This window comes from Microtus oregoni, unplaced genomic scaffold (genome assembly GCF_018167655.1).
Source record: "Microtus oregoni isolate MIOR12 unplaced genomic scaffold, Mior012 000009F_ref0000495, whole genome shotgun sequence".
Taxonomy (NCBI): Eukaryota; Metazoa; Chordata; class Mammalia; order Rodentia; family Cricetidae; genus Microtus; species Microtus oregoni.
Window position 1 is genome coordinate 25,510,548 of NW_024543068.1, and position 235,835 is coordinate 25,746,382.

General features: G+C 43.3%; 4 protein-coding genes across 8 annotated transcripts; 1 reads left to right on the top strand and 3 right to left on the bottom strand.

Moving 5' to 3' along the window:
• Nucleotides 1-27,205: 27,205 nt before the first annotated feature.
• Nucleotides 27,206-37,705, bottom strand: Dact1 (dishevelled binding antagonist of beta catenin 1). 2 transcript variants are annotated; one of them, XM_041658693.1, is made up of 4 exons: nucleotides 37,240-37,705; nucleotides 34,788-34,920; nucleotides 33,867-34,022; nucleotides 27,206-30,244 (listed from the first exon to the last, which is right to left on the bottom strand). In XM_041658693.1, the coding sequence occupies exons 1-4, from the start codon at nucleotides 37,561-37,563 to the stop codon at nucleotides 28,407-28,409; spliced, it is 2,451 nt and encodes an 816-aa protein (XP_041514627.1). In that variant the 5' UTR covers nucleotides 37,564-37,705; the 3' UTR covers nucleotides 27,206-28,406. The 2 variants fall into 2 exon arrangements, with proteins under 2 accessions (XP_041514627.1, XP_041514628.1); XM_041658694.1 differs by having other exon boundaries at nucleotides 27,206-30,133; nucleotides 37,240-37,704.
• A 67,358-nt stretch (nucleotides 37,706-105,063) lies between these two features.
• On the bottom strand, nucleotides 105,064-199,452 carry Kiaa0586 (KIAA0586 ortholog). 2 transcript variants are annotated; one of them, XM_041658236.1, is made up of 30 exons: nucleotides 198,648-199,452; nucleotides 197,173-197,246; nucleotides 195,441-195,510; nucleotides 192,647-192,716; nucleotides 186,130-186,304; nucleotides 184,664-184,885; nucleotides 181,869-182,016; nucleotides 179,667-179,834; nucleotides 178,451-178,574; nucleotides 176,165-176,297; nucleotides 174,524-174,741; nucleotides 173,858-173,930; nucleotides 171,586-171,813; nucleotides 170,235-170,409; nucleotides 167,740-167,934; nucleotides 165,258-165,445; nucleotides 162,961-163,071; nucleotides 162,024-162,104; nucleotides 159,627-159,820; nucleotides 158,362-158,480; nucleotides 154,306-154,505; nucleotides 152,439-152,595; nucleotides 151,363-151,582; nucleotides 150,479-150,732; nucleotides 145,944-146,020; nucleotides 145,674-145,796; nucleotides 144,284-144,455; nucleotides 132,603-132,754; nucleotides 130,426-130,534; nucleotides 105,064-105,879 (listed from the first exon to the last, which is right to left on the bottom strand). In XM_041658236.1, the coding sequence occupies exons 1-30, from the start codon at nucleotides 198,844-198,846 to the stop codon at nucleotides 105,728-105,730; spliced, it is 4,581 nt and encodes a 1,526-aa protein (XP_041514170.1). In that variant the 5' UTR covers nucleotides 198,847-199,452; the 3' UTR covers nucleotides 105,064-105,727. The 2 variants fall into 2 exon arrangements, with proteins under 2 accessions (XP_041514170.1, XP_041514171.1); XM_041658237.1 differs by having other exon boundaries at nucleotides 199,100-199,168.
• A 466-nt stretch (nucleotides 199,453-199,918) lies between these two features.
• On the top strand, nucleotides 199,919-211,399 carry Timm9 (translocase of inner mitochondrial membrane 9). Of its 3 annotated transcripts, none has more exons than XM_041657907.1 (5): nucleotides 199,919-200,111; nucleotides 202,310-202,399; nucleotides 208,496-208,556; nucleotides 209,209-209,304; nucleotides 210,952-211,399. In XM_041657907.1, the coding sequence occupies exons 3-5, from the start codon at nucleotides 208,518-208,520 to the stop codon at nucleotides 211,015-211,017; spliced, it is 201 nt and encodes a 66-aa protein (XP_041513841.1). In that variant the 5' UTR covers nucleotides 199,919-200,111; nucleotides 202,310-202,399; nucleotides 208,496-208,517; the 3' UTR covers nucleotides 211,018-211,399. The 3 variants fall into 3 exon arrangements, with proteins under 3 accessions (XP_041513841.1, XP_041513839.1, XP_041513840.1); XM_041657905.1 differs by having other exon boundaries at nucleotides 199,966-200,111; nucleotides 210,883-211,399; XM_041657906.1 differs by lacking the exon at nucleotides 202,310-202,399 and having other exon boundaries at nucleotides 199,988-200,111; nucleotides 210,883-211,399.
• A 2-nt stretch (nucleotides 211,400-211,401) lies between these two features.
• On the bottom strand, nucleotides 211,402-222,880 carry Tomm20l (translocase of outer mitochondrial membrane 20 like). Its single transcript, XM_041657904.1, has 5 exons — nucleotides 222,745-222,880; nucleotides 222,606-222,649; nucleotides 217,319-217,400; nucleotides 212,415-212,557; nucleotides 211,402-211,517 (listed from the first exon to the last, which is right to left on the bottom strand). Exons 1-5 carry the CDS (start codon nucleotides 222,878-222,880, stop codon nucleotides 211,464-211,466), a joined length of 459 nt encoding a protein of 152 aa, XP_041513838.1. The 3' UTR covers nucleotides 211,402-211,463.
• Between the last annotated feature and the right edge of the window lie 12,955 nt (nucleotides 222,881-235,835).

Below are 235,835 nucleotides of genomic sequence, written 5' to 3' on the forward strand. Positions count from 1 at the left end.
ACAGCAAACAGCATTTACTTCATTTCTACCACTGAGGCAAAAATCCTGAAATGACTGGCAGTCGCCAGAGTTTGGGGTGATGTGTGAACACAGGGATGCTCAAGTATCACTGACAGGACAAACACTTTTTGGAGACAAGATTGAACGAAGCAGAAGACAGACAGACTTTTTACCAAGTAATTACACTTGTAGGAACCATAGCCCAGTGAAACCCTAACAGAATGGTTCTGTCAGTGAGCTTACAAGGCTGTGTTTATACTAGCAAAAACAGGTCATGGTCAAAATGCCTTGAAGGAGAAAAGAATAAATGTTTGTATAATCCTACAATGGCACTCAAAATGAATACACTTCAGTTACACGTACTAATGTGAGTCTGTAAACACCTAATTATATGTATTTATGGTATTACTTCATTTGCTTAGTATTGGAAAACCTCAGGCAAAACCCAGTTATTTATACACATGTAGTTGATGCATGAAGTCATGGATGGAAATGTATAGAGAGCCAGCATATCCCATATTGGAAGAGTGGCGACCTGAACTTCGGAAGCCTTCCCAGAGCCAGGCATTCTGGTGCCCACCCAATGCCAGCACTTGGGTGGCTGAGGCAGGAAGATCATGAGTTTGTGGCCTGCTTGGGCTATAGAGGCCCCATCTCAAAAATGAAATCAAGTAAATAAGGGGACTTGTTCACCTGATCTGGAGAGTTGGCTCGGTGATTAAGAGTACTAATTGCTCTTGCAGAAGACCTGGGTTCAACCCCCAGCACCCACATAGGTCTTGGAGCCATCCGAAACTCTAGTCCCAGGGAATCCAAAGCCCTTTTCTGATCTTTGAGGGCACTAGGCACAAATGTGGTACACATACATGAGGGCAAAACACTCATATACATAAAATAATTTTTTTTTTTTTAGAAAATACATTTTCAGTGTGTGAAGAGACTGGTCCTGCGGAACCACGGCCACAGGCTCTCCATGACTCGGGGCAACAGCAGGATGTCTGAGAGGAGTTATGGTGAAGATCCAGAGTTGAGGGTGTGCCAGAAGCCAGAGGCCTTGAACCAGACCAACAACTCACTGCAGTGAACATTAGCAAGTAAAGCTGAGTGGACAGAAGGGTAGACTGTGTGACAACCGCAGCTCCCAAGGCCCCTAAGACGAACGAACAGGTGTTGGAGAGGTGGGAAAGATGGAGGTTTGTTCTGTTTTGTTTTGTTTTGAATTAATGTTTTCAAGTTTTCTTTTGGGGGATGTTATAGGGGCAAGGATCAGATATGGAGGGACAGGGAAATGAGTGGGATTGGGGTGCATGATGTGAAATTCTCAAAGAATTAATAAAAACTTATGTTTAGAAAGAGAGAGAAAGAGAGACTCGTTAACATGGCCCGAAGGAGTTCTGTGCTGCTGTGGTAGAGAACTAAAAAGGTTTAGAGATACAGAAGGAACAGTGCAAGACACCCTGGAGCTGACCTGGTAGGAAGGGGTAAAGTGTGTTAAAAAATCAACAAACACACGGAATATAGAAGGAACACAGATGCCACAAAAGGCCACACCTGGGACACCTGAAACAGCAGAATGATGATAGTGATAGGTTATAGATTATGAAGCAAGTTTCACAGGTCTCTATTGATATAAAGAAATAGGGGCACAATGGAAACAGAAAAACTACTCCTTAGAAAACACCAAAGATGTTACTTTGAGGAGACTTTTTTTTTTTTTTTTTTGGTTTGGTTTGGTTTTTTGATACAGGGTCTCTCAACAAGAGTCCTGGTTCTTTTAGAACTCACTCTCTAGACCAGGCTGGCTTCAAACTCACAGAAATCTGCCTGACTCTGCCTCCCAAGTACTGGAATTAAAGGTATGTGCTACCATACCCAGCTAGGAGACTGTCTATAGACAAAAATCTCTTGTATCGCGAGCTGATGTCAAATTCCCTATGCATCCCAGAATGACTTTGGATTTCCAATTGATGGAGCAATTACTACTGTAGCAGGCACGGACGAACAAGGATGCTAATGGTGGAGATGCAGCTATTCAGTTTACCAACAGGATATCTGCATCCTCAAAAGACTTTCTACATGAGAACTTCTTAACAGTTACTCGTTACAAACAGGAGATTAGTGACTTCCTAGTAGGAAAATCTGCCAACCGCCTCTTTAGCCAAAAATCAGAGTGATCCAGAACGGACCACACTCTGTCCAGTAAGGCTCCAGGCCCACACTGAGTACCTCCTAAGATGGACGCACTGACAGGAGCACAAAGCACTTCTATGCTATTCCTAAAAATGCAAGACTTGAATTTAAACAAAGAAGAACACCAGCCAGATGCAAACTGAGAGACATTCTGTGAAATTAATGCCCAGTGCCTTTCACACGAATATCCTAGGATGAAAGTCAAGGAAGATGAAGGAACTGTCCCAGAGGCAATGCAGGAAGCTGGACCAGGGGGAGACAGGGGTCAGTAGACAGCTCGTGGCATCTGCATAAGACCTGTAGGTTAGTTGAGCATCGCTGGATGTGGTGCTAATGCAGGTACCATCCAGCACTTGGAATCGTGAATCAGGAAAGGAATTTCAAACCAGTTTCAGATGTATAGTGAGACCCTGTCTCAAAAGCTAAAATGTCTGATATCCTCTAGTGTCCTGGCTTTGATAATGGCACTGTGGTGGTGTCAGACGCTAAACTGGGAGAAGGGTAAAAGCAGATTTACGTTATCTTGTGACTTTTGGGGTCTAAAACCATTTTAGGATGAAATGTTCTGCAAATGACTAAAATAAATATGACAAAAACACTTAATAAAGGGTCCATCATCTTGTCTATATCTCCCCACCTTTAAATTCAACCCTTGCACTCACAGTAGGAGAAAGCAATGAAGAATATGTAAATTTCAAAGCTGAACAAAGACCCAAAAAGTGGAACATGGGATGTACTCATATTTGGTTTCTAGCCATAAATAAAGGACATTGAGCTTATAATTCATGTTCCTAGAGAAGCTAAATAAGGTGAATCCAAAGACAAACACATAGGCATCCTCAGGAATATTAACCTTCATCAGGCGATGAAAGGAGACAGAGACAGAGACCCACACGGGAGAACCGGACAGAAATCTCAAGGTCCAAATCAGGAGCAGAAGGAGACGGAGCACGAGCAAGGAACTCAGGACCACGAGGGGTGCACCCACACACTAAGACAATGGGGATGTTCTATTGGGATCTCACCAAGGCCAGCTGGCCTAGGTCTGAAAAAGCATGGGATAAATCCGGACTAGCTAAACATAGCGACAATGAGGAATACTGAGAATTCAAGAACAATGGCAGTGGGTTTTTGATCCTACTGCACGTACTGGCTTTGTGGGAGCCTAGGCAGTTTGGATGCTCACCTTACTAGACCTGGATAGAGGTGGGCAGTCCTTGGGCTTCCCACAGGTCAGGGAACCCTGATTGCTCTTCGAGCAGATGGGGGGGGGGGGACTTGATCGGGGGAGGGGGAGGGAAATGGGAAGCGGTTGTGGGGACGAGGCAGAAATCCTTAATAAATAAATAAATTTAAAAAAAAAGCTGAACAAAGAACTTGATAGTCCCACTAAGCAATCTTAAAACAATGAGTCGCCACGGTGGTGGTCAGAAATTGACGGAAGAAAAGAAAGACTGCAGCTCATCCGCTAGTCCCCGCCTCCTGCCACCAAGCGAAGTGCAATGCCCGATGGAGCCTGGCTTTCCCTGGCGGTCCACGGAGATTTCTCTCCGACTGATGCTCTAATGTTTCCACCTGATTTGTTTTCGCTTAATTCCTCACCAGCCTGACCATCTGTGCTCCAGGCGAGTGCTCAGCTCTGGGAGTAATTGTCAATTTCTAGGAAAATTTGGAGAGAAATAAGAAAATCAGTTGTATCAATTAGCTGTGGGAAGACGAGATTTTAGTCTCAGAAAACTCTGACTTTAAAGGGCACTGTGCTGAGCTTCTTGTGGAGATGTGTGTGAGATTTGGGGACACAGTGGCAGCATGATCTGGGTCTATGGTGATCATCCACAGGAGGTGTGAGACTCCATGAGAGCGACAAGGTTTGGGGACAGAACTCTTACTATTGATCTATTTTTCTTGCTTCTTAAGTTTAAATGTTCTTCAATAGGTAAATATCCCAAACCTATTTTAGATAGTAAAAGTCCTACTGTACAGTCTTTGGAGGTACAAGAAATTAAGATTGAGGCAGGATAAAGAAAAGGAAAAGTTAAGGGGCTGTGGGAGGGAAAGAAACCCCTTACTCTGGAACATGGTTGGAATCTCTCACTTCCCAGAGGCAAGAATTCCAACAGAAAGCTTGGGGGCTAGTCAGTCAGTCAAGTGCCTCCTAGCAGCCTGCAGGAGACCCTGGATCTGATCCCTGTCAGGCCTCTCATCCCAGCACTTGTGAGGTGGAGGCAGGAGGATGAAAGGTCCAAGGTCATATTTAGCTACCTAACGAGTTCAGGATAGCCTATGCTAGTTTAGGCATCTCGAAAACAAAACAAACTGAAAGGGGCCCAACACAGTTAACACAGAGGCTGCCAAGACTGCCCACAGAGAGACAAGATTCCTTTTATAGTGAAATATTTTTGATAAAAAAAAAAATGTCACAGTAGCAACAAACTATGCTTAAGACCTGAGACTATACGGCCCTCAAATGTGGAGTTATTCTTTTCCCAAATATGAACTATAATTTCCTGGGAATATCACAAGCAGGGCTTTAAACTTTGTTTACAGTAAAAACATGTCTCAGCTCCCTCCTGTCATCCTGGGTAGAGCCGACTTTACCTTATCAACTGTAATCCTAGCCAAGGCAATTTAGGAGCCACCCTGTATTCTTACTTAAAACCCTTAGGAATCTTTTCGAAGTTTTTAATTAATTAATTTAATTTAATGTGCCTGAGTGTTTTGACTGCACGTCTGTCTGTGTAGCACGTGTGTGTTTGTGATTGCGGAGGTCGAGAGAGAGTGGCAGATCCCGTGGGACTGGAATCACAGATGTTTGTGAGCCATCTTGTAGGTGCTGGAATCAAACTCAGGACCTCTGTTAGGGCAACAAGCACTCTCAACCCTTAAGGCATTGCTTCTCAAACACCCACCTCAACCCAACCCCAGCAACCCTGAGAGATGGAACTTCAAAAGCTACTAAAACTGCATACATGGTATGGTAAAGACATTTAAATACAACCTCTCCTGAGAAGCCCACTCTCGCACATGGGTGTGTAATACCACATCAAAAGCACCTTTCTGCTTCCTTTGTGCTTAAATCTAGTTATGAAATCTATTAATAAACTCCCACCCCGCTCTAAAAGAGAAAAAATCTCCAAGAATTTATCAAAATGTTATTTAAAGAAAGAAATCAGTCTTTTAGGGGACAGTGAAAATAAAACAGGATTATGCTTTATTAATAATAGTGGTAAATGTGGTAAAGAATCCAAGAAAGATGAGAGCTGAGTAAACACAAGCAGATTTGATTATTAGAATGTGGCTTCCAGGCGGGAGATTGATTCATCAGAGTCCTGTTGGGGGATGGGATGGCAAGAAGCTAAGTAGGAGGGGATGGATTTGAGAGTGAGAAGAAGGGAGAGGAAGCCTGGAGCCTTGCAAAAAGAGCTGCACTTGGGAGAGTGACAAACTTGAGGCCCTGGCAGGGAGAGGAGCTGACCGAGAAGGAGAGGGGACAAAGTCAGGGAGGAGATGACAAAGATAACAGGGCAGAAGCGAGGGTGACCCGATGAAGTGAGGACCCACTGTCTTCAGGGCAGCAGTGATGGAAGATTAAGGTATAAAAATGGGAGGAAGAACAAAGAGACGTGGGAAACCCCAGCATCTAGAGTCCCCCAAAAGCCAGGTGCAAGTCAAATGCTGAATGAGGAATGTTAAAGCTGAGGGAAGTCGAGCAGTTGAGGATAAATCGCATATGCGTGGCCCTTCTGCTCTCCTTTTCCTGCATTGTTGTTTACTAAGATACTTTCACAAGCATTTTGTAGCTTCTCCCAATAACCCCATGATGTAACCGGGACAGATCTTACCAGCCCAGTGGCAGAGAGAAGAGAACCAAATCTCAGCGGTTTGATGCTTACCAAGATCACGTGCCCACAAAGTCAAAACCAAAATCTCTGTTCTTTTCAACGTATCACGTTAGGCCCTGCCAGGAAATAAAAAGCTACCAATGTGTGCTCTGTCAACAGGGTCATGCCTAATAATCTTACTGGATGAACAAGAGTCTTCATTATATTTGTTATATTGTTAGGACGGGGTTGGTAGCAGATGGTAGATAGCGAGAATGGCCCTCTCCAGCTAAAAGCTGTTGGCAAGGGCATTTAGAAGGGTACAGTGATGGATGACATGGTATTCAACTTGGGGGAGACAGTTGAGTCTAATTGGATGACCCATGGGTCAAGCCCAGGCTTTGTGCTATTTAACATCTCTTAGGATTCTTACACCAGGCATAGAAAATGCCAGAGAGATCCGAAGTTAATCGTTACTGATGGGTGAGAAAAACACCAGGGAGACAGAGGAAACAAAGTAGAAGGAACTCGATGAGGTTTAGAGTAAAGAGGAGGAGGATGGGGAATCACGTAAGGATCAAAGTGGAGGAAGGCTTTTTCCGTTCATAGGAAATACAGATATGCTGTAGCGGTAGCCTTGGAAGAGGACCAAGAGATAATCAGGAGAGACGTTACAAGCGACGATGCAGACAGGACATAAAACCGTCCGCCAAATGATGCAGGTGGGTCCCAGAGATAAAGATGCACCGACATGGTATCATCTCCTTAACAGAAAAGGAAGGGGGATGCGTACATGCATGTGGAATCCGTGCATTCATGCATGCACTCAAGCATATGCACTGACTATTTCAGAAAAATACAGAAGAAGATCATCACCTTGGTTACCTCCAGTGAAATTTATCTCTAGCCCGTGAGGTTATTCCAGTGTACATTATTCTGTGTGGTCACACATCACTGCAGTTCCGAGTTATCTTTGGCTAAGTACGAGCTCTCTAGTTTAGCTCAATCCTTTCATCCTCCAATTTGCTTCTGTCCAGCTGACTTCACACCTGTATGTTATCTGCCTGGCCCTTGGGGACTTAGTTGGTGAGATCACACACGCCCACTTGAGGAAGCAGGAAATGAAGATAAAAGGGGGAGCTATAGAGGTGACTTGGTATATGGTTTTAAAGGTTACAATGAAAATCTTGGATACATAGGCTAGGGGTTGTTTCTGTTGATCAGCATTTCTAAACGTTCTGTTGTAAACACGCACTACATTTGTAAGACAAATACATGATGGTTTATCTTAAAAAGCCAAGCTGCAATGAGTAATGACTGTCACTCTCTACCAGGTCCAACCGCTGAGCTTCTGTCGAGATCTGGTGGGACAGTTTCCTAACGAGTTCCACTTCCCATCAATCCTGTTAACTAATGGTGGCCAATGTTCAACACCATCACTAGCTGAGGTTAGGGAATGGACGCAATGCGTTAATCATACATGTTACCTAGAACAGCAAACTAGCCAGCATCATACACCCTTTTCAAGAAATTATTAGGCCCGTGTAGTGGTGCGTGATTATAATCCTAGCATTTGGGAGGCTGAGGCAGGAGGATTTGAGTTCCTTACCAGTCTGGGCTACACAACAGAGTGTATTTAATATTCGTAGGTAACATTTGAATGAGTAGTTTTAGAAATATTATGAATAGCCTACTACAGTCATCCTCAAAGGGGGTCAGACGTCCTTTATGGATTATTTCAGAGGCAGCCCTTGGATTAAATTATCAATACATAATCTTTGAGAAACTTTGCCCAGAGTTTGTCCATTGGTTTTGTCTGTGTATTACAAAAATAAATTCCAAATATACACACATTTTTCTTTTTTAAAAATGTAAGCGGACGGCCACTTTCGATTTGTTGCAGAACGCCATGGTGCTTGCCATGACAAGGTGGTGGCTCTGGATGATGCCCCGCCATCGTCTCTTTGTTGCATGGCCGCTGAAGGAAATGATGAGCCAAGCAGCCCTAACCAGACACTTTGGGCCAGCAAATCACCTGCCTCCGTGATGCTAATAGCTTTCTTCTAATCTGATTATTATTACCCGTTCCTTTCCTGTTGCTGGAGAAAGGCCTCTGGAGAATAGCTGCTTTAAAAATGAAACGCTTTCGACTACGAAAATATGCAACCTTGTGTCTTAGTGACAATTTGTCTTAGTCAAAGCTAAGCGAATTCAAATCCCATCCATCATATTCTTACCTCCACATCTGAAATCCTGAAAAGACTCCGTGTTGTCTGTTTCTCCCAAGTCATTTATTATTTTAAGGGGGGGGGGGGGACGGTTTCCTACCTAATTAAAATTCAAAAGTACCCTTCTGTAAAAGCCTTGATTCTGGCAAATGTGGGTATCTGCCAGGTGACTAGAAGACCAGGGCATGAGTGCAGACGGAGGCCCAGATGACATCACATTCTTGAGGGATTAGCAGAGAGACCTTTCACCTTCCCATCAGGATGTCCCCACAAGGCAGCTGACCTCTGTAACCTGGTCCTGACCCAGCAAGGAGCCTTGTTTAGGAAGCAGGGGTGCAGCTCTCCTCTCCCTTCCTTCTCACTCCTGTAACCTAAGTGGTGAGTCTGGGGTGCTGAAAGGTGAGCCTGTCACACACATCTCTCCAGCAGCCTGCCGAATGCAGAGATGTGACAGAAAAGGTCAGGACTCAAAACAAGAAGGCTCCCTCGTGCTTTCCAGCTAACGGTATTTAGAGGAGCAGAGCTCTCTCCTAAGCTCCTCTCGTGGCAAGCTCCTTTCTCCCCTGCTCCTTATCAGGAGCCCCTACAGTGAGTCACTGGGGTTGTGAGGCCCTACTTACTCAGAACCCACAAGCTGCAAGGTCAGGAGGAGGGTCAGGAGGAGGGTAGTCCCCAAGAGCGTCCTTCATTCATCTGCTTTATACCTGGACTGGCTGGCTGACTCATTCCTCAGCCACTCACGGGAGGCCTGAAGACACCATCCCTGCCTTTAGGAATAAATCCTTGACATTCCCAAAGCCGCCTGACCTCATATGCCAACACCTCTATCTTTAGCAAATCCAAAAACAGACCTCAAGAAGAGGCGACAGAAATGCGTCATCTGCTTCAGGGTTTTGCCAGTCACCTTCACCCACTCCTGCCAATATCCTTGCTCTGCTCAGTGTCTTCTGGCCTCATGTCCCCAGAGCTGATAAGGAGGGAACATGAACCAAACAGATGTGGCTCAGTCGGAGGACTTGAGCAATGTGTCCAGACATTGGACGAAGCATTCTATCAGTTCGATGACTGGTAAAAGCTGTTCTATTTTCATTGTTAAAAGAAAGACAAAATACATATTTCTGTTTTTCAAAAGTTACAAAGTCAGTTAACCATCTCAAAGTGAGCTCTACTTTAATCAATAAATGCTATCTACAGTGCCCCACGGCAAGTCAGCTTTGTCTAAGCAAACCTGAGTACCTTCCAAGTTCTGGACATAGAGAACCATGACTCTGACGGGATGTGGCGTCACATAGAACCATGGTGTGTTACAGAAACTCGAGTCTTAGCCTCAGGAAGATCCTAGGCACAGCAAGCCCAGTAAGGAGGGGCGAGACCATCTAAGCAACATTCAGGCTACAGGTGACAGGACTGGATAAACACTGGGGCCTAACAGCGTCTGCCTTGAGCTGTTAGTTAAAACAACATTGTGCCGGATCATAGAACCTTATCATTAAAGGATCAACCTACCCCTGGACCCAGCAATACCACTCTTGGGAATATACCCAAGAGAGGCCCTATCATACAACAAAAGTATATGCTCAACTATGTTCATAGCAGCATTGTTTGTAATAGCCAGAACCTAGAAACAACCGAGATGCCCTTCCATGGAAGAATGGATGAAGAAAGTATGGAATATATACACATTAGAGTACTACTCAGCAGTAAAAAACAATGACTTCTTGAATTTTGCATACAAATGGATGGAAATAAAAAACACTGTCCTGAGTGAGGTAAGCCAGACCCAAAAAGAGGAACATGGGATGTACTCACTCATATTTGGTTTCTAGCCATAAATAAAGGACATTGAGCCTATAATTTGTGATCCTAGAGAAGCTAAATAAGAAGGTGAACCCAAAGAAAAACATATAGGCATCCTCCTGAATATTAACCTTCATCAGGCGATGAAAGGAGACAGAGATCCACATTGGAGCACCAGACTGAATTCTCAAGCTCCAAATCAGGAGCAGAAGGAGAGAGAGCACGAGCAAGGAACTCAGGACCGCGAGGGGTGCACCCACACACCGAGACAATGGGGATGTTCTACTGGGAACTCACCAAGGCCAGCTGGCCTGGGTCTGAAAAAGCATGGGATAAAACTGGACTCGCTGAACATAGCGGACAATGAGGACTGCTGAGAGCTCAAGAACAATGGCAATGGGTTTTTGATCCTAGTGCACATACTGGCTTTGTGGGAGCCTAGGCAGTTTGGATGCTCACCTTAATAGACCTGGATAGAGGTGGGTGGTCCTTGGACTTCCCACAGGGCAGGGAACCCTGATTGCTCTTTGGGCTGACGAGGGAGGGGGACTTGATCGGGGGAGGGAAATGGGAGGTGGTGGCGGGGAGGAGGCAGAAATCTTAAATAAATAAATAAATAAATAAATAAATAAATAAAATGTTAAAACCTAATGGTTTCCTAGCTAAGGGAGAGAAGACTGCCCAGAAATAACCTAATAATAGCCCCAATGATCGTAAACACTGAGGATAGTCTAAACTCATGTTTGAAATTGTCTAATGAGTACATCAATATTTCTACAAAGACTTTAAGGAGACTTGAACTCAAGGTGTGGAGGGTGGTTGTTGTTCCTGCCACACCAGGTCTTCAACAACCAGCCAGTCCCAGCCAGTCCCAGCCAGCCACAAACCTAGAGAGGAATGTGAACGATTAACACACGTGGGTCCCATTCCTAGTTGCTCATCCAAAAGAGGTTTTGGTCTCACTCCCTTGGATATTTTTTCTGGCTTCTCATTGTTTGCTAGCCCTCAGAGAGAGGTCACTGCTGACCCCCGCCACTCCCCACACAATCCTAGGCTCCTAGGCTCCTAGACTACGGCTGTCTTCCCAGCAGCCCACAGTCGGCTTCACCCATTCACTGGCATCAGGTGGCGGCACATCCTCTCCAAAGATATTCCTCAGCTGAGGGATAGGTGTTTTGGAAGGCTAATAAACCTCAGAGCCCAGAGTCTTTCTAGCCAAACCAAAAGTAGAAAAATAAAACTAAATAAATGTAGTTAAGAATCTTATAATGCCTGGTGTGAGACTTTTATCAGGAAAGAATGTACTCAGAAAGTCGGTCACATGAAGAGAAGGCAGTTACAGGCTAACATAAATTGACATCCATCTGGAAGCAAGCAGCCTAGTAGAGTCAGAACGGACATTGAGCGCAAATTTTACATGCAATTATTCAATACAAGCACTGTTTATTTTTATTCAGAGGACTTATTTTTGCGACAGTTTCGTTTTATCATAAAAGAGTCCCATTTGCCATTAAAAATACTTCCAGCTGCTCAGGGACACCAGTAACATGGAAAGGGAGTGCCAAGTGAGAGATCCACACACCTAGCAGGGCTGGCAACAAATCCCGGTGAGTTTTCCTCTCGTGGCTCTCTAGGCACCAAACACCCATCACGATACTTCTGTTCTTTGTTTTCATTTTCGGTGGGAGGTATGATATATTTTCCAAGTAAACATTTGAAGCCATGTTTTTCTGATTGAAAGCTAGGTGTGTGTGTTGGGGGCGGGGGAGTTAAGTGACTTTTTCCTTGCACCAAAAGCTTTTTTTGTTTAACACGTTTGAGGCAGATCACATTGCCAAGGCAGTGGTGGTGCACACCTTTAATCCCAGCACTCAGAAGGCAAAGGCAGGTGGATCTCTGTGAGTTCGAGGCCAGCCTGGTCTACAAAAAGAGTTCCAGGACTGCCAGGACTACACAGAGAAACCCTGTCTCAGGGAAAAAGAAAAAGAGACAGACCACATTTAGAAATAGCTTAAAGGAAGCTGTGCCATGAAAGTCATCCCAGCACTTGGTGGAGGCAGGAACATCAGGAGTTCAAGGCCGGTTTCAGATTCTTTGCAAGTTTGAGGTTAGCCTGAGCTATGTGAAACCTAGTCTCTTAAAGACACATAGAGCTGGCTTTAGGGAATCTATCGCGAGGTCTCCTCCTCTCCACCCTCACTCTGTGAGCTGAACTGCTCTCAGCACTCAAATCCCACGCAGCAAACGAGGTAAATGTTGTGCTTCATGCAATTAGGAAAGATGCATTTTCTTTCTTTCTTTTACCATCAGGGAATGTACACTAATTACTTTGTATTTGAACAATCGCATGATTGAAAACCAAACAAGGAGGCCTCTTAGTCTCACATCTGCTGAGTGGTGTCAAGTGGCCACCGAATGCCTGGAAGGCACAGACAGCACCTTATTCAATCAGCTTCTACCGAGCGAGCCACACACCCATCCAGACCCACAAATCCGTCTCTTCACCACCAATCAGGAGCTGATGAACAGAACTGAGGGGTCCTTAAGGCAAAGCCTGAGAACAATCCCAAGAGTTTAAGAAGAAGCCCTACGGACTTGATTTGCTGGGGAATGCAAGCGGGGTGGGGAGCATCTATGATCCAACTACGTCCTATTGAGACTCCATTTTAGGAGGGAGTGAGGAGGTCCCTGGACCTTCACGTGAGACTCTGGCTGCTCCCTCCACAGCTCCTGGCCATTTATACATCGTTCTGCCCTTACTGTGCCCTATTGCTCATCGTCTCAGAGCTGCTAGAATATGTAACAGGACAGTTCACAGATGGCGGACCCCATCTATGCAGGTATGAAGAGGTATAGTCCATGCTAGGGTGTGACTTTCCTGTGGTGTGCCCGTTTGGGGGTCACCCAAGCTCTGTAAGTGAGCCGACTCAGCTCATCAGTTTCCCAAGCTGGGCTTTGGTGGAATTGCACTTTGGCTTGTCACTGGGGCCTTATGAGGAATGCAGAGTGTACTTACCTCTTCTGGGGGTAGGAATTCTCACAGTGACTAGCGAACATCTCCACTATCCCGACTATCCTTATTTTAACCAAATTCCCATTTCGGCATCCCCCAAGAACCTGACTTCATTTTTATTTAATTAAATCATCCACCAACACTTTTCTAGAACATTTACCTTTTATGATCCTGTTTGGTCATATTGGGGGAAATTGACTTGACATTCTGGGCTAGTTCTGTTGCCCGTATCTTATACCTTACAGTATTTCAACCCGCCTCTCTGCAGTCCACTCCCATTTGCTGGGACATCCCACCTAATCCAGTATCCAGAAAAAACGGAAACGTAATACAAAGTGGTTCCCTGTTGCTCTGTTTCTTTCATAATGTCATAAAAATTTAGAACACTTAAAAGCTAGTGATCCCCGGGGTCATTTATCCCCAAGAAAGAACAAGTCTGCTCTTGTGGAGCAGAATCTATATTGATGTATTTCTCACCTTGTAAGGCATGCGCCCTTAATGCATACCATCAGGACAGCTTGCAAGCACCCAGCATCCATCCTGCGCCCTAATGGCAGAAAGCCCATTAGAAGGAGGCGGGTGGGCTCTTACTGTTCAGAGGTGGAGGGCCAGGATTTTAGAAACTCATTTCAGCCTAGAAGCCAGATGTGGTTTCACGGTGAGATAACGATCCCCTTCAAACAATGGGAAACAACGGAGAAAAGTCATTATGTCACTGTGAAAAAATGCCCTTGATTACCCTGCCCTCGCTGTTACCTAATCTCTCTGTTTCTGAAGGCTCCTGAGTGTGTGTGTGGGGGGGGGGGGGGGGGGGGGAAGGAGTGGCTTAGGCACCCGCGCATACCCAGCTCATGAAGTAATGGCTTTCCATACACATCAGATATTGGTAGCAGAATGTGAGCAAATGCCAGGGAGTGAAAGGGTGAGGTGACCAGGATGAGGTAGCAGCTAAGGAAGTTTAAAACCACACCCAATTTGACAGAGCTGAGCTCCTGCACAGATCGGAGGAAAGGCAAGCATCCAGCTGATGGGGTTGTTTCCAGAGCACCAGCTGGCCTGAAGGGATGTCTCCAGAGCCATCTGCCTCCAAAGAGGCCCTCACCTGGGCTTCCCGGGTAGCCTCGGGCTCTCGGTGACAGCAATCTGCTATAACATCACTGACTGCTAAGTCTCCAGACAGCCTGGGCGGGGGTAAGGGGGAGCCAGTTGTCCAGGTATTAGATTCAGCCCCCCAGCACCCCGGGAGGGGGTGGGCTGCACAGCTAACTCTTCCCCGTGACCCCCCCTTCAAGCCTTCTGCTCACTTTGAGCTCAGTGAGGTAGCAAGAATCTGCAACATTAGATTTCTTACCACCAAGAAAACTGAGCCTTTCCGTTCTCCCAACAGCACTCTTTTCAAATGACTATCAGTTATATTTCTTGATCCAAGCAAAGTTCACAAGATTACATTTAAAATGCGGACCATAAAATGCTAATTACATAGTGATTTCTCTCTCTCTCTTTCTCCCTTCCTTCCTTCCTTCCTTCCTTCCTTCCTTTTCTTTCTTAAGCAAATATCATTCCCCTATATTTCCCAAAAGGCATGAGCAGCTTGAAAAGACTAACGTAAGAAGTTTTTGTTCACCTTTATTTTCCAGTCCTTTGAATATATGCTGTATGTGTGATTTTCAAAGAAGCAAGTTAAAAGAGGAAAAAGTCATTTTCTAAATATATGGGCCAATTCTTCCCCCCTTTCTCCTTGGTGAACAGGACTCTACAGTTCCCCAGCTCTGGGGGAAACCTCCAGCGGCCACAGGAGTTCCTTGAGTGCTCTGTGCCCTGCAAAAGAACAGAAGGGTCTTATGAAAGACATGGAGGCCCCAGAGAACCACTAATTAAACACAGAGAACCGCAGAGGGGTTGAACTGGGATGTCCAAGCAGTGTGGCTTCAGAGATTTGTTCAAAGGAAGAAAAGGCACCCTTTAGAGAAAGCAGATCAATTTTGAAAGTATTACCATGACCTTTCTCGATGATCAAAAGCTCATAGAATTTTATTTATAATATCATGGTATACACTTAAATGGTTTACCTCCGCGTAATATAAGCCATCTGCTGTTTCTGGGCAAGCCTCGCATTTTCCTCACCAGCCTCCATCAACTCTCTCTACCCATTCACATATGATAGATACACTGTGGTCTCCCAGTTAACCAACACTTGATGAGAGTCGCACGTCACCTGTCTGACTTCAATAATAGCCAGCATTAGGATATTAGTCATCTACAGATGACTCAGGAGATAAAGGTGCATGTTCCCACCTGAGTTCAATCCATAGGACCACACTAGGAAAAGCAAATCAACTCCTCTGGTTTGTCCTCTGACCTTTAGATGAGCTCCGTGGCACACCCACACCAAACAAACAAATAAGCAAAGGGTGTTGCATAGTTGGCAGTTTTGGTGCTTATATCTTGCATCTTATTCTATTTCAACTTGCCATTCTATAGTCTATTCACATTTGTGGCCTGGAACATTCCGCCTAGTCCTTTATCCAGAAAATGGAAATACAATACTAAGCAGTTTATCATCACCTTGCTTTTAAAAAAAGAAAGAAAAAGAAAAGTCGCTGGGCAATTGTGGTGCACACCTAATCCCGGCACTTGGGAGGCAGAGGCAGATGGATCTCTGTGAGTTGGAGACCAGCCTGGACTACAAGAGCTAGTTCCAGGACAGCCAGGACTGTTACACAGAGAAACCCTGTCTCGAAAAACGAAAAACAAAATAAAACAAGTCTGCATCTAGTTTTTATCTTTATTTTAATTTTAATGTTTGTGTAGTTTTACTCCCTAAGAAAACTATCAAGAGATAGGCTAATGCCCCATTACTCCATCAGTCCTTCTTCCAGAGTAAAGGAACTCCCGCCATTCCCCGGGACGCATTGGTGACGCAGTAAAATCCACTTCTCCTACCCTTTGTGCTGAGAGAGGCACCAACATGACTAAGGTCTGGGCAGTGTGACATCAGGAAAGGAGAAAGAACATGGGGCTGGCGATGTGACTCAGTGGGTAAGGGAGCTTGTCACCAAGCCCGGGGACCTAAGTTCCGTTCCTGGGATCCACATACAGGAAGGAGAGAACTGACTCCCCAGTTGTCCTCTGATGGCCACACGTGTGTGTGTGTGTGTGTGTGTGTGTGTGTGTGTGTGTGTCTACACCTAAATAAATAGATTTTTTTTTAAAGAAGAAAAGCGAGGCGGCATGTCTATTGCTTTTACATTTTCATGGAACTATTGACATGACAGCTTGGCACTCAGGCAGTGAGATGGGTCTTGAGATGAATGTCCTACGCCAAGGAAAAGGAAGTAATGAGACAAGAATGAATGAGTCATGCTAGGAATCCTTCCTTCCACAGCCCAGAATGCCTTCTCTAGATTTCTTTTAAGGTAAGAAAGAAGCTTCCGTTCTGCTTAAGCGGTTGCTCTTTGGGAGGTTTCTGTCATTCCCAGCTGAGACTGACTCTCACTTGAGGAAACGGTGCTGACGCTGTCCTTCACTCTCTGGGTGTTTCCTGAGCACCGACCTTCTGCCTGGCAGTGTCTGTCCCTGCTCTGTTAACACAGGAGTGAAACTCACAAGGGTACGTCCTCCTCCCCTCCCAGAGCCTGCATCTTCCTTCAGAATCCACACCTTTCCACCACACTGCAGTGCAGAGGTGTTTAATAAACATTCAACAATGGGCCTCCTGCTTGGCTTGAGACCTGGAACTGTGCTGGTAAGTGTGAGAAGCATTGCGCAGCTAATGTTTTAAAAATGTTTTAAAAGAAAATTATTTTAATCAGCCTTTCCTGTTACTATATTGCCCCCTCCACATCCCCACCATAATCGCTGGTAAGCATGTTAGCAAAGCTATTGGTACCTCTTAAATTACACTGGCCAGTGCTGGCAGTTGCAATGTATTGTATTGCTGTGCACACCCCCCTGCCTCCATTCCCTTATTTATTATGCAAGTATGTACACGGCCTGTTGAGAATTAAATGAGGAAATGTCTCAGAAATGGTTGATAAATATTAGCTTGGAAAATAATCATACTCTTTAACTCAATAATTCCAATTCTTGAATCTAGCCTAAGAAAATAATTCTAAATAGAGGTAGGTAGGGAAAGAACAAGAGCAAGAGAGCGAGAAATAGAGAGAAGGAGAGAGAGAGCGAGAGAGCAAGAGAGAGAGGGAGAGAGCGAGAGAGAGCACTTTGTCCCAGTGTTGTTTATAATAGAAAGTAGAAATTTAGTGACCTTCCTTTGTTACCCTAGTGGTAAACTAAATTCCAGAACTCAGGCACAAGCTGAGATCTACACGTCCAGCACCAGCAGGGAGGATGCAGATCTATACGTCCAGCTCCACCAGGGAGGAAGCAGATCTATACATCCAGCTCCTCCAGGGAGGATGCAGATCTATACGTCCAGCTCCACCAGGGAGGATGCAGATCTATACGTCCAGCTCCACCAGGGAGGATGCAGATAGGGTTGGGGAGAGTCAGAGTAAAGAACTGAGCTGAAATCCAAATTCTTGGCAAAGCAGATGTACAGAAGGGAGGAGTTCAAGATGTGGAAAACATTGGGGTAGGGCAGAACAAGACAGCCAAAATGAAGCCTGACCTCTGAGGTCATACCCCCGGGAATGGTCAGAAAGGGAATCCTGAAGCAATGCTTGAGAACGGGTGGGGAAGAAAAAGAAATCTGACTGACAATCATTTCAAAAGTGTGCTATTGGAGAAATGTAAAGACTCAGGACTACACAGTAAGACCCTGTCTCAAAAGAAAAAGATAACAAAGAAATGAATTCATATGACAGTCAACCTCATGGTTATCAATATCAAGCCTTAAATTAACAACTGACAAATGCCTCTCATGGACTCACTGAATAACATCCTTAGTACAGTCTCAGGTACAAGGTTCAAATCAAGCTTGTAGAGGTCCCAACAGAGGACCTCAGAAACAGGCAATGCTGACTTATGAATAAAAACAAAACTAATTTCCATTGGTATAAGTAAATTATTGAATATCACAATGAAATATTATACAACCTCTACAAAATGCCAATTAGAAAGACTGAGAAAATCTGTGTTATGTTAAGCATCTATATTTCTGTGGCCTGCTTTATACATATATCAATATATGTGTGTAAGTACACATGTATACATTTACATATACATGATAACAAAACTATGGCATCAGTGTTTAAGAAAAAAAACTTAAAAGAATCCCACCAAAACGCTGATAGTCATTTGCTTAGAAACGTAGGACATTTTTTTCTATTGGTTAAATTTTATTTAATGTCTAGGTTTTTGGTTACTGTTGTATTTTGAAACATGGGCACAGGGATAAAACAAGAGCTATGCACTTCTATCCATGTGCCACAGTGCTGTTACTGTAGAGATTTGTGTCTCAAGAATGAAATTTGCGTCTCTGGCAGCAAGCCCTATTTTTAGCCTCCAAATCCTTTCCCCTAAATATCTACCGATGGGATTCCAGAGGAAGAATGCTACTCCCATGGATCAGTTCTGGCTCTGTAAAAATACTTTTAACTCTTGCCTGATGTGAGCTATCATTTGGACCAGGGCTCACTTGTAGGGTTACACATTCATAGTCAACAGTCATCCTGTCTGTTTCCAAAGGTCCTTTGCATTTCTGAGAAGAACCATAAAGAAGAGAAAAAGAAAAAGAAAGAAAAGCCAGAGATAGAACTACTACCTTCCTCGAATTCTAGAATTCTTATACCTATGGGAAATGACTACGGCACAGCAGAATGGAATGTAATGGCAGAATGTTTATAGACAAGATCAAAGACTAATTCCTACCAGACATGGTGGCACTCTCCTTGAATCCAGCGCTGGGGTGGCAGAAGCAGATGGATCTTGGTGAGTTCAAGGTCAGCCTGGTCAACAGTACATTCCAGACCAGCCTGAGCTACATAGAGAGACCCTGTCTCACAAAAACAGACAAGAAATTGATCCACATAAGAGACAACCTCAATATCAAGTCGTAGGCACCATATTTAGAATCAAATGACAAAGGCCTCTCATGGAGTCACTGAATAGCATCCTCAGGACTGTCTCAGGTACAAAGCACAAACCAAGCCCTAGGTTATTAGTCCACAGGTGGTTTTTAAAAAACCAGTGCTTTGCAGTTCGTCTACTCTTCCTGCCGTGAGTATTTCTATAATACACTTTTAACGGTTAGGAAAATCACTTCATTATCAAATGTTGATGTTTAATGTTTTATTTAAGTTTAAGGAGGCTTGCTTCTTCAAAGCTCCTTGAGCTGGCTAGGAAGTATGATTCTGGAGTGACAGATAACATGAAGATGAGCAATACAAACGCAGAGGTTTTAGACTCTGCCTTAAAGACTCTGCAGCAAAGGGGCCTGTGAGACACGATCACAGAAGAAAAGTGTACATCGAGAAGGTGATCATGGGGGAGAAGAGACAACAAAGCCCTGGCAGAAATCACCTCTCGGTGATATGAGTTCCTAGAGTGTTGTTTTATTGCCCGTAGGTTTTTATTTTCTATAATACTTAATATGTGTGTTTGTAATAATAATAATAAATAATAACACAGCCTCCGTCTCGCCTTAAAATGTTATACCCCTGCATTTCCTGGACCTTACAAAGTGCCATGTTCAGAATCAAATGGCAGAACCCACTAGAACAGTGGTTCTCAACCTGTGGGTCACAACCCCTTTCAGGAGTCACTAGGACCATCGGAAAACACTGACATTTATATTATGATTTATAATAGCAAAATTATAGCTATGAAATATCAACAAAAATAATTTTATAGTTGAGGGTCACCACAACAAGAGGTGACCAACAACAACATATTAAAGGGTCGCGGCATTGGGAAGGTTGAGAACCACTGCCCTAGAAATAAGAGATGTGGGGTAACCTCTCCCTATGAAGGGATATAGGTTTTTAAGTGTTCATGAAAAAAAAAGTTGATCTTGCAGTATTTCTGCTCAAAATAAAGACCTTAAAACATTCTGTATAAAGTTTCGACAAATAAATAAATTTTAGGATGAAATACTGAAGCCGAGACCACACTGGCTATTTTTATGGTGTTCGTCATTGCTCGACTCCTTAAGAAACCACAGTTGCTGGTGAGATGCATGCTCAGCTCTTTATAGTGTTCCCTTTAAAACACCAGTAGTAAGCTTGGCAGCCCTGGACTACTGAGCTGTTACAGCTTACTATAAGTCATCCACTTAATGCTTCATCTGTAATGATTCCAAAACAGCTGTTATTTACCTGGGCAACACTACTCAAATCAAAATAATCCTCTAAGTCAACTTTGGACTACGTTCCCTTAGTCCTTACGTTTAACTGACAAGTTGTGACAGTTCCAAGAGCCACTGTGGACCAAGAAGTAAAAAATACCTTTGGAAAGCATAATAATACACCATAAGTATGTTATATCAGAGACATGGCCATCACAGCAATTATTAAAGTGTCAGATTTAAGACCAAACAAAATAACTTTCAATGAAACAAAAGATACGCTTCGCAATGCCGAGAACTGAAACTGAAGCACCAGGTGTGTGGCAAGCGCTCTACCAAGTGAAGCCAATGGACAGGCCCGGTGTCTGAACCCAGAGAAGAAAAAGATTAAGGGAAGATTGCTTGATTGATAACAATTACTCGTACTAAATGGCTAGTCCAGGATAGTAAGACCCTATTTCAAAACTAAAGAAAAAAATACAGTCAAGCCTCCATACTAAAGACTACAAACCACTGCTAAGGAAAATTAAGGATAGTAAAGTTCAAAGATAGAACATATTTATGAATCGAAAGACTCACTATTAAGACAAGCATGGTGGGGCATGACTATACTCCTGACACTCAAGACAGAATTGCCACAAGTTTGAGGCCAGCCTGGGCTACATAGTAAACCTGAGGCTAGGTTGAGATACACGGGAACAACATGTCTCAAATAAATAAGAGAAAGAGGGTTGGGAAAATTGAATAAAGCTAGAATATTGAATAGCTAGTTAGGGATTAGTGTCTTAAAGACAATTGGGAATGGGCCCGTCCTCACTGCTGACTTTGGACCCTACCTGCTGTTTCCTAGAAAGGGAAACATCAGAGTATAAAAAACTAAATATAGAGTACAGAATACTAAATGTATAGTATAAAATACTACATGAAAAGGTGGAAGCTTTGTTGAGGCCCAGTAAAGGAAACACATATCCTCCTGGATAGAAGACTGGAACCTGGATTCCAGTTCTGACCCTTGGCGGAGACATGACATTCTGCTTTGCTCTGAAGGCTGGAACCTCGATAGCATGCTATGTGGGATTCCCCTCTGTATGCTGTGAATATGTTTTATTGCCATTGGTTAATAAATAAACTGCTTTGGTCTATGGCAGGGCAGAATAAAAACAGGCAGGAAATCCGAACAGAGACATAGGGAGAAAGTAGATGGAGCCAAGGAGATGCCACGTAGCTGCCGAAGGAGAAAGACACCAGAACCTTACCGGTAGACCACAGCCTTGTGGTGATACACAGATTAATAGAAATGGGTTAATTTAAGATGTAAGAGCTAGCTAGGAATAGACCTAAGCTACTGGCCAAATAGTGTTGTAATTAATATAGTTTCTGTGTGATTATTCAGGTCTGGGTGGCCAGGAAACCAATGCACAGTCTCTGTCTACAATCTGTCAGTCACCCAGACAGGAGAGCGCTTCTCAAGAAAGCTGAAGACGTGGAAAATGGAGGAAGATTATTCCCTTAACGAGAGGGCATACACATCTCTCCCTTACGTTCCTCCCACAATGCAGTTCCTTAGCGTGTCTACAGTGCGGCTGCGTTTGGCCTGCTTACTTTACAGACTCAAAAATCCTAACTTTCTTCCCTCCTAGCTCTTCTTTGGATACTGTCCAAAAAGCTAAGCATGCTTGCTTTGACACTCTGGGATTTCTCACTGTTTCTCTGAAGATATCCCTACCCCTCACCCCACCCCTTACCCCACCCCTCACCCCACCTCTCACCCCACCCTACCTTCTGCACAGCTGCTTACAACAACTCCCATGAACAGAGCTGCCTTTTTTTCTTGGGTCCTAACTCAGAAGGGCAATGCTTTTTTTTTTCTTTTTTTTTCTTTTCTTTTTGTCTCCGTCTCTCGCCTCACAACAGCTACTGAGATTCTCAGTGAGCTTGCTCTGCCGCCTTTGTCTCAAACGCTGATAAAAACGACTGAGCATGCCCAGTTCCGACAAGGATTCAAAGCAACTCAAAGGCTCATGCGCAGCTGGCAGGGCTGGAAGGTGCGCGACCAGCTTGGAAGACGGTTTTGCAGTTTCGAAAAATCTTCAGCGTACACCTGTGACAAGTCCAGGAGACAGAGTCACCTGACCACAGCAGGACTTGTGCGTGCTGAACCTGGTGGTACCAGTTTACAGTCCGCAATACTTCTGAGGCTGAGGCAGGAGGAACACAATTCAAGGTCTGCCTAGATTATATAATGAGAGCCTGTCTCAAAAAACAAACAAACAAACAAAAAAATCCAAAGACCCAACTCATTGATAAAAGCAATGGGGACCCCATGATTTCTATTTCCAGTAGACAAAACAAAACAACTATGTGTACAAAGCATTCAGAAAAGATGGATAAGCCATGAACAAACATCTTTTTAAACATATAGTTTGGTGTACACCTGAGAAAAGCAGGAGGTTATTAGTTACATAAGCCCCCGGAAATGTTATATATTTGTGTACGTGCGTGCGTGCGTGAGTCCGAAAATTTCTTTTTTGTGATATGGTCTCTCATTGGCCTAGAACTCACCGAGTAGGTTAGGCAAGCTAGCTAGTGGGCCCTGGGGATCCAGCTGCCTCCACACCCCCACTCTGGGGTTACAAATGCACACCATGGTACCCAGCTTTTTTATGTGTGTTGTAAGGATCAAACCCAGATTCCTATGGCAACTACGCCATTTCCCTAGCCAAGTGTTTTGGTTTTGACGGTCATTCAGAATCTAGAACTGATGTGTCCCCATATTCCTGAGATCACTAAAGGGCTCTTAATGAAAGGACCAAAATGAAAATAGAAAGAATAAATCACACTTGGCTGATCCCAGAGGAAAATAGGAAGGCTACCTTGGGAAAAGATCATTCTGAGACCACACAACCCCAGCCTAGCCACCTATAGACACAGGATTTGAATTTATTCCTGTTGTCAGAGAGCGCCAAAGTAGATAAACTAATTTAGGATGCTCCAGCCTGAAAATATTCCCAAAACACATGACCTGGGAAAAAAAATCTTGGTGCTGCAAAAGCCTTACCCAAGCCTCATAGCAAGTCTTTGGTCACTGAAAGTGATCTCCCGGCACAAAATAACACACTCCAGCAGAGAACCAGGAAAGTGTTACGAGCAAATGAAAAACACTTGAGTAGCACTTTGTGGCTGAGTACTAAATATTTTCTAAGCTGGGCAATCCCACGAAATTCATAAAATCTGATGCCTTTTTATTCACTGGGAAAAAAAATTGTAGCCAGGCAGCGGTGGCACAGGCCGTTAATGCCAGCAATCGGAAGGCAGAGGCAGGCAGTTCTCCAAGTTCAAGGCCAGCCTGGTCTACAGAGTGAGTTCCAGGACACCCAGAGCTACACAAAGAAACCCTGTCTTGAAAAAGGAAAACAAAAAACAAAACAAAAAAAAAAAAAAAGATTAGAAATCCATTTGTCTTGGTTACTTTCCTACAGCTGTGACAAAAATATTGTCACCAAGGCCACTTAAAGAAGGAAGGGTTTGGGGCTTGGGGTTCCAGAGGGCTAGGTCTGTCACCATCACAGTGGAGAAACGTGGCAGCATCCAGGCAGGCATGGGGGTTGGAAGAGCTGAAAGTTCACATCTCAGAGCACAGGCAAAAAGCAGAGAGAAAACTGGGAATGGTGCCTGGCATTTGAAACCTCAAAGCCAATGGCATATTCCTACTATAAGGCCATGCCTTCTAAACCAACTCCAACCAACCAAGTATTCAAATGCCTGAGCCTATGGGGGACATCCCAGTCAAGCCACACCATTAGGAAGAAGGGAGAGGGACATCTGTCATAGCGAGCCACAAAGTGACAGATGCAAGTGATAAAATAACATCTAGCTGGAAACTTCATTTTTTATGAAAAAGAACCAAGGCTATGTATTTGTATGTGCATGTTGTACGTAACTGTTTTTATCGAGATAAACATCCCAACTTATCCAAGTGTGGGATCAAGGGAAAATTGAAGATGGTTTTTATTATTGTTTGGCTACTTTTAGTTTTGCAATGAGCATTTGTAACTTTTAAAAATAAGGAAGTATTCTAAAGAAGTCTTCTGTTTATAACAGAGATTCTGTTTATAGCAGAGATTTTGCCAGGGAAAATAATGGACAAAAGCCCATTTTGTAAGCGTGGAACAGCTGTTGGCTACATGGAAGCTCAGCCCTGGGCCAGGACAAATCCAGAGCTCTTTGATGATCTTGGGGCCATCATCTCAAGTGCAGTTACTAAGTTGATTTTAAGGAAGTGTCCCCTCGGAGAATAAGGTTCACTGGGAAGACCTTGGACATGACTGAAGAATTGATTGCAGGTCACGGATACCTTACAACGTCTCTTTGTAGTCATGGGCCAAGAGATTCCATCCCAGCATTAGAAACGATAGCTCGTCCCATGCCTGGTGCTCGGCTCAGGGTTAGTCAGGTGATCAAAGAAACGCTAGTCAGAGCAGATTGACAAGCTGCATATAAGAACATATCTAATAGAAATTTAGAATTATCTAAAATGTCTTTTTTTAAAAAAAAAAGATGTCTTGCTTACTAATCTATGAAGATGCCATAATAAAACCTACTACTTTGTATGCTAACCTAAAAGATTTGTTACTTATTTGTTTTTAAAATGGTTTTGTGGAGAAAAGGCTCTTGTTAAGATGTGAATTTTACATAATCCACAAAAGAAAAATTTGCTATGTTATAAAGGTGAAGAATTTGCTTAGAGGGAGGGAGATTTAATGAAGGAAAAAAAACATTTTAGACATTATTTTTAAATCAGTAGTTCAGGGATTTTTGTTGTTTTGCATTAAAATTAGCATCTGAAATCTAGCAATTGCAAAATGAATTTTGGGACCATTAATTGGCTCAGTGGGCAAATGGTCTTGCAGCCAAACCTGATGACCTAAAGTGTGATCCCTGTGATCCCCTTGGTGGAGGGAGAGAATCAGCTTCTCCAAGTTGTCCTCCGACCTTCAAACATGAACCCTGCCCACCCCCCCCCCCCACAAAATTAATCATTGTGACGTTGAAAGAGAAAGGAAGTGTGAGAAAAGCTCTTCTCTTAAATGTCAGTAAAGAACGGAGAAGAAGCAATTCTTAGGAAACCACCATTTCATTTTGTGTCAAGGCAAAGGAACACTAAAGCCCCAAAGTGGCATTTGAGGGACAATGAATCCACACAGCCCTAAGGAATGTCCCACAACTGCTAACGATTTGCAGTAAACATAATTTTATAACAGAGACGTCCATGGGCACCAACTTAACCTAAGGTTGACTGTTCTGTTCAGTAATAAAGATGAGAATTGACGTCTCTTTGATGTGAGCCCAGACAAGTACACAGCACCCCTAGTGAAATCCTGCCAATAGTACTTAACCTCAATGCAAGCCTCAGTTTGCTTACAGGAACCACAGGGGTTAGGTGTCACAATATAGTAGAAGAAAATGACCAAATCTTGAGAGTGGACTCTTTCTTTAAGGCAATTATGCCAACTTTAAAAAGCTAATGCCGTTTTTAAAAAATACAGGTATATTATTCTAAACTAAGAAGACTAGAAACCTATAACCAATTGCAACATGCAGTATCAGTCGACTCCTGGTTGCAAATGAAAGAGGATAGGAATCTCCTATTCAGAAGTTCTTCAGACAGGCCAGGTGTCATGGTGAACATCTGTAATCCCAGAAGTGATGAAGCAGAAACAGGACTGAGTTCAAAGCCATTCTGGGTTATATTGGTTGAAGCCAGCCTAGAGATTAGCACATATTCTCTCAAATAAATAAATAAATAAATTTAAGTTTAAAAACAGCACTTCAATATAAATATTTGGTGAGTTCCTGTTATTTCAAGTATGATCATATCATTATATCAGAATTTCTTCTTACTCTTAGGAAATGCATCCTTGAGTTTTTAGAGACAAAAGACCACTCCTAACATACTTTAAAACAGCATAGCAGGCTGGAAATGGTGGTACATGCCTTTGATCCCAGAACTCTGGATGCAGAGGCAGGTGAATTTCTGTGAGTTAAAAGTGAGTCTATTCTGCATAGGGAGCTTCAGACCAGCCAGAGCTACATAGTGAGGCCCTGTCTAATAAATAAAGCAGCAGTGTGTGGGACAGAGATGGCAGGATTGCCATATGGCTTTGGCCTACAAAAGCGGCAATCTGGCGTCACACACACAGTTAAAGCAAACATGGCAAAAATGCTCTAGCTTTTGAAGTTGGGTGCTGACTTCACATGTGTTTACTGTATTGTCCTTTCAACTTTCCATGTTTAAAAACTTGTGGGTGCATTCTTCCTGAAACTTTCGCTAAGTCATCTGTGCACTTCCGTAATTCCAGCATCCACTCAAGTGACTTAGGAAGCAGGGCTGTGAAAATTCAGGCCCAACGGGGCCACCGTGAGACCCTGTCTCAGGAAAAAACCAAGAATGGAGGAGGAGAAAAGACAGATAACAAGATCTACCTTAACTTTTAAACTACCTAAACTTTATCTACAGGAATTATTGGGGGGAGGGTGGCTGGAGAGATGCTCACTACTTACAAGCACTTGTTGCTCTTGCAAAGGACCCAGGTTCAATTCCTAGCACCTACAGAATAGTTTACAACCATCCATAACTCCAGTCCACAGGATCTAGTGCCCTCTTCTGACCCCCACAAGCACCAGCCACACACATGTTCCACATCCATACATGCAGGCAAAATACTCACATAAAATAAAATAACATAAACCTAATACAAATATTTTTAAAGTGGTTTGCTTTTCAAAATCCGCCTATTCACTATCCTAAGCACAGTAAAAACCTATCTCAATTATGGCAAATAATGCTGTACTGCTGGAACAAGGCTAATATAAATCTCAACAATAACAGCAACAGCCAGCACAAGATTTATAGGTGTAAACATCTGGTTTTTATAACAAATAACAAAGTTAACAGCAATAAAACAAATCATTTAGTACAGCATATAATGTGTTATATTAAATTTACACAATGATATATATAAAAACACATACTGTTTATATCATACAGTAATTCAACAACAAGAATATCAAAACAGGAATCCAAACAGCTACTACTCATGCACAAAACATGCATATATTGGTACTTTAAAAAGGCTATTTTACACAATACTGTTTACCAAAAGCTTTCTAAAAAAGTTAAAGCCCTTCCAAGTAAGTCAGTGGCCCAATGGGGACTGGAATGCACTAATATTTAGGCCAGAGTTTAGGTGGCACTGTGCTCGGCGAGCAATTATGGGCTAAGAGTCACGCCCATTAAGGGTGAATGTCTTTGCACCAAAGGACCAACATTTTATCACCAAGGCAAGCCCTCTAAGGGACAAACGGTTGTATTGGCTACAAGCCAGGAGCGGAGAGAAAGGCATCAAAAACTGCTGGATACATGGCCCAAGAGAGGGTTACTGTAACAAAGGCTGGGGCACTACATATGGCAAAGGTTTTTTGTGAATCTTCTTAAGGTACTGTTGGTCTCTCTACCCTGATTGCCACCTCTAGATTCACAGTCTGGTCTACAAGTTCTAAATCCAATAAAAAGCGTACTTCTGAGAAGAAAACGGGATGCGGAGACCTCTGAGAAGAGTTGACTGTATTAAAAAATTTACCGAAAGCAATGACCATTTTTTTTTTCTACGTACTCTATACAATTCAATGCAATGCCCATCATCTGGAAAGCCCTTTCAGGGACACAGCCCTAAAGAATCAAGGAGCAAGTTCATGTCTTAAAAAATTCCATCCACGGACCTTGGAAACAAACGGTCTCATCCAAATAAAACCTGAATATCAAAAAACCTGTATTTTGCAGACGCTCGGACAATATAAACCAAAAAATAAAAAAAGTTGATAATCAAAATTCATTCACTATCACCACCATTAAGACCTTACTATTTACTTCTAACTAGCGATACATCCTTCACCTTCCATCAAAGGCACTAGCGTCCATACATAATTTATCGTGGGCTTATCCTAACAAAAGGTAAGTATCCCATTTTAATATGACACAAATATTAAGACACCACTTTTTTTTTCCCCCTAGAGACATGGGGATCAGGAGGAGGAACACTGTCTACATCAGCCACTCAAACGGTCGTCATTAGTTTCAAGGAGCCCGACCGGAAGCGGAGGATCTTCTTCTTGAGGTTGTGCGACGCCTTGATCTTGACAAAGGTTTTCGTGGGACAGGTGTGAAGGTCCGGGGCGGTGACCGTTTGAAGTGGGAGAGTCTGGACGAACTGGGACCAGATTAAACCCCCGCTCTCCTCGGAGTCGCTGGTGGTGGTGCTCTCGCCCACGAACTCACCCTCGCTCACGCTGGACTCGCTGTCGCCGAAGCAGTTGGTGGTGTAGTTGCTCTGCTCGTCCTCGCTGGTGTCCACCACGGTCGAGTGGAAGAGCGACTCGCACTCGGCCGAGTACTCGGAGTCGCTGGCCACGTAGGCGTAGGGGCTGGGGTAGGGCAGCGCCACGGCCACCGGGTAGGCGCCCCCGTGCTCCCTGCGGGCCCGCCGCGCCCGCCGCAGGGCCTCCTCGTAGGAGACCTCGGCCGACGACTTCCACCGGCGGTAGTCGGTTCGCTTGTGCTTCGGTTTGGCCACCACCGGCTCCCGTCCGTGCGCGTGCGCCCTGCCGCCCGCCCGATGGCCGCCAGCGCCCAGGGCCCTGCCGGGAAGGCCCGCGTCGGGCGGCCCGCCGCGACGGCCCTTGGAGGAGGCCTTCCTGAGTTTCCTGTTTGTATCCGAGTCGTCGGGGAAGCGGCACTTCTTGCCCGCCGCCCGCGTTTTCTCCCGAACGGTGGGCAGGCCGTGCTCCGGGGCCGCGGGGCCGCGGGCCTTCAGGGTGGCGCTCCTGGCGACACCCGGGTTCCTGTGTGCACGGTGAGGCCTGGCGCCCGCCTGCTGCCCCGGGATGAACTGAGCCTTCACCAGATGCCCCTCTTCGAGACTCTGAGACGAGCCCTCGCTTTTGAAGTCCAAGGGCGGCCGGTCCACCGCGGGCAGAGCCTGGAGGCCGCCCTTCTGCGGCATCTTCTTCTGGGGCTGCGGAGCTTTGTTCTCTACCGGGGCGACGGGGCCTCTGTCGGGACTAGCTTTAGGAGAGACAGCTGAGACCTGGCCGCTTTCCTTCGGGGACTCCCCCAGCCCCACCGGACACCTTGCGAGCTCTTGAGAGGCTGCCTTGGCGGTTTTGGGCAGATGCTTGCTTGGGGGTTCCATGGCCGCACTGGCGGAGCAGCCCTCCGACAGAGCCAACCTCTTGCTTTCCAATGGCTCTGCCTTTGAGTCTTTTGACCTCTGCTTAGGTGGGGAGAATGGCCCGGTTTCCAAAGCAGCTATTCCCCCAGAGGGCAAACACATCTGTTTCGTATTCTTAAGGTTCACACCACCGCCTTGTGGGACGACGACACCAGGGACCCTGACACACACACTTCCATTCCTCAAAAGCCCCTTGGTTGGGTCAGCGTTCACACTCGTTCTAGGTTTATTGGTCCTTACGGGGTGTGTTTTTTTCTGGACCAGGCTCAGAATGTAGCCATCCATTTTCTTACTGGATGAAGAAGGATAGGAAGTCGACCACAAACCGCTCGGAGATGGCAAGGAGTTATCAGCTTTGGGGGCGTTCAGTTCAGATCCGAGGCAAATGTCACTGGCGTGGCTCCCAAGCCCCTCCTCTTCTCGCGGAGAGCTGCCCGTCAGACAAAGGAGAAACATTGGGCTCTGCACAGCCACGGCATGAAGCGGACTGGGATATCGATATACATCACTCCCGTTTTTAGACACCAGATCACACTGGTATTTAGGATTCACATCTGCAATGACATCAAGGGAATTAAATTGTGGTGTGGAGGGGGAACTGCAAATTGCCCCAGAGGCCTGGTCTTCACAGTGGCCGCCTTTACATTCCAACCATCCTATGAGATCTGAAAAACATGTAAAGGTACACTGAAGAAATGAACCGCTAGCACAGCCTGACTCTGGCCGAATGTCACTAAAGAAACTTATAGGTGGAGAGAGTATCAAAGGATTGGGAAACACTCTGCACTAGCTCTTCTACAAGTTTACATGAAGGTCATGGTTTACTGAATGAAGGCAAAAAATATCCGAGAACTTTTACAAAAATATGTATCATGTCTTTAACAAAAAACATAAGCCACGGATAATGCCTTGAAACTACTGAATGATGAAAGGAAATACTTCCTGAATCTTAGCAACAGTGATGACATAAACCAGTGTAGTTTTTAAGATATGTAAAGAAACTCTGAAGTGAAGCACACCAAAATCCTAACAGTACCCTTCCAGTGCGGTGAGGGAAAAGCGGTGGTCGCGCTCTTCTGTTTCCAGTAACTGTACTATAGATGTGAGCTGTCATGTGGATGTTGGGAATTGAACCCGGCTCCTCCGGGAGAGCAGTTAGTGCTCTTAACCACTAGCCATCTCTCTAGCACCCTCAAATATTTTTAAGGACTATTTTTTTTGTTTTGTTTTTTTTGAGAAAGGGTTTCTCTGTAGCTTTGGTGCCCGTCCCAGAACTAGCTCTTGTAGACCAGGCTGGCCTCGAACTCCTAGAGATCCGCCTGCCTCTGCCTCCCGAGTGCTGGGATTAAAGGCCTGCGCCACCACCGCCCAGCTTAAGGACTATTTTTATTTTTAAGTGTGTGTGTTGTGTGTGTGTGTGTGTGTGTGTGTGCATGCGCATGCGCACGTGTGTTAGTGTATATGTGTGCAGGTGCCCACAGAGATGACAGGATGCCATCAGACTCTGAGGCTGACTTACAAGCAGTGTGGACACCTGAAGTGCAAGAGCCCAATGCACTGAACCGAAGCCTGCTCTCCAGTGCCACAGTAACCCTAGTAAAACTGTTCTCCAGTGCCCAGGTCTACCACAGTAACCCTAGTAAAACTGCTCTCCAGTGCCCAGGTCTTACCACAGTAACCCCTAGTAAAACTTCTCTCCAGTGCCCAGATCTTACCACAGTAACCCTTAACACCCACAGTAAAACTTAACACCCACTGTGTCTTCAGGAATGATACTAAGAACAATACTTTTAATAGGATAAGGAATATTTGGTAAGATTTTTAAAGACTGAGCAGTTTTATAAATTCCTTGGGGCTGGAGACAAGGTTCAGCAGATAAGAGCATTTGCTGCTCTTTCAGAGAATCCGGATTCAGTTCTCCACATCTACATGTCTCCCAGCTGCCCTCTGGCAGCTCTAGAGGATCTGACGCCCTCCCTCTTCTGGCCTCTGGACCTATACATGTGGTGCACATACATACATGCAGGCATATTCATAAACATAAGATGCTTTTTTTAAAGGAGAAATTCCATCAATCTCAAAAATGTACATGTCAAAATACAATGAAACAAAGCCCTTAGTTAAATGTTGATTTCTAGCTTGGAAAATGTTATAACAAAATCTTTTTATGACCTTCAGTTAGGGAAATTAGAAGTTTTTCTCTGTTATATCTATTTGTTTAAATAATGAGAACTTGCTATGTATAAAATTCTGTGTTAACTGTTCAGGGGAAAGTTTATGACCAATTTTAGCAGTCTTGGGAGAAAAAACAAAAAGATAATCTAGACTCAAGGATGATAAAATTTGTAAGGAGGTTTTTGTTGTTGTTGTTGTTGTTGTTGTTGTTGTTAATGAAAATGCCATGTCTCAACTGCTAATAAAAGCCTGTTAACAGTAGGGAAGCCCAGCATGGTGATGAGGACCTATAATCCCAGCAGGAAGAGGGCCAGGGGCAGGGAAGCCCGGAGTTAAGAAAGAAGAAAGGACAAAGACCTCTGAAGAAAAGAAAGGACAGGAAAAACCTAAAATGAGACCTCTCTAGCTGACATTGTTTCCCATCATCTCTCCCCTGGCGCCTTAAACCCACTTTTTTTGTCTTAAAATCACATTTGCCTATGAGTCTCATTTGCCTTTCTCTAGACTTAGAGTGGAACAACACGGTCCCCAAGGCCCAGCCCAACTGTCTCAATTATGTAATGTTGTACCGTTTGTAAGAGCTAGGAGTCTGTCTTCAAGGAAAACCTGCCCAAAGTGCCTTTTAATGGGTTTATAAAGTTTCCCTCTGAAACCAGATCTGCAGAGTGATGGGGAGCAATTAGCAATGAACTTGAGGCCCAGATACTAGATAACAGGTTCTGTACTCATCCCGAGTGGTTGATTGCTACTGATAACACACACTGTACAAATGCAAAGGCTTGACCAATTAGCAACCTCAGCTGCTCAGTGTGATGTTTGTTTTGCCTGGACTCAAAAATCCAGCCTTGTACTCAGATGAAAATCACAGAGGGCAGTGGCAATCCCTGCTCCTCCAGCAGCTCTAATCCTCGGATTTTCTCTGCTCTTCTATACCAAAATATAGCAGGAAGGAGGGGGAGTTCCTGCTCAGGAGCTTCTAGCAATAGCTGGCTGATAAGCCACAATTTCATTTTATTGTTTTAATCAGATGAGATGGTTAAATGTAACCATTTCTGAATTCTCTTGGAGTGGTGGGACAGCATAAATTAGACCCAAGTTTGAATCCTGCCATGCCCAACTATATATAGCCTCAAATCATTTAAATGACTTCACTTGGCCTCATTTTTTAATATTTAGTTTTATGTGTATATGCCTGAGTGTATGTACCACATGTGTAGAGGAGCCTGCAAAGGTCAGAAGAGAATAAGATCCCTTGGAACAAGAGTTACAGATGGTCATGCTGGAACCTGAACTCAGGTCCTCTGCAAGAGCAGTAAGTGCCCTTTACTGCTGAGCCATCTCTCCAGCCCCTCATTTTCTTAATACATAACTACAGCCAAAGGGCAACAACTACACCCTGAAAAGTGTTAGGATAAATGTATGCAGAGCATCACAAATTCTTCCATCACTAACAATACCATGATTATCTCTAAAGCCTGAGGTGGATTATAATATACAGATTATGGGGAATTTCACCATGTGGGGTATTCTGAGAAACATGGAAGGGCCACTGTTCCCAGTATCAACCGCCTCTGGTTAGACTGATGGGCATATGTAACTTAATGTGTAGTTTAAAGAATAAAAGAGTTCCAGGACAGTTTTCAAAAGAAAATAAAGGACCAGACATGTAGCCCAGGGGTACCCCAGAAACACAAAAAGGAATGTAAAATGGGTCTGTAGATTGTATATAGTATGTGTTTAGTATATGCAAGAACCTGGATTCTATCACCAGCATGAGAGGAATGAGAGAAGGACAGAAGGAGGGAGGGACGGACAGATGGAGGGGTTAAACAGCAAAGAAACAGAATGTATATCTCTAATATAGGGACAATTCCTCTAAAGGCAAAGTGTCTTTCTAATTCCATAATATAAAGTCAAATGGCACCCAAAGAGTTGGTTAGTCTAGATGTTCATCTGGACCAGAGTACAGGCTCTGTGTGGAACTGTGGCACCGAGTGCATGCAGCACACTGACCAAACTGTCTTCCTATCCAGGAAGCCGCTGGAGCCACATAATTTTAAAGACCCCTGACCTCACCCAATTAAAATTTCTGTCAATGCTAAAAATCCTTACCTGCAGATTTGGGGCAACCATCTGAGATAGTCAAAGCTGCCTCCAAGGGGCTGCAGAAGCAGGTGCTGGAATGGCAACTGGACAAACACTCACTGAACACGGAGTTAGAGGAATTGGAAAGGGATCCCGAAGCCCCATCACTCAGCTCATAAAACCCTACAAGTAAAAAGACAGTTGGAATTAAGATCATATTAAGCAATAATACATATTTATGTCTAAATAGGCAAACGGGTAAAGCATCGAGGAAAAGAAAAGCTGGTTTCTGATTTAGATTGTTGGGGAGATTCACATACATTGTAGATTTTAGGGTCCTGGTTATATGGTTTTATTTCAAATATTCCTTAGAAAAGGCAAAAATTACATAACTCTGGGTATAGTTCAAAGTTCCCTTCATCTTCCACTTTTAAAGGTGTGTAAATCTGACAGAACCCCACCATCAGGAGTGTTTCAAAAGGAATAACTAAGTTCTCTGGGTGTGGTGGCTCATGCCTATAATCCCAGCACTCAGAAGGCTGAAGCAGGAAGACAAGAGTGGTCAGTCTGGGCTACCAAAAAAACTGAAGGAAGCACATAAGTAACTTTAAGAGAAAAAGAAACTTAGGAGCCAAATGGCTTAAAAGAAGAAGATGAAATTGCGGTGCTCTCAGGAAATAGAAGTGTGGCTCATCTTCTAGCCCAGATCTGACTTTCTCAGGTTCCAAAGCAGATCTGTTTGCTTCTCCAGAAGTCTGAATAGAACTTTGTGGGTTTTGGACTCAGGGGACATTAGGCAGCTCAATCTCGTTATTAAAAATGTTGTAGACTGAATTTATTTTCTTCTTGAGCAACTGTATGGCAGGCTGCTCTTCAAAAGTTCTCACACTGGAAACAAACTCCATTGCCACTTGCTAGGACATTTCCCTGAGGTGCCTGCTGGCTCACCTGAGCTAGGCCGGCTGTCCGTCTCCAGCTGCTCTTCGGACGTCTTTTCAACATCCAGTCTCAGGTCACTTATCTGTTTGTCAAGTTCCTGCAGCTGATTCAGCAGACCGGCATCTCTTCTCCTCAAGCAGTTCTGATGGGGGAGAAGCAGGGAAAGAGAATGGGCACAGTGGATGACAAAGCCAGAACGTCACAGAAGCCACTTATCTAGACAGTCACTGAGCTCTTCGAGAGCAAACGCTACTGGATAATCTGAAACCAAAACCTCGAGAATGCAAGGCATGCCCTATCTTTAAACCTTGGGTGATGCAGAGTTTGTTCATTAAAATAGAGCCAGCAGCACTTGACTCAGTGAATAAAATAATGCTTGCTGCTTGAGCATGATGATCTGAATTCAGTGCCCTGAACCACACTGGAAGGAGAGAACCAACTCCTGAAAAACGGTCCTTTCACCTCCACAGGAGTGATGCGGCGCACAGCTGCACTCGTTGGCACACACCAAACACACAATAATGAAATTTAAAAACTCTATACGGCTGAGTTGTAGCTCAGTGGTAGGGAGCTTGACTGGTGTGCACTAGCCTCTGTGCTCAATGCCCAGCACTGGAGGAAAGGACAAGACTTGTTCTTGGCTTTTGCTAATCTATACAAACTGTGGAGTTTTAATAAGGAAGGGCAAGGAATTTGTACAGGCTTTGAATCATGTGGAGTACAGCCAGTTTAAAGAAAATCCTTCACAGAAGGCTCTTAAAGTCAGAGTAAGAGATTTCCTACAGTACACTATAATCTTTCTTAGGTAAGGTTTTCTGGCCAAATGTCATGGCCTACAGAATTTTGTTTTCTATTAGTTGCTTAGTGGGGCTTAATCAGTTTTAGGGCCTTTGAAAGCGAGAAATTAATACTAATAGCCAGCGCCAAGTAAAATGTGAGCTAGCAGAATCCAAAACCCTCCAGGGAAAGCCCATCAAGATTTGAACTCAGCTTGGGTTTCCAAAGGTGACAGATTGGTTGTGCTAACTCACACTGCCATCTAGTGCTTCCTATTGCTAGAGAAGCAGAAGAACGCAAAAGGCATCTGGTTCAAATCAAGAATGCCAAGTCTACAAATGAAAACAGCCCCGTAAACCCTGACTGCAGTGGAATTCTTCTGACACACTGCCTTGCTCCCCTGAAGCTGACAATAGGAATGCACCACGCACAATCTTGAGATCCGTGAAGACAAAAAGGCACTATTGTACAAGACAACGCTGAAATGTAAACACTCAGCCACAACCAGAAAGAACTGGCTCCAATTCACGTACATACAATTCTGTTCTATCACCAAAGAAACAGTAAAAATGCCAAAACAGAGAGCTATTGCACAAACCACAGCACACATCCTTGCAAAACAGATACACAGAAATAGCCAGTCCTTCCTCGTGTCCTATGACTTTAAAAGCTGGGAGACATAAGCCATATGCTTGCGTGCTAACATTTGAATTTCATCAGCTAAAAGATGAATTAAGCAAAAACGCTTTGATGCTCAATAAATACACAATCTAAAATCCGGCAATACAAGCAAACACGTGACAACCCCCAGCATCACTTTCAGAGGACCATTATCTAGCATAAGTAGTCTAATATAACAGGGCGGGTTAAGAATCTTTTTGATGTTTCCAAAACTACATTTTGAGGTCACTGAAACAAAGCTGCCGCCATTATTTTGAGGCGGCGTCAAAAGCTGTTCTCAACACATGAAGGTCCAAAGTTCTTTTCCTTCCTTGTTAATGAAGACTGCACAGAATGACTGAGACGGTGACAGAAATCCAATAAGATAAATGCTCCCAGCGAGCAGGTTCTCTCCTTTCCCACCTCCACCACCAAGCACAGCTGGCGGGCCGGATAAAATACGAGAGGAGGGGGCGAGCTCTCCGGCCAAATTGCCAGTATTTGCATCTAGTTTTAGCTGCCTTATACAAAGGACTTCTATTTAAAACTAAGCACCAGGAGAAAGACTTGCAGGGAAAAGGGCACCGGAAGGGGCACGGCTCCCAGCAGGAGCTTCGCTGTAACCGTAAAACTCAATGTTGGATAGTTAGCCGAGACACAAACTCCCTCCTCGCTTTTGTCCACCCCCCAGGGGAGGGGGAGTAACTAGGGAGACCACAAGGTGAAATGGCAGTTTAAGTGGGGGTCGCAAACCTCTGAGGAAGGGGGCATGCAGTAGCCTAACTTTCATCCTGGAATCAAGGGACTTCAAGAATTCCAAACGCTGGAGGGAAGGAAGAGCCGCCACCCCTCCCCGCCATCCGTGCGAGGTCGTCAGCTCCTCAGGTGACACAAAGCAGGCAACCTCCAGCAACGCGTGGAAGTCACACGCCCCGGGCATCCACGACACCGGAGTCAGGGAAAATCGAGGCGCGACCAGAGGCTACCAGCCCACCCTTCGGTCCCGCCACCGGCCACCACCTACCAACTGCCTCCGCAGCAGCAAGATGTTCTCCTCCAGGAACTTCTCCTCCAGACGGCTGCGCTGCGCCGCGTCCCCTCGCAGCTCCCCGGAGCGCGGCGTGATAGTCGCCGAGGTCCCGGAGCAGCGCAGCGCGCCGCGCACCAGCAGCTCCTGGCGTTGCCGCAAGTACCCCAGCTCCGCCAGCCCCGCCAGTGTGGCCTCCTGGCGCTCGCGGGTGCGCTGTCGCTCCGTGTCCGCCTCGCCCCTCTCGCGCCAGCGCCCCTCGGACTCGGCGCCCCGGCCGGGGATCAGAGGCTCCGGCTCGCGCACCGCGTCGGGCTTCATGACCCCGGCGAAGCCCGGTCAGCCCGGGCGCAGCAGCTCGCGCTAGGACCGCAGGCGAGCGCTCATGCCGCCAGCACTCGCGTCCCGCGCCGCTCCAGTCTGCCGCCCCGCAGCTGATAACGCCCCGGCCCCGCTACGTCACGCCTGGCCCCGCCACCCGCCACCCGCCACCCCGCCCGCCGCCGGCTTGCGGCGCTCAGCTTCTGACAGGCGCCGTGGCCGCCTGCGCCCCGCCCCGGCTCCGCCCCGGCTCCGCGCCCCCTTTTCGGTCCGACGGCACCGCGGTCCCCTAGGCGCCGATTGGCTCGGCTCTATCTCCGGAGACCGTGGCGGGCGCGGGACGGGCATCTTGTTACAGCCAACCTCGCGGGCAGGTCCGCGGGCGCCGTGGCTTCGGGCTCCCGGGACAACTTTCTGCAACTTAACCCCTTCTTCACGTGACCACCCTCCGAGTCCGTTCCCTTGGCTGTGGGTTTTGCCATCCCAAGCTAATGTCGGCTGGGTACTCGAACACCATTTCTGTGGATTTGGGTTTGGAGGGTGTCTTTGTTTTAAACTCTATTTGTAATTGGAAAAAAAAAAAACAAGGCAAGGACATTGTTCTTAAACTCTTTTTGGCTTTTCAATGGAATCTTTGCTTAGAAGGCATTGAAAATCAGGCAGAAGGATACCGCTGTAAAGGCAGCAGCCCCCATCAGTTCTTATAAAAGCCCGGATTTTATGAGTGTCAAGTGAGCGCCTAAGGTTTGGGCTTTTATTGTTCCTTAGACTCTGTTTACTAGAGTCTTGACTCGTAAATCAGACTGTCTGCATCTGAATTTCATCCACCAATAGGAAGATAAGTGGCCTCTCTTTGTGCCTCCATTTACCCAATAGTAAAATGGAGCTAACATACGTGGTAGACCAGCATGTAAATCTTAAGAGTTATTGCTCTCATCTGGGCAGTGGTGGCGCACACCTTTGATCCCAGTACTTGGGAGGCAGAGGCAGGCAGATCTACAGAGTGCGTTCAAGGACAGGCAGGGCTACACAGAGAAACCCTCTCTCGAACAACAAAGAAAAAGAAAGAGAGGGAGAGAGTTATCACTCTCGGGTTTTTTTGTTTTGTTTTGTTTTGTTTTTCCCCTCCAGGGAGACTTACAAAATTTTTCCCTGAAGTAGCATTTGGGATTTGACCTGTGTCCTTGGGACGCCACACTGGGTATCTGGAAATGCCACTAGCTGGCTTATAGAGCTATACCACGTGTCTCTTGAAAAAAAAAAAAGCAGTGCAGCCAAGCACCTCCAAAATTGTATTTAGCAAGTCACAATTTGATGAAGTTAAGACAAAGTGTTATATGAAAGAACACATTTCAAGTCATGATTTCAGAATTTTACACCTTTGTCCAGCTGCTTACTCCAGCAAGGAATTCTCTCCCCACCCCCAATGTGGTCTAATCTTCCAGGATCAATTGATTCATTCCCCAGCTCCGAACTGGTTAACAGCATGAGTGTTTGGTCCTTCTGACACGCTCTTATCTGGTTCTGGTTCTGGGCACACACAGTCTGTGTATTTAGGTGTTCACTGTGTGTCTTCTCTCCAGCCACATCATAAAAGCCCCCTGAAGGCAGGGACTGCTTTAATACCTTCATGGCATCAGCGTTCTCACTCAGTACGAGGCTGAGGCTCGTGCTGGAGGAGAGGCCCCCGAGGATGCAGGCTACCTGTAAATTGTTTTTCTATTAGCATACTTTTAAACTTAATAGGACCCACTTAATCTCTCCAACAAACAGAATTAAGTTGACCTTTACGGAAAAAGACACAAACAGAAGCAAGAACTCCCTTGCCACCCACTCACACTCCTTATCCCCGACCATACCTCCCACAGACATGAAAGGGACCACAGTCTTGGTTCATAATTAGCACGATATTCAAAAATGGAACCGTATTCAGGTGTTCCCACTCATACAAAGTCTACAGGTCACACGTGGTTTAGCCTATTGTATGCCAAGCACAGCGAGGTAAGACTGCTCCCTGGTTTCAGGAAGACACTTCAAGAGTAGTGTTTTGGCTTACTTGCCAAACGCCACTCTCGCGAGTCCATTGTTTCCCTCATTTATAAACAGACCTCTTGCTTTCTAGTCTGAATTAGGTTCCTTCTGGCTGGGCGGACCCTAGCATTGTGGCCTGTGTTATGTCACACATTGACAACTATATTTATATAGTCCAAGGGGGGAAAGGCTGAAACGTGCTTTTACACACTGCTAATAAATCTTGTTACAACTGACAGACAAGTCACCCCGTCTCCAAACTTCTTCACCTCCCTACCTCCCCCCAGCACACACACACACACCCCTGCTCCCCACCAAATGCCTCTTTAGGCCGGCTTGTTAGTCCAAAGTGAGCCATTTGTCATAGCAGCTTGTCCATCTCCGTGAAAAGGTGTTCCCGATGAGCTAAAATATTAAAACTAATGTATGCAGAGGATTCCACCAATAAAGTGGTCGTGGAGAGGAAAACTCGGGTTGTGCTCTCCAAAGTATCCGTTACACATTAATAAACAATGCTGTTCATTCAGATGCCAATTAAAACAAACTCGGGCTGTCAAATGAAGTTCGAAGCAAGGAACTCAATGTGGTAATTGTTTTTCCAGGAAAATTCCCAATGTCATCAGATTAAGTGTGACTGGTCTGGCTGCCCCTGTTCTCTTCTGAACCTAACAGTCAAATATTTTCCTCTCTAGTTTAGTTTGCAGGGTTTTCTTTATTCTTGGATTCTGTGTTTTATTTGTGCGGGGGGGGGCAGTAATCACCCACAACCCCCTTCCTTGATGAACAAGGTCTCCCAGTCCACTGTGGTTTTGATTTTTCCTGCCTCTCGTTTAAGCAGTCACTGGCGCTTCTTCCTCCACCAGTGCTACTTATTTCTCTCTTTCAAGTGGTGTTCAGCACTAGCTCTATCTTTTTCTCTCCCTGAGGCTTATTCTTTTCATAAACACTGCTATAGCCCTCCAGAGAGTGTGACATTAATGAACTTCTGCCTTAAGGATCTAGAGAGTGAGCTAAAGGCACCGGCAGGAAAGCAAGAAAGCCTGCTGGCTGGACACACTGCAACTGTGTAGTTTATGCTTGAAGACATTTTCTAAGCAAGGGCTGGAAAGGGTTCTTACATCATGGTCTGAAGCTAGAGCCTTGGACAGAACAGTTCCTAAGAGAACCCCATCAAAGTCTGAGCATCACTCCACAACTTCTTCATCCTGCAGTGAATATTCTATTGCACGCAGCGTAGGAGCCTTAGCTGCATGGTTTGCTATAGAGCACAGCAACAAATGATGCCTTGCAGCTTTTATGGCCAAACAGAGACAAATGATGTAATTGAGGAGCGCTGCCTCCAGATGGGAGGGGGGGAAAGTAAAGTACAATCCTTTGAGATTGGGTGATGACCACCATTTGAGGGTCTGGGATCAAAGCTCCAGCCAGACATCAAAGCCCATTTGAGTCTAGTGCCAAAAGAGTCACAGTGAATTAAACTTCATATACGGACTAATTAGAGCTGGACCCCACCATCAGAGTCATCAGTGAGCCCATAGAGGAAAGAAAGACGACATTAAAATAAAAGATGGTCCAGAAGGAAAGATGGTAGCAAAACTGAGCAACATCATGGCCCTGAACACATTTAAAAAAGTCTCTTGAGGGCAGAGAGGATTAGGGAAGGATGGGGCAGACAGCAACCTCCTGACAATGCTCGTGTTGTCTGAAAGACTGTGCAACAGCCTCTTCAATCCTTTGGACTACATGAGCAAATACAGCTCACCCCTGGAAGAAAAGGTTGGCTTTTAGCTGCATGCTTAGTGCTAAAGAGGTTCATATTGCCAGGCGTCTGTTGAAGAGGCTCAAGCTGATTCTTTTGGACACTCAAGCTTCCCTGTACCAGAGCACTGTGACCTCTGAAGAAACCCGTATGTCCAAGACTCACCTGCCCCACGATGCTAAGACCTGATGTGCCATCCACCCTGGATCTCAGGGTCCTGATTATCATTTCTACCAGTCACCCTAACAGACAGCAGACGCAGTGGACCAAGTGCGCAAATGCTCTAGAACCTTGGCACTACCACTGGCAAGCAAGGAAGCGTCTCATGCTCAGGCAAATCTGGGTAGCTTCCTTTGTTTGTTTCTGTCCTCACTTTGTTCTGTCGAAAATGTCCCCCAATTATTTAAAATTATCAATCTCACAAAACTGGCAAGTTTTGGGGTGTCTGATTTTAAGATCCACAGACTATTCCTTTGTAAGGAATCACAGGGGGTTCTTTAAGTGGCAAACTCTAGTGGCTAAGTTCCAGGGAACCCCACACCCTCACAGATATACATGCAGGCAAAACAAACCCCACACCCTCACAGATATACATGCAGGCAAAACAAACCCCACACCCTCACAGATATACATGCAGGCAAAACATCAAAATTTCATAAACAAGCTCCCTCTAGGATAAAAACAAACATGGACCATCATCATTAGATGGTTTTGGTGGTGGTGTGTGAGTGTGTGTGTGTGTGATTTAGCTGATTCCATTGTGTGGGGGGTGGCTTTGCCCACATGTATGTCTGTACCCCATATGCATGCAGTGTCTGCAGAGGCCAAAAGAGGGCATGGGACCCCCTGGGACTGGAGTTAAAGTTGTTTGTGAGCTGCTATGTGGGTGCTGGGACTTGAACTGGGGTCTACTAGAAGAACAACTGTGTCTTTGACAGTTGAGCCATCTCTCCAGCCCTAGATTACACCTCTTTAAATAAGCTTTTGCTTATGCAGTGGATATCATGGAGTACCTAGTACTCGCCAAGCATCGAGGATACAATGGTGAGCAAGCAAGACCCAGCCCCAGCTTCATGAGCTCTGAGTCTGCCAAGTGAAGTGGCATGGATTAAATGGCGAGTAAATAATTGTGCAATTACTGTTTAAGAGGAGATCTGAAACACCGTTGATGAGAATATTACATTAGCAGAGCAACTGTGGAAAACAGCCGGGAAACTCTCAAAACAAAAGCTGTGAATAGAAGTCATCCCACTCCTGCATATCAACCAACCCCAAGGAAAAGAAGTAAGGGTGTCGTGTCAAGGAGATACTTCCTGTCCCGTCTTTATTGCAGAACTGCCGACCGACAAGAGACAAGACACAGCGACAACCTCGGCTTTGAACAGACGACTGGGGAGAGCAAGTGTGGTATCCGCACACAATGGGACGTTAGCTGGACACAAAAGTGAACAAGAATGAAGTCTTTATCACGTGTGGAAGCATGGAGGTTTATTAACTGGGTCAGGACAGGAAGACAAATGTTCACACTTATATATGGAAGTTTAAAAACAGCGAATCACGAAGTAGAAATCTAAGAGCTGTAGAGGGGATTTCCAACTGTTCTCAGCACAGGAGGCTGGAGCGATGGCTCAGCAGGGAGAAGGCTGCTCTTCCAGAGGACCTGAGTTCAGATCTTAGCGCCACATCAGGCGGCTCACATCCACCTAGAACTCTGATCTGGGAGATACAGCGCTCTTTTCTGACCTCTGTAGGCACAAGCACTCGCACACACACACACACATGTAGTGTTTAAAAATGAAATAAATTCAGTGTTCCCAACACAGTCAAGTTATAAACGTTGGAGGTGATGTATATGACAGTCACCATGATCTGATCATTACATATTATATACATGTACTGGAATGTCATACTGTATTCTATAAACAATCATTGTGTATTTTTTAATTATTAAAGCAGATACAGTTCAAATTATATATTTAAAACATTATATTCAAATGAAATCACAAACATATATCACTGCTTCTTTCCTTTTCCCTTCCAGTACTGGGGATCAAACCCAGGGCCTTGCATATACTGGCCAAGTATTTTCACCACTGAGCCACTTCCTCTGCCCACAAAAAAGTATTCCTGGCTTTTATAATGCTCTTTTTCTTTTCTAAGAAAGGGGAATTTTGTTTTTCAGTACTGGGGGTTGGGCCCAACGCCTCTTGAGTTTGTCAGGGAAGGGCCCTGACATTAATACTCCAGCCTCGGAAGATTATATTTGCTTTTTATTTTTTCATTTTAAAGATACTTCCATGCGTACACTGCATGCACATGTATGTTCGGGTACCCATGCACAGATGTGGGGGCCAGAGGATTTACAGGCGGCTTCCTTTGTTGCTCATTGCCTTGCCATCTTGAAACCAGGTCTCTTGCTGAGTGGGTAGATCATTAGCTATAATTTTGGCTGGCTCGAGGGATCTAGCTGTCTCTGCCCTATCAAGGCTGGGATTACAAACAGTCATGGTCTTGGGTGTGGGTGTTGGGGACTCGAACTCAGGTCCTCATGATTGCAGAGCAGGTGTTTACTCAGAGGGTCACTTTTCCTGGGCCCCAAATATTCCCTCTTTAAACTCATATTTGAAATTTATAAAGGAGGACACTTGCTCTATAAGGAAACAGTTTTAATATTCTCATCTAAATACCATCCGTTGTGTAAATAAACCAAAAATTAATTATCTTAGTCATTTATGCATTGCCTTTTCCTTGGAACCATCCCAGGAAAAACAAAACAAAATACATCACTCGTGATGCAATGGCTTAGCTCCGCTCCTTTCTATACTAGCCTGGAGAAGTGGTCAGAGAGATACTGTGCTGCTGGGGGGCTCTAGTCTTTAACCACCGACGCAGAAACTCTTAAATGAGCATACAGTTGGACGTTAGGCAGAAAGAAACCAGAACTCAAAAGAAGCTCCCACGTAGAGTTCTTGGACTGTGTTTGCCTCCAAGGCTGACACATCTACTTTAATTAAGACCCTTTGGGGGCCTGGAGATCCCAGTAGAAAAACCCAGAATGCCATTATCACCTGAGGGAGGCTAAAAACTCACACTGCTGGCTGAGGCTTAGGCGGGCTCTGCCCCATGGAGAGCTGCTTCCTAAACCCTAGCACCTCTGAGCAGCAAGTGTGAAGAGCAAAGGATCCACTTCAAACAGGACCTGGGCCTTGAGCGTGTTGGGGCTGACAGGAAGGATGGGGGTTGTGAAAAGCCTTAGATTCAAAGTGAAGTCAGCTGACAGGACAGTCACTAGCAGCACCAGGGCCCATAGGATGCCCAAACTTCGGCCTCCATCTTCCCACCCACCCCCATCCCTGGAGCAAGCCTTCCTTGGCTAGGATTCTTTGAAGTCCATGAGGCCGGTCTTGACAACAGATGGGACAATTCACTGCTGTTCAGTTTGGTCCAGGCAGACGCAAGTCAGGGGGAGAGTATTGATTGCCTAGTGACAGAGAGTCACTGCCATTATTTTTCTAAGTACCAAACTCTTCTTCTTCCAGGTCTCATGGAGGAAGTTGGTTGAGTCACTGTTGGCCTTAAGTAGAAGCTGTTCTTGTAAGACCCAGATTCTGCCACGGCACTCATGGATGATGAAATGGCTTTGGAATTCCTGTGAATGGACTTGAATTCCAGCCACATCCCACTCGACCATCCCATGATGCTCACTAACCATTTGGCTTTGACCCTTCTCAGGATTCTTTCCTCACCTGTAAAAAAGGACTTATGGGTAACCTAGCAGGTAAGTTGTGAAACAAAAGTAGGTTACCCCATAGGTTTCTATCTTTCTAGGTAAAGATAGAATGTACAGTTAAGGAGGAAAACTATCATTAGATGCTTTCTTCCTAAGCTACACATGTTGTTTTCAAATCTATCTATCTATCTATCTATCTATCTATCTATCTATCTATCTATCTGCTTATTTGAGACAGGATCTCACTATGTAGCCCTGGCTGGCTTGGAACTCACTATGTATACTAGGATGGCCTCAAAGTAAAAAACATTTGCTTGCCTCCGCCTTCTGAGTGCTGGGATTAAAGGCATGGGCCACTATCTCTGGAGCTGTCTGATATTTTGTTTGATTTTGAGCTACAAGTAGATTCACTTACTCCAGGACACAAAGTTGGCAGAGATGCCAGGGCCAAGCCCTAAGGTTCTGCCCTTAGAACCTGGTGGACCAATGGAGCTAGGTGTGGAGAGAGCGCAAATTCTTGAGCCGTGGACGGAAACTCTCAGGTCCGCAGTTGCCCCACTGAGGGGCCTGCATTTGATTCACAGAGAGTCCGTGGTGGAAGATGGTAACTCCCTCATTTTTTAATAGTTCATTTTAATAGCTTGCTGAGGTATCATTTAGGTTAGTGATGCTTATTCAGGCGATCTCCTTTATTGCATAGCCTCTCAGGGAATTTTAGAAGTGTAAAAGTAGAGAAAATGGTTTGTGTTGTCTCCATAAGCCCAGGAGCCGAGTTAACAGTTGCCAATGGGATTAAAACAGGTTCCATTTAGAAATGAATATTTGGGCAAAGTTGGGACCAGCAGACATAAAATACATGAAGAAAAGAGCTATCTCCATCACTAAGTTCAGTGCCAGACGTATAATAAAAATTTAATAGATGCTCCATTATTATCATCATTGTTATAATTTTTCCCTAGAATTTATCAAAAACCTTTATGTCTACAGTTTATTTTTTTATCCCACACACCTTTCAGTATACCATAGTTTGTGCTGGGAAGGGGGAGGGTAGACAAAGATACCCTGGGGCAGTGTCGCAGTGACCACAAAGGAAAGCTTGACAACTGTCCCCCTAGCTCTCATTGTTCTTGCTACCAGTGGCTTTCTGTCCTCAAGTTCAATCCATCCCCTTGCCAAGCTCTCTAGTTTTCTCCTCTGTGGAGCTGACCCCACCCCAGCCTCCCAAAAAGAGGTGGCAGGATGGGGTGAGGGCTTAATGTTCTGAGTCATAGGGTCAGGGACAAAGAACTGTGAGGACCAGAGCCAAGTACACTTCAAACTAGCTTGAAAATTAGTTCTAGATTGAATTTCCTTTATTTGAGATTCAGGGATGTTTTTCTGCAAAAATTTCCTCTTTTATATATTCAGAACTAAAGAACATATAGAGAAACGCTAAAGCCAAAATATGACCTCAAGAACTCAGAAGTGAATTCTTGGCTTATTCAGAGTTGCCTCCCTTGTTCCATTGGATTTTCAACTCCTTGAGGGCAGGAACAAAGTCTGTCTCACCTCCAATTCCCTCAGGACACAGCCAGGAAGGCAGGAGCTCGGCAGATGCTGGCTCGTTCAGTTGCTGCTCCCCTTCCCAGACAGATTGAGATAGACAAACTCCCATCTGTGCGGTCCCAGAAGAAACGACCAGAAAAGTCTATAAATAGATATTTAGAAACAAACCAAAACGGGGCACTTTTCCTGTCCGCTCCACTTTGAGAACCATCTCATCAGTTTCTGCCCTTTAGAAAAATATGAGGAAACAGGAAAAAAAGAGAAACAGTTCCATTTCTGAAAAGATAAGGATGAAGTCTGATAAAGACAAAAGGCATTTGGGGGTCAGTAGAGTTAAAACAAACTCAGATTACTCAGCCTGTTTGACGATGACAAGAAACAGAAAATGGCCCAGGGCCCAAGGGGAGCACCAGGCCCTTTAATCAGGGTTGCATCAATGGGGGCGCCCAATGGGACAAGGCCAGGCCACCAGGCTCAATGGAAAAAGTCCTGGCTAGTGTTACCTACTGAGCGATTCTAGCTGTGCGTGTGTGCATGAGTGTGTGTGTGTGTGTGTGTGTGTGTGTGTGTGTATGTGTGTTTGTATCTGTGTGTCTCTGGGCGTCTGCCTTTGTGCATATGCCTATGCGTATGTACCTCTATATGTGCTCTGTGTGTGCGCGCCTCTGTGCATGTCTCTATGTATGTGCCTCTATGCGTGCTCTGTGTGTGTGCCTCTATATGTGCCCTGTGTGTGTGTGCCTCTATGTGTGCCCTGTGTGTGCCTCTATGTGTGCCCTGTGTGTGCCTCTATGTGTGCCCTGTGTGTGTGCCTCTATGTGTGCCCCGTGTGTGTGCCTCTATGTGTGCCCTGTGTGTGTGCCTCTATGTGTGTGCCTCTATGTGTGCCCTGTGTGTGTGTGCCTCTATGTGTGCCCTGTGTGTGTGTGCCTCTATGTGTGCCCTGTGTGTGTGCCTCTATGTGTGCCCTGTGTGTGTGTGCCTCTATGTGTGCCCTGTGTGTGTGTGCCTCTATGTGTGTGCCTCTATGTGTGTCCTGTGTGTGTGTGCCTCTATGTGTGCCCTGTGTGTGCCTCTATGTGTGCCCTGCATGTCCGCCTCTATGTGTGTCCTGTGTGTGTGCTTGTATAAATGTGCCCCTAAACATGCCTCTATGTGTGCCTTTGTGTGTGTGCCTCCATGTACATGTGTCTTGTGTGTGTCCCTGTGTGTGTATTTATGTGTGTATGTGCCCCCAAATATGCCTCTATGTATGAGTCTGTGTGTGCCTCTGTTTGTGTGTCTGTGTGTGTGCCTCCGTATGTGTACCTGTGTATGTGTCTGTGTGTACACGTGTGTGTGTGTGTGTGTGTGTGTGAGAGAGAGAGAGAGAGAGAGAGAGAGAGAGAGAGGGAGAGGAATGACAGGGAGGATCACCGATTTGATGTACATCTTTTCTCATTACTTTAATGGGATTAATCCCCACAAAGATTCTTGAACAAGGGCTTATTTTGTGTGGTCTTTAGCTCACATCTACTCCCTTTCCTAAGCTCTAGCAACCATCGCCTACTAGAAATCTAATCGCTGTTGAATTGGGCAGGGCAAGAAGAAAACTCAAGTGTCATAACGAACACGCTTCGTTTCTAGGAGGGATATTGCCTTGATGAGAGCCTTTTAATTGAAAACGGTTCCTTTACAAAGACCAGGGCTCACAACACCTTCCTCTCCACACAGAAATATTTACATAAAACACTTCCAGCCCGAAGCCAGGGCTGGTGTTCTCGGCAGCCCGCCTCTCTTCCCTGGCCTTTCCAGGAAGCCAAGATTTGACCTTGCCAGCAACCAGCTGCAGCCGCTTCAGTGAGCACAGAACACTGGAATTGTGTTCACTTCTGCAGCCCGCTGTGCTCGCACCTGGGGATTCACTGACTTGGAAACTGCAGTGAAAAGCAAGTGCCCAGAGCTCATGCGCACACCTTTCCCTCCCTCTTTGGTTCACGTCCACATCAAGACTTTAGTTTTGTTTGTTTCCAGCAGAGCCGAGGTCACCTAAGGAGTGCATCACATATCCACATCATGTCTACATTACAGTATTTAGAAGTTTTCTGATATGACCCTAATCCTGACACTCTACTCAATTCTCGCTTCCTAGCTGAAGAGCCCCCATCTTCTGGGGACCCTAAAAAAAGCACTTGTGAATGGAACACCATGGAAACTGAGCAGATCTTTGGCATACCAGATCCTGTAGTAGAAGCATAGAAATATAACATGTTGCCCAGACAAAGATTGCATGAATTGTCCAACCTTGTTCTTTGCCCAAACTCCCCTTTTCCCAATGTACCTTCCAAGAAATAATAAAAAATGTTCCCTGGATGTCCTGGAACTCGCTACGTAGACTGGGCTGGCCTTGAGCCCACAGAGATCCACCTGTCTCTGCCTCTGGAGTGCTGGAATTATAGGCATGAGCCACTATGATCTGACTACATCCATCCCTGCCCTGAGATTTGACTGCCAACCTAACAGAAAGAGGGGATAATGAGGCCACGGCTTCCTACTGACCCAGGTGTTTGCAAACAAGGCTCTCCCTGCCAGGAAAGGCAACAACACTGAAATTGTTGAAAATTATCGGTCCCCACTCATCAAAATTTCCCCTCTGCACTACTCATTCAGGAAATTTTGGAGGAGGTCCCCCCCCACCTCCCATCCCCACTTTCTTTTTGGCAAATTGCTTCCAGATGTGGCATGCAGAAAGCTCTTCATTAAAACATCACACAGTAGTCACTGCCCCATAATTTCTTCTTCTGTCACCTTGATCAGAAGATTAAATAACAGACCACCAGTCTTGGATAACTGAAAGCGCTGTGTTGTCTGTGGTCAGCTTGGAAACCACCGTGGCCTCAGCTTCTTGCCGTGCCTCCAGCCACCTTCCCGCCTTCTCCCGACACCCTTTACCGCACTACGTAATTTCCTTATTTATCAGGCTCACTGCTTATTGCCCGTCTCCTTTACAAGCACCACAAAAGCAGGAGTCTTTGCTTTATTCATGGAAGTACCGTAAACTCTAGACACAGACCTGGCACACTGTGCCTGCTCAGTGGAAGAACAAATGGACAGACGGACGGACGGGCGGATGGATGGATGGATGGATAAATGGATGGATGACTGGATGGATGGAAGACTGGATGGATGGATGGATGGATGGATGACTGGATGGATGATGGATGACTGGATGGATGGATGGATGACTGGATGGATGGATGGATGACTGGATGGATGGATGGATGGATGGATGGATGACTGGATGGATGGATGGATGGATGGATGACTGGATGGATAGATGGATGGATGGATGACTGGATGGATGGATGGATGGATGGATGACTGGATGGATGGATGGATGGATGGATGGATGGATGGATAGATGGATGGATGACTGGATGGATGACTGGATGGATGACTGGATGGATGGATGGATGGATGGATGGATGGATGACTGGATGGATGGATGGATGGATGGATGACTGGATGGATGACTGGATGGATGGATGGATGGATGGATGGATGGATGACTGGATGGATGACTGGATGGATGGATGGATGGATGACTGGATGGATGACTGGATGGATGACTGGATGGATGGATGGATGGATGGATGGATGGATGGATGGATGGATGACTGGATGGATGACTGGATGGATGACTGGATGGATGACTGGATGGATGGATGGATGGATGGATGGACAGATAGATGGATGGATGGCCAGAGTGTCAGCTTCCATCTACTCCTGACCTCAGAGTTTCCACTAAGGCCATGCAAGCTTTGTTGTTCACAGGCCCAGTGAGAATCTCACATTTTCTTGGTACCTTTCACCCTCTCTAACCCCTTTTATCTGCTTCTATGCCCAAAGCGACCATTTTCATCTCTGCTAACAAGGTCTGCTGGCATTTATGCAGCAACTTTTGTTTTATTACTTTTTGCCTCTGGTCACTAATTTATCAAGTTCCTTAAGATATTTCAGGTATGTCTCCACGTCATCCCTTCCCTTCTATTTTCCCAGCTCTAGTCTATACAATTAGCACCTCATATGGGCTTCTAATTGGCCTCCCCGCCAGGGGCTCTTTTGCTTGTCTTCCTGGTTTTGATCTCAGCAGCTCTCTTCCAAATAGCTCTGTGATCTCTTTCAGCCCACCCTCCTGAGCAGTCAAAAGGCCTTGAAAGTCAGGTCCTGAAAAAATAGAAAGTGTTGCCCCGACAAATGAGTGGCTCTGTGCAGAGGGGGAGGAAGGGCCGGAGGCTGGGAGATGATCAGAATTAACAGGCCAGGAAGGTAGAAATCCCTGCCGGGAAGACACGAAAACAGGCAATCCCCAGAGGTGTAGGTCGGAGGAGTAACCAATGAGAACAGCATTCCAGGAAATAGTTTGGTGAATGGATAAGGTTGTTGTGTGAGGGAAGACAGAAAAAGGGATAGAATATATGAAAATAATTACAAGGTGTTTGACAATTAACAATTGCCTAGTGAGCGCCCGCTATATTTCAGGAAGTGCCAAAGGTATTGAGGAGACAGTAGAACATTTCTTGGGGTTCTGGGAAAGCCTGGCCTCTGTCTTCTGCTTCTCCTGGCCCCACATAATCTCTCAGATTAAAAATATAAATCAATATAATGGGCTTTTAAAATTTTATTCTTTGGGGCTTTCATCCAGACTTCAAACTTTTAATTGCATTCATTATTTAGTGTGTGCACAGGTGGAAGAAGTCAGCTCTCTCCCCCTCCCACGTGGGTGCTGGGAACCAAACTCAGATCCATCATCGGGTTCATGGACAAGTGCCTCTTCCCACTGAGCCATCCGGCCACCTCAGTCTCTAAGATTTAAAATTAGTACTGTTGGTCAGATCAGTCACTACTACATCAGCCCCCTAAGTTCAGAAAAATCAAGGAAATGTTTCCTCTAAGCCAGAGATCAACGAACACAGCAAATGTCCAGAGAGTAATGATTTTATCGATGGATACTCTACTACTGTCCCTACTCAACTCTGCCATCGAAACACAAAAGCAACACCCCCTACACACAAACACAAGTAAACAATGGCTGCGTTCCAATAAAACTTTATTTAAAAAAAATAAGTAGCAAGCATACTTAGATGACAGCCCATAGTTCACTGACCTTTGCTGTAAGATACCCTTCCTTAGCCAATGTTCAGTTTTAATTAGGAGAGATAGTGCCAAAAACGATAAAGAAAACAATCTTTCCTCCCTTCTTCCCTTACTCCTGCCGTCTGTGGTGGGTGACGGAGCTGACTCTCCCTCTTACCAGCTGCAGCACTCAGGAAAGTGAACGCTAGACCCCGCCTGGGCAGCACAGTAGAACTGACCCTATTGACGGGGAGCAGGTGACCTGCCCCAAGAAGATGGACACAGGAGACCTGGCCCCACCCCTCATCTGGCACGTGGCGGGCAGCGGGGCAGGAGAGAGACACCCATCCAATCAACACTGAGGTGGGTGGTAGAGATCACCCTGAGGTCATAAGAGTGGGAGAGGTACCCCTGAACCCCACCAGCTGTAGCACTCTGGAGAGCAGGCCCTACACAGCTCCTGGGCACCACAACAGAGTCAACCCCATTGGCAGAGGTGTGGGTGTGCCAGCCTCAAAGTTGCAAACAGGGGAGAGCTGTTCCCATTATTCATCTGTCCTGTGGCTACAAGGGCCCAAGAGAGAAGCCCTTCCCCACCCACCTGAGGCTTCAATGCCTGAGGCAGGTGGGAGAGTTGGCCCCGAGGTCCTAAGAGCTGGAGGGAGTGAGGGGGGGGAGGGGGAGGGGGAGGGGGGGAGGGAGAGAGAGAGAGAGAGAGAGAGAGAGAGAGATGTCCCCGCCCCTCGGCAGCCGCACTCTCAGGGCGTAGCCCCAACACCACTCCTGGGAGACGCAGTAGAGCTTGCCCTGAAGGTGTAGTTGTGGGAGAACCAACCTGAGGACCTGAAAACAGGAGAACTGGCCCCGCCCCTTGCTCTCACGGCTGCGAGGGATGAACTAGTCAGGATAATGCCGGCGAGCTCACCCTGGTGGTGAGGACAGGGAAGAGCGGACAAGCCCTGCAACCACCCAGCCCATAACCAGGGCTGTGATTTGGCCCACCCCAACATCCACCCCATCCGTGATCTGCTGGAGCATGTGAAGGGACCGGTTCAGCAGACCCAAAGCTGCAGGATCTCCGTGACATTGGACAACAACAGGATATCCAAGAGGATCCAGTGAGGGCCCAGCATTGATAGTGTAGCAGAAACCAGATAGTGGCCTCAGACCAGACACTTGCAGTGAACACTTGCAAGCAAAGATGTAGGGATAAAAGCGTTTACTGTGTGACTCACTGGGTCACACTGCAGCTTCCATGATGAGACTGGTTTTTCTTTCTTTCTTTTTACTTCCTTTTTATCTTCTCTTTTTTTGGGGGGAGGTTGCAAGGGCAGAGGGAGGATATGAAGGGATGGGGAAATGAATGGGATGGAGAGGCGTGATATGAAAGACACAAAGAATAAATAAAAAAAGAAAATGGAGTGTCTCTCTAGTCTCTCTAAAGAGATTCATTACAAAGCCTTCATTGGTACCTCCCTGCCTAGAAAGCACACCGGAGGTCCAGTTTTGGTTCCCACTCCTATAAACCCCATCAAAAGAGAGTTCCAACTTTACAGCCAACTGCAGTGCATTAGAAAACTAAGCCACGGTTCCTTGATGCCTAAGATGAGAGTCAGCTCCCTGGGTTCAGATACCAGCTCTGACGCAGGGCTTTTAGCCCACTGGTAGAGCATTTACTACCAAGTACAAGGGAGAATCCTCCAAACCAAAAAATATAAAATAAAATAAAAATCCCACCCAGGCAACCAGTCACTTTCGACCCTGTAATCTGGGCAGGATTCTTCTCTGTGTGAGGAAACCTCACACTGTTTTTCATGACGATGAACATTAGCTTCCTCGCTGACTCAATGAGGTTTCGCCCATCAAGGACCCCCGCACTAATTAAGTACTCTACCACCGTCGGTGACGGCGGTTGTTGTCGCTGTATTACTGTGAAGTTTCCCAACACGTGGCTATTGAGACAGTCTGTGAAACCATGCCTTTCCGTATTTCAGATTAAAAACAGAAGTGGTGTTCAGTTGAACGCAGTACTGGGTAAACGTCGTCGTCGTCACCCCCCCCCCCCCCCCCCCCCCCGCACCGCGGCAGGAAGCTGCTGTCGCCCTGTAAGCCAGCCTCTGCCCTTCCAGATGATTGCCTTCTGAGTGGTTTCCACGTTCTGAAGATTATCATGCATAATGCATTCTGCTTAAGTCAGGCTGAAATTTTCCCATTGATTGGCCTCTCGCCTCCGTCAAGGGCTTTGTGGGACCGGGAGTACTTTGCCTCCAGAGGAAGCCGCTCTTGCTTTCTCCGGCTCGGGAGCACAAAGGGGCTTTCAGGGATGGGTGTCTTCAAATCAGCCAGTGTGATTTTTGTCTCCAGTTACAGCCAAGTTAAAATTCTGCTATATTCCTTAGACTTCCTGAGGTAGATGTGTGAGTGACCTTGTTTGTTCAACACCTGCTCGGGATCTGAGGGTTGGGTCACGAGCAGCTCCTCCCACTTTGAGGGAGCTGGCACCCAGACCAAGGAAAACAGGACACTGGGACATTTGGGGGAACGCTGTGACAGGTTACTGTGATCACAGTTTAATCTGAATATTCAAGCAACCTCTCAAAGAGCAATACATGATTCCATTGATCACGCTGTCTTGCGCGAACCAAGAACACTATGGCTGATCTTCCCGTCTTCGTAAGTTCCTCCAGGCCTATCTGTGTGTTAACATGCATGGCAGAAACGTTTATGGCTGTTCACATGATGACCTCTTGAACCAGGGTGGGGCTGTGTCTGCAGGTCGTGTCATTGCTAGTCAGCATGGCAGCCTTTCTTGCCAGCTCAAAGAGTGGCGGGTAGCATCTCAGATCGTCTCCTGTCTATCAGACATGCCAGGCTGCTGTGCTTGTGTCTCGATCTTTGTTAGGAGCGATCAGCCAGAGGGGCAAAGGAGATAAACAGTAATTAATATGCAAATTTGCAAGTAAGTTGTCTCTAGGTTTTAGAGGCCTCTTTGTTTGTTTGCGAGTTGTGGACAAACTGGGGTTTGCCATAACCATAATTAGCAGGATAAATATAAAATTATGACATTAATAGTTCGCTGGCTTTTTAAAGACAGTAGTGGGCCCCTGCTGTGTCTGAGATGCAGCTCGGTGGGGGGGGGGGGTCTTAAAATGATTTTTAAAATGCTAAGATGCCCATCTTAATTAAAAGGCAAACACTGAAATGAGTTTTTAATTTCAAAAATCGTAGTTACTGGGCGACAAATCACTGATGCACATATTAAAATTAGAGTTTTTACATTGGTTGACCTTATTTTAATGAGAAAAAGGATCATTCTTCTCCAGTTGTGATAATGAAAAGTAATATTTATTAAGCACTCAGCACTAGTTATCATACTGAGTGTTATTCCCCTGCCCCATCCCCGCACTCTTCTGAGACAGTTCAGGCTCAAGTCCAGGCTGGCCTTGAACTCTTGATCCTCTTGCCTCCGACTCTCAAGTGCAGGGATTATGGGCCCACCTGGCTGAACTATGCCAACAGTCAGACCATCTAGACCACACCTCCAGTTCTGCCCTGTCCCCTCAATCAATGTACACAGATCTCTCCTTTCCGCTGCTCAGCTTCATCCCAAGGTCTTAGCTCAATGAACGCTCTCGGATCAGAACTCTCTGCTTTCAAACTTCATTTCTCTCTTTTCCTCCTTACTCACCTCCTGCAACTGAGGCCAGTTGGGGGCCATTACATTTGGTCCTTGGGTGAAATAGGATAAGAAAGAGAAAAGCAAAAGCTTTGTTTTTTTTTCTTTTCTTTTGTTTTGTTTTAACTCCCAGGCCAAAGCAAGAAGATCCCTTGAGCTCAGGACCTCCAAACCAGCTTGGCCAACACAATGATGCCCTGCCTCCCCTACTCCTAAAAAAAGCACAGTTGGGACATAGTGATGAACAGTTCACTGGTACAGTGCTCACCTAGCACAAAGGTTGTGACTTTTAACTCCAAGAGTCATTGTCCCCTATCCCGAGCCTCATCTCTGTAGTCTAGTATTCCCAAAGCCCTTGGTAAGGTTTCTTCTGTTCTATCCTATGTCTTTCCTTGTGGGGCCTGGAAGCTGCCCTGGCCCTCCCAGCAGATGCCAGCCGGCCTGGGTCTCCTGCTCTCTGTGAGACTTGACTTGTGCTATCAGATGGCGCTGTGGTGATGAGTTTGTTGAGGACCTTTCTTTAGACTCAGCACCCTGAGGGTAGGAAAAGCCCTTCCCTTTGAGCCACTCTGTGAAGCACACCTACTGGGCATTCAGGAGTCAGAGCTCCTTGAGAGGGGCCAAGGTCAGTCCTGCTGCCAAAGTGAGGAGCGTTTGGAGACCAAGTCAACAATTCAGATGAAAAGCCAGTGAAAAAGAACCCGGAAGAGCTGAAGGAAAGTTAGCCCAGGCTGGCCTTGGGCTAGAAACATCTACTGCTTCACAGAGGGACTGCTACAGGCTGGGAATGAATAGCAGCAGTTATAAAATGCTCCTCTCCAGAACTTTCAACAACAAAACACATGCTCCAAAGGCAAGGTCTTTTGTGGAGCTGGGGGTAACCTAGGGTTCAAGCCAGACTCTCCATGGCACACCTAGCCGCACCCTCAGCCTTTGGGCAGGTATTTTAGGAGGAGGAAGATAGTATCTATTTTATTCTTTTAAGAAACAATAGACTTATGGTGGCTCGAGAAGGTAATTTCCCCAGTGCTGCCACAATTATCATCCCAAGTTTTGGGGACTTTGACCTCCAGTAGATCTTCAAACATAGGGAAGCCAAGCTAAAAGCTGTGAGCTCTCTTTCTGATGTTGTCTACAACTCCAAGGTAGGAACAGGAGGATGAGCTGGTGGAAGGAAGAGGGGCGAGCCATCCTTGTGTGTTTAGTGGCTCTCGACAGTCCTTCCTTTCTCTGTCAGCTGCGTCCTGCCAGTCACAGAAGATTGCCTCAGCATCTACTGCTTTTCAAAGGACAGCAGACTGCTCCCAGACAGACTAAGCCCTGTTCTTCCCTCAGCAATGACCCAGGCTGGACTTAACTTTACTGTCACCCCGGAAGATGAACTTCGATGACTTTCTAATCCTCCTGCCTCCACCCCAAGTGCTGGGATCACAGATTTACCAGGGGCTAAGGGTAGACTCTAGGGCGCTATGCGTGCCAGCAGGGCAAGCACTTGGTCAACTGAGCGACAGCCCCAGCTCAACTTAGGTTTTCCAGCTTTCTTTGCTTCCCACTAACTTTCTCTAGAGCCCAGCATTGGTGGGACCGAGGAGGGGAGGGAGAGGGTTTTGGTAACAGACATCCGCCTTAAATTGCAGCTGAGTTCTCCACCATTCTTCTGCCCCATTCTTGGCCTTGGCGTGGAGCACAGAGTCGTTTTCATCCGGAAGAGTGAGGTGGCGCAGACGGAGGAGAATTGTAAGTTCAAGGCCAGTCCAGGCTATATAGACAGACTCTACTTAATTCAACCAACAAATAAACCCAACTAAAGACTACAGCGAACTTAGACAGCCTATTTGGGAATAAATAAATCCATATATAAGTAAGTAAATAACCTCGCAGAATCATGCTCCCGAGAAATAATTGCACATCCAGGAAAGTGCCCCCAATGTACTATCAAAAATTATTATAAAATCTGTAATAACGCTTCCAATTAGTTTGTCTCTTCTCTCTTACAGCTGAATAAATGTGTTGTTATAGTTGCCACTTAACGCTCCAGGAAGGGAAGGAAAACCAACCTGAGGACCAAGTGCTGTTTCAAAGAAAGCTTCCACTGCCTCTTTAAGTAGCCCCAGGTCCTCAGACTCCATCTGGCCCCAGGACAGAGATGCTCGTCAACACTGAGTCCCACCTGAGAAGCAAACGCATGAACAGACTCACACGCCCCACGGCCAGATTTGCAGCAGAAGAGAAGGCAGCTAGCATATCCCTGTGGGGCTGATACCCATGAAGAAAGGAGAAGTGTGTGGCACACTGGATCCATATGCATCATGTACCTGGATGTCCATGAAGATGCTGAGGAGCAGGGGTGACCATTAGTTGGTAGGGCAGGCTATGGTGAGCACAGAGATACATAAGATCCTTGCTGGATGTTCTCAAGTCAGTGAAGCTCAGCAAAGAATCCAGTCTCCATGTTTCCCCATCACACCTTGCCTTCAGGAGTGAAGCAGTAATTGACCTCAAGAGGCCCGCAACTCACTTTGGAAACCTTCACAGCTCTGCTCTGAAAGACAAGGGATTGTCTTACTTTAGATTTCTTCCATTAGCTAAGGGCTGGATGGTCCTAGTGGTACCTCAGCATCCTATATACCTGGCCAACCCTTTACAATACAAAGTCTACCTCCCTAGATAGTCTCAGCTTCCTAACTTCAGAGAAGTAGGTGTGATCATGCCCGAGATTTGTCCTCAGGGCCCCACAAGATGTTGTTTGTCATTTAACCCTACATAGCTTCTTTCACATTTGAGGGACATTAGTCCTTACAAAGACAGATTCCAGTTATGAACTGGGCTTAAAAGGAAGACATCTCTACTGGAGAGATGGCTCAATGGTTAAGAGCACTTGCTGTTCTTCCTGAGGACCAGGGTTCAGTTCCCAGCATCTATTGTAGGCAGTCTCACAACTGCCTATAACTCTCGCTCCAGAGAATTTGATGCCCTCTTCCAGCCTCCTTGGGTACCTACACATACACATGGCAAGCACACACAGATACACACGCATACATATAAATAAAACTGAAATCTTGCAAAAGGAAAACATTCTCTTATTAACTTTAGGTGTCTCTTTCTCTCCCCCCCCCCCCACCCCAGGTCTTCCTCCCTTTTTTCTTTTTATGTAGTCAGATTCTATATAGCATCTTCTGAGCATTAGTTCTTCCTCTCCATCAAACATTAATAGTTCAACTGTTATTTCTTCATTAATGTCTTCTCTACTATGTTAATAATACATGTTCATTGCAGAACAAAGAAAAAAATACAGGCAGGAAAAACTCATCCATACATTGGGTACATGCGCCAATGTGTGTGGCTTTCCACAGTCCCATCACAGGTAGGTTCATACACCACACTACCAAAATCAACATGGAGTTGCTTCACCGCTCAAGAAACTTCGTCATGGTGTTTTGTAGTTGCCCTCATCCCTGTCCCTAGTCTTCAATTCTCCTACCTATCTCTAATTTCGCTCATTTAAGAAGGTCAGAAATGGACTAAAGTAGTATGTGACCTTTTGAAACAGGCTTTTGAAGCTTAGCATAGGAGTGGGGACATAGCTCAGTGGTAGGGCACTTGTCTAGCGTGTACAAGGCCCTCGGTTCAGTCACCAGCACTGCAGACAAACCAACAAAAATTGGACAGAATGCCTGGGGACCCATCCAGGTTGTTGTATGTGTTAGTAGGTTATTACTTTCCTATACAGACTAGCATTCTGTGGTAGAACCTGCTACCGTCTGTTTAAAGTATTAATGCATTGAAATATCTTAGGGCTTGATTTGGGGCTATGACATGTAAAGCTGGGGAGCTAGAGAGATGGCTCAACGCTTATGAGAGAGAAATACTGTTGGAGAGGACCTGAGCGTGCTTTCCAATTCCCACATCAGCTCACAGCTGCCCGTGACTCCAGCTCAGGGGTCTGTGAGGCCACTTGCACTCATGTGCACACTCACACATTAAAAATTAAACAAACACCTGTTGTGTGATTCTGTTTACACAGGTTTTCTCTTCTTTTAGGCAAATGCACATCCATAACACGGATTTTTCTTTGTTTATGTTTTGAAGCAAGGTCTTGTCCATGTTAGCTTCAAGTTCAAGATCTTCCTGTGTTAGCCTGTAAAGCACTGAGATTATAGGTGTGCACCACCATGCCCACCTCAAAATTTGCATTATAGGATAAATAACTTTTAGTTTAGTTTGATCAGAAACACAAAAATAGTTTCCAAAGTAGTTGTACCAGGAATCATTTCTCTGTGTCCTCACTAACAGCTGGTATGGTTACCATCTTTACTTTAGCTTTCAGGATGATCCTGGTTGATTTCTTTTGTCTCACCTCCCATCTGGCTTTGCATTTGTTCTGGATTTTTGGACTTTTAGTAAAGTACAATTAGGAGCCTGTTGCACTACAATAAGCTGGGATTTGTTTGAAAGACCCTAGAAGTCTCTCTCTCTCTCGAATCACATCTTATGGTATAAACCACATGTGAACTGAATGAGATTCTGTCTTTAACCCACACTGACATTGTTTCTTCCCCCAAACTCTTCCCGTGAGACACACGACTACGCTCTTGTTAGGGCTTCATGAAGAGAACAGAGCCCTGGGAAAGACAGCCATGGGCCACCGACTGTTTCCGCTTTCAGGGACCATGAGAGCGCCAGATGCCCGTGTGCCAGCTGTTATGCCATGGCCAGCAACAATGAAAGATGCCCGGATCAGAGAGAAATACAGGATGCAAAGACACCTTAATGGGATGTGGGAGAGAGAGTCTAGGGATTAAGCTCTCACGTGGTGGTTTTGCTATTGTACTGTGTAAATCTACAACAATTCATCTGTGGATAATGTATTTGTACTACAAAAAGAAAAATCCCTTTGAGAGCCACGGGATCAATAGAAATGAATAATTAATGGAGTTTAAGTACTAAAACTCAGTTTAAGAAACAAATGAAGCACACTTCTTAGAGAAAACATTTGCTGACATTCACCATTCTCCCTGGGGTCCTTAACATCCCTGACGGCTGAAGAACCAATAGCCAACAGCTAATACTTTAAGAATATGCTGGCAGAACTATCTGCTAGAGCGTCAAGAGATACATATCACTCAAAAACTCAGACATTTGATTCAAACCAAATGACTGTCCTCTTAAACATATTTCAATGTATTTTCCAGATTCTATTTCACATGTGGAAAGTAAAGCATTCCGTGCTGTCTGTTGTGGCCCTTGGCAGGATTGTTGAAAACCACCAGTTCTGTGTAAGTAACTGTCATCATCTGCTCCAAATACAAATTCTTTTGATTGGAACGAAGGCTCAATGTTTTTTTTTTAACCAATCCAAGTAAAGCTTCCAGCTGCTAGTCTTTTCACACCTGATGTTACCATGCATGTAACTGAAAATTCTACTTAAAAGTTGGACATTGAACCTGGTGTGATGGCGCACGCCTTTAATCCCAGCACTTGGGAGGCAGAGGCAGGTGGATTTCAAAGTTCGAGGCCAGCCTGGTCTACAGAGTGAGTTCCAGGACTGCCAGAGCTACATAGAGAAGTCCTGTCTCATGGAGGAGGAGGAGAAAGAGGAGGAGGAAGAGGAGGAGGAAGAAGAAGAAGAGGAAGAGAAAGAAGAAGAGGAGGAGGAGGAGGAGGAAGAAGAAGAGAAAGAAAAAAAGAAGAAGAGGAGGAGGAGGAGAAGAAAATAAAATGATTGTTGTGGTGACAGTGACACCCATGTTGATGAAGCCGAACAGCAGAATAAAGACAATGTTCTCGGGGTTTAAGTTCAAGTCCAGCCTGTGCTGCATAGCGAACCTGTCTCTAAAACCAAAACCACTGTCCTAGTTTTCTTTCTGTTGCTATGATAAAGACCGCCATGACCAAGGGCAGCTATGATAAAGACCGCCGTGACCAAGGGCAGCTATGATAAAGACTGCCAAGACCAAGGGCAGCTTGGGAAGAAAGAAAGGGGCTACTTCAGCTTACAGTTGCAGTACCCCAAGAAGGGAAGTCAAAGCACAAACTGAACCAAAACATGGGGGAAACTCTGCTTCCCTGGCTTGCTCAGCCTGCTTCCTTATACAATCCAGGAACCCCTGCCTGGGAGTGGCACCTCCCACAGGGGGTGGACCCTCCCATACCATTCATTAATTAAGAAAAAGCCCCACAGGTTCCCTCCAGGCCAATCTGATGGAGCATTTTCTCAATTAAGGTTTTCCCTTCTCTGATTAACCTAGTTTATGTCAAACTGACACCCACCACCACCACCACCACCACCACCACCACCACCACCAAGCAAACAAACAGACATCCAGGGTTCTCCAGCTGTGGAGCAAAATGAGGTGCCAGGTCTGGTGGTTCACCCTGAAAACCCAGCACTAGAGAAATACGTGGAGGAGCATCAGAAAGACGCACAGCGCAGGTCTCATCTACCGAGAGGTACGTGGAGGAGCATCAGAAAGACGCACAGCCCTCGTCTCATCTATTGGAGGATGATCAGAAGCCCACGGCCAGCCATCTATTTACAAGTTTGAGGCTTAGCTTGTACTATGTGAGACTCTGTTTTAAAAAATTTTTTTTTAAATAAAGAACTGATGTGGTGATCAAATAATTTATTGCATCAGAACAAGCTATAACAAAGACACTATAATTTAGACAAAAATATGGAGAAATATGATTTGATAGCCAATGTGTTACTGAATCACCAAATACCAGCAGCGTGTACTCTCCCCTCCCTGCGTAGTAGTTTCAGAATTGTAGAAACTGAGCCTCTGAAGAGATGCTATTGTTTGTGCTTTGAGACTTGGTCTTGCAACACAGTTCAAAGTGACTTTGAACTCAAACTTGATATTCTCCTCCTGCCTCAGCTTCCCACGTCCTAGATCTACAGATGTTCCCCAGCATACCCAGGTCAGAATTCATGTGGTACATTTTCAAGATGGATCTTCTAAATTCAGATTGCATTTTACTCCAGGACAGTTAGAAACCCTGAAAACATTTATTGAATGGAATGCCAGATACTTCCATTTTTGAAGCTTTAACGAAATTGCAGTTATTGGTAACAAAGCTGACAAACAGGGAGAGGCTCTAAGGAAGCAGAGGGGATGATGTGGACCACAGGTGTGATTGGAAAGAATAAAACTGCCATGGAACATCCCAGCTTCTGAGCATTCCATCTTGGTGACATTACCATTTTAAATAGGTAAATATATACTCTGTGCCTGAACGGAAAGAAACCAGAGGTTAGGAACATCTACACTTGGTAACAACATTTAAAAGTTCCGAGGTTGCTGTGGGACAATGGTCTTGTACTCTGTCTTTTTAACTCAGTAAAACTATATTGAAAAATATATTCATAAGAAGAATACCAGTGACATATTAAACAGAGTATTCAAAAACCAAGTAAATCACATTATGATAGCAAGAATAATTTAAAAGGAAAAAAAGTTAGGCATAGTGACACATGTCTTTAATCCCAGGACTCAGGAGGCAATGGCAGGCAGATCTCTGAGTTTGAGGCCAGCCTGGTCTACAGAGTGAGCTCCATGACAGCCAGGGCTACACAGAGAAATCCTGTCTAGAAACTACCCCCACCAAAAAAGAATGATTGTGATTATATTGTTTTCTATTTTATATTTAAACATATATTACATTTGTCATGTCTTTTTGAGACAGGGTGCAACACTAATCTGGCCATATATTACATTTTTATGTACTTCTTTATTTATTGAGACAGGTTCTTGCTATGTTGCCTAGGTTGACTTTGAACTCCTTTGAGTTCAAGCAATCACCCTGCCTTAGCCTCTGAGGGCTGACATCACCGAACCCTGCAAGAAGGATTTAACGTAGGACTTCATCCATAGGCAAATGACCTAACATGAGCTCTACTGCTAGCCTTATAACACAGGATACATAAATGTTACTGTGTATATATGTATTAAGTGTGACTCTTCAAAGTATCCACACTTGAATGAAGAGCTACAGGACCCTTCTATTCCTAAGGAACCACTTTCAGAGTGATGGCTACTCCAAATACTAGATTGTGGCATGTCTGTGCAAACTCATTACACAGAAGAGTTGATGAATCTGCTGCTTTTGAGTTACATTATGAGCAGATAACTAGCATTCCCACACTGGAGAGACTGTCTCCATGGTTATCTATCAAATATTACAGAGCAGGGCTGGAGAGATGGTTAAGAGCACATGGTAATCTTGCAGTGGACTGGGTTCAATTCCCAGCACCCACACAATGGTTTACAACCACCCCTGACTGCAGTTCCTGGAGATCTGATGCCCTTTTGACCTCCTAGGGCACCAACCACACACATGCTGCACACAAATACATGCAGGCAACACATACAAAAAATGAATAATTTGCCGGGCGGTGGTGGCACATGCCTTTAATCCCAGCACTCGGGAGGCAGAGGCAGGTGGATCTCTGTGAGTTCGAGACCAGCCTGGTCTACAAGAGCTAGTTCCAGGACAGGCTCCAAAACCACAGAGAAACCCCGTCTCGAAAAACCAAAGAAAAAAAAAGAATAATTTTTAAAATAAAAATTTAAACAATGTTATAGGTCTCCCCCTCCCTTATGGAGAAGGAGGTAGAGTGAGGAGAAAATGGCTGTCAATCCCGAGAAGACGGATGTAGAGCATAAAGATATTCATAGAACTTTCCAGTTCTATAAAGATTGAATAAAGAGGCCAGCATTGTTCTGAGCAGGATGAACACAGTCACAATTCCCGTCCATGATGTCTCTTTAGCCTAGCCAGCTTCACACGAGAATCTGACACCAACAGTCCAAACTGCTAAGAGTTGACGGACTCAGTGAAAACAGTATCCCAGCTGGTGTGCCATAGAGATAGCACATTCTGTGGCTAATTCCTTGGGTTTGGGGTTTGGTCTGGGGCATAGAAATCCATGGCAAGTGCTCTACCTCTGCTACTCCCCTAAAAAAGCCTCCGTGACTCATTTGAGCTGCACATAAACCTGCCCAGACTTAGAGAGCGTGTCCAGCACAGAACGCAAACGCCGAAACTGGACACCATCTCAGCTCTGTGCCCTTGAGCATCAGGACTCCTTCTCTGCTAAGTGAGAATAACAGGACCTTGTACAGATGAGAATTGGCAGCAGGCAGGATAATTTGTTCTTAAAATACAACGAACAATGCCTGCTTCCATCTATAAGGAAGGAAATAATTTCTCGCATGAATTATTTTTCCCCCAGTGAAATGTTTTGATTAGCACCTTATACCCAAGCATGAGCTTGGGCCATGGTTTGGAAAGATATCGGGAGGGAAAACTTGGAATCAGAGCTAAATTTCAGACACAAGAAGGGCTATTTCGTATGACACTCTCCATGACAGGTAACCAGTAAGCCCAGAGTCCCTCCTCAGCTGCAGCCATCCCAGGACCTCTGATAAAGTACAACCAAGCCACCTGATCACCTCCTAGGAGTAGCATTTTGGAGACGACCCAGATGGAGCCATCAGCATGGGCATGAAACCCGGGCAGACACACAGGTCCCCAACTTCAAAAAACCTGTACTTGATTTAATACTTTGCCTTGGCCATCTCAAACGTTTGCCAATGGGCTCCTTATGTTCTTCATCCTTGCCCAACCAGTCCTGCTTCAGGACCAGGATCTGTATTCTATGGCTGCCCCTGGGTAAATGGGACAGACAAGGAGAAAGACTCAGAGGGCCAGACACATCTAGTGTAAGAATGCAGAAGAAACACATAGCAAGAGTTTGCAGGACCCACAGAGGCCCAACCTCGATCTTTGTGACTACATAGGATTTCCACATAAACCAACTGTATGCAGTTTGCAAAGTCAACCCGATATTGTCTAGTTAAACTAAAATATGATAATGGAGGATAGACAGATCAGGAGATGATGGGTAATTATTAGCAAGACTGTATGCAACCTGCTCCCACGCAGTTGTGCTCAGCAAATGGCAGGTCCTTTTACTTCAGGATCATGCTTAGAGTAGCAGCGAGGCAGTGCGCACGGAGGGTGCACACGCCGAATGAAGACACACACACATGTTTTGGTCCTTCTCCCGTTCTTTCTTCTCCAAAGCGCGTCTCAGGCCGTAAGCATTCCGAACCTAAGATCAATACGCTCTTGTTTAGAGATGTGTTGCTTGCGTCGTACTTTTCCCTATGGTAGCTTCGCCACCATCGCCAGAGCCAGCCAAACAAGGAAAAGAAAGTGTTAATTGAAAAGTGGGAAGGGGCCCATGTAATGAAAGCAATCCCGCTCTGAAGTGTTTGTGGAGAAATAATTGGAACACAGATAGTAGTCGGGACCCTGTCTCACCGTGAGCACCAGCCGCTGTCAGGATTGTTTTGCCTTTGAGACTAGCAAGGAGCAGGAAGAATTCCTTTCATTCCAAACATAAGGCAGGCTAAGTAGCCAGATGCCTTGGACCTGAGGCCTTTATCAGTTTGCTTATTGTGAAACCCATTTGCTTTCTCCCACCTGAGGTTGAACAAGAGTTCTCCTCATAGACCACGTTTTCACGGCTCCCTGATACCTCTGGTGCAGTGATTCTCAACCCTCCTTTGATGCCCAAAGGGGTCGCCACCTACAGATGAGAACCACTGCTCTAGCCCCTCATCCTTGTGTGTCTCCAGGGAGCGACCTGGCTGGGACAGCAAGGTAATGAGGGAAACGGACACACAGAAAAGTTGGAGTCAGAGAGACCGGGCACCCCAGAAGCTCAGTCTTCTATACACAGCTGACCAGAGAGGCAGGGTTAGTTCACACTGCCAACAAGGAGGTGGGTTTAACTGGGGGCGTCTCCGTGCAGGGAAGCAGTCTTCAGGCTGTAAATACTTGTAGGGAGAAAGCTGTGGTGGGTTGTTTTCTGCACACTTTCCCAGGGAAGGCTTTGTCATTTTTCCCTTGGGTCTGAGGCTATGGTTCTAGACTTGGCCGATACACATCCACTCGGGGCTTCCTCTTCTCTGCACATTCTAGAAAGGAATAATGAAACATCCGCACGCTTTTCATCCCTTTAAAAATACGTGTTTGTTTAGTGTGTGTGCATGAGTGCACATGCAGAAGCCAGTTCTCTCCTCCCATGGGTTCTGGGCTCTGGGAAACTGAGGTCGTCAGGCTTGGTGTCTTTATTCACTGAGTCACCTCCCTGGCTCACCTATGCTTTTCATTTCACACCTAAAGTCACATTGATGTCATTATTGTGCGAGATAAGAAATGGACATGTGATTTTGGGACTTGATTTGTGATGTAAATACATGAAGCAGGGCATTTGTTGGATATTAACCCTAGGTTACTGTCTTGAATACATGAGAGAGACTCAACAGCCTTGCTTTCTAGTTCTTATGCAGAGAGGAGATGTGGAAGGCAGAATTCTTCGTTTGTTTGTTTGCTTGCTTCCTTGCTTTCGGCTTTCAGTGTTCTTGTTTTGGGGCAGATGCTCAGGCTGTACCCCAAACTGTTCTTGAAGTCTCTAAGGGTGATCGTAAGCTCCTGCCCCACCTGCCCCTACCTTCCAAATGCCCGGATTATGGATGTTTGCCGTCATGCTTAGTATAAAATTACTCAGGGAACAACACCTGGAAACTGCTTCTAACCAGCATAATATGGTAAAGATGATGGGACATCTCCCTGATGGTTTCGTGACATGACACAGGACTTTTCAGACATACATAAGGTCCCAAATCAGCTAATTTGAATGAGAATGGCCCCCATAAGCTCGTCTGTTTGAATGTTTGGTCCCTGATTGGTGGAACCGTTTTGGGGGAAAGATTAGGAGGCATGGCCTTGTTAGAGGAGGTGTGTCACTGCCAATGGGCTTTGAGATTTCAAAAGCCCAAGCCAAAAGGCTGGATGTGGTGGAGCACACCTTTTATCCCAGAATTTGGGAATCAGAAGCAGGAGGATCTCTGTGAGTTTGAGGCCAGCCTGCTTCACAGAGAGAGTTCCAAACCAGCCAGGTGATACACAGATAAACCCCTGTTAAAAAAAAAAAAAAAAAAAAAAAAAAAAAAGTAAGGGAGGGAGGAAGAAAGGAAGAAAAAAGAAAAATGAAAAAAAATCACACCAGGCCCAGTTTTGCTCTCTCCGCCTCCGATTTGTGAATCAGGATGCAAGCACTCAGCCACTGCTCCAGGGACACACATCTCTCTGCCTGCTGTTGTGCTCCCGGCCATCGTGGTCTTGAACTCACCCTCTGAAGCTGTAAGCCGTCCCCCAGTTAAATGCTTTCTTTTTATAACTTGTCTTGGTCATAGTCTCTTCACAGCAATAGAACAGTAATTAAGGCAGCTGACTTTAAGTTACTCTAAGAGAGATTATATGGGTAGATTTGACCCAATCAGACCCCTGCAAAGGGAGCACTGAAGGTCAGAAATGATGGTTTTAAAGCAACAGATTTCCCTAAATCCCGCAGCTACAAGACAATGAGTCTGGCCAACACCTATTTGACTATGAAGGAAGGACTCTGGGCCTCCAAGGAGACCCAGGCTGCCAACGCCTTGATTTCAGCCTGAGTAGAGCTGCTCCCTTCAGGAATGATTCTCGGGTCATTTGTTGTACAGTAACAGAACACTGAAGAGAGCCAAGTCAGCTATGATGGCACCTGCCTGCAATCCAGCAACTCAGGAGGCTGAAGGAGAATGACAGTTTTGAAATCAATGTAAGCAACTGGAAAAGACCCTGGCTCAAGAACCAAACAAAAAAACATTTTTTTTTAATCAAAAAAGGAAGAAAGGACCAAAATTAGAGGTAAGGGCCAAATAGAAAAACCTATCAATCTAACAATCAGCGAAGCTGTAGACTGGGTGGCATTTTAGTTACAGCTAACTGGAAGTGCACACAGCTGAGCTTGTCTCCTGACAGGAGAGCAACAAGAAAGGCAATAAACGATGTCTTTTCACGTGGGAAATAAAACCTAACCCGCCTGTGATTATCATTTGACACGCACGCAGAGTCCTGGCTGCTTTACTACGCAAGTCAGACTTCTCATAGCAGAACAAAGAGGAAAACAAACACAATTGTGAAGCTATTAGTTTCCGACACGTCTGTGTACAGGAAGCAGCCATTCTGCCTGTCCCGTAGCATCCCTGAAAGGCTGATCCTACTTAGACCCTACTGCGCCTGTCCTGCCCAACATGCCAGCCCGTCAACACGTACGTAAAGACGGAAGTGTGCGAGTCCCGAGCGCTCTGCAGAGTGCTGCAGTTTGTACGCCACTTATGGAAAAGAATCAAGCTCCACTGGGATCTGGAAGCTTTGGCGACTCCTCGATAATTTCTAGTATCGGCTCTCCTGTGTTGCAAAAGAGAGACGCACGGAAGGGAAAGAACTGACTTAAAGCAAGCTGTGGTTGATGCTTTGGTCCTAGAAAGCCTGAATCAACTTGGCCATCAGTTGAACCTCGTTCTCAGTGCATTGGGAAGCTTAACATTTGAAGGAACTCTGCAGCAAAACAAACTAGTTCTGGGTGGGATACATAGTTAGGCAACTCCGGGCTTCTGTTTTGCCGATAGGGATTTTTGTACAGCAGGATTTCCTGAAAGGGAGAACTACGCTCAGTTCGTTTTCCTGGAGCGTGCACAGAAACCTTGGCTGGTGCAAGGCGGGGGTCCCAGATGGGGCATGCTGGAAGGCAGCAATATGAACACAGATGGGCACTGAAAAAGAGAAGACTGAAGGGGACCCCAGGGAAGGTGTATCCACCAGGAAGGCTAAGACCCCAAAGGCTTCTGGGTAGGATAGGGACAGACCTTTAAGCTCAAATATTAGGAAATAGTTATCTTCCCTGTGACGGGGCCTGTTGCTGGGAATGAAACGCAGGACCCCACACGTGCTACATACACACTCTGTCACAGAGCTATATCCCCAAGCCATGTGTCCTACCAGGCTCCAGCTGATAAAGCCTTTGGCATATTAGCTGTGTCGCTCTGTGCCTATCTCTCTCCTATCAACTGAGAAAAATCAATGTTGATTCCGTCCGTTCCTGGGAAGAGTAAACACAGAAATGCAATGCACCGCGCAGCATTTAGTCCTCATCTGCTCTTGCTACTTAGCACATAAGGGTTGAAGAGGCTCCAGTTGTTAAAAACTGAGCTTTACCTAGGACAAACAAGCTACGCCTGAAGAAGATGAACAAGCCTCCAGAAAGACGTGTTTCCCCAGCAACAGAACGTTTCTGTCATTTCCAGCCCGATGGCTTCATACCATTTTACATCTGTATGTCATTTAGAATTACAGAGAGTCCCCAACCTGCAACAGTTTGACTTTATCATGGTGCAAAAGCAACGGACATCCAACAGAAGCCCCGCTGCCCATTTTAAGGTTTGAATTCTGTCCCAGGCCACCCCAAGCTACCATGATTCAGTGTGATCCTTGCACAGACAGCTACACACCATATATAGATAACAGCATAGTCTATGATCATCTATGATTTCCTGCAGGTTGTGAGTGTTACCGTGTTTCACTTCAAGATCAGTATATCAGACTACAGCCCCACCATGAACCAGGGCACATCTGTAGAGTGAAGAGTGTTGGGAATAATTAACCCCTCTCTACAACCCCGGGGGACCCACCTCTGCAGGTGGAGAGGTTGGACATCAGCTCCCCTACGGAGTAAATACACAAAGCTTGCGTAAGTCCTGGGCACCCAGCACATTCTTCCCAGAGACAAGGTATCAGACAGACTGCTTCCCTGACAGCTTCAGCAAACTCCCCACCCTACACATGAGGCTACCCTGCATTCATCTCCCGTTGATAACACATCAACCTGCCGCAGAACAGTGCCAGCCCCTGGAAACACCCAGTCCTTTGAACAGCCTGGAGACTACAATAGCAAGGAGGGTGCGTCCCTTTAGAGGCTGACGTGGTAAATCCTCGCTCAGTGGAGCTGCCAGCCTAAAAGCTGGCTCCCTCCCTTGTTAGGAATTCTGGTCACAAAAACCTCCAATAAAAGGCTGCAGGCGCATCAATAAAGGATATAATGAATCAAATAAGTCTTGCCCCCACATTTACATGCGAAGTATATCAAAGGTGCATCCAGCATTCCTGAGACCACACAATGGGTTCTTTTATGGGAGGGGAAGGAAGATATAGGAAGCCGAATTAGGAAGCAATTCCAATTAAAAGGGTTCTGTTTAAGGCTCCAAAGACAATGCAGCCTTTGCTAGACAGTTAGTTATTAGTAGTGTCTGGCTGCTGAGGTGGTTTTATGGTGACTTAACTGGAGCTGGGTGGAAAGGAACACAGCAATCCTATCCCTTGGTCCCCGTCTCTGGGTCTCTTCCAACTTCCTCCGCACGATCTCGGGGATAATGATAACACTTGCCGGAGAGGGTTGTTATGGCAAAGACAAGAAATACAGCACATGAGTGACTCTGGGCAGAGCCAGGCCCTCGCTAAGCGGTCTACTCAGGTACAGTTGTGACCCCTCCCTCTACACCACCGTGCCCCGAGTGCTGGCACCGTGCCTGTGTGCATGGACCAGAATCACCCAGATGACATGTGAGTGGGCTCTGGAGTATGTCTGGGTATGGATGGCATCTGGAATGCAGGGAAGGGAAAGCTGCTTTTTGTCACAAAGGCCGTTCAAAGTCAAGTGCAGGTGGGCAAGATGGTTTAGTGAGTAAAGGCGCTTGCTGCCAAGCCATGCCCCCACTAAATGAATGAATGAATAAATGAATGAATGAGTAAATAAATGTATTTTTGAAATCAGAAATGCAACTTTCTGTCCTAGAGAAATGGGGACTCCTTTTTCCAAATATTGGGAACCTAGATGTGTTGTTTAAATTAGGTCCCACATCTCCTATGCCCCTTTCCTATTTTGTGGCTTTAGAATGAGAATTAATAGATTCCACCTTAAAGATAAGTCATTTCTTGCAGTATATCATCTGTAGTTTTCTTCCAGATTTTCCACTTCATTTACAGCTTTTGTTGTTGTTGTTGTTGTTGCCAGGGTCTCTCACTGTGTAGCCTTGGCTGGCCTTGAACTCACAGAGATCCTCCTGCTTCTGTGTTGGTATTGAAGGTGAGTCCCGCCATGCCCAGCCACCTCCACTTGTCTTAAATCGACTCTACAATGGCTGTTCACAGCTTCACACAGCTGGCATGGGGGCTGCTCAGCGTCAGCTCAGATCTACAGTTGGGTCATTACAGTGCTTTTGTATATGTGAGGATTTATGTATCTTAAGACACGGGAAGACATGAATTTGCCCTTTCTCCCATCACCCGGATCACCAAAGTGTGGCAGGAAGGTAGGTGTATGAGGGAATGGGAGACATCAAGATTAACATAGAAAGAAAGCCCTATGCAAAGACTGGAAACTCCTGTCAACAAGGGTTACGCTCAAAAACAGTGGGCACCAGATAAATATGGGGAGAGATCTATGAAAATGACTGCTCTCTGTGGTCCAGAAAATTATCTATGAGAGCCATAATTTTGGTTTGGAATGAAGAAGTTTATTAAGTACATGGTACACAGAAGTAAAAGAGAAAATGGCAAGTAGCAGACAGAAACAGTGACTGACAGCAAAACAGCATCAAATCAAGAGCTCCCAGCAGCCAGCAGAGAACCGGAGCAGCCTGATTGAGAGAGCAAACAAAGGTGAGATCAAATCCCGCCTTTACACTATCAAGCCGAACTCAGCAGGGGTGTGGGTGGGGGACGACGACAAACAATCGTGCTGGAATCAGTCTCAGGCAGGACAGAGCAATCTCTCCATGGGACTAACACTGGTGTGATGGTTAAAATAGGGATGTCCCCCATAGACTCATGTGTTTGAATGTTTGGCCCATAAGGAGTGTGTGCCTTCTTTGGAGCAGGTAACAGCCTTGGTGGAGGAAGTGTGTCACTGTGGAGGCTGACTCTGAGGTCTCATAGATGCTCAAGTCATGCCCAGTGTAGCATGCATCCTTCTGCTGCCTGCAGATCAGGATGTCGAACTCTTGGCTCCTTCTCTCCAGCACCATGTCTGCCTGCACACTGCCATGCTTGCTATCATGATGACTGCTATGGGATTTTTGTACACTGTGTAAAGATGGATTTGCTGCAGTTGGTGTAATAAAAAGTTGAATGGCCAATAGCTAGGCAGGTGTTATGGGGGGATTTCCAGGGAAAGGAAGGAGGAGAATCTAGGTATATAAGAGATGCCAGGAGACACGAAGAGGAAATGGGAGGTGCAGGATGGAAGAGAGGTAACACTACATGATAGAACGTAGATCTTAATGTAAATGGGTTAATTTAAGTTATAAGAGCTAGTTAAGAACAAGCCTAAGCTATAGGCCAAGCTTTCATAATTAATAAGAAGTCTCCACGTCATTATTTGGGAGACAGCTGGTGGGATAGGTGATAATGGACTAAACCTCTGAAACTCTAAGCCAGCCACAATGAAATGTTTTCCTTTTATAAGAGTTGCCATGGTCATGGTGTCTCTTCACAGCAATAGAAACCCTAACTTAGACAACTAGTAAGGTCCGTAGGAGATGGTTCACCGGACTTGATAACTTTATTCTTGGCTCTCTCCTGTCTCAGGGCTATAGGGACAGCCTGTCCCAGGATTTGGATGACACTTGAAATAAACATGCTTGGGTCTGAAGTTGGAGCCAGAGAACTGTTGGCAGAGACTGCTGGTTCATTCCCAGCAGCCCAGACCCAAAATAATCATGCAGAAATTGTATTAATTAAAACACTGCTTGGCCAATTACTTAGGCATATTGCTAGCTAGCTCTTATGTCTTAAATTAACCCATTACTATTATTCTGTGTATTACCACAACGCTCGTGGTTTACTGGTAAGGTTCCTGGGTGTCTGTCTCCTTCAGCGGCTATATGACCACACAGCAAGACTACATGACTACTCTGTTTACTCTCTCTGTACATCTCTGTTTGTGTTTTCTGCCTGGCTTTACTCTGTTAACCCATTGGCCGAAAGCAACTTCTTTATTAACCAATGATAATAAAACATATTAGCAGCATACAGAGGGGAATCCCACATCAGGGGGCAAACCCCACCTCTCTTCTCAGTGAGATTAAAGAGCATGTGGCAATTAAATAATACAGAGTATACCAAAATGACCTATAAAGGTCTGACACTGAGTGCCCAGGGAATTTTGAGCCTCAGACCTGTTCCAGCTTCCTATCACACTTCTGTTTGGGGAGTGCCTCTCTGAATAAACTGTCTGTTTCTGGAACTATCCACTTGTTTCTGGTCTAAGTCTTTGTTCCAAAACCCAAGAACCTAGAAATCTCAGTGGGTGCCTCTGGGACTCAGATCTGCACCTGTAACAAAGGGCTCTGTTCTCTCTAGTGAAGGAACACTGGGAGTTCCTGGGTTTATAACTTCATTGTCGCTCTTAATCTCTCTTATTCAAAGCATGGTGATTTGCTGTTGGGTACGTGATAGTTTAGACTCTAAACTGAGCACAGGTGGAATGATGGGATATATGAGAATTTCAGAGCTGAAAGGACCACTAAAGGTGGCACCATGGCACACTGGCAAAAGAAGAGAGGGCACAGACTCCCTGCCCATCACTATTGGTGAGGTGGGGGAGGTGCTGTCAGCCTGTGAGCACAGACTGGTACCCAGAAACTCACTTAAAATATCATCCACTACTGTGACGAGGTCAGCGGGACTATTCGGTATCTCTGGCATGAGAGAAACTTCAGGAACAAAGCTATCGCTCTTGCAGTAGCATTTTAAAGCCAGTTAGAGGAACGATGGACAGGGAAAAGGAAGTCACAAAGGGCATCATGTGAGATTTCTTTAAGACCAAAGGACCTAAAGCAATGATGGGAAAAGAGAAAGATGTGTTCAGGCTGGGCAGTGGGGCCACACACATTGTCAGGATGCTCTCTGCACTCAGCTCTGGTGCTAGAAAGTATTTTACAGCATTTTAAAATAACGACGCAGGTTTGGAAGGAAAAGTGAGAGGTGCTATAGCAATGAACAAGTTCTCTTAAGAACAAGACTTTGGAAACAAACAGAATGAAGAACATGCTGAGCTCCCTTAAGTGAGTCCCAGGTGTCCTGAAGGTGTGTGTGCTGTAGAAGAAATTCTTTTCACCCAAGCTGTTTTATTTTTATCTGTTTGTTTAGAGACAGGGTCTCGCTACACATCCCTGGCAAGCCTGAACCTCACTAACAGGCCAGACTGAGCTTGAACTCACAGAGATCCGACTTGTCTTTGCTTCCCAAGTAAGAATGAATTAAAGGTGTGCACCACCACACCCAGTGAAAATTGCTTTTATTTTTAAAAACAGAACCATACTATTAAACTAGCTCCTAATGACTTATCCTTATTCCCCCATAGATTGGGCTTAAACCCTCATCAGAGCAGCTTCCTCGTGCAGGAGGTGGTAATTAACACTGACATCCAGAACTGGTCAGGGGGCAGAGGATAAGAAGCTGTGGAGTGCTCAAACCTAGGTGGAACATCTGTATCACACCACCTCCTCCCAAGGCTCGGGATTATTGTGAGAGAGCCAGAGGCCTGCATGACTGCAAGGAGACCGTGCCTTTCAGACACAAGGCAGATGCACATGTGAACTCAGAGTTCCTGATGACATACACAAGCCAGAGCTTGGAGAGAGGACGTGGCCACGCAGTTCCTAGCTGAGGACTTCCTGGCAATTTCTAGCACTGCAAGAGAGAGAATCTGTTCCAGCACGTGGAAAGATGGGGCAGGAGGATTGCAAGTGTGAGGCCAGTAGGGGCTACATAGTGAAACCCTACTTCAAACAAGAAGGGAGGGAGAGAGGAAGAAAGGAGAGAGGAGAAGGGAAAGAGCGAGGAGAGGAATTAGGTTCCGCCATTTTATTAACCCAGTTAGTATCCAGGCCACCGCGTCATGAATGATATTCCACCACCTCACCGGAGTTGAGGGAGAAGGAGAAAGGTCAAATTCCATGAGGTCTGTTGACAGGGACAAGGGTGCACCTGTGACCTTCCCACATGAGTTAGGCTTCCCCGTTCAGGTTTCATGCTGGTCATGGGAGATAGCTTTTCAGGAGGGAAAATGTGTGGACACAAGCCTTCCAGGAACGGCAGCTAGCCTGACCTGGGAAGTTATCCTACAACAGTGGTTCTAAACCTTCCTAATACTGCGACCCTTTAGTACAGTTCCTCATGTTGTGGTGACTCCCAACCAAAAAATTATTTTTATTGCTACTTCATACATTATAAATTGTAATGTAAATACTTTTTAATTTGAAATATTGTAACCAATTATAATATAAATATTTTAATTGTATGCATTATGAATTGTAATGAATTTTAACGTAAATATTTTTGGAGCTAGAGGTCTGCCCAAAACATCTCATCAGCTGCAAGTGAGTCACTATGGCTAGTCTGGACTGAAGAGGGTAGAAGTGAGACTGCCTCTGGATGGGGAGGGTGGATTCACATTGCAGACGAATGACTGAGACGAAAGCTATCCTTGCGGTCACAACATTGGAGAGTGAGAAAGTCACCAATGAAATGACGCTGCAGTTTATAGAATCGGAGCCCCCGTTATCTCGCGATGCTCCGATGAAGAGCCATGGTGGAGCAGACCTCCGCTGTTTTGTATTCTCCTACCAGCACCTGTGTCTCTAGGGCCTATCTCTGAAGTCTACAGTCAGGGAAGGATGTCAGCACCACAAGATGGCAGCTACAAAAACGCCCTGATGCTCCCGGCTTCCCTGTGGGCCCGGTTGTGCCACCAGGAAGCTCCACGGACCAGCCTGACAACGTGAGGCTAGCCTCCTCTGCAGGTTGTGGGCCACCAGCGAACTCCCGAGTTACCAGGCTCAGACCAGAGCCAGATGTTCTTAGCAGATGTGCGAAGCAAGTCAGTTCCCTTATTACATCTTTCAGTGCTGTCTGACGGTGGAAGATGCCTTTTATTTTTCAGTCTAATGGGGGGGTTGAACACCCTTGGCAAGGCAACTGTAACCATTTCCTCTATTTTAGAGCACATGAAATAACCAGCCATGATGACAAATGCCTTTTCTTCTTAACTAATTGGGTGGCCTTCCACAGCTGGGCAAGCGGCTTTGAAGACTGAATGCAATATATATATATATATATTCCTTTCAAGTTCTAAAATTCATTTTGCCATCCTACTGCTTCCTGAGCCTTGTTGGCATAAGTTAGAAAACACACTTCATAAAAGAAATCAGATACATAGTTGTAAGCATGTTATATGGATCTCTTTATGCTCTCATGCATGGGCTTGACTTGAACTTCGTGCCGAGTTCACTCTTTCCACTCCTTTTTTTCTGAGCTAGTACTTCTCCAGTTGTTACTGGGCAATGACCCGCTGCAGGGCCAGCAGAAGTGAGTGGAAGCTCCTGGTACAGATATGAGCCCTTCCTCCTACAAAGAGAGCTTCCCCGGGTACATATGAGCAAGTTACCTTTTTTGTATTTTTGGTTTTTTGAGACAGGATTTCTCTGTGTGATATCTCTGGCTGCCCTGAAACTCACTTAATAGACCACAGAAATCCACCTGCCTCTGCCTCCCAAGTGCTGGAATTAAAGGCGTGTGCCACCGCTGCCCAGCAAGCAAATTACTTTTATCAATCAACACAGAGACACAACCTCCCAGTGTTAAGGATGCATTCAGCGTCATCCTTAAAATAAAAAATCCCCAGACACATTCCTATTTCTCCTTCCTCCCCTACCCATCAAACAACAGTACATGTTTCAAAATAATTTTACATATATTTATTCTGTGTGTGTTGGGTGCCCAGGCACCCGGGTGCATGTGTGGATATCTGGGGACAACCCTGTGGTGTTGATTCTCTTTTCATCCCTCTCGCTGGCTCAACAATGTACGCTTAAGGCTCCAAACAGCAAAGACTGAACCAGGTACTTTTGGGAGGAAAATTTGGGGAAGGTTGCAAGAGCTGTCGTGTATTTCTAAAGAAATGGATCATCTCCGCATAGCATTTCTTGAGCTCCTGGCCTGTGCCAAGGACTGTGCTGAAGGAATTCACCAAACCCACAGCCAACTCCCTGGGGTAGGCCTAAGTAAGCCTGTGGTATTGAAATCATGCATGCGCCTTAGGAGGCAGACCCTCCCTGTCCCCGTCTCCCCCCCCCCCCCCCCCCCCCCCGGACCTTCAACTTTAGCTTTGTTTCTCAGTCAATATAACCCATCCTTAGAGGAGATGTCACATGTACTTTAGAACCTGCTGACCTCTCTGGGTCAGCGACCACACCAGATCCTGGGCCCTTAAGCTATGGAATCTATCTTCATGTAGAGGTCACATGTACTTTGAAAAGAGTTTCAACATCGCCATGCCTTACGCTTTATTGCTCACATGGGATTAGGGTAATTGTTAGCAGGACATTTTTTTCCCCCAAATTGTACTAGACTTAAATATGTCTAAAATAAATTGGATTCAGGCCCTAGAGGTGCTGAACTGGTTTTCCTTCTAACCTCGTGCGGATCCTCTCCCTGCCGACCATGACACTTGCAGGGTAGACACCAGGAGGTAGAAATCGTCGGCATTACCTTAGGCTTGCCTACTAATTTACAAACTATACCGACAGTAAATAGTAAAACTTCATCAGCTCACGGTGTGTTGAAAATTGTGACCTTTACAACTGATCCTCCCATTCTTAGACAGCTACTAATCCATTTTTTTTTTTTTTTTTTTTTTTTTGCTTGTTTGCTTTTGTTTTTCAAGACAGGGCTTCTCTGGGTAGCCCTGGCTGCTCTGGAACTCACTCTGTAGAACAGGCTGGTCTTGAACTCACAGAGATTACAAGTGCACTTTTTAATCACTGTAAATTAGTCTGCATTCTCCAGAATTTCACGTGCTTACAGCCACTTTCTCCTGTCTGGCTTCTGCCATGGAGCACGATCAGTCTGAGATTCAGACATGTTGTTGTGTGTGTCGATAGTTCATTCCTTCCCAAGGCTGGGCAGCCTTCCACTGTGTGATCTATCACAGCTGTTTATCCCCGCGTCTGGTGGTGATGCACTGTTTCCATGGTGATGGCCTGGTGCCTTGTTTCCAGTTTCTGAAGATTACAAATAAAGCTGTTGTGAACACTGATGTGCACGTTTTTACATGGACATATGTTTTCGCTTCTCCTGAGCAAATGCCTAGGATTGGAATGGCTGGCATGTACTTCTAATTTTTTTTTTAGAAACAAATGGCCAAAGTCATTGCATTGTTTTTATAAGTATACATGTATAATGCGATTTGGGGGCTTGGTGTCCTTGCCAGCACTGGTATATGCGATGTTTGTCACTTGAACTAAGCAAATAGGTGTGAAGCAACATGCCAGAGTTCTCATTTGCACTTCTATCATGACCAATGACGTTGATACGCTTGTTTCTGTCTGGCTCTGTTGACCCTTCATCCGTCTTCTTTTGTGAACAATCTGGTCAATTTTTCTAGTGTTTAAACTGGATTTTTAATCTTAGTAAATTGTAATAATCCTTTATATGAATATTGGGTACAAGTGTGATACCTGTGTTATGTTTTAACTGCCAAAGCTGGGCCATACATGATGGTTTGTTTTGTTCATATCTATTTATTGTACATGTGTATGTATGTGTGTGTATGTGTGCATGAGTATGTATGTATGTGCAGTGTGTGTGTGTGTGTGTGTGTGTGTGTGTGTGTGTGATACCTCAGCATATGTGTGGAGGTCATGGGTAACTTTATGGAACTGGTCCTCTCCTTCCACCTTTACATGGGTTCTAATGATAAAACTTGGATTTTTCAGGCCTGCATGGCAAGGGCTTTTACATACCAAGCCATTTCTCCTGCCCTGGCTTCTCAGTCTTTTGAGACACAGTCCAGGCTGATCTTGAGCTTGCTACCTGACTGAGGATGACCTTAAACTCCTGATCTTCCCACCTCTTTCTCCTGACAGCTGGGACTACAGGCATCGACTACCACACCCAGCTCTAAGATGCTTCTTCATTCACAAGTCTAATGTCCAACTCAGAGAGGCTGGAAGAGCCAGGACTCATCAAGCCTCTCTTTCTTTGCAGCCTCTCTGTGTGGCTAGGTTAGGCTTACTCAGAGCATGGTAATTCTAGAACAACTTCTTTATCACAGGTTGATTGAAATGACCTTTTGTCTGGTGAATTCAGCAAGCTTTCCAAGAGACTATGGCAGACATGTTAAGGCTTCTTGTGGCCTGTTTTGGGCAGTGAAAGAACATCCTTTTGGTTGTAACTCTATTTGTCAAAATTCAAGGGGGAGGGAATTGGACATTGTCTCTCAATGTGAAGTACAACCAAGAATTTGTGGCAAATGAACCTCCCAGACCTGGTAGAATTGTAGGTCTCAGCACTAGTGCAAACTGCAAGGGTGTTCCCACGGCACAATCAAACTCATTGATGTCATTTTGCAATGTTTATAGAACGGTTTGTTTTCAGAGTGGAGGCAAATATTTTATTTAGTTCTGACAAGAACTTTTGATATAGTCAGGAAAATGTCAAAATCTTTAAGAAGTTCCTCATAAGGTCACTAGGCCCCTCCTTGAGGCTGCAGAAAGTGCTGGAGGTTTCTGGAGAAGGGAGAGATATTCTCTTCACTAGTGGAGCCACTTAGCCACTGACAAGTAGTCCAAGCTTCTATCAAAAGCCATTAACTCGGGCTGGAGAGATGGCTCAGAGGTTAAGAGCACTGACTGCTCTTCCAGAGGTCCTGAGTTCAATTCCCAGCAACCACATGATGGCTCACAGACATCTATGAGATCTGGTGCCCTCTTCTGGCTTGCAGGCATACATGGAAAAAATGTTGTATACATAATAAATAAATAAATTAAAAAAAAAAGCCATTAACTCATATTTCTATAAATAACCAATTAAATTCACTGGTACATACACACTGAGATTACTGAATGGGCTGGGTGCACACTCAGTTGACACATCACTGACTTAGTATATCTGAGGCTCAGAGTTCCATAATCAGCATGAAAAATAAGTCATCCATCTGGACATAGTAGCGCACGCCTTTAATCCCAGCACTCTTGAGGCAGAGGCTGACAGAACTCTGTGAGTTCAAGGCTAGCCTGGTCTACATAGCTAGCTCCAAGACAGCCAAGAGCTACATTGTGAGACCCTCTCTCTTTTTCAGGAAAAACTGTTGAAGCCTAGCCACACCGATGACGTGTCCAACAGAGAGCATCCAGAAGCAGTCCGGTGCTTTCTTCATTCTGCTCCGCTGTTTCTACTTCATTGTCTGAAGTGACAATGAGCCCGTCCTTTTCTAGAAATAGTAGCCATGCGGTGGCCTAGAACTGATAATGAATTATTTATTGATCACTGGATTTTCAGGCAGGGAGAGCTGTCCATTTAAATAACAAGACACTAGTCAGCAGAATCTTAGAAGAGCCGGCCATCCTGTGGTTAGAGAGAATGAAAATGAGTGAGTTCACTTAAACTGTACTGAGGTTTTCTGCCATCCGTATGCAATTGGTAAATTTTTTTCTATGCACATAGAAATGGCAGCCTGATCTCAGTGAGAAAAGCCACGTGTGAACATGCATCAAGCTCTCACATACACTGTGAAGTTTTAAAGTATGAACACACAAGGTTACCTGAGCACCTACAGAACTGATAACAGTGTCCTGTGTTATCCTGTACTGATGAGTTTGATAATTATTATTGAAATGATAATAAGAAGATTTAAAAATTGCTCCATCCTTATTACCACAGCTTTTTAGCCCTGGCAGGGGCACAAGTACAAACAAACAAACAAGCAAACAAGCAAAGCTTCCACTAATATCACCGTATGGACAAAAATTCTACCCTTGTTGATTTATCCCCAGAACAGAAGTCACCATGAAACTATCTTTTCAGAGCTCAGCACTGGGAAATGTGTTTTTAAACAAAACAATGCCCAAACATTCTTTAAGCCTAAGATAAGTGGCTTCTAGGAACTCAATGGTTTAGTACTCAAAAGGCATAGATAATTCTTTTCTAAACTCAGAAGTGGTTGTTTTTCACAATCAAGGGCAAAGTGAACCAACTTGGACAGGGAAACACATGCACACATATAAATATCGCTTAAGATATGAGAACTCTTACAGATGGACATTAAATTGTTCAGAAATTCAAAACCTAACTGTGACTTTGCTATGCCATCAACCAGTCAGAGGGGGACCTGGGGTGTGCAGTACGAGACTGAGACACAGCGAGAAAAATGTACTGGTTCCTGTCGCCAACGTGAGTGGGGGAGGGGCAATCTGTGAGACAAGTGTTACCACTAGGACTCTGTCCTGGACTGAGACAGGCGGGTGTTACCCAAGCTGTCAGCAACTGAGAACTGGATTCTTTGTGGGGAGCTTCGAAAGACAAGTCTGGAAGGAAGAACAGGGGTCAACGGCAAAAAGAACTCGTGTTTCAGGTGACAAGCACGGGGCTGGGTGGCACACCCAGAGTCATGCTGTTCAGGATTAACGGAACCAGAATTCTAATCCAGATCCATTTTGCTGCCAAGTCTTCAGCACATGCTAAGGCCCAGATTCGTGCAGTGTTTAAGAAGAGTGCAGAACAGGTAGGAGCAGGGGCTTAAGCGAGGAGGGCTATGGTTTCAGACTGCTGAAAGGCCAGAGAGGAGATCCTAGGTGTGGGGGTGGGGGTGGGAGGGAAATGAAGGAACAGGGGAATAGGGGAGGGAGGGCAGGGGGATCCCAGGGCAAAAGGGAGGAGTTGACTGGTGGAGTGAGGCCCTGTGGGAGGAGAGAGCTGCTTGTTTCATTCCCAGCTGCTTAACCCCGAACTAATCACACAGAACTATTACTTAAAACACTGCTTGGCCTATTAGCTCTAACTTCTTATGGCTAGTCTTACATTTTAATTAAACCTATCTCCATTAATCTGTCTATTGCCACGTGGCAGCGGCTTACGGGCAAAGTTTCAGCATGTCTGACTCTGGTGGAGGCTCCATGGCTTCTCTCTGACTCCACCCTTCTTTTCCCAGCATTCAGTCCAGTTTTCCCTGCCTACCTAAGTTCTGCCCTATCAACAGGCCAGGGCAGTTTCTTTATTCATTAACCCATAAAAGCAACATGTAGACAGAAGGATCTCCCACACCAGACTTATGTGAGCCTTTGCCACAACCAAGCTCTGGGTACACATGGGTGTTTGATTATTCCTATTAAAAGGTGTAATGCCGTGACTTTTTGGCATAGTAAAGTACATTTCCAGTCCCACTGCCCGCCATTCCTAACAGGCTTCCCTCATTTCAGCATTTTTCAGTAAGGCTGAAGGCAAAGACGCTCAATGCCAAGGGCTCTTCTAGTCTTGTTAAGGAACTTACTGAGCAAAGAAATTTTGAGATTTCTTTAAGAGATCCTGAGAGAAGGAAGGAAAACAACATATCAAAGAGACTTCGAGAAAGATTCTAAAGAAGTTCCTACAAGCCAGGAAAGGGAAAGGTCTATGGATCCCATTTGAAACAGAATGGCTCAGACCTAGTCACCACATCCCACTCCATCAAACAAACAGACCACCAAAACCTGGAAGGAACATTTCTCAAGAAAAGGCTCACAGTAGTTTTTACAAAATCCAACTAAACATACAGGCACTCAAGATTACAGTTCCACACACTTGGTTTCAGGCCCAAAGTCAGGAAACAGTGTTTGCTAACAAGGGAACATCAGCCTGCCTCCCCCACAGGAGTCTGTGTTCAGCAATCCACACAGCCACCAAAGGACTCTTCTCTTTGCTTTCTTAGGTGTTAGAATTTGGATTTGGAATGTTCCCAAAGTCCCAAGTGAAAGGCTTGGTGATTTGGCGGTGACAGAAACATCAGGAAGTAGGGGCTAGTGAAGTAATATTATGTCATCGTGGAGCATACCTTTGAAGGAGATGATGGGACCCCATTCCTCTCTGAGTCTTGGCTCCCATGAGGTAGAAAGTCTTCCTCTGTCGCACACTTCAGGCTCTGCCTTGCCACAGAGCAAAATCAATAGGACCAACTAACCACAGCCTGAAATCTTCAATATCTGTATTTAAAAAAAAAAAAAAAACAACAAAACCAACTCTTCTTTTGATTTTATCCAGTATTCTATCAGAAGAAAGCTAACCAACACACCAATCATTCCTGTGAAGGAAAGGAGGCCACATCAAGTGTGCAATGGGTCCTCCTTAGTGCAAGAGCCTTGTGCTCCACATAAGCCCAAATCTCTTGGAGTTCCTCCACAGCACGGCTCCCAGGGCCAGGCTGTACTTCAAGAGCCACTGCTTTCACACAAACCCAAAGACATGGCCTCCTCCGGGGCATTTGGTTTCCCTGGTCCTAGGCAGCAGACCAGCAAGGAATCGTGCTGAAAGTCATTTACCTATTAGCGCAGCTGACACACTCCCGCTGTCAGGCGTGCAAGGGGAAGAGAGCTAGTTAACCCAGGGGGACAATCTCATGTAGGAAGAAATGGGGTTTGTAAAATCCTTCATCCACAGTACACCTCAGTAGGCAGGACTCCAGGCTTCGGGCATCCACGCCCAAGACGCCTAAGCAGCTACTCACAAAGGACGGCCTGCTGGGGATTAGCGAGGCTTGCGCTAGGTCAATCTCCACAAAAAAAAAAAAAAAAAAAAAAAAAAAAAAGTGAAGTGAAAAAAGTCCCTTTACCCTCCCTGTACCTCAGGTTCCAAGTGCGGCAAAAGTGTGCTCACCACTGGTGCGCGTGAGTCCACATTTGCAGAGCGCGTGGGAGGCGGAAAACAGACGACAGCAAGGCTGCTCCTGAGCGCTTGGCACTCACCAGCTACTGGCGAAGTATTATCATCCATTCCTAGTGCAAACAGCCCCAGCATTGGTGGAGCTTCTAACCCCAGACCATCTTGTCATTTACATTTCTCCCCTCTCAGGCGTTGTATGGCTTGTTCTTTTACAAGATTAATGAGAATACGACAGTTGGAGATAACTAAACACAAGAATGATTATTTATGCATTACATAACATAGTTTAGGAAGAGTGTTTTAGTTGTAGGAAATAGGATAATATAGACTTATTTAAAAATAAATAATATATTTTGAGGGTTTTTTAATTCTTTTGTTTTTTTAATTTAGAAACAGAGTCTGACTTTGTAGCCCTGGCTGGCCTGAAATTCTATATGTGATCAGGCTGAACTTGACCTCACAGAGATGCTGTGTCCCAAGTGCTAGGATTAAAGGTGTGTGATATTAAAGGCATATCCCTGGCTTAATTAATCTCATATGCTCTAACTATTTTAGCTCAGGCTAGCCTTAAACTTGCAAACCTCCTGCTTCGGCTTTGCTTGGGTTAGAACTGCAGGCATGCACCGCTGACCCCAGTTTCAAACGTGGTACCTGAAGTCCAAGTCATGCTGACTCTTGCCTCACCCTTCTCTGTCCTTGGAGATGATGAGAGTCACATTCGGGGTGTTTCCGTCCTTCTTGCTAATGCTACATACATAACTAATACTCTGTTCCCGCGTGCGATCATTACACCGCAGATCCTGTGTCTTTAGAAGTTGTTAGCTAACAGAGGCCTTCAGAAAGCTTATCATCGGGAAATGTAAATCATTCCCATATTACCCACAAGGCAGTGGGCCCAAGAATGTGTCACTTCCCCCCTAAGAAATAGGAGATGCCTACAGCGTGCACGAGGGACGCGATCCAGCTCCAGTAGCTTCGCTCTGTAAACAGCCCTGGAGTCCCTGAACAGCACCAACGACCCAGAAATCTCCATGACTAAGTTTGAGGGAGGTAACTTTGCACAGCCGTGCTGGTCAAGGTCTAGAAAACGCGTACCAGTCATCAGCTGCTCTAGGCTACCCCTTCCACATCTCTGAAACTCTACCTTGGAAACAGGCTGGCCCCTAGGCGTGTGGAAAAGGTCACCATCGTCTGGCTCTCCTCTCTGTGCTCAGAAACAATTAGCAGAAAGCACTTGGTGGCGATTCATTATTTTATACCTGATCCGCGGGGCTCTAACAAACAGCCCTTCGAATCGCCTCTTCTGCCAGATTCTTTCCTTCCCTTCCCCCCTCAGAACCCAATCCCTGGAATTCCCCCTAGAAACCACCCCATCTGGAATATTCTGCTGACAGAAAGGCCGTAATTGAAGCCAGGTGGAGAGCCGCGCAGCCTCTCCAAGGCTTCACTCCCGGAGTGGTTCCTCCTCGCGGCGTTTGCTGGAGCCGGCCTCACCTCTTGTGGCAGTGAGGCTTCAGCCCCTACCTGCTGTCCAGAGGACGGCACCCAGTCAGGATCTGTCAAGTTCATTGAACAAAGTGATGTGTCTTTGGAAATCATTTGAAAATAGCGATAATCTTAGTGCTTTCACAATGCAGCAGGAAAGGTGGAGTGTTGTTTGATCAATTATCTGGCTTCAAGGAAAAAAAAAACCTTTAGGGTACCTGTTCCCGTAAGTGGGGTGTCAGAGCAACTCTGCAGCCTGTTTTGCCGGTACTGTTGAGATGGTTACTTCATCTGTCGTTTTTTTTGGTTCCTCAGCAGTAAAATTAGGAGCATAATATTTACTTTGGAGGGTCATGAACATTAAGAAGCCATGAAGTTCATGGCACAAATGTTGCACACAGGAAGCCTTCCATACATGCGGCTTACTGCTGAGATCAGGGTGTGTGCAGGCGGGCACAGGCCTAGAATGAAATAGATGTCTGGTGGGTGAATAGGCACACCAGGAGTGTGTCTGACCAAGTGTGGTCCTGTTTCTTGTGCACGGGCCAGATGTATGGAAGCCAAGTTGAAACTTCCTGGGGGTCGTCATGAAGCCTGGCTCTTCCTTAGTATTCTCAGGCTTAACCGGCCACTCTGCTTCCTGTGTGACATGGAGGAGGGACTGGAAGGCTTAGGCTGCCTGGTCTGCAGAATGGAAGGACCAGCTTCCTTTTCGTTACACCACTCCGTGACTCACTGATTAGCTCTTTTTCTATTGCCATGACAACACAGCATGACCAAAGCAACTTATGAGAGAAAGCATTTAATTTGGGGTTCATGGTTCCGGAGGGTGAGTCCATGAGCATTCTGGTGGGGAGTACGGCAGCAGGCAGGCAGGGGTGGCACTGGAGAAGTAGCTGAGAGCATCCATCTGATCATGAGCTAGAGGCAGGAAGAGGAGGAGAGGGAGAAGGCTAACTGAGAGTGGCCTGGGCTTTTGAAACTTTAAAGCCCACCCCCAGTTGATGTTGGAGTGATTTCTTTCTAATCTGTTGCTTTCATTGGTTAATTAATAAAGAAACTGCCTAGGCCCATTTGATAGGCCAACCCTTAGGTGGGTGGAGTAAACAGAACAGAATGCTGGGACAAAGAAGCTGAGTCAGGAAATCACCATGATTCTCCCACTCCAGACAAACGCAGGTTAAGATCTTCCCTGGTAAGCCACCTCGTGGGCTACACAGATTATTAGAAATGGGTTAGATCAATATGTAAGAGCTAGTCAATAAGAGGCTAGAACTAATGGGCCAAGCAGTGTTTAAATGAATACAGTTTCCATGTAATTATTTCAGGGCATAAGCTAGCCATGCGGGTGGCTGGGTGCTGGGAACGTAGCCCCGCCGCTCTTATTACAACACCCAGTGACACACCTCTTCCAACAAAGCCACACCTCCTAATCCTTCCCAAACAGTTCCACCTACTGGTGACCAAGCGTGTAGATATTTGAGCCTTGAGCTGGCCACCTCACTCAACAATGAACTTACTTGAGAGAATGCCTCTTGTGAGTATATTGTTTTATGTAGCACAAATAAGCCACGTAGGGCTTGATACAGTTCACACTCATTCTCCCAATGTAACTACAAGAATATTCAGCAGCACAAAGAAGGATTTATAAAAATATCAGGAGAAGCAAGACAGACTGTAACATTTGCTCAAGACCACCATGGAAAGTTCTCTGTAAGATATAGCAAGCAAATACAATGGAGTACAGATAACATTTTGGTTAATATTGTTTCTGGAAAAAAAATTGAAACAACTAAAACTTATTTGGGTGAGGTGAGAATTTCACTTTTAGCTCCACAGACTTTTATTGATTTGAAGTTTGTAACATATATTACTTATTTATTGAGCCTACCTAAACCAGTGATATTCCTAAGCAATAATGTAATTATGTATACAGATGATCAAACAGGGGGACAATTCTAAAAAAATAAACAGTAGGTATGTCAAGCTGATGAAATTATACAAAAATTCCTTATTTGCATTATTGACATAGACACAATCATTAGGATTTTTCTCCCACAAGTTGTTCACACAGAGTGTGTAGAAATTGATAAAAACAATCCAGGTTGGATAAATTTCAAAGGCCTTTGTGTTGTGGATGTTGTGGTGTGGATATATCTTCCGAAGTGTTAGAATCTTAATTTCAACAGTATCTAGAAATGTGATCTTTAAATGGTGACTGCCCCCAACAATGGATTAATGGTCTTGCTTTGGGAGTATGAGATATCGCAAGAGGGGTTTATAAAGCACAAGCCCGACTCCTCACTCCTCCCTGTCCCTCTCCCTCTCTCCTTCTGCAGTGGGATGATGTGGCTGTCAGCCACTCACCTCTTGCCATTAGACTCCTCGTCTTCCAGAACTGTAAAGAATACATTGCTTTTGTTTTCTTCCTCTTTTTATTTCTTTTAATAACCACCCACTCTGTAGTATTTCATGATAGCAGAACAAACGAAGATAGCAACTTGAGTTTTGCTGACAGAGATCATACCAAGGACTTTCAGTTGAGACCAAAGTATGGGCACAGACTGCCTGGGATGCCGGAAACCAAATGATCTCAGTTAAATTTGGTGGAAGGGCTGTCTTTCTAGTTTTACTCCCCTGCCCCACCACTTCCTACACTAATGGCCAGAAACACGGGGTCAAAAAATGAGATGATCATTTTTTTCCTGTCTCCCTGAGAACCGGATACTCTGCGCATACGGCACTCGGCTCTGCCGCACACACACGCTGTCACTATGGGCGAGGGGCTGTCCACTCACCGCCCTGCACTCGGCTCTGCCGCACACACACGCTGTCACTATGGGCGAGGGGCTGTCCTCTCACCACCCTGCACTCGGCCCTGTGCTTTCCAAATGGGAAGACACAGCATCAGCCTCAGCGCCGTAAATCCAGCCACTTAAAGAAGCCCAAGAGAAAGGAATTAGAGTGGAAAGTTCCAAAGTTGGACATAGAAGTTGGCATGATGCCGAGCAGTGGCAGCGCAGGCCTTTAATCCCAGCACTCAGGAGGCAGAGGCAGGCGGAGCTCTATGAGGTCAAGGCCAGCCTGGTCTACAGAGTGAGTTCTAGGACAGTCGGGGCTACATAGAGAAAGCCTGTCTCAAAAAAACAAAAAGAAGTTGGCATGATGACTCAGTGGGTAAAGGTGCTTGCGGCCAAGCCTGGAGACCTGAGCTCAGTCCCTGGCACCCACATCATGGGGATAAAAAGAACCCACTCCTGCAAGTTGTCCTCTATACACAAGTGTGCGCGCACACGTGCACACACACACACACACACACACAAAGTAAATAAATATTAAAAACTCAAAGTTAGGCACAGAGCACACACACACACCCCACTCCCTAGCTTACTGAAAACTGAAATGACCGACTTGCTCAAGACCATGGGCCTTGAGTGGAAGACCTTGGGTCATGCACGTAACACTGAAATGCTCCTTTGGTCTCTGTTTACCATTTCTCCAAGGCCTTTGCATTTGAGTAGAGCGTGGGTCCTTTGGGACAAAGGACTCATACAGAGTGGGGGAGTATTTCATTTGGGTTGGGGGCAGGGAAAAGTTTACAGACTTCCAGTGCCGCCAGCAGGTTCCTCCGCAGAATGGAAACAGGCTTAAGTTGGTCCTTGGTGTACACAAACAGCCTTTGAGCAGTTGGGCGTGTGCCTCCACCACCACCTGAGCCATACATCACCTGAGCCCCAGTAGCCTGTAATGGATGGCTTTAATATATTACCAATGGGAAACTGTCCTCATGATTTACGGAGTCCACATCATTGGTTTTAGGAGGCAGCATTCATCAAAGCTATGGGTTTGGCCTCTGAAAACCATTAGGTAAATCCAAAGCTCTACAGTTAATGTATTCACCTTGGACCACAGTCTAGGGGGAATGAAAAGACTCCATTGCCTTTCCTTTAAAGCTGCCTTCCCATTAGTAAAAAGTGTGTGTGTGTGTGTGTGTGTGTGTGTGTGTGTGTGTGTGTGTGTAAAAGTCACGTGGGCATTTGAAGCTGTGTACTGGGCTACAGGCCTGCTGAGAGGACTCCTCCTCCTCAGCTCTCTTTAGAGGGAGGAAGATCAGGCCCCAAGTTAGACAACCCAAGGAGAAGGCCTGTCCTGACTTTCTAGTCCCCAAGCTGTGGAAGCAAAACAGAAAAGCCCGGAGTCGTTTGGTTTCACAACAGGTTCCCTCACTTGCAGAAGGGCCAGAGTGGGTAAATGAAGTGGCAGAAACGCGAGCTGTGAGGAAGGAGCAGGACCGGGCCTACGGGCACCAGAGTAAGAAACGAAAGCAGAAGCAGGGACTGCTGGAAAGAAAGGGGGGCGTCCAGAGTGAGGACAGTCGTCCAGAAGAGGTCCGTGCAGGGGAGGGACAAATCAGAACAAAGTACGTGAAGATACTATAAGGATACCCACAACTTTGCATGCTAACTTTAAAAATAATATTAAAGGGCTAAGGAGACGTCTCAGATTATGAAGCCCTTGCCCCCCCACACATAAAGACTTAAGGTTCGGAAGCCCAGGAACCGCGAAAGAGAAGGTGGGCATGGTGGGACATCTATAATCCCAGATCATAGAAGGAGTAGGCAGTCTCTGGCACAAGCTGGCTAGTGAGATCCGCTGAATCGGTGAGCTCTGGGCTCAGCAAGAGACAGAGGCTCAAAGTATTTGTAGAGAAAGATTAGGGAGAATGGGGCATCAACTCCGGCCTCCACACTGCGCATGTGCTGGGGCATCAACTCCAGCCTCCACACTGCGCATGTGCGCCCACCTACACACAAGCGAACACGCGCATGCACAAACAAAATAAAAGCAATTCATTTTTAAAAAGACCTAGAAGTCCTGAACTTCTGGCTGCGCACCTTGTCTCCTTATTGACTAGTCGGTGTTTGCAAAGAAAAGCGTCGGTCTGGAGCTGGGGCAGCGGCTCCGAAGACAGAGTGTCCGTGGTGCAGCGTGAGGACCTGAGTTCGAATTCTCAGAACACAAGCAAATAACCTTGAAACAGGCAGTTTCAAGCCTGTAATTCCCCAGAACCAGTGGGGCAGGGGATTTCTGAGGCTCACTGGCTAGCCAACCTAGCTGACTAATGGCGGGTTCAGTGAGAGACCGTGCCTTATAAAAAAAAATAAAAGGTGCAGAGGGACCAAGGAAAGATGTGTAACGCTGACCTAGGGCCTCTAATGCACATGTGAATTACACACTCACTGTACTCACTGTATTACACACACTAACAAGAGAACGCACGTGCATGCGTGTGTGCACATACATGCGTGTGTCACCCCCACCCACACACTCACACACAACCAATCCGTTTACTTGTTTTAAATGGAGGGCAGCCTGGCAGTACTATTGGTGCTGACGAGGAGAAAGGGCCCATGATAAAGACCAACCGCTAGAGCTCGCCTCTTCAATCTGTTTTCTCGAATATTCCAGTCAGCACTGCTATCATGTAGGAATGCTTACATTTGTTTGCAGTCTGGAGTACGCTCTTACCAGTAAAAACTGGTCACCCGGAGAGAAAGAGCTGTTCACTGCAGTTCAGGTCACTGACTCTGGCTGGGTTTGCTCAGAGAATTGGGAGCCTCCCATGCTGGAGAAGACACAGTGCCTCCATAGTTCAAGGATGGCATTGCCGGACCTTGCTCATGCTAAGACACAGCACACCTGCTTGTGCCTTCACAGACCATCATGCCCCTTCCTAGAGACAGAGCTGGCAATGGGAAGAAAAGCGTTCAAATGATCGCTGACCTGCTCGGCGTTTTAAATTATAGGTAAGAGCCCCTGTCTTGAAGCTGAATGTATGGACAGGCATTAGTCCAATAAAAACACAGGCAAAATAGCAGTTGTCAACCATTCTGCAGGTTTGATGTTAATCGCTGCCGTCCTAAGAGGCCACGCTAGGCCACGCTAGGAAATGGCGCCTTTGAGAGCTTTGTCCTGTTGCTTCTCCTTCCTCCACACCCACAAGCAAACTTTGCAGATCAGTTTACCAGTCTGCATCCTTCTGGGACAGATGTTCCCCCTGACCTCAGATCGCTCTCCTCAAGAGTGGAAAGTCGCTGTACTGAGCTGGGCACCCTGTCATTTTCTAAGGCAATCTGCTTCAAGAACAGGCTGCTAACAGGGCATTTCAGAACTTAACACTTCATTAAAGGAAAACCAAACCAAACCCTCGAAGTGACCTCATAAACGGATGGGGAATGTTTAAAAGGAGATTCTGCTAAAGCAGCAGGGTGTCTCCCTTCCACAGCCCCACACGTAATGACTCTTCCACGGCCCGAAAACGGCTGTGTTAATTCTTGTTTCTAAGCCTCCTACTTGCTTTTAGGATTATTGGGAAACATCTCTGTCCCACATACGGCCACGTGTAACACACGGTCTGCAGTTCTTGAAGATGTCCATAGCAACCTTTTGTTTTCTCATATATTAAATTCTTTATGTTCTAGGCTGCTCTGCAAATCACTTATTTACCTAAATGCATTTTTTGGAACAAAAAGTATCCATGCCAGATAATGGAGGAGCAATATTAAATGTGGTTTTAAAGATATATTTTAAAATAATTATCTATTTTTAGTCTTTATGTAGCTTGCATGCAGGTGTTTATATTTACCACGTGTGTGCCTGGTGCCCACAGAGGCCAAAAGAGGACATCACATCCCATGGAACTCAGGTCCTCTGCAAGAGCAGTGAGCTCTCTTCACTCCTGAACCATCTCTCCAGCCCCTAGTTATGTTTAAAAAAAATTAACAAAGTAAGTTTTCAAATTTTGATAAGATTTAAAGACAATTTTAAACTTATTTACTCCAGTGCCCATTCAAACTCACTGTCAGAGGCTCAGAGGCTAATTGTTCCTCGATTCTTGGAGGACATCTCAAGTCCTTCCCCGAGTTTCTCAATGGTAATGTCATAATCACATTGTCATATTATTAATTCTTTGATAAGTAGAATCATAATACACATTCCAGGCAGGTCCCACAGTTACTTGCTCCTTCCTAGTGAACAAAACATCCTCCGATCAAAGTCACAAAACGAAGTTGCCAATTTTATATTCTAGGAAGATTCCAAACTCCATTCAAAGTCAGGTCTTTTCCCAACTGGAATTCAGGGCTCTCTAGGAGGACTTAGATGGGAGGATAAGTCTCCTCTGTCATTTTGTCTGCTTCTCCTTTTCCGTCCTCCCTAACTCTCTAGGTGCTCACAGCTCCAGGTTACACAGCAGGGAAGGGGTGGGCGAGGAAAGAGCCATGTTGAAGTTCTCAAGGAATGAGTGAGCCAACCGTCCGGGTGGAGAGGTGAGCTCAGGTGAGGCTCTCTCAGCTGGGTGAGGAGCTAAAGTTCTCTCTATTTGGAGGGTGTGTTTTGGGTTCTTAAGACTATAATTCTTCTAATGTAAATAATGTATATCCCTCAGCTGCTTGTTTTTATCTTTTTCTTTCCTCAGCTCCAGGGAATTTAGCAATCCAGCAAGGGCTGAGTCACCTCAGTCATGTAGGCAGTCCTCTGAGCAAATTGAAAACGTCTCTGGTGGGGCTCTTTCCCACAGTGTTCAACTCTGATCCAAGAAAGAATGCTTGTGTCTGTGGGTGAGTGAGTGAGTGTGTGTGCGTGTGCACACGCGTGCGTATGTGTTGTTCTGACTCTGCAGGCCAGAGAATCTCACCCTTACATTCCCAAAGCATCATTTCAGAGACCCCAGCCTCCTAAGACTGCAGCAGCAATCCCAGCAGCCTCCCGGAGCACCTTGCACTAGACACACACACACACACACACACACACACACACACACCTGCGCGCACGCTATGCACAACTTGAGAACAGCCATCTCTGAAGTTCTCTCTACCCCGTGGCATCAGCCTCTTCTGTCTTTGCAAGCAGAGGGAGCTTCTGATCCTCACCACCTTATTGGTGAGTCCTCTCCTAGTCAAGCACTTCACCTTGGCGTGGAGGCATTCTGAGCGTTGCCTGAGGGAAAAAGCTCCCATAATCTGGATTCACTAAGCACCTTGGCCTTCATAGGTTGTTATGGGCCAAGCTGCTAACTAACCTACGCCTAAAGCCCAGCTTGCTGCTGTGGGCTGCAACCTAAATGCTGAAACTTGGGAATTCACGTACGCAAAGGAAACAAGATAAACCCACAGTGAGATTCACTTTCTTTGGGAACAAGATTCACCTTTTGGCTTTCTTGGACCTCCAAAGGCAGCCCTGGACTGCCTGGAGAGACTCACAAATCAACACTTACACAAGCAGACTCCTAGTCACAGGGAGCCTCCTGGAAACAGACTCAGACAGACAGACAGACAGACAGACAGACGAATATACATGCGCGCACGCACGCGCACACACACACACACACCAGCCCCTCCTTTCTTGGCATCCTCCCGTCAGTTTGATTACTTTTATTTTGATAGACCTCCTCTGCACCAATTATAAGTCCCTGCCAACATCCAGAACCAATCTTGGCTACAGAGTGCCAGCCATAACAGTTTAGCTTTTATGGAAAGAAGCCTTTGGGGGCCAGGTGAGTGTTAATGGCTCCTCTTTTGTTAGTCCAGGGACCTTGTGTTTCGTGTTATGCCAAGAACGCTTTACCTGGATATCGTGTTTATACTGAAGAAGAATGAATGGGGCAACATTGTGCCTTTTCTTCTGTTTCTAAGTCAGTAAAGCTAAATTCTTATAAAACTCTAACAATAAAACATCGCGCCTGAAAGAAAGTCTCGGGTTCCTGGCACTGAGCCCTGCCAGCGCCACATGGGCCCTGCTTTTCAGTTCTGCTGTTCCTCCCTTCGGCAGGAATGCTTTCTGGGTTTTATACCAAAGCGGGACGAGAGACGCAAAACAGCAGAGGTATTCATGTAGTTGAGTTACACAGCTCTCTCTATCCCTCTGTGCCATCGGCGTCCCTTCGTGCTCACAGAATCCCATTGTATATACATTAGGGTCTCAGCACTCTCAAGCGAGCCTGCTTCTAAGAAACAGGAGATTAAAGAACCGGGGTCTCGAAAGAAAGAGAAATAACATGTCAGCCGTGTTTATTTGTTAAGCGCCATGATTTATGCTTTCTTATGTGAAGATGGACCAGAGAAAAGGGGACACGTGACATTGTTTAGATAATCCCCAAAGGAAGTTTGAGTCCCTTCCTCGGGAGAAGGGTTGCCTTTCATATGAAATATAAATGGTTCTGGCAGCTTATGGAGGGAAGAAAGATTTCTTATGCCTTAAAAAATAAATTCAAGATGTACCTAATTGAGTCTCTAGAGAGGAAGAATATTTAGCACTCTAAGGCAGAAAGAAGGAGGTGGGATTAAGGAAGAACGTCATAAAAATGGAATTGAGGGCTCCTTTCACAAAACATGTTCAGGAGATGGAGAAAGAGACAACACGACTTTAGCTTAGTGTATCCATTTGAAACCCTTCCCTCAGACACCTTCCATCCCAGCTACTACCTCTCTATTCTTTAACCATCCAGCCTAGGCAGATGGCTAAATGAAGCAGGAAAATTGAGCAAAACTTCAGAACGTCCAATGTGGAAAAAAGTTAATAAAGTTCCCAAATAGATATTCTCTTTTACCTATCATCTACTTCCTTCCCCCTTCCTTCCTTCCTTCCTCCCTTCCTTCCCTCCCTCCCTCCCTCCCTCCCTCCCTCCCTCCCTCCCTCTCTTCCTTCTTCCCTTTTTTTGAGGTCAGCCTCTGGGTTCCACATGCCCACGCATTCTCCACACATCTGTATGTATCCGCACACATGTGCATCTGTCCATACATGAACATATACACAAACACATCCTTCTTGCCTTCACACGCACAGGTTGTGGGCGCACACACACACACACACACACACACACACTTCATAAGACTGACTGCAGTTAACCCCTAGTGACGTAGACAGATATAATGCTGCAGCTTCCAGACATCTACGGAGGGACAACATAGCACCTTCAGCACATGGAGAATGGGAACCATATCCTGTCACCCCCCTGTAAGCCCTGCTGTGCAGGGTCTTCCAGAGGATGGAGCGTGTCTCTCCTCTTACTGGGCAGTCTCTGAAATCCAATGTTTATTTGTTCATCTTGCATTCAAGAGCTTTTTCTTTTTCTTCTTGAACATTTAATGTCCAATGTTAATGCCAAGGATCGGATTATTTCCTCTTAAACAATTGTCCTCCTAAAGGAGAGGGATTCTTATTAAAAAGGGAGGGTTTCAAAGTCATTTTAGAATCACTTCTGCCTGTTATTTTTCAGGCTTTATAAAGCGTTTGAATTCAGCTGCTTTTGAATCCAAGCAAAACACTTGAAAAGTTAAGCAAGCCTTGTTTCCTACGTTAAGGGTATTTTTAAAATGACAGACACAGGGAAATAAAAGCCTTTTCAGGGGCATATAAACTGGAATCCAAACAAATTTCAAGACTGATGAGAGAATGAAAACCCTAACAGGATATCCCATATTTAACACATTCTCCACGGGCTTCAGACTTCCGGATTGGTCCTGAACTATTCCCCATGTAATAAAGACATCATCTATCAGTGTCACAGCTCACTGCCTGGTGCTCTCCAAGACACTTGGACAAGTCTTCAACAACTCAACTTACAGGAAAGCCAGCCCGTGAAAGAGCAGGCAATTTGTCCGTGTGTGAATGGTCTCCCCGTAGCCACTTGTACATAGACACCATTCATTCAAGAAACACTCCAGGCCGCTTGTCTTCTATTAATAATTTCCAGCCCCCAGATAACCGTCAGAATCACCTGGGCTCCTCCAGCAGCTGCTGGCTCATCCCTTAAGGAGTGGGATTGACGGTCTTAGCTTTTGCAGCCTGATATGGAGTCACTCAGTATTCAATTGGTTCAGAAAGAAGGTGCACGTATTCCTACGGGAGAGTTGCCTTTTTATCTCAGCTTCTCATCGTGGTTGTTTCTTCTTGTGTCCTACATGTCTACGCAGGCACCAGTGCTGGAGAGATGGGCGGGAGGAAAGAGGAGTAGACAGAGGTTTAACAGTGACGTGAATGCCCCCACCCCCAGCATTTCACGACTGCATCTGTGCTGGTGTCCGGCCAGGGTGAAGTACAAATGGCCCTGACCTTCAGTGAGGAGTTCCCAACTTCTGATGGTGAGAAAGTGTACCCACCCAGCCGTCCCACTTTTCACTTTCTCCCAGCTGTGCCCCGGGTGAGCGCTCTGACCACACTTAGGGAAGGCGGGGCAGAGCTGTGATGCTCACTGTGTCGGTGTATGATGTACATTCTCAGCTTAGAGCATTTTCAATCCCCAATGTGTTCATCAGGACGTAGCCATCGTAAATCAAGCAATGTCTCTTAACAGAGACTGCTGCTGTGGGATAATCCCTTTGTACACTGTGAAGATTTGTCGCTGTGATTGGTTTAACAAACAAGCTGACTGGTCAATAGCTGAACAGGATGAAGTTAGGCAGGAAAGCCAACCTGAGAATGATGGGATGAGGAAGGGGAGTCAGAGGAATTGAGAACGAGTCGGACACACAAAATGGGATAGAGGTAAAGGGCACAAGCCTCGGGGCAGCACATAGATTAATAAAAATGGGATAAGTTGTAAAAGCTAGTTAGTAATAAGCCTGAGCTATTGGCCGAGCATTTATCATTTATAGTAAGTTGTAGTAATAGGGGCGGCAGGGCTGCGTCCCCAGCACCCCAGCCGCCCGCACGGCTAGCTTTACCCGAAATAACAACACACAAACTGTATTCATTTAAACACTGCTTGGCCCTTTAGCTCTAGCCCTTACAGGCTAATTCTCACATCCGGATCAACCCATCTCTAATAATCTGTGAGCACCGGTCTTACCGGGAAGATTCTAGGTTGGAGCTTCATCGCGTGTGTCTGCCCGGGAGCGGGGCATGGCGTCTCTCTGAGGCGTCTGCTCCCGAGAGGAGAGCTGTGGAGTCTGAGCTCACTTCTTCTTCCTCCCAACGTTCTGTTCTGTTTACTCCTCCCACCTATCTCTAACCAATGAGAGCCAAGCAGTTTCTTTTTATTTAACCAATGACCTTCCTCCATCAGTAAGTCTCTGAGTCAGTTATTTGGGAGCAGATGGTCAGGACAGGAAAATTCAGTCTACAGATTGTCCCTCCAATTCAATGATAACTTTTGGCCAGCAGCATCTAAAGTCATCTTTTGATGACAGATACAGGATATTCAGACTTCAAAGGTAAGAAACCATCCTTGGTGAGATACACATTTATCTGGGCTCCTACCAGTGCCTGTGTGCCCAGAGACACACTCCCAATGAGGAAAGCTAAAAACAGGGATGCCCCACAAACAGCAGAGAAACCCCATAAAGTAGCCATAGGTAGATGGGTCCCCAAACTCTCTACACATGCTCTATCAAACCCTTTGTTGATTACTGAGCAGAGGTTCAAGGGTGGAAAGCAACAGCTGGGGGCCAAACAGAGCTAACTAGAAACTCGCGACCTCCCATTCAGAGGGACCCAGGAAAGCACTAGTACCCCACTGAAGCCCTCGAAGGTCAAGGACTTAAGACCAAGCACAACAGTCAGTGCTAATGACTGTGTTTGTTAGCGTCCACCTTCATCCACTCCTGTCAGAATCGACCGAGACTTCCTCAAAGCTGAGGAGATCTGAGTAACAACTCCATCTTGTCAAGGACAATAGTTGCCTCTCCTCATAGTGCTCTTTGCAAGGCTCACATCACTAATTGATAAACCTAAGGAGGATGTCTACAGATTGCTTTTTAAAAAAAAATGTAACAAAAACTCCCAGCGAAGAACAGAAATATTATTCTTAGATGCCTGGTGTTTGCTACCTAGATTTATTTTGTCTTCCATTACCTGTGAATACACAGAAAGCATTTTTTACTTTTTTAGATTATAATATAATTACATCATTCCCTCATTCTCCTTTTTCCCTCCACTCCCCCCCCCCACCAAGTGCCTCTCCTTGCCCTCTTTCTAGTTCATGGTTTCTTTTCTTATTATTGTGACATTCATACATATATACTTATATATTCTTAAATATAACCTGCTCAATCTGTATAATGTCACTGTGTGTATGTTTTCACGGCTGACCTCTAGGTATGGGAAAACCAAATGCTATGCTTGTCCCTGGGGAAGACTGTTCCCCCACTCCCAGCATTCCTTAGCTGCCTGCAGTTCTTTGTGAAGGTTTGAGGGATCCAGCAACTTTAGAATGTCCAATTTGATGTCCTTGTTCAGCTCATATTTAGGCAGTCATATTGGTGAGACTGTGTTCCACAAACTCCCAGATCCTCTGGCTCTTACAATCTTTCTGTCCCACTTCCGCAATGTTCCCTGGGTCTTTAGGTGTGAGGGTTGTTCTGTAGATGTATCTGTTGGGACTGGACTCCACAACCTGCATTTTGATCGGTTGTGATTTTCTGTGATGTCTCCATCCGTTGCAAAGAGTTACAGACGCCTTTTGGGAAAAGATTTATTTATTGCTGGGCGGTGATGGCACACACCTTTAATCCCAGCACTCAGGAGGCAGAGGCAGGCAGCTCTCTGTGAGGTCGAGGCCAGCTTAGTCTACAAGAGCTAGTTGCAGCACAGGCTCCAAAGCTGCAGAGAAACCCTGTCTCGAACCCCTCCCCATAAGATTTATTCATTATGTATACATGTGTATTCATATGCCTGTACATGTGCCTGCACACCAGAAGAGGGCACCAGATCTCATTATAGAGTGTGGTTGCTGGGAATTGAACTCAGGACCTTCAGAAGAGCAGCCTGTGCTCTTAATCTCTAAGCCATCTCTCCATCCCCAGAAACCTTCTTTAGTAGCCGGTACAGCTGAGAATTGCTGCTTTTTTATGTTGTGTGCAAAAACGATGGGACTTGAGGAGTTATAGGATCACCCATTCATACTTGTCTCAGCTTTGGTCCTGATTAGTTTCTAGGAGATGCGCAGGCATACATGCAGGCAAAACACTCTTAAACATAAAACAAATACATAAAAAATTTAAGAGACCAAGTATCAGTAGAAAAATTATAGCTGCACCTAACTTCATTCTATGCAAGCAAAATTTTATAATTACATAACTACAAAATTTGAAGCTACACAATTTTGTCCCAATCTTTCTGCAGGCACTCCACACTCCTCCAAAATGCAAACATCCATTGTGTCTTAGATGCAACAACAACTGAAAATTCTTTCAGAATTGACTTCACAAAAGCAAAGGCAAAAATAGCCTACAACATATATTAATAGTCTGTAAGGTATGAAGATGTGGGGACTCCAGCCCCAGGTGAAACGCTACAGATGACCAAGAAGGAAAACATTGCGAGACTTTGTATTCCCAGCGCAGGCAGCTCCTACGTCCCACACAGCGACTGGGAGGCCATCTCAGTCCATCAGATACATGGGAACTCTGCAGGACTGAGAAAGAAAACTTCTCTCTCCATTCAGGAAAGGGACACAAGGACAGATGGGAAGCTGGGGTATAGCTCAGGTCAGGGGTAGTGCAATCACCAAGCATGTGTGAGGCCCGGGGTTCAATTTCCAGAATTATAATCCATTCACACACAGATACACAGAGAGATACACAGACACACACACACACACACACACACACACACACACACACACACACACACCAAGCGTTGTTTGTTGATAACAGAAACTAGAGTATTCAACCACACACTGGCAAACCACAGCCCTGGGCCAAACATGACCTCGGTCGGTTTTCAGATGTATCACAAGCTAGAAAGTGTTCCTTAAATATTTGAAAAATTTGTTATAAAAAGGAATGTGGGAGTAAGAAACCACGTGCACCCTGCGAAGCTGGGACTGCTGACTATCTGGATCCTGACTGAGAAAATTTGCCACCTTGAGGTCAAATCTAGCCAAGACCTTAAATTGCTTTAGTACCATGTGTCACCACTGGCGTTAACGGTTACAGGATCACCACTTCCTAGTACACACAGATTTGCCCCGGAACATCATTTATAAAGCTCTCTGTATTAGGAATAACTCCACTCACAGATGTATCTTGTCACATGCAGATCTGGATAGTCAGACCCTAACCCAACGGGCTGTTTTATGCCCAGCCTCCAAAGCCACCTTTCCAAAGGAGATGTCATTCAAACCTTGATACCACTTTCAACTCAGCGACAGGCCCACTAGAAACCAGTGTGTTCAGCTCAGAAAATGGACACAATTCCTTCTGCTCTTTACGCATTTCACCTTGCGCGTGACTACAGGAAGCGTCTAATTCACTACCCTGCAAGTGCAAACTTAAATCCATAGGTGCTTCAGACAAAAGGGCGTCAGGGGAATGACACAGGCTGAGGGGATAGTAGAAATCATGATACAAAATGCAGGGGATACGGGGAGTTAGCGGGCTAAGTGGGGATGGAAGGTCGCGGAGGAGGCGGGTGGTGGTTAATCAAAAATAAGAATCTATTTTTTTCTTCCTTATGAAAACTCACAACTTTGTAAATTAATTAAAAAAAAACATTTTTTAAAAAAAAAAAAAACAGAAACTGAGGAAGGATACCTTGCTCAGCCTACATATAGTGGGGAGGGCCTTGGTTCTGCCTCAAAGCAATGTGCTTGATTGACTCCAGATGGGAAGCCTTACCCTGAGGAGGATGGGGTGGGTGGAGGGAGCAGGAGGAGGGAAGGAAGTGGGAACTGAGATTGGTGCGTAAAATGAGAAAATATTGTTTTTTAAAAAATAGGTGATAGATAGATAGATAGATAGATAGACAGACAGACAAGAAAACAACACAGATATTCTTCATGGGGTGGAGAATGCTTCCCTGAAGAGGATATGAGTTATTAAATGAACTCTCCATGTATGGGACATCTTCCTATGAATTATTGGTCTCCCATCACCAAACAGCACAAGATATTGCCATTGCTTTAGGTTGTCCACCAGCACTAGACGGTAAGACCCTATTGTAGAAGACACAGTAACACACTTTGGTTTCAGAGATGAAGCTGAAACCGACCTAAAAACTTCCTCCCTGCTGGTTGGCTTTCATAGTGCTAGGTGCTATAGGCCACTTGGGCAGAGAAGTCATCAATGGTATCACCCAGCACTGGATTCTGAGTGATGTAATACCAACTTCAGGCAAGATGTGAAAATACTGGCATGAAGGTAACAGAGGCAACCAACTACCTTCTGATGGGCCCTGAGGCCTGTTCTGTAAGAGGGAAATCACACTTGATATTATGAACCTGGCAGAAAGCCCAGCCTGTGAGGTCAGAGGCCCTGAAGGGGCGGGCAAACGGGGAACTCTACTACTGTGAATTTGGTAAATGTCAAACTGTCTTCTAAATATGTGTATGCCCATGAACTAGGGCTGGTTCACCCCCAGCTAGAGAGGCTTCTGCAGAGAGCGGTGGTTAATGCGGACTCCTAACGGGAGAAGTGGCTGTCGAGAGCTCAACCCTAAATGGGACAACTCAGTTTACCCAAGGCCTGGCAAACACTGCAGAAGAGAGGGTGCAAGGGAGAGACTAGGGAGGGATGCTGTGAAAGGCCGTCTTCTGGCCATGGCGTGGCCATTACATGCGGGATCTCCCTCACCACGACTATGATGACCAGCATAAGATGGAGTTGAAAGAATGAATTAACACTCCAGCTGGCGATACTTGGCATTACTTGGACTCAGTGGGTTATGAGGGGGTGTTTCATGAAGGCTGGAGGGGGATTCCTGGTGGTACCTGCGGGAAGTGGGTAGAGCTGGGGTGAATATGGTCAAGATAACAGTGTATGTGTGTAAACTGCCAAAGAACAAATTACATGTGCGAGGGGGCGTGTGTGTGTGTGTGTGTGTGTGTGTGTGTGCGAGAGAGAGAGAGAGAGAGAGAGAGAGAGAGAGAGAGAGAGAGAGAAGCAGGAGCTTGAAAACTGCTTGCGTTTAGAAGGCTGTATGCAGGCACCTTTGGACCACCATCATTGAATGAGCATCATTCCAGGAGGATCTGAAGCAGTTGGCAGAATGGGTGAGTAAGCACGGATAAGACTCGTAGTGGTGAGTGAACACGTTTTTTTGTTTGGTTTTGGGTTTTTTTTACAGTAATGAATTTTATTGAGCTGCTCCCCACTTCCTCTCCCTCCCCTTCTACCCTCTCCCGTGACCCCCACACTTCCAATTTACTGGGGAGATCTTGTCTTTTTCTCCTTCCTATGTAGTTTAAGTATGTCTCTCTTAGGGTCCTCTTTGTTGTCTAGATGTAGACACTAATTGTTTTTTTAAAGAAATGCTCACATACATCTCAAGGACCATAGCTAAAGATTGTTTTTAATCTAAAATTAGAAAATATAGGTTTTATATGATTGGGGCTGAGAAACACTACCAACACATCTAAACAAAAAAATGTTTGAGCTATCCTAAGTTTTTGCTAACATCCTTTGTAAGCAGAGAAGTTGGAAAATCAGGCAGTGGAGAGGGTAATATGTAAACCCAGCAGCATCTGGGTGAATCTGCTGTTTTCCCTCATCCCAGATTGGTGTGTGAGCACCAAAAACAAGGCAAGGTCCACAGAGCAGCAAGCTTCTTCCCACCAGTTTGAACAAATCTATTTTAAGCAGAAATTCTATTTCAGTGCCCCGGCAAAGAAAACAGTCCTCACATGAAACCCAAAGCGTTTCAGTAACCAAATACCTCAGAGAGGTCTGAGGAGGGGCATGTCGAAGGCCCACACGCTTTTCTGCACAGGTTTCTAACTTCAGCGAGAACTCCCCAGACCCTGGGCCCTACTAGAGGCAAAAGGAATTCTAAATTGCTCTTCGGTAATTCTCAACCTTGAGTGTACACCGAAGTCGTCTAAAAAGATCTTTTTTCACTTTTAATACCATTGCCTGGACCTCACCCAAGGTCAATTAAACCAGAATCCCTGGTATGTAGCCCAGGCATTAGCTCTTTCTGAAGCCCCCTAAGGGTCTACTGTGCAGCAAGGGGGGTGACCTGCTAAATAACCTTAAACATTGCTTGGAAAGGCGAATGGTGACTATAATTGCTGTGTGTGTGAATTTCAGTGGTGACAGAAAAGACTAGTGGAGGAAGGTAAATTTTTGTTTGAGAATTTAATAAATGCATTTGTAATGTTTTGAAAGTCTGCCCCCCACCCCGTTTCATCTCCAGTTCCTTCCCCACTGGACCAACCAGTCTCTCTCAATTCCTGTGTTTCTGTTGTTTTAAACCCACTGTGTCCACTGGAGTGCAGGTAGCCTCTTGGGGACCGCATCCTTGAAGAAAACCGATTCTCGCTCTCCCAGCAACCATCAACTGCCAACAGCTCCACAGCTACGGTGGCCTTTTTGTCCACCACTCCCCTCCATGCTGGGATTTAGTCTGGCTTTATCTTGCACACGTCTTGCACACGCAGTAGTCACAACCACTGTGAGTTCATTTGTGTGAACGCCTCGCCCTGTCTGGAACACACCATTTCACTTTAGTGGTCCACTGCGGCAGACTCTCAGAATCTTTCTGCCCTCTGCTCTGTGATGACCCCTGAGCCTTCGAAGGAGGAGGTATGATACAGGTATTAGGGAGATAAGAGGGATACCATTTACTGCACACCCATCTGGCACCACGTACTGTGTTGGGCAATGCCTGCTTGGCCCAACCCTGTTGTAAGGAGGCTGCTTATTGGTTCCTGGATGCTCAGCCCCAAAATAACCACACAGAAACTATATTATTTAAATCACTGCTTGGCCAATTACTTAAGTGTATTGCTAGCTACTCTTACATCTAGAATTAACCTATCTCCATTATTTTATATTTTACCATGAGGCTAGTGGCCTACCGGAAAGGTTTCAGCATGTCTGTCTCTGGCGGGGCTCCAAGGCTTCTCCCTTACTCTGCTTCCTTTCTCCCAGCATTCAGTTTAGTTTTCCTTGCCTACCTAAATTCTGCCCTATCAACAGGTCAAGGCAGTTTCTTTAATCACCAATGGTATTCACAGCATACAGAGGGGAATCCCACATCACAACCCCCAATACTTACCACCCCAACAAATGCATTATCACAAATCATTTATTCTTCAAAAATAATTATTAAATGCATTAACTCAAGGCAACTGACAAAAACTGGCTCATTTATCTATCACAGAACCAGCAGGTATGGGAACAAGAATTAAACCTAATTACAAAGCCTCTTTTTTTTTTTTTTTTTTTGGAGACAGGGTTTCTCTGCAGCTTTGGAGCCTGTCCTGGAACTAGCTCTTGCAGACCAGGCTGACCTCAAACTCACACAGATCTGCCTCTGCCTTCCAAGTGCTGAGGTTAAAGGTGCATGCCACCACCGCCCGGCTCCTTTTCACCCTCTTTTAGTTGTGCACCGATGTTTTGAAAGATAACAGTTAGCACAGGAGTAACCAAGTTTGAACGGTATAACGGTGCACAGAGCAGACGAAAGGCACACACAGAATAGCTTCATTTATCATCACTTTTCCTGCAGTGAATGAAGCACACCTACGGTCATCCTTGACTTCTACTTCTTAGCCATCAGTCACTTCCCCTAGAGACAAAAGTGAGTAGTTTTCCTATTCCAGAAAGATTTGAGGTGGACCGCAGAGGAATACATAGGAGTAAACCTGGACAGAACTACGTACAACACAGTTGTGGTGGACAGACATCATTTTTTATAGAGTTGCCTAAGTACATCATAAGAACCGTTAAGTTAAAGACTTTGTTTTTACTCAAAAATTAGAAAAACGCAGGTTTCTCCTTTTGAGAGGAATTCCATATCAATATACACACATCTGAAAATTCTTTTTAGAACTACATTGCACAATATGCAAATGTGTCATCACTTCATCTAGGCCCTGGTGGACAGACATTAGATTACCCTGAATTGCTATAAAAATGCTAGGATGGATAACTTTGGACTTTGTAAGTTCACAGACAATCACACCTATAAGATAAATTCTCAGAGTCAAAAGCTATGCTCTTTTCACTGCTCCATGCTCCCCCTGGCTTCTGAGAAACAACTCGTAGCCAGACTCAGTGAATTACATTTACTTTATTCAAAAGCCTTTCCAAATATTTAAAGAACACTTTCATTTTAATAAATTATTAGAAATGTTTTTCTCCAAAAAAAATATGCTCAAAGGCAAACTAAGAGTCTAGGTGAATGATCTGAAGCAAAGTGACGTGTGTTCATCAATGCTGTGCTGGCTCCCTCCTGCTCAGAAGGTATCTGTCCCCGAGGACTCCTCGTCGCCCTGCACGGTGCTGGTGCTCGGGGACTGAGAGCAATTGTCAAGGTTCGCAGAAGGCAGAGTCACAGACATCTTGGCGGGTGACGTGTGTGCAGTGAAGAGCGGGATTGTCTCACCACCTGCACAAAGGAGAAAGGCATTCAGTAACACCAGCACTCCGTGACCACAGATGGTGTTCTCTTTCCAAATAGAACGGGAGACAGGAAAATAAGGACTGCCCACAGGAAATGTCTCTTCTCATGTTGTTCAAAATGTCAGAGATAAAACATGCTTTTCCTTTTACTGTGGATATCTTAGACGCAATATTTTACAAAAGAAATAGGCACTAAAAATTGTGGTACCATACATAAGATTGGGATTTTTTTTCCCCAATTAAGTTTAAATAGGGGGACGAGCTGGGAAGAAGAAAGTGGTCAGCAGGAATGAAAAAGAGATCAAAGGGTGATGGGTGTACTGTCACAAATCTATGTGTGAAATTGTCAAAAAGTTAGTGAAATATTGTAGTACTAAGTCAGATTGCTAGTTGTTGACCTTGTCATTTGTGGCGAGTCACCTGACCACTCTAAAGTCCAGTGTCTTCATGTTAAATAGAGGGGCAGAGTAATGGAAGAACAGCTGCAACAACAGAGTTCAGCACTGCTGGCATCATTCCAAACCGCTACATCCCACTGTAGTGAGTGCTAAGACAGCCACTGTCTCCGTAACAGCCTGTTGTCCCTACTGAGCCCATAACAGAGCCTGCTGTCCCTGTTGATGATGAGTGACTAGAAGCCACTGTCACAGCTTGCAGTAAGATGGACTATTACTTACACAGCGACTTTAAAAGAAGGAGTGGAAGAAGCATTTGAACCCAGGTGTCATGGCAGTGGCCTATAACCCTAGCTCTTGGGAAAGCTGAGGGAAGGGGGTGATGAATTTGAAGCAGCCTGTTAAAAACATCATGTGCAAGGTGCAGTTGAGCTGGGACTTAAGAGAAGCTGGGAAGGCAATAAGCAAAGGAGAAGAAAAGAAAGATTTAAGTTTGTGTCCAAGGGGCACTGTGTGTGTGTACTGGGGTCAACTACAGACTGGGCTGAAAGAATGGTGAACTCTGAAGTCCTGCAGAGGGCAGGGTCAACTCCTGTTTAAAAAAAGAGCTGGGGAGTTGTGGTGCAGGCCACATTTAATCCCAGTACTCAGGAGGTGGAGGCAGGCAGATCTGCGCTCCACACCAGTCTTGTTTACAGAGTGTCCCAGGACAGCCAAGGCTGCACAGAGAGACCCTGTCTTAAAAACAAAACAAAACAAAATTACTCAGCTATCCCAAACTAATGCCAAATAGTTTGTTATCTGAACAAAACTGCTTTATATACACATCAATTTTCTGACCCTAGCTCTCAACTATGACAGAGCCTCAAAGAGTTTGGTGAGCATTAAGCAGGGTCATCTCAGGTGTTATATATGCTACTGGAATAGAAACGACATTCAGTTAAGTTAGTTTACTCTAGGGTAACTGACCAGGGGCCATTCCAACAGACACCAGTCCCATGGGGAGGGCTACAGAAGGAACTCTGCTTTAGGGAAATGATAGGAATGTTACATGGAAACTAGTAAGAAAACAAAACAGAGGATTGGGGCGGTCGCTCAGTCTGGTACAGTGCTTGTCCAGCACGCACAGATCCTGGGTTTCACACACTGGCTATGTTGCTGAACCCTGTAATCCTAGCACTCAGGAGCTGGAGCTGGGGCTAGAGTGCAGCCTGGGCTACAAGACCCTGTGTGAAAAGTACTCTGTAAGGCCTCCAAATAGGTACACCATCATTTTAAATAAAAATTGTATCAATAAAATGTACCATTTTATTTGTTAATAAATATCTTCGGAAGATTTTTTTCAAGTTCATAAGTTTTTAAATAATCACATTTTAGGACTTTAAAAGAGAACTTTTGTAGTAGGAGCTGTGGGCCTCTTCCCACAGCCCAGCTCCCGCACGGCTAGCTTTACACCAGAAATAACAACACACAAATTGTATTCATTTAAACACTGCTTGGCCCATTAGCTCTAGCCCTTACTGGCTAATTCTGATATCCCGATCAACCCATTTCTAATAAACTGTGTAGCACCGGTCTTACCAGGAAAGATTCAGCATGTCTGACCTGGCGGCTTGCTTCATCGCGTGTGTCTGCCCGGGAGAGGGGAGCATGGCCTCTGAGCTCACTTCCTCTTCCTCCCAGCATTCTGTTCTGTTTACTCCTCCCACCTATGTTTTAACCTATGAGGGCCAGCCAAGCAGTTTCTTTATTTTTTAACCAATGACCTTCCTCCATCAAACTTTAAATTGTAATGTTTTAAAAAGCACCACTTGATTATTGTTAACAGACAAAAGGTTAACATTCAACCCCGGTAACGGCGGTCAGAGAGCAGAAGAGAGAAGATGAACAGAACATCCTACTACATCACCATTAGAGCACATGCCCGTGTTCTACCTATATTACATGTAGTTTGGTGCTTTCAAGTTTAACTTAAAGCTTCCAGCTGTGTCATTACACTATGATGTCATTGTTTCAACAGCTGTTTCCAGGCCTGAACACAAGATGACTCCTTGATCCCAGGACTAGGCAGTGTCTCATTCGGCCTGGCGTGCATCTGAGCTCGAGATGCCAGGATCAGACCTTAGATCTGACACATCCAGAGACATAATTTAATATACTTATAAAATTCAAAATACTAAAATTTTGCTTTGAAATATTAAAAATTCATAAATATTTTCCATTCTCTGTTGCTGGATTTTTAGGACTAAGGAATGCAAAAATAACTATTTACTTGTTTGTTTTTTCAGAACAGGGTTTCTCTGTGTAGCCCTGGCTGTTTTGGAACTCGCTATGCAGATCAGGCTGGCCTCGAACTCAGAGATCCATCTGCCTCCCAGGTACTGGGTGTGTGCCACCACCCGGGCTCAATACAGAATTTTTAATGCATATTAGATATACATGTATCTAGTGCATGTACTTCTGGGTAGAGAACCCACTTCATCAACAGGTCGTGGATGATGGGTCTAAATGTTAGTGCTTTGGTGACCCATTGTTAGATCTTTCCTGAAAGCCAGGAGGACCCCAAACAAAGCACTGCCTCCAAAAACAACTGAGGTAAAGAGAGGAGCCTTTCTCTTGGCAGTTCAAAGAGGACAACAGCCTCACGGACACCTTGTCCTGGCACGTTTATGAATGATGGTGATCTACAAGACGACTGTGCCGCGGTAAGATTCTGACTGCCATCATCTGGGCTTTTCTAGTTGTGAATAAAGACTAGTTTCTTATAAACTGGGCATTAAAAATAAAGTTTAAAAGAAGCAACTGTAATAAGCTTTAATCCAGGTCCACGGAGCATCCTAATTAGTCCAGGGGAATGAACACCATATAACCATGAAAATTATTTCACCTAGGCACTGTTTGGGGAGGAGAAAGGCAGTGTTCAGTATCTTAAAAGGGTCTGTGACCACCCAATTAAAAGGTCTTTTTTATTAATTCTTTGAACATTTCATATAATGTATTTTGACCATAGTCACCCCAAAATCCTCCCAGATCTCCCCACCTCCTATAACTTCAACTTCACGTTTTTCTTTTTCCATTTTATTTTATTCCTTTAAGCCATTCATTCACTGCCCCCGTCCAGGAGCAACTGAATCCGCCCTCTGCACTTTTCCCAGCAGGAATGGTAAAAGCTCAGGAGTTGTCTCTCTGAGCAATACTGGGTGCAACTTGACTGTACCAGTTACCAGCTGTGCTGTCTCTAGTCCTTTCCGCGTCTGCCACCTCCTCAAGAATAGGAGAGGGACTAAGAGTCCTTGTGCCTGAGTGACTAGCACAGCAGGTTCACAAGCTTCTTTTGTTTTTTGGGCGTTTGAGACAGGGTATTTCTACAGAGCCCTGGCTGTCCTGGGGCTCACTATATAGATCAGGCTGGCCTTAAACTCACAGAGATCGCCTAGCTTTTGAGTCTGCTATTAAACGCGTGCTCCACTGGGCCAAGGGCTGCCGCATTTGGGTCTGTTTTCTACTAAGTTCTAGCACGATGCTAGACACATACTGGATCTTTAAATCAAGTAGACTTCTTCCTCGAGGACCTATGGGCTCTTCTAAGTGTGTTTGCATTCATCCTCCAGATCTTGTTTTCAAAATCAGCAACTATTCCCAGCAACGCAGTGGCTTCCCAGTTGTCTGAAAATGTTCCAGCATTTGAGCAGTGTTTTATTAGGCTCTGGAAGCATTTTCCTGTCCACCTTGGTCTCATCTGCTCCTCCTTCAATCCCTTGTGTAAAGCAGCTGCTAAACTCTCCTGCTGCATTAAATTCTCCTCACATACTTAACCCAGCCTGCAGGTTTTACAACGCCCTATCAGTGCTTGAGAACAAATGTTACATGTGCTGACGGGCTGGCTGGTTATATGACACTCCGTGTCCTGGGTAATGTTTGCTTTGCTCTCACTATCCAGAATCACTAGTCACATTTTATCTCTCACCCTTAAAGGGGTATTTTAATATTGTGTCCACTTGGTTGTGAGCCTCAGCCTCTAATGGCTAAGCTACCTCACTAGCCTTCAGTATCTTATTCTAAAGTATGGACATACAAGCCCGATTATTCTTGAATTTATTACTGCTTCTGTTTTTCAAATGAATTGACAAATGCTTATCCTAAAATTTATAATTTGAGATAAAAATAAGGTAGCTCAGATAGGAAAAATGAACGCCCAGGCACCTGTGAAAACAACTCCAATTCCTTTCCTCTAACAGCAATAGTTAATGTGAAAGATTTGTTTCTTCTTATGCCAGCTTCCAGCTGCTTCACGTTGTTTAAAACTGACTTCAAAGTTTAAACACTATCCTGTCCCAACAAATAACCTGCCCCAGATGGAATTCTCCTGAGCAATGCCCTCACTGCTCTGGCCACCACACCTGCAGCTTTGAATTCAGCATTTTACAAACTTTCAAATGGATAAAGGCTTCCTTCCCTGTCCCCTAATGTACCTTAGAGAGCTAAGGTTCCTAATTCTGGGTGACTCTGCACACACCGTAGAAGAGTAAAAAACGGGCACCAGCATTTCTACTGTGTTCATTATGAGAGAGAAGCCTTGGTAAGAAAGTGGAAAAAGCCTTAAGAGCCCCAAATTGTAGACCTTTAGCATAGCAATCTCACCTGTACATACAGAGACAAGACACAAACTGGGCCCACCCTGTGGCCTGCCTGCAGCGTCCAGTGAAGCTATATTAAAACACAGTTTTGTCCTTTTTCCCAGTAAAAAACCAGCTAAGCATAGAAATAACCACAACTCCTACTCATAAAAAAGAATTCAGGCCAAATCATTCATTCCCATAGTTCCTCTCATAAAACTAGGACAACAGAAGCCTGGTCAGGTGCCCTCAAAGTAAAGAAGGAAGTCAAACACATGAATGTAATGACTGTCAGCAGATAGGGCCTTGTCTGACAGATGTTTATCTTTATAAAAGGGTGGAAGAGGAAGCAGAGAGCCACGCATCAAATTGTAGTCACACACAAAATTAACCCAATTTTTAAAAGAGGAAAGAAACTCATGAGCTGTTTCTTAAGAGGTTATAGTTCATATTCCCTTACCTAAAGACTTCACAAAAAAAAGTTTAGACTCTCCCCTTGCCCTAGCCAGCTTAGGCCACCCTGCTAGAAACAACCCGTTCTCAGACAGCAAAGGGAAACATACCATTGAGCCAGAGGAAGAGCAATTCAATAAAATCCACAGGGTCTCTTTTCATGGTAAGGAAGGAAAGCAGAGAAAAGTGAAACAATTTGTGGCTCACATATAGGCTGGATTTCCTAATCCAAGCTCTGAAAACCAAAATGCTCCAAAAATAAGCAAAATCTGACAGCATGTCGTGACCAAGGCCATAGTACATGTGCACTAAAATATTGTGTAAAATAATCTCCAATCTCTGAGGTAAGGTACGTGTCAAATACAAGTGAATTTCATGTTTAGTCAAGAGTAACATCCCTAGATTGCATTATGTATATACAAATATTCTGAGGTTTCAAAAATCTAACCAGACCATTCCTGGTCCCAAGCATTTTAGATAAGGCTATTTAACCTACAGTTCTCAGGCCAACAAACTGCCAGGAACACCAAGAACTGGACCACACTGGACCTGCACTTCAAAATACAGCCAGTCGACAACCACCAACTGTTGTTTCAAACAAACCCTTGGAACTGAGCAGTAACGAAGAAAATGTGTCATAAAGTACAATAAGTATTCCTTTCATCATTTCTTCTAGGATTCAAAAAAGCTGCCACTCAAGCTTCTTTTAAAATTTTGACATGCGTGTTTGTGTGTGTGTGTGCATGTGTGTATGTGTGTGTTGGGGGCGTGTGTGGAGGTCAGAGGTCAGCTTTTGGTAGTCATTTCTCTCCTTCCTCCCCATGGTCCCGGAGACTGAACTCAGGTCACCAGCGGTGAGCAGCCGCAGTCACTAAGCCATCCTGCTGCCGCTCAAGCTTTCAGTCCACATGAATTCCAGGCGGACGTTATAAGAAGTAAGATGTAAGTGAGCAACACTGTAAGAATCAGCCCAGGCTTGATGCCTTACACCTGAGCAACACACGCAAAAGGCTCTAGAGTGAGATGCTGGTTTTAAAAAAGAAATTACAAAGATTAAAAACACTACATGTTTCATTATTCCAGGCCACACATTCTGTCTGTGAACATTCAATTCAAACCTGGGGTTCTCAAACCTATGGGTCATGACCCATTTGGGGGTAGAAAACCCTTTCACAGGGATCACCTAAGACCATCGAACACACAGATATTTACATTATGATTCATAGCAGTAGCAAAATTAGTTTGGAAGTAGCAACAAAAATAATTTTATGGTTGGGGTCAGCACAACAACTATATGCTATATTAAAGGGTCACAGAGTTAGGAAGGCTGAGAACCACTGGTTTAACATATTATATATAATATATATATATATATATGTTAATATATATAATGAAACATCTGAAAATTAGTATTTTAAAATATGACATGCATAGAAAAATCAAAAAAGAGAAACTAAAGCTTTAAAAGGATACCTCTGAATGAAAATGGGCTTTTATGAAGACAAGAGAATGGTAAATATGTTACTTACAAATTCAAAATCTGCAAAGAGGACAAAATTTAACACCCATCTTTGACACTATTCCTGACTGCACTAATGGTGTTCACTGTGGCGTACCTCTGCTCACTTCCATTCTGCCCGAGTCTCCAAAGTGAGGAAAGAAGCTACTGTCTGTCCCTTTGGCTTAACAGACTGAAAACAAATGTCAGTGGGCAGCAGAGGCCCTTCTACTGGAGAACTATAGTGTCCCAAGAGCAGGTCCTTCCTCCCAGTACACCCCCTAGAACCAGGCTAAAGATTCTCTCGGTTGGCTATGTACAGGAAGTGTCACAAATGCCATCACGGCTGTTGGTGCTGCTATCATAAACACAAGAGAGAGGGACTGAAAGGTGCTCAGGTGTGGTGGTTTGAAAGAAAATGGTTCCCCAGGGGAGTGGCCCTATTAGGAGATGTAGCCTTGTTGGAGGAAATGTGTCACGGGGGCGGGGGCAGGCTTTGATGTCTTTTTCTCAAGTTTCCCTCAATGTAACACTCAGTCAATTTCCTATTACCTCCGAGTCAAGATTTGGCACTCTCAGCTCCAGTACCACGTCTGCCTGCACACCACCATACTCCCTGCCATGATGATAATGGAATGAACCTCTGAAACTGTAAATGGGCCCCCTCAATTAAATACTTCCTTTATAAGAGTTGTCACGGTCATGGCGTCTCTTCACAGCAATAAAAACCCAAACTATGACAGAAGTTGGTACCAGGGACTGGGATATTGCTGTAATAGGCCTGACCATTTGTTTGTTTAGAAGAATTTAGATTTTGATACTTTGGATTTGGAAAGTGGTGAATGCTTTAGGCACTGCTAGATGGGCTATACTAGTAGGAGCATGAAGACAGTGGGGTAAGCGTTATTTGAACTATGGTAGGCTGACTCAAGAAGTTTCAGAGGAGAAGAATTTTAGTATGTTTCCTAGAGATCATTCTTGTAATATTTTGGTGAAGAAAGTGGTTGCCTTTTGCTCGTGTCCAAAGAGTCTGCCTGAGGCAGAAGAGTTTTGGATTAATTCTGTTAACATAGGAAACCTCAAAACAGCCTCGTACAGACTCTGTTATGTGGTTATTAGCAGTAACTCTAATGAAGATTCATAATGAAAAGAAGCAAGCTGAGCAGGGTAAATTCCAGAGAGTAACTTTTGAGGAGAAAAGAGCACCAGGAGTGGAATGGAGAAAAATGGATTAAGAAATGGAATAAAGGGAGTGGTGATCTCAGGCCAATTTCCCATCCAGCTAAGTTTTCAACTTGTGGAAAGGAATTAAAGAAAAGCCAAAGAAAAGCTAGGAGCTGCGTGTGGTGGAGCACACCTTTAATCCCAGCACTGGCAAGAGAGAAGCTGGTGGATCTCTGGGTCTGAGGCCAGCCTGCTCTATAGAGCTAGTTTCAGGACAGCCAAGTTTAGCCAGTGAAAGAAAGAAAGCTCGTGAAGATGTAACTGAATGAAGGGGCCATGTTCACAAGCAGCAGGACTTGGACATTTTGGCCACAGTACTCTGACTTTAGGGGTAAGGACAGAAGAAAGGAGTTATGGAATAAAGCTGCTGTATAGGGGTAGGGGTGTCTCTGAATGGAGGCCCAGCAGAGAGGTCACTGTGTGAAGCTGTGAAATTGAAGCCTGGACTGCTTTAGAGAACCCAAGATGTTAGAGATGTGTGGGATACCTGCCAAGGAGAGCTGCTAACGGGGAGTGGAACGAGCTTAAGAGAAAGAAGTGTGTTGCAGTCAACAAAGCTGAACGGAATCAGGTCTGAAGCACATTCTGACGTCATACCTGGAGATGCGGAGTTTAGAGCTTGCCCATTTGGTTTTCGGTCCTGTTTTGGTCCACTATTTTCTTGTTATGCTCCCCTCCCAGAATTATAGAATGGTAGTGCAAATCCTGTGCCATATATGTTGGAAGTATGTGATCTGCTTTTTGATTTTGATTTTATAGGGGATTACAGTTAAGAGATTGCCAGGTGTCTCAGAAGAGACTGGACTTTGAAACAAGTTTGTGACTGTTATAGACTATGGGGACTTTTGAAATTGAACTGCATGCATTTTTTTTTCTTACACTGTGATATGGTTATAAGCCTTTAGGGAATTTAGTGGAATGTAGTGGTTTAAAAAAAAAAAAGACCCCCAAATGGAGTGGCACTATTAGGAGGTGCGGCCTTGTTGGAGGAAGTGTGTAGCTATGGAGGCAGGCTTTGAGGTCTCTTTTGCTCAAGCTTCCCTTGGTGTCATAGTCAGTTGATTTCCTGTTGTCTCTAAGTAAAGGAGGAGGACTCTCAGTTCCAGCATGTCTGCCTGCATGCCACCACACTCTCCACTATGAAAATAATGGATGGACTAAACCTCTGAAACTGTGATCCCCCTCAACTAAATGTGTTTCTTTATCAGAGTTGTCGTGGTCATGGTGTCTCTTTAAAGAAATAAACACAAACTAAGACACTGGGTTAAGAGCACTTGCTACACATGACCTTCAAAGTGTGTCCTACTACACCCATGAGGCTCAACAACCATCTGCAACTCTTCTTCCAGGAGCTCTGGCACCCTCTCTGGCCTCTGAGGGCACCAGGCATATACACTGCACTTACACATACTGACCAAATACACATACACATAAAATATGAAAATAAATAAAAAACTTTATTAGAAAGAATGAGAGAATTCTTTTTTAAAAAAATACAAAATACCTCTCCACTCAAACTAAGGAAGAATCCATTAAATAATAATAATAATACCACCAACAATAAGATAATCCATCGTGTCAGTGTTGGAGCTGACTGCAATCTATTCTGACAAGTAGTTTTACAGCTCTTGTGTGTTAGGAGCTGGCATCCTGGAGAGACCACTGTGCTTTACAGCTCAGGATTACGAGAGGAAAGATAACCTAAGAGTCAGGTCTGTACAATCTGAGAGCCAGTGCCAGGCTTGTAGGCTCCTTATCCTGCTGCTCAAAATGGGGAAAAAATCAACATGTCCTGGTATTGTAGTCAAAGGATGAATGACATGTCTATTTGATCCATACATTTCTATAGGAATTTTCAGTGGGTAGTACTGACTGGAAAGTGAGTTACATAATGCATAAGTGCATCTATACCGTGAGTATAACTTAGAACAGACTCACTAGCTTTTATATAGAGGACTGAAGCTAGCATGGAATAAAGAGCTAGTGACCTTACATTGGGAAATGGAACTCTGGGCTAGGGAAGCCAGCATCTTGTTGAAGTGCTTCATCAAGGCACACAGGGGTCTCCTGGGATGGACCACTTGTCCGTACTTGGCTTCTCCCAAACACCTTATTTCCGAACTTTAGTCTTTTAAGTAACCAGTCAGTCTTGTAGCCTTACAATATTAATTAAAAGTAAGAAGGTAGAGTATGAGGTACAAATATGTATAGTTCAGTAGTATGGGGCTTACCTACCACATTCCCAGCATCACAAGACCCACCCACCAACTCTCTCTCTCTCTCTCTCTCTCTCTCTCTCTCTCTCTCTCTCTCAAATAAAAATAAAAAGGAGCTGGAAAGGTGGCTCAGTGGTTAAAAGCACTTGCTGCTCTTGGAGAGCAGCCGGGTTTGATTCCCCGCACCACATGGTGGTTTACAACTATCCACAACTCTAATTCCAGGGGACCTAATGTCTTCTGGACAGCCAACAGGCACATGGTGCACACACATATATATGGGCAAAACAACCACAAAACCAGTTTTTAAAACCTAAAACAAAGCAATCTATCATACAATATTATTAAACAAAACAACTTGCAAGGCTGTGTGTTGTGGAACAATCTTTTTGTACACTGTGAAGATGTGTTGCTCTCATTGGTTTAATAATGAGCTAAATGGCCAATAACTGGGCAGGAAGAGGTTACGTGGGACTTGTGGACAGGGGTGGGGGAAGTGCAGGGATGGAAAAGGGCAGAGTCAACTGAAGCCGCAGGGAGAAGCAAGATGAACACGCTGGGTTGGGAAAAAAAAAAAGGTACTTTGTGAGCCACGTGGTAGAACTTAGATAAGAAATAAGGGCTAATTTAAGTTGTAAGAGCTAGTCAGTAACCAGACTAAGCTATAGATTAAGCATTTATAACTGATAAGTCCCTGTGTGGTTATTTGGTTCACAGGACAAAAATTATGCCTACAAGTCTTAACTATATAACAGGGATATACGGAAGAAGCCTCTCACAACACAAACTTTTTCATTCCTAAAACAAAGCAAGGATTTTGAAATGAATGTTCAGAATTTAAAACAAATAAGGAGACAAAATTAAAGATACTCAAGAAAGATTCATTTTTAATACAAATTTGAGTTTGCACACACAAAAAAATCTAAGACTATTAATAGGGTATTTAAAAATACATTAAAAATGTTAGTGTTTTAAAACAAGCAATCTTTTGAATTAAGTCGCTTGCTGGCTCTGTGTCTAAGTAGGTACATCAACTCAAATAATAGCACTTTTCAGAATAGCATCTGGTAACACAAGAGCTTCTATCCAACTGCCAAGAAGTTGCTGGTTAATTCAGGAAATTGACGACTCACCATCTACTCTCAATACAGACCATGATTTACTTTAATAATGTACATTTAATTATTTGAACTCATTAAAAAGCAGTTAAGTACGTAAATGCATTACTCTGCATTGTTATGACATGGTCTGCTTGCCTTTTAGGGGCAAGAATGTCTAGAGGGACATTCCATCATTAAAATCTGGTTGAGAACTGAGAAACCATGTTTTAGTAGACAGCTTTATCTACGGCGGACTTCCTGTTGGCTCAAGAGCCTGTGAGACAGCTCCTAAAACAAATTCCTCCTAGACAACTCTTTAGAAAAGCATGCCATAACAGTTCTAAAAAGAAAAGAATCTTTAAAAGTTTACAATAGATTTGCCTATGTGTTAGGGAATATTATTTTCAGGTGTGTCACTTTTGTTTACGCTGCATTTGTTTAACTCTGTGAAGCTGTGTTACTGTGCCTGTCTAAAACACCTGATGGTCTAGTAAAGAGCTGAACAACCAATAGCGAGGCAGGAGCAAGGGTAGTCAGGGCTGGCAGGCAGAGAGGATAGAAGGAGAACTCTGGGAGAACAAGGAGAGGAGGATGCCAGGGGCCAGTCTCCCAGCTACACTGCAAACTACAGAGAAAGAAGCAAAGGAAAGGTATACAGAAATAGAGAAAGGTAAAAGCCCACAGGCAAAAGGTAGACAGAATAATTAAAGTTAAGAAAAGTGGTCAAGAAACAAGCAGAGCTAAGGCCACAAGTTTTTAACTAAGAAAAGTATCCGTATGGGATTTGTCTGGGAGCCGGGTGGTGGCCCTAAGAAAATCAAGAGTAAAACATCACACAACACCCGTGAAAGATGCCATGCACTGTATTATTTCATTTACATAAAGTGCAAAATCAAAAAAGTAACAGAAGTCAGAACAGTGGTTGTATCCTTGTGGGTGGAAGATATGACAGAGGGAACTAAGGACCCTGGGGCCACATGCGGCTCTCTGCACTGGGACACTGGCTGCGCAAGTGTGGTCTGCTTGGGCTGTTTTTTTGAGCTACAGTACTTTTTCTCTGTGCATATATGTTATTCATACATAAAAAATTAAAACTGGGAAAAACCAATAGGTTAGCTTCAGCAATTAGGGGGGAATACAATTGTGTTTTTAACTGTTTCTAATGATGACTTAACATTGTTACTGCTAAACTGAATACAAACAGGAGCTTCTGCCAGGCAGAGGTGTGTACGCCTTTAATCCCAGCACTCAGGAGGCAGAGGGATGTCGATCTCTGAGTTCGAGGCCAGCCTGGTGTACAGTGCGAGTTCCGGGATAGATAGTGCTACACAGAGAAACCCTGTTTAAAAACAACAAACCAACCAACCAAATGCTCCCTTAAACTCTAGCGTAGTATGCACAAGCCCTTCAGAAGCAAAGAGGAGTTATTACTTTTGCCATATTGATTCTCACATAACTTACTATCCATTAAACTTTGACAACTAGCTACTTGACGTAATTAAAAACAAACTATATAAGAAAAAAAGACAAGAAGGAAATAAAAACAAACTAATTTTAACTAATCTGGAAATATTTCTGAAATCTTAATATGTTCTGTACACATGCTTTACTTTTTGTGCAAAACAGTTTGCTGGGGGATGGCACTGTAACTACACTCGAACATAACTGTCACTGTTACTCTACACTAATTCCTGTGATTTCAACTGACAATACTAAACCCGGTCACAGAGTGCAGGAAAACGTCTCTATTGCAATGTTCTTATAAGTGACATTTGGCAGCTACAGGGGCTGAAGGCAAAATGACTTAACATTCACAAAGCAAGTTAGAGCTAAAGTTTATATAATCTACAGACAGAAAACCCCTTTTCTGAGATGCAGCCCCTTCCTAAATATGAAAATTTCTCACCAACTATGGCTTGCGATTATCACTGAAACTCCATGGCATCATCTGTGCTGTCTTAATAGTGATTTCTGCGACACTAACCACTTCTCACTAAATTTGAGAAGAAAAATTAAATCTGACACCGTGACCAGTTCTCCTCCCTAGGGCTGGACCTGGTAACTTTTAGAGGAGTCAAAGAATGAAAAATGAGCCTTCCCACACAGGAAGCCACTAGAAAATAAGAACAACAACATTCCATGTCCTAACGGGAGCCTGAACCATCTGCCATTGTTGTAAGCTTCAGGCACGGGGAAGGAGGCTGGGTTTCTGCTCCTGCACATGACACCAATGGGAATAAGGCCCGTCCAGGCTCTGCATCACCAGTCCTCTGATAACAGCTCCAAGCTGTGAGGCCCTGCTGCATGGCTGTCCGCCGCACACAGCCCCAGAGTGCAGGGTAAGGGAAGGCAGCACTTGCTGGCTGTGAAAACAGTCTGATACAAACCAGATGGGCACTTAACAAGATGGGCAACACAAAGGAAAACAATTGGCTCATTCAACAAAGCCAGACCCCTGCCCCAGAGAATTCACAGAAGGCAGACACAGTCACCCTCAGTTGACACAAACAAGAAGCCGTGTGGATACAGTTGAGAGAATGATTTTTCCTCACACTAAACAAAGTTTTCATTTCCAAATTCTTATATTCATTAATTGCAGTTTGAAGCGGTGTTGACCTTGGTGGGGGATTTGTTGTTGTTTGGCAAAAATAAATATTTCAATTGCAAAATATACATATTTTGCGGTACCACAGAAATAATGGGTATACAGAAACTAATTCTGTGCTCTTCCTTAAGAGGAATACAAACTACACTCTCTCAGGAAACTGGCACCGTCAGATGATTGAGCACGCTGACACAGTAATTAGAAAATACCCAACACAGACTTCCAGGGCCGCCTAAGTTAGGATGGCATGAAAGGCTCCCGAGAGAACTAACCTGCTACCTAAGCACTCTCCTGGGTTCACAGATAATAGAGCATCACTGCAATTACAGTAACAGAAAGAAGTAACCCATGTCCCCCCTGTGGCTTCTGAGCTGACAATCGGACTGAACCAGGGTGCCACAGTCTACACATGCCTGCCGAGCCTTGAGTAATCCCTTTCTCTTTGGATTTAAAAACCTGAGAGCTGGGACTAGAGGATGGCTCAGTTCTCGCTGCACACGCTGAGTCCCCAGCACCTACAGAAAGGCTGGATGTGGGTGGAGATGGGCAGATCCTGAAAGCTCTCTGACCAGTTAGCCTAGCTGAAGTAAGGACACCTGAGGGTATTTTCTAATCTCCCCATGGAGCCTCCTACATGCACTCATGTGTATAAAATATGCACACACAGGAGAATTGCTAACAGAATACAATTTACTAAAAACAGTGCCTGCCAACAGATATGATTATAACATGAAAGGCATCCTTGCTAGTCAACTTTGCAAGATCTAACTATACACTGTACAAGTCAAAGGGGAACTGTGAAGAATCCAGTATATACATATAGCAATATAAATTTAAACATGCTATACCTAGCCATGACTTAAGATCACTCATGAAGAACAAATGTGCCATGGAAAGTTAATGTACCTGCCTAAAGTCACACAGAACACAGATCCTGCTGGCACTCTGGCACCAACATTAGAGCACAGGTTCAATGCCTACCTGTTAAAGGAGCAGCTGGACATTGTAAGTGGGGAAAAGAGGAGCAATTTCCTCCACACAGTCATGCTAATTATAGCTACTACTTCCTTAGTTCTTAATATGTGTCTTCTATAATATCATGTCTTATAATAAGAGAATCTGTTCTTTAATGACCATACCAACCTAACGAAGCATGTATGATACTCCAGATCAGAAAAGCAGAGAGGTTATGCTGTGGTGTGAACCTACGGCCTGACTCCAGACTGCACTGCCTCTATTCTGTGTCTACAACAGAAGCACAAAGTCACAGAAACCAACAGAGTCAGTCAACTGCTCCATTTCTGAATCAGAACTGTGAGCACCAGCAAAGCTGGCCTCCACATTAGGCAGTGTCAAGGTGAAGCCTGGAATCTGCATCTGTTCAGACACCAAAGACCAACACAGACATGCCTAGCACTGCAAGCAGAGCCCACGCCCACTGCTGCTCTGCTCTGCTGCTGAACTGAAGGAAACAACCCTCCTGGTTCCCAGTGTGCGAACAGGCAGTCATGGACTGCTATCCAGGACACCCAGAGATGTTAACACAGAGAAATCCTGTCTCAAAAATCCAGAAAACTAAAGAAGCATTGGTAACATGTTAACTTGTAACTGTAGTTAATTTCTGTGGAGGAAGGCTATGTTGTGTTAAGAGACCCTCACAAACTTGGAGAGTAGCTACCAACAGTGACAATTCCATCCCTTGGTTTAGGTGCCCTAGAGACAGTTTCCCTACTCCCAGGGCTGTTTACTTCATTAATTACACACACACACACACACACACACACACACACACACACACACACAGAGATGCTGTCAATCTATACACAGTTACGTCAGTGGTTTTGGAGAGTTTGCAAGATGGCTCGGCAGGGAAAGGTTCTTGTCGTCAAACTGCCGACCCGAGTCTAATCCCGGGACCCACACAGAAGAAGGAGAAAACTGATTCCTGAAAATTGTCCTCTGACCTCCACCTGCATGGCTTATTATATTCTCATGTAATCTTTTATGCACTCTGTCCATTTTAAAGGACATAATCACGCACACTTCTATCCTAGATAATATATTATGCATGCTCTCCACCCCTCCTTAAATCTTTTTATTATACACTCATTTGCTGTGTGTGTGCAAACAACACACACATATTGAGGGCAAAGGACAAATTTAGGGAGTTGGTTCTCTCCTTTCACCATGCAGGTCCTGAGGATTGAACAAGAGGCCAGGCTCAGTGATGGCTGGGCCAGCTCTCTGGCCTTCTATTTAGTTCATTCTTAAACAACTGACTTAACTGTATATTTTTTTTCCCTAGATGATCTGTATTTCCCCCTCTTTTAAATCAAAGGCATAAATTTTCATACAGAAACTGGTTCAGCACTGGGCTGCTCTTCCAGAGTTCCTGAGTTCAATTCCCAGCAACCACATGGTGGCTCACAACCATCCGTAATGAGATCTGGTGTTTTCTTCTTGTCTGCAGGCATACTGCAGAACACTATATACATAATAAATAAATCTTTAACTTCCTTTAAAAACAAAACAAAAAAATCATCTGTTTTAAAACCCATGAATGTTCCAGAGAAGAGTCTTTCCTCATAAGGTTACACTCCGGCTTGTATGCAGATATCCTCACATAAACTGAAACACAAAGATGATGTGGTGGTTTAAATAGGAATGGCTCCATAAGAGCATAGTCACGAGGGAGTGAGACTATTAGGAGGTGTATCCTTTTCTGGGGTAGGTGTGGCCTAGGAGGAAGTGTGTCACTGGGGATGGACTTTGAGATTTCAAATGTTTAAGCCAGGCCCAGTGTCCCTCTCTTCCTGCTGTCTGCCAGTTCAAATGTAGAACTCTCAGCTACCTCTCCAGTATCATGTCTGCCTACATACCACTATGCCTTCTGCCATGATGATAACAGACTAAACCTCTCACCTGTGAATAAGCCCCAATTTAATGCTTTCCTTTATAGGAGTTGCCATGGTTATGTTTCTTCACAGCAATAGAACACTGACTAAAACAGAAGGTACCAGGAGTGGGGTATTGCTATGATAAGCTTGACCGTGCTTTTGTTTGGAGGAATATGGACTTTGGAAATTTTAGATTAGGAAAGTAGAGATTTGTAGAAGACAAATATACTCAGATAGTGCTTGTTACCAGTTTGAATATATGGATTTCTGGTGCTTGTTAGTTTGTAACCCATCATCTCTCTCTGAGACCCACATGTCTGTTCTGTGCTTTGCTTCTGGACTGGGAATGGAATTCAGGCCTGTGCACCAGGCTGACGTCCTAACACTGAGCTATACTTCCCCACACATGTGGTTTGAAGTGGCCACCCTACCTTAAGACCAGAAAAGTACACTTAAAAAAGTTCAGTTATAGAGTTAAAATTACTAAGATAATGATAACTCTGGTAAGGATTCGACTTTAGCTATATTTCAATTTCAAAGGCAAAATTAATCATTTTATTAAATAAAATTATTTTTCTTACACAGAAATATCTTCTAAATAGACAGAAACCTTGAATTTTCTAATTCTCCCACACCCTGAGTTAGAATCACAATCTGTGGTAGAACCAGGGTAAGATGGCCAGACAGTAAATTTTGGGTACAATGCCAAAGAAGTATGGGGTGTTCTAAGTGTACTGCCACAAAAATGTAAATGGATCTTGGCAAATTACTTTCATAATTCACATATATGATATATAGATATATATATATCATATTCTACAAGAAAACAGAGGAACTTTGTGATTGACAGGCTAATCTGCCCTAGCATTTAATCATAAACAGCTAACTCCCCACCACTGACTATAGCACTGTATGTTTGCTCTTCTGCTTGTTGTGTCTCCTTTATAATCTTAAAATAGTTTGAAAAATGCAAGAAATAAAATATTTTTAAAGTGATGACTTTACCACACTACTTTACACAACTTAATTGTCACCTAGTTCATAAATACATGGGTTTAGACCTAGTTTATATTAGTTAACCTAAACAGAAAAAAAATGGTCAAAGTTAACTTACAGTGTGTGGTCGTTTGAAAAAGAACAACTCCCATAGGCTCATATAGTTGAATCTTAGTCACCAGGGAGTAGCACTATTTGAGAAGGATTGGGAGGAATATGTCACTGGAGTAGACTTGGAGGTTTTAAAAGTCCATACCTGGCCCAAGGTCTCTCTTTGCCTGCTGCCTATGGATCAGGATGTAGCTCTCAGCTACTTCTCCAGCACCAGCCTTCATGCCTGCCATAATGATAATGGACTAACCCTCGAACTTACAAGCAACTGCCCAATTCTCCCTCTCTCTCTTTTTCTCTCTCTCCCTCTCCATCCCCACCCACAGGACAGCACTTCTCTATGTGTATTCCAGGCTGTCCTAGAACTTGCTCTGTAGACCAGGCTGGCCTCAAACTCAGAGATCACCTGCCTCTGCCTCCTGAGTGCTGGGATTAAAGGTGTGCACCACCACTGCCTGGTATGCTTTCTTTTATAAGAAAAACCTTGTGTCATGGTATCTCATCAAGGCAATAGAACACTGACTAAGACAGAGAAAAGGGGTAAAAAACAGAAACAAAAATCCACCTTTTGAAGCAGTTGCTTTCATGAAAAAGTGCTGGACTAGTAAACTGATTCAAGAATGCAGCTTAAATCCTGGAGTCAAAGAACAAACCAATAAATTCAGCAACAAAAGAAAAGATCTAATCATTATTATTGATTTGTTATTCCTTGTGTTTTGAGACTAGCCCAAATTAACCTCTTGTGTCAGTCCACTAAACGCTAGGACTAAAGGCATCTGCCACCACACCTGGCCTGAAATGATCTTATTATATTTACTCCAAAGGTATCACCTGTCAAATCATGAATGTGGTTTATTTTATGTTAAAACCTGGAAATAAAACAAGATCTTAGCAATTCTTCAGCTATGCAGTCAAGCACATATGTCCCACCATGTTTTGCATCTATTTTCAGTGGGACCAGCTCACTGAAGGAGATGGTATTTCTAGTAATCTGCCTCATTTCTTTATACACACATACACTAAACTACTATGCATTTCAAAGTAAAATACATGGTAACTCCACTGTAAAATAGCCATAATTAGGATTTGAGTAATCTAAGAAACATTTACTGCCAGAAAAGATGTGGTTTTGATTCCCTTGTGATGGAGCAAATCCCTTGTCTTAAGACTTCTGTGCACATGAGATAGGACTGAATTCCTTTAAGGTCACAAGGTTGTAAGGGCCCCAGGGAATATTTTGGCCCTTTGCCTCTCCTATTCTCTGAAATGTCTGGAAATGTTTTAAAATTTTAGAAGAGGGGGAAAATAAACCAAATGCACACATTTTATGGGAAAAGGTTCTGACTATGTGCCAAGACAATGATGTTCACTCAAGAATACTCTGTACAGAGATAGATATCAACTGTGGAGTGATACTTTATATCTATGGAAATGACTTACTTAAAGCCTACTGGGTCTTGTCTTAGTTAAAATTCAAACAGACCTATTTACCTAACCTTTTCTTTCCTTCTTTTTTTTTCTTCCAAGACAGGGTCCTACTATGCATCTCTGAATGTCTTAGAAGTCACTATGTAGACCAGGCTGGCCTCAAACTCACAGAGATCTCCCTGTCTCTACCTCCTGAATACTGGAATTAAAGGCATGCTCCACTGCGTCTGGCTATCTTTTCTTATTAGATATAAAGTTTGATGCAAAAACACTAAGCTCACCTTCAGTAACTTCTAAGTAGAACTTCCTCCTGGCCTGGGCATGGTGGACTCAGAAGACAGACACAGGTGCATCTCCACTAGTTCAAAGCCAGCCTGGTCTACATAGAGATCTCGAGGCCAGCCAGGGATATAAAGTGAAAACGTATTGTAAAACAACAGTTTCCTATTAGCAAATATTTTGGTTTCTCTTGTTTTCATAGTGAAATTTACTGACTTATTAAATGTCAGCTAGTTATTACTGAATAACATAGCCATAAGTCAACAAAAATATAACTACTGCTATCCTCTGGTCACACACATACACTGTAGTTGAAAACAATGTCACATTACCTGGGATGCAGGCCCAAAATCTTACCAAAGACATTTCCCTATGGAAATGATTGCTTGTTATAGATACGATCCATCAAGAAAACAAAAATTTCAATTTTAAGGCATTAAAAATTAAAAAAAAAACTTGCTGCATTATATTGACCACAAATGATTACAATATGCAATAGGGCTCTGAGTCAGTCTTACTATCTTAGGAATGTTTATTTGCTCATATCTATAAATTGCCATAATTTTAAAATCATCATCAGAAGAGTTTTATTAGCAACATTTTTGTTGTTGTGTTTTGAGACAGGATCCTGCTATATGGCTTAAACAAACCTTAAATTCTTCATGTAACCCCAGTTTGGCTTTGAATTTATGATCTTCCAAAATTGGTCACTTTTCATTAGATTCTAAAATACAATTTAACACTAGTGTGGTACATAAAAAAAATATTCAATGGGATTAGAGAGATAGCTCAGTAGTTAAGAGACTTGCTTTCTTCCAGCAGACCTGGGTTTGATTCCTAATACCAATACTGCAACTGAATGATTTGTAACTCCAGTTCCAGGGGATTAACATCCTGATGCCCTCTTCTGGGCTCAAGGGGTCACCAGGCACAAACATGATACACAGACTTACATGTAGGTAAAACATTCATAACACAAAAGAAAATTCAAAACGTAAATACACACGCACACACACGCGCGCACACACACACACGCACTGTGGTGGTTTGAATGAGAATGGTCCCTGTAGGCCCCTAAGTTTAAAATGTTTGATCTCCTATTAGTGGAACTATTTAAAAAGGATTAGGGGTGTAACCTTATTGGAGGAGGTGTGGCCTGTTGGAGGAGGTGTGTCACTAGGGTAAGCTTTGAGGTTTCAAAAGCCCAGGCCAGCCCAGTGTCTTCCTCTCTGCCTGTGGATCAGAAGGCAGCTCTCAGTTCCTTCCCCAGGACCACACCTGCTCTCCTGCTGCCAAGCCTCCTGCCATGATAATGGGCTAACTCCAATTAAGTGCTTTCTTCTGTGAGTTGTCTTGGTCATGGTGTATTTTTACAGCAATACAACAGTAATTGAGACATATATAAAATTGTGATCTATGCGAGTGTACTGCTCGCCTGTACTGCCTGACAGTATGGTACCTACTCCTGTACCGTGTGACAGTACAGTACTACTCCTGTATTGCGGCATCTGCACTACAGGACCATTCGCGAGCTGGGCAAGGGCCTGGAGATTTAAACACACAAAGACTCACAGAGACACAGGTCATCCTTGAAACAGGAATGCCCCCCTTATTGTGTACCAGAGCTGCTTATATAGAGATCCTTAACTGATAGCCACACCCCAGCCAAACGCACCAGAAACCACTCCCCTGCCATCAGGAACTCCTGAGAGTCTCCTGCTCAGAGCAGCTACAAGCATAACATGTTGTTTACAAGAAATTCAGGATCTGGGGGTTCACAGCTCCCAACATGGGAGAAAATATAGAGTATGTGTCTGGGTTACTTCATTTAATAAGTTCCAGCTCTGTCCACTCTGCTGCAAATGTCATGATTTCATTTTTCTCTGTAGCGTATGTAGGACAGGGAGTGAGTGTGCTGGTGTAAACTGGTATGTATTTGTGGGGAAGGCCAGAAACTGACACGGTCAGAATGTTTTCCTTAAATCTCTCCTCTGCCTTATTTTCTGAGGCTGGGCTGTCTAGGGTGACTTGCTAATGAGTCCCCAGGATTCTCCTGTCTCTGCCACTCAGTGCTAGAGTTAACACTCATTGGACCATCTGGCTGCACCGTGGAGTGGAGGTCAAACTCCAGTCCTGACGCTCGTGCAGCAAGCATCTCACCGCCGGGCCGTCTCCCAGCCTCCACCCTGCATTCCAGCCGGATGTGAGGCTGCACTGTGTCAGCACTGTTCTCACAGCCACCCCTCTGCTAGTGGGCAGATGGACAGATGGGCAGGCGCACTTTCCTAGCTACAGTGAACGCTGAGGCCGTACACACAGAGGGTAAGTATCTCCCTGATGGGCAGACTTCACACACTTGGACATCAGGGTAAGGACAAAAATGGTACGGCTTAGCCACACGGTCAGTTGCACATTTGGTTTTGTGAGAGACCTCACACTGATTTCCAAGTGGTAGATAAGGGTGGCTCTTCCCTCGCATCCTTGCCAGAGTCTGCTGCTTACTCAGCTTCTCGGTAACTGTTCTGTGAAGTGAGATGGAAGCTCAAGAAGTAGTTATAATTGGCGTTTCCCTGACGTCTAAGGACACTGAACATTAAGTCTCATAGGAGAGGAGGAGGTAGAAAAGAGACAACAAGAAGATAACAGAATGCATTTGCTATGAAGGCATATAGCGAGGAGGAAGGGAAGAGGAAGGAGACCAACATGGAGAAAAGCGGAGTAGGGAAGGGGGTTAAAAAAAGCCCAAAGACAAGACAGTATGTGGGAAGATGCTATACATAATGAAACCTATTACTTTGCACGCTGATTTAAGAAAATGATCAGGGAGGAAAGACCTGAGAGGCTGGAGCAACAGAACAGAGGGAGACATAAGTGTGAAAGCCCAGACTACATGCAGTGCAATCTTAGGCACCTCTCACTTAGGTGCAGAGTGATCTACACTTCAGAACCTAGGTTACTCGAAACGTGAACAACAAGTAGGCAGGGACATGAAACTTAAGGCCAACAGCCTCGCAGAAACAGAAAGAAAACACCAAATGCCTTACTGCTGACGAGAGCACAGGAAACTTCAGAGAGCAGCATGCAATGTGAGAACCACTTGTTTTTAAGCTCCAGAGCTGGTCCACATCACTATATAACACTAAACGGCCTTAACAGGGCATATTAATAGCAGTAACTTTGATAGGAAAAACAGTGCCTAACAGTTTTAAAACCCACTTAGGAATACTGGCTGCTGGTTAAATATAAAAGCTACAAATCTCAGAGTCAAGTACTAGGTTCTCCATTTAAATATACTAAATGAGAGAAAATAAAAGAAATAACTCCCAGAGACAAGGGTGAGATTCATATAAAAATATTTTCATTATATATTTATATGTTTGTTTTCAGGACAAGTTTGATCTGATAAATAACTAGACCGTAAAAGGCTAATCAACCCAATTATAAAATGGGGCACTGAGCTGAACAGAGAATTCTCAACAGAAGAACTTCAAATGGCCAAAAGACACTTAAGGTCATGCTCAACTTCCTTAGCGATCAGGGAAATGCAAATCAAGACAACTTTAAGATACCATCTTACACCTGACAGAATGGCTAAAATAAAAAACACCAATGATAGCCTTTGCTGGAGAGGTTGTGGAGAAAGGGGTATACTCACCCATTGCTGGTGGGAATGCAAACTTGTGCAACCACTCTGGAAAGCAGTGTGGCGGTTTCTCAGAAAATTCGGGATCAACCTACCCCTGGATCCAGCAATACCACTCTTGGGAATATACCCAAGAGAGGCCTTATCATACAACAAAAGTATATGCTCAACTATGTTCATAGCAGCATTGTTTGTAATAGCCAGAACCTGGAAACAACCTAGATGCCCTTCAATGGAAGAATGGATGAAGAAAGTATGGAATATATACATATGAGAGTATTACTCAGCAGTAAAAAACAAGGACTTCTTGAATTTTGCATACAAATGGATGGAAATAGAAAACACTATCCTGAGTGAGGTAAGCCAGACCCAAAAAGAGGAACATGGGATGTACTCACTCATATTTGGTTTCTAGCCATAAATAAAGGACATTGAGCTTATAATTCATGTTCCTAGAGAAGCTAAATAAGAAGGTGAATCCAAAGACAAACACATAGGCATCTTCCTGAATATTAACTTTCATCATGCGATGAAAGGAGACAGAGACAGAGACCCACACGGGAGCACCGGACAGAAATCTCAAGGTCCAAATCAGGAGCAGAAGGAGAGAGAGCACGAGCAAGGAACTCAGGACTGCGAGGGGTGCACCCACACACTGAGACAATGGGGATGTTCTATTGGGAACTCACCAAGGCCAGCTGGCCAGGGTCTGAAAAAGCATGGGATAAATCCAGACTAGCTGAACATAGCGGATAATGAGGAATACTGAGAACTCAAGAATAATAGCAATGGGTTTTTGATCCTACTGCACGTACTGGCTTTGGGGGAGCCTAGGCAGTTTGGATGCTCACCTTACTAGACCTGGATAGAGGTGGGCGGTCCTTGGGCTTCCCACAGGTCAGGGAACCCTGATTGCTCTTCGAGCTGATGAGGGAGGGGGACTTGATCGGGGGAGGGGGAAGGAAATGGGAGGTGGTGGCGGGGAGGAGGCAGAAATCCTTAATAAATAAATAAATTTAAAAAAATAAATAAATATTAAATAAAGCATCACTATTTGTTACAATAGCTTACCTTGCCGCTGTGAAAGTGAACTGTCCGGTTTATTTCTTATACCAGTTAGATGTCTTTGTACTGGCTTGTGTTCCACTTGTTTAATGTCTGTGTCTTGCTTTTGCTGATACTAAAGAATTTAAGAAATAAAGCCATAATATTATTTTTAAGTTAAAAATGTGTTGAGTTAAATTGGTTATATTATATAAACATCTAATAATTTGGCTTGCTTTCAAAGAGCTAATTTGTCATTTGACTTAACGCACAGCGAGTGTGTGAAGAGGTCCACACCTCCTGGAAGCATCCTCCTCAGCGAATGCAGAGATGCTGCGGCCATGGCACGCATGGCTCCGAGTGGCAAATGCAGCGACAGTGCGTTCAGCAGAGGCAGCCATTCCATCCTCTCCCACCATTCAAAGCCAACACCTGAGATGTTTTCTGTTACAGAGTAGATTGCATTTCTAGGTTTTCTTTCTTTTTCTTTTTTAATTCCCCTCTTCCTTTGGGAATGGTCTCATTGTGTGGCCCACACAGGCCTCAAATCTGTGATCCACTGACTCAGCCTCATGAGTGCTAGGATCACAAGTGCTCATTCCTGTATTTGGCTAGAGTTTTATTAAGTGGAATCATTGAGGATATATTTTTGTGGGGAGAAGGCTCTAGCTTTTACTCAACATAATTTTTGTCAAAAAAAAATCAAGTAAGGTATTGTCCATCTCAAGAGTCCCTACACTCACAGCGCACTGGGAGTCGTGGTGTTCTAGAATACAGAACCTAACACACTTTGTCCAGTCTCATTTGAGAAACACTGTGTTGCTTCCAATTTGGGGCTACTACAAATATAAAGTTCCTATGGACACTCATCTGTTCTAAATCCTCTAGGGAAGTAAAATGCATAGGTCGCGTGTTGGCTCTATGTCTGTATCATTTCGTGTTCGCAGCCAGCAATGGACTAGAGCTCAGTTGCCCCCACGTCCTTGCCAACAAATGCACGGCAGCCCCGGGACGTGGGCTTTCTAATGAGTACAGCAGCAGCCTTCTATGGTTTGACCTGCATTTCTAGTCTCTGATGCACGCTCATTTACTGCTCGAACATCTTTTGTTCATTTTAAATTACACTGTTCACTATTGAATTCTTTAGTTCATTTTTATTCTCTGGATTTGCCTTTCTCCCACTCTACCACTTGTGTTTTTATTTTCTTAATACTGTATTTGGGGGAGAAATTCTTATTCTGGGGGAATAGAAGTTCTTACTTTCGGTAAACTAATTTTTTTAATTCTCTTTTTTATAAGCAGTGCTTTTGCTATCACACCCAGCAAGTTCTTGCCTCTTAATCAAAAAATATTTTCTTTGATACAGACACTATTAGCATATTTATTAGCTTTTTTCTGATCTTTGCTTGAACACAGATTAGCAACAACAAACCCTATATGTTTTATTCCATAAGCAATCTTTATAATATATTTTTAATTTTCTTCCTTGATACCATGCAATATTGTAAAACACCATGCAATGAATACTGATTGAATAAATTAATTCACAATGAGGAATGAATTGCTAATCAAGAATACAAAATCGTATTTATTACCATGAGCCTTTATTTAGATTAAGATCTTCAAGAACAATCATCATAATTTTTTAATATAGAAGATTTCATGGGCAATTGGTTTCACTCATTATGAAACTGTTATGCTTTCACGGATTATACTTTATATATTTTAAAGCTATAAACATCAAACACTTAATACGTTTAAGTTACTGAGCTGGGTTTTATACAGTCACAAAGATATAAATGATAACAGCAACTTCACTAGGTGTCAGACATTTTATATATGTGGGCAGGGGACTGTGTCTGCCACAGCATTCATGTACAGGTCAAAGGACCACTTATGGAGTTAGTTCTCACCTTCCTCCTTCAAGAATGTTCTAGAAGATGTTGAGGCAGTCGGTAGACAGAGATAGGATTTCTCTGAGTTTGCGGCCAGCCTGGTCTTCACAGGGAGCTTCATGCCAGTCAAGATTACATGGTAAGACCCTGTCTCCTTCTGCCACTCCTATCCCCCTAAAAATGTCCTAGGGACTGAACTCAGTCTGGTCTTTTTGTTTGCCTTGAACTTGCTATGTAGACCAGGCTGGCCATGAACTCACAGTTACAATTCTCATTTTAAGTAAAGCACAAACGCTGTTGCTTTGGTACCTGAGAAAAGTCTTCAGCTGCTCCTGAATCGGCATCATTGCCTTTTGCTGTTGTGTGTGTTACAGAAAGAACAAAGCTAGGACAGGGCTGCAACTCCAAGTCCCTTATATTCATTGGACCATGACTGACATGTGAATCTTCACAAACATTACCTAAAACAAACATGGAGACAAAAGTTAAACTGTCAGAGTTATCTTAGAAAAATAACAAACAACAAACTACAGTTAGTGGCATTCCTAAGCGTTACTCAGAAACAGCAGTAAACCTCACAGCATGCCTGGTATTAAGCTTGTATTTATATTAAAGCCAAAACCCACAGAGAATGTAAAAATGAGCTATGTTCAAACAGATCTATGGAGTATTCCAAGTAAGGACCAATCAACATCATCCATGCAGTCTATCCCTCCCCCACAGCTCACAATATTCCCACTTACCTTTTCTAGCACTAAAAGGTCAGACTCAATGATACTTTTTATTTAAAAGGTGATCTTGCCCAGAACGGGATAACAGGAGGAAGGGTGACAGAGGGAAGACAGAGGGTGTCTTGGTTTCATTTCCTGTTGCTGTGAAAAAGGTAACTTAAGGGAGAAAGGGCTGACTTGGCTTACGGTGCCAGGTAACAGTCAGTCCCTGTGGGGAGGTAGACCACTTCAGGTCTCCATCCTTGGGAATGCTGTCAATCTCCTATAAGATTCCCTTTGGCTTGAAGAATTATGCTACTTTAGCTGATCAACAAGTCGGAAGAGATCCTTCTATTGCCCCAACATTGAGATTATAAGTGCATACCACCATCCTTGGCATCATACTTCCCCCACAAAAAAAAAAGAGGTGTTTTTTTTTTAAATTTTATGTGCATTCACAGTGGTCTGCATGTATATAGCACTCCATGTGCATATCTGGTACCCAGAGGCAAGAATGCTGGGAAGCAAACCCAGGTCTTCTACAAGAGCAAGTAGCTTGGACGCTCAGCCATCTCTCTAGCCTCACGCTAGCTTTTATATGCGCTCATCCCAGCCCTCATGCTTTCAGGGCAAGTGCTTCACAGACTGAGCCAGCCAGCTCCTTCCACAAATATTTCTAAGAAAATTGTTTTTTCTTATTAATGCCTATCTTTTAAATATAGCATAATTCATTTAATCAATGTGAAAGACTTTAAGAGTTATTCATGAACTAAATTGTTTCAAATGAAATATTCTAATGACAGCATAGACATTTTCATGTTAAAGGCAATCACCTTCACTGGAATCAAACAGCTGACAATTTCCTAGACATAACAGATAATCACTCTCTGATTGATGTTTTATGTTAATTCAAGTTTTTAATGGGCTTTGCACAAAGCAAAATATATCCACCGAGCTTTAATTTTTACCTCTCTAGTAGTTAATATGTACAAAGCAATTATGAAGAGCTACCTGGCTAACTCTCCAGCACTACGTAAGATTAATTAAAATAATGGCAATAACATACAAAATATAGAGTAACTGATGTTTCTGGTGGTAGATTTGCTTTTTAAAATTCTGGCATTCCCTTTTCTAGTCCTATGTCATTTGCCCATTTTTCTATGACTGGCAAATAAACTGAGAATTAATATATTTAATGCTGAAAGAAAAATATTAAAAATGAGGTTTTTTGCTGATGATATGATAAATACCAAAGATTCTAGTCTACTAGACCAACAGAACAAAAAGTATTGGTGTTCCTAAAATAACTATGAGAATTAATAAGAGTCTTTGGTGCCATGACTGGACACTATAAATATTCAAAGCCATTAGCTTTTCTTTTCATTATAACATTATACTATCATGATTAAAACTATAAAATATTAACAAAATTAGTAGAATCTATATGAAGACAATTATGAAATCCCACTGAAAGTCAAAATTTCCATATGAGGAACCCTAATCAGTACAGCAGTAGCTTGCTGTGGTTTGACCTGCATTTCTAGTCTCTGATGCATCAGAAAGAGGCTACAAACAAGTAGAAAAGTCCATCTCAAAACCTAGACTGGAAAGTCGACAACACAAAGGAAAAAAACTAAACTAAACTAAAACAACTGAGAGGTGTGCTACCAAGCAGAACGAGCTCCTTTAAGATTACCTGGGTCTTGAAAGTGAATCATGAGTACCATCTTCCTGGGACTTAGCCCAGCAAGGATCATATCCATGCACCATGACACAGCCTTTATAGGCCTTTCTGGGCTGACCATGCTGGCAGATGACTGCTATGGATATTGCTGAATTTGAAGTTGGCTCTCCAAAAATGGCAAATTCATGAGCATGCCCTTTAGTTTAAATGCTGGTATAAAAGAAATAATTGTTGCTACTAACAAAATGGATTCCATTGGGCCACCCTACAGTCAGAAGAGATATGAAAAAAATGTTAAAGAAGTCAGTACCTACATTAATAAACTTGGCTATGGGCTGGAAAGATGGCTCAGTGGTTAAGAGTACTGACTGCTCTTGCAGAGGTCCTGAGTTCAATTCCCAGCACCCACATGGTGGCTCACAACTATTTGTAACTCCAGTGGTAGAGGATCTGACACCCATGTCAAAACACCATTGTGTATAAAATAAAAATAAATAAAATTCAAAAAAATGAAGCTTGGAGAGATGGCTCAGTTGTTAAGGAACCAGGTTTGGTTCCTAGAACTCAATGGCAGCTCACAACCATCCATGACTCCAGTTCCAGGGAATGTGATACCCTCTTCTGGCCGCTGTAGGCAACAGGCACACATATGGTACACTGACATATATGTTGCAAAGCACTTATACACATGAAACAATGAAAACAAGTTTTAAAGAGAACTGTTTATGAACCTGGCATGGCAGCATCTGTGTAAAAAGTGTTAACATGCCGTGGGTTAAGGATGCAAGGTCACTCATAAAGACAGCAATGACCAGGGCTGGAGAGATGGCTCAGCAGTTAAGAGCACACTGGCTGTTCTTCCAGACCACCCAGGTTCAATTCCCAGTATCCACATGGCAGGTCAAAACTGTTTTTAACTCCAGTTCCAGGGTACCAAACACCCTCATACAGATGTGTGCACTTTGGGATGTTTCCTACCATCAATTTGTCCAAATGACAAATGCCTCGCTCTCCTAGCTGTCTATAACATTGGTGCTATTGGTACTGCTGCTGTGGGCCAAGTGGAGACTAGTGTTATCATACCTGTTTGGTGGTTAGCCTTGCTCTAGTCAATGTCACAATTAAAATATAAAGTCTACGGAAATGTACCTGAGGCTCTTCCTGGTCAATGTCAAGAATATGTCTGTCCAAGATGTTCCTCTGTAGCAACAGCAAAAATGTCCCACAATGGACGCAGCTGGCTTCACTGCTCAGGTGATTATCCTGAATGATTCAGGCCAAATCAAAGCTGGCAATGCCCCTCAACTAGACGGTCGCAGATTTACACAGCAGGCTAATTTGCTAAGCTGCAAGGAAGACTGATGACCTTTCCAGCAGGAAGTCAGAAGATACCCTCACTATCCTATTTGGTGAAGCTGCCACGGCGAATACAGTTCCAGGAAAGCATTGTGTTTTGAGAGTGTCTCTAACTTTCTCTTTTGGCTCATTTTGCTACTCATATGAATCAGATGTTGTGTTTATCAAGGTAACAGGGAAGGAAGAGAAGAAGGCTGCTGAAGGTTTCACTGTCACCACGTCTTCCCAGAATGCTCAAAAAACTAAATGAGTTTTATCATTACACCTGCATGGATGGTCTCAGGACTATTTGTCTCAATTGGCCATTTAAGTTCAGTATTAGGTTAATAACAAGGCATAGTAAAATCCCACACTCAGAAGGGAGAATGTTTTGTTTTATGGACCTTCAAGTTATTAATTTTTATAACTAGTACATTTTAATAGAAGCAACTTGACCAAACACGTGTCTGAGAATTTTAAGAGCCATTAAAATAAAGTTTAGTGAGGAGGGGACATAGACTGTGATGGTTAACACTGTCGATTAAATAAAGCGTAGAATCACCTAGGAGACAGCCTTTGGGCATGCAGGTGAGAAATCACGATTACCTGCAGCGGGAAGACACACATGAAAGGGCCACTACCATCCATGCTGCAGTTCTGGACTCACTGAAAAGGACAAAGCAAGCTGAGCAGCATCACCCATCACTCTCTGCTTCCTGACTGTGGAGTCCAGGGGATCAGTAGCTTCATGCACACTGTCAGGCCTTCCCTTCTATGACGTCAGTGCCCTTGATCTCTGAGCCGAAACAAATGTGGTCTCTCTCACATCCCTGCTGTCTGTCATGCATGCCCTCCTTCTATGATGTCTATGGTAACACATGATAACATGCCAAAAATAAACGCTGTCTCCCTTAAGTTGCTTCTGTCACAGCAACAGGATGGTACTGAGAAGTGGGCTGATCACTTGAGGCTCTGGAATTGCTCTAAGGGAAGATGGTGGAAGGGTTGCCAGTGGTGGGTGGGCTATCACAGCCTAGAGTACTGCAAGCAGAGGGTAACAGGCCATTCTGGTAGGCCCAGAAGACACGCTAAAAAGAGAAACACAAACAGCAGAGGTTTATGAGGCTTCAGAGAAGAATGGGGACTCTTGCTGGAAACTGGGTTAACAGCACTCCTGTGCCGCTCTGGCAAAGACTTTGGCTGCATCTGGATCCTGAGGACCTGAGTGGGGTTGAATTTAAATGTAAAGGACTCATTTGTTTGGCATAGGAAATTCCAAGACATTCAGGCTGTGGTATGGCAACTATTTTAACTGCTCTCATCTAGGTCTACGTGAGGGATCCAAGAGCTAAGCGGAAAGTGTGTGTTTCACAAGGAAACTAGTAGGAGTAAGTGAACCTGACAAAGATTTGAAAGCAGCTCTAACTGCTCAAGTGATAGCAGCCTTTTTCACTTTTTTTTTTAAATTTATTTATTTATTAAAGATTTCTGCCTCCTCCCCACCACGGCCTCCCATTTCCCTCCTCCTCCCCCGATCAAGTCCCCCTCCCTCATCAGCTCGAAGAGCAATCAGGGTTCCCTGAACCTGTGGGAAGTCCAAGGACTGCCCATCTTCATCCAGGTCTAGTAAGGTGAGCATCCAAACTGCCTAGGCTCCCCCAAAGCCAGTACGTGCAGTAGGATCAAAAACCCATTGCCATTTATGATAGCAGCCTTAAGGAAGCCTGCTACTTTGTTCTACCACAACAGAAAAGGTGTCCTGAGGGCAAGACTCCAGCCAGTGAAAGCTCCCTTTGTGAGCAATGCTAATTCATTTGAAAGAGAAGCGCCTAACCTGAAGCAGACTGCTGCTGAGGCAGTTCCTTTGCTCCTTGAAAGCCTAGAAGTGTTTCCCCAGGGTGCACACACAGGAGCTGGTGTAAGCCTCCTCCCAAGCTGGCAGCACCAGTTGGTAGCAGCATCACTGGTTTTGCAGGCAGGAAATACTAGATTAAGAGGCTCGTGGAGGCCTGACTTGAGTCAGAAAGCCCTGAGACAAAGCAGCATGTGGCAAAAGTCTGATATAAAACTGCAAAAGTAAAACCCAGTGTTCAATGGAGAACCCAGGATGTTGGAAATACCAGGACCAAAATCCACTAGGACCAAGGGATACCTGCCAAGGAAAACTGCAGACACTGAATAAAGTTGACCTGAGGAAAGGCTATGGTATGCTGCAGTTAACAGAGATGGAAGAGCAGGGAAGCTGGACATGGAGCTACAGTATTTGACACTTTCCCTGCTGGGTTTGGTCTTGATTTGGTCTGATCATTCCTTACTACTGTCCCAGTTATTCCCTCCTGGATTTTTAAACAAGGCTGTAATTATTAAAAACAACCAAGACTTTCCATAGTAAATAAATTTATTATAAAATGGTCACGCATCTATGGTGACAAAGGGGGAAAGTCATTGCTAAAGATAACTGAAGTGGGATCAAGTTCATATAATGGAGAACGGTGACAGCCGACACTGTCAGTTTGGCAGGATCTAAAGTCACCCAGAAAACGAGCCTCTGAGCATGCCTGAGGAACTATCTAGACAGGTGGACCCAGCTGAGGAGCGGCCTTACGCATCCCATGGGCAGAGGTCCCAGACTGATTCAAAGAAGAAAGCAAGCTGCACCCCAGCATTCATCGTCCTGTCTACTGGGCTTGCTGTCAGCATCTGCCTCCCATTCCTCCCACCTACAGATGGGACCCTCTCAACTATAAGCAAAACAAACTCCTTCTTCCTTAGGTTGCTTTGGGAAGATATTTTATCGCAGCAGCAAGACACATGACTAAGACACCGACCAATGAAATAAAGAGAACTCAGAAATAAAGCCACACAACTACAGCCACCTAATCTTTGACAAAAACAATCATTAGAAAAAAGACAGTCTCTTTAACAAAGTGTTGGAAAAACTGGGTATCTACTTGTAAAAGAATAAAACTGTATCCATGTTCCTGTACAAAAGTCAATTAAAAATGGATGAAACACTCTACTATAAGGCCTGAATCTCTTCAACTGCTAGAGGGAGCCATGTCTTTAATAGTCACAGGCACAAACTTTGTAGACAGAATTCCTATGGCAAAAGAGGAAATCATTATGAGAATAAACAAATGAGATTACATGAATCAAACAGTTTCTACACAATGAAGAAACCACCAACAGAACGAGGAGGCAGCTTACAAAACGGGAAAAATATCTACCTACATATCAAATAGAAGATTAATTCCTAAGGACTTTTGGACAGTCAAGCTAGTTGGTGAGCGCCAAGCTCAGTAAGAGGCATGATCTCAACAAACAGGTGAAGACTGATAATGGATGACATCAGCATCAACCTCAGGTCTCCACACAGACACTTCCATTGGGGGAGCGCACGGCATACACACATACACATCTCTCTATTCACACAGACAACAATTTTTAAACAGAACCACAACGTCAATAAATATTCAAAATAGTGTTTAATATTCCTACTTTCTAGGGAAATGCAATTAAAAACTGCTTGAGATTTTACCCCAATCAGCCTGGCTATTATTAGAGAGAAAGACAACAAATGCTAGAAAATGTGAAGAAAACCCTTAGTCTCTGTCGGTAAACTGGCATCGCCATTCTGAAGTCAGGAGGAGCTTTCTCAGAAGCTAAAGACAAAATTCCTACAGGACGGCTGAAAACACAAAGGACTCTTAAGTAGCACGACCACAGGACACACACACATTCCCGTTTACTGATATACTGTTTATAAGCCAAGACAAGCAACCCTAAACATCTATTAAGAGATGGGTAGATTAAAAGGAATATACAGAGACATGACAGAATTTTATTCAGCTGTAGAGAAAAAAAGTGACATTTGTAGGAAAATGGATGGAACTTGAGATCTCTGTGCTAAGGAAAATAAGCTAGACAAGACTCAGACAGACAGACATCTCATTCACTTCTGTGTGCATGTGTGACTAGAGCAGAAGGTGTCTGGAGACGGGACAGGAGGAAGACGGGGAAACAGAATGCACGTGACAGGAAGAAAAGGCAACTATCTGGCGGGGCAGAAGGACACCATCAGGAATTAGGAAGATGGGAAAAGGTGAGTGGGTAGAGAGGGACGAATAAGAACACTATATGATCTGTGTGTGGAAATACAAAAATGAAATCTACTACTTTGTATGCTAAAATTAAATTTTAAAATCGGAAAAAAAATCAGAGGCATTAAGTTACTTGAACAAAGACCCACAGAGTTGGAATTAAAATCCATTTCTGAAATTCTAAAAACCCAAGCTCTCAACCACCCAGCTATATTGCCTCTTCCAAATATACTCACATATGTAAGTATGTTTGTATGCACACACACACAAACACACATTCACACATACACACATATTCAACCTTATGCAACATTGCTTGCTATAGTTAAAACAATACAATAAACCTATTGTTGAAAATAAGAAGCTAAAGAAATTGTTCAGTGGTTAAGAACATGCACTGCTCTTCCAGAGGACTCAGGCTTAGCTTCTAGCACCCACATCAGGAGCTTAACAACTCCAGTTCGAGAGGATCAGACAATCTTTTCTGGTAACTGTGTATACATCACCTCTCTCTCTCCATATATATATATAAGAAATTCAAATTTTGTTTTAAAATGGTATAATGAAACCTAATTCTTTGCAAACTAATAAAAGTTTTAAATAAATAAAAAAGATTTTCTAATACACTAGTCATTATTAAAAATTGTCCTTATGAACTGCCCATAAAGGAGCATTCTGATGTTATTTCTGAAATATATTCAAAATATTTTCTAAAGCAATGTTTATATTTTATGGATTATAGCAAGGATAAAGTATATATATACGATTTTCAGTTTCTGCATGCTTCAGAATACTGTATATCCAGAAAAGTCTTTCAATCATACTAAACGGCCACTGAGATAGTTTAGTGGGTGAAGGCACTGGGTGGCAATTCTGATGATCTAAGTTCAATTCCTGAGACCCACATGATAGGAGAGAATCAAGCCTGGAAGTCGTCATCTAAAGGTGTGAACACGTGCTCATGTACACACACGAACACATACACACATAGATAAACAATAAAATTTTAATCATACTAACAAGTATTCAAGTTATACACAATCCGTCCTATTCTTAAGTTTGCCTTTTGATAATACTTACCTCTGTCTCAAAAAGATAATTTAATCATTATCAAATGACTAGGATTTTTCTAAAAACATGTTTTCATTAATACAAAAATTATTTACTATACCACAGGTGACCCTTTGGTCATTATTACAGAGAAAGAAGGGCTGTAAACCCATAGATTTTAGTCTCCAAGAGCCCGCCTCCTAGTGTCTCTCAGGTGATCTATGAGCGCCCCCTAGAGCCCACTCTGTTATTACACTCCGCACAGTGAACTACACGTCACATTTTATGCTGTATATTGACCTGAAAGTGTGTAACAAGTGTAATACTCTCACCATATGCACAAAATGGTAAACAGCTGCAATTTTATGCGTATCCTGCTAGAAATTTCAGCCTTGACTCTCCTTGACGCCAGTTCTAAACACTCACAAATGCTCTCATGTAAGCTCAGCAAGGCCGTACTCCTAATGCTGCATTTAAGTTGGCATAAAGAGTAAAATTTTTTATATTGATGAAATCTCTCTTTGATACTGGAATACATTCTTACATATGGTCATGTTCTACATCATTTTAATGCTTATACTTGTGAGTCATATGCTTTTTGCTAGTGACATTACTTGCTGCCTACTTTATATTTATTTTATAATGTAAAAATTATTTTGGAAAAGAGGCAAATTGAAGTAATTTCCTTACTCGGCTTCAGAACAGGTGATAAAGCAGTGCAGAGAACGACCAGCATTCACACTGCGTTTGGCCCAGGAACTGCTACTCAGCATATAAGGCAGAGGTGTGTCAAGATGGTCTGCAAATGTGAGGGGCCTGAAGATGAGGAGGGGAGGGGCCTGGTCATGGGAATCTGACAATGATTAATTACCGAAGCTGATGTAATGTTCTTACAACTAGACTAGAAGTTGGCAAGAATTCCATGTGGACTAAATGCTCACTGAAAGAACTCAGTGAGGCCCTCAGATGGCTAAAGGCTTTGTTAACAACCACACGTCCCAGCTCCCACCCGTCACTCCACGCAGCACTAACAACCATTTCTTGACTGGACTGTGACATGAAACAAAAGCTGGGCTGTATATGACAACCGTCAACTCAGTGGTTGGACTGAGAAGCCCAAACGCTTCCCAAAGCTAACTTGCATGTAAACACGGATCCTGAGTACTGTCTGCTGCCAATCTACCCACGACCGCGTTCTGAATCCCAGGAAACCATTACATCTGAGAAGTATGCTCAGCAAACAGAGATGCGGAAAACTGTGAGAAGCCTGAGAGCAGCAGCGTTGGTCAGAGAGGGTCCAAGTCTTCTATCAGTGTATTCTCCATATCCATATCCAACCGCCAGCCCTACAGCCGGTGCTTCAAAAGGTGAACAAACTGGGTTTGATGAAATTAGCTACCAAGTTTTGCCTCAAGACCAAACTCACCTCTCTCTCACTAGCTAACATGCCCACAGAACTGTTAGCAGGATAAATACTTCACAGCCAGTGGAACGCAGAAAATACTTTCCAAGATTTTGCCAAACTGTAAAGCATACAGGTTTTTTCATAGCAATAAGCAAATCTATTTTTTGTTGACAAAAATTGTACTGACTATAATGATCCCTATTTGATCTAGTTTGAGTCTAGTTACAGTGGCTTAAAATTCAACCTGAAACCTCAATTCATTCTGCACCAACCTTACACAGAATGCAGTAACGAGCCTGAAAAAGTCAGAGACAAAGAACATACAGATTTAATCCCAGCACTCGGGAGGCAGAGGCAGGCGGATCTCTGTGAGTTCGAGGCCAGCCTGGTCTACAAGAGCTAGTTCCAGGACAGGAATCAAAAAAGCTACAAAGAAACCCTGTCTCGAAAAATAAAAAAAAGAAAAAAAAAAGAAAAAAAGAACATACAGAGCTACAGAGCTCAATTAAGTGGCCAATTTCCATCTGCAAAGTTACCCATTTACAGAAACATATTTCTAATTAAAGATTAATATTTATAGAAACTTTATGGTCGATGTGTGGATCCCTCCGAAGTGGTAAAAAGCTGACCCAACCCAGCATCCAGTTCCCCACTCTGCATAGGCACTTTCGCTCTGGCACTGTAAAAGGTGACCTTGGCAGTCAGTTTAATGCCAAGTGTTCACATTCTCTGTTCATTCTGTCTCCTCTCCATCTTTCCTCCATCCCCATTCGTGTGTGTGTGCATGTGAGAGAGGCACTCAGACACAGATACACACACACACACACACACACACACACACACACACACGGCTACTTAGAATGGCACCCAAGCCATTTTAAAAGACAATTACTGTCCAATGTTCCTGAGCATAACGAGGTTCTGACATGCCTATGGAGATGTGTGTTAGAGACACTTCCTTCAGGCATGAGTTACAGTGCTACTGGCTGTGATATAAGGGATCAACAACATAAATGAAATACAATGTCTTCAAACAGAAATACACAAGAAACCAGGTTATGCAAGAGGCTTGCTAGAATCCAATCCTCTATTTCTCCTAGGAGCATAAGTTCAGTGTTTGCTAATATATACATGCTTACTTTATAGGCTACAGCTACCACAGACAATAGAAATTAACTAAGGCTAGTAATTTCCAAAGGGCTAAAAACAGAAATTCCAGTTACTCTCTAAGATAACCCAAATGCACTGAACACTGCATCTGGAAACTCACACAGTGTAAAGAGTAATTTCTACAGCAGTATGATCTCATCCAACTTTGACCTACACAGAACTGCTGATTCTGAGGGGCTGCTTACATTTGCTATTATACATTAAAATAGTACACCTGCATTAAAATCTTTAAGCATTTGTATATATATATAAAAACTGTCTCATATCCTTCCCAATGGTGCATATACTAACAAAAACATATAAAATAAATCATGTTCAGGAAAAAGTATGTGTATCATAGAAAAGTTACTACCTTTAATAAATAAATCTTCAAGCCTCCATTTAAAAAAAAGCTGAACTTCTCAATTCAGATAAAGGACACGACTATAGATTATAATGTAAAACACACTATAGCCATCAGCATGAGAAGAAGAACCTGAAACAGGATTCAAGGTAAAAGTTACAGAAGCATTAAGAAACAACTCTGTTGTGTGTACCTGCGGCCATGTCAGGCTGCAGTAACATCCCAGGGTCTGCTCGCCGATCAGAAGGCTCTGCAGTTGGAGTGGGCTGCAGCACACAGACAGACGCTCCCGCTAAGATGTCCTCCGCGGCTGTCAACACGAGCTTTTGTCCCTCACTAAGCTCGCCCACACTGTTATCCAAGTCCTTACAAAATGAGAAAAATTGTTAAAGCCATTGTATTAAACAGTTAAAGAAGGAAATACTTTTAAAATATCATGATACAAAACACGTAAGTGCTTATAATGTCACACTTAAGGTACATGAAAGGGAAGTCTAAGAAGGTGGTTTAAGGAGCGGTAAGATGGCTCAGCAAGTAAGAATGATTGCTGCAAGTCTGATGACCTCAATTCGAGCCCTGGGCCCACAGGCTCACATATACAATAAATAAATGTAAACATTTTTTCAAACAAAAGTTTAATCAGGCATACAGTACTGTGTGTGTGTTTCCCCATGTGTGTATGTGTAGATGGGGGTGGGGTGGAGCTGCACATACACAGTATGCGTGTGTGTGTGTGTGTGTGTGTGTAGAGGCCAGAAGTCAACAGCATGTGTCTTTCTTAAACATTTAATCTCTCATTGAACCCATAGTTCAACCCATTGTCTAGAGTGGCTGGCCAGGAAGCCCCAGGGATCCTCTTGTGTCTGCATTTCCAGAGCTGGTATTGAGGTACACGCCACCATCCCCACCTTTTTACTGGCTGAGGGAACTAAGTTCAGGCCCTCATGCTTGTATGGCAAGCACTGACTATTATTATTGGTTTTCAAGCTCCAATTAAACAGAAATAATATCTAAGAAAACTTAAAATATTAAATACTGGTACCCATTATACATTGTTTGAATAGCTTAAATTGGAATAAAAAGTATACTTCTCATTTCTTTTGAATTAAAATTGCTTAAAACTGCTAGTGGGGACTTTATGTTACTTGATGGGAATCATATGCCTCAACTACCAAAAAGATTCTATCTATACAAATAACTATTTTTCTTTCTTTTTGAGGCAGGGTCTTACTATGTATTCTGTTCTATTCTCAGACCCCAAATCATCCTGCCTTAGCTTTCTGAGAGCTAAGACTGTAGTCACATGCCTGGTCGTGCCTGGCTCAACACGCTGAAAAGTGAGAAAACATCAGCAGAGCAGTGGTGGTGCACGCCTTTAATCCCAGCACTCAGGAGGCAGAGGCAGGCGGAGCTCTGTGAGTTCAAGGTCAGCCTGCTCTACCAAGTGAGTTCCAGGACAGCAAGGGCTGTTACCAGAGAAATCCTGTTTCCAATTTTTTTTTTTAAAAAAAACTTAGCTATTTAATTTCCCCCTATATTTATATCTAGATAAAGGAACCAACATCTTTATGGTTGAACATTACCTCTGCTTGCTGTGAAACTAGTAACTCCTGTTCTTGCTTAGTAAAAAGCGAAAGAATCGCATTTGGATGAAGCCTTTTGTGGGGCCTCCTAATCACCTGTCCTTCGCTGGGAGGGTCGTCTTCCTAGAGCAAACACAAGGACATCAGAAGAGGTTATTAAACAGTTATGACTAATAAAACTGTAGGAAGAAATGACACCAGTATCTTTCAAAAGATGATCTTATTTTCACACAGCCACCGAGAGCACAGCTGCAGTCAGTTCTTCCTTACCATGTCAAAGGCATCGTGCAGAGTGCTGGATAGGCTGTCGTTCACGTTCAGCAGGTGCAAGTCCCCATTTCCTAAGACTTGAAGCAAAGAAGAGTGATTTAGAAAACCAGAAGACATTTACTAAGTAATCTGGCCAGAAAGCACAGAACGTTATATTTGAACTTACAGTTCAGTAGAAAAACTGGTAAAGTTCATATTTAGGTCATTATTAAATAAATTACTCACCTACACATCTTTTTATTTCACCTACTCTGTCAAAGTTGTTTTTGTTGTTGTTGGGGTTTTTTGTTTGTTTGTTTGTTTGTTTGTCTGTCTGTCTGTTTTCAAGACAGGGCTTCTCTGGCTGTCCTGGAACTCACTCTGTGGACCAGGTTGGCCTTGAACTCAGCCTCCCCCGTGCTGGAATTAAAGGCATGTGCCACCATGCCTGGCTCAGAATTGTTTTTTAATTTAATTTTTAGTTATCATTTTATGTGTATGAGTGATCTCCCTGCATGTATGGCCTGTGCACTGTGTACATGGTTGGTACCATGAAGGCCATTAGACAGCATCTGAGCCCCTGGAACTAGAGTTACAAACAGGTGTGAGCCAGCATATGGGTGCTGGGAACTGAACAGAGATCTTCCAGCAGGGCAGCAAATGCTCTCAGGCACTGAGCCCCAGGTCAGAATTTTAAAGTGACTGCAAGCAGCACAGCAGCTATGACTCTGAGAAATGGGCACCTTGACAGGCTGTTAAACGCACTGAATAGTGAATAACACTAAAAGCGGTTAATCTTTCCAGGAAGCACACTGACAGCGCATTGCTAACTTGAGGGAGGCAATCCTGCCTCAGCAAGTCCACTTGCAGACATAGGTTATGGAAGCTACGTGCAACAGTGGCCATTACAGCCTGGTATACACGGAAGCTATCTATACGAACCCCTTCACTTGGATAGATCACACACTGATGGAGGAAGGTCATTGGCTAATAAAGGCACTGCCCTGGCCCATTTTATTGGTTAGAGGATAGGTGGGAGGAGTAAACAGAACAAAATGCTGGGAGGAAGAGGAAGTGAGCTCAGTCTTGACAGCTTTCCTCTCAGGAGCAGACGCCTCAGAGAGAGATGCCATGCCCTGCTCCCGGGATGAAGCTCCGACCCAGGATGGACTAGGCTAGAATCTCCCCGGTAAGCGCACCTTGGGGTGCTACATACAGATGATTAGAAATGGGTTAAATTATTATGTGAGAATTAGCCTAGAAGAGAATGGGCCAGGCAGTGTTTAAATGAATACAGTTTGTGTGTTGTTATTTCGGGGCGTAAGCTAGCCGAGCAGGCGGCCGGGGAGCAGGCGGCGGGGGTGTTGGGGACGCAGCCCCGCCGCCCCTCTTACTTCATATGGCGACCACGTGGACAACTGCTTCCACATAAAGCCTGAGACAGCTTGGGAAGTAATTCTAGAACAAAATGAAAGCATTGTGCCTGGTTTCTTGGTAGCAGCAATTTCTCGGTTCTACTCTGCTTGCTAGAGGCAAGCAAGCACCTCACCTAAGAGAGGCTTCCTGACTCAGCTTTAGCTGCAAAGCCTGCAGCTCATTAAGAGGTCCTGCCATGAAACACTTAAATGGTGTTGACGAAAAGCTGAACACATGCTTTTCGATTTTCAGCCATAGCAGGAAAAAAGCTGCGCCGTTTAAAAATGCCGGCTTTCTGGGCTGTCCTGCCAGGGCAAACTCTGACTCTTTTACGCAGGCGGTTCGTGCGGTTTGCAAGCAAAGGCTGCTGAAGCTCGCGTGCTGGCAGGGACCTTGAAATGCCATAGAGTTATAGCAGTAAACATGGCTACAGCCAGTACCTCAGCCATGAGGCTGGAAAGCTAAGGAATGGACTGGATCTAGCTGGCAAAGCCACGCCTTTAATCCTACTGATATTGCTTGGTAAATTAAAGACTCGTGTGGTCAGAAAAAGAGAGATTCAAAGACAAAGAAAATTTCTGAATGGTTTAAAGTGTGTTAAAAATATATGCAGACTAAAAGTTGAAGTTCTTAAAGTAAAAAACAAAAAAAGGAAGAGAGTTGTTGTATGTGGTAGCACACGCCTTTAATCCCAGTGCCTAGAAGGCAGAGACAAACAGATCTCTGTGAATTCAAGGTGTAATAGTGTACACCTTTAATCCCAAATGCCTGGGAGGCAGAGACAGGCAGATCTCTGAGAGTTGAAAGACAGCCTGGTCTACAGAGTTACTTCAGGTCAAAGATACAGAGAACCTGTCTCAAAAAGCAAAGAGTTAAAAGTAAAAATAAACAAAATAGAGGTTAAAACAAAGCTTCACAAAGATGGAAAATACACAGAGAATCTTGATACTGTATGCTATTATGCTCTCTTTAAATTATTTAAATGCTGAGGAAGGAGCAACAGTTGCTAAAAGATATTTATTTATAAATGCTGCTGAACTAATCCAACATAAATATTGTGAAAATGCCTTGACTTTGAAATTTGGATCTAAGGACATGATGCTTTGGAAAGGAGTTTCTTATTTTGTTTTCACAGAGGATGAGACGCTGTTCATTTCTTCTATTCCGATTTGGTATGATGGACCACGCCCTCCTGAAGGGTTGGTGTGAACGCCTTCAAAAAATTGCTTCGCTCAACTGCCAACTGAGATGAAACTAGCACACAGGTTATACCGTGAAAGACCTAATTAACGACGCCCCCATTCAGCAGGAAGCAGTTTGGAGAGAAATAACTGCGCCCATATTCCCAAAAAATGTTTATAAATATTCTTTTACATTTAAAGGGGGATATGATATAGGTATGAATAATTTGCATTAGTATAGATTTTGCTTTATTGATAGAGATTTACAGTCAATTCTGTTATATGTATAAGTGTTTCTGATATTGATTAAGGTGTTGTGATTGTGTAGTTCATTTAAATATGTACTGTATAATTAAGAAATATAGGTTGTTAATGGATAATCATCGATAATAGTAAAGCTTGTAGTCATGTTAGTTAGATTTTCTAGATATATAGAGATATATTTTAGATAGACATTCTTCATGTCTTTCAAAGATTACAGAATAGGACATTTAATGTTTTAATAACTGAGGACTTTTCATGACAATGAGACACTCTGCTCCTGGCAGCACCAATCTACTTCAAGAGGAAGATGGGCATAGAAGAGGATCCTTATGGAGTTTGATAGCCATTTGGGCAAGAAACTGCTCTTGCCTGGACTATTGCATAAACTGGACACAGAGAACCCACAGAGAGAGGTTGTGAAGACTACTGAACTTGTCTAAGGTGAGATGATCTTTCAGGGTTCCTGATTCATGAAAGAGTCCGCGAGACATTCTGCAGGACACAACAGATAGTGACTGAACTGACTTTGAATTTTCCTGCTTTATGGAAATGTCTGCTGGATACCATGGGCCTGAAGGCTGAAGATGGATGCCCCAACGGTACAGAGGAACTTTGGGTGACTGTCCAGGCAGCGAGATGTCTCTGTCATTTCTAGAGTTTTAAAAGTTTCTTAGTTCTTGTTTACTTAGGTAATATTATATCTTTCTGGAGTCTTTGATGGAGTTAAGAATAGTTAGTTATAGTTATAGTTTTCCTTAGTTATGATAAAGATTATTGTAACTTTTACTTGATAACTGTTTTGTTATATGTAATTTTGCTATGTTAAAGTTAAAGCCTTTTTTTTGTTTAAACCGAAAAAGGGGAAATGATGGAGGAAGGTCATTGGCTAATAAAGGCACTGCCCTGGCCCATTTTATTGGTTAGAGGATAGGTGGGAGGAGTAAACAGAACAAAATGCTGGGAGGAAGAGGAAGTGAGCTCAGTCTTGACAGCTTTCCTCTCAGGAGCAGACGCCTCAGAGAGAGATGCCATGCCCTGCTCCCGGGATGAAGCTCCGACCCAGGATGGACTAGGCTAGAATCTCCCCGGTAAGCGCACCTTGGGGTGCTACATACAGATGATTAGAAATGGGTTAAATTATTATGTGAGAATTAGCCTAGAAGAGAATGGGCCAGGCAGTGTTTAAATGAATACAGTTTGTGTGTTGTTATTTCGGGGCGTAAGCTAGCAGAGCGGGCGGCTGGGGTGCTGGGGAATCGGCCCCGCCGCCCTTATTACTACAACACACCACTGGAAAAAGACATGACCCATGTGCTGATGTTGAGATATGTTTACCACACATTACTTGGTAAAAAGTTCAGGTTTTATAATAATATACACAGCATGATCCTATATAAAGGTACATATAAACACATAAGTATGTATTTGTGTGTCTGCGTATGCAGAGAAAAAAACAGGCTGATAGAATATATCTCAAGCTATTTTCAAATTAATTCTAAAAGGAAAGAATTCTGAGGGAGATTTTATTCTTCAAAGTCAGAGCCCAGAAAGGCTAACCACCCTCACAGAGCAGCTCTTCTTTCTACTATGCCATGCTAAAACTCGAAAGTTAAGAAAAACATTTTTAACAGAAGTTATCACTAGGGAAATTACTATAATGTAACCAACAAAATCAATTACTGTATGTTAACTTACTCTTGTTAGCCAAGTTCTGGCCACAGCTAAGTAAGATCTCCCCTTCAGAGATATGTCTGTCCAGAGTTTCTGTCTCAGTGGCACTAATGCTCAAAGAGTTCTCCAGTGTTGATGAGCCAGAACTTGGTATCTGCTGAGCAGAAGGGACCTTGGCGCCCTCAGGAAGTGGGGTTAAGGGAGCAGGCTCTAGTGGTGCAGGCTGAGCAGGGAAGTCGACACTCCCAGGTTCTTCATCTTTGGCCACAGACATTACACTAACAAGATAAAGGCACATTTTCAATTACAGGTTCACTGAAGGTCTACATCCATTCATATATACAAAAACAGACTTACCTGTCTCTTTTAGCAAAGTATTTATATGATCTACACTAACATAACTAATCAACAAGTTATTTTCCGAAGGTGTTGTGCTTTAATCAGGGGCCACCTTGAAAGCTGCTCTAGCCACAAAGAAAATTTATATGTGATATTTAGTAATATAAACATTAATTGATTACAATAAATGATGATCTACACTAGAGAAATTATTTTATATTTCATTAGTAATCTGACAGTTTACTCTTACTTACCTAAGCCTTTTGCAAAGATGAGACAGTATGAATAAATTTAATTTAAAAATATTTATATTGTATACAATTTGGTTTTTTTCCTAAAGAATAGATGAAAACCATGAATGGTGGCAACATGCCTGTCTTCCCAGCACTAAGAAGGCTAAGCCAGGAGGATTAGCAATTTAGTAACAACCTAGTTGTTCCAGAAAATTCCAGACAAGCCTGGGTTTCCTAACAAGCCATCCCCCAGGCCTTCTTATCCACTTTACATGCAGGAGTAGAGTGTAAAAAGAGACAGGCAGGGCTGCAGAACAAGGGTGTGCTCGCGCTTACATAGCTCTCGGGTGAACAAGTTCTTCAACAGAGTTGGGATTCTCTTCATCCAGCGGCAGGTCTCCACTGTCCCATGGCTTGGGAAGTTCAGGGCTTGATAACTTCAACTTGTCAATGGAAATTTCAGACAAAGTTGGGGTAAGTGCGGCTGCTGGGGGAGGTGTGGTAACCGGGGTAACCACTGGGGTACTAACAAGTGTGACGGCAGGTACATCACTTCCTGAAGATAAAAAAGAAACAACTCAGTAAGCAGCTTTCTAGTAAGATGACTTACTGTTCCAGATAACCTCTGGCATTGAAATAATGGCAATCATAACAATGACAACAATAATGGCTTTTAATAAAATTTCTAAAATTGTTAAGGTATAAAAAGTAAAACCTTGAAAGGATGGCATTTTTAGAACTGCCATACATTAAAAGCAGTCTAAGCAGTTATTAGATTACATATTTTCAGAAACAATAGAGAGGCATGAATGCCTCCCGTGCAAATTCACGTTAGAAACTTAATCCTCAATCCACACGTTGTAGTGTGCAGCATGATCCCTTGTGAGCCACCCAGGGGTAGATGAGCCTGACATGGGATTAGCAGTTCCATGAGAAAGAAGACCTCAGCTTGCAGGCTCTCTGGCTGCTAGAGATGCTTTTTACCATTCAAGATATAGCAAGGGGGCTCTCACCAGAGGTGGCCCCTTGGTCTGACATCATAGACTCCTAAATTTTAAGAAAACAAAAAAACCTCTTTAACATATAAATTACCTAGTGTATGGTATTCTGTGACAGCTACATAAACAGTCAAGTGACAACCAATTCCTTAGTTTCCTTGCAAGAAACGGTATTTCCTAATCAAAAACTATAGTTGCCAAAAGTAAAACTGAATTACAGAATTTTTAAGTGCAGACAAGATGCTTCAGCAAGTGAAGCATCTGGCTGACACCCAGAGTTCTTCAGTCATGGTCCCATATAACGGTGAATGAGAAAACCAGCTTCACAGTTCTCCCCTGACCTCCACACACGTACCATGGTGTGTGTGTGCACACACACACAAACCAATGTTTTTAAGGAAACAAGGTTTCTACCTTTTTCAGCACATATCTCTTTAAGAGGGGAAGCCACATCCTGATCTGAGTCACAGGGAGAAGAATCTGGAGTTTTTACTAACACGGGCTCCTGAGGAGGCGGTGGCGAGCATGGAGGAGTAGGCTGTGGTGTAGCTACTGGAGTACAAACTCTTACCTAAGATAATTTAGTGAAACAAGACACACTATGTTTATAATCACCCAAACAAAATCAATATGAAACAGTAACATGAACTCAATCATAGACTATACAGAACTTAAGCGATGGGCAAAGTAACAATAACATAGGAGCTTAAAAGTTCTCTGGTTCTTAAGTATTTAGTTGCCAGTGTAATACTCTTGGGCAACTGAAGTAACTCTGCCTCTGAAAGAAACAAGGAGGATTAACTAGATTCAAGAGTCGGAGGCCAGCCTGGACAATATAATAAAACCTCATCTCCTAAAAAATAAAAAACTCCCAAAACTAAACTTAAAAATTTAGGGGACTTTTAAATTCTAAAAGTATCTCTATTGTATAGGAAAGGCTAAATAAAATATAGAGTTGAGGTATCAGTTCAAGTTTTCCCAAAAGCCTTTATTCTCAACAATTATACACTCCCTGTTTATACTTGTTTTTCCAAACTGTCTTAATCACTGCCATGAAAACATGTGCAGTGCAGGGAAGGAAGGGAGGTGCACGGGGACCGGGTTAGAAAGTCTCACTCTGAGCATCGAGTTACTAAAGCGCATACATCTATTACCTATCACACGGTGTGTAAGGGAGGAGGACAAAGAGAGGAAGGAAGGCACAGGACATGAGAGAGCAAACAACATATGTGTGAAATGTTATAACCCATTATTTTTGTATGTTTACTGAAATAATTAATAAAAAAACAAAGAAACTTTCTTAGGAAATACTGCCAGTGGTTTTAAGATAGAGTCATATATCCTCAACTTCTGAATGTTTTTAAATATAATAGGGGGCTGGAGAGACGGCTTAGCAGTTCGTCCGGAGTACCAGGATTCAATGCCCAGCACCCACATGGAAGCTCAAAACTGTCTGTTTCCAGGAGATCTGATGCCACCTTCTGGTTTCTGTGGGAACTTCACACAAGTGGCAGACATACGTGCAGAAAAAAACACTCATACATTTAAAACAATAAAATAATTTTTTAATATAGGGCAGATATAGAGACAGATTTTAGAAATATGTTCAACTGCCATCAACTGTGAAATGTAAGTAAATACAGGGAAAAAATGGTTACTGTATCACACATGTAACTTTGCTGCAGATTTTAAAATTTCTAAAAAAAAAAATGTTGAGTGTGATTGCTCATACCTGAACCCAGTTCAAAGTCAGCTTCAGCTGCATAGAGACTTTAAGGCCACCTTGGGCTAAAAGAAACCCAATCTCAAAAATAAAATAATTATATGCTAGGGGAAATGTTAATTACAGAAACAAGGAATAAGATTTTATTGCATTCTATGATCTCTTTTTATTTTTGCTTTGTTTTCTGAGATAGGGTTTCTTTGTGTAGTCTTAGCTGTATTATAATTCACTCTGTAGACCAGGCTGCCCTCAAACTCAGGGATCTACCTGCTTCTGCTGAGTGCTGGGATTAAAGGTGTGCATCACAACCACCCAGCTACAATTTACAATCTTACAACAGGAAGTTTAAAATGCATCTTTTTATGCAGTTGAAATGGCTGAAGTAGGAGAATTATCATGATCTTGTGGCCACCCCGAAATACAGAGCTCCAAGCCAGCTTGGACTATAGGGTAAGACCTATCTCAAGCAGATACACACATACACACTTGCTCTTAAATAATGTCTAAAAAATTTCCCCACAATTCTTAAGTCACAAAAGGAGGTAAAGTTGTTCCTACCGGCAGGTTAGTTTCATTTGTTGAAGGATCACCAGAAACACTTGTGGCAACAGGCCCTGGCTTCTTTGCCTCTCTGTCACCTAACATGACAGCAATGGTCTCAGCAAGTGCTTCATCCACAAAGTGGCTGATCATGTCTGAACTCACAGGAACCCCGGCATCAATAAAAAGCTGGAGTGCTCCACTGCTTGTCCCTACAACTGAGAAACAAGAACTTCAAATAACACCAAGAAACATGGCTTACCAGCCAAACCTTCATTCTTACAGTTTAGAGATGCCGACCTATGGGTGATGAGGATGGGAGGAAGAGCAAAGATAAGAAGAGAAGCAAGTCTACTTGCCTCAGAAGGACAGATAACAGCGTAAATAAGCATCCTCTTTCAACAAAGCAACAAACTTGGTTTAATAAACAAGTAAGTTTAATATGACTTCTTCCCCCCACTGCAGAAATTAATGAATGTCACATCTGTGCTAACGTCCTCAGCTGAAAACAATGCTAAGTCCACTCCTCAGCAAACACAGGATGCAGTAAGCAGGAGCCACGCCCCTCCCTCTAGTTCAGGTGCATGATCACAACACTGCATGCTGTTCCTCAAGCTTCTCTAACAGGGTCTGGGAGTTAAAGGGCAGGCTGTAAAGGAAGAATAGGCTAATCCAAGATTGGAAAAACAGGAATAAAAAAAATGTTTTTAAAAAGAACACCTGCTGCACACAAATTAAGGTGGACAAACACACTATACATTTTAAAAGTTAACATAATGCCAAGCTAAATAAAAGTCAGCCAACAACAACAACAAAAATGTTATGTAATACTTATGTATGAAAGTCTTCAAAGATTAAAATCCAGCGACAGAAAGGCAAATCACAGTTGTTAGGGCCACCGCGCATGGGTAGAGCCTGGGAACGGTCTGCAAAGCAGCTCAAGGATACTTTGTTATTGACAGAAATGCATAGCTACTTTAAAACTCGTCAAACTGCATATGTAGAACTGGCGACTAAATTACCATTTACAAAAGACTGATGTCATTCACTATTCTACAGCTGTTGCCAAGGAATCATGACCAGTCCCGACCCTCCTCCATGTGTAGGTTTGTTTGTTACCCAGTTGAAATATACTCTTTGGGTTACCTTTCAGCTCCATTTTACCTTTCTTGGTGGCGAATCTGAAAACAGAGTGTCAAACATTAAAGTCCCAAGTGTTCTAGGGGTTTGCTAATATTTTTCCTAATTTACTTTTATTGTCTATTTTCATACTGGGTAATTTTATTCTATCCACAAATTCACTGGCTGTTTGTTCTGTTGTTTCTATAGATTAACTAATGAGCCATGACGTGGGGTTATTTTTATCTCATTTTTTTTTGTCGTTTATTTGTTTTGGTTCTAAAGTTGCCATTCAGCTTATTAAAGTTGTGTCCTCTACTCTACTGAGATTTCCTTGGCAACAGCTGTAGAATAGTGAATGATTCAACTTTGAAATTTCCTGTGAGCCCAGTGGCCCACCCATCTTGTTAAAACAAGAGGGCTTTGCTATCAGTTTTACTCTATGTGACTAGGAGCTGCTCCCTCCCTTTAGCCCAGGCTGCATCAACTAGCTTTTCCAATTGTAGTGTAGAAAGGTATTGAAAGGAGACAGAGACAGAGACCCACACTGGAACACTGGACAGAAATCTCAAGGTCCAAATCAGGAGCAGAAGGAGAGGGAGCACGAGCAAGGAACTCAGGACCTCGAGGGATGCACCCACACACTGAGACAATGGGGATGTTCTATTGGGAACTCACCAAGGCCAGCTGGCCTGGGTCTGAAAAAGCCTGGGATACAACCGGACTCGCTGAACATAGCGGACAATGAGGACTACTGAGAACTCAAGAATAATAGCAATGGGTTTTTGATCCTACTGCACGTACTGGCTTTGTGGGAGCCCAGGCAGTTTGGATGCTCACCTTACTAGACCTGGATGGAGGTGGGTGGTCCTTGGACTTCCCACAGGGCAGGAAACCCTGATTGCTATTTGGGCTGACGAGGGAGGGGGACTTGATTGGGGGAGGGGGAGGGAAATGGGAGGCGGTGGAGGGGAAGAGACAGAAATCTTTAATAAATAAATAAATTTAAAAAAAAAGGTAAAAAAAAACAAGACTGATGTCTTCATTTTATATGTGTGTGTATATATATATGTATGTATGTATATATATATATACATATATATATACATATATATCTTTTTAAAGAGGCTTCTAAAGTACTGTATTTCCATTTGACCCCTCAAATGCACTCAGTGTTAGTTGTCCCTCCCCATATTCCCTCCCTGTTCCTGTTTAATCCTCCCGCTGCTTCTCCACACTGTATATTCTATTTCCCCTTCCTTAGGAGCCCCTCCCCTCCTCCCTAACCCTTTACTATACTAACCTCTGCGATGACATGGATTATAGCATGCCTACCAAAGGCTTTAAAGCTGAGCCTGCTAACACAGACACCCATACTGGACAATGTGCAGAGAGTGAGAGACTGGAATACTCAGTCTTAAGTGGGACACATTCATCAAACTCTCAGGGCTCAGGGAACATTTAAACTCACAAAAGCCATGATAGCATACACAGGGCCTGCACAGATTCAAGCCAGACCAGATCCCGAATGAGAAGGGAAAGTCAACACTAACTCTCAGCCCTAACCAAGAAGCTATCTACAAGTGTGCAAAAGAAAAATTAGTTTCCTCTAGTGGAGTCTCGCTGGGTACATAAACCACACTTTAGGGGAGGCTCCAACCTCAGCAGTAGAGGACTAATACAAAAAGAACTCAATGGTACTTCTACAGACTTTCTGTGTTATATTGCTTGGTTTGAGCTTTTTGGTCTTATTGTTCTTTCATTTGTATATCATGGTTTCTGACTTTGTGTTTTTATGGATTTTGTTTTGGTGTGTGTGTTTCTTGTGCTTTTTCTTTCTTTTCTTTTTATTCCCTCCCCGCCCCAATTCTGGTTTGTTTTTTTTGCCTATCTGTGTTCTAAAGAGAGAAAGAAAGGACAGAGAGTTAAGTGGGTGGGGGGTAGGGAGGGAAAAAAGACAAATTGTGGGGTAGAAGGAAAGTGGAAAAGAAGAATCAGGAGAGCCAAAGAGATGCAAGAGGGAGGGGCAGAGGAATGGGATGAGCTTAAAGAACGCCTCGCTGAGCCATTCAGTGAATGCTCAAGCCCTCATGGGGATCCCAGTAAAACACGAGGCACTGAAGAAGCAGCGTCTATAATACTGAATGGTTTATAGTCTAGTGAGTGAGGATGGTATGTAAGACTATAATAAACTCTGATACCTATTATAAATTGATTTTGATAATTAATCTTGTCACCTAGGAGATACACCTCTAGACGTATCTATGAGGACAGTTCCAGAGAGGCTTGAGTAGGAGAAAAACACTCACTCAATGGGCAGCACCATCCCATGGACTAGAGCTCTGGACTGTATTCAAAAGAGGAAGGAACTGAGTATGACGCATTTACGTCTCCTGTGCTTCCTGAGGATGTAACGTGACCGGTCACTGCATGCTCCCATTGCATGTCTTTGCCACCACAAGGAACTTCTACCCTCTCAAACCACCAGCCAAAACAAATCCTGCCTCTGTTAGGTACTTGACTGCAGCAATGAGAAAAATAAAGTAGGGGCCTGAAAGAAAGGAACTGCCCCCGATGATGACCTGAGTTACTCCTAGAACTTACTGTGCAAGAGAGAACTGAATTGCAAAAGCTACCTCTGGCCTGGGCATGCATGCACTCATGCACTCACACAGTATTCTATTGTTTCTCCATGAACATATATAATGAATATATTTACATAATATATTTATATAACTTACATATGTACATACATATATATATATATGGAGAATGGTTTAGCAACCCAAAAGCTGCAATATATAATAAGAGGGGAAAGACATACTAATGTCATCCACAGAGAAGCAGAAAGTAAGACAGCAAGGATCCAGGTGACCACCAGGATACAGAAATCCACAAAAAAATAAAGGCTTTAACATTTAATAGCAACAGTGACAACAGGTCCATTTCACGTACCAATGTCAGAAGCTGATGGCTCGCTTGCCTCACTAATGGAAACACTGGCATCGAGTCTGGCTTGCTGCTGCAGCGGAAAGAGCCCAGAGATAATCCTTGACATTATTTCTTGTTCTACCCTAGAAGTATAAAGTTAAATACACCTAAATTGGTTAAAAGTATAAAACGTTAGCTATTGTCCCCTTTAAGAATAAGCTGTGCTCACAGCACAGCCATGGGAAAGCAGCCATCTGACAGGTACACCTGGAAGGAAAAGAACGAGCGTGGGAAGCCCTCCTGGGGGACAGACTATGAAACAGACTTAGAGCTTTCATACTAGACTGACAGAAAGCTACCTGCAAGCCCCAAGTTAACTTTGAGATTTGGGTGAATGATCATCCAGTGTACTATGCACTTGACAGTGTGCGTCTCACCCAGAGAACACACTCACAGTCACACCAGATCAAAGCTCCATGAAGCTCACCGAGCAGAGTTTGGGACGGGGCAAGGCTTACACAGCATCCTTAAACTAGCCAAGGAATGTTTCTACTTGTGAGTTAATTAGAATGAAATGATTTTATTTTAAAAATGCTAGAAAAAGTCCTGTTCTCGTCTCAATGAAACACAAACAGATCGCAAGGCAGGGTAGAAACTTTTCCAGGAGGGTTCTTTTCCTTGAAAAAGAAGAAAAATGTTATTTCCTAGGTCACTGGTAGGAAGAGGGAAAGAAAAGGGAAAACTAGGAGATTTCTTCCAATTCATTGCTTAGGGCCGTTAACAGGCACAGTAAAAACGATTGTTATAGAAATGATTAATTTCATTATGGAAAATTCAGAAAATGAATTTTTTTTAAAAACTGGTGCCGGGCAGTGGTGGCGCACGCCTTTAATCCCAGCACTCGGGAGGCAGAGGCAGGTGGATCTCTGTGAGTTCGAGACCAGCCTGGTCTACAAGAGCTAGTGCCAGGACAGGCTCCAAAGCTACAGAGAAACCCTGCCTCGAAAAACTAATAAATAAATAAATAAATAAATAAATAAAAATTGGTAAGGTTCACTCATAATACTAGATTCAGAGATAAGTACACTTAATAACCTGATATATATTTCAAATACTTGTTTGGTGCAAACTATATTATTAAGGTGTCATACACTAGGTTTATATTGTGTCTCTTGCTTTATTTACACACCAGTACCCTATGTTTCATTTTTACTGAGTCCTCCTCTAAGCCACATCCATTTATATCTGCTATTCTGATTCTATGAATGCCAATAGGATTAGAAACTTACCACTGAATTAAACTATTTTCCAATGTTTCTTTCCTCTCAATTACTTTATCCAAAATATCAGTAGTGGGATGAAAAGTAGAGACCACCGGAGGAAACGAAGGACCATTGTATTCTGTAGGAACGACCTTAACGCTTCTGTTAAACTCCAGCACCGGGGCAGAGCACTCGGGAATTTCATCACGCTGTTCCTCTTCCTGGTAACATCATAAAAACCAAGTATTACATTCATACATCTGCTCAACATGAGTACCAAGCATAGGCAAAGAACTCAGCTATATGAATTAACCAACATTCACAAACCAGCCAATGACCTTTCCACTTAAGTGATAAGACGTTAAATATAGCATACACACTACACAGCACAGACATCAATCATACATGACACTGGAGAAAATGCATTTACATGGTTTGTGTTTTTTAAACTGTGTTCAGGCTCTGGGTGTAGTTCGGAGTGGAACAGCTGTCTAACATGTATAAAGCCCTGGGTTTGATTCCACATCACCATACACACAACATAAAAAATAAAATTCAGGCCAGGCAGTGGTGGCGCATGCCTTTACTCCCAGCACTCGGGAGGCAGAGGCAGGCGGATCTCTGTGAGTTCGAGGCCAGCCTGGTCTACAAGAGCTAGTGCCAGGACAGGTTCCAAAGCCACAAAGAAACCCTGTCTCAAAATAAATAAATAAAATAGAATAGAATAAAATAAAATTTAATATTCATCCTATATATATTCAATAACTAAAAAACTTGGGGATTCTAGCATTAAACATTATGAAATATCCAGAAATTTATGAACTTGATTATCACAAAAAACCTGATAATCATAAATATTTCTTCATTCTAGCAGAAGCTGAAATTTATATTTGAATATACAGCTAATCTTATGCATTACTTTCATTACCGTGTCACATCCCAAAGTCATCTCTGAATTTTTTAACTTTTCCTTATGAAAAATGCCTTATCTTTAAAAGTTTATAAAATAATGCCTAATTATTACACGTTATACGTAGATGATATGAATCACATGTCTCTGATCACCAGCTTCAACAACTATCAACTCCTGGTCAACCTTGCCACCCAAACCTTCTACCCCATCCACTTTCTCTTTCACACGTCATTCTGGCCCAAATCACACAGATAATTTTCTCTATAATTAATTAATCATCTCAAAATGCCCATTCTCTTTATATATCACAGTTCATCAATATTCTACTGAGGAATAAAGCCCTCAGATAGTGAGAGGAAGAGCTGGAGTAAGAGACTCTTGTCACTTAACCCAAATCTACTATTAAGTCTACAACCGCTTCTTCCACTTGCACCTTGACAAACAAGTCAGCCAGACAAGAGCATGCTAGACGTTAGGAATATAAAGACAAATAAGGCTCCTAGCTTCAAAACACTTGTGTGGAATTCACATGGGAAAACACCTTGGGTACAAAAATACAACGCACACCCATGCATAATCTAAAATAAGATCTCATTGAACGATGTATGTATTTTGTGTATATGCGCCTGAGTCTAAGCACGTGAAGCACATGTGTGCAGGAGGCAGCAGAGGGCAGGAGGAGTTAGGGGCAGCTGTGAGTCACCATGCTGGGCACTGAGAACTGAACGCAGGGGCTCTGCAAGGGCAACAAATGCTCACCCCTCAGTTTTCATGAACAAAATAATCTTAATTTCAAAGTCAAGGAAATGTGAATGATTTATTGCTAATGCTAGATGACTTAATATAATACTAAATAAGCTGGGCGGTGGTGCACGCCTTTAATCCCAGCACTCAGGAGGCAGAGGCAGGCGGATCTCTGTGAGTTCGAGACCAGCCTGGTCTACAAGAGCTAGTTCCAGGACAGGCTCCAAAACCACAGAGAAACCCTGTCTCGAAAAACCAAAAAATAAAAAAATAATAATAATAATACTAAATGACTTATTAATAATACTAAAATAATCTTAATCTTATGTCTCCTTTTTCACCTATTTTACTTTTTCCTATCTTTCTCTCCTATTTTACTACTGCCATCAATTTCATAACTTTGACATCCATTCTTGGATTTTAGACTATAAGGTTTTTTCTCAAAATAAACCTAGCGTTGCCTCCAGAAATCAAGGTTAAATGTAATAAAATGGAGAAGGCCAGAGAAATGAAGGCAGCAGGTAATGTTCCAGGTGGAAACGGTGGGCTGTCATTAAGTTTATGAAGACAAAATTATACTACAGAAAAATACTTCATAATTTTAAAAGAAATCTAAATAATCATATTTAGAAGTTAAAGTCTATTTAAATCAAAGTAAAAACATGTTTCTTAAAGCCATGCAACATAGTTATGACAGCCAGAAGGCATTCAACTACCTGGAAAAGTATTTGTAGGAAAAACGACTTCTGTCTCTAAGCTTTGTTTACCTGAATAACATCAATTACTTCATCAAAGTCAGTTCCTGGGAGCTTTGCCTCTTCTTCATCCACCTTCATAAATTCTGGAGTCTAAGGAAATATTAAAAAGTTTTACTGCCTTCAATCTTAAAATATGTCCATATAATTTACCAGATTTTCACATATACTATAACCTTCATACAGCCTTATTACTTTAATATTCTATTCAGAACTGATTTAATTAGTAAATAAAACCTAGGTTAGTCTTCAACCCATTATCTCATCACTTCAAAGAACTATAGAAAATTATTTTCAATAAAAATATTTTTAAAAAAATGATCAGGAGGCCATGGCAGAAGGGTTACTGTGAGTTCCGGTTGGGCTAGTTGATAAGTTCTAAAATAGTCAGGGCTACAGTGTAGACGCTGGTTCAAAAGACAAAATAAACAAAAGTGCCAGTTTGACATTTAAGCTGAATCAATAAATAAAAATTTTAAAAATTTACATTTGTTTATTTTGTGTGTGCCCATGATGACACCAAACCATCATGTAGAGGGTCAAAGGAAAAATACAGGAATCAGTTTTCTCCTTCTATCATGTGGGTCTTGGGGATCAAACTCTGGTCCTCAAGCTTAGCCACAAGCACTGTTACCCACTGAGCCATCTCCCCCGCACTCCATGGAAACGTTAAAGCACCTATCAACAGGCTGAGGAAAGTACTTAAAAGTGCAGCTATGCAAGTGTCCACATTTGCAGACTCAGAAACAACAGAAACAGATTACATTGGTGTTAAAGTAAAAAAAAAAAAAAAAAAAAAATGGGACTAGCAAGATGGCTCAGCAGGTCTGTACCTGTGCTTGTCCCCAAACTGGACAACCAGTGCTTCATTTCTGGGACCCACATACCGGAAGGAGAGAAACAACTCCTGATGGAGTAACAGTTACAATAGAAGAACCCTGACACCTACCTGGATCCAGGTGTGCAATGGCGGAAGAGAGGCTTCTTTGGGACTTGGCGGAGAGGAAAGCCTGTCAACGCTGCTGTATGAAATGCTATCGATGTCCACACTAGGCAGTATCTACAACAGAACAGAACATCAGTGTTCTGTTTACCTCTAGGACTTGAGTGACTGTCAAAAAGGACAGCAAAACACACCCTCTAAATTGTTATTGTGGTTAACTGTTACTTTGAATTATGAAAGCATATTATACAAAACAGAGAGAAAAACACAAAATTCTCTCTTAAGATAATTTCACTTTGACGACCTACACCCTTTCTGTTTATTACCCATTTAAGCAAGATTTAGTGTTCTCGGTCCTGATTGTTTTCGTTGTTATTAGGCCATAAATACCTTATCCTGCTTCTCTGTAGAGTTCATATTTTAAATAACTGCATAATATTTTAAGGATCATAAATCCTTACTGCCAGTTTTTCTCGTTGTTACACATAGGTCACCACCACAACAAACAAACCCCAGTATCTTCATACATGCAGTACTTTCTCCCCAAACTTCATGTTAGATCGATTCTGATGAGCTTTTTGGGCCACAGAGCAAGGATATTCAATATGCTTCGTAATTATTGGCAAAGTACTATCCAATCCTTGTTTATACCACTAAAAACGTACCTCTAAGTTTTATCCAACACTCAACTAAAATGAGCAGTTTTGCAAAACAAAAATTAAATGGGAGTATATTATTATTTTAATTATTATCTTAGCTACAAGCAAGACTTACATCTAATTTCCTTTTTATTAATCCATACTTGACCCTTTGTAGACTTTCATTCATGGATTGGACTCCAAATGGATTTAGGTCTATGTTTTCTTATAACTTACAGAAGTCTTTGTATTTAAAACAAAGTCTTCACCAGAACCTTCCCTTCATATGCTGCCACTATACACTGCTTTCCTTGTCAGTTAAATTTCTTTGACATATGTAACTTTTAGACTTGAAATTCAAATCTCTCTTCCCTATTATATCTAAAGTATTTGCTTTATCCAGATCCAATACCCAGAATTTGTTTCAGTTTTAATTAAAGTCCAATGAAATTGTCTTCAAATTTTTATGACTTTGTATTTTATACTTTTGAGTGCCAAATTGGAGGTCATTTGGTATATATAGTAAGAATTTGGAGTCTATGTTGAATGGTGGTGGTACATGCCCTTAATCCCAGCACTTGGGAGTCAGAGGCAGGAGGATCTCTGTGAGTTCAAGGCCAGCCTGGTCTACAAAATGAGTTCCAAGACAATTAGGGTGGTTATACAGAGAAACCCTGTCTTGAAAAACAAAAAACAAACAAAAGAATTGGAGTTTAAAATTACTTGTTTCTTATGTCATTAAGCTGAATATAATATACATTTTTCACTTATATAAAGTCTACTCTCTTTAACATAACACGTCTCTATCCTGTTCTATGTTTTTTTTAAATAATAAAGTGAATTCTGAAATCCTACTACACTGGTCTAGTAACCCTGCTGCTTGGCTTTGAACTTGCTCTGTAGCTGAGGATAACCTTGAACTCCTGATCTTTCAGCCTCTACCTTTCAAATGTTGCCCCAAATAAGCCAACAAACTTTTTATTTTTCTAAACCCTTTATTCTTTCAGATATCAAAATTATCCTAAAGTTCACGAAAACAAAATCTCATGATATTTTTTAAAAATTAGCATTTCACTAAAATTTCACATTAAATTGGGAAGAAGGTTAACCTGAATGTTTTTGGTGTATAAAAATGAGTTCTTTGTACTTTCATTCATGTTTTATGATTGGATAAAATTGGAAGTATTGATTATATTAATCAATTCATGAACTCAATTGTTTCTTTTATTGTATGTTTTGGTTTATTTAGTTATTTATTTACTTATTTATTACTGAGGCATGGACTCTCTGCACAGACCTAGCTGAATAGCTAGCTAGAAACTTGCTAAGTAGATCAGGCTGGCCTTGAACCTGCAGCAGTGCTACAATGGTTGCCCCCTTGGCTTGGACTACAGGGATGTCCCACCATGCCCAGCACGGTAATTCTTAAAAGTTAATCACAGCACACTATCAACACCCTTTAGAATAATGTCCTGTAGTTTTGCTGTGGACCCTGACTGAGAAGAGGAGCTGCAGAACAAGGACAGAGGCATCACAGCCTGACAGTAATAAAGGAACCTTAATGAAAGCGAAGTCTTCAGAAAATTATGTAATCAGTTTTAGGTACTAATGGCTGACAAGGGTTCCTGTGGCTGTGACAGGGTCTGCTCGCGCACCCTGGCATACCTGTACAGAGAGCTGAGGGGGATCCTTCTTCTCTGATTTCATTTCCACAACTGCTACGTTAGGTTTCTTGACTCTGGCTTCTAGTTTTCGAGATGAGGGAGGAATGGAAGTAGTCACAGTTACAGGATGTGGCTTGTTTATCAGTACTCCAGCAGGTGGTGCAGAATCACTATTACTTTGGGTTTGTCCTGTGAAATTTAGGGTAGAGAATAAGAACTATTTCTAACAAAAGGAAAAAATCAAAATGTCTGGATCTTTGTGACTGCTCTTGCACACAAAAGGAAAGGCGTCTCCTAAGCACCTCTCCATCACCACGGTCTACACGTGCTCACCACGCCAGCCTGTGGGCAGCTGTCAGCAGTGCCGAACTACTAGCTACTGTATGTCATTCCCATTCCATACACTATCTTATTCTTAAAGTAAAGGTTAGCATCTACATATTAGAAGATGCTCCATACTGCCAGCTTTCACGTCAGAAAACCTGCTTGTTTTTTACACTTCAGAGTAAAGCTGAAGGAGCCAGGCACAGCAGCCTGGGGGAATGTGCTACAGACGTGGGCACAGGCATTTCAAGGACCTCAAAGCCTCAGCACCTCCAGAAAATGGCAACCCTTTGCCCTGGCTAGGGTCAGGGTATGGCAAGACTGCCCTCCTCAGTCAAACAAATATAGACAGTGTGTGGAGAAAATGTCCACCGTAACCCTCTCCTCTCATGACCCCTGCGTATTTCCTCCCCTGGAGATTGAACCAATCAATCAAGATTAACTAACCCTGTCTCCTTGTTTATCTGTAGGCATCTTGTTCAGCTGTATTCAATAATCCCAGGCTCTCAGTTCAACTGTATGAAATGAACAGTGAGCTTCCCAGGAGTAAAGGTTTCTTCACCAGAGAGCCCAGTTCATTGGACCCCAGTTTTTTTGTGTGTCATCTGTGTGTTTATCTTGCCTTCATTCTCTTGCTGACCCAGTCAGGTCCAAGACCCCGAGACTGTGCACAGCAAATGCCCACAATCCCAGCTCCTAGATGTCTAAAGTCAGCCTAGACTACATAATGAATTCAAAGTCAGCATGGGCTAGTGTGAGACTCTGTCTCAAAAAATAAAATGTAGGCCTCATTTATAATTACAGTGTACTCTCAGAGAAGAAATCAGGAAAAATATTTCACTCAAAATAACTCCAAAACTTTATGCGTTTAGGAATATATCTAACCAAAGAAGTAAAAGACCTCTGCAACAAATGCTTTCAGATATTAAAAGGAAATTACAGAAGATAGAGATGACAGAAAGACATTCCATGCTCCTGGATTGGCAGAATTAATATTGTGAAAAATGGCAATACTACCAAAATTCATTTTCAGATTTAATGCAATATCTAACCAAAGTCTAGTGCCATATTTCACAAGTTTAGAAAAGACAATACAAGAACGTATTTGTAACTACAAAACACCATGAATCAACAAAGCAATCTTATAAAGAAAGAACACTATGTAGATATCACAATACCCAATCTTAAATTATACTACAGAGCCAAAGTGACACAGACAGCCTGGTCCTGGCATAAAAATTGACAGGCAGACCAATGGAACAGAGAGAAACCAGAAATAAAATCACTATGCTCATTTAATTTTTAACAAAGGAGGCAAAACTGTACACTGGAAAAAAAGCCAGTTCAACAAAGGTGCTAGCAGAGAAGGGTTTCTATCTGCAGAAGAACGAAATCAAATTCATATTTTTCACCTTATACTAAAATAAATTTCAAAATGGATCAAAGACTTCACTTAAATCTGAAACACCACAACTTCTAGTTCCAGGTGACTGACTGCTCTCAGGCCTTCACTGGTGTCTGCACATACACTGTACACATAAACTCATACAGGCACACACAAAACACACAAATTAAAAATATAAATCTCTCTTTTTTTAAATGTAATTAGGGTTGAAGAGATGGCTCAGTGGTTGAGCACTTGCAGCTTACAGAGTATCTGGGGGGGTTCTGTTCCCAGCACCCACAGACGTGCAGTTTCCATGCCTTTTGTCCCTGAGTAAAGGTATGTGATGTCACACCAGTAGATCTGTCCAGTTTTTAACGGGATGACTCATAAAGACCTCATATAAGGAAATAAGCAACTATTCACCCAGAATATATGACCACCTAGCTTTTACTTATCATAACCTGGCTCAAAAGTATATAAAAATGCTTTAAAGTATCTCTCCTAACACTTATAATATTAAAACAAACTGGACTTCTTGGATTATGCAGGCCAATGACATGTTAGTCGTATTACCTACACCAGCAACACACACAGAGAATATTTCCTGGGAGAGAGATTCTGGTGAGAACTCACTGCTGAAGAGATCACTGTCACTGCATAAGCTACATCTGAGGCTCTCCCCAGACATAAGAAAGGAGGTGGCCCCCTGCAACTGATCCTAAGCAATGAGTCCCTTCCCGTTCTCCGCTGCCACATATTCGTCATTTCTTACCTAAAAGAATTGCCATTGGGATTAGATGACCTTCCAGGGTCCCTGAAACAGTAGGCATTTCTCTGCTGGGGCTGAACAGATATTGCTGGTCACCATGAGGTAGTGTGGTGATAGGATGTTGCAGTTTAGGATCCATTTTCATAGGTTTTGTTGCATAAAAGTCAGTCTGTGTTCTTGCCGACTTGACTTTAGTGCCTACAACGACCATCAGTAGCAGACATTTAAAAATATGACAAGTATCTACTACCTAGCCACTGTGAAATACAACTCTTTTTCAGCCAGATTTCATTCAATTTAATAAGTTTACAGGGTCTCCAGTAGAAATAATACATAGATCAGAGGCTAGCAAACTTATTAAGTGGCCAGACAGGAATGACTTATCTCAATTGCAACCATCCAACTTTGGTGATATAACAAGCAGTCATGGATTATAAATGAGCATAGCTATATTCAAATAAAAATTATCTTCAAACAAAAACCAGGCAGCTCACCTGCAGACCAGTTTGCCTGTCCATTACACTTGAATACAGCTACTATAATACAATAATTTTTAAAAAGTTGAATAAAGATTCTGAAGAACTTATCTTCAAACTCATTAATTTTCCTTCACAATATAAGAAACTAATGACCATTTGTTAGGACTGTCCCCCATTTCCTCATGACACCTTCACTCATTATATAATTCTGAATAACCAGTTTTTATCCTTTGAAATTATGTAGTTAATCTAAGTCTACACTTACTTAAAACTTATAAGTTAATGTTATTGTATATATTTCTAATTCTATTATGTAGATTTATACAGATACTACATTCTAAGTTATCAAGATCTTGTAAGTTTGTCAGACATAGTGGCACGGCACCAGGAGGATGAGGCAGGAGGCTGCCAGAAGTTTGAGGAGAGCCAGGGCTATAATATCAAGAGCCCTACCTTAAAAAAAAAAAAAAACAATTGATCCAGTGGTGGCAATGCACATCTTTACTCCCAACACAGAGGGCGCAGAGGCAGGTGGACCTCTAAAGTTCAATGTCAGCCTAGTCTATAGAGTAGTTCCAAGGCAGCCAGGGCTACACCAAAAAACCTTGTCTCTCGAAAGAAAAAAAAAACATAAACAAACAAGGGATGGAGAGATGGTTCAGAGGACCTGAGTTCAGTTCCTAGCATACACATTGGGTGGCTCACTACCCAACCACCTGTAGTTCCAGTTCCAGGGGATCTGGCACCCTCTTCTGGCTTCTGGGAACACCAAACACAAACATAAATAAAAACAATTCTTAAAAAAAAAAAAAGTCAAGATCTGGGGGAAACACACCTTTAACCCCAGCACTTGGGCATCAGAGGCAGGTGATCTGTGAGTTAAAAGTCAAGTAGTCTACATAGTGAGTTTTAAGACAGCCAGGGCTGCACAGGGACCCGGTCTCAACAAACAAACAACAAAATCACATAAACAGAAAAAAAACTTAAAGTTTTTATTATCTGTCTCTTTACAGAATTTGAATTTCTTTTTCCATGTCAAAGAGGAAAACCAGCAAGTAACAAGGCCAAGGATGTGTACTATGTCCAGAGCTGTCACTCACTTTTACCTTAAAAGGCTTAGTGAAAAAGCTATTTGAGAGGCTGGAGAGATGGCTTAGGGGTTAAAAGCACTAGCTGCTCTTCCAGAGGACCTTAGTTCAATTCCCAGAACCCACATGGCAGCTCACAACTGTCTGTAATCTCAGTTTCAGAGATTTGCAATAGACATACATGCAGGTAAAATACCAATTCACATAAAATAAAAATAAAGATTTCCACCTATTTCCTCTGTTAAAAAAAAAAAGCTATCCAAGGATCTGAAGTGTTTTAAAACCTTAAGCTATTGTTTTAGAAAGGCTTTCAAAACTCCAAATATAATTTTAACAATAAAATTCCAATATTTAAGAGAAATATTAGGGTAAATATAATAAGTTGCAAGCCTTTAAAAATCTGTAGGACTCATAGGTAAGTGGATCACCAATTGGTTCAGCCAGCATTTACAAAGGGAAGAGAGCTGAGCAACTGCCACAGCTCCAACTCTAGAGTGAGCTAACCTCCACTAACTACACTGTTGGTAGCTTACTAATGTCTAAGATGTAAGAAGAGACACTTCAAACTGTAATCAAAATTAACAGTCAATATTTAACTATATTACATTTAAATATGCAAATGAAATGGCTGACATGAGTCAAAACACATATTAATAAATGAAAATGTTCTTATTTAATTAAAAGTCAGTAAGAAATCAATCATCTTTGTTGGCTACGAGTTTTTGGTAACAAAACCCCCAGAGTGCCCACACACATGCTTCACTAGGAAGCAGCAGGTGCCGCAGCAGATTGGAGCTCTGCTGTTTCTCCCTCCCCTTCTCCGGGATCATGGACCTTGAGCTGTGTGCGTAGCTAACAAATAAAGAGCAATATTAAGAATTAAGCTTATTCTGTAAACAATGCGGTAAACACAACAGATGAGCGTCCTCACCTCTTACTAGCTCTATTACTCTTGGTCTCTGGGGTTTGGCCTTAGGAGATGGAGAACTGAATCTGAGATATGGTCCCTTTTTAAGAGTGCTGCGATGGCCCTGATAAACTGGCTTCCCATATATTTGTAACATATAATCCTCATCTTGTAATACCGTGGTTGACTTCACGAGTCCCTACGAATGCAAAAAATGTTAGCATTACTATAAAAATAGCAATGTCTTCCACCTAAGCAAACATAAAAGGTTTTACATTACTGCGTATACTTTCAGGTATTAATGGTTAAACACATTTTACATAGCTATTATGTTTAAATAAACTAAACCGCCTTTAAATTATTTTACACACTCCCAGCTCTACTTTAAACCATAATCAAAATGCCGCAGAAATGGACTGGAGAGATAGAGAGCACAGGCTGCTCTTCCAGAAGACCCGGGTTCAACTCCCGGTAACTTACAACCATCTATGACTGTAGTCCTATGGGATCTGAAGTCCTCTTCTGGTATATAGACATACATGCAGGCAAAACACCCATATAACATAAAATACATAAAGAAATCTCAAAATGCCACAGAAACGCAGCATTTATTAAGCATTAGAGCCAAGCATTTAATTGCATTTCTCTGTTCAATAATCCATGCTTAGCACAAAAACATTAATGGCCAGCTAGAGCAGTAAGGAAAACCTCTCCAAGCAACTAGAATCATGTCTTGCACTCATCAGGCATTACAAGTGATTTTTTAAGTTTAAAATAGAGCACACACAAGAAGATGGAACGTGCCTTTCCGTGACACGGATTTGACTAGTAAAGGCAGCTGAATAATCTCTAGAAATCCCTGCTATGTACTGTGATTCTAGGTATGAGTTCCACAGCTGGGCATGGCGCTACGTGCCTGTCTTCCCAGCCTGGGCAACATAGAAGACCCTGTCTCTTAAGAAACAAAAAGTAAAAAACAATGGGGCTAGAGAGAGCTGGCTCCGTAGTTAAGAACATGGGAAGCTCGTCCAGAGGACCAGTTCAGTGCCCAGCACCCAAACAGGAGTTCTCAGCTGTCTGTAACTCCAGTTCCAGGGGATCTGACACCCTCACACAGATATACGTGCAGGCAAAACATTAATGAATGCTCATAAAATAAAAATAAATTATTTTTAAAAATAGAAGAAAGGACAGATTTTATGTGGTCTTCCACATTACAGGTCCAGAGTCTTATGTAGGCAATGGTACAAATCTGCTCTAGGTTTGTACAGCTCTTGAGTTTAAAAATTTTCATATCCATGCCATTACTTCTATCTCTAAGGAAATGACCAGGAACAATGTGGCATCTAAACACAAACTCAGATTAGGAGCTCACTTCTTTCCTCTCTCTCTGTGAACCTGAGGCAGGCCGGCTCCTTCCAGGTGCATCCCTAAACTGCTCCTGTATTTGTTTTTGACAATGTCTTCTTGGAATTGCAGAATTGCTCACTGGTTTGTCTCTGGTGTTGGCTTTAATATCTCTACTCATATTCAGAGCTTGCTTGTTCCGTTGATTCTTTGGATCAAATCTCTTTTGCTCATAATCTTTTCTCATAAGTTCATCCTACGGCAAAGAAAATTAAAATTACTTAAGCCAAAGAAAATAGTAATGCTTTTACACTAAAATTACTGGAATTTATTATTTGTACAAACATAGTTTAGAAGTTCTAAATGCTTTAAAAATAAAGAATAATAACTTACACATAAAAAGTAACTTTCTGAAAAAACGAACAAAACCTAAGAAGAAGCACAGCAGTACATGCCTGCAACTCCTGCACCAGAAGACAGGAGCGATCCAGCTGGAGGCCAGCCTGGGCTACACAGAGAGATCTGTCTCATAAAACGAAAGTAAACAAAACAATCCTAAAACTAAAAGGCTATCGAGTTATGAGACATGGGGAGGAGGCAACAGAAGTACAGGAAGAGGGCATTGCAAAGTTTTTACCTTTCAGATACTTGAATCACATGACGTTAATACTTTAGAATAACAAACTTAGGCACACGATTTATAATATAACTAAGATGACTATATATAAATTTAAATTATTTGAAGATTTAAATAAACATTTACATAGGATTAACAGTGATAGCAACATATTCTGCTCATTGGAATACAGCCAGAGGTCACTTCATCTTTTTATCTGGTGAGTTTATACAATTAAATAAACATACATATATTTGTATATACATATATGTATGTGTGTTTACATATGTATTTGCATGTATGCATGTATGTATATTATATATATATATATATATATGTTCACAAATAACAAAGGTTTTACTGCCCTAGTTACCACCGAGAGTAAACATGCAAGCACACTGGATGAAAACCATCAATTGCCTTGCATTCCAAAATAAAAGTAATGGTTACCTTATCTAGTTCTACACTTCAAATACACAAAACTTAGAGACTTTATGTCTGAAGACATGCTGTGTCCTTCATGGGTGTGAGAAAGATTCCCCTTAGAACTGACTTTTCTGTGCTTTAGTAACTTTGGTATGTTTACCTTAGTGCATCAGTGCTAGTCAATCTGCTGTCTTGAAACATCTTTTGCAAGTAGAATTTCATTTTCCGTTTTTGTCAATTTTTCTTTCAAATTTCTCATATTTCATTTATTGTCTAATATTTTGGCATAGAGGAGCCAAATAAAATTCATAAGAATAAAGAGTTTCCTAGACGAGTGGCGGTGGTGGCGCACACCTTTAATCCCAGCACTCGGGAGGCAGAGGCAGGCGGGTCTCTGTGAGTTCGAGACCAGCCTGGTCTACAGAGCTAGTTCCAGGACAGGTTCCAAAGCCACAGGGAAACCCTGTCTCGAAAAAACAAAACAAAACAAAACAAAACCAAAAAAAAAAGAGTTTCCTAAATAATACTATACTTCTATACTTACTGATAAGCAAAGGTAAAGAATGTTAGTGAAATGAAGAAGCATAAACCAGGTCAGGGGTGGTGACAACACCTTTAACCCAGCCCTCGGGAGGCAGAAGTGGTGGGTTTTACACAGTTAGCACAAGGACAGCCAGAGATATATAGTGAGATCATTACTCAAATAACAACAAACAAAAGAATCATAAGCCAGACCTGGTGGTACATGACTTATCTTCATGGAGGAAGCTAGACAAAAGGATCTCAAGCTAAAGGCCTTCCCAGGCTCCTGTGAGTTCAAGCCTCGGAAACTTAGTCGCCATCTCAGAAAGTCCCGAGTGGAGGCTAGAGAGATGGTTCAGTGGTTAAGAGCTGCTGATAGGCTTCTAAAGGACCTGAGTTCAGCTCCTAGCACCCAAACTGGGCAGCTCATGATCACCTGTTACTCCAGCTCCAAGGCACCCAATGCCTTCTTCTGGCCTCTTTGGGCCCTGCACACATTTGTCATATAACCACATGGACACAAACACATACACACATGAATGAAAATAAATCTTTTCTTTAAAAAATGATTGAGGGATGTGGCTCAATGGTACAGTGCATGCCTAGCATGAGACAGGATCTAGGTTCAGGTCTCAGTATTGCAAAAAGAACAAAAGAAGTGGACATACATCAATAACCTGGAATTTATGCTATATTCAGAGAACTGACTTGATTTTCACTTTTTTCCATGACATACCTGGATTTCTGCTGAAATGATTTTAATCCAGTCATCTACTTTCTTTCTGATCCTAATTTTCTCTGAGATCTCTCTACAAATGAAAACAGAAATGTTCTTAAATCAGTCTTAATATATTGATGACTGGACCAGGATTGGATGAGTCTAGTCAAGTTTTAAAGCTACCCTGCAGCCCAATACTCTTCCTGAGAAAACAATCAGTGACGGTATTAGCCTTCCTTAAATGTTAGAAGGAAATGTCTATGAAGAACTCAAAGAAAGCAATATCAGGCAGAGCGAAAGCAGAAATGGAAAATCACAGCAGGGAAAACACGGCACCTCCATGTCTATCCACAGCAGGAACCACATCTTTAGAGGCGTTAGGGGCCCGTTCCCAAACATGAAAACACAGTAACTAAGTGAGTGCTTGAGAAAGAAATTCAGAAAGTGAGGCTGTGGGGCTATGGGGCTGGAGAGACAGCTCAGCACGTGAGAGCACTCGGGTTCAGTTCCCAGCTCCAGTGGACCCCTCTTCTGAACTCTATGGGCACTGGGCACACACATGGTGCATGCACATACATGCAGGTGAAATACTCCTACACATAAATGAAATCTTTAAGAAGGAAGGTTAGTACGCAGATCTGGCAGTTTTGTAAATAGCGCTGTGATGCGCACATCCTGTCTCACCTATTGGCAGAGAAAGCACTGATAAAGGAATAAACAGCAGCCCCATCCTTTGCACGGATAATAGCTTCCAGGTTTTCTTCTAGCACTTTTTTATTGTTCTGTACTCCTTTCAAAATCTTCTCAGCATCTTTCAAGACAGATCTGGTACTGGTTGTCTGAAGCTTAGCAGAATTCTGTGGAAGATCTGAAAACCTCAAGATAAGTGGAGACTGTTTTACCTTAAAAAAAAAAAGGCAGAAAATTTAGTACATTAAACTTCCATTGATTTTACTCTAAAAGGAAAGGTTGGGAAATGGCAACAGTTATGAGTGCACACGGCTCTTCAGAGGACTGGAGTGCATTTCCCAGCTCGCACATCGGGTGGCTCAGTCCCAGGAGGACTGGAGTGCATTTCCCAGCACGCACATCAGGTGGCCCAGTCCCAGGAGGACACACTCTTTTGGCTTCCTTGGGCACTCACATACATTTAGCATCTATGCCCCCGCCACACACAAACATACAATACACAAAAAAAGTAAGTGTGTAATGCAAAGAAGAGCTAGCTAGTTCACTGCTGCAAACATACACTAGAATCAATACAGTCCTAACTAGAGCTCAGTTTGTCCAAATGAAAAGTTACTGAATACCTGCCATTCTTTGGTTTGTTTTCCGCTTAAAAAAATTATATTTAAAAAAAAAATGGGCTGGAGAGATGGCTCAGCGGTTAAGAGCGCTGACTGCTCCCCCAGAGGTCCTGAGTTCAATTCCCAGCAACCACATGATGGCTCACAACCATCTATGAGATCTGGCGCCCTCTTCTGGTGTGTGGGAAGCAGACTGTTGTACACTAAATAAATAAATAAATAAATATTACAAATATTATCTGCAATAGAGACAGGACATCCAGAGCAGTGCTAGGTCATCTGATCTCCAATGAAACCTCCACTGGTGAAGAAAGCAAGGCAAAATAAAGAGTAAGTTGCTCTAGACACTGTGGACTGGACAGACCTTTCACTCCTCTGTTAGCCAGAAAGGCAAGGACAGGTATGGTGGCACACTGCTGTGATCCCTGCACTCAGGGGCAAAGAGGGGAGGATCACTAAGTTTGAAGCCGGTTTAAGAGAAACTCCTAGGTCATCAAGGGCTATATACTAAAGTGGCCACAAAAAGAAAAAAAAAAGATGTCGGGAAGTGGGGCACGTCAGTGGCACAGGTCTGGCCAAAGTGCTAGGCAGAAATCATTTAGTAGAGACTGCTGAATTTTTTTTTTTTTTTTGTAAAGGGAACAGATCTGACTGTCATGTTTCTAGGACTTTAGTTTCACCCTTCCTTCTGATTTCTGGTTTACTGACTTTTTATTCCGTTTGTTTGCATTATTATTATGTTTTACTAGGTATATATTCATACACACTACAGTACACATCTGTTTGTTTTTGAGGCAGAGTCTGATGTAGCACAAGCTAGCCTCAAACAAAAGGATAACCTTGAACTTCTGATTCTCCTGCATCCACCTCCACAGTGCTGGGATTGCAAGTGTGTGCCAACATGCCTGATATCATACACGTATGCCAGGCAACCATTCTGTCTAACTAAGCTACATTCCCCAGACTCTTCCTAATTTTTACCTTATAACCATGGATTTTAACACTGTTCCCACTTTACCTGGAGCATGTCATTTGTTTGTTTCTTCCTCTGGCCAAGATCATGAACATCATCATCATACTTTCTCATAGTTACGTTAGCTGTTCCTAGCTCTTCAGGGGAAGGACATCTCTGTGAATGTAGAGTTTCAATGCTACAAAAGATAAGAAATTCCTAAGCTGTCATAAACTCAGTAAGCATTTTATACATATGAGCTTCTGCCTGCATGTATACCTGTGCACCATGGTGTGTCTGATGCCTCAGAAGGAGCTACATACAGGCAGCTATGAGCTACCATGTGGGTGCTTGGAACTGAACACAGGTCCTCTGAGAACAGCCAGTGCTCTTAACCACTAACTCTCTAATACAGAATGTCTCTGTGTGTGTGTGTGTGTGTGTGTGTGTGTGTGTGTGTGTGTGTGTAAATAGAAAGGGAAACATTAGAGGAAGGAAAAGAACTTAAGTGTTTAGTAGGAGGCCTAGGAGGCCGCTTGTTCGTTCCCAGCTACCCAGACTAAAAATCATCACTCAGAAACTATATAACTTAAATCACTGCTTGGCTAACCACTTCAGCGTATCGCTAGCTAGCTCTTATATCTTTGGTTAACCCATTTCTATTATTTTACATTTTACCACAAGGGTTGTGAACTACCGACAAGGTTCCAGCTGGCAGCTCACGTCTTTCCCCTCTGGCAGCTCCATGGCAGCTCCCTGACTCCACCTCCTTTCCCCCAGTCTTCCCTGCCTACCTCTACTCTCCCCTATCACAGGCCAAAGCAGCTTTTTTATTCATTAACCAATAAAAGCAACACATAAACAGAAGGACTTCCCACACCTAAGTGCAGGCAAAGGAAGAGACAGTAATAGAATAATGAAAACACAAGGGAGGACTATTCTGAGGACGGTGGGCAGCCAGTTAAGGGAAACAGGGGCATGGGGTTAGGAATTAGGGAAAGAAAAGTCTCGAAGAAGGGAACAGCTAAGAACAAACTATACTGATATTTTCATAAATGTATGAAAATGCCATAATGACACCCATTGCTCTATAAGCCAACTTAAAAAGAAATCTTAAAAACCACATTATAGTCAAACTGTCAAAAATCCACAGCAAAGAGAGAATCTTCACAGTTACAAAAGAAGAGTGGTTGGAACTATGCAGGGAGTCCTCACCAAGAGTGCTCCTGGTTTGAGGAGTTTGAGGCCAGCCTGGTCTACATAGAGTTCTAGGTCAGCCAGATTACATAGTGAGATACTGTCTCAAAAAACAAACAAATCTGTATTTCTGTAACTTTTCTTCTGTTTTAAAAGTCAGGTGTATAGGGACGAGAGAACTACCTCAGCAGTTAAGAGTATTTGCTGCTTTTGCAGAGGATCCAGGTTTGGCCCCAAGAACCCACATCAGGTGGCCCAAGCCTTTAAATTAAGCTCCAATGAATCTGCTGCCCTCTTCTGGCAAAAAAAAAAAAAAAAAAACTGAACCAAGTACAGTTACCAGGTTTCATAAAAATAAATGTTTCTGATCACACAGTAGAAGGGAAGAAATTTTCACTATGCAGAAATTAAATGGGTATGAAGATGAATGAGGTAGTTTTAAATTAGTGTGTCAATTACAGTCTCTAGGGTAATCACTAAGTAACAACAAAAGTAGCAAAGGAAACAAATGAAACCGGTACACTAAGGTATCCAACAGAAAAGAAGGCGCTCACACGGAGGAGCAGTGCGGTAGGACTGAGACACACGACAGGTGCACAGCAATGAGCCACACAAAAAGACATTAAACAAGATAAAACTATGCAATATTTACAAATAAAATCATTCAGATTGCAGATTTTCAAGGTTTTTCCTTACAGTTTTTATCATGTTAAAGTTAATATAATGATTACAGTTTAGATTTACCTGATCTTAACCTTTTAAAACTATTTTGCAGGTCAGGAGACGAACCCCAAGGACTCGTGCATTCTGAACAAGTCCTCTACTGTCACTAAGTTGGACCTCAAGCCTCAAAGCAAGCTGCATGCACAATTTCAAATATACCCAAGCAGAAAAAAGAATACAGTGAACTCTCTATGAGCCATTATTCTCAAAGTTACCTTCATTTCTTCTGCATCCCCAACCACTTTCTCCTCTCTACCATCACAATAAGGCTATATATCATGCCACCTGAATCTGCCTTTGTTGGAAATTAATAACCAATATTTCTAAATCAAATACTTGAAAAAGCAGTGATGTAAACACATTCCTAAAGAAAATGCAGAATTCTGAATAAAGCTCTCTCTAGTCCAACTAGTTCCAATCTCTTGTTTTTACCTGTCTCCTTTCTCAGAATTCCATCCCATTTTTGACCTAGTTAGTGAGGTTATGTCTGATGATTCACTTTTTCTTGTCAAAGAATCATTATTATTCAATATTTGTTCCAACAATCTTACATTTCCTAAAACAGAAAAAAAATGTCATTTTCCAAATTAGTTCATTTCTTCTTTATATTTCACCTCGTGTGTACCAGCACTCTAAGCCTAAACTAAGACCTTACGAAGGTTATCTACTCAGTTCACTCTCTACCCACTACGGTTCTTCTGCACACATTCCCTAAATTCTATGAGTTGGAAACTCAGTCCTCAGGGTTACATAGTAATGGTATTTGAAACGTGGGGTCTTCCTGCTGTGACGAGGTCATGCGGGTTCTGTGCTCATGAGTGGAGTAGTGGTCATCAAAGGAGGAAATCTGTTATGAAACAAAGCTTTCTCTGGCTAGCTTGTGCTCTTGCCCCCTACCATAGCAACCCATAAAAGGATCACTGCAAGAAGATCACTGCAAGAGGATCACTGTCATACTTTTAAAGTTCTGGAATAGTGGCTAAATAAACCTCTTTCCTTTATAAATTACCTAACCTGTGGGACTCAGTTATTGTACCTGAAAATAAAACCAAGACAACAATATAGACATACATACACTCATCAAGTAAGACAAAATATTTTCAACTTACTAAAAGCTAGAGTTTTAAAAATTGGATTAATATAAGTAAAAAGACAAAACTTACCTCTATCAGAGAGTAAGATTTTTATTTTCGTTTTTTTATTTTTTTTTTTAAGACAAGCCTTCTCTGTGTAGCCCTGACTATTTTGGAACTCGCTCCACAGACGAGGCTGGCCTTGAACTCAGAGATCCCCTGTCTCTGCCTCCTGAGTGCTGGGATTACAGGCGTGCGCCACCCCTGCTTTTAAAAGACAGCCTAGCTGGAAGGTCTATGGCACTGGGGACAGGCTGAGGTTTCACAGCTTGGACTCATTTCTGGCTGCGGTCAGCACTGTCAGCTCTCTGACTATGGAGTCAACCTGACCACCATCTAAGCTACCACACCGCCCTCCTCCTACCGTGCTTTCCCATGACAAAATGCACCCCTTCTCAACCATGAGCTAAAGCAAACACTGCCTTCCTTAAGTGGCTCCGCGTCAGGGATTTGGTCGCAGGATTAAGAAAAATGACTAACATCAAGGCGGCCACGCATCCTGATTGGGGTCCTACCTTTAGGACTTGACATTTCCATATTTTCTTTTTCTTCTACAGGGTTTTCCCTCTTTGATAGTTTTCCATCTCTTGAAACAGGCACAGGAGCAAACCTGCGCGGTGCTGGTGTCTCTAAAGGAGATTTCTGTCCGTCAAAATCTGTATCTTCGACTTCTCTTAAAGGCACTTTAACAGAAAGGGAGGAAATAATGAACAAAGGCTTGTGGTGTCTCTGGTGATAGAGCGCTTCCTACCATCCATGAGACCCTGGGTTCAACACCTTAGACCACACATACTTATATACAAAAGTAATGATAACAATAATAAAGGTAAATTAGCTTCAAAAACCATTTTTATCTGATTGCAGAGTTTGAGACCAGCCTGTTCTATGTGAAGAGTTCTGGATAGCCAGGGATACACAGTAAGACACTATTCCAGAAATTTCAATTAATTAAAAAAATAACTTTGTGAACACAACTGATACGGTACTTGCCTTACAAGCATGGTGACCCGAATTCAATCTCCAGAACCCACATTTAAAAAAACAAAAAAAAAGGTGTGGCGGCATGTGCTTGGGAGGCAGAAATGATGGGACCCCTGCAGCCCCAAAACAACCATGCCACCCTTCTTTTCAAGTGGCAGGTCATGAGAAAGCCCGTTTCAAAAAGGGTAGAGCTGGGCACGGTGGTGCTGCCTTTACTGCCCGCACTCTGAAGCAGTGGACCTCTCTAAATTCAAGGTCAGCCTTGTTTACATAGCTGACTCCAGGACAGTCAGGAAGACTACACTGAGAGACCCTGTCTCAACGAAAAAAAGAAAAACTTCATCCTTACTAGAAATCAAGTAAATGAAAACCATAAATGTTTTCTAGATAAAGCTAGTAAATTAAGAACTGGTGTAATAATATACATGAGTATTGTCAAAGCTGTGGTGAAAATGGCATCGTTAGACATTTTTCAAAAAAATACTTATCTTATTTGTGTATGAGTGTTTAGCCTGTAAGTACACTGTGTGTGTGGCCTGGTACCTGTGAGGGCCAGAAAAGAGCAGCGGGTCTCCTAGTACTGAAGCTAGGAATAGATGTGAGCCACCATGTGGGTGCTGGGAGTTGAACTTGGTCCCCTGCAAGAGCAGGAGGTGCTGTGTGTGTGTGTGTGTGTAATCTTTTTCTTAATGTGTGTTGATGTTTGGGATGATGTACGGCTGTGCATCACAAGCTTGCAATGCCTGTGGAGACCAGAAGAGGGCACTGGATCCCTGGAACTGGAGCAGTTATAAGCACCCACATCATTGCTCTGAAATGAACCTGAGTCTTCTAAGAGCAGCCAGTGCTCTTAATCACCTTGCCATAGCTCTGGCCCCAGTAGACACTTTCAATGGCAATAAAAACTAAAAAAGTATCTGGCAATATCTTTTGACTTAATAATCTCACTCTTAGGAATTTACCCTAAAGAGGTAAGATTAAGAAAGAAAATGCTACCCCAGCATGCTAGCACACTCCAGTGGCCCCAGCACTTGTGAGGCTCAGGCAGGAGGAGCACCACCAGCTCAAGCCAGTCCGCGCTACAATATTAAACCCTGATTCAAGAACAAGATCACTTAGAGAACGACCTAACTGCCCACCACCACAGTGGGTAAGGGTCCACAGTATTTAACTGTACTTATCTGACAAAATCAAGAAAATCAGTAAATACACAGCTTCTCAGAGGACGAGAGAATTATTACAAGCATTCCAGATTCTAAATAAGTGATTTTTTTTCTATTATTTACCTATTTGTTTTTTGGGTTTTTTGTTTGTTTGTTTTTTGACAGGGCTTCTCTGTGTAACAGCTCTGGCTGTCCTGGTGCTCACTCTGTTAGACCAGGCTGGCCTCAAACTCACAGAGATCCGCCTGCGTCTGCCTCCTGAGTGCTGGGATTAAAGACATACATCACCACCACCCAGAAATAAGTAGGTATTTTTTTCTAAATTTCTAAAAATCTAATGATTTTTCCAGTGATCAATTAGAACCATAAATAAGGAAGTATTATGATTCATAATTTAAACAACCTTTGAAATAAGTTCAAGTTTGAGTCAAAAAAAGATATAAAACCAAGACTTCCAAAAATAAATTATACCAAAGAAAAGTGTCCTACCACTTTATTAGTAAATTTTCACCTTCTACAAATGATGAACATTCACAGCTGGCATATTTTAGTCACAAGAAACAAGTATTTCACCTTGTTTACAGACAAATGTGTTCTGTGAAGAAGCACTGCTCCCAGGATGAGGCTGGCCTGGCTTCCCAGAGGGCTTTTCCACTGCTCTGGAAGGGGGCGTGCCAACAGGCTGACTATTAGCCCTGAGTGCAGCGCCAATAAACTGGGTCTAGAAGAAAGACAATGTTTTATTGATCTCAAATTATGTTACATATAATTTTATGATATCAAGTGACAAGATAGATTGAAATTTATTAGAAGAACTGAAAATTGATTATATTTAATATACAATGAAAATGTAGTACATTTACATATGTGCAGGCATAACACTCATATACATTAAAAAATAAACTTTAAGATATATGTGAAATGTATATTTTAACAAATAAAGCTGATTTCAGAAGAAAGTTTTATGGCCTGTTAAAAAATACTAAATTATTCAGTATTATAGGACTCATAAAAGTGTACTGAGTTCCTCTAAATAAAGCAGATGGGGATAGCCTCAATTACATAGTTTCATTAGGCATTTATGTACCTCAGAGGCCATCAAAACTTCAACTTTATCTAGAATTGCAAGCTACGGAGACAGACATAGAAAGTTCAAGGCTAGACAGTACTATATAGTTGAGACTGTCTTAAAAAATCAGAAAAAACAACAACAAAAAATGAATGCCTTTTTCTTTTTTGATGAGAGGGAGAATCTGTTTTTAAGCAAAGAAGTCGAGGTGCAGAGAGATAAAGCTGTTCACAGAAAAGGGACCAGCAGGCTGAGTCACCCGGCATCCCAGCAGCTAACGTACTACACACTTAGTCCACACGCGGGGGAGCAGGCTGACTAAGTCCTGAATAATGGAAATATAGAAACAAAAATCTTCAAAACAAAAGCATTTAAGTGTGTACTTTGTGACAATATATTAATAGAGAAAACTTACTTTTGTACATTCTTCCAAGTGTTACAATTTAATATAATTATTAAAACTTCAAAATTGTGCAATTAAAAAGAAATGTAGGGCTGGGGAGATGGTTCAGTGGTTAGCGCTTCCCTGCACGCATGAGGACAAATGTTTGAATTACCACCTAAAAGGCGGAAATAAGAGGTCCCCAGAACAGCGTGGCTAAAAAGACCAGTTGTATCAATGAGCTCTGAGTTTCATTTGTGAGACCACGCCTTAAAGGATCAGGAGGAAGATTGAGGATTATTCCCAGTATCAATCTCTGCGCATGCACACACAACCGCACATGTACACACGCACACCCACATACTCACATGCACATACACCCACACACAAGTACACCCACATGCACACACCCACACCCACATGCACACCCACACACAAGTACACCCACATGCACACATGCACGCACACTCACACACACATGCACGCACACTCACACACACATGCACATAAACCCACACATGTGCCCTCACAATACAAACATGAATACACACATGCAACACATAAATGAACATATAAAAGGAAATGTAAATGTACAATGGTTATAAATTCCTGTTTTAAAAATGTTTTGGGAGTAGTGTTCTAAAATTTGGAACCAAAATAAATAATAGCTATTGATAAAGATAGTTCTTTTTTTTACAATACCTTTTTTATATACTCAAAAGACATTGAGATATTTATTCTTTTAATAAATTAAATTCAGAAACAAATACACACAGTAGTTAGTTCCGTCGTCGGGAGCATCAGAACCATGAGGAAGCTTTCAACAAGGTCCAAGCAGCACCACAGATCTGCTCTCCCAGAATCCCCAGATGTCCAAATAGCTGTGATTTTATCAAGCTCTCCAAGTGACTCCAGTGCATACTTGCAAGCTAGGAACTGCTGATGTAAATAATCACTGCCTTGAAAATAAGCCTACTGGGCTGGGGAGATGGCTCAGTGGGCAAATGATGGAGGAAGGTCATTGGCTAATAAAGGAACTGCCCTGGCCCATTTTATTGGTTAGAGGATAGGTGGGAGGAGTAAACAGAACAAAATGCTGGGAGGAAGAGGAAGTGAGCTCAGAGACTCCACAGCTCTCTCGGGAGCAGACGCCTCAGAGAGAGACGCCATGCCCCGCTCCTGGGATGAAGCTCCGACCCAGGATGGACTAGGCTAGAATCTCCCCGGTAAGCGCACCTTGGGGTGCTACACACAGATGATTAGAAATGGGTTAAATTAATATGTGAGAATTAGCCTAGAAGAGAATGGGCCAAGCAGTGATTAAAAGAATACAGTGTCTGTGTAATTATTTTGGGGCATAAGCTAGCCGGGCAGACAGCCGGGGTGCTGGGGACGCAGCCCCGCAGCCCCTATTACTACAGGCAAAGGGCTTGCCTTGCAAACACGAGGACCTGAGTTCAGGGTCCTAGCCCCATGTAAAAAGCTGGGCACAGTGGTCAGGGCTGCAGACTCAGTACTGGGAGGGAAGGGCGCAGACAGGGGCACCCCGGGAGCTTGCTGACTATCCACTCCAACCAAATGGGGGAGCTTGGGATTTGAGACTGTCTCAGAAAAGAAGGCAGAGGGTGACTAAGGAAGACATCAACGTTGACCTCTGGCCTCCACATGAACACATACATACATCCGATATTGCAAAAGGAAGAAAAGCCAACTATAAGAAGTCTCCCAGCACCAATGACAAACAACCTAGAACACACGAAGCATCCACATGCAGTGAAGACGGATGAGCAAGCAAACCATGATTTAAGAAATCAGACTGTCACGACCTAGTCAGCTATTACAACTATCAGCTGATATTAACCTAGAGATGGAAGAACAAAAGGATTGTGGAACGTGCACTGGCTTTATCATAGATACCTGAATATCTATTTGTTGTTGCTGTAATTTTTCAAGGTGTCTGATGTGCTGCTCCATAAACACATTCAGTTGTTTCTCATGATCATGACAATGTAATTTTTCTTGCTTATTCTGAATGCTTGTTTGGTGCTCTGCCACACGCTGTAATTGTTTATCAGTCTCCTGTAACTTATTAAGTAATTCTGCAACAGAATTAACCTTTGCTTCCAAGTCACTCTGTACCTAAAACAAAAATATCAATAGAATTTCTCATTATAGAAAGACCTAAGAGATTTGTTCAAGTCCTGAAAAGGTTATCTGCAGCAATTGTACTGAGACAGTGTTAAACCTGAGCCTTAACTCAGAATTTCTCGTGATCTTTGTTTTTAGAGTCACAAAATTAAAAGGCAAAAATGGAGCAGCCTGGTCTACAGAGTAAGTTACAAAACAACCAGAGCTTTGTAGAGAAACCCTATCTTGAAAAACAAAAACAAAAGACTAGCAACTGTGGTGTCCTCTTCCGGGTGTTCACAGTCTGAGACTGCGGTCCTACAAATACCCGCTACTGAGATGAGCTAACCCCTCCTCCTGTGCTGTGTAGAGTTGACATGCTGAGGTCCCACAATGCACACACCCCATCTGACCCCCAGCTTTTCTGTCTGTCTATGTACCTGTCCTTAAACCAGGTTTCCAGATCCAAGCTGTACAATACATGTCCTATGATCACAGAAGGATCTCAAGTTCAAGTCCAGATAGGAAGATCCTGTCTCAAAAAACAATGTAGGGATGCAACTCAGCGAGTGTGCTTGCCTAACATGCCTGAAGCTTTGGTTCCATCACTAGCACTGCATACACCAGGTGTGATGGTGTACATCTGTAATGCCAGAACTTGAAGGGTGGAGGAGATCAGACATGGCAAACAAAGATCAGCCTGGGATACATGAAACTGTCTAAAACAAACTAACAAACACCAGAACAGCTTTCGATAGCTCTCTAATATAAGGCTGGGGTAGGCCAACAGCTTCGAACTTGAGTCTTGACTCTATTGTCCATTAGCTCTAAAATGTTATGCCTATCCTGACCTATTTCATTTCCCCATTACAAACTGACAGGCTTGTCATATATGATATGATAAGATCATATATAATCCTATGGTTCATTCAGGACAACAGGTCTATTAGTACAGCTCAGTGGACAACAATTGCCTATCACTGCATAAGGGTCCTGGGCTTGATTCTCAGAGAATGAGCATCCAGAAAGTGGACTTTCAGTGCTACAACAAAAAAGGCTTGGTTTCTGAAACCAACACATTCACAAGGAGGTGATTTTCACAGCTTGAGAAATAATTCATACTCACAAATACAACAGTCTTTCAAAGTGGGACCAACTAGAATGTCCCTAAGTCTACCGTCAGACACAACCATCTGAATCAGTTCCGAACATACAACCGTGTATCGCGGTGTTCAGGGATGGGGGGGAGTAAGTACCTTTATCAAAGGAGCTGCTGTGGCAATGGCAGCAGCTGTTGCTGCAGCCACAGTTGTAGCGGAATCAATTCTATTGGGCGAAGTTTCAGTCTCCTGAGCAACAGTATTCTTTTCTGTATTCGAGTCTTCTAAAAGATGTACTTTCACCTCTTTAAAAACAGGCATGCTCTGAGCTCTTTAAATACAAAGAAATAGAAGTTTTTCAGGAATCTACATTGAGTCATTTGAAGAAATGCTGACTTGTCATAGCCTGGTAATGTCCCAAAAGTAGGTTCATGATTTTTCTTTTAAATGTTTATTTGCAGTCATGTGCAGTGTCTGTTGGAGAAGATGTGTATGTACATGTGAGTCAAGGGCCTCTGGGAGGCATCAAACGCCCCTGGAACTTGCACTGTGGAAGATTGAGTTGCCTGAGGTGGGTGCTATGAACCAAACTCAGTCTTCTGCAAGTGCAGCAAGCATTCTTAGCCACCGAGCCATCTCTCCAGCTCCATTTTCTTGATTTCTTTTTTTAAATCAAGGACTAGTGAGTAGCCTCCACAGTTCTTCCAAAGACCCAGTTTCAACTCCTAGCACCACCACATGGGGGCTCACAACCGTCTGTGCCGGACACAAAAACACCTGGCTACAGACTTCATGTCATCTCCAACCTTTCCACTCAGACCTCCACACTCCTGTCTTAGAACAGGAAACATCTTAGGCAACCCAGTCCCCTCTGCCCACTGTACTGTATTCCACCCAAGTTCACTTCCAACCCATTCCCACATTCTCTCTTCTCTCCCACCCTGATCCATCCATAGCAAATTTAAAACGAACTTAAAGAAAGCCCACATGCCCAGATCTCGTTTAAAGAATACCAACAATATGAAATACCAAGTCAGTTCTCTCCAAAACCTACCAGACCTATAAAAAGGCTTGCCAATGCGAATGACCTAGACAACAGCAGGACACTGAATTTACAGGAGCAATCATAAACTGCATCAAGACATTCAAGGAGTTTAGCTGGGCAGTGATGGCACACGCCTTTAATCCCAGCACTCGGGAGGCAGAGGCAGGCGGATCTCTGTGAGTTCGAGACCAACCTGGTCTACAGAGCAAGTTCCAGGACAGGCTCCAAAGCCACAGAGAAACCCTGTCTCGAAAAAAACCAAAAAAAAAAAAAAAAGAAAAGAATGGCCTGCAAAGTCAGGCAGTGGTGGCACAGGCCCTTAATCCTGGCACTTGGAAGGCAGACACAGGCGGATCTCTATGAGTTCAAGGCCAGCCTGGTCAACAGAGTGAATTCCAGAACAATTAGGACTGTTAAACAGAGAAATGCTGTCTCAAAAAACAAAACAGAATGGCCCTTGCAGGCTAGTGTATTTGAATGCTTAGTCACAAGGCAGTGACACTTTTTGAAGGGATTAAAAGGATTAGGAGGTGTGGACTTAGTTACCTTAACAAAATAGAACAGTGACTGAGACAGAAAAACACACCCAAACAACTACAAGAAACACCTGGAACACCAAATAAACAAGACCAGAAAAGAAAATCCCCACAGCATAGCACAGTTAATTTCCGAGCTGATTTCTCGGAGTTTTTAAAGCCAGAACGGCCTGGAGCAATGCATTCCAAGTGTTAAAAGATTTGGCCAACTTAGTCAGACTAGTAAATTCAGTTAAACTGTCTGCCATAATTGAAGGAAAAGAAAAACTTTCCATGACATAAACAGCCTAAAAAAATTATAACCAACAAATGAAACCTAAAGAAAATACAGGAAGCTTTATTCTGGGCTGAAGAGAGGAATGAACAGAACCGAGAGACGTGGAAGGAGATATAAAAGCATTTCACTAAAACACAAAATACCAAAAAAAAAAAAAAAAAGGAGGAAAAAAAAGCCAGAAATAATGGCACATGCCTTTAATCCCAGCTCTTGGCAAACAGAGACAGGCAGATCTCTGTGAGTTCAAAGCCAGTCAGGTCTACAGAGTGAATCATAGAGCAGCCAGACCACTCAGAGAAACTGTCACAAAAAAACAATAAAAAAAAGTTAAAACTGAGAACAAAGAAAAACCTTGAGTAAAAACTTACAGAAATTAAACAACAAAGCACTGAATGGGTCAAAGAACGAAAAGCTTCTTGGAACTAAATAAAAATTAAAATACAATACAATAAACGCTCTGGGACATATTGAAAGCAGTCTTATGGGGTTAATTTTAGCTCTGAGTACCTACATTAAAAAATCAGAAAGAGCACAAATAAATGCCGTAAAAAAGCAACTCAAAAATATGGAAAAACAAGAACAAACCAAATCCAAACCCGACAGAAAGAATTAATAAAAACCAGAGCAGAAATCGTTTAAATGAAAACAAATCCAAGAGCTGGCTCTCTGAGAGATAAACACATTGGCAAACCAATAGACCAACTAACCAAAAAAAGAGAGGACCTAATTAACAGAATCAAAATGAACAGGGAAACAGTACAGCAGACAGAACAAATTCAGAATATTGTAAGGTCAGGATGTTTTGCTCCTTTCTTTGTAATTTGGAGGATACTGACTCAAGCCTACGTGACAGCTAGCACACAGAGCAGAGAGACAGCTGTGGACATGACGAAAAGCCATGTCTCCTGGTTACCTAGGAGAAAGAATGCTAATGTATTTCCCCAAAGTTAAGTTTTGGTATAAGGCTGTTTGGAGAATAAACGAAGGAATTCTTCAGGATGTGAACTCAGGACAACATGAGGGACTACTGAGAAAGAATCTCCCTCCCTATGAAACCATGTGAGTCGTGTCTTTATTCCTGTCTCCTCCGTGCCGGTCCAGAGAGAGATAGTTTATGTTGGGGACTGGTCGAGAGAAATAATTGAGGGTCCGGGCTAGCATCAGACCCTGACACTTGGTATATGTCCAAAGGCCTCAATATTCTACTCCAGACAGTTGGTCAGCCATGTTCATTCCTGTTCTAGTCACAATATGGAAGCAATCTAAATGCCCCACAACTGATGAGTGGATAGTGAAAATATGGTAAATATGCATTACAGAATATTATTCAGTGGTTAAAAAAATGAAATCATAAACTTTGCAGGTAAATGGACAGAACTAGAAAAGATCATACTGAGTGAGGCAACAAAAGACGACAAATGTCGCACATTCTCTCTAATTGGAGGCCCCTGGCCCTAAATCTTCAGTTGTGAATATATAGCCAGTAGTAACTACAAAAACCAGGAAAGTAAAATAGAACCACTGCTACAACAGGTGGTTTGGGGAGCAAAGGAGAGGGGAGTAGCAGGGGAGAGTAACCTGATCAGGGAAAGGGAGACTGTGCCCACTCCTTAGGGAAGAGAAGGAGGCAGGGATGGAGTAAGAGGGAAGCAGAGTACAAATAATCTGGTATGAGGAATGGGGGGGGAGGGGCTCCTAGAGAGCCGGAGGAAGGGGAGCACAGAAGGTGGAGGAGAGAGTAAAGGATGGGGAAACAAAAAGGTGGGGCTCCCTAGGGAAGGGGAGGGAGGTGAATACGGGGGGGGGAGGAGGGAGGGGGAAATAACAATATGGATGGCTGAAAAGGCACAAGGGATAACACTTTTAACTATCTGCCTTAAAAAAACTGTAATGCAGATAATTCAGTGTATAAATATAATATATAGCTTTAATGAACTTTATTTGTGCTAACAATACTCCCTCTAAAAACCAAAGACCACGAAAAAAAAAAAAACCACAATATCAGACCTGAGAAGCCATTGTTGTTGGCCAGTGTTACCAGTGCTATCTAAGAGATTTCCATAACACACGGCCTATTGCTTTCACCCTTGGTTAGCCCCCCGAGCAGTGCAAGGTGAATCCCTACCGTTCAAGACACTATGTTTATCAGAAACAGGGCTCAGAAGCCCTGAGATGAAGCTGACCTTAATGTTTCTTCCCTGAGGTCTAACTTTCATGGTACCAGGAGGTGCCATACTAGCTTCCAAAGGAGAGAGGCAACCAACAGTCCGACCCAGCTGTGACACCCATAACCATATCAACAACCAGCATGGCAAGATAACCTTACAGGTGCACAAGTGGTACATGTATCCTGCTGGCAACCGAGCTCTCTCAGAGGACTTAGGACTTGCTAACAAAAGGGAATCCTGTCTGGTACTAGAAATCAATCTAACTAATCAGTACTAGTGAGATCATGGTTACTGGAGGAGAATTTACAACCAATAATTTACTAAACCAGCATGATCCCTAAGAATAAACAGACATTTGTCCTTATACCCACAAAGAAGTGTAGTATTCGCCTCCACCAAGGAAACTTTCCTTTGCAATGGATGGAGACCACTACAGAAAACCACAACCAATAAATACGCAGAGTTGTGGAGTCAGTCCTAATGGATACAACTACAAAACTCTAAAGCTCAGGGAAGACTGTTCAAGAGGGAGCAGACAGACTGTAAGAGCCAGAGGGTCGGAGACTTTGCTGTGACATTCTGTCTCCTAGGAATAACAAAAGCTACACCCATAAAGCCTCACCAACATGATCACCCAAACATGAGCTGAATAAGGAGGAGACCAATGAACATGCCAAATTGCATTCAGAAAAGCCCAAGGGGCCTCAGCCCTACACAAAGAACCACCATCAACTGAGTAAAGCCGGGAGAAGTGGCTCTTCCTGGGAAGAACACACCAACTGGTTCTCCAGTGCCAAGTGGTCAGCCCTGAAAAGAGACTACGAGTAACATATGGACTCATCAGGTTTTATCTGGGAAGTTATGTGTATATGCAAATACAACTCTGCATACAATAACGACTGATGAAAACAGAGACCATGAATTTGGAGAAGCATGAGGAGGATTATGTGGGAGATTTCAAGGGAAGAGAGAAACGTTTAAATTAAAATACAACCTCAAAAACAAAAAATAAAAGGCCAGAAAAGCAAAAAATTATAACATTAATGATATATACTACTATTTTTCACAGACTGACTGAAGTACTAACGACAAATTTAAATTATGTATGTGCAGTATATAATGTGATTTTTTGATACATATATACAGTGTAAAAATAGCACTATCAAGCTAATCAATATATCCATTACCTTACATAGCTACCTATTCTATGGTGTGAACACTTTAGATCTACTTTCTCAGTAATTAATATTCGCTGTAGTTGTCATGCTGCATAAAAGTTTTCTAAATTCTAGATTCGTCAATAAATGTCACCTAGCCTATTTAATGGCCACCAAACACACCACTAGGTGGTGTGCATCACAAGAGTACAGCAGGAGGAGCCTGTCTTAGTAGCTGATCCTAGCATGTGAATTCAATCCCCTTACCACAGAAAGAGAGCACAGCAGACAAACAGATACATAATCCCAGAAATATAACTGACTTCATTTCTCTTTTAAAGTTGGGCCACTGCACTCTCTGTTTAGACTCAGAGAGTGGTTAAGGACACCGACAGAACCTAGAAATCCCACGTGAGTCTACGTGGTGTCAGCAGGAATACGCCCATGAACAGCACTGGGCCCCTCGGCTTCCTTCTGAGCACAGGACGGTGTTCTTGTACTTACTGCTCTTTGATGCCGCTTCACAACTAAGAGAGCAGTTGTTCCCTGAGCACCTCAAACGTGTGAATTCCTCCAGGTCCTCCATCTGCTGACCTATCAGACCCTACTGAGTTGCCAAGTTTTCTCAATTATTTCATCATAATTACATGACAGCTGCCATAGGTAGAATGGGGAGATGGGGGATCTTATTTAAGATCATCTATCCTTATTTCTTAATTTCACCTAACGAAACTCAAGTCCAAGGTAACAGGATTTACTTGACCAAAGCCAAAGGTTTGATGAAGGACAAACAGAGCTAATTAAGGGTTCAACTTCCATAGCTTTTCTCATGGTACTTCAGTTTCCTCAGATTAGCCTGGGCCTCACCTCATAAACCCCCTTCTTCTAGCTGCCCTACTTTACAACACATTGCTATTACGTGGCAAACAATGTCTACGTGGACTCACAAAGCTCTTCTTCTTGAAGACACAAACCACAAGGCCCACAACTAATTGCGAGCTTTCCGCTCTGTACTCTCAGCCTTCTACCCAACTCACTACTTTCTTCTTCGGATGCAACACGGTCGCTGCCTTTTCAACACACCTGTCTTTGTACACCTGTCGATCTCTCCCTTTCCCTCTGAGTTGCTGCATGGTTTATATAGCTGCACGGCACAGTAATCCACTGAATGCACCACTCTTTCCTATCCCAGTGCTAGCCACTCATGCCTGCCTCTGCATCCATCACTAGATACGCTGAGCTTTGAAATTATCATAGTGAGCAGCACGGCAGAAGGCAGAGTGGGAGCTGCATTAGAATTCGCTGTTATCAAGATATATTCGCACTCCCAGCCCATGCACGTCGGCAAGAGCTGCACGGCTAAGTGAGTTACATCCCTAGCCCTGGACGTCATTACAGTGCATCTTAAAACACTGCTGTGTTCTCATCTTTTCACATAGGCTAAAGCAGTTTCCTTCAGACTTACGAGTGTGTCGGTAAACAAAACTTACTTTTGCTTTAGAGCAGTTCTCAAAGCATCTTTCTGTCCCATGGCGTACTGCGAAATAAAGATGTCATTGGCTGAAAAATCAAGACACAAAGATATATTTCAGATTCTGGGGGAAAAAAAAAGCCAAGATTGAGGGCTAAGGATGTAAGTTCAGTGGCAAAACACTTGCTTAGTATGTATGAGGTCATAGGTTCGATCCCTGGTACTCTTTTAAAAAAGAAAGAGCCAGGCATTGGTAGCTCATGCCTTTAATACCACTACTCAGGAGGCAGAGGCAGGAAGACCTCTGTGAGTTTGGTGCCAGCCTGGTCTACAAGAGCTAGTTCCAAGACAGCCAGGGCTGTTACAGAGAGAAACCCTGTCTCAAAAAACAAAAAACAACAAAAAAAAAAAAAAGGAAGGAAAGAAGGAAGGAAGGAAGGAAGGAAGGCAGGCAATTTGCTACTCATGTCTACCACTCTCAGAATGCAGAGGCATGAAGTTCCCCCAAGTCTGAGGCTAGCTTATCTACCATAGTAAGTTCTAGGCCAGCCAGGGCTATGCAGCAAAACCTGTCTCTAAAACAAAACAAAAATTAAAAGGCAGATGAGATAGCTCTATTGGTAACCTGCTAGTCACACAAGCATGAGGACCTGAATCTCAACTCTAGTACCAACATAAAAACCACTGCAGTGTTTTAATCTCCATGCACAGAGAGAGAATGCCAGATGAGCTGAATTAGTGAATTCCAGGCTCATAAGAGACCACATCTTAACAGATTACAGGGAGAGAGTGAGCCAGACACTTGATATCAACTCTGGCCTCTATTCATGCAAACACATACACAAGACCCTACACAAGTACACACGAACATGTATGCATGCACACATATATACAAAATGAAAAAACATTTCCAAGTAAAAGAAATGTTTAGGGATTTAGTAATAAAATTTATCAATTTTAAAGATTTATTTTTATTTTATGTGTATTGGTGTTTTGACTGCATGTATATCTGTGTGAGAGTGTTGGATCTACTGAACTGGAGTTACAGACAGTTGTGAACTGCCATGTGGGCCCTGAGAATTAAACCCAGGGCCTCTGGAAGAACAGCCAATGCTCACAGCCACTGAGTCATCTCTCCAGTCCTGGATTTATCAAGAAAGGTAAGGAACAGATTAAATAACTAAGCAATAATATAACAATCATGATCCTAAATACTAGAAAATAATATAAAAATAAAAATGAGCAGAGACAAAAGCAGAATTTGTTCTAACTCTAAAGGAAAAACCACTTAGAATAAAACAAATTGCTTTAAAATTTGTCAATAAGTAAAAATTTTCAAGACTAGCAGGATGGCTCAGTGGGTAAAACGCTTGCTGCACAAACCTCATGACCCGACTTCTATATATGGGACCACCACAGCACAAGAACTGACTCTTAAGGCTGTCCTCTGTCTGCAAGAGAGCAAGGAAGATAGCTGAGAGGGTTGCAGGGAGGACAGAAGAAACGATAAAGATATATTATAATCTCAAAAACAGAGATATAACCTCAAAAGTAAAGAGAAAATAAGAAAGATAACGTATGTCTAAGACAGGTCGTCCTCTGTGAGCACGAGAGCGTCTGTACTCACCCCACAGAGAGACAAAACACAAATAAAAAACTAAACAACAAACTTTTCAAAGCACGTTTTTATCTACTACCATATCACAGATGACTTGAAGCTTGAATTCAGAATACATAAGTAAATATCCCACATACAGTTCTACATGGCATCCTCCCTTAATTCCAGCACTCAGAAGCCAGAGAAGCAGCCAGATCCCCCAGTACTGAGAGGAAGAGTGGACACAAGCTCCTGTGCCTAATTCAGAAGCTATCTTTGATCAATAACCACTTGCAAATAAAAAATTAGTTTTCTTCAACAGAATCTGTAAATTCACAGCCAGCCTAGTCTACATAGGGAGTTCTAAGCTAGCCAGGGCTATAGAGTAAGACACAGTCTCAAAAATGGAACAAAAAATAAATATCCCATACCAAACCTTTGCAATGAGTTCAAAATAGCAAAATAGACTTCTGTGCAAATCCTTTAAAGGATTTTAGATTCTATTAGTAAGCTAATTTGAAAAGAAAAACTAAAATTAAAATAGCAGGAGCTCAGGATATATACAGAAGTAGATTTTCCTAGCGTGCATGAGGTACTGGATTTGATGCCTCACACAAAATAAAGAAATAAGCCAATTCTGGGCTGGAAAGATGGTTCAGCAATTATGAGCACTGGCTGCTCTTACAGAGAACCTGGGTTCAATTCCGAGCACCTACACGGTGACTCACAACCCTCTATAACTTCAGTCCCAGGTACTCTGACCCCCTCTTTTGGTCTTTTGGGCACTGCATAAGTATTGTATACAGACAAACAAACAGGCAGGCAAAAGACCCAAATACACAAAATAAATACATTAGGTTAAATTTAAAAAATAAACCCAATTCTATCCTTACAAAGAAAATGCTGACACAAACTACAATATGGATAAGCATAAACACACTGTGCAAACTCAAGTAAGCCAGACACAAAGGTTAGAGACTATACGATGCTACTTCTATGAGGCCCATGAGGGGTCAAATTCAGAGGCAAATGTAAGGAGTTCAGGGACACAGAGCTCAGCTGGGGAGAGGAGAAAGTTCCAGAGGTGAGAGATGGTGACAGTCGAACAACAGCATGGATGTGCTTAATGTCACAGAACTACGCATTCAAAATCGACAAAACAAAAGTCTGTCAATATATTTTAATTCAGTTGTAAAAGTCAACTATATTAATTTACCTTTTCCTGTGCTGTTCACTTCTGTTTTATTCAAAGGCAACCTCGGAACTACAGCGTCTTTAGGAAAGTCCTTTGGGCAGAACAGAAAAGAGAAGACTAAATAAGCTTTACAGCCATCACTCACAAAGTCACAGTGGCAGCCCTCTGACTACCACCATCAAGCGAGGCGGGTCTGCACGTTCTGTTCACTCCACTCCAACACTTCAGGATGCATAAGTCTGAAGCCACTCGGAGATTTCTCAACGACCAAGCAATGGGATATCAGAATAGTGAATGAAAAAAATAAGCAAACAGAAATGGCACAGGATTCTGATTCAAATCCACATCTGAACATCTCAGTTGCTTCGGCTCAGAGTGATAACCCGACTCCAGGATGAGTGTAACAGTACAACACTGCAGACTAACCCAGCTTTCAGGCACTGAGCTTATCTGTCTTAGGAAGCTCCGCTAAGTAGGTCCCATCTACAGTCCAACAGCTTTCTGCTCATGGGTGCAATCCTAGAAGGCATCTCTAAGACTGGTCGGTGCCAAGTGAGACGCGAACTCTTAAGGCACTAGGTCGATTCCATGATGCTCTCCACCTTCCTTTTCTCTGCCAAGGCATAAATGGGAAGGACACAAACAGGGCTGGGACATGGCGCAGCAGTTAGAGCACTAACTACTAACATGAGCAGGAAGACCAGAGCCTGGATCCCCAGAACCAAAGGCTGAGGCGAGGATCCCCAGGAGCAGGTGGTCAGCAAGCTCTGGGATGAGAGACTCTGCCTCAATGAGCTAAGGTGGAAGGACAAAGGAGGATGCTTCCTGACAGCAACCTCAAGCCATAACATGTACACATACCCTTGACCCTACACACACATATGAACACACACATGAAAATGGAAAAAAACTTAATTTAAAAAAAAGTAATTAGGGGCTGGAGAGATGGCTCAGAGGTTAAGAGCACTGGCTGTTCTTCCAGAGGTCCTGAGTTCAATTCCCAGCAACCACATGGTGGCTCACAACCATCTGTACTGAGATCTGGCGCCCTCCTCTGGCGTGTGGGCATACATCGAGGCAGAATGTTGTATACATAATAAATAAATAAATCTTTTAAAAAAAAAGTAATTAATGATGACAGGTGTTAATTTTCTAAGCACCAATAAGACTAGCATCACAATAGATATATTTAACGTTCTACTCTTCAAATACAGTCCAAAAAGCATGTCTGGAGGCTGGACAGTGGCAGTGGTGGCACAGGCCTTTAAATCCCACCAGCACTTGGGAGGCAGAGGCAGGTGGGATCTCTGTGAGTTCAAGGCCAGCCTGGTCTACAAGAGCTAGTTCCAGGACAGGCTCCAAAGGTAGAGTGAAATCCTGCCTCAAAATTAAATAAATAAATAAATAAAACAAAAAAAAAATGTCTTGAGCTGGAAAGCTGGCTCAACGGAGGAAGGAGCTTGCTGCCAAGCCTAACGACTCAAATTTGATTACTGGGACTCACATGAAAAGAGAGAATAAACTCTTGAAATTTGTTTTCTGACCTCCACACACAAAAATGACCTATGCATGCCCACGTACCTATATCTACACAAAATAAACAGATAAAAATGTGATAAAAATAAAATGAACAAATGAAAAACAAAACATCTCTTCATATGAAGTACCTAAATAAAATATGTTGTTAACAAAACATAATTTAAGAATTTAATAGTGCTAAAGTTTTACTATGACTTAGCATCTCTTTACTTACACTTTTACTGGATACAGTGGGATTTCCTGACAGAAGCTGGGAATGTTTTCTGGCAGAAGTTAAATCCAGTGAGCCTAAGAAGACAAAGAAAGCAGTGAGTGTTGCTTTGTTGTTTTCACCACGCACTGAGACCGAGGTCTCCATCTCTCATGTGAGCTCTAGCACGGGGCAACAGGTCCAGTCTGAGTGACTTTTAAATCACAACCTGACCTGCAGCACCTGTACAGACAGGCATGATACAAGAACTGAAAGCTCTGTAGTAATTTAAAAAACAAATGTGAAGACACTTCCCTGTAAAAGAAAATACATGTAAATACATTACAATGAAAGACGTTATGGCTGATATTTAGGAAAATAAGGATCAGTCAAAGCAATGAACTAGGTGAGATCTAAAATGTTGTAGGAGGGGTTGAACACCTCTTATTGCAGTACTTTAACGTGAATTTCTGTGTTGAGGCTAGCCTGGTTATAGAGTTACACAATGAGACCCTCTCTTGACAATTTGTTCCGGGGCTGGAGAGGCGGCAAAGCAGAAAAGAATATTTGCTGCTCTTGCAGAGGACTAAAGTTTCATACCCCGATAGCCCACTATCGGCCTATAAATCTAGCTCTAGGTAGATCCAACTACTCTGGCCTCCACGGGCACATGAACTCCTGTGTGTGTGCATATGCACGCACACGCGCGCGCGCGCACACACACACACACACACACACTTGAAAATATGTTTTTCTGAAAATTCTAAAGGGTATTTATTCAACGTAGAAAAAAATATGTGATTCACCAGAACAAACCCATATATAGCGAGCCACGGTACTTCATGCCTTTAATCCCACCATTTGGGAGGCGGATTTCTGTGAGTTCCAGACCAGCCTGGTCTACAGTGAGTTCGAAGCCAGTCAGGCCTCTACAGTAAAACCCCATCTCCAAAACAAACAAATGAAAACACCAGACAGACACAAAAACCTGGCCTGACAGAAGCGGCTATAGCGGCTCTCCAAAAAGCATCAAGTATATTGCTGTTCTTGCACACACACTTCATTAATATGATCCTTAAACTCACAGGTCTAAACAGCACCGCTGAACTGTAAATACAGAAGTCACCAAAGACTGAGTTATGCATTTCTCCTATGCCAGGTCGCATAGCACGGCCGGAAAGGAAGCTAGAACATTCGGTAAATGTTAAACAGGTTATCCACGCTCACTGTATCTATCATGGGTGTGAACAAGAACGGGATGCAGAGTCCACACCACAAAGAAGTACAACAGGAAATATTCAAGTTTCATTCATTCTACATACATTTTGTAGACTGTCTGGCTATTCCTCCAGTAACCAAGTTATTTTTCAAACATCCGTACAAACCAGATTTGTATCTTACACTTGAGAAGGTAAACACCAGCTACAGATGAAAACAAAGCCTAACAGTTTACAGAAACATAAACTGGTTGGAAAACGGCAACGCTTGGAATCACGTACCATTTAACGTTCCATTTGAGCCAGTCCTCATTCCAAGAGCAAGACGTTTATTTGCAGACAATGCTGGAGGAACACGGGGAAGCTCATCTTCCAGCACAGCTAAGGTGGCCCCTTGCTTTGGGGAAACCACCTCTCGCAGTCTCCTCGCTGGCATTTTAACCCTTCTCCCCCTTTCCTGGCTAAACTCAAAGTTTTTCATATGGCTAGTCACAAAACAAGTCCCGTGGATCTCGTAACAGAGGGACTTTCTTCTGGGTTCACAGATTTGAAAATACAGTTTCGCCTCTTTAAAGGAAAAGGAAAGGTGGAAGTGGATTTGATGAGGAATATTGGAATTCCAAAAATGATTGTGAACTTAAAAAAAAAAAATCTAGATAACGATTCCACAAAGCTGTAAATTTCAATTTTGACGTGCAACCCAGGACTAAACACGACAGGAATGTCTTATTTACCTATTAATCTCGCCGAGTATGTTAATACACCAAGGGAATAAATCTGAAAGGAACTGTACCAAGAGACGAGAAGACGCTATGGGAGCCGTACTAGCTCAGCCCTCCCCGACACCCTGGGCTGCTGCAGAAAACCCAAACAGACGCGGAGGCGGGCTTGAGATGGGCGCCAAGACAGCGCGCAGGGGACGTTAAATAAAATCCTGATTGTGAAATATCACCCTCGTGCGAGCTGAGTAGCTTTCTTCCTACGAGTCCGGACGCGATTTCGGACAGCTCGATTTAGCCCACCGCGGCCCGCAAACACGCCGCCCTGTCTTTTCAGGTGACATCAAATTCGGTTGCCCGCGCGTCAACACCCTCTGCCCCCCAAAACCCGCCCTTGAGACTTAGCACGCCTGCGTGCAGAGATCCCGCCCTCCCACCGGAAGTGAGCGCCCTGGAGCAGTCTGGTGCTCTGCTGTAGGTGCCCGTGTGGAAACAAATTCCCCAAACGTAAAAGACTCCAAAGAGATATGATTTTATTTTTATTTTAAAGGCAACATATCGCGTTTATTTTTGGATACGATATCAGGTCTTCCCCGAGGACTGAAGAACTCTCGAGCAGCTCATAAACACGTTTTGTTTATCTAGGGTTATTTACACTGTAGTAACGGTAGACCGTTAGAGACCTAGGTTTAAGTATATTGGGCTTCCTAAAACACTCGACAGATTCGGTTGCCGTGGGAAAGGAAATGAACAATACGGAGCACCGTCTAACACATCGTCACACCAGTTAATTCTTTGGTGATTTTAGAATTCACTTGGGGTACTGGCTTTTCCTCCTACACCTTCCTAGGTGTAACGAATCTGCGAATCTGCGTCAGCGGGTCTAAGCGCTCCCTGACATCATCGCCCCCACGTGTTCTCTGCTGCCCAGCGGAGCGGCGCCCTCCTTACGCTGACCCTCGGATCTCAGACCGCACCGCAGCTCCTTAGCCCGGTACCGGTGTCGGATGCGAGAGCCTGTGGCTAAGTACGGACGTTTTCCCCGTGCCCTCCGGGTTGGCGGGCGGCGGGGCGGCGGGCTTCGCTCGGGGAAGGGGGCCGCCGCATGCACGCGGGGCGTGGGGCTGCGCAACCGGCAGCGCGACACAGCGAGAGGCCGGACCTCTCCGGGGGGCCTTGTCACCCGAGGCCCCGGGACTGGAGGGCTCGGGGCTCTCGCCTCGATGACCTTGAGCTGTCAGACAGGGCTCCCTGTCCCGAGAATCCCAGACTCCCTCGGTTCTGACCGTGCCTAGAATACAGGGGCTCGCACCCTTTCCTAATCTCATTTTGGAGGACGCTCAGGTTAGAGCCATTGCGCCTTGCTAGAGGCATTTAAAATAGATGAAGCAAAACAGTGTAAGATGTCAACGTAAGAAACAAATTTTATCTCTTGTATTTCGGCTGTGTACGTTCCTACGAGGCTAGAGTAAAAAGCCGCCTTCTAGTCTCACCTTTGAAGAACCTGTTATTTTGTTCGTGGTTGTTGCTACTTAATAAGTTTTGTGATTAATCGTTTTTGTCTGTTACATTTTCTCTTGTCCCTTAGATTTAATATGTTGGTTCTCGATTGTATAAGACAGAATGACATTGTCAGATCTGCAAGATGAATTAACTTCCATAATCAATGTAAAGCTTGGATATGAAAAAAAAAAGACCTTTCCCCTCAAATTTCAAAACGCTGAGCAACAGCAATCAGTAAACTGACTTGATTTGAAATTGAATGTCAAACCTGGGCTAACCCCAGGAAGTCTTGTTCTCATCCTTCAGTATTTCAGGGTTCTTATAATTATAGAGGTATATCTTGTTCCCTGGCATATTTCTTGGTTTTGTCCATTTATGAGCTTCAACTGAACCCCAGGGATGTGCATCACAGTCCATTAGTCAGGGACTAGGAACAATTACAGCAGCCCAGAACAGCAGAAGAATCACTTGCCGTTAATTAAATATAAGCATTATTAAGATTTAGTTTCTGTTTGTACGAGGTGCCTATAAGAAGTAGAGTAATCATGTCCCTATTGGGCTCTTATTAATTAATTTGTTTGTTTGTTTTGTTTTTCAGGATGGTTTCTCTGTGTAGCCCTGGCTGTCCTAGTACTCACTCTGTAAACCAGGCTGGCCTTGAACTCAGAGATCCACCTGCCTCTGAGAAGAAAATTAATTTAGGAAAAACAAGGTGTATTAGGGAAGAAATAAATAACAAGCTGGGCATAGTGGTGCATACCTGTGCTCTCAGCACTTGTAACTGTCCCAAGTTCAAGTCCAGCCTGTGCTACATAGAAAATTTTAGGTTTCATGAGACTGTGTCTCAAAAAACATAACACAACCATGATGTTGTTGTTATTATATAATTATGATTAATTATTATATTAATTATAGATACTTAATAAATGTGACGATGTAACCAAAGTCAAAAGAACTTATAACACGGGGCTATTTGCAGAATATTGTAGTTTATTTGCCATTTCATACAGGTGTGCAAATGTAATGGGAGAAGTCCTGAATTTTACAGACTGAATGACTCAGGTGGTTCTGTGTTGTCAATCTCAAAGTGATCCCCTGTAAATATACTGTTTGAACTGTTATCTTTCTTAGAGTTTTCAGAAGAATCAGAAGAAAAGTTTAAGGTTAGCATGACTTTTTTAAAACAGCTAATCTATAAACTTCAGACTGTATAAATTTCCCTTAGTAAAAAGATAAAGTGGCCTGCAGATATAAACCGGTGATGGAACTCTTGTCTAGCATGCACACTGCTCTGGTTTGACTCCTATGCCCAGGGAAAACCTGATGTATCCTTTTATTCAGTTTAGTAATAAAAAAGGGGAGGCTTTAAAATAAATTCACTGTAGGGTGTGCAGTGCACACTTTTGATTTCAGCATTCACACAGTGGAAGGAGAGAACCAGCTCAGCTCCAAGAGTTGTCCTCCTGTTTGTGTACTGAGATAAATGAAGGCAAGCTTAAAAATATTTTTAAGCCATGTAGCAATTGAGCAGGTAAAGGTGCTTTCTGCACTAGGGAGGCAGAGGCAAACAGGTCTCTGAGTACAAGGCTAGCCTGGTCTACATTGATAGACTTTTTCTCGATAAACAATACCAAACAAACAAAATTAGCTAGCCAACCGAAATTCAGATTTCATTAAAAAGAAGAGCCTTCGCAGTCATATAATACTGCATTCAATTTTCAGGTAAGAAATCCAGCCTCACTGAAGACATTCAAGCAAAAGGCGGGGCACTTGCTTTTCCAGAGCAGAAAAGAAACTCATGCATCAGAAAAGGTTTGCGCTTGTTGGCTGATAAAGTCTTTACTCTTAAGTTCTCTACTTCTCTGAGATGTTGATTAATCACAAAACTAACACTGTTGCTATTGTCAGACTTAAGTGAAAGCTGTCCCTTGTCTCCAAATGACGGGGTAACCAGAGAGTCACCCTGTCTTAATGTTTGCCTCTGTAATAACAAGCCAATAGAAGTGATCTCTGGAAATGAGGATCAAATGTAAAAGGATAACCAGAACTGGAGAGATGGCTCAACAGTTAAGCGCACTTGCTGCACTTCCAGAGGTGTCTGTAACTTCGTTCAGCTCCAAGGGTCTCACATCCTCTTGTAGCCTCTGAAGGCACCTGCACTCACAGGCACAGGCAAAGGAGGAGATTGCTAAAGACATACTAAGAGACATTAACAAAATCACTTAGCTGGACACTTAGCAAAATCATCCTTGGCTACAAAACAGCCTGGGCGACATGAGACCAATTGTCACCAGTAGTGACAGAGGAGCGTGAGAGGACTGAGACCTCCCAGTGTACCAGTCTCTGACACAACATTTAAAGATGTGCTGTATCATGCTTCTCACTTGTTGCTGAAAAAGTCTAGAATTTCAACCTGTGGAAGCACAAGGTTAGACATAGGGAAAACAACCAAATTTTGGTTATTAGTTATCATGTAAGTTTCTAAGGAAATCAGATGTATCATTTTCAGCTTTAACTGTCGAGTCTGCTTTATATTGAGCCTTACAGTTGGCAGTGTGTTCTGGATAAAGCAAGCATGTTTTATTCTCAAATTTTAAAGTTCTCATCAGTCGCTTTATTTACTGCTTAATTCTATGCAAATTATATTACCAAATCTTAGGTCTCTTTAGGATACTTTCCTTTCTTTATGTAGCTTTAAAAAGTGTGTATGTCTGCCTCATGTTTGAAAGTGCTCTTTTTTTTTTTTTTTTTGGTTTTTCGAGACAGGGTTTCTCTGTGGTTTTTTTTTTGGAGCCTGTCCTGGAACTAGCTCTTGTAGACCAGGCTGGTCTCGGACTCACAGAGATCCACCTGCCTCTGCCTCCCGAGTGCTGGGATTAAAGGCGTGCGCCACCACCGCCCGGCGGTTGAAAGTGCTCTTGGCAGCCAGAGGAGGGTGCCAGATCCTCTGGGGCTGGAGTTACAGGTCCCAGTGAGCAGTCTGATGGCATGGGTGTTGAGACCTGAGCTCTGCTTATCTGGAGGGCGAGCAAGCACTCTTGACTTATGAGCATTTCTCTAGCCTCTTTATTCGGAGGGTATTACTGCCTCACATAGAGTTGTGACATTAGAAGTCACATATGCCTTTATCCAGCTTTGCACAAACAAGAGTAACATCTTGCAAAGCTAGAGTGTAGGGTCTAGCCTAGGATACAGATGCCAGTATAGTCAAAATACAGTACATTTCTATGTCATAGGTCTCTCATGTAGCAACACCCTCTCCTATTCAGTCCTCTCTTCCTTCTATAGCCAACTGCAACTACTATTATGCTCTGCATTCATGTAATTCTCTCATTCCAAGACTATTTCAGCCAGGCATGGTGGTGCACACCTTTAATCCCAGAACTCAGGGTCAGAAATAGGAGAATCTCTGAGCTTGAGACCAGCCTGCTCTAGATAACGAGTTCCAATTCAGTCAGCACTGCATAGTGAGACTGTCTCCAAACAAAGAAAAAAAGAGTATTTCATAAAATCATACCTTATCTAATCTTTTAGAATTGACTTTTTTCTTTCCATTGATTATTTTTAAATCAGGTAAATTGATTCCTCCCAGTTTAGTCTTTATTTAGCTACTCTAGTCCTTTTCATTAACATCATCTTACCTATATAAGAAATCTTGCTGAGATCTTAGTAAGAATTGCATTGTGTATATTAGTTTTGGGGAAATTGACATTCTTATTATATTGAGTCTTTTAGTCTATGAACATAAAATGCCTCTCCTTTTTTTTTTTTATTAAAAACTTTTGGCCAGGTGGTGGTGGCACATGTCTTTAATCCCAGCACTCAGGAGGCAGAAGCAGGCAGATCTCTGTGAGTTCAAAGCCAGCCTGGTATACTGAGTGAGTTCCAGGACAGGCTCCAAAACTATACAGAGAAACCCTGTCTCAAAAAAAAAAAAATTGTTTTCATATAATATAGTTTGACCATTTTCTCTCCCCCAACTACTCCCAAATCTTCTTTACCTCCTTAACCTATCCAACTTTATCTTCTCTCTTTCAAAAAATGAGAAACAAGCTGGGCTGTGGTGGCTCACAGCTTTAATACCAGGAGCAAGGGCAGGAGGATCTCTAAATTCCAGGACAGCCAGAGCTCTTACAAGGAGAAATCCTCTCTTGAAAAAACAAAACAAACTAAGAGAAAGAGAGAAACAAAAAAAGCCCCTAGAGAAACGAAAATCAAAACGAAGAGGCAAAAAATGAATAAAACAAAACTATTCCAAAACTAAGCAAAAACCCCACAGAAATGGTATTGAGTTCATCCTACTGTTGTCCAATCACTGCCTCTCCATTTTTGGGGTTCTGATGTTTGTCTATAGTTTTCAAGATCTGAATGTTGTACATGTTTTGAAGGGTGACCTCTGAGTATGTCTGGAAGGGAATCATGGTGATTAGTATAGCATTAAATTGCATTGTGCATGTGCTTGTTGCTAGGTGTAGAAGTAAGTTTGGCTTTTGTGTGTCACCAAAACCTTGCTGGGCTCCCATATTGGTTGTATGAGAGTTTGTGTCATCTCAGACCGGACTAGATCTGTGCCCACTTCCAGCCTTTATGTGTTGTATTTCCCCTTCTTGCTTTACTGCACTTAGTGATGTTCTCCTTGTACCTCCTAGCAGATGTCTTTGTCTACAGCCTTTTGAAATAGAGTCTCAAGAAGCCTAGGCTAGGGGCTAGAGAGATGCCTCAGCAGTTAAGAGCACTGGCTGCTCTCCCAGAGGACCCAGGTTCAGTTCCCAGCACCCACATGGTAGCTCACACCTGTCTGTAACTCCAGATCCAGGGAATCTGACACATTTGTGATACAAAATGCACAAAAAATAAAAATAAAGTTAAATAAATATTTAAAAAAGAGAAGAAGTCCAGGCTGGCCTGATCTTACATTTTACAAAGCTGATCCTCCTGCCTCCACTCCACCTCCCAAATACTGGGATTACTCATGGATGACACTCAGCCGCTTGCTTACAAGTATGTCTTCCAATGGGAATGTGGGTTGAATCCCATAATCCCCAGCACTCAGGAAGCCAAGGCAGAAGGAACATGGGTTTGAGACAAGCCAAGGTACACAGTGAAACCTTGTCTCAAGGGGAAACAAATATCTCAACAAGGGAAAAAAAACTTTTCTGGGGAGTGGAGGACGATAATTTTATATTAATGTGGAGTTCATTGAGTCTGTGCTGTTTAAGGTTCACTCCTGCTTGAATTTGTAAGTTTATGCCTTTGGCCAAATTAGGAGACCTATCAGACATTATGTATCTCCCTGGCTGAGAGGAGCTAACGCGCCTCATTACTGCTCCCTGTGTGACCTCTCCTATTCACCATGGGGAGAAGGGTAGGAGTGCAACCCTGAACCTCAGCCTTGTGATAATGCCGCAGTCTCTTATAAGCTTTCCACTGATGTGTTGTTGTCTTATCCTGCTATTGGGAATAAAATCCTGTTCTTTTATTAGCCTTCTCTTGACACCACCCTAGTACAAGAGTAGCTCATTGAAGTCTAAGCTTCCCATTTGGCTTAAGCTAATGATATGATGGCAGGGATGTGGACCATTGGAATTTTTGTTGTTTTCTCGTTTCATTTTTAACGATAGTGTTTGCTAGTACAGTAGTTCAGATAGATATTATATATGTATGTGTGTATGTATATATACATATATATACAGGTATATACATTTCTTTTGCTGATTTTGTTGTTGTTTTGATTAGACTAGGTTTTGAGGGCGTCTTGTTTTTTATTGGTCACATTTGGAGGTTGCCAGCTTCTCCAGTTTGAAGTCTATAAAACAGAAAGCACACAAAGGATTCATCCCTGTGTTTCTTAGATCCCAAGGCCCCTAGCTGATCTGCTGCTTGCTCGCTGCCTCTCCTTTTTTTTTTTTTTTTGTATTTCGAGGCAGGGTTTATCTGTGGCTTTGGAGCCTGTCCTGGAACTAGCTCTTGTAGACCAGGCTGGTCTCGAACTCACAGAGATCCGCCTGCCTCTGCCTCCCAAGTGCTGGGATTAAAGGCGTGCGCCACCACCGCCCAGCTTCGCTGCCTCTTCTTAGATTTCCTTTGTATATGATGCCTAGCTTCCCAGCTGTGTAGAGAGTGGATAAAGAAATGCACATCTGCACCGTCCCCTGAAGACAGTGCATGGTGTTTCTAGAGGCTGGCTTCTTTGACCGGTCAGTGGCACTTAACACCCATGAAGTTGCAGTACTGTTGTTCCTGGCACACATAAAAAGAATAATATTTCCCATTACTATTAAAGCATCCTCTTAAGTAAACACAGTTATGTGTTTCATTAATCATTACTTCAGAGAAAACTGGGCTGTAATGTGTAGAATAAGACCAGAATAGCAAGTGCAGAAGACCTAATGCTTTCCCTTAAGTATGGCTTTGTAAAAAATGTCAGCAGTCATCACTAACATCTTAGGAAGGAAAAAAAGGATCAAAAATTCAGTGGGGGTGGGGTGGTACACTCATGGTCATGAGTGGAATTCAGTGGGGGTGGGGTAGTGCACTCATGGTTGTGAGTGGAATTATGTGTTACATGATTTAATCAAAATGAGACTTCTGGGGCTAAAGAGACGGTTCAGGGGCTAAGAACACTTGCTGCTCTTAGAGAGACCTGAGTTCAATTCCCAGCACTCATATGGCAACTCACAACTCCATGTATCTGTCCTATTTACTGTCAACTCCATATAAGAATATATAACTCGCCAGGCGATGGTGGCACACGCCTTTAATCCCAGCACTCGGGAGGCAGAGGCAGGCGGATCTCTGTGAGTTCGAGACCAGCCTGGTCTACAGAGCGAGTTCCAGGACAGGCTCCAAAGCTACAGAGAAACCCTGTCTCGAAAAACCAAAATAATAATAATAATAATAATAATAATATATAACTCTGAGGCCAGGCAATGGTAGCTCACGTCTGTAATGCCAGCATTGTAGGGAGAGGCAGCTTGTTCATCCCGGCTGCCCGGCTAGCTTAGCCCGAAAATAACCACACAGAAACTGTATTCATTAAAATGCTGCTTGGCCCATTAGCTCTAGTTTCTTGCTGGCTAATTCTTACATCTTAATTTAACCCATTTCTATTAATCTGTGTATCGCCATGTGACTGTGGTTTACCGGCAGGCATCTGTCTCAGGCAGATGATCCATGGTGTCTCCCTGACTCTGCCTTCTTCCTCCCAGCATTCCTTTTTATCCCTGCCTCCCTGCCTACCTAAGTTCTGCCCTGTCAAGTAGGCCAAGGCAATTTCTTTATTCATTAACCAATGAAAGCAACACACAACAGAACTCTACACCATCCTAACTCTGGGGAGATAGAGGCAGGCAGATCTCTGTCAGTTCAAGGTAAGCCTAGTCTATGGAGTGAGTTCCAGGACAGCCAGGGCTACATAGAGAAACCCTGTCTCAGAAAATAAAAAAAGAAGAATGTAAAACTCCTCTAACTTTGTTTGAGAACTCTGAGTATCTCTCATGAGCCAGTGTTGATTTAACTATAAATAACATTTGTTAAAAATAGTGTTTGTCAACAATTGGTAGATTACATAGATTAGTAACCAGAATTGATAACCAATAGGATAGTTATGAAAATTTAGGAAGAATTTGAGAATTTCCTTGGTTTTCCTTAAATCCCTGCTATGAAAGGGGCTTTAGTAAGTAGCTTTGCCAGACAGTAGGATACTGTCTTACTGTTGGAGATTTGACTAAGTCAGGGCCTGGGAGTTCCACAGCTGGCATTAAAAAATAACCTGTCATTAAAATCTGTGAGATTATGGTTTATGATTATATACAATTAGAAATTTATAAAATATAAACAGCTATCTCTTTGGGTGTCTTAAAAATACACTTATAAATTGACAAGTTTTTTTTTTAACTTTGAAATCAGGTGAATAATAAACTGAAAGAATATGGCTGCACAGATACCAGAATCTGACCAGATAAAACAGGTAAGATACTATAATTAAGGGGAAAGGATCTTGGCTAGATGTGGTGTTACCCACCTTTAATCCCAGCACTCAGAAGGCAGAGGCAAGCTCATCTCTCAGAGTTCAAAGACAGCCTGGTCTATACGGTGACTTCTAGGACAGCAGGGCTCTGTAGAGATACTATCTCCAAGGGCAGTAGAGATGGGCCATCCTGAGCTACATGCTTGTGGGTGGAATTATCATGAGTTAAATTCTTACTCAAAACAAAGAATACATTCCCTCAAACCATATTTTAAAACATTAAAATGTATGTTAGGTGGCAAAGCATTTTCTGCTTTGTTTTTGAGGCCGCAAAAGCATCCTGTTATGTTGTCTTTTGGGCTTCTAGGCCTTTAGACACAGGTGATCCTTATCCTCAGCCCCTAAGTAGCCAGGATATCAGACATCACTCCTCTGTAGCTGGCTGTAGAAACTGAGTTGGACAACAGTGAGGAGACAAGTACAACTAGAAAGGAAGACCTTGTACTGTGCATTAAAGCTGCTTAAGTCAGCAGAAGACTGCAGATGAGGGAAGGGGTGGAAAAAACGGTGCGCCAGGCTAGTTGTCTGAGTATCCGAAGTCTCCAGTCATCTTGGCGGGAAAGCTGGGTCTTAAAACACGTCTTGTTTCCAGTTTAAGGAGTTCCTGGGAACCTACAACAGACTCACGGAAAGCTGCTTTCTGGACTGTGTCAAAGACTTCACCACGAGAGAGGTGAAACCTGAGGAGGTATGCAAAGGTCGCTCACTGAGACTTCCCCAGGCTGCCATTCACGGGCCGTTCTTAGAGGAGCCAGTCAGTCATGACCCACGCACCAAGTTAGTGATACAAGAGGACAGCTCTAGAGAAGCTTGGCACGGCTCTGATCTGGCCCTGAGAATCTAGACTGGCTTTAGAAAAAGGGAGTGTGAATGTGGTGGCACATAGCTCACGTGTGGACCACCGAAGCCCAGTCTAATCAGCATCTCAGCTTTTAGTGTCCTTAAAAGATGTTTATCTGCTGAGAGTGACAAACTTCTTCCAGTCGAGAAGTCAGTAAACATTCATGCCAAAATCTAATTTGTTAGATAATTTAACTTACAAAGTTTAGGAGATACCAACTATGATATTCATTTTTTAAAGGAATATGTTTTAGCTATTCCTTGCCAATTTTATACTTGTAGACAATGGAAGTTGATCATGTGATACTTTTGTTTTTAAAAACCATACTTTATAGCAATAAAATTTACATATTAAGTAACACTAAGTAGAATGTTCTGATATAATTTTAAGCAGGAAAAAAGGGTGAAAATTAATTGTTAAGCCCCTCTCCATAACAAACTTTTTTAAAGTCCCTTTTTCAAAAGGGGATAGATCTAGTCAATGACCAGTCATGTCAAGTTCCCACTGAAAAACAAACCCAACTTTCAGTCCCTGCCTCAGGAACAGCACATGCCAGATTCTTTCCCAGGCAAAAATGATTCTTGCTATCTGGATATCCAGAAACTTGAACTCAGATCTACCATGAAAAGAATAAAAATTTTGACAGGTTAAAATTGGGGGAAGAAATAGCTTTATTACCCTCATTCATGACTGAGATGTGTCCTTTTGCCCACAATCCATCCATTCTTTTTTTTTCTTTTTTTTTTTCACAAGCAACACTAAATGGATTATCCATCCATTCTTATCACCTAACATTACCTTCTCTTGTGAAGCTTTGTATTACCTGCATTTATATCCATTTACATATATATACACATATAGGTTATACTCTAGGGTCTGCATGTGAGGGAGAGCCTGGAAGACTCAATTCTTTCTGAGTCTGGGTCACTTCAGAGATAGTAAAAACAAAAGGTTTGATGGTGGGTGAGGTTAAGCATGCGTGGAACCCTAGCATTTGGGAGGCTGAGGCAGAAGATTCTGGTATCCAGACCAGTCCTGGCTGCATAACAAGACCTTGCTCAAGAGAAAAGTAAAGGTTTTGAATTAAGAATATGCAGAAACGAGTTTCTCATTAACCACGGAAGAAACTTTTTACTGCTTATACATTTGGACCTTGAGTTTATAGAAAATCTGATCCAGACCTTTCATGAAGGCAGGGCACACCATTGCTTCTGTGCCTGCAGACTAATAGGGAATTCATAAACTTTAATTCTAGCCAGTGGATGAAAGCATAAACAGTTTAAAGCTATGATTATTGCAAGCCAATGAGAGCATTTAATTTGCAGATCTACCTAAAGAAAAGCAAAGTTCCCAGTGGTGGCTCCTTCAGAATACAAGAATGTTTATTTTTGTGTTGCCTTTTGGACCTTCCCCTTGTATTTCTAGGTTACCTGTTCAGAACATTGCTTACAGAAATATTTAAAAATGACACAGAGAATATCCATGAGATTTCAGGAATATCATATTCAGCAGAATGAAGCCCTGGCAGCCAAAGCAGGACTCCTGGGCCAGCCCCGGTAGAAAAGTGCCAAGGCACAGATGTGCACTGAAAGATTGCCAGCAGCTATTGCACTGGAAATGAGGATTCGTCTGGGAGAATCCCCTGAAGCACAGCAGGAGTGGTGGTCAGCCATCTGTCATGACTACCTGACCAATGGAAACCACTGAAGAAACCAAAATCACTGTTCACCAGAAAGAATCAAAACAGAAGGCCTTACTGTTGAGTGAAATGGTAAGATGATGCAGTGTTGTTGAGCCTTAAGACTCAGCTGCGTGGTCACCTTGATACAAAAATAAACCAGTTTCTTTCTTTGTGACTGTTAATTTTAAAAGCAAAACGTTTCCAATCATGTATGAGATAGAAAAAGTTTATTACCAGAAGTAAAATAAATGAAAGTATCACAGAGCGGTTGTTTTTACTGTACAGAACACACTATTCTGTCTGGGCTGTGATGCGTTGAGATGCTTCAGTCAGGATAATCCTTTAAGTACTTCTGTTCATACATGTCTGCTTCAAGTTGCTGGTAGATACACAAAACAGTTACGTGCTAGTTATTCCAAGGCATGGCTACTCTTCCTTGCTGTTTTTGTCACATTAGATGGTGCACGTTTTATCCTGGCTGCACTTTAAAGATCCTTAGGCAACATCCCTTTTGAGGCTAGCTCAGAAATGTTTATGGCTGTTATGCTCTAATATAGCCTTTCAGTTTGTTTAAAAACAGAGTCCAGGCTAGTGAGAGCTCAGCAGCTAAAGGCATTGGTACCAAGTCTAACAGCCTGAGTCCCAGCAGCGGAAACCACGTGGTGCGAGAACTGTCTACCCAGTTAGCTCCTGCCCTGACCCATATGCCATGGTGCCTGAGTGCATGCACACACACACTCCAACATGAATGGTTTGAGTGTAAATAATAACATGCAGCTAATGTGACTAATTGAGTAAAATGAACCAGAGTTGAATTTGTATCTTATGGCTAATAAATTCTGAAGCAGATTCAACATTTGCAGAAAATTCTAACGAGTAAGTCTAAGTACTTTGTTTTGTTTTTTTTTTTTTTTTAACCCAAACTGGCAAAAGGAAGAGCTTCTAAATGGACTTTATCTGCTACCAATCTAAAGTCACATCGCAGCGCACTGTTAGCCCTGTATGTTAGGTTTACGAAGGTATTTCTCTGTTTTGTCAACGTTAGTGACAAGTACGTACCATTCTGCTTTAAAATTGAAATGTTGAAACACATATAAAGTACATAATTCTCTATAATAGAACACAGAAAATAAGCTAGTCTTACCTTAATGAAAGTAGAACCAGAACTAGATAGTACTTGAGAACCTAGGAGTCCACAACCATAGTCATTTATTTCTCTGTAATCAAGTTCACCTGGTTATATAATGTTCCACAGGATAATTAAGTACGTGCTCACCTGGCAGATAAGGGGAATTTTGTACAGTAGCATCTGAAATACCTCAGGAGGGAGTGTGTGTTTGTAAAACATCAGAAGTTCCTTGGGTTGCCCACACACTAAAAGGGCATTGGTGAGATGTTCAACCCCCATTCCGTGCTCTCCTGAAACAGATTGGTACAGGTTAAGAAAGAAATTGAAAGGGTTATTATTTTTAATAATTACAGGGAGTGGTCTATGTGTACACAAGTACAAAGCCTGAAGAGGCCGGAAAAGAAGCCCAATTCCCTGGAACTAGTTTTGTTTAGAAGTAGGGTCTTTATGTAGTCCTGGCTTGATATGTAGATCAAGCTGACCTCACACTCACAGAGATCCTCCTGCCTCTGCCTCCTGAGTGTTGGGATTAAAGATGTGCACCACCACACCCGACCTTCTGGAACTGTAGTTACAGATGGTTGTGAGGCACCTGATGTAAATGTTGGTTGGGACTAGAACTCTTAGGGGCTAACTAGTGTTCTGTCTGTAACAGAACAATAGGCGCTCCAACTGCTGATCATCTCGCCAGACTTTAGGCAAAATTTTAATACTCTTTAAAATGTATATTCTACAAATTACGAAGAAAGCAGCAAGCATTAAAACGTAAATACATATCAGCCAAGGGATGGCACACTTCTTTATTCCCAGCACTCGGGAGGCAGAGGCAGGCGGATCTCTTGTGAGTTCGAGGCCAGCCTGGTCTACAAGAGCTAGTTCCAGGACAGGTTCCAAAGCTTAAAGAAAACAAAACATAATGGCTATGATGGGTGAAGAGCACCGGTGGGAGGCACTAGGCATCTGAATAATTAGATTACACAGTTTACTCACTTTAGATGTGCACTCTTGCACTGGGAATGCTCTGTCTGGGGCATGGAGGGTGGCCATGCAAGGTTTTTTAATCTTGTAGTCTTCATTAGTATGAGGTAGACCATCCATGTTTGGTAAAGTATGAGAGATGGAACATCTAGTGTGTTTATTTTTTAAATGTATTTGATGTGTATAGGTGTTGTCTCCATGTGTGTCTTTGCAGTATAAACATGGTGTCGAAGCCAAAAGAGGACATTGCATCTCCCTGGGACTGGATGGAGTTAGATGGTTGTGAGCCACCACGTGGGCTGGGGATGGAACCCAAGTCCTCTGAAAGAGCAGCTGGTGCTCCTAACCACTGAGCCATTTCTCCAGCTCCATTTTGGTTGTTTTGAGGAAAGTTCTCACCATGTAGCCAGTCTTGGCTGACCTGGAACTCTTGCAAACCCCTGCCTCTGTGGTTAAACTTTTAAAAAAATAACTGTGTTATCAAAGCACCAAACAAGACTTATATATATTAACACCAATTACACATTCTGATGAAAAAAAGATTTATAAACCAATTTTTTTTTGTTTGTTTTTCAGGACAGGGTTTCTCTGTGTAATAGTCCTAGCTGTCCTGGAACTTGCTCTTTTTTTTTTTTTTTTTTTTGAGACAGGGTTTCTAGGAACTTACTCTTATAGACCAGGCTAGCCTCATACTCATGGAGATCTGTCTGCCTCTGCCTACCAAGTGATGGGATTAAAGGTGTGCTCCACCACCGCCTAGCTCTAAGCCAGTTTTGGGAAGGAAAAATAAATGCGTTTGCATTTTTGTTTCAATCATTCCCAAATTTGTACCTTACCCACCTAGAATGTGATAGCTCTTTGGGAATAAAATGTGATAAAAATATGTAGTTTTGGATCTCTGTGAGTTCGAGACCAGTCTGGTCTACAAGAGCTAGTTCCAGGACAGGCTCCAAAACCACAGAGAAACCCTGTCTCGAAAAACCAAAAAAAAAAAAAAAAAAAATATGTAGTTTTGTGACGGCACCATAGATGTTCTAAAATAATTCATCAGTTCTGAGGCATCATTATTAGAGAATGTCATTGTTGTCACATGAACACTGAAGAGTGTACTGTATAGTCTACTGCATGTCTAGGCCTAGCATGTACATACAGTGTACACTTGTGCAGTAAGCTCTTAACAGAAACAACCTGACATTTTCCCCCTTTGACTTAAAATTACAATTCAAATTATAACTCCTCACATCTTCAATAAAAACTAAACTTGGGAGGTTTTTGTCCATTTTAATTTCCCCATGTCCAGGAAGGATCTAGGTGGTTCTATGTAGATGTCTCACCTCCACCACTTAGCTACACAGTGCACAGCTAGCAAGTGCCCTAACTTATGAACCCCTAGTTTATACAATTTGAGGACTCCTGTTTAGGAAAAGTACACAGAATTATGAATAAAAAGATTGCAGGGGCTGGAGAGATGGCTCAGTGGTTAAGAGCACTGATTGCTCTTTCAGAGGATGTGGGTTTAATTCCCAGCACCCACATGGCAACTCACACATATACACATGCAGGCAAAATGCCAGTGCACATTAAATATTTTTTTTATTGCACTGGGACTTGAAAGAAATGGAGATGTTTGGCATAACTTCCACTAGCTTATGCAGTTACTCTTGTTAGATCATCATGTCAGTTCTGACTTCATTAAAGTTGAATTTTAGTTCATTTAAAAATGACTGAGGGCTGGAGAGGTGGCTCAGAGGTTAAGCACACTGCCTGCTCTTCCAGAGGTCCTGAGTTCAATTCCCAGCAACCATATAATGGCTCATAACCATCTGTAATGAGATCTGGTGCCCTCTTCAGGCATGGAGGTGTACATGCAGGAGGAATATTGTATACATAATCTTTAAAAAAATGACTATCCAAGGTGGCGCATGCCTTTAATCCCAGCGCTTGGGAGGCAGAGATGGGTAGATCTCTGTGAGTTCAAAGCCAACCTGGTCTACAAGAGCTAGTTCCAGCTCCAAAGCTACAGAGAAACCCTGTTTCAAAAAAAAAAAAAAAAAAACTACTACTGTCTGGAGGATGGAGAAATGGCTCAGTGGTTAAGAGCAGTGGCTTCTCTTCCAGAGGACCTCGGTTGAATTCTCAGCACCCACACAGTGGCTCAGCCTTCAGTAACTACAGTTCCAGATCTGACTCCCCTTCTGTCCTATGATCTGACAGAGCTTGCCTGAAGATCAGAGTTCAGAGCTATGCCAACAGTTACCCATAGAGGCCAGGCAGTGGTGGCATACACCTTCAATCCCAGCGCCCAGGAGAAAGAGGGGTCTCTGTGAGTTCAAGGCCACACTGAGCTACAGGAGATTGACTCTGTCTAAAAGAGACAGAGTTCACACAAAAGTGATCCCAGCCTTGAGATTGACTCTGTCTAAAAGAGAAACAGAACTCACACAAAGGTGGTCCCAGCACTTGGGATCCCACGCCTTTAGTTCGGGCTGAGCATTGGTAGAAGTAAGTACTCTAGTGGTTGGCTACTCTGCTGCTCTGATCAGTATTAACCCTATATCTGATTCCAGGTTTTTATTATTAAGAACAATTAGAATTCATGCTACAGAAAATACATTTTACTTAATAAATGTAAAGCTTACTTTCCATCATTATCAGTTATCCATTATCTATGTCACAGCAGATTCCTTTCCCTGGTGGCACTCAGCAGGGAAATTAAGAAAGCATTGCTACATACACTTCGTACAGAGCGCATATCACCTACCGCCACTAACAATATTGAGATCTCAGGTAATTCTAGAATTAGATAAAAATTAAAGCAAGTGGTCATGAACTATAGGTCCCTCTTGGTCTCACACTAAGTATAAAGCTTGACTATCCTGTAGCTCACTAGGTAGATCAAGTTGTCCTTGAACTCAGAGAAATCCTTCTGCCTCTCCCTGGCAAACTCAGGATTAAACGCGTGTACCACCATCTCTGGCAGGAAATTTTTTTTTTTTGGATTTTCGAGACAGGGTTTCTCTGTAGCTTTGGTGCCTGTCCCGGAACTAGCTCTGTAGACCAGGCTGGCCTCGAACTCACAGAGATCCGCCTGCCTCTGCCTCCCGAGTGCTGGGATTAAAGGCGTGTGCCACCACCACCCGGCTAGGAAAATTTTTATAATGCATTTTAGGTGATCTTTTGGAGACACTGTAGCCCAGTCTAGCCTCAAATTCACAGGTATTTCAACTCTGCCTCTTGAGTTCTGAGATTACAAGTATGTTCTACCATACTCAGGTTAAAAGTTTTGATTCTCAATATTTGATAATTCAGAAATTTCATTTACTGAGATTTTTTTAAAAATATTTATTATGTATACAGTGTTCCACTTACATGTATGCCTGAAGGTCAGAAGAGGGCACCAGATCTCATTACAGATGATTGTGAGCCACCATGTGGTTGCTGGGAATTGAACTCAGGACCTTTGGAAGAGCAGCCAGTGCTCTTAACCACTGAGCTATCTCACCAGTCCCATCATTTACTGAGATATTTAAATGAAGTTAAACTTTTTGATATTTGTCTTGGTGTCCCTATCAACATGCTTTTCAGATTCAACATAGCAATGCTAATTCTAACATGGACATGGGGACAGTAACATCAAGACAAGATTCGGAGACAACTTCTTACAACTGCAGTGAGTTGGTTACCACATCTAGCCAGTTTACCTGATACTAGATACTAACCAGTGTTTCCTTCTTACTCTCCCTTTCTATGTAATAGTCCAGGCTAGCCTCAAACTCAATCCTCCTGCCTCTGCCTCTCAAGTACTGGGTTTGTAAGCATATGCCACCATGCCTAGCTAATTAAATAGTTTTCTGAAGAAAAATGATTTTAAAATTTACGAAATACCTGGATGTGGTGGCACATGTCTTTAATCCCAGCTCTTGGAGGCAAGTGGATCTCTGAGTGTGATGCTAGCATGATCTACAAAATGAGTTCCAGAACAGACAGGGCTACATAGTGAGACCCTGGTGGAAAAACCACAACAGAAAGTCAAAACAAATGAACAAAAAACCTGAGAATGTTTTTATTCTTACCTCTAGCTAAACAAAGTTTTCCCATTTGCACCTCTTGCAAAAAAAAGTCTTGTAGTTTCTCCTTCTTTGCTGGATCCCATAACTAAAGGATTTATAAAATATGTAATGATGAGTAATGAATGTAAGGTACATAGTTACTGTAAAATTAATCTTTAAAGTATCTCTTAACAAATAAAACACACATTTAAAAGAGAAGTGCCTCTTAGGCCAGGCTGGTGGACATATCTCAGCACTTGGGAGGCTGAGGCAGGTGATGGAACTTAGTGTTCAAAATGTTCCAGACCAGCCAACACTACAAGATGAGGTTCTATCTCAAAGATAAAGAACATAAAAGACACCTCTGATCTCCAAATCCCATGGGTGACAAATGTTTCTCTAATCAATTTCTAAAATGGAGTTGCACAACTTCGGGCAGCAAGAAAAGAGCACAGCATCAATTAGGTGGAGATGCCCACCTTTAATAGCAGACCTTGATAGTGACACAATGTAGGGTGTAGGGTTTTTTTCATTTTGTTGTTTTTTGGGGTTTTTTTTTTTAAGATTTATTTATTTATTATGTACACAGTGTTCAGCCTTCATGTATGCCAGAAGAGGGCACCAGATCTCATTACAGATGGTTGTGAGCCACCATGTAGTTGCTGGGAATTGAACTCAGGACCTCCGGAAGAGCAGTCAGTGCTCTTAACCTCTGAGCCATTTCTCCAGCCCCCCGGGGTTGTTGTTTTATTTGTTTTTTGAGACAGAGTTCCTCTGTTTAGCTCTGACTGTCCTAAACCTATAGACCAGGCTGGCCTCGAACTGAGTGCTGGGATAAAGGCATGCACACCACTGCTGAAGTTCACGTTGCTTTTTGAGACAGGGATTTGCCTATCTCTACTTCCCCAAGCACTGGCATTTTAGGTACATGCCACCACAACCAATTCTATTGTTCTTGATTTTGTTGTTTGTCAGTGTAGGTTCTGGGGCTCAAACTTGGGTCCTCACACTTGCTGGGTGAACTCTACTGAGTGTTCTCCCTGCCCTTTTCAGGCTGACCTTGAACTCACAATCCTCCTGCCTAAGATCCCTAAGTGCAATAAGTGCAATAGGATTGCAGCCATGCCCACCACATACAGCTGACCTCTGTCTGCACTCTCTCCTGGCTGTAGGTAAGTCTAATGAGCTGGGCCAGTGAAGCATGGGCGGGAAGCAAGGTTCTGGTGTGAGGGGAAAGGAAGCTCCAGCAGAGAGAGGTGCAAAGAGAAAGTATTTCTTTCGGCTTATGCATCTAGGCAATGAAAAAGTTATTTTAACAACTATGTGAAAAAAATCTGAAAGTCCTGCTTCTTCGTCTATCATACTTCAAGTCATTTGGGTTTTCATTATTTCTAATGCAGACTTGCTTTTCTGTCTCTAACCCTCCACCTACCCATCTCATCTCCCATATTGACACCACAGTTGTCTTTTTAAAAAAGAAATCAGCCAAGCAATGGTGGTGCACGCCTTTAATCCCAGCACTCAGGAGGCAGGGGCAGGTGGATCTCAGTGAGTTTGAGGCCAGCCTGGTCTACAGAACTAGTTCAGGACCGCTAGGGCTGTTGCACAGAGAAACCCTATCTCGAAAAACAAAAGAAAAAAGTAATTATGGGGCTGCAGAGATGGCCCAGCAGTTAACACTGACTGCTCTTCCAGAGGAGTCCCAGCACCCACACGGCAGCTCACAACTGTCTGTGACTCCAACACCCTCACACAGACATGCAAGCAGGTAAAACATCAACGCACACAAAATAAAACTAAATGTTTTTTTTTAAAAAAATGTAATCATGCCAGGTGGTGGTGGCGCACGCCTTTAATCCCAGCACTCAGGAGGCAGAGGCAGGCGGATCTCTGTGAATTCGAGGCCAGCTTGGTCTACAAGAGCTAGTTTCAGGACAGGAACCAAAGCTACAAGGAAACCCTGTCCCAAAAAAAACAAAAATAAAATAAAAAGGTAATCACAATAATTCTCTGAAATAAGTTACCACCACAACTGTTTCCCAAAAGAGAAAAATGTATGGACTTTTCAGTTAGTCATTCAAAGCCTTCCAAGATGACACCAGGATTGCACTCAGCTATCTCTCCCCACAGCATGCCTTGGGTACCGCCACTTCCCATTTGTCTCCCTGTACTTGTACAAATGGACAAATACAATGCACCAGATGCTGTTCTGGATATAAGTCAATGAAGGGTAAACATAGACAGGGCTGTGAGAAGCCTACTCTAATAATAAGGAAAAGTCAAGTCGTACACACACACACAAAGTGCAAGGGCAACAGTTATGGATACATGGGCTGTATCAGACCCTGCCTAGGTGAACCTGCTCAGGGAAAGACACCTCTACATACATGCCCTGTTCCTCCAACACTCCCTGTTTGCTTCCTTAAAAACCAACAAATACTCTGGCTTTTTCCTTTTCTGTTCTTTTTGTTCTTGTCTCGGTCTTCTATCTAGATATCATGAACTGCCTGTCCTTCCCAGGTAGGCTCCCTCTGCTCTGGCCAGCCGCCACCGCCATCACCAGAGACGCTGGTTTCTATTGCTGTTCCCTATGCTGCCGAAATAACTGATTCTCTTTCTCTCTCTCTCTTTTATTTTATTTTATTTTGGTTTTTCGATACAAGGTTCCTCTGTAACAACCCTGGCTCTTCTGGAACTCACTTTGTAGACCAGGCTGGCCTCAAACTCACACAGATCCGCCTGCCTCTACCTCCCAAGTGCTGGGATTAAAGGTGAGCACCACTGCCTGGCCTTATTCTCTTTTCTGATCCTTCTAACAGACCCATGCCTGATCGGTCTAAGGGTTGTTATTTATTTATTTATTTATTTATTTATTATGTATACAGAACATTCCTTCCATGTATGCCTGCAGGCCAGAAGAGGGCACCAGACCCTATTACAGATGGTTGTGAGCCACTATATGGTTGCTGGGAATTGAACTCAGGACCTTTGGAAGAGCAGACAATGCTCTTAACCTCTGAGCCATCTCTCCAGCCCCAATCTAAGAATTTTGTTTCTCTGGTTTTTTCTTCCTTTTATTCTTTAAAAATGCCCAGAAATCAGCACTGGCTTCCTAAGTCTGGATCCGTAGCCCGGGCTTCAGAGCAAGTCCTCTCAGGTTCTGTCCTACTTAGCTCAGCTTTACCAGACAGTTCTGCATGGTGATTCCTTTCCAAACTGACTTAGTGATCAGGCCTGGCATATTCCCTGTTTTGCATCGTTACGCGTGTGTGGCACCTTCAGTCCTAAAGGCATCCCTGATACCATGCTCCAGATTCGGTATCATTCCAGACTCGGCAACAACCCCAAAGCTTTATGCAGAAAAATTGCATTTTCCAAAAAAGCCAGTCACAACAATATTCCCCGTCTTAGCATCTCCCTTCAGAACGCTGTCTCTCTGTCATGTGCTGGAGTCTATTCCTCCCTGCTTGAAACAGAGCCGTCCTCAGGGCCGTGAGAAGAGGCATTACATGGCAGCTCTCCTATCTGCATGTTCTCCAGCACACCGCTGTTCTGTGTTCAATGCATGTAGAGTATCTGTGCCTGCCTGCTTACCCCTGACAACCCAAACCACTTCCTCTAAGTAAACACCCAGCATCAACTGGCAAGCAAGGATGACTGGCTCACCATCTCGCCTGGAGCCCGCCTTGCTGCAGCTGAGTAGAGCAAAGGTGTCATTCCCCCACCAAACCTGCTCAAACTGCAGATCCGGAAGCCAAGGATCATTTTACAGACACTAAGCTTAACCAAACTGAATAGCGCTGTACTGATTCCACACTGAGAATGCTGTCTTTCTCTAGGATCCTGTTACATGCGCTGGCTTTGTCCACTGCCTTGCTTTGGGGTTCTTCTTACACCGCTGTTATTATTATATCTCTGCCAGTTCTATCTTACTGTCTCATAATTGGACCTTAAATAGGTCCCAGGCCTGAAAAATGAATAGGTATTTTTGCAATTTTGGGTTCATGGGAGTTAACTAAAACTGAGTCAATAATCAACATGACCAAATTCTTTTTAAAAATTATCAGTGGGGGCTGAAGAGATGGCTCAGCGGTTAAGAGCATTGCCTGCTCTTCCAAAGGTCCTGAGTTCAATTCCCGGCAACCACATGGTGGCTCACAACCATCTGTAATGAAGTCTGGTGCCTTCTGGCCTGCAGACATACACACAGACAGAATATTGTATACATAATAAATAAATAAATATTAAAAAAAAATTATCAGTGGGGGTGGGTCTGAAGAGATGGCTCCAAGGTTAAGGGCACCGGGCTGCTCTTCTTAGGACCAAAGTTCAATTCCTGGCATCGACATGGCAGCTCACAACCTTCTGTGACTCCAGGCCCAGGGGATCAGAGGCCTCTTCTGACCCCTACAGGTACCAGTTCTGTATGTAATGTATAGACATATGTGGCAGGAAAAACATCCACACACATGAAAGTTAAAAAGAGAAATATAAATAAAATGACCAATCCAAGATAGTGAACCGGCCTCGCAGTAAAAGCACTGTCAGCCAGACCTGGCCCCTGAGTAGACACCTGGGACCCAACGGTAGGAGAGAATGGACCCCTCAAGCTGTGTTCTGACTTTTCATATGTGGGTCACCCTCTCCCTCTGTCAACAAAAAAAAACAAAAAACTAGCCAGTCATATTCCTTGTTGACTGGCTATGAGGATATGGGAAGGTCCAAGTCTCTCTTCTTTCTTCCAAGTAAAAGAGTGCCTGTTCCTACGTTTATTTTACAGACGCCTTTCTGTTGTGGTGGTGTTTTGTTTGGCCCAGGCTAACCTCGAACTCCTTTTTCCAGTCTCAGCCTCCCAAGCACACATGTGCACCAGGCCCTATTCGTACTTTAAAAACCAAAGCAAATGTACAAAAAAACTATGTTGTTTTGTTGTTTGTGTATGAGTATTTCGCCAGCATGTATATCATTGACCATGCGCATTCCTGGTGCCTCTTGGGGGTCAGAAGAAGGTGTTGGATCCCCTGGACTGGGTTACAGATGGTGTCTGTGAGCCATCATATAGGAGGTAGGAATCAAATTTGGACCCTCTGCAAAGGCAGCCAGCGCTCTCAACCACTGAGCCGTCTCACCAGTCCCTCATACTGTGTCCTTATCAGACCCACTTTGCCCTCCTTTGCTTCCCCTTTGTAAATAAATAAATAAATAATAAAATGGAATAAAACGATTAAAACTTTCGAAAGCAGGTGTCCGGCACTGGCAGGACTCCCTTTGGGCTTCTAGAAGGCTCTTTGGCGGGTCTGTTGCACTTCACCTGCTTGGCCTCCGCCTGGGCCTTGGGCTGTCCAGCTCTTCTCTCTGCAAACACAGGCATGAGCTGGCTGGGAGTCGAGTGGCCGGCTTGGGGACCGCCCCGGGCTCGGCCGCCCGCCCTCGGCCCAGCTATCACTCACGGTCCCGCTGGCAGCGCCGGATCGCCAGGTCTCTGCGCCGCCTTCGGTCCAGGTAGACGCAGTAGCCTAGCAGGACCACAGCACCACCCGCTGCCAGGGCCGCCAGGAGGCCAAATCCGAGGCGGACGCTGGGCATTGGGCTGCCCAGCGAGCGTTGGGCGCGGGCCGGCCACGCGTGGGCAAACCCGGGGTCCCGAACCCAGAGCCGCAGGACTCAGAATTCCTAGGCTTCTCCAGACAAGACCCATTTCCGCGGCAGGGGCATACCCGCATACTTTGGCTGCTTGGGTTTCCCTTGTGCTTCAGTTGGTCCCAGGGTAGCGCGGGTTATCTCAGGCCAGCCCTAGTCAGTGCTAGCCAGTCTGGTCTCCTGGATGCCTGGAGCACTGGCAATCCAAGTTCTCCATCCACCGTAAGTCAGGAGAGGGAAAGGATTCAGAAGCAATAGCCTAGGAGACAACAAGCAAGCAAACAAAATTGTTATTCTGTTGGTGCTTTTTTATGTTTATTTAGCAAACACAACAAAAATAGTCAGATTTCGCCCCAAATAGCATAACCTAGATAAAGACAAAAAACTAAATTTTGTTTTTTCTTTTTACATAGATGAATGGGTGTTTTGCCTGAATGTATGTGTGCCATGATCCCGATAACGGTCTGGTCATCTTCAAACTAAGATTGTATAAATAGTAGATCCCAAAGCATGGTTCTACACTGAATACCAACTGTCCCATTCAACAGCTCCAAAGAAACGGCTGATACACAGTGAACTACACATATCTAAAGTATACAACTAGGTAAGTTCTGACAGCCATCTACAGCCTGAAACTATCACTAAAACCAAGAGAGCATGGTGCCACCTCCTTCAGTCCTGATACTCGTAATTTGTGGCAGCCGCTAGTTCAGTGGTTCTCAACTTGTGGGTCACAAACCCTTTGGGAGTTGAACGGCCCTTTCACAGGGGTCACCTAAGACATTACGATTCATAACAGCAGCAAAACAATAGTTATGAAGCAGCCACAAAATAAATTACGGTTGGTCTTTTTTTACCAATGCTTGAGTAAGATTAGCTATAATCCAACAAAGTAACAAATACTTCGCCGGGGTGGCCATTCTGATAAGCTATAGCATTCATTCGTTACAAACAGTGCTACAACTTGTCCGTGTCCTTTTTGATAGATACAATCATAATTACTACAGAATTCCTAAAAGTGGGCTACTTTGATGAAAGTCTATGTGCACTTGAAGTGTTAGCAAGGTAACTACCCAAACCCCTCCCAAATACTTACATTCACGCTCCCATCATCACGGAAAAGATTCCAGGAAATGCCAACTAGAATTCTGCATACCCTTTGACCTACACATTCCAGTTTCATAGATTTATGCTGCCAGATTTTATGTAATTGATGAGGTTGGAAACAAGACTCTCAGAATTGTGAAGTAACTACCAATCAACACGAAATGCTGTTTGTCCATGGCAGACAGTCCAGTGAAAACCGGTAGCTTTAGGACCAGTGACCAGAGCGATGAGGTGACACCCCCAGCAGGGGGCACTGTCCACACTTCTGGGTCCCTTCTGGTGGCTGCTGGCTCCTGGGCAGTTGGCAGGTGTCTCTCTTCATCCTTCAGCAACTTCAAAGTTCTATGACTGGCTGGATGTTGGTCTACTCATGGGCACCGCTGTCTCCATCTTCCTGTGGCCCCACTCCATCAAACAACATCATGATGTTGTACAGTACGATGGGAGAAATGGATTGGAAGCAGCTTCAGAAGCAGTAATGGAGTGTGCCCTGTATAGTGAGCAGAGCAGTTCCTCTGCAGCCACCGACCCGCCAAGCTGTGAATGGAAAGTTGGATGCCCTTCCGTCATTTTCACTAATGATACAAACAATGTAAGAACACTATCTATTGATGTTTACAACAATTTTATATTTACTTATTTGTGTATGTGTGTGTGCACATGATTGTGCCAAGGTGTTGTTGTGAAGGTCAGAGCTGTTGGGTCTCTCCCTCACCACATGAATCCCAGGATCCAGCTCAGGTTGTCAGCCTTGGTGGCAAGCATGTTTACCTACTGAGCCGTTGCCGTGGACCTTACTGGTGTTTTTCAAAAGTTGTTGTGGTTTTTTTTATTTCAACTTTGGTATATTTTTATTCACAATGCAAAAGACATGAAAGTAAATCCATCAAGATGTGAAGAGCAGTGATTTCTGGGCCAGCGAGGCAAGCTAGCACAGTGAGTCAGTGTACCATTCAAAACACTATGAAAACATTAACAGATGATCTAAATTTTACCCTCCCCATCAGCCAAGTTTTGATGTCATCATATTTTAGCATTTGACAGCTTAAAAGGAAAAAATAAATAATAGGAAGTAACAAGAAATTAAAAGATATGTTGTAATATGAGTGGCGGGCTGTGTCCCGCCACCCGGCCACCCGCATGGCTAGCTTTACCCGAAATAATTACACGGAAATTGTATTCTTTTAAACACTGCCTGGCCCATTAGTTTCAGCCTCTTAACCCATTTCTAATAATCTATGTAGCACCACGAGGTGCGCTTACCAGGAAAGATCTTAACCTCCGTCTGTCTGGAGTGGGAGAACCATGGCGACTACCTGACTCAGCTTCTTTCTCCCAGCCTTCTGTTCTGTTTACTCCTCCCACCTATGTTTTAACCTATGAGGGCCAAGCAGTTTCTTTATTTTTTTAACCAATGACCTTCCTCCATCAAAGATAAAAATTGGCTGTGCTTAGTGATTCATGCTTGTAATCCCAGCATTTGCGAAGATGAGGCAGGAATTTTAGTTTAAAACTACAGGGCTACACAGTGAAGACCTGTCTCAAGAAAGAAAGATGGTGGGGGCTGGAGAGATGGCTCAGAGGTTAAGAGCACCGACTGCTCTTCCAGAGGTCCTGAGTTCAATTCCCAGCAACCACATGGTGGCTCACAACCATCTGTAATGAGATCTGGTGCCCTCTTCTGGCGTGCGGGCATACATGGAGGCTGAACACTGTGTACATAATAAATAAATCTTTAAAAAAAAAAAGAAAGATGGCTCAAAGGGTGCTGTGGAAGTGGCAAGGATTCTATCGTAGCACCCACATAGAAAGCTGGAAAGGGTAGTGTGGGCATCTGTAGCACCATGTGGGGGCAGAAGGCAGGAATGATTGCTAGGGCTTGCTGGCCACCAACCTAGGTTCAGACCGAGAGACCCAGTGTCAAAGGAATAAGGCAGACACAGCAGAACCCAGGAGGATCTTCTCTGGCCTCTGTACACACATGCATACACTACACATATACACAAAAGAAAACAAAACCAACGAGCCCCAAACAAGGAAGCTAACTAGCACCTAAAGATAGCATGGCAATTCTTCCTGCATCTCAAGAGCTCAGGCTGCCGACGTTCTGATGCATAAAGGGGTCCTGGCCTAGCAAACTGTCTTTCCTAAGAAAAGAAGCCAAAGAGCAGGGGGGAGGAATGAATGCATTTAAGCCCAGCAGTCAGAAGGCAGAGGCAGGAGGATGTCTGTCAGTTCAAGACCAGCCCTGGCCTCCACAGTGAGTTCCAGGATAGTAGGGCTATGTAGAGAGATCCTGCCTCAAAAAACTAAAAAGTAACGCTAGCCACTGGGAACAAACAATGGATTTGGAAGTCAGGAGTGATGGAGGAAGGCCATTGGCTAATAAAGGCACTGCCCTGGCCCATTTTATTGGTTAGAGGATAGGTGGGAGGAGTAAACAGAACAAAATGCTGGGAGGAAGAGGAAGTGAGGTCAGAGACTCCACAGCTCTCTCGGGAGCAGACGCCTCAGCAGAGACGCCATGCCCTGCTCCCTGGCAGACACACGTGATGAAGCTCGGACCCAGGATGGACTAGGCTAGAATCTCCCCGGTAAGCACACCTTGGGGTGCTACACACAGATGATTAGGAATGGGCTAAATTAATATGTGAGAATTAGCCTAGAAGAGAATGGGCCAAGCAGTGATTAAAAGAATACAGTTTGTGTGTTGTTATTTCGGAGCATAAGCTAGCCATGTGGGCGGCCGGGTGTGGGGGACGCAGCCCTGCCGCCCTTATTACTTCATATGGCGCCCACGTGGACAACTGCTTCCACATAAAGCCTGAGACAGCTTGGGAAGTAATTCTAGAACAAAATGAAAGCATTGTGCCTGGTTTCTTGGTAGCAGCAATTTCTCGGTTCTACTCTGCTTGCTAGAGGCAAGCAAGCGCCTCATCTAAGAGAGGCTTCCTGACTCAGCTTTAGCTGCAAAGCCTGCAGCTCATTAAGAGGTCCTGCCACGAAACACTTAAATGGTGTTGACGAAAAGCTGAACACATGCTTTTCGGTTTTCAGCAGCAGCAGGAAAAAACCTGTTGTTTAAAAATGCCGGCTTTCTGGGCCATCCTGCCAGGGCAAACTCTGACTGTTTGAGGCAGGATTGCCGGCTACCTAGAGAGGACTTGAGTGTTGTCTGTTGTAGCTCACTTGCTGGCAGGGACCTTGAAATGCCATACAGTTGTTGCAGTAAACATGGCTACAGCCTGTATATCCGCCATGAGGCTGGAAAGCTAAGGAATGGACTGGATCTAGCTGGCAAAGCCACGCCTTTAGTCCTACTGAGATTGCTTGGTAAATAAAAGACTCATGTGGTCAAAAAAAGAGAGATATACAGTAAAGAGAGATTCAAAGACAGAGAAAATTTCTGAATGGTTTAAATTGTGTTAAAAATATATGCAGACTAAAAGTTGAAGTTCTTAAAGTAAAAAACATAAAAAAAGGAAGAGAGTTGTTGTGTGTGGTAGCACACGCCTTTAATCCCAGTGCCTAGAAGGCAGAGACAAACAGATCTCTGTGAGTTCAAGGTGTAGTAGTGTACACCTTTAATCCCGAATGCCTGGGAGGCAGAGACAGGCAGATCTCTGAGAGTTCAAAGACAGCCTGGTCTACAGAGTTACTTCAGGTCAAAGATATATGCTCAAAAAGCAAAAAGTTAACCTAGGAATGTCACAGCTTAGATTCTTAAGCGCCTAATGATTTAAAGGCGCAAATCAAAAGTGCTCCTGGATAGTAAAAAATTGCAGATTCACAATAGGACAGATTCAGACCACTAAATGAGTCACACTGTTGGATGAATGTACGTAGGCTTGGGAGAGAAAAGAAAAAGAATATAGAGAATAAAGTTAATGGTTTAAAAAAAAAAGGTAAAGTCTTTAAAGAGACAGAATAAAGTAAAGTGATAGAGTAAAAATAAGCCGCGTAAAAATGGAAAATTCACAGAGAGTCTGGATTATGTACATTGTGTTTTCTTTAAAATTTTTGACTGTGAAGGAGCTAAATACAGAGAGACATTTCATTATATGGGCTGCCAAATGGAACCAGAACGGATATCATGAGGGTGTGATTTCGGAGTTTGGATCTAAGGATATGATACTTTGGAAAAGAGATTCTTCTTTTGTTTTCACAGAGGATCAGACCTTGTGGATTGCATTTATCCCGATTTGGTATGATGGACCACGCCCTCCTGAAGGGTTGTTGTGAACATCTCCAGAAAATTGCTTCGCTCAACTGCCAACTGAGATGAAACTAGCACACAGGTTATACCATGAAAGACCTAATTAACGACGCCCCCATTCAGCAGGAAGCAGTTTGGAGAGAAATAACTGCGCCCATATTCCCAAATATGTTTTATAAATGTTCTTTTACATTTAAAGGGGGATATGATATAGATATGAATAATTTGCATTAGTATAGATTTTGCTTTATTGATAGAGATTTAAGGTCAATTTTGTAATATGTATAAGTGTTTCTGATTTTGATTAAGGTATTGTGATTGTGTAGTTCATTTAAATATGTAATGTATAATTAAGAAATATAGGTTGTTAATGGATAATCATTGATAATAGTGAAGCTTGTAGTCATGTTAGTTAGATTTTCTAGATATATAGAGATATATTTTAGATAGACATTCTTCATGTCTTTCAAAGATTACAGAATAGGACATTTAATGTTTTAATAACTGAGGACTTTTCATGACAATGAGACACTCTGCTCCTGGCAGCACCAATGTACTTCAAGAGGAAGATGGGCATCGAAGAGGCACCTTATGGAGTTTGATAGCCATTTGGGCAAGAAACTGCTCTTGCCTGGACTATTGCATAAACTGGAAACAGAGAACCCGCAGAGAGAGGACTACTGAACTTGCCTAAGGTGAGATGATCTTTCGGGGTTCCTGATTCATGAAAGAGTCTGCGAGACATTCTGCAGGACACAACAGATAGTGACTGAACTGACTTTGAATTTTCCTGCTTTATGGAAATGTCTGCTGGATACCATGGGCCTGAAGGCTGAAGATGGATGCCCCAACGGTACAAAAGAACTTTGGGTGACTGTCCAGGCAGCGAGATGTCTTTGTCATTTCTAGAGTTTGAAGTTTCTTAGTTCTTATTTACTTAGGTAATATATCTTTCTGGAGTCTTTGATGGAGTTAAGAATAGTTAGTTATAGTTATAGTTTTCCTTAGTTATGATAAAGATTATTGTAACTTTTACTTGATAACTGTTTTGTTATATGTAATTTTGCTATGTTAAAGCCGTTTTTTTGTTTAAACCGAAAAAGGGGAAATGATGGAGGAAGGCCATTGGCTAATAAAGGCACTGCCCTGGCCCATTTTATTGGTTAGAGGATAGGTGGGAGGAGTAAACAGAACAAAATGCTGGGAGGAAGAGGAAGTGAGGTCAGAGACTCCACAGCTCTCTCGGGAGCAGACGCCTCAGCAGAGACGCCATGCCCTGCTCCCTGGCAGACACACGTGATGAAGCTCGGACCCAGGATGGACTAGGCTAGAATCTCCCCGGTAAGCACACCTTGGGGTGCTACACACAGATGATTAGGAATGGGCTAAATTAATATGTGAGAATTAGCCTAGAAGAGAATGGGCCAAGCAGTGATTAAAAGAATACAGTTTGTGTGTTGTTATTTCGGAGCATAAGCTAGCCATGTGGGCGGCCGGGTGTGGGGGACGCAGCCCTGCCGCCCTTATTACTTCACAGGAGAAATGGCTTGAGCTCAGTTCTGTTATTTATTACTGTCTGGATAAATTGGAACCTGTTTTCTCAAATTTCAAAACAAAACAGCAATGCTCTCATAGAACTGAGATAGTATGGCACGTCTCTCCATTGGGAATTGCGCATTAGGCAAGCACTCTACCTCTGAGTGAGTGCCTGTGGACTTTGACTCCCCGTCTGCATTCTCTCCCCCCAGTTACTTTCATCTTCCCATCAACAATTTCCCTGGGTCTTTAAACAGTTAAATCCGTGTGAATGGCTGCCTTGAGTCACTCCCTGTTGTTATAACTGAACGTGACCAACCGGGTCAATTTATTTATTTATTTGTTTGTTTGTTTGTTTTTTTCGAGACAGGGTTTCTCTGTGGTTTTGGAGCCTGTCCGGGAACTAGCTCTTGTAGACCAGGCTGGTCTCAAACTCACAGAGATCCGCCTGCCTCTGCCTCCTGAGTGCTGGGATTAAAGGCGTGCGCCACCACCGCCCGGCCAACCGGGTCATTTTAAAAGGTTTATTCAACCGAAGATCTACAGCACAGGAGGCTCACTGATCAAATTCATATCCAATGAGCATCGGGTGTTAGAAGGGAACTGGTGATACCCAGGTGATAGAAGAAGGCACAAGAAAAAGCCAGGCCAGGGTAGCGGTGGAGGTGGGATACTACAGAGGGATGGAGAGGAATGGGGGAGTGGGTGAGGGCGCAGGGGTGGGGGCGTGCACACACACGGATGCATGCTTTAAACCAACTTTTATAAGACTCACTTTAAGGCCAACACCTTACATCCATGAACGGTTAGACTTGTCGATTGCAGAGTCAGTCACCTGGAAAAGATCCCATTTGATCAGTGTCCTGAGCACTGGGATTTCAGGCTCATCCCTACACGAGCGGCTCTGGTGCCACGTGTTAATACTTCTCAGAGAACTGATCTGTCTGATTGGCTGTGGACATTCAAACTGGAGCAATAGGAAAGCGCAGAGAAGAACGGCGTCAGCACTCAGCTTAGCACATTTTACCGTCACTCGGCTTTGGTCTGCGGCTTTGGTCTGCGGCTTTGGTCTGCGCTGGGGGTGTGTGCTGAGCGGCAGGCAAATGCCCTGCATCTGCTCCTCCATGCCTTTCCTTTGCTCCACCACCTTGAATTTGGTATTTGTTTTTTCTCATATATATATATATACACACACGTGCATGTAAGTATATATTATATAATTATATTCAATAAAATATCACATATACTTTCTCCAAACATTATATATGTACATGTTATAATACGTATCATACACATACACATTATAATATGTATGTCATGATGTATTTTATATGTGCACATTGATATATACAGATATATTACAATCTATACATAGACATAGATGTTATATTTGGAGACAGGTTTCAGGTCGACCAGGCTGACCTTATATTATGTGGCCAAGGATGAACTTGAGCTTCTGATCCTCCTGCCCATATCCAAGTGCAGAGATGACAAGTGTGTATCACGTGGTTAGTCTCCCACTCCTGTTCTACGATTATACACACAAAAAAAATCAATGTATTTTGAATATTCAAATTTCATTAAAATTATGTATTTTAGACATAGTTTGACAACTTGCTTTTCCTGACTTGCCTAGGTTTAAAATCCATGTTGTCATATTAAGCTTGTTCATTTATTTTAACTGTTCTGTAGTATTGCCTTTAACTAATGCCATGTCTTATTGATCCGCTCTCTTTACTAATGGGCTTTTTGAGAGTTCCCTTGGGGATAGAGTGTAGCTTAGTGACAGAGGGTATGTCCAGCATGCACAAGTCCTCAGGTCCAATCCCTAGCACCAGAAAAAAAAAGAGGGGGACTCCCATCAGTACAAAACCCTTAGTATTTGCAAAGTCTGTGGATCCTGAGTACACAGTCAGTTTTCCTTAGGGTACACATGGGGTTTTCTTCTCTTTACTACTTTCAAGTCAAAACCGATGGGTTTATATTTGCATAAGTAGTATAAAGAACTTCCAACAGGGCCGGGAATGCCTTTAATCCCAGCAATCAGAGGCAGAGGTAGGTGGATCTCTGTGAGTTCAAGGCCAGCCTGGTCTACAGAGTGAGTTCCATGACAGGTTCCAAAGCTCCAGAAAAACCTTGTCCCCTACACATTAGAGGCACAGTAACCCACCAGCATTAGAACAGCAAAAACAGCAACTACTCTTCCAAAATAATAACAACAAAAGCCCCTCACTCTGACAATTCAGTGAGACGAGGGTGCCGTGCACAGGAAGTTCCTGCATACTGGCTGGTGGGAATGCAAGAATGTCGTACGACCTGAGAATGCACCTCTAGATATTAACCCCCAGTACAGCAACTGTGTCTACACAAAGTGTGCACATAAGAAGAGGGGCCTAACTCCTTTACAAAGACATGCCTTGGAGAAATAAGTTTTATGGCAGAGCAACTCTGGCCAGGGACAAAGAGGGACACCTTTGGAGGGCAGTTACCACCCAGAGGAACCTGAGGACCCCCGCAGCCATCTCTCTCTCACACCCGGAGGACCCTGAGGACCCCCGCAGCCATCTCTCACACCCTGAGGACCCCCGCAGCCATCTCTCACACCCGGAGGATCCTGAGGACCCCCGCAGCCATCTCTCACACCCGGAGGACCCCCGCAGCCATCTCTCACACCCAGAGGACCCCTGCAGCCATCTCTCACACCCGGAGGATCCTGAGGACCCCCGCAGCCATCTCTCACACCCGGAGGATCCAGAGGACCCCTGCAGCCATCTCTCACACCCGGAGGATCCTGAGGACCCCCGCAGCCATCTCTCATACTGTAACGAGACAGGGCCCATCTTGGGAATGGTGCTACTTCTAAAAACCAGGCATGGCTTACATACTGATTCATCCTTGGAACCAAGAGAAACTTCATCAATTTTGCTTTTGTATATGAGAGACTAAAGAAGGTCTCTTGGAGAACAGCAATGTAGAGAAGTGAAACAAGACAGTTTACAGATAAAACACAGGCACCTAAATAAGTAGCATATTTTTTGCAGGAGTCTGTTTACCTAGTTATTTGTGTGAAATTCAACTTTAATGGAGTAGCTCCTATTTTTATGTTTACCCTGGCAACTTAAAAAATATATTTATTCATTTACTTATTATGTACTGAGGTCAGAGGTCAGAGAGTAGTTGCTCTCTTTTCACCATGTGGGCTCCAGGCATTGAACTCAGGGCACCAGACTTGGTGGCAAACACCCGTACCAGGAGAACCATCTCAGCAGCCCCTCGTCTCGCAACTCGTAGCTGACAAAACTCTTAACTCAAATTATCTTGTTAGATGTAATTTAATCCAATTACTTATATATACATTCATTTATTATACACATAAAGTTTCCCTAAGCTTCACAACAGAGCTTTTTAAAATGAATTTTGCATGATACAGAGTACAAAATGAACACAGCTTCATAATTATGTTAACTACAAATATTAAAATTACAAATACTGTCGCCAACTGTTTGAAAAGATGTATAGGGGCTGGAGAGATGGCTCAGTGGTTAAGAGCATTGCCTGCTCTGCCAAAGGTCCTGAGTTCAATTCCCGGCAACCACATGGTGGCTCACAACCATCTGTAAAGAGGTCTGGTGCCCTCTTCTGGCCTGCAGACATGCACACAGACAGAATATTGTATACTAAATAAATAATAAATAAATAAATATTTTTTAAAAAGATGTATAATAGGTCTCTGTGAATGAAGACTATCTTGTGCTTGTCAACATGGAAAGTGTCATGAAAATTTGGGGGGAAAACACTAGCTGAGTAACTGAGTATAGGGTACATACCTGGAGTTCCCAAGCTCAGAGGGTTATTTTGAATTTGAGGCCCTGTCTCGGGAGGTGTTTAATACTAGAACAAACTGTACTGTACTAAAGCACTGAGCATGTATTTATCGGAAATTTTTTATCAGCTCGAAACTCCTTCCCGAGCTGTTCAACACGATGACCAGTGCTGTTATACACTGTCCTCCTGAAATGGAGCAAACTTTAGGTCATTAATCAAATCTACTTTAATTCGTTCCACGGAGCTGATATTTCAGTACTAGCATGCTATATAAAAAGATCTGGAGCTGGAGAGATGGCTCAGCGGTTAAGAGCACCGACTCTTCTTCCAGAGGTCCTGAGTTCTATTCCCAGCACCCACATGGTGGCTAAAACCATCTATGAGATCTGGCGCCCTCTTCTGGGGTGCAGGTACATATGCAGGCAAAATGTTGTATACATAAGAAATAAATAAATAAATCTTAAAAAAGATCTTAAACGTCTGGTTTTCTTTATAAAGATCAACAACTGTTTAAAAGCAACCGAGTCATTTTTTTCTTTAGTAACTTTGGCTACTCTATGCTAGAACTACGAGGTGCACCTGTGACCAAGGAACACTGAAGGAAGCGACTGTCCAGGAGGGAAACTCACATGCACGCACGAGGTTGAGATGTGTGGTCAAACAGAAAAGGGGGCGATGGACTCTGGGTTCAAAAGTCAGCAAAAAGCTTCCTGGCAAAGTGGCTGAGGCAGCGCCGGGTGTTCAGGGCTGACACTGGAGAGGGAAAGAAGGGCAAGGCCAGAGCAAGGCCGGAGGAAGGCCGGAGGAAGGCCGGAGCAAGGCCGGAGCGCCTGACCCACTTCCTGTCTCAGGCCTGCTCTCACTGTGGCCCGGCTCTACTGACGTCTCCTCTCTGGCCCACTCTGAACACCATCCTATCCACACGGCTCTTCCCATCTCCCTGATCCATTCCTCTTCCTCCCTGGGACTCAGTTTAACTCAAGTTTTCTCTTCAAAGCCTTCCCAGACCATCCCAGCATTAAAACTAGTCAGTGTCCACATTAGGATGTCTTGACAACAGCAACTTCATTATGCCTACCATACCTGCAGTCCTAGCACTTGGAAGGCGGAGGCTCGTTGTGAAATATTATTTTAAGTGGGCAAAGAGGTGGCATTTGTTTGTGCTGTGGAATATCACATTAACTGTTTGTAATAGTGTTTACGCTGGGTTTGTTTAATTATGTTAAGATGTGTTGCATTTGTGAAGTTATATGAATTTAGCTGGGTAGAATAGTGCATGCCTGTCATCCTAGCATCTGGTAGGTAAAAGCAGGAGGACCAGAAATTCAAAGCCAGCCTCAGTTACAAACAGTTTAAAATTGCACTGGCCTGCATGCAACCCTACCTGAAAAAGCCGAAGAAAAAAATGTATTTTAATTAAAAAGCTAATGTGATCTCATAGTCCAGGAACCTCTGTATCTCTCACTCGTGTGGCTGAGTCTTAGCATCATGATGTACTGTCTGACACACAGAAGATACTCCACAAATCGAATCAGTTCTGTTCATTGTTTTTGCGTGATGTTAAATATAGGTATGTTAAATTATAGGGCCCATAAAGAAAGTATATAAGCAAATTAATTCATATGGATTTCTATGATCTAAGCCAATTTTATAGATGTCATAATTCTTTTAAAATGTTCTCTTAGTAAAAGACTAGAAATTTAATAATAATAATAAAACAGTAATAGTACACAAAAGAATACAAAATACAGAAAGCTGTATTTTGAATTCCTTGATTTATAGATAGTACATTCCTTTTTATATATCTTTATATTTTTACTTCCTCAGTCACATGCAATAATCAACTCAAAGTTTAGAAAAACTCAAAATAAATGTGTAAAGGTGTGCGCCACCACTGCCTGGCCACTTTTTCACTTTATTTATTTTTGGGAGACGGTTTTCCTGTGTAACAGTCCTAGTTGTCCTAGAACTAGCTTTTGTAGACCAGGCTGGCCTCGAACTCACAGGGATTCACCTGCCTCTGCCTCCCAAGTGCTGGGATTAAAGGCGTGCGCCACCACCGCTTGGCTTTCATTTTTATAAGTAAGTACAAGAAGCATTTTAAAAATTGAACACTTGTGCGGGGTGGTGGTGGCGCACGCCTTTAATTCCAGCACTTGGAGGAGGCAGAGGCAGGCAGATCTCTGTGAGTGTGAGGCCAGCCCGGTCTACAAGAGC

Coding starts and splice junctions, on each gene's coding strand:
- Tomm20l (XM_041657904.1), bottom strand. CDS start 222,880: ATGCCCAGCGTCCGCCTCGGATTTGGCCTCCTGGCGGCCCTGGCAGCG. Junction 217,401..222,605: donor CCCAGGCGGAGGCCAAGCAG/GTGAAGTGCAAC, acceptor TAAATCCTTTAG/TTATGGGATCCAGCAAAGAA. Junction 212,558..217,318: donor AAAACTTTGTTTAGCTAGAG/GTAAGAATAAAA, acceptor AATCTGTTTCAG/GAGAGCACGGAATGGGGGTT.
- Dact1 (XM_041658693.1), bottom strand. CDS start 37,563: ATGAAGCCCGACGCGGTGCGCGAGCCGGAGCCTCTGATCCCCGGCCGG. Junction 34,023..34,787: donor GGACAGCCGGCCTAGCTCAG/GTGAGCCAGCAG, acceptor TTTTACTTGTAG/GGTTTTATGAGCTGAGTGAT. Junction 30,245..33,866: donor TGGTTGCCCCAAATCTGCAG/GTAAGGATTTTT, acceptor CATGTTTTTCAG/ATCTCATAGGATGGTTGGAA.
- Timm9 (XM_041657905.1), top strand. CDS start 208,518: ATGGCTGCACAGATACCAGAATCTGACCAGATAAAACAG. Junction 208,557..209,208: donor AATCTGACCAGATAAAACAG/GTAAGATACTAT, acceptor TCTTGTTTCCAG/TTTAAGGAGTTCCTGGGAAC. Junction 209,305..210,882: donor GAGAGGTGAAACCTGAGGAG/GTATGCAAAGGT, acceptor TTGTATTTCTAG/GTTACCTGTTCAGAACATTG.
- Kiaa0586 (XM_041658236.1), bottom strand. CDS start 198,846: ATGAAAAACTTTGAGTTTAGCCAGGAAAGGGGGAGAAGGGTTAAAATG. Junction 162,105..162,960: donor CATTGCACACCTGGATCCAG/GTAGGTGTCAGG, acceptor ATATTTCCTTAG/ACTCCAGAATTTATGAAGGT. Junction 150,733..151,362: donor CTTGTTCACCCGAGAGCTAT/GTAAGCGCGAGC, acceptor TTATCTTGTTAG/TGTAATGTCTGTGGCCAAAG.